Here is a 288,358-nt window from a genome sequence, read left to right as displayed (position 1 = left end):
AATTCATCTATAAACCTAAGACATTTCAGGTTTCAGAGAGGAGATAACAATATCTACAATAGGCAGCAAGACTGTTGAAAAATGATTCATAGCACTGCAGTGCAGAGTATATTGAGAACACGAAGAGAAAGAGGAAGCTGTCACCGAAGGAACTTGCCAAAGAATGATTTTTAAATTTTCTGAAGGGTGGCATAACTATCAGGAGTGTAGATTTGGTGCATTGCCCATGAGAGATTGAAACAAAGGCTCATGCCAAGGACTAATGTTAGAGGGTATTGACATTATTTATGGGATGCATCTTTATTGTTTTTGTTAAGTAATTAAGGCTTCATATTAAAATGGAAAATTATATTTAATTATATACATATAGGTTGAAATAAAATATGTCTGATTCGTAAAAAAAGACCTAAAGCATTTTGCATATCTTTCTTGGTTTAAGGAACAATTACTTAAATTGAGTCAACATTTTAAAAAATAAAATAAGCAATTCATGAAGGAATGCTTTTACTATTCTGAGTTTCTCTAACATGTCAATAGGTTTCATATACAAACCAGTTATCATGGATTGAGAATTCAGATAGAAGACAGCATTTCCATGCAACATTTAAACCTGATTTGACCTGGCTTTTAAATAAAGTCACCTGTGACCTAAACAAGCATTGTTGTTGTTGTTCATTGTTCAGTGCTCTAATAGAAAAGTGGAGTAATAAATCTAATACTTCAAATATATTTATAGTATTGTTTTCAAAATAATCACTGCCATTTTTCCTAAAGATAATTCATTTGAACTTTACCAGTAGTGAGGTAATTTAAAAAATTTTAATATAATTGGAAATGTTATATTACTCATATTTATTCCCTAGAATACTATATTTTAATAGTCAAATTTATTTTTCTATGAATTGTACATTTATTCTAATTAGGAATTATTTTTAAAATATTAGCAAATTGAATTCAACAATATATAAAAAGTATAATACACCATGATTAAGTGGGATTTATTCCAGGGAGGTCATTCAATATCCTCAATGTGCTAGAACCACATTAATGAAAGGAAAGATAAAAACCACATGGTCATTCAATACATGCAGAAAAATCATTTGACATATTTCAACATCCATTCATGACAAAATTCTCATCAAAGTTGGTATGGAGGGAACATATCTCAACATAATAAAGATCATTTATGTTAAATCCACAGATAACATCATAGTCAATGGCTTTATAGCCATTGGCTAATAGCTTTTATAGACAATGGCTATAAGCATTATAGCCAATGGCTAGTAGCTTTTCCTCTAAAAAATTGGAACAAAGACAAAGATTTCCACTCTCACCACTTTAGCAGAATATTAGAAGTTCTAGCCACAACAATCAGACAAGAAAAAGAAGAGACATTTAGATTGGAAGGGAAGAAGTAAAATTGTCACTATTTACAGGTGACATTTCCAAGAACAAAGAATTACCTAAATAAATTACAGCCTAACAACATACTGGGATAATTTGCAATGTCTTTAAACCTCAGTTGTTTCATCTGACAAATGGGGATGATGCCTACCCTTGAAGTTGTTGTGAGGATTTTACGAGGTTATATAAGTAAAATATTTATCATGGTACCTTGACAAAGCCACTCCATTTTATAAATTCATGTTTAGATGAATAGAAATATATTTGGAAGTATATAAAAGTAGGCATAGATTAAGGTTGACATTGAACAACTTTATAACTTTTTAATATTCTTCTTATATCTGGCAATTTCCTTATATTTATGATAGAACCGTAATATTTTAGTTTATATTTAAGTAATCTGGACAACAATAACAGCAATAATTGAATGGAATCAGCAAAGAAATTAGAGCAAAGTATCTGTTATTTAGAAGGATTATCTTATCTAGCCCCTTCCTACTTTTCCCTATTTTTCAATTTATTGAAACTGTTCTGATAATATTAATGAGTTAATATTTTTGAGGTATGCCTTTTTATTTTATTGTATTTCTACTGAGCTCACACTTTATTACTCTTGCATATAGACACATATTGATTTATAAACTAACTTAGTATGACTAATACAAATAGGGAAAACAATAATATTTGAATGAAAATGAAATTTAAAAATCAAAAAAGTATATAATCCTTCAAAACCAACAAAAATTCTGAATAAAAGTTCAGAAGAGATTATAAAACTTCTCAGTGATGCTTCAAAGTTAAGTGGTTTGTGAGGATAATAATATTTGAATGAAAATCAAATTTAAAAATCAAAAAAGTATACAATCCTTCAAAACCAACAAAAATTCTGAATAAAAGTTCAGAAGAGATTATAAAACTTCTCAGTGATGCTTCAAAGTTAAGTGGTTTGTGAGGAAAAAAGTGACTCGATTCACTTCTTACCAAATAATCATTTTGACAAAAACTTAAATAGTTTCTTCTACATTACTTTCAACTGAATTGCATGTCTTTATTTTGGAGTTCAAGAACCTAAAACAGAGTTGTCAAGAGATTTCTGTCACAGGATATGCTAGAATGCATGCTTAATTCTAAATCTTAAACATTGTATTAATAAAAATGTTCTATTTTTCTAAAACAGTGGAAAGCACTAAAGGCTTTATTGGGCACAGAGCAATGTCAGAAATGTGATCTTTAAGCAAAATTACTGTTGGCAGTGTGGTCAATGGACTGGAAGGGCAGAGTTAATTGAGTTGAAAACCAATATTGAGGAGCACAGACTCATTTGTGGTTTGTTTTATGTGTGAAACTCTAGTTTCAGGCTTGGTCTAATGTAACAGGGCATTTTTCCTGGAAAAGTTGTTTTCACACCAGAGGGCTTTCCCAGAGGTCTTTATAACCTTCCTAGCATCATTGCACAAGGACACTCTGAAAAAAGTTACCTTCTCTCCCATGGATCTGTTTCATACGTTTGGATATTAACTACAGACAGGGATGTAGGGTTTTACCTGAAAATCAAGAAAACCGCTGCTAAGACTCATTTGGCAAAAAAATCATAGTTCTGTAGCCCTCTAGTGTGTAAGTAGACAGCCTTCAGTTTCATAATTTCATCATGTTTGCTGAAAGACTCCATTGTGAAACTACCTGCTTACTATCTGTCTTCAGATATTGCAGGGCTACTGCTTATTACAGTATGTCTGGAATGAGTCACTTTGATACTATTATCTACTTAGAGTGTGATCTTAGTCTTTGAGGCTGAAAGTCCTCATTTGAAGTTTAGTTTAGGGAAAATACTCAACTGCTTTCTTGCAATCTATTGTGTAGCTTGTAGGCAGGTGCTATTAAAACCTTCAGTTTTAAGCTAATGTGAGTTGTGAAGTAGCACTACCCACAGTGTCATGTCTGGACCAGTAACATTAGCATCTCCTGGCAACCCAGGCCTCCTAAATCAGAGCCTGCACCTTACCCACCCTGTGCCCATTAGCGTCAAAGCAGTGCCCTAGAGAACACACGGGCACTGGGGTCCAGGGAGTAAGGTGCATGGTATGCCCTGGCAGTGGGTATTCACAGGAGAAACTACACTCAACTTATCACGGAAAACACTAAAAAATATTTAATAATACTTATGTGCTGGGGATTGTCCACTCATGTCCATTCTCCTGTCCCCCCACCCACTCATCTGTTTTCTAACTAGTTAATACAGAGAATTCTGGGGAAGGTTTGTGTCTTTTTTCAAACTTGTACCTTCCAAGGACAGGGAAAAACTGAAAAGCCAGTGAGATGGCTGTTGTTTTTCTAAACAATAGAAAACTGTTTTTAAGCTAAATGACAGAGAATGAGATTGCATCCCATGAAAACAGCCACCTTCTCTTTGTGGCTTCTTTTCCTTTTTGCTCAGTATCACTACGCAAGTTGGGTGTGACAGGCTCTAATCCTGACAACACAAGTTCATTTCATTATCACCTTACTTCCAGTCCTTGTGCATGCGCCCTCAAGACCATAAATCAACTTTCCAGGAATTTACTTTTTATTTTATTTATTAAGAATTCTTTTCTATTTTTTATTTATCCCCTGTGTTTGCTTTTATTCCACATGCTGTTTTTCTCGTGCACCTAATAAACTACCTTGAAGCTCCAGAGTTTGTGCCGTTGGTCTTTTCCTGTTCCTGGTAAATTTGAAAGTCTTCACAGGTATATCTCCATTTTTAATCAGGTGAGGAATAATGATAAAGGATTTAGAAAAGAAAAGCGAGGATAAATTAGGAATGACCTTTCCAGAGCTAATATATCAGATCACGCCAAGTATGTAAATCCCAACTTATTAGTATTTTTGTAATTGGGAAGAACAAATTGGGCTCTGTATTAGGTCTGTTCCTTTTATATTTTAACACTTTGTGCTTTTTTCATCAGGCACATGAACTTGTGTTCAGCAACATTATCTCAGTCACAGCTCTTGACTCTCAAAATACCAGTCATGCATGTGATGATGTCCTGATCCAGAGCCATTAATAACTCTTCATATACAGTAGCTTTCTGGCTGATAACATACCATGTAGGTGTTTTCAGCTTGGCGTTGTGGGGAGTGTCTGGAGGCTGGGTTGTGCCTCTGTCTCTCTGGTATAAAAACATAGTCTCACTGAGGGCCTGCAGATAAGTCATCACTGTCATCAGTAGTGCCATCATGATCAGATATTGATCCTTACAATTTTAATAAGGATTGTCCTTGTTATTATTATTACATCCTAATATTAAGTCGTAATATTAAGTCCTTATACTTACATGACAGGTGGAAGCAGTGAGTTAGCCAAGATGCCTAAAACATATGCCTTCTGTCATTACCTTATGGGATAAGTGTGAAGATAAGACAAGATTCATGTCAATGGCCTTCAGAAAGAGAGCATTGCCCCTGTGATATGATCGTTTGAAGGTTGCTTCATGCTTACACTCTTCGCCTCTTGGATTTGACTATTTCCTTTTCCAAGCTGGGGAAATTTTTGACTATAACCTCTTTAAAAATTTTCTCAGGTACTTTCTTTTTCTCTTCTAGGACCTGCATAATCAAATGTTGGTGTGTTTAATGTGTCCCAGGGGCCTCTGAGAAGATCCTCAGTTCTTTTCATTCTTTTTCCTTTATTCAGCTGCTATTTTCACCATTCTGTCTTCCAGCTCACTCATCCATTCTTCTGCCTCAGTTATTCTGCTATTGATTCCCTCTAGAGTATTTTTAATTTCAGTAATTGTGTTGTTTGTCTCTTGGCTTATTCTTAATTTCTTCTAGGTCCTTGTTAAATGTGTTAATTCATTCTTGCATTTTCTCCATTCCATTTTTGAAGTTTTGCATCATTTTTACTATCCTCACTATGAATTCTTTTTCCAGGTAGTTTGTCTATCTTTATGTGAGTTTTATGTGAGTTTCTACCTTGTTCCTTCATTTGGGCAATGTTTCACTGCCTTTTCTTCTCTTTTTTTCTGACTTAATGTGTTTGAGGTCTTCTTTTCCTAAACTTCAAGGTCAAACTCCTCCTTCCTTTTGGTTTCTGCCCTCAGTGATGGGCAGGGCCGTGTGAGGTGGTAATCCTGTCTCCTGATGATTGGATTTTTGTGTTTGTCGCATTTGCTGTTTGTGTGAGGCATCCTGCACTGTGTGCTGCTGGTTGGGTAATGCAGGTGGAGGCCTTTGTGGGAGTTCTCACTAATCAGTAACCCCTGGGGCTAGGAGTTCTCTGACAGTCTAGGGTCTTGGAGTCAGTGCTTCCATTCCAAAGGCTCAGGGACCAATCTCTGGCTGAGGAACTGGGCTTCCACAAGTGTTTGCATCAAAGGGGATTAAAACAAACACACAAAAGCAAGAAACAAAAGCCCCAGACAAACGGTAAATACAAAATCAGGCAAATGATAACAAAAACAATGGAATACACACACACACATGCAAAAATAAACAAAATCAAAACAGTCCCCAAAAAGAAAGTACAAGAAATTGACCCAGTGAGAAAAGGAAATCAAAAATGATATAAACCAGTTAAAAACAAAACTGACTAAAGAACAAATCGGAAAACAAAACCAAAGCAAGGTGCCAACTGGGAAATAAAGCAAAGAAAACAAAACAACCTAAGTGGGAAGAAAAAGAAGGAAAAGGAAGAAAAGAAAGAAAGACTAGAAAAGCAAGTCAAATAGAGGTAGATAAAAAAGATTTATAGAAAGAATAACTATGACAGGAAAAGAGTAAGAAAAGCAAACTAAAGAATAAATATAAAAATAATGAATTTTAAAAATTAAATTAAAGAGAAAAGAAAAAACCCACAGAGCTGCAAAAGGCCAATGTAGAAGCAAAGGTATATAAAGGAAATACAAAGTGTGACTATCAAAAAAAATTCTCAAAAGCTTAAAATGGATTTAATAATACTAATAAAATCAACAATTGTGGCAACAGAGGAAAAAAGAAAAACAAAAAAAAATGCAGAAGCAACTATGCTGCTACTGCCAAGTCGCTTCAGTCGTGTCCGACTCTGTGCGACCCCATAGATGGCAGCCCACCAGGCTCTGCCGTCCCTGGGATTTTCCAGGCAAAAATACTGGAGTGGGTTGCCATTTCCTTCTCCAATGCATTAAAGTGAAAAGGGAAAGTATAGAGCAAGTCAAAATATAAGAATAATAAAAAATGTTTTTCTTGATTCTCAACCATCAGGGTCCTTTCCCTGGCTGTACGTCACAGTCCACCTTGCCTCCCTTAAATGCCCTCCAGTACTGGGCTGGTCTTTGGACCTGCTGTGTGGACAGCTCAGACTCTAATCTGGTCCTCCTCCTGCGTGTTCTTGCTTCCAAGGTCCACAGCCGCCAGATGGAGTGCGTTTTCTTTTGTGGGAGCTCTTACTGTCTTTTTATGTATTCCATAGGCACAGAGTCTGCTAGTTGATCATGTGGATTTAATCTGCAGTTTTTCAGCTGGTGGGAAGATGTTGGGTCCTCGTCCTTAGCCATACTGCCACTGGGTTTCAATTCTGGTTTTATCTCCAGTTCTGCAAGGGACTGGTCCACAGAGGTTTGCTCCTGAGGTTGACCTGGAGGACTTGGGCCTGCCCCAGTGAGAACTGGGTGTGGAAGTAGCACATCTGCCTGGGCCGCAGGACTTCTGGCAGCACCCGGCATGCAGGGTAGCCAGGACTAGGGCAGCAGGAGATAAGGTGCTCTTAGGGTCTTGTCTAGGCTCTGCCAGCTCCGGCCCAGTGGGGCTCCAGTGTGGAGGTGGCACGGTTGCTTGGATCATGGGGAATACGCAGGAGTGCCAGTGGCTATTGTCCAGGAGATATGGTGCAATTACGGTTTTTCCTAGCCTCTAACAATTCTGCCCCAGTGAGGATTGAGCGTGGAGGTGGCACGGCTCTGCTTGGACTGAGGGGACCCTGATGGCATCAAGTGTTCAGGGACACGGACTGCCTCTGCCACGGAAGCTATGGCCCTAGTAGAGTCTTCCTCTAGCCCTTGGCAGCTGGTGGTCAGAGGGCCCATTTGGCGGGCCCTTCTCTGTTGCTTGGCCCATTCAGATACTTAAAGGGCCCCCCCAGCCCGGGCCCTTCTCTGTTGCTCAACACACCAGGCACCCCAAGAGCCACGCTCCTTGGGGTCTACAGTGATGGCTCCGCCCCCGGCACGGGACTCAGCGGGACCCCCGAGGCTCCACAGCCACCTGCTTCTCCACCGCAGGCATTTCCCACCACCATCTCCTCCGTCACGTCCCCGTGGGCCGTCTCCCCACGGCAACAGCGGCTCCGCCCTGCGATTGCGCTCCAGCTCCCAGCCGCGCGCTTTCTAGGGGACGTGCGTCCCCATCTGGGGTTATGTAGGGCTGGGGGAAGGCTTGTCTGTGTGATTCTCATTCCATTCAGACTGTCACAGATCAGCAGCTTCGCTCTCCAAGAGCCTCAAATGCTTCCCCTCTGTCCCAAACAGTTGCCCGCATGTGGGGATCCGATCCCTGCTTCAGGGCCCCCCACGCCTCCGCCAGGGGCAAGTCCAGGCCTGGTCGCTCTCTCCTTCCTCTCCCATTTTCCTTCATCCTCCCGAGTTTTGTGTAGGTCTCTGTGTTCTTCTCCAGTGGTCAGGTACTCCTGCGTGCTCTCAGCTTTTATTCTTAAAGACCGTCTGTGTCTGAAGGTGTTTTCCTGATGCATCTGAGGAGAGACATGTACCCCATGTCCACCCACACCTCTGCGGTCTTGTCAAGTCTCCCCACTTGCTCTCAGTTACTAAAGATCAAGCTGTAAATAGATGTGATTAGGTTCTTTGGCAAAATAAATTCCTTTCTATGCAACCAGTTGAGAGCAGGGATAGTCTAAAGTAGGATTATAGCATTCTGTGGCACATTAAAACATGCCATATTTAAATCAAAGAATGACTGTAACAGAATTCGCAATGAGAGACCCCTCAAAGATTCTTTTGACTCTGAAATAACAGCCCAGGGACTTCCCTGATGGTCCAGTGGCTAAGATTCCATGCTTTCAATGCAGAGGACCCAGGTTCAATCCCTGGTCGTGGAATTAGATCGCACAGGCCACAACTAAGAGTCTGCATCCTGCAAATAAAGATTCTGCATGCTGCAACAAACACTGAAGATCTGGCAAGCCACAACTAAGACATGGAGCAGCCAAATAAATTAAAAAGTGATAATAAATAAAGTAAAATAAATATTAAAAATAAAATAGCAGCCCTTAGGTACCAGTAGTTTTTAGTATTATAAGAAAAACAGTGTTGGATTTAGCTGTGCGAGTTTGGATGCAGTAAATTTCTCCTCACAGTATATCTCAGGCTGTAAAAGTATTATATGGAACATATTTTATAAAGTCATATCATTTAATTTTTCTATTATCTGGGTTTGATAAAGCCTAGGAAATAGCAATTAGATGACATTTGCTAACACTCAGATTATATCTGCCATAATACCACCTCTCCCCACCATTGTACCTAGGTGCTAAGTGCCATTGTGTTCAAGTATATGAAGTCATAAATAGGCCCCAAGTACCATGCGAATACAAAAGCAGACAAAGCACTTTTCCTTGCATATGGGAACCATCTCTTATGAATTTAATTTCAATCAAGATAGGCAGTTTGAATTGTTTCTCTATTTCCTTTGTTAAGAAACTCTTTATATTCTTGAAAACAAGATTTCACTTTTGGTTCTTGTATAAACATAGTGGACAACTTAAATATTTTGCCAACTGGAGAGTTTGGGTCCATGGTGTTTGTCTCAAGCACTTTTTGTAAGTGTATGAGAATTATATGACTTTGAATATTTCAGGTGCTGTAAAGATTAGTCTCCACAGTCAGTCCCAGGCTGTCCCTGCGCTGACGTTATTAAGTTTAGGCAAATGTGTGCAGTGAGTGAGGGAAATGTTTGGAAATGGGCCATGCAGAAGGGGTGAAGAAAAGCCAGACATTTAGGCTATTGCCATCAGCACTTCCTCAGTGCAAGGTTATTTAATGAACTTAGCCTTCACAGATTTTTAATAAGTGTCAAAATTTTGGAAGGCATCTGTTTGAATGTTAATGCTATTTTGCTTTTCTGATAAAAAAAGGAATTGAAGGAACATCTGCTACATCTCTGGATTGTCAGTACTTTACAGTAGTTGCAAGGTAGCACCTTGTTTTTTGTTTATTTTTGCCTGTTTTTATGTTGTACCTTAAATGAGCATAAGAATATTGTTTCTCTGACATGCAGAATTGCACTTTGATAGTCATTAAAACTTGGGAAATGAGTGGTGTTTGGTATTAACCAGCTGTGGCCTTGAGTGATGAAATTCTGAAAATATGTAGTGTGCCTTCTCAGAAAGCATATGCCTTAAATATGTAGAAGTAATTAAACACATAAGAGCAACCTTCAGGCAAAATTGGCTGAGGTGGTATAAGCATTCAGTTCTTGACTCCAGGGACTATAGTTCAGGAACTGGAGACTTTGATATGTAAATGGAATAATTGCATAACTAACAATTCTCAAATGAGCAATAAATAAAAACATTCCTATTTTATTTTATATGTAGATATAATAAAATGAGCACATGCACACACCCAAAGAATCCCATAACTAGGTCAGATCTATTAACGGAGTCTTAAGTGTTTCAGAAAGGTTGTTGCAAGACAGAAACAAAGCCAGTGACTCTCAGTATGTATATCTCTTGCCTAAATTCATTTGCCACTTATTATTTCATATTGTTGACCTTTCAAATGGCTTAGGAATTTAGGTTTCAAAGAATCACAATAAGATAACTAGTCATCACAGCATTAAAAAGAAATCCAGCATACATTAGTCAGCTAGAACATAGCCACTGACACCTGAGAAGATTCATAATTTAGTCCAAGAATGAAAACTTTTTATGAAGTTTTTACAAAACTTTTTACAAGCCGTGTTAGTATCAGTGTAATCTGAAAGAATAAGAATAGACCAGATAAAAATGTTTCCATTTTTTCTTTTGCTTCTGTGAAAATAAAAAATTTATTCTCAAAACTGCCTGTAAATACTTTTGAGTACATTCTATGCTAAATCTGTATTAATTCTATGTTCTACTTTATGCCTATGTTTACATGGAAATTTTCATTTAAGTACTTAAATCAAAGTATTCATTTAGCATATTATCAGATGATATAACAAAAAATACTACTTAGGCACAAGTGAATGTTTTTGTTTCCTTCCTGGAGAATGCATTGGAGAGAGTGGGTTTTTGTTTTATATGAAATTCTTTACAAATATTTTAAAACATTAACTCATAGATTTTTTTTCTTCTCCTTTTTTTAACTTCTAAAAATATGAAGTCTTTATGTCAACTCAGCAGATGTCAAGTCTAAATTTCTCTTGCCACAATTGAAGCCTGTCTCCTCTTCCTCCTGGTTCACTGGAAAAAGAGAACAGCTGTTGGATATTACCCTCTAATAATAATAATTCCCCTCTTAACTTTCTCTTTTTCAGCTCATTTGAGAACCCCAAGCCCTAATTTTTCTCATAGGTCATATTATTCTTGCTAAAATTGTTGGATGCAATCTTAGAGTCACACTGCCATGGTCTAACACATGCAGAGCCCAAAATTGGGAAAAGTTGCCTCACAAAGACCATGTTTATCACAAAGGTATGGTTGCCTAGCTCATTTGCATAACATTTCAAGTATGATAATACTATAGAGAGGGCTTCCCTGGTGGTTCAGTGGTAAAGCATACGCCTGCCAATGCAGGAGACAAGGGTTCAATCCCTGATCGGGAAGATCACACATGCAGCAGAACAACTAAGTTCATGCGCCACAACTATCAAGCCTGTGCTCTAGACCCTGGAATCCACAACTGCTGAAGTTGAAGACCATGTGCTTCAACTACTGAAGCCCATAGCTTGGAGCCAGTGCTCCATAACAAGAAAAACCACTGCAGTGAGAAGCTCAGGCACTGCAACTAGAGAATAGCCCTTGCTTGCTGCAGCTGGAGAAAAAAGCCCATGCGGCAATGAAGACTTAGCACAGCCAAACATAAATAAATAGAAATGTAAAAATGAAGTGAAATGAAATACAAAATCATGAAAAGCAATGAAAGGATAACATGGAATCTAAATGTACCACATTTATCTTTTCCTTGCTTTTCATGATTTTGTATTTCATTACATTTCAGTGAGGTATTCTTGTGACCTAGATCAATTGCTTTCAAATTATCCATTCCATTTTAGATTAGGTATTTCATTTATAAATAGAGGTCAGAATGAGTCATGGGGCACCTCACTTTTCCTGAAAAGGTACCTGATTTATTCACTAAAGTCCTTGATGGAGTTAGGATGTATAAAAATGATGATGTTGTGAGAATAATTTGAAGATGGTCATAATATATCCAGATCATTTTCATGTACAAACATTGTGAAATACCAGTAACTTTTGAAGTAATCGCTTTCCTCCCTCATCACTCTCAAACTTATGAATCTATTTTTATTCTATTTGTATTCATAGATGTTAACAGTATGTATACTATACATATATGCATGTATAGTACTTAATAGTGTGGATTTTGAGTTTTACCTTTGACATTTATTACCTCTCTTATACATATGGACATTCTGAATATTTTTAAGCTTTGGATAAAGAATTGTGCACAATGCAAGAAACACGGGTTTGATCCCTGGATCAGAAAGATCCCCTGGAGGAAGAAAATCACAACCTAGTCCAGTATTCTTGCCTGAAAAATCCCATGGATAGAGGAGCTTGGTGGGCTATAGTTCAAAGGGTAGAAAAGGGTTGGACAGGGCTGAGCAACTAAGGATGCACTTCACCTGTAAAATGGCAAAACCAAAGCTGACCACACAATATCACAGTGTGACTGCTAGAATTAAATTACATTTGAAAAACTTGGAAGATACCTGATACAATGAGCATGCAATACATATTATCACAAGCACTGCAATTTTATTATTTTTATTACTATTATCCCCCAAGTGATATCATCACTAATATAGAGTTCTCTGTTACACTTTACTCAAGCCAAAGTTGTTGTGTATGAGTGATTTTGCAAATATTTTAATGTGATTGGTTTCTACTCCTATGTTTTCATCGGTATTTCATTTCTTGTTTTGTTTATTTGTTTGTTTCATTCTGTTGATGGCTCTTTACTGTCTTCTCACAAGCTATTTGCCCTAGTACAGTTTAAACTGTTATTTCTAACTTGGTTTAATATATATACATATAAATATAATAAATATATATATATATTTTGCACTGCATCATTTATCTTTATATGGGCAGTGTTTTTTTTTTTAAGTTTGATAATTGTATAACACAGGAAGAGGACAATCACCATATAAAATGCTGAGAACAGCTGGATTTCCCACAAAGAGACCCAATTTCCTCTCTCTGACAGTACACAGGACCTACCAGGAGGCAGTTGGAAAACTCTGGACTTTCAAACTGACTCTAAAATCTTGTTAGCATGAGAAACACTTTCTATTTGGACAATGACTTCCTGGGAAGTTTGTATATTAGTATGTATATCAATGTGGCCTTGGAGCCCACTAGGCTAAACTACCTTTTTTTTTTTTTTAAATTGGAGGGTAATTGCTTTACAATGTTGTGTTGGTTTCTGCTATCCAACAGTGTGAATCAGTCATAAGTATACATGTATCTCCTTCCTCTTGGGCTTCCGTCCCACCCCCCACGCCATCCCACCCTTTTACGTCACCCTTCCCACCCTTTTACGTCACCAGCTGTGTTATGTGGTAGCTTCCTACCAGCTTTCTATTTTACACATGATGGTGTACATATGTCAACGCTGCTCTTTCGATTCCTGCCACCCTCTCCTTCCCCCATTGTGTCCACAAGACCATTCTCTACATCTGCATCTCTATTCCTGTCCTGTAAAAGGGCTCATCAGTAACATTTTTCTAGATTCCGTATGTATGCATTAATATATGATAATGGGCATATGGGTCGTATGGCCGTTTTATTCCTAGTTTTTACAGGAATTTCCATACCATTCTCCATAGTGGTTTTATAAATTTACATTCCCACCAACAGTGTAAAAAGAGTTCCCTTTTTTTCTGCTAAGCAGCCTTTTTTTTAGAACTTCCTAGGAAGAGTAGTGAGGGTCATTCAGGTTCCAAACTGAGTTATCAGTGATGACTATTGGTTGAGAAAATTGAAATCTTAGTCTGGCAAAACTTAAAAAATAATTCCAGCATCTGTGTTCCTAAAAGTTTCCTTGCTAATGAGTAATATGCTCTTATAATCAAATAGTTTCCGTGGCAAAATCAATCATTTTACATTTAGCATACGGGTGTACTAATTATTAATAATAAAAATTGGAAAATTCAAATGAGATATAGGTTCTTATAAACAGTAAAATTTGTAAAGATTTTATATAATTATGTAATAGTGTATAATTACATAATAATTTCAGTGAGGTATACACAAGCTTGAATAGTTCACCTTATGTTTAAACATGATGTTTAACAACAAGACACATTGGTGAATGTCAGTTGCAAAGTGTCTACATTCCAACTTGGTCTTGTTCTTTTCTTTTTCATTATTATATGCCTTAATCTCTGAAAGAAACAAGTTTGTGTGTGTGTGTGTGTGTGTGTGTGTGTGATTTTTTTTTTTTTCTTGAGAAATAGTGTGTCTGAGCTCTTTGGCAAGAATATACAAGATGTATTCCAGGAAAGAGGAAGTTTTTCCATTTGATTATAATAGGAGGCTTATTAGGTGGGTTAGGATGATAGATTAGGTATAAGTGATGCAAAATCTGGAATGCCAAAGAAGGAATTAAAGTGTACTCTTTAAGCAAAGAATTTGAGCATAATAAATATACTTTATTTTATAAAACATAAATTCATAAATTTATTTTTAAAGTTTATTCTAGACAACATGGAAAATATGGAAAAGTATGTGGACTAAATATTAAGGAGTCAGAAAATTTTAAAAGTAGCACACTAGTTTATTTCTCTTTCCTCTCTTTTCTATAAATGTAGTTTTAAATATGATCAGGATAACACTGATTTTTTAGAAAATAAAATTAGGTGTTGATATTTGAAAAGGTAATAATCTCCCCAGGTTTAAAATTCAGAAAGCACAAATAGGGTGTGCACTGAAAATCTCCCTCTTAACTTCATTCCCTGGCACCCAGGTATGTCCCCCAAAGTGTCAATTTACTTGCCTTCCCGGGCTAATCATGAGCATGTGTGCTTATAGCACAAACATGTGTCCTGCTAGCTGATGTTTACTTTCTTTTGTACCATATCTTTTGCAACTAGCAATGTATCTTCAAGATCAGTCCACATCAGTATGAGACCTTTCTCATTTATCTCATGTTCATATTGAATGTTATTATGTGAATGTTTTGTCCTTATTTAAATAGTACCCCACTGATGGACTGTACTGACCAAGAAATGCTAGCTATTATTGTATTAAGAACAACAAAAATCCCCAAGTCTTAGTTTCTTATATAACAGAAGTTTCATTTGGGTGTCCAGATCCATCTATTCCTTCTTCCAAGGACTGAGTTGAAAGCCTTCATCATTTAAATATGAATAAATGGCAAATCTCAAGGTTAAGTTCTGACATATTTTTACTTGTTTTCTATATACTAATTCTATCTATTACTGAGAAAGGAGTGTTGAAGTCTTCAACTAGAGACTAACATCTTTAATTCTCCTTTTAGTTCCATCAGTTTTTGCATTATGTCAAAGTTCTTTACTTATGTGTTTGCATTACTTTTCTATTGCTCATAACAAATTACACAAACCTAGTGGCTGCAATCCACTTCCATTTATAACCCGGAGTCTTAGAAGTGCTCATATAGGAAGCAACAAGTCCAGGAGGGCTCATCTTGGTTCCAAAGAGAAGGGAAGGAATGGTCCAGATGTACCAAATGGTACATTTGGTGATACTTTGAATTCTAGGTCATTTCCTCTGCCCACCTGTTATGTGCACTTTTCAGAGTCCTCCAAGGGTGGCATATTAAACCTGTGCATTTTTTGTAGTTGTTCTCATGGAGGAAGGCAGGGTGGCATGTGTTCACTCCCCTTGTATCCAGAACTTGAACCCCAACTCGGGGTTCTTAGAAGTATCAGGCTAGATGCCATGCGCTAGAGACAAAGCTGTTAATCCCATGATGGAACTCTCCTGGTGAGGGAACAGAAACTCTTATATTCCACAGTGGCTGCTGCTGTCCATAGGAAATCAGTCTCCAAACCCAGAACCCAAACCAATGTTCATCTTTGTCTCCAATGCCTTCTTGCTCAACCCACTCACTTCTAAATCCATGGCTCTCATGGATGAATCTAATCTGTGAGAATTATATCACATGTCTCTCTGTGCAAATCAAGTCCCACGCTTGTTATTTCTAACACTGAAATCCCAGGATGTGAAAGTGAGTTCTAGGGTCCTGCCTTATGCAGGGAAATTCCCCTGGAACACCCAGGGTGTTCAAAATATGCTTGGCAACCAGGATATGTGACAAATATCTACTGCACTTTGAGTATATTGTATAAAACAAAAGAAACTTTGATCCTGCCTTATTTAATAACAATGTGTGATCAGTTTCACAGTTAAAACTGTCGATACTAATGTGCTTTATATATCTGGAATGTTTAATGAAATTATGTGATATTTTAAATGCTTTTATTGTGACGTTGAACATAGGTAGACAAGAAAACTATTGTATATTAATAGATTTTTGTATTATTTTGCTTAAGAATTCATTATGCCAAGATTTTATTATAGGGCTGTGCAATAAACAAACAAACAACAAACGCACACTGGATTCTTGCCTTCTGAAGTGTTTATGTCTTCACATATTCGTTGTGGTTCAGTCACTCAGTCACACCCAACTCTTTGCGGCCCTGTGGACTGCAGCACGCCAGGCTTCTGAATCCTTCACCACCTTCCAGAGCTTGCTCAAACTCATGTCCGTTGAGTCAGTGATGCCACCAAACCGCTCATCCTCTGCGTCTCCTTCTCCTTCCACCTTCGATCTTTCCCAGCATCAGGGTCTTTTCCAATGAGTCAGCTCTTCCTATCAGTTCAGTTCAGTTCAGTTGCTCAGTTGTGTCTGTCTCTTTGCGACCCCATGGACTGCAGCACACCAGGCCTCCCTGTCCATTGCAATTCCCAGAGTCCACTCAAACTCATGTCCATTGAGTAGGTGATGCCATCCAACCATCTCATCCTCTGTCATCCCCTTCTCCTCCTGCCCTCAATCTTTCCCAGGATCAGGGTCTTTTCAAATGAGTCAGTGCTTCACATCAGGTGGCCAAAGTATTGGAGTTTCAGCTTCAGCATCAGTCCTTCCAATGAATATTCAGGACTGATTTCCTTTAGGATGGACTGGTTGGGTCTCCTTGCTGTCCAAGGGACTCAAGAGTCTTCTCCAACACTACAGTTCAAAAGCATCAATTCTTTGGTGCTCAGCTTTCTTGATAGTCCAACTCTCACATCTATACAAGACTACTGGAAAAACCGTAGCTTTGGCTAGACGGAACTTTGTAAAGTAAAGTCTCTGCTTTTTAATATGCTGTCTAGGTTGGTCATAACCTTCCTTCCAAAGAGCAAGCGTCTTTCAATTTCATGGCTGCAGTCATCATCTGCAGTGATTTTGGAGCCCCAAAAAGTAAAGTCTGTCACTGTTTCCCCATCTATTTGCCATGAAGTGATGGGACTGGATGCCATGATCTTAGTTTTCTGAATGTTGAGTTTTAAGCCAATCTTTTCACTCTCCTCTTTCACTTTCATGAAGAGCCTTTTTACTTCTTCTTCACTTTCTGCCATAAGGGTGGTATCATCTGCATATCTGAGGTTATCGATATTTTTCCCGGCAATATGTTTCCAGCTTCTGCTTCTTCCAGTCCAGTGTTTCTCATGATGTACTCTGCATATAAGTTAAATAAGCAGGGTGACAATATACAGCCTTGACATACTATACTCCTTTTCCTATTTTGTACCAGTCTGTTCCATGTCCAGTTCTAACTGTTGCTTCCTGACCTGCATATATATTTCTCAGGAGGCAGGTCAGGTGGTCTGGTATTCCCATCTCTTTAAGAATTTTCACATCAGACTCTGAAGTTAAAAAAAAAAAAAAAAGGTTGCCTTGTCCCCTTACCTGCTACTTAACAGCTGAATAATCTTGAGCAAGTTAGTCAGCATCTTGATATCCATGCTTTGCTTCTGTAAAATGAGGCTGATAATACCAGTTCCAAGCTTGTAGAGTTGCTAAGGGGATGAATGGAGATAAAGGTAAAGCTTGGCACATAAAAAATGTTCAGTAAATTTTAGGTATGCTTAGTGTTATGGGTGCCTGTTTTCTTTTATATAATAAAATGTATTCATTTTGCCTTCTAAGATACTGAAAAGTATCTTCCATGTTGAGGGAAATGAAACCATTGGTTGCAACCAATAGATATATTCTGATTCAGTGTGCACTCTTGGAAAGTGATTAGAAATAAGTTGAAAGCCTTCTAAATGAGGTTTACCTTCTCGTATGTGGTGGTCTTAGCAGGTAGCTATTATATGGACTCTCTCTCCTGGAAACCTGCTTATGTTTATCCTCAAACACAAGCCATCAGTTCAGTTCAGTTCAGTCGCTCAGTTGTGTCCGACTCTTTGTGACCCCACGAATTCCAGCATGCCAGGCCTCCCTGTCCATCACCAACTCCCGGAGTTTACTCAAACTCATGCCCATCGAGTCGGTGATGCCATCCACCCATCTCATCCTCTGTCGTCCCCTTCTCCTTTTGCCCCCAATTCCTCCCAGCATCAGGGCCTTTTCTAATGAGTCAACTCTTCTCATGAGGTGGCCAAAGTACTGGAGTTTCAGCTTCAGCATCAGTCCTTCCAATGAACACCCAAGACTGATCTCCTTTAGGACGGACTGAGTGGATCTCCTTGCAGTCCAAGGGACTCTCAAGAGTCTTCTCCAACACCACAGTTCAAAAGCATCCATTTTTCAGCACTCAGCTTTCTTCACAGTCCAACTCTCACATCCATACATGACCACTGGAAAAACCATAGCCTTGACTAGATGGATCTTTGTTGGCAAAGTAATGTCTCTGCTTTTTAATATGCTATCTAGGTTGGTCATAACTTTCCTTCCAAGGAGTAAGCGTCTTTTAATTTCATGTCTGTAGTTACCATATGCAGTGATTTTGGAGCCCAAAAAAATGAAGTCTGACACTGTTTCCATTGTCTCCCCATCTATTTCCCATGAGGTGATGGGACCAGATGCCATGATCTTAGTTTTCTGAATGTTAAGCTTTAAACCAACTTTTTCACTCTCCTCTTTCACTTTCATCAAGAGGCTTTTTAGTTCTTCTTCACTCTCTGCCATAAGGGTGGTGTCATCTGCACACCTGAGGTTATTGATATTTCTCCCGGCAATCTTGATTCCAGCTTGTGCTTCTTCCAGCCCAGTGTTTCTCATGCCATAGGACTGTTCAAAGTTAAGATGCCAGGGCAAAGGTCAATGGATAACCTAGTCTGTATAAGTACATGATGTATAGAATCTTGAGTCTTGCTCCAAGGCCACAAGTGCAAGGCTTTGTACCAAAGCCACAGAAGTGGAGCCCAGGATCAAAGTCAGCTCCAAAGCGGACTGGGCCCCTTTGTAACTGTTGCCAAAAGCCCCCGATCATCACCAGAAGGCTTCCAGACCCCAAATTAGGCAAAAATGCCCAGCCTGGGAGTCACTCTATAGCAACCTGATCAATCACCTAATGCCAGCCTTCCAGCAGGAATCTGCCCTGAGGTCACTGGCTCCTAACCCGTGAAGCACGTCGACTCTCCCTGGGCTGCCGGGAGGCTGGCCTGCAGTACTCTGTGTCCACACTATCTCTGTCCTTTGTTTCTGATAAACTCACTACTTTCTGAAATGCTCTATGTCTGGAAATTCTTTTCCAACCCGTGCTTGGACTGCCTCAACACACAAGTCCAAACTTTTGAAAAAAACAATGTTAATGTTTCTTGGCTTCTGTGTCTCGTGTTATGATAAGAGAGATTCAACTGCAGTGTCTTTTGGTCCTTCCCCTCTGTCTGTTTAAGGGTTTTTCATGCTGCTTTGGCAGATGATATTTCCAAAATTTTGAAATGTTTAACTGGTGCAGCTTTCTGAACTGGCTGCTACCCATGCAGTAGGATTTGTTTCCTTTTGGTATAAATCAAACGTTTAAGATGATAGCTCAGAGAAAATAATTGGAGTTTTATTGCTTTGGAAAGTATCTGTGTGAGTCCTTCATGCTCCGTTAGTTAGAAAATATTAACATAATGTATGAGTCCTGCTATGAATCTGGGATAATGTGTGGACCAATCTCCCATAATAAAAAAATAAAAAATAGAAACTCTAATCTTTACAAGGCTTTACCATGTAACATTAGATGTAATAACATGTAAGGTGTTTTTTTTTTTTTTTTCCTTTCACATGGCAAGGAGTGAAAAAAAGAGAATGTAACCACTTTTGCTTAAGGTCTTAGAAAATACCTCCCCTGACTAACTCAGGCACTTCAGAAAGATCACTGATTTTTGATACTTTGAGTGAATAAAAATGTGGTTTTCCATGAAGAGGGTTAACTTATTACTGAGGACCCTGTGGGTTAATTCTTGAAATGGGATCCTATTTCTGGCATATTGCACAGTTTAGTTAATGCTGGTTTTAGGCCCTCTTTGTAAAAATTATTTGCATGGCTGGGTCATGTTGGCCCCATTACATTTTAGCATATAGTTGGGCCTGCAGAGGCTCTACACGATTCAGAACCAAAGAATAGGATTTATAAAAATGTGTTCCTCTGTAGGGAAAGCTTGGGAGCTGAAAATTTATGAGTGCAGGGGTTTCTTTCCTTCACTTCTCTATGGCCCGTCATTCTCAGAAGCTTATATTCTTGTCAAGGGAGCAGCAGTTTCTTGTGTGGATACTGTGGGGCCATGTGGCCCTTCCTGTAGGTTTCAGTTACTTAATAATTTACCAATTTGTCCAACTTCATAGTGACTGTATTACATTGTTTTGTCTTTATAATTAAATATATACACATTTGGTTGAAAAATAATTCAGTTATAATGTGGTGTTAGTTTCAGGTTTATAGTTCAGTGATTCAACTATACATACATGTATTTTTTTTCAGATTATTTTCCTTTATAGATTATTACAAAATATTGAATATAGTTATAGTTCCCTGTGCTGTAAAATGTATAATTATGGTTCAGTCACTAAGTTGTGTTTGACTCACACCAAAAACAAGCATTGCAATGATATTTTCCACCAATTTACTTTGAAAAATTTTAGCATAAGCTATATTTTAAAGAATTATTTTTAACAATGATTTTAAAAACTTCCTTCATAACTAGATCAGTTCACAGGACAATCTTTTGCACCATGGCTGAGATTTGAGACAGATGACTTTTCAGTAATGTTTTAATTCCAGTTAAAAGCTCAAGAGGATTTCCCAGCAAGAATAAAGGGAGGGTTTGGAGCTGACCCTGGATGAGGAAGCAGCTTCTCCAGCTGCAAAACTGTCACATGGGGGAAGCAAAAGATCGCATGCCAGGGACACTGGCAAGAGAGGGGCACCCCTCGTTTATGCCTTGACTAGCCCCCTAAATCTTATACTCCCCCGCCAGCCATAGTCTGACTGCCATTTCCCTGTCCACAACAACAAGGAAATGTGTGTGCTTGAAAATCACCTTGTAGCTTCCGTGATGAATGAAAACATTAGTGTCTCAACCACAGAGTATATTCTTACTTTACAGTCACAACCCTGGAATAAATCACATCACCTAACACTATCCACCAAATTTTTCAGTCTCTCTTTAAGGAGATAACTGTTTGCCTCCAAAAGTCAAACCAAAAACATCAAAAAGATAGCCCACAAAGCCAAAACTAAAATTCTCTTGCGTGATTTCGATATCCATCTGTTCCCTTAACATAGAGACGTGAAACCATGCAGTAGGCAGCTTCTAAATGGCCCCGCTTGTATTCACGCCCTTGTATAACCTCTTCTGCTTGAGTATGGGCTAAACCTATTCACTCACTTCTAAATAATTGTATGTGGTGGAAGGAATAGGATGACACTTAAAAGCTTTCCTTATTAAAGCATCAGGGCTTTGTCTTGGTCACTCATTCTTGTTCTCCCTCTGGGAGAAGCCAGCGGCCATGTGGGTGAGGGGTTGCTAAGTGTGTGGACAGACCAGGGTAGGAAAGGGGTAAGGGCTGCCAGCGACTACATCAGTGAGCTTGAAAAGGATCCTTAAGCTCATGAAGTTTTGAGATGACTGCAGTCTGGCTATTAATCTATACAATATCTTGAGAGACCTTAACTGAGACACATTCTGGCTAAGCCTCATCCCAGATACTAAACCCGGACATATTGGTACATACATGTTTATTGTTCTAAGACACCAAGAACAATAATTGGGGATATTTGTTACCGGACATAATAGATAGCTTCAGTTCAGTTTAGTTCAGTCGCTCAGTCGTGTCCAGCTCTTTGTAACCCCATGGACAGCAGCACGCCAGGCCTCCTTGTCCATCATCAACTCCCAGAGTTTGCTCAAACTCATGTCCAAAGAGTCGGTGATGCCATCCAGCCATCTCATCCTCTGTCGTCCCCTTCTCCTCCTGCGTTCAATCTTCCCCAGCATCAGGGTCTTTTCCAGTGAGCCAGTTCTTCACATCAGGTGGCCAAAGTGTTGGAGCTTCAGCTTCAGCAGATAGATAGCTAAAAAATCAAAATACTTAGGTTGATTGTTTAAAAATCGAATGTTTTCCTTCACAGACATAGTTTTAATAGTATATTTACCAAGGCATATCTACACATATGTAATTCATCTCTGTAGATATTTGGAAAGTAAGTTTCTCTTTCATTCTGTGCTCTTCATTCTCCAGTGCTCTTTCCAAGATGTAACCACTGTTATTATTTCATATATCCATCTGAATATCCTCCATACATACAAGTAGATATAATTATACATCTTTTAAAGATACACAGGAGGCATCCACATAATGATTATACATGTTGCTTTCTAGCTTACTGACATGTTTTTGAATCAAGTTATCAATTGGCTTATTGTTTTTAATGTCTACATGCCATAATTTCTCCATCAAATTCTCAACCAATGAACATTTTGATTTGTAGTATTTTGCTGTCACAAAAATACTAAAATGAACATCTTGTATTTATTCCTATAGGACAACTTTTTAAAAATAAAATTGCTTTGTCCAAAAATATAAAAAAATTTAGTTTAGATAGATCTTGCCCAGTTTTTAATGTAAACTTTGTTCCAGTTTACACCCCCACCAACAGTGTAAGACAATGCTCATTTTCCACAATTATATTAACATGGTTCTCCAATTTTTATCTTTGCCAGTCTCAAAGTCTAAATAAATAAGTTCTTATGGTCTAATACTAATTACAAGTGTGGTTGGACATTTGTTAAGATATTTAAAAACCCTTTCATTTCCTTTCCTATGGACTGTATATTCATTTTCTTTGCCACTTTGTTAAAAATCAGATCACTGACTTATATTTCTTTGTGGTTTCTAGAAGCGTTTCACATATGAGAACATCAGTCTTTTATCTTCAAAATACTTGCCCTCATTTTTCATCTGTTTTACTATCGTGGGCATGTGGACATGGAATATTGAGATAACTGAATCAGGCATGAAAAGATGGTTAATGGGAGTTCCTCTGTGCTTAGATCACTTTGTGTGTTTAGAGGGCTACCTACAAAGTATCAGTTGCAGGGATCTACATATGATCCAGGGCTGGTCGCTTTCCCTTGACCATATCAATGTGCAGGGGCAGAGCAAAGACTTCAGGAAAGTGCTGTAGTTACCATTTCATTCTGAAGAAGCCACAAAAAAGGAAGACAAAACTTTTCAGCAAAGGGAGAAAAGAAGATATCTGAAGAGACCTGGACAAATATTTTAAAAAACTAAAAAGAAAAAGCAAACTGAGAGGCACTAAATACAGTGGTTTCATCCCAGGAAAGTGTGGAGAGAATTCTGAACTGCTCATTACCCATGTAACTAACTCACATAACCACTAACTAAACACTTGCCAGACATCTGCTACTCATTCACATGTATCAGGTGCATTACTGAGAATTCAGTGCACTAACCAGTTGTTCATTCAATTGTCTCCTTCCTGAAATAGGGAAGGGTCTAGGCCTAATAAAAATGTAAAGGATTGCATTCCGTGGATCACAACAAACTGTGGGATATTCTGAAAGAGATGGGAATACCAGACCACCTGACCTGGCTCCTGAGAAATCTGTATGCAGGTCAGGAAGCAATAGTTAGAACTGACCATGGAACAACAGACTGGTTCCAAATCAGGAAAGGAGTACCTCGAGGCTGTATATTGTCACCTTGCTTATTTAACTTATATGCAGAGTGTGTCATGTAAAATGCCACACTGGATGAATCACAGGCTGGAATCAAGATTGTTGGGAGAAATATCTATAACCTCAGATGTCAGATGACACCACACTTATGGCAGAAAGCGAAGAAGAACTAAAGAACCTCTTCATGAAAGTGAAAGAGGAGAGTGTTGGCATCTGTCCCCATCACTTCATGGCAAATAGATGAGAAACAATGGAAACAGTGAGAAACTTCATTTTCTTGGGCTCCAAAATTACTGCAGATGGTGACTGCAGCCATGCAATTAAAAGATACTTGCTCCTTGGAAGAAAAGCTATCACAAACCTAGACAGTATATTAAAAAGCAGAGACATTACTTTACCAACAAAGGTTCATCTAGTCAAAACTATGGTTTTTCCAGTGGTCTTATATGGATGTGAGAGTTGGACTGTGAAGAAAGCTGAGCACCAAAGAATTGATGTCTTTGAACTGTGGTGTTGGAGAAGACTCTTGAGAGTCCCTTGGACTGCAAGGAGATCCAACCAGGCCATCCTAAAGGAGATGCGTCCTGGGTGTTCACTGGAAGGACTGATGCTGAAGCTGAAACTCCAATACTTTGGCCACCTGATGTGAACAACTGACTCATTAGAAAAGACCCTGTTTCTGGGAAAGATTGAAGAGGGGAGGAGAAGGGGACAAGAGAGAATGAGATGGTTGGATGGCATCACCAACATGGTGGACATGAGTTTGAGTAAACTCCAGGAGTTGGTGATGGACAGGGAAGCCTGGCATGCTGCAGTCCATAGAATCCCAAAGATTCGGACACTATTGACTGACTGAACTGAACTGAACTGAAGTGGTATAAGGAATAGGATGAAAATTCTAAGTTTAATTTATTAAAGTATCTGGCCTTTGAATTTACTTTTGAAGTAACATTGTGCTTCTATGATACTGGTACCATAATACCCTGTGAATGCAGTGAATTAAACAAATTGTGAATTCTGTATCCCTCTGTTATGTGGTCAGAGAATGATATTTCCAAAATGTAAAGAGAGTTTTGTAGCTATTTGATCTTAGAGCTACATTATAAATTGCCGTATCTCTGAGAAATGCTTTGGTAACTTTCTGTTTGGAGGTTATTGCGGGGTCATTTACTCTCTCAGGAAGGAATTATCTGGTACCTACACAGCATAAAGTGAAAAGTGAAGATGCATGTCTGTGGAACTTCAGGATAAGTCACTCTTATACAAGAAAATCAACATGTCAGAAAAATGCAATACATATAAATATATCAGTACATCAGTCAATGAAAGTTATACTTCTTTTACACCTCTTGGACAGAGGGAGAAAGTATATGATAGATATCTGAAAGTATGGAAAATTACCAAACTCTAATTACATTTCCTTCCCTCCTCACTTACTTGACAACCACCAATTAAGCAATTACACCAGTTATTTTCTTTAGCATTCACTTTGACATCTAAGACATATGTTTCTGATTCTATCTCTGTAGACTGGATTGCCCCCTCAGAGAGAAGGAAAGAGAGACAGACAGAGAGACAGATACAGAGAGGAAACAGACCATCAGGTTTTCATTCCTGAGAGTCTTTGAGATAATATCTAATGAAGTCATAAACTATTTCAGTTAGGTGTATCACACACTTCTAATTCATTATTCATTTAATAAATAACCATTTGCCCCTCCCTGCTCCCACTTTCTGTTTTTTTCCTGTATTCTCTCCCTCAAGGAATGATATCTTCATCCCCTAAATTATGTATGCCAGAAACACTGACGCAACCTTAACATGATACACTCTAAATACCTACGTCCATCAGTGTGTGACAGAGTGCTCCTCCCGAATATCCTTTGACCTCCCCACTTCATTTTGTTTCCTAAGATCAATCAGAACCAATCTATTACTATATGTGTGTGTGTGTGTGTGTGTGTGTGTGTGTGTGTGTATTTAACTGTATTTATGCTATGAGCTAGTGAGTGAAAGATGCTCAGTCGTGTCCAACTCTTTGAGACTCCATGGACTATAGTCCATCAGGCTTCTTGGCCAGTGGAATTCTCTAGGCAAGAATACTGGAGTGAGTTGCCATTCCTTTCTCCAGGGGATCTTTCTTACCCGGGAAATCAAACCTGGGTCTCCTGTATGACAGGCAGACTCTTTACCCTTTGAGCCGCAAGGGAAGCTCATATACATTTAATTTCTGGAGAATTCCATGGAGAGAGGAGCCTGATGAGCTACAGTCCTTGAGGTCTCAAAGAGTTCGGCACGACTGAGCAATTAACACTTTCACTTTTTGCACACACACATTAATAGTATAAGTGTGTGTGTGTGTGGTAACTCAGTCACTAAAGGATCCACCTGCAATGTGGGAGACCTGGGTTCAATCTCTGGGTTGGCAAGATCCCCTGGAGAAGGGCATGGCAGCCCACTCCAGTATTCTTGCTGGGAGAATCCCCATGGACACAAAAGCCTGGCGGGCTATAGTCCATGGGATCTCAAAGAGTTGGACAAGACTGAGCTACTAAGCACAACATAAACTCAAAGACAGAAGACAGCAATGTTGAGAAAGATGTGGCATAAAGCATAGCCTTGTGCACTATTGAGAGGAATGTAAAGTGGTACAGACATTATCAAAATATGTATAGGTTTTACTCAAAAAATTAAAAATAGAACCACCACATAATCCAGCAATTCTACTTCAGGGTATATACACAAAGGAAATGAAAACTTTGAAGAGATATTCATTGCTGAATTATTCACAAGAGCCAAGATATGGAAACAACCTAAGTATCTGTTAATAGATGAATAGATAAAAGAACACTGGACAAGAGGCAGTGATCAAGACCGTCCCCAAGAAAAATAAAGGCAAAAGGCAAAATGGTTGTCTGAGGTGGCTGTACAAATAGCAGAGGAAAGAAGAGAAGCGAAAGGCAAAGGAGAAAGGGAAATAGTCTCCATCTGAATGCAGAGTTCCAAAGAATAGCAAGGACAGATATGAAAGCCTTCCTCAGTGATGAATGCAAACAAATAGAGGAAAACAATCGAATGGGAAAGACTACAGATCTCTTCAAGAAAATTAGAGATACTAAGGGAACATTTCATGCAAAGATGGGCTCAATAAAGGACAGAAATGGTATGGACCTAACAGAAGCAGAAGATATTAAGAAGACACGGTAAGAATACACAGAAGAACTGTACAAAAAAGATCACGACCCAGATAATCACGATGGTGTGATCACTCACCTAGAGCCAGACATCCTGGAATGTGAAGTCAAGTGGGCCTTAGGAAGTATCACTACAAGCAAAACTAGTGGAGGTGATGGAATTCCAGTTGAGCTATTTCAAACCTTAAAAGATGATGCTGTGAAAGTGCTGCACTCAATATGCCAGCAAATTGGGAAAACTCAGCAGTGGCCACAGGACTGGAAATGGTCAGTTTTCATTCCAATCCCAAAGAAAGGCAATGCCAAAGAATGCTCAAACTACCACACAACTGAACTCATCTCACACGCTAGCAAAGTAATGCTCAAAATTCTCCAAGCCGGGCTCCAAATTCTTCAAGCCAATTCTTCAAAAGTATGTGAACCATGAACCTCCAGATGTTCAAGCTGGATTCAGAAAAGGCAGAGGAACCAGAGAACAAATTGCCAACATCCACTGGATCATCGAAAAAGCAAAAGCATTCCAGAAAAACATCTGTTTCTGCTTTATTGACTATGCCAAAGCCTTTCTGTGTGGATCACAGCAAACTATGGAAAACTCTTAAAGAGATAGGAATACCAGACCACCTGACCTGCCTCCTGAGAAATCTGTATGCGGGTCAGGAAGCAACAGTTAGAACTGGACATGGAACAACTGACTGGTTCCAAATCGGGAAAGGAGTTCATCAAGGCTGTATATTGTGACCCTGCTTATTGAACTTATATAAAGAGTACATCATGAGAAACTCTGGGCTGCATGAAGAACAAACTGGAATAAAGATTGATGGGAGAAATATCAATAACCAAAGATAGGCAGATGGCACCACCCTAATGGCAGAGAGTGAAGAGGAACTAAAAAGCCTCTTGATGAAAGTGAAAGAGTAGAGTGAAGAAGTTGACTTAAAAATAAAGATTCAGAAAATGAAGATCATGGCATCCGGTCCCATCACTTCATGGGAAACTGATGGGAAAAAATGGAAACAGTGAGAGACTTCATTTTCTTGGGCTCCAAAATCACTGCAGATGGTGACTGCAGCCATGAAATTAAAAGCCCTGCTCCTGGAGGAAAAGCTATGACCAACCTAGACAGCATATTAAAAAGCAGAGACATTATCTTGCCAATAAAAGCCCCTCTAGTCTCAGCTATGGTTTTTTCCAGTGGTCATGTATGGATGTGAGAGCTGGACTATAAAGAAAACTGAGCACCAACGAATTGATGCTTTTGAACTGTGGTATTGGAGAAGACTCTTGAGAGTCCCTTGGACTGCAAGGAGATCCAACCAGTCAACCCTAAAGGAAATCAATCCTGGGTGTTCATTGGAAGGACAGATGCTGAAGCTGAAGCTCCAATACTTTGGGCCACCTCATGCAACAAACTGACTCATTGGAAAAGACTTTGGTGCTGGGAAAGATTGAGGGCACGACGAGAAGGGGACGACAGAGGATGAGATGGTTGGATGGCATCACCTACTTGATGGACATGGGTTTGAGTAAACTCTGGGAGTTGGTGATGACAGGGAGCCCTGTGTGCTGCATTCCATGGGGTCACAAAGAGTCGGACACGACTGAGCAAATGAACTGAACTGAGATAAAGAAAATGTGTGTGTGTGTGTGTGTGTGTGTGTGTGTGTGTGTTGTGTTGTGTTGTTCTTTGATTCTTTATCATCTGAGACACCAGGGAATAGTCCTTCTAACAGGTATGAGGTGATATCTTACTGTATTTTTGATTTGTACATCTGTGATCATTAGTGATATGAAACACTATTTTAAAATACCTGTACCATTTGTATGTATTTTTTGAAAAACATCCAAGCAAGTTATTTTTCCACTTTTTAACTGAGTTATACACACACACACACAGACACACACAGGCTATTGAGTTGTTTAACATCCTTGTTTATTTTGGATATTGACTTCCTATCAGATGTAAGGTTTACAAAAAATTTCTTCCATTCCATGGTTGGCTCCTGACTTGATTATTTCCTTAGCTCTTCATAAAGCTTTTAGTTTGATGCAATCCCACTTGTCTATTTTTTCTTTTGTTGCCTGTGCTTTGGGGGTTACAGTCCAAAAACATTGCTCAGACCAGTGTCACGATTCATAGGTAAAAATAGTTTCATGATTTCAGGTCTTACACTTATGTCTTTAATCTATTTTGTTTTGATTTTTATAAATGGTGTGAGATAAGGATCTCAGTTCATTCTTCTGCATATGGATATTCACTTTTCTGAACACTATTTTTCAAACCATCATTTTTCTATTGCTTCTTCTTGACATTCTTGTCACAGATTTCTTGGGTGTAAATGCATGGGTTTATTTATTTTTTTATAGGCCCTCTAATCTGTTTCACTGGTTTATATGTCTGTTTTTTGTTCTTGTATCATGCTTTTTTGATGATTATAACTTTGTAATGTATTTTAAAATCAGAAAGTGTGGTGCCTCCAGCTTTGTTCTTCTTGCTCAAAGTAATTTTTGTTATTTGGGGTCTTATGTGGTTCCATACGAATTTTAGGATTTTTTTTTTCTATTTCTGTTCAAAATGGCAATGGAATTTTGATAGGGATTTTATTGAATCTGTAGATCACTTTGGGACATCATGAACATATTTGAATTATTCCAGTCCATACACATGGGCTATTTTCCATGTATTTGTATTTTATTAAATTTTTTTCATCAGTGTCTTATAGTTTTCAGTGTATGGATCTTTCACCTCCTTGGTTAAACTTATTTCTAAGTCATACTCAACAGTAAAATGCTAAAGGCTTTTCCTCTAAGGTCAGGAACAAGTCAGGGATACCCACTCTCACCACTTCTATTCAAAATACTAGTGAAAGTCCTAGCCAAAGCAATTAGAAAAGGAATAAAGAAAGCATTCAAACTAGAAAAGAAGAGGTAAAATTGTCTCTGCTTGCAGATGTATGATATTATATACAGAAAATCTTGAAGACTCTAGACATACACACACACAGCTGTTAGAACTAAGAAGCAAATTTGGCAAAGTTTTAAGATACAAAATGAGAAATACAAAAATCAGCAGCATTTTCATACACTAGCAATAAACTCTTTGAAAAAGAAACTAAGAAAAGAATGCTGTTTGTAATTGCAAGTCTTTTAACTGCTCTCCCTCAACCCGCTGATCAGTTGCCCACTACTCTTCTCACCACACAGAAGCCAGAGCAATCTATTTAAAGAATATTTATCTATTTATTTGCTGCACTGGGTGTAAGTTACAGCAGATGAGATCTTTTTAGTTGCAGCATGTGAACACTTAGTTGTGGCATATAGGATCTAGTTCCCTCATCAGGGATGCAGCCTGGGCTCCCTGCACTGGGAGCAGGGAGTTCTAGCCACTTGACCTCCAGGGAAGTTCCCAGTGTAATATTTTAAAGTTTAAGTCCACTTGTGTAATTTCTCTGCTCAGAAATTTCTAATAGATAAACTAGCAGATAAACTATTTGCTGTTAAAGATTGTCCTGCTAGTAATAGAAGCATCAGTTCAGTCACTCAGTCATGTCTGACTCTTTGTGACCCCATGAATCACAGCACGCCAGGCCTCCCTGTCCATCACCAACTCCCGGAGTTTACTTAAACTAATGTCCATTGTGTCGGTGATGCCATCCAGCCATCTCATCCTCTGTTGTCCCCTTCTCCTCCTGTCCCCAATCCCTCCCAGCATCAGGGTCTTTTTCAATGAGTCAACTCTTCGCATGAGGTGGTCAAAGTATTGGAGCTTCAGCTTCAGCATCAGTCCTTTCAGTGAACACCCAGGACACATCTCCTTTAGGATCTCCTTGCAGTCCAAGGGACTCTCAAGAGTCTTCTCCAACACCAGACTTTAAAAGCATCAATTCTTCAGTGCTCAGCTTTCTTCACAGTCCAACTCTCACATCCATACATGACTACTGGTAAAACCATAGCCTTGACCAGACGAACCTTTGTTGGCAAAGTAATGCCTCTGCTTTTTTATATGCTGTCTAGGTTGGTCACAACTTTCCTTCCAAGGAGTAAGTGTCTTCTAATTTCATGGCTGCAATCACCATCTGCAGTGATTTCGGAGCCTAAAAAAATAAAGTCTGACACTGTTTCCACTGTTTCCCCATCTATTTGCCATGAAGTGATGGGACCAGATGCCATGGCCTTAGTTTTCCGAATGTTGAGCTTTAAGCCAACTTTTTCACTCTCCTCTTTCACTTTCATCAAGAGGCTTCTTTAGTTCCTCTTCACTTTCTGCCATAAGGGTGGTGTCATCTGCACATCTGAGGTTATTGATATTTCTCCCAACAATTGATTCCAGCTTGTGTTTCTTCCAGCCCAGCGTTTCTCATGATGTACTCTGCATAGAAGTTAAATAAGCAGGGTGACAATATACAGCCTTGACGTACTCCTTTTCCTATTTGGAACCAGTCTGTTGGTCCATGTCCAATTCTAACTGTTGCTTCCTGGCCTGCATATAGGTTTCTCAAGAGGTGGGTCAGGTGGTCTGGTATTCCCATCTCTTTCAGAATTTTCCACAGTTTATTGTGATCTACACAGTCAAAGGCTTTGGCATAGTCAATAAAGCAGAAATAGATGTTTTTCTGGAACTCTCTTGCTTTTTTGATGATCCAGCAGATGTTGGCAATTTGATCTCTGGTTCCTCTGCCTTTTCTAAAACCAGCTTGAACATCTGGAAGTTCACGGTTCACGTATTGCTGAAGCCATGAGCAGTATCAAAAGGCAAAATAGAAGCATAGTGGTAGTAAAATGTCATCAGTGAAAGCAGGGACCGACATGCTGGTGTCAGTGACCGCAATGCTTTTGTTTGCAGTAATAATGCCTAGTATTTCATGAAATTGTACTAAATGTCAGGAGTATGAATTATTTAATACAATTATTTAATCTCAATAAGTATACCTATCTCATTCAGTAGGTATAATTATCATTTTGTGAATAAGAAAACTGAGTAAAGAAAGCATAAATAATTATCACTAATTACAATTAGAATTTACAAACTGATTACATATGAACTAAAAAAAAAAATGTCTTTATCCTTCAGACACTGGTAAACATTTGTTATTTCAGAGTATACTTGGGCGCCTAGGAAACACAGATTGAGATATGCAGGTCAACTTTAACAAAATTTCAGACTGTATGGTATAAATTTAGTGCTTATCATACTCCTGGCTTTATTTCCCTGTTTCTATTTTTTGCTTGTGTTAATTTTCTAAATACTTTAATTAGTCTGTCTTACGTATATACTTTTGAAAGTTACCAAGCTACCTTCAAAAGAAAAATAAAGGTCAGCGATACATCAAAATAAATTTTCCCCTTCCCCTATTTCTTGTCATTTGTACAAGTACCCATGGATTAGGCAGGCTTACTATCTACATTTCACAAATGAAGAAATTTAGTTTTCAATAAGTTCATGTGACTTTTATATGATAGTAACAGCTGCAAATGAAAAATTCAGGACTCAATAAGTGAACTTTCTTTTTTCTTTCTTTTCTTTCTCCTTCTTCTTCTTTTTTTTACTTTGTTGCTTTGTTTACTTTTATGGTATTGAATTGCCATTTGTTATTTAAGTTAGTTTGTGAAGGCAAGTATTGATAAATTTCTCAATGGGATAAAATTCCTATTTCTAAAAGACATTTTATTTCCAAAGTCTAGTATCACCTTGTCCTCCTCTGTACTCCAACCAAAAATGTAGTACCATGATCCAGATTGCAACATTGACAAAACTGTATCAGTTTTAGACACTGAATTCCAAGGGCAAAGTTATGTATAGATGTGGAGATGAGCTCTGTAGTTCCACCATTTGGCAGTGGTAGGGGTAAAATAAGTAATGCTTTGGGTGGCCCCAGGGTGCTCTTCTTTTAAGGCCTCCATGCTACTCTTTGCCTTGAACTCACAAACACATTCTGATGACAGAAGATTTACTTCCAGTTCTCTACTGGGCAATTTTATCAACTATGCTGTACACTTATGTATGTGTGCATATCAAATTGTAGGAAAGAGACCGGGGGAACTGCATCACACTTCATCCTGTTCATGACACCAGTTGTCTTGCTATATCTCACTGTGCACACTGTTCGTTGAACCCAGGGTAGGCAACACACAAGCTAAGAGGCTAGAAGACCGGAGGAACCGGAGGAAGTGCAGACACATTTATTCCCTATCCTGCCTGAGGCAGCATCCGTGGCAGTAGGCTCGCTGTAGACGGTCCTCTCGTGGCTGATCCAACTGACACAGCTGTGAGGCAGCAATAATGATGCCGCTTATTTAGGTGGAGCTCATCTATGCTCCATACATGGTAACCCGAGACGAAGCCAACTCCTCGTGATGCACAGGCGCAGTGCTATATATGATCTCAGCTGTTACATAGTCATTATTTACAAAACGTGGGAGGAGAGAGCCTGGACACACCATTTTAGCTAATTTGCTCTCTCCCACACTCCACCACTTTAGGGTCTCTCGCTTCACATTCTATGCACCGTCCATCTGATATTCCCTTGGTGAGTAACGCTGACCCTTGGATTTGCATCTTTCCACGGCAGTAGCTACAACAACAGCTACATACACAATACCAAACACAAAACCCAATGCCAGGTATCACTTGGGACTCCTGTTGCAGTCCTGGCCCTCATGGGGCTAGAAGAGCCACCCACAAAAACATGTGGAGCGCCTTTATCTTCCATGGCCAAGTCCAGTCCCCCATCTGTCCTTGTGAGATTGTAGGAGAGCCTCCAGAGAGGCAGCTCCACTCCAGTGGAATTTTATTAAAGACCCACAAAGCCTCCCACAGGTGCTGGGTCCACTCCTTCGAGGAGGGGATCTGCAGCCTTCACAATCTTCATTGATTACACTTGCTTAAATCTGCTAGAGAATCAGAGGTTAGTGTCAAAGGACATAGCCTTTATGCATGATAGGATACAGCCTAAATCTGCACCATCTATCACTGGATACAGCCTTTACAGTATACCTTTGCACAAATCCGCCCATAGTTGCCTCCATGTAACCCGAATGGCCCACTTTCATGTCGTCACACTTTCAAAGGGGGTCTCACGTGCCGCCATCTATTTCTCTCAGTGAAGTGACATGAAAATTGCTGAGTTGTATCCGACTCTGCTACCCCATGGACTGTACAGTCCATGGAATTCTCCAGGCCAGAATACTGGAGTGGGTAGCCGTTACCTTCTCCAGGGGATCTTCCCGACCCAGGGATCGAACCCAGGTCTCTCCTGTTGCAGGCTGACTCTTTACCAGCTGAGCCCAAGAGAAGCCCAAGAATAACTTAACAAAACCTTCACTGGTGCCAGGCCCACCCCTGTGTCTTAGGGTTGCAAAAGTCATGCTGCCAAGGGTTCCCCTTGCTTTTTGTGCTGAAACTGCTTACCCATGTCGACCAACTCCGCCTTTGAGTATGTGCTCCATACATTGTGAATCAGTCACACTGGGGTCCCTTGAGGATGCCCTCCCCTCCCCATCCCCAGCTTTGGCCTTAGACTGCTGACGCTTCACTTTCTGCTGCACAACGGGCCTCACTGCCGAGTCGGGACCCAAGGTCTCATAACTTTCATCACTACCATCACTTACCACCTATCAGAGATGCTGGGTTCTTCAGGGCCACGGGGTTCTTGCTCTAAAGCCAATATGCATTGTTCTAGTTCTTCCAAGCGACTCTGCACATTGCGCTCCGGCAGGGCATCACAGAGAGCACGATCCGTATTCGCCTTTAGGGCGGTCAGGAAAATCTACCCCATGGTGTCAGCGACATTTCCCTGCCACCTGTTCAGCAAACGGGAACTCACCACCTGTAACATCTTTTCAGTGCTATCCAGGGAACTATCCACCGCTTCCCAGACTTCCACCACAGCCCAGGCCCAGATGATCACAGCCACAAGCTACCACATGGTGGCCACTGGCTTACCCCATCCAGGGAGCCGCAGGCTTGTCTACTTGCTGGGTATCCTGCCGACCACGCCAATTGTATCGCTGATCGTCCTGTTCGTGACACCAGTCGTCTTGCTGTATCTCACTGCTCGCTGAACCCCGGGTAGGCAAGGCACAAGCTAAGAGGCTGGGGGGCTCAAGGAGCCGGAGGGACTGCAGGCACCTTTATCTCTCCTGAATGCACAGCAGCCGTAGCAGCAGCCTCAGCATCACCTAACACAACACAGCCTGGCGCGGCAGCTGGAGAAGCAGGCAGGCTGTATCCTCTCCTCTCGTGGCTGACCCAGTGGACATACTCGTGACGCAACAGTAAATGCAGCCGCTTCTTTAGGTGGAGCTCGTGTATCCCTATCGCACACAGTAACCCATGATTAAGCAAGTCCCTGGTGATGTGCATGCGCAGTGCTATAAATCTTAGCTGGGGCACAGTCATTATTTACAAAACGTGGGGCGAGAGAGCCTGAACACGCCATCTTGGCTAATTTGTTCTTTCCCTACAGGAACATATGTGTCATTTTAATATTTATCCTTTGCTTCCTTATCCCAGAAGAAATACAGGAGAGTTGATGATCAAATGTGGTCTCTACTCAGAGAATGGTTATCTAGTTCTCTGACTGAAACATTTAAATGGAAGGACTAATGCTAAAGCTCCAATAATTTGGCCACCTGATGCGAAGAGCTGACTCATTGGAAAAGACCCTGATGTTAGGAAAGATTGAAGGCAAAAAGAAAAGGGGGTGACAGAGGATGAGATGATTGGATAGCATCCCAGACTCAAAGGACATGAATATAAGCAAACTCCGTGTGGTAGTAAAGGACAGGGAACCTAGCTTGCTGCAGGGGTATTACAAAGAGTTGGACACATCTTAGCCACTGAACAGTGAACAACAGGGATGCTCTGAGAAGAGATGTGTTTAATATGCATATTTCAAGCAGAATGATCTCTTTGTTTTTCAACTGATTTTTTAAAGTCACTTTTCAAATGTGCTTTCATGGAAGAAGTAATTTTATTATCACACTTCTTTCAACTTTTCGGGACGACTGAGTTGGGATTTTAAAAGCTTATATCACTGCAGGAAACTGCTTATAGCATCCCTCACCCCAGGGAATCTGTCAGACGTGAGTAATGGTGCCAGGAACCCTTTTCCAGCCACCTTCTTTTACAGCACTTGTTTCCTTTTATTAAATTTGTTAAACAGTTCATCACCCTGGTTGCTCAACTTTCTTTCTTTACTGTTGCACAGATTTTGAAATAATACTAGTTGGTCTGTAATTATTATGAGAAAAATACCTGGGAAACCTGGTGTGAATACAAGGCACCTCTTGATTTGAAGTCCCCAGAGGCATATATTCACATGTTAGTTTAACACATCCCCACAGGCAACAACTCATTGCTTAAACTTAAGAAATATGAATCCCTTACACTAAACCATAATCTATTTAGCTTACCAGCCATTGAATTGAAAAGATTTAGGTTGTGAGTCCAGCTGTAACACTGGAAACAAACCATGTATAGTAAGAAGGACATATGGAAATTCAAGGGAGCTACTCAAGGCAAGGCCAGAAAAAGTCGACTGTTAGTGGTCAGTGAGAATGTGTTGCTGTGCATTGAAATCATTCTTCATGTCAGCCTTCAAAGCCCTGCTTCTGTCTCTACTGAATTCTATCAAGATCTATATCTGAAGATTGATGTGTCCGCTAAGCCTGATATTTATATAATATTGCTGCCTGACTCAGACAGGAAAGAATCTGCCTGCAAGGCCGGAGATGCAGGAGACTGGGTTTGATCCCTCATCTAGAAGATCCCCTGGAGAAGGGAATGGCTTCCCACTCCAGTATTCTTGCCTGGAGAATTCCATGGATAGAGGAGCCTGGTGGACTAGAGTCCATGGGGTTCACAAAGAGTTGGAAATGGCTGAGCGACTAACACTTTTACTTTCACATTCACACATCAAACTTTTAAAAATGCTCAAAATGTCTGTTTCTAATTCCAAATGTTTTTTACTTTCCTCTTGAAGACGGTCTCAGTTTTATTGTAGTTTCTGTGACACATGCTGAGTCATACTGCTGATGGGCTGTGAAGATGAAACACGCATCCCCAAAGTCAAGGGTACCAATGATGATGAGATTCACAGTTTCAGGGTTTCAGAGTGGGATCTGGTCCTATGCAGGGGTCTGTGCATTGTGATAGGACTTCTGGGTGCCTCGAGTAGACACACGTCTGGGTCAGCCGAAAGGAGGTGCCAGCAGACAAGCTACATTCCCAGAGTAGCTTCTGTTCTCTGTTCTCTTGGTCACAACATTTCCCCAAAAGTTTAACCCTGCTACTGCGGTCTCACTCCTTATGACACACCACCATTTGTCTGGATTCAGGGTCAAAAAGTCCAGGACAAAGAATCCTTCATTCAGAGTTTTCACCGTAGAGCTCGGGCCCCCTTTGTTTTGCCCCTGCCACCTTCCCCAGAGATGGAATAAAGAAGAAATCTTGCCAGAAATGCCTTGCAGAGAATGCAAAATGATGGATCTTTTCCATAAATGTAAGCAAAAGTGAAAACTGACCCTCTGAAAAAATGGCACGTAATTGACAACTAACACCCACTCCAGTATTCTTGCCTGGAGAATCCCATGGACAGAGGAGCCTGGAGGGCTAGAGGTTGCGAGAGTCTGACACGACTTGGAGACTAAACAACCATCACCATGGATTTTTGAGAAGAAGGTACATAGTCTTAGTAACTTGATATCATCATCAAATCAACTACAGAAAAATAATTTTAAAATATATGCAATTCAGTGTCTTGTTTCCACTAAAATGAGAGGAGTGTTCCTCACAGAGGACCTTTGGCTGGGCTTGTAACACCCCTTCCTCACATGTGTAACTTCTAGAGAACTTCTCTAGTTTTCCAATATCTGATATTTTGGACTAAGTCTCAGGTTTCCTTTACCTAGGCAGTTTTTCCCTTTGATGTGTAGTTATGTAAATTAAAGCTGGGTCTCAGTTGTCTGTTTAGCTTTCTATTGCACATGATTGGAGAGATAAAATTTACTTGGAAAAAAGTTCCATATATTGTCCAATTTTTCCATTTTTGTTCTCAGGGCATACATTTTTTTCCCCCCCTGTAAATTACAGATCCTCCAGAATGATGTGAAAACACATGTAATACAATCAGATCATTTTGTCTATCCAGATGATACAGTTTAAATGTTTTGTCTAGGTCAGTTTAATTCCAGTGTAAAAACATCCAACATCCCTTAGGAAAAATTAAGTTGTTTTATTCAGAGGTCTGTTTACTTGGAAACTCAGGATATGTGTTCCTTTACAGATAATAAACTCAGCTATTTTTAGAATGCGTAAAAATTCTCATCTCCAATTTACCTTTATAGGATGCCGTTTTCCACCCTTACACTAAATAGTGTTTGATTATATTCACCAAAAGCCCCATTTGGTGGTGAGCAAGGAAATTAAAACATATTCTAGGGACTAAAACAATCTTCCAAGACATCTTCCTTTTCTGAGATAGAAACTATGTCCCACAAATGGACGTGTGTTTTATCCAGAGTGCCACGAGGGTTACTACCACTTTACCCCAAGTGAGATTGTGGAATTTGGGAGAGATTTCAACAGAGTGATCTAACTGGGAAGGAGGTATGATGTGTTTCCCTTCTTTACCACGGACAGACGGCAGCAGAAATGTTGGGGAGAAGCATTTTAGTCATTTGAGAAATGTCATTGATCGCTTCCAGCTACATGGATTAAGATGTTCCAAGTCATTTCTCCAGTTCCTCTTTGTCTTAAATTCCTGCTGAGTTCGCAGTAGTAATCTTAAAGAAAGAGTACTAAAGTCAAGCAAAAGCATGCACAGGAATTCTGAAGTTCCAGACATGAAGTTTCTCTTTTATCTCCCTTTCCTTTCCATTTCTTCTACTCTTGCTGGATGTTGTAGCTGAGCAGCCATTTCAGCAAGCATCACATGCTCGCACACACACATGTTTCAGTAAAATTTGAATCTACCCATGTCATTAATTGGGCCTGCCTGGTGGCTCAGCTGATAATCTGACTGCAATGTGGGAGACCTGGGTTCGATCCCTGGATTGGGAGGCTCCCCGGAGGAGGAAAAGGCTACCTACTCCAGTGTTCTGGCCTGGAGAATTCCATGGGGTCACAAAGAGTCAGACTGAGCTCTTTCATTCATGTCGTTAATATCCGGCATCTGGCTAATGGCCTCCCTCTTTTGTTTTTCCTTTCTTTAGTGGTATAATGTTGTATTAGTTTCTGCCACACAGCAAAGCTAATCAGCCAAATATACCCTTCTGTCCCACATCTCTTGGCTCTCCTTCCCACTTAAGTCACCAGAGCTCTGAGTAATATAGTTTATTTTTTCATAATTGTACCCCTGTGGGGTACAATAGGTTCTTCTTGGTCATCTGTTTTACACACGGTGGCAAAATTGTGTATATGCCAATCCCAATCTCTCAGTCCATTCCACTCCCTCTTCCTCTCTTTGTATTCAAACATTTGTTCTCTATGTCTCCATATCTATTTTTGCTTTGCATATAAGTTTGTCTGTACCATCTTTCCAAATTCTCTCATTTTAAAACACAGGTTGGCACTGAATCTAGGATGCCCTGCTCTGAGCCCCACTCATTCCACATCAGCATGGCTTTCTGTCTTTGACAAAGGGGCTTCGATGCGGTGCTCAGCAAAACTTTCACCTTCTTCCAGTTAAAACGAAGTGATAGTAAAACTAGAAAAAATTAAAAATATAGTCCTTATATGGGTGTGAATGGGTTGACAGTAATAATATATGAGAATACATCATTGATTTGAGTGGAATGTTTGCCAGAAGACTGGCTCCAGCATTTGTCCAAATTAGATGTACTGTAAACTGTAAATTTATTCAGAAAATATTCCCAGAACCTGAGGAAACTGACTTAAAAGTAAAATAAGCTTTTTGGCACTTTTATCTCCCCTTCTCCAAATCCAGTCAGCAATATTTGACCATAATATAGTTTTTTTTTTCATAATATAGTTTTAATGTCTTTTAAATTTGCATATTTCTCCTCACTTCTTATTGCCCATAATTCAGTGAGTCATTTCAGAGCTTTTCAAGTGATTATTCTTGACATAAAGTTGTAATCTCTTGGGTCTTTTCCGTTCACCTATATTGACTTACTTTTTCTAAAACATGTTCTTGGATCACTTTATTTTTTTATGTTTATTTTTCACATCATTGTATCTTGCCAAAAAACCAAATTGTTGCTTGATGCCTCATCAAGGATGAACTTCTTAGACTAACTTTAATGACTTCTTTTTGCATAATATCACTCCTTGAGAGCTTCCCAACCTTATTTTTCACCATTGCATCCTACTTGCATTAAATTTATTTCTTCATTGTTTCATGGTCATCATTCTCATTTTGATCTTTATTCCTAAATCATGCTGATTTATGTACTTGGAATTCTCTCTTTGCTAATTCAAACACACCCTTCTTCTGAGACTATGTATATATCCCCCATGAACAATTAATGACTAGGCAAGCTCATTTTGGCCTAGCCATTGTTTTGATTCCTGTAACTCAAGGGCACACTTGACCATATATTAGACCGTAGACATTCTCATATTTACATTGGTAATTTTGACGTTTGTGAGATCACACAAGTTAATGCAATTTGGTGGGGCAGACCTCTGAATCACCCAGGCTTGAGGCTGGTGTGGGCTAGTGAGTCACTCACTAGTCAGCAAATTGGCTGATACCTTAGTCCTTTGCTTTATATTTACATTACAGTCCTTTGTAAAGTATTAAATGCAATACTCTCCCAAATGAAAATGTTTGCAAATATGGAGATTCAAGTAGGACTCTAAATGATTCTCCCAGAGATGTTAAGAGCCCATGTGTTTTATGTGGCTTCCTCATTGCTTCAAGTATAGTATGTGGTCTCCCAGGCAGTCAATAAAATCCTTTGGGAAATGAACTCTGCACTGAAATTCTCTACTCCAGAAATCTCTAGAGGAGTACAAGGAAGAACACCATAATGTCTTTACAGAACCAAAATATATTGATTATCTACTTGGCATGGTACCTGTTACTGTATTTTATTCATCCTTAGGACCTCAGCTTCCCCTTTGATATGACACATGGTATAATATAAAGATGCACAATTCACATCCCTCAATTGATGTGTTGAATACATCCCTTCACGAGAAAGGTTAGTACTGCCAGAAAACTTAAGTTGACATGAATTTTACTATAAAAAACTAAAATAGAACAAGAAATCTATTCTGCTAGTTTTATTCAAAGAGTCAGGGTTTCTTTTTTGATCTTTTACACAGAAATAAATTTTCAATTAATAAATTATATGTAATTTATATACACATATATATGCATGTATATATGTAAATGTTGCTTTCTTTAGCTGCTAAGTTGTGTCTGACTCTTTCATGATCCCATGGACTGTAGCCCACTAAACTTCTTCTGTCCATGGGGTTTCCCAGGCAAGAACACAGGAGTAGGTTGCCATTTCCTTCTTTAGGGGAACTTCCCAAACCAGGAATCGAAACTATGTCTCCTGCATTAGCAGGTAGATTCTTTACCACTGAGCTACCAGGGAAGCCCATATATATTATAGAGAGCTTTATTTAAAATGTAAATATAGATAATGTTTATTAATTAATAAAACTACATATATAGCATAGACATAGTAAAAAATGTTCACTCAATTAATAAAATACAGTGGTCATGACCTGATTCTTTAGCTTATTATGACTTGCTATGTTACTCTCCACTTTCTCTCAGTATCAAATTTCTTAGATATGATGGATTAGGACTTTATTACTCTTCTCTGGATTGCTACCATATGGTATGTCTTTACTAAGGTGAAATGTGAGGAAAGTAAAATGGCCCTCAAGCCTTTTTGTTTGTTTGTGTTAAGTGCATCCTACAATAACCTTCATCTTGGCTCAAATGTTGTTACATACTCACTGCTTCTGGATATGGGGGTCTCCTTGAGGTATTGATTTGTTTCAGCCATAACATCAGTTAAGATTTTAAAAAATAAACAAAAGCGTCAGTGCTTGGGAAACACAGGTATTCATAGAGATTATTCTCAATGCAGAAGTGTGAGAATGCAAACAAGACAAACAGAATCCATATCCTAGAAGTGTTCTGCCCTCTGCTTTGCTATTCTTCAGGATTTCTAAACTACCCTGTCAGCATCAGACCTGACACAAGGACAGGGAATAGAAACATGATTATACCAAACTTCATGTGTGTATAAATGTAATGTGTATAAAATACATTCTTTTACGTATCAACTTGGACTCAAAACACATAAATGAATGCCAGAGTGAATCATGGAGGTGATTCCCAGTAATAGCACAAAGGAAATAAACCGTTACTGTTTTTCATACGAATTATTTGATTTTCAGTGCACATTTTTAAGTGTAAAAGATGATTGCTGTAACCAGAGCAGCTTTAGTCCTCATTTGGAATCAGGGGACTTCAGGGCAGGTGCCCTGTGTGGCAGGGACCCGGGTGCAAAGGCCAGGTGTGAACTCTCCAGGGGATGGTACCACTTTGACTCTGCCTGGCCTCTTGGCTTTGGACAGACAATCATGATCTTACTGTCTTTATGGTATCATTTCCTTCCTGGGGAACTTGCTCTTAGTTATAGTGGTGTGAACAGTTCATTACCAAGTACTCATTAATTCCATGGTTTGTGGAGGAATCAAATGCATGTCACTGATCAAATTTAAATCTAGGTGGCCTACCAAAATTTCCACTCTTTTGGTTTGAATCTAAAATCTATGAAAAGGCATAAGAATCAGCTGCCTTATTAACTCTGCAGAAATATAAATTTCAGTGTATATTACAAACAAAATTACATTTCTTAGAGGTGCTATTTTATAGGAAGTATGCATTTGATGCATTTATGCACAATTCTTTTAGATCGAAGGAGTTTTCATTACAATTACTACACATACTCAGTCTATAACACATGCGTGCTCAGAACCAAGCATGAAAGCTCTCTCTTCCCTGTGCATGTATTCCAAGTGCATCTGGCATCCTGTCAGTTTCATCTTCTCTGTGCCCTTCTTAGAGTCTTTTCACCTCCCACCTCCGTGCTGCTGGCGTTCTCTGGAGGGCTGCCCATGGTCTCCATCATCCTGTAGTCGAGTCATCGTTTCTGAAATCCATGCTTTTCCTTTTTCTGGTTTTATCCTCTTTTTAGAGGAAGCACCTCTTCCAGTAACTTCCTGAGAAAAGTTGAGTGAGAAGTCAGAAGTTTAAAAAAAAAAAAAAAAAAAGAACTTCAAAACCTTGTACACCTGAGAATGTTATTATCTCCTTCTCATATTGGATACAGGTTCACTGGGTGTATAATTCTGGTTGAATGATTCTGACTGAATATTTCTCTTTGGCATTTTTCAATGTTGTTAGTTTTCAGGTCTTTTCAACTTTCAATGATTTTAGGCTTTTAAATCTCCAGTACAGTAAAAAAACAAAAAAACAAAAAAACAAAAACACGTTATTTTTGTTGCTAAAATGGTAAATAAAAAGTTATTTACCTAAAACTCCTATAACATTCTCACTCCAAATACTTTGCCTATGAATTTCTCCCCCTTTGCTCCTCTCTCTGTAAATTTGTAGGATCTTTGTTGCTAGAGTTTTAAGGTTTCAAAATCACATAATTTATGTCAGTCTATTTTAAACCATTGTGCAGTAATCTGAAATATTGATGTTCCTAACTTCAAAAACAATTCTTAAATAATTTGAAAATTCCATCACTATTTTTTCCTGCCTTCTCTTTCTTAGATATCTATTACTTATAATCAGATTCTTAAACTGATCCTCAAATTTTGTTATTCTTTTCTATGTTTTTTCTGTCTGTCTTGCTGTTTTGTATTCTGGAGAGAATTTTCTCAATTGTATATTCCAGTGTTTCTATTCAAGATTTCATTTCTGTTATTTTATTTTAAATTTTCAGTAGAACATTTTTGTTCTTAAACATTCTGTTTCTATAATTATATCTTCTTGTTACTTAGTGAAATATCGTTTCTTGTCTCTCCAAGAGTATTAAATAAGTTTTCATGGTATTTTAATATTTTTTCTTTACTGGTTTTGTATTTTCCTACTGAAAAAGAAAAAGAAAATTTTTAAAAATCTGTTTTAGTCTCAGTTTTCTTACTAAGTGCTTCTTTCATGTGAGTTAAGACTATCCTCGACTTTTTTTTCCTAATTAGATTTCTAACTTAACTCACATGAAAGAAGCACTTAATAAGAAAACTGAGACTAAAACAGATTTTTAAAAATTTTCAGGAGGAAAATACAAAAACAGTAAAGAAAAAATAATAAAATACCGTGAAAACTTATTTAATATTCTTGGAGAGATGAGAAATGATATTTCACTATGTAACAAGAAGATATAATTATAGAAACAGAATAAAATCAGCCAGGCAAAAAAATAAAAATAAAAGAAATTAGCTCCTATATGGCTAGTAGGAAGTTCCATGTTCAAAAACAGGTCTTATTTTGACATAGAAAATCAACTTTCAGTTACCAAAGGAGAGGAGGGATGAATTCAAATTTTGAAATTAAAATATATACACTACTATATTTAAAATAGATAAGCACCAGGGACCTGCTCTATAGCAGAGGGAGCTCTATATTCACTCTTATAACAAACTATGATGGAAAAGAACCTGAAAAAACATATAGAGAGTTTCATTTTTTATACATAGATATATATAAAAGAAAATATCATATATAGTTTTGTTATAGATACATAGTTTTCTTTTATATCCATAGTTTTCTTGTATACACATAGACTGGATAGCTTAAAAATCAAAGACTGGATAAATAATAACAGACATTTATTATATTTCTCAAAGTTATGGAGGCTGGAAAGTTCATGATAAAGGTGGCAGCAGATTTGGTATCTGGTGAAGGCCCTTTTCTGAGTCAGCAGACAGCTATATTCTTGCTATATCCTTTGTGTGTGTATGTATGTATATATATATATGCTTAGTCACTCTGTTATGCCTGGCCCTTTGCGATCCATGGACTGCAGCCCACCAGGCTCCCCTGTCCATGGGATTCTTCGGGCAAGAACACTGGAGTGGGTTGCCATTCCCTTCTCCGGGAGATCTTCTCTACCCAGGGATCGAACTCGGGTCTCCTGCACTGCAGGCAGGTTATTTACCATCTGAGAAGCATATATACATATATATATATAGAAAGAGAGAGAGAAAGAGAAAGAGAGAGAGAGAGAGTTCTAGCTTTTGTCTCTTCTTATAATTCCTATCATGGCACTAATATCATCATGAGGGATCCACCCTCATGACCTAATTACATTCCAAGGGTCCATCTCCAAATACCATAACATTATTCAAGCAAACTTACAATACTCTAGGATTTCCATAGTGTGAGTTTTAGAAATTATTTTAGGTGAGACTGGAAAGAAGAAAATTAATTTTCTTTAATTTTCAGACATTCATTGGATTAAAAAAATAAGAGACATCATCTCACGAGAATGAGTTAACTTTTTTTTCCCTCCTCTTTCTTCTGATGCAATTTTTCTGAATGGTCTTGACTGCCCTAAGCTCAACTTTGGATCAGAGTTAGCCTGGTGTTCTTCTAACATCTTTTAAATTCTCAATACCTTTGTCTAAATGATCTGATTCTCTAGCAGAAATACAGAGCAGGATTTCCTTTCATTTTGGAGGTAGGCAAGGGGGAAACTAAACATCTGCAAACTCTCTGAACCCACTGACTTAGTCACCAGTAAACTTAGAATTTATCTCTGACAGAGACAAGTGCAGGGTGCTGACTGTTGATAAAGATAATATATGTAACTATGTATAAATGGGATCCCATGAAGGAGATATTACAAAACACTCTAAGACTTTTGAAGGAAGGTCAGAAGTTAAGTGCTGGCAATAGATTCTAGTTGACCAAGGAAATGGTTTAGAATAGGACCGACTCTTTATAATAATTGGCGAAACTGGGGAGGCTGCCAGGATTTATATCCTCAATGTTTACTAAAGTAAGAAGTAAATTAATGTGTCCAAGAAGATAGGAAATGATGATGGTCCAGGAGGAAGAGGGATTAGAGTTATATTCCTTGAAAAAAAAAATAAACATTTAAAAATATTGTTTTTCTCATGAAGGTAGAAATCAAACTTGGGGAGCAGGAAGGCTTCCTTTCCTCCAACTCACAAACATTTTTGATAGGGAATTTCAAAGATACTTCTGTCTTGCAGGTTGGATTCTGAAAGAAGCAGATTTTTTTGTTTGTTTTATTGTGTTTTGGGGGGGAGTTGTTTGCTTTCTGCTTTGTTTTTTGTTTGGGGACTTTGTCTTTTGTTTTGCTTGTCTTGCTTTAGTTTGGCTGCGCAGGCCCTTAGCTGCAGCACGGGTTTCCTGGGCTTTCTCTAGTCCACTGAGCAGGCGTCTCCTTGCGCAGCCTAGGCTCCAGTAGTTACAGCCGTCGCTGCCGAGTAATTACAGGAACCCCCCAGTAGTTACAGCTTAGCTGCCCCATGGCATATGGGATCTTGGGGGCTACTCAGCTGGCAAAGTGGTAAAGAACCCACCTGCCAATGCAGGAGATGCAGGAGACATGGGTTTGATCCCTGGGTCAGGAAGATTCCCTGGAGTAGAATATGGTGACCCATGGCACTAGTTTTGCTTGGAGAATTCCATGGACAGAGGAGCCTGGTGGGCCACAGTCCAAGGGGTTGCAAAGAGTTGGGCATGACTGAGCGCGCACACAGATGGTATCTTATTGCTCTGACCAAAAACTGAACCAGCAGCCCCTGCGCTGGAAGGCGGGATCTTAACCAAAAGTTCCAGGAGCAGAGTTTAGAGATGTAGTTTAGCTGAAAGATATTTCTTAAGAGTGCTCTTGGGATTAACACGTAGAAAAGGAAGGAGATAAAAACAAGACTAAATAGAGAGGAAAACCAGGTCTTGTGACAATTACAGCTGAGCCCAAGGAGCTCTGATGCTGGTGGTCTTGGCTTTGTCTCCAGTTGGCAAGGCGCCAGGTCATTATACTCATCCTTTGATGTAGAAATATAGATCGGCCTTTTTGGAGGATACCTGCCAAAAATTCCTTAGAAAAACTTGCTTAATTCTTACTTTATACTGTGCCAAAGATTAAATGAGGAACTGTGATTAGGTAGTCCATGAAATGCTGATTGACTAATGAAAGAACTTTGGACTAGGAATTGAGATATTTGAGTTTGAATCTTGCCTCTGCCACTAACTGCTTGTGAAAACACAGTTCTTAGTTTCTCTTTCTAAATGTAAGGTGGTTCATTAGAGGCATAGAGTATAAAAAGATATTTTCCTACAAAACTTTAATGGGTTATTTTTCCTAATTATGGACATATGTGTATTTAAAAAATCACTGGATATCTCAAATTTCATGTTTTTTCAAATTGTTATATCCTTCAACCAAAGCTTTGATTAGGGGAATGAACTTCATTCAGCAGCCCAAATTCTCCCTTCCTGTTTCCCTTAAGACTCTTTAGGCTTACCCAGAAGTGGAGGCCTTACAGAGCAATGAAGTACTCAAAAGACGGCAACAGAAGTATGGAGGAGGATGCTCTTCATATTGGATGACTAGCCTTCCGAAAACCTGTATGTTTTCAATCTACGTAATAGGAACATTGGGCTTCCCCGTTGGCGCTCGGGGTAAAGAACCCGCCCAACAATGCAGGAGACATAAGAGACACGGGTTCTTTCCCTGGGTTGGGAAGATCCCCTGAAGAAGGAAATGGCAACCCACTCCAGTGTTCTTGCCTGGAGAATCCCATGGACAGAGGAGACTGGCGGGCTACAGTCCATGGGGTTGCAAAGAGTTGGACACTGAAGCTACTTCACACGCATGCAATAGGAAAATTATAATGACCTGCTACTAGTTTGTCTAGTTCAAGAAAGTAAACATTATATGTTGTATTGCCTTGTTATTTTGCTGGAGTAAAACTGTAAAGCACATACAATATTGATGAAAACCTAATCTTAAAGGTTTATATAATAGTTAGGAATGATTTATGAAAAAAATAGTAGTACAATGTTTGAAATGGATTTCTAAGGCAGGGGCTTGGAGAGAGGATTATGTAAATTGCTGCCATGGGGATGTGGATCACTCATTGCTTCAGAAAATGGCACCTAGAGAATAGATAAGGAGATCATTAATTTTAAAAGATTTACTGTTTGGGTTTGTGGGGAGATTTACAATTAGAGAACTATTGAGTTAAGTTGGGATTAACAGATACACATCACTGTATATAAAACAGATAACCAACAAAGACTTAATATATAGCACAGTGAGTCATACTTAATATTTTATAACAATAATCTATAAAGGAAGACTCTGAAAATGTTTTATATGCAAATTTTTTCAGGCTCTTTTCCCTTATAGATTGTATATATATACTATACATTATGTGTTCTTTATGTATCTGAATTGCTGAACTGTGTACCTGAAACTAACATGATATTATAAATCACCATACTTAAAATTTTTTTTCATTTTTAAAAATTATGTGACTTGCAAATCAGAATATGATAATAAGAGTTTAGGATAGACTATGGAATACTAAGTGTGGGCCCTGTCGCTCAGTGGTGAAGAACCTACCTGCAATGCAGGAAACTCAGGTTCAATCTCTGGGTCAAGAAGATCCCCTAGAGAAGGAAATGACAACCCAGTCCAGTATTCTTACCTGGGAAATCCTATGGACAGAGGGCTCTAGTGGGCTACAGTCCATGGGGTCACAAGAGCCGGGGACAACTTTGCAGCTAAACAATAACAATGGAATAGCAAACTGAAGCAAAATTAGCCATCAAATGAAAAAAATAAATCATATCCAATTGAGTATGCTTCTGCTGCTGCTAAGTCACTTCAGTCGTGTCCGACTCTGTGCGACCCCATAGACGGCAGCCCACCAGGCTCCCCCTTCCCTGGGATTCTCCAGGCAAGAACACTGGAGTAGGTTACCATTTCCTTCTCCAATGCATGCAAGTGAAAAGTGAAAGTGAAGTCGCTCAGTCGTGTCCAACTCTTTGCGACCCCATGGTCTGCAGCCCACCAGGCTCCTCCGTCCATGGGATTTTCCAGGCAAGAGTACCGGAGTGGGGTGCCATTGCCTTCTCCGAGTTGAGTATGAAGTTCTACCAATACCTACACATATATCTATGAGGTTTATTGAAAACTACAAAGAGTAATTGGAAATGTGCATCATAGACAAATCTGTTTCATTATCACTCAGATGTAATTCTACAGGTTAGGTTCTTGAGAAGCAGATTTGGAGATGGAGTATAGCACACGAGATATTTATTAGGAGCGTTCTTGGAATCAATGTCTGCGGAAGAGAGGAACAGGAGCAGCACTGAGTAGAGTCAAGCTGAAACGCACGGCTGACCGTAGCCTCCTGAGCTAATAGGACTAGTCAGAGTTGGCCCATCTTTGACAAAAGGGCCACGTCTTTTAGGTTCACTCCATCAATCACTGGACAGAGGCCGCCCCTGGGGAGCATGCAGATCCCTCCAGTTGAGATAATCTTTGCAAGCTCTGCCAACTGAAGTCTTTCTGCCAACAGCAATCCAGCAGCTGAGGCTACAAACTCTTCATTGGGAAAATCTGGATAGTAGATCACTGTGTGTATCACGTACACAGCACATGGTGGTTTTAAACATCAACAAATTAAATATTGTAAACAACAGTATACGATCTATGACTAATTGACCGTGTACTTTACTTTCCTCATTGTTTAATGCTTATTTCTACCCAGGATTATTGAAAATTAATACCTGCAAATATACTTTGACTACTTCCTGTAATGTCATGTCCCCTGTATGAAAATGATGATTTAAAAACAGTAATATAAGTCCTTGCATCCAGAGAGGGTGAAATCATCCTAATAATTGTTCTGTACATTTAGGTTATCTGCCAATTAGAATGTTTTCGAGGAAAGCAGCATTTCATTTATTATTAACTTAAAAACCAGAAAGAAAAAAAAAAAACCTTAAAACTGCAAACTATATAAGCCAGTAGCCCTTGAAAATTCCATTGATTTTCCACTATGTTTATAAGATGTCCCCCTTGATAAGTATCACTACACTAATATTTTAAAATTTCTTTTGTCTTAATCAAAAACTTACTAAATGTATAATCTTTGATAATGTAATTTAAAAGTTATAACATATACACCTAGATAACTTGAACAACACAAAAGTTAACTGAAACTAATCTAGAAATACAAATTCAGTCTTAGCTTTAAATGTAGCTAATTATGTGTTTGTTACCTAGTTTGGCAGAGGTAGAAGGAGTTTGTTTTGTTTCAAAATAACTATGGAAGTTAAAGAATGTGTGTGATTTTCTCTTCCTCAACTAATTTGTACGTAATATTTGTTTCCTGAGAAATCAACTTAAAGGTTCATATTTCAGTAGAAAACTTGGCAAAGACCTCTGCAGATAAAACATTCTCTGGTGGTGGAGCCAGCAGCTACAGGGCCAGCTCTCTGCCGCACATGACTTTTTTTTCTATTTCATTTTATTTTAGTTCTACCAGTTTATTGCTACCAACCCATCTCCCTCCACCCTCATGCACGCAGGCTCAGTCAGGTAACCCCATGGACTGCAGCCCGCCTGGCTCCTCTGTCGATGGACTTTTCCCAGCAAGAATACTGGAGTGGGTTGCCATTTCCTTCTCTGACTTTTATTCTATTTTAAAAGGAAAAAGGTGCAGGAAAATTTTGGAGGTGACAATTTTATGAATGACTGTTCTCCCCACCAAACACTCTAGCCAACCCTACAAATGACTTTTCTATGGAAATAGATATTGAATAAGTATACCTTTTGTATGTACTTATGGAATAAAGTCAAGTTTTTTTAAAAAAAAATTATTGAAAGGTTCTTATCCTTCTACTCGTTTGTTTGCCAAGAAAAAGTAGAACACTCTTGTTGAAGAAATGATAAAATACAAGAGAAATGACTGATTTTTAAAACTAAATTAGAGAAACATAAACATGCTATATAAGGTTGGGTTTTTCAACTTAAATAGACAACGTAATAACATTCAGACTGCTGAGACGTAATAAAACTCTAAAGTTAAAGATGAGCAACAGGAAAGGAATCACCAATTTTTATGAAAGAAGACACAAATTTGAGTAAGCTGGTGGCATGGACATTTCTGTCCCCAAATCATGAAGTGAATGAAGCAAATACTAAGGCCAGTCTCTATGTTCTTATGTTGAATGAACCCAGCAGGTCTTAGTAGCTAAAGTGACAAACCGCAATTTTTCCCACGTTGAGCAGTTAGAACCCCAGATCTGAATAGATAAGCGCAGGTAGCAAGATTGCTCAGTTATGAATCTAGCTCTATCTTATACTTTAAGATGGAATTTAACAAGAGATAAAACCTAAAATAAATTATAACATAAAAATGATAACATAGATAAATTTGAAATGAAGACATAGCACCAAGTACTTGAAATTATCAACTAGGAGTGAATTAGGGACATGCTATCAATGTTCTAGATGGGAAAATTTTAAAACTTTTCTTGGTCATATTATCCTTGATTGTAGCATCTGCTTTCAGGTTAGCACAGAGAGATAACTTGTTAAGGTGCCTTGAAAATAGAGCAGTTTATCAAAAGAAGTGGCAGACTGGAGACTCAAGAATGATGAGTGATAAAATTTTTGTTCTGTTACTTCAAGTCCCTCTGAAATCATGCCCTTCACGTGATTCTGATGCAAGATAAAGATTGAAAACCATTTTTTTTTAGGGAAAAAAATTCTTTATAAAAGACATATCATTCGATTAAATTATATAGGTATCTCACTTTTCATATGCTTGAACTTCACATAAAATGTACTTTAGACATTAACAGACTCACTACCAATTGATTTCACTGTATGGTGATGCCAACAGTTCATTCATCCTTAGAAAGAAAGAAAGTGAAGTCGCTTAGTCGTGTCCAACTCTTTGCGACTGTAGCCTACCAGGCTCCTCCGTCCATGGGATTTTCCAGGCAAGAGTACTGGAGTGGGTTGCCATTTCCTTCTCCAGGGGATCTTCCTGACCCAGGGATTGAACCCAGGTCTCCCGCATTGCTGGCAGGCACTTTACCATCTGAGCCTTTTGTTAAACTATATGTAAATATTTGCTTGTTCAATTGTTGAATATGATTATTTTATTACTTTTTTTGCCTTTTTTTTAGAAAGAATGAAAAAATACCAAAGGACTGATGTTACTTATTGAAACAGAAGCCTCATAAATTTTATTTGAATAAAACATTCACCTGAAATTTCTTGATGCATAAGAAATCACAAATTTTTAGTTCTAGTTGGATGATTATGGACTTAATGATTCTGTGTTTAATTGTGGAAGGAAATACAAAATGAAGAGCGAATGCATGAATTGTTGAAAATGTATCATCAAAGATTGTGATTTAATAGAAAATGTGATTACATAACAATTTTTGGCTGAGAATGGAAGCATTCTTAAAACAAATGTAGAAAAATACTATTCTCTCTTGCAGTTTTAGTTACTAATTTTTGTGTGTGCATGTAAACAATATTCATTCAATTGTTGTCAAACTAAAAGATCATAAATTCCTTTTGGTTCCTGATAGCTTACAGAGATCGGTGTCAAATTCATGATCTCTGAAGGAGAAAATTTTGCTTTGGGACCAGAGACTTGGATTCAGTCACTCAGAGCTTTGTGTTGCAAAATTTTCTTACAGTGCAAAGGGGACAGAGAACGCTTCTGACACAGACATCAGAAGCGGGCAGAGAGTGCCCCACTGGCTGGTCTTACCAAGGCCTTAGGCATGTTTCAAGTGGTTACTAACAATAGAAAGGCCTTTCCAGACTCACTCCCACAGCAGACCTCTAAGATAACAGAATTAGTCAGAAAGTGAGACACAGGTCCTCAAGCAAGATATATTGTGGTTATATAATCATTAGTACAGAACTTAAGGAAAAACATGCCCTTGAGCAAGATGAGTTGTTTTGTTGTGCAATCATCAGCTCTGGGCTTAAAGAAAGTCCTAAAGATTGTTGTCATAACAGCTCAGAGTTTAAGAAAAAAAAGAAGTCTTCTGTGACTAAGACAAAGCAATGTAGAAGAAAAACATTTGTCCCTTTCTCCTCCTGGAGGGACCCAGACTCCTTATCAACTTACCTAAGAATTAATTCTCTCATACCAAACAGTCAAGTACAAAATGCAGTTCTACACTACTATAAGCTTTACATGCTTATTTTTTGCTGACTTTATTTGATTAAGGATTTTTAAAATTGTAACCATCATATAACTTATTTAGCAAGCTAAGAGATCTAGAACCAAATGAAAAATTAAAGAAATGACTATCTTATTAATGATATATTATTTCAGATATTAATCCTATTTTAAAATGGACAAGGTTTTGTAGAAGTTACAAAGAAAGGCCTGTAAGGGGAAAACAGTAGGACTGAATAGATTTCATTTGTCTACACTGGAAAAGAGTATATATCGAAAGTTGGAATCAAGATTGCCAGGAGAAATATCAACAACCTCAGATATGAAATGATACCATTCTAATGACAGAAAATGAAGAGGAACTAAAGAGCCCCATGATGAGGATGAAAGAAAAGAGTGAAAAAGCTGGCTTGAAACTCAGCATTCAAAAAATTAAGATTGTAGCATCTGGTCCCTTCATTTCATGGCAAACAGAAGGGGGAAAAGCAGAAACAGTTCGAGATTTTATTTTCTTGGGCTACAAAGTCTCTGTGGATGGTGATTCCAGTCACGAAATTAAAAGACACTTGCTCCTTGGAAGGAAAGCTATGACAAACCTAGGCAGCATATTAAAAAGCAAATACAATATTTTGCCAACAAAAAGCTGTACAGTCAAAGCTATGGTTTTTCCAATAGTCCTGTTTGGCTGTAGGTTGGTCCATAAAGAAGGCTGAGCACTGAAGAATTGATGCTCTTGATGTGTTGCTGGAGAAGACTCTTGAGAGTTCCTTCGACAGCAAGGAGATCAAACCTGTCCATCCTAAAGGAAATCAACCCTGAATTTCATTAGAAGGACTGATGCTAAAACTCAAGCTCCAATACTCTGGCCACCTGATGTGAAGAACTGACTCAATGGAAAAGATTCTGATGCTGGAAAAGATTAAAGGCAAAAAGGAGAATCGGGCAGCAGAAGTTAGGTGTTTACTACTGATGCAGTGGACATGAATTTGACCCTGAGATAGTAAAGGATGGAGAAACCTGGTGTGCTACAGTCCATGGGGTTACAAAGAGTCGGATATGAATTATCTAATGAACAACAACAACAACAGAAAGAAGATAATTGCTAAATAATAGGAAAACATAATAAGTTTAAATCATATTACTTATGGTATAAATATTTATATTGTAAAACTCAAATAATGTTACTGTTATTGTTTAGTTGAGAAGTTGTGTCTCACCCTTTTATCACCCCATGGACTATAGCCTGCCAGGCTTCTTCTCTCCATGGAATTTCCCAGGGAAGAATGTGGGGTGGGTTGCCATTTCCTTGCTGGGGGACCTTCCCAACCAAGGGATTGAACACAATCTTGCATTGGCAGGAGGATACTTTACCACTGAACAACCAGGGAAGCCCCAAAATGATATTACTCATGGTTTAAGTATTTATATTACATAGCCTTTATTTAATGTGAGAAATTAATATTATAAAACATACTCATGAAATTTGCTCAAAGTCAGTGATTGATAGCCAAGTTAGTCTTCTTAAGCATTAATTTACATCCAATTCACTTTTCAACCAAGAACATTTTATAATCAGAAAGCATGCTGACCTACCAAGAGAAAAAAATAGTTTTTAGAACCAAACTACTTGAATCACTGAATGGTAAATATTGCAAAAACGGTCACAATTCTCCATTAATTACTATATTCATGGCTTCTCAGTGTGAATCAATGGCTTCAAGCCATAACGTCCATATTCTTGCCCTCTGAGTTTGGATTAAACTTGGGACTTGTTTTGGCAAATAGAATGGAGTGGGATTCATAGTGTACCAGTTAAGAGACTTTGTCTGTATCCTTTGTTTCTCTTTAAAATTTTCTCAACTGCTATGAGAACAAGCTAAGGCTATCCTACAGAATGACAAGACTCTTGTGTCCTAGCCGCCCCAACAGTCCTGGTCAATAGTCAGCCAACAGTCAGACAAATAGTGAAACCATCCTCAAACAGCCAGCTCTTAACCTTCCTATCAAGTGTGTAGAGATGCTGGAGAAAGTTCACCTAGAATTACCCAAGCCTGGTCCAGCTCAGCAGAACCATCCAGCTGACCTGCAGACACACAATTCACAGCATAATTCACACTCTCAAGTGTACGGTGTTGAGGTTTTGGATATTTGTGTCCATTCGGGTTGCCAGATTCAGTGCTAGATGTCCAGTTAATTATTTGTTACTTGCTCTGTGTATTACACTGAGATAAAATTCGTGTGGCCATATCTATATTAATAGATAAATCTATACTGATTTACCTTCAAAAATTAGGAGTGTCTAAATTATACACTCCTTTCTTTTCTTTTATGGCTGTACCCCATGGAATTTTAGTTCCCTGACTAGGGATCAAACCCATGTTTCCTGCATTGGAAGTGTGGTGTCTTAACCACTGGACCACCAGGGAAGTCCTATGCTTCTTTCTTTAATTATTTTTCCCTGATGGTTTGGCTCTATGGGACAGTTCCTTGTTTTGCATAACCTGTTTATCAAATGCCTTGCAGGTACAGTCTATGTTTGATTTCCATTGACACGCAGCTGCTATAACTGTCGTACCTAAATTTTGTTCTTTGGGCCACTGAGCATTCAATAATGAGAAGACACAGTCAACATTAACATCATGGGTTAATATACTGAATACTTGCTGTATAAAGTTAACACCTTGATACTTTATTTTCAAATTTGATTCCTTGAAGCATGTAATCTATTGTTAATGACATAATTTGCATTTCCATTATTCAGGATGACAATGAATATGTTGCTCAACAACTTTTTAAGATGTGTCCATTAACTCAAACAGTATTGTTATCAATTTTTATTCCATTTTTCTTCAGCACTACAAATTATTATTTCATGTTCTTATCCTGGAAGAGTATTTACTAACATACTGCACAAGAATTGACTTCCTTAAAGGATGAAATCCATTTCAAAAAATAATCATAACAATTGTACCCTTCAACTCAGATTTCATTTTCCTGTTAAGTGATACTGCTTTTCTTGAGAATGGCCTTGACACTTAACAAGATATATTTTTCATTAATTCTTTCTTTAATATATTCAACAAGTTCCTGGAAGTGAAAGAGGACTCCAATAACATGGTTTGCTTTTTTTTTTCATTTGCAAAATCCTGTTAAAGAGATATTCCAGGCTTTATTTAATGGAGTATTTAAAATGTCATTTAGGATTTGGGGGCATTTTCTTCAGAATTAAAGCATATTGCAGAGTTTCATGTAAATTGAGAATTCTTTCAGCTGCATGTGATAAAGACCACCCCATAAGTTTTGATTATGAAAAAATAATGCTGAATGCCAGCATAGTCACAAAAATTCTTTAATCCTTTAGCTTGAACAGAACAAATATTGAATAATTTTATAACTTTTATAATTTTATAATTACTTCATTGTCAATAAAAAGGACATCCAATGCTGCTTGGGAAGCAGTACCAGAGAAGGGACAAGACAATCAACTCCTTCCATAGAATCATTCATAATTTGCTTCAAATTCAAATAAACACTGTCTCTACCATCAAGCAAACATTCACCAATTTATATTTGTTTCACTTCCTCCAAAAATAGTAGATCTTTTTCTTATTAACTGCAAACTTAATGAGAGAATCTCTGGAAATTTTTCTATTCATTCCCAAGTCTTAGAAGTAAGACTTTTTCTTACTTCTCTATTACAAGAGAAATATTTGATGTGCAAAAGGACAATTTTTTGTGTGTTGTAATTACTTGCATCCATGACCTATGCAGTAATAAAGTAAGACATTTATATCTTTGATAATCCTTGCAATAGTAAATGGAGTCAGTACACTTTTATTTTTAATTATTGCAAAGTTTTGTCCAGGCCCTTGAAAATTTGCTTGCAATTTGGCAATAAGAACATATTTCTGGTAGAAGTACACTGAGTGGTGTTTTCAGTCATTTGAACTGAAAGACTGGCTAAATATTCAGTGTGAAAGACCACTGCAATTTATTTACATTATATGAATTTCTATCCATAAAATTGTTGGTTATTTATCACTTTCATTGGTGCTTGTCAAAGATCCTAGCTGGGATATGTTAATTTATTTTAAAATCAGATTTTTCATTATTTTCATTGCTGAATTAACAGATGCATTCTGTTCAATGAGTTTCAAGAATTTCTTTTCCTTGCTTAATAAAAGTCTGCTGTTCAGAAAGCATTGTGTTTAATGCAGCTTAAACTTTGCATTTCGGGGTACAGTTTACATGTATAAAACATAGGTAATAGCAATCACTGCAAGAATTGATGGTTCCATTTAATCATCTCACAGACAAAACAGTGCCTAGATTATTTCACGTTGGCAAACAGCAATGACCATAATTGGGGTTGAGCCATTGAAACAGTTGCCACCTAATAGTAGGTGACTTTGAAATCCAGTGCAAGCAATGGTCAACTTCTGGTTCACCTGCAAGAGAGAACTGTCACTTAAGATGCAGAGAGCTAAGGTGGCGGAGGAATAGGATAGGGAGATCACTTTCTCTCCCACAAATTCATCGAAAGATGACTTGAATGCTGAGCAAACAACACAAAACAACTTCTGATCGCTAGCAGAGGACATCAGGTGCCCAGAAAAGCAGCCCATTGTCTTCGAAAGGAGGTAGGACAAAATATAAAAGATAAAAAAGAGAGGCAGTAGAGTTAGGGGCGGACATCTGTCCTGGGAAGGGAGTCTTAATAGAGGAGCTTTCCAAACACCAGGAAACCCTCTCACCTGCGGGTCTGGGGGAAGTTTTCAAATCTCAGAGGGCAACCTAACTGGGAGGACAAATAACTAAAACCCACAGATTACATGCCTAAAAGCAATTCCCAGCAGAAAAGTACTCCAGATGCTCACATCCACCACCAGCAAGTGGGGGCTGAACTGAGGAGGGGGAGGCATTGCTTAGGGTAAGGACCGGGCCGAATGCCCTGAGGGCAATTGGAGGGAGCTAGTGTGAGATAGCAACTTAAACTGTGGGATAGCAAGAGAGAATTAACCTGGGAAAAGCAATAACTGAAGACACTGTCGGCCCCTTTGCAGAACAAAGGAAGGATTGAGCAATTCCGGAGAGAGCTAGCCTGCTGTGGACCGGCCCATCCCCCACTGGAGGCAGGAGGCAGGGGGGGAGGGGAAAGGAGCAAACTCGGCCCCAGAGACAGCATCTCCTACCAAACTGCGAACAGGCTTCCAGTCTCTAACCAAAGACTTCCTGAGATTCTGGATGGTTGACATCCGCCGGGAGGGTCGCAGCTAGAAATCAGCTTCCCAGAAGGGACACAAGGCGCACCCGACCAGCGGGCGCGGAAACTGAGGCTGGGACCTAGGAGGGGATAAGGCGCACCACACCTGGGGAGAGTGCGCTCAAGCTCCTGGCTGCCTGAGCTGCTCCGACAGGGGAAGGCACAAAACGCAGGCCCAACCGAGTCTGCACTTTTATGGAGTACCCGAAAATCTGAACCTGAGCGGCTTAGGCCTGGGAAGTGCACGCAACTCAGGGCCCGCTCCCTGGAGAGCAGCCGGGAGCCTGAGCAGTATAGATGGGGAAGCACACACGCTGCAAGTGGGGGCAAACCCAGTGTGGCCGGAACACTGCGAGTGCTCCCCACACACGCCAGTGGCATTTGTCTGCAGCGCCCCCCCTCCCCGCAGCACGACTGAACAAGTGAACCTAAACAAGAGACCACCTCCGCCTGCTTGTGTCAGGGCGGAAACTAGACACTGAAGAGACCTGCAAACAGAAGCCAAATAAACAGAGGGAACTGCTTCAGAAAGGACCAGTGCAACATATTAAAATCCCTGTAGTTAACACCGACTACACTGGAAGGGGCCTGTAGATATGGAGAAGTGTAAGCTGGAACAAGGAGCTATCTGAAACTGAATCAAACCCACACTGCCCGCAACAGCTCCAGAGAAATTCCTAGATATATTTTTACTATTATTATTATTTTTTTAATTAAAAAATTTTTTTTCTTTTTTTTTAAAGTCCTCTATTACTCCTCTATTACTCCTTAATTTTCATTTTTATAACCCACTATAACCTGGCCAAAAAAAAAAAAAAAAAGGACCCTATTTTTAAAGCAAACTTCATATATATTTCTTAAATTTTTGTTTTTTTTTTTTAAATATTGTATTTTTAAGAGTCTAACCTCTACTCTAGATTTTTAATCTTTGTTTTTCAGTATTTGATATCAATTTTGGACATTTTAGAATCCAACCTTCAGTACCCATTTTTACTCAGGAGTGTGATTACTGGTTTGATCACTCTCTCCCCCTTTTGATTCTCCTTTTTCTCCCCCAGATCACCTTATTTCCTCCCTCCCCTTTCTCTTCTCAATCCAGTTCTGTGAATCTCTTGGGTGTTCTGGCCTGTGGAGAACACTTAGGGAACAGAGTACTGCCTAGATCTGTCTCTCCTCTCTTGAATCCCCTTTTTCTCCTCCTGCTCATCTCTATCTCCGTCCTCCCTCTCCTTTTCTTCATGTAACTCTGTGAATCTCTCTGGGTGTCCCTCACTGTGGAGAATCCTTTCACCTTTAACCTACAAGTTTTGTTATCAGTGCTGTATGGATGGAGAAGTCTTGAGGCTACTGAAGAATAAGACTGAAATCCAGAGGCAAGAGGCTTAAGCCCAAAACATAGAACACCAGAGAACTCCTGACTACAGGGAACAGTAATTAATAAGAGATCATCCAAAAGCCTCCATACCTACACTGAAACCAACCACCACCCAAGAGCCAATAAGTTCCAGAGCAAGACATACCACGCAAATTCTCCAGCAACGCAGGAACATAGCCCTGAGCGTCAATATACAGTCTGCCCAAAGTCACACCAAACCCATAGACCCATCTCAAAACTCACTACTGGCCACTCCATTGCACTGCAGAGAGAAGAAATCCAGCTCCACCCACCAGAACACCGACGCAAACTTCCCTAACCAGCACACCTCCACAAGCCAAATGTCCAGCCCCACCCACTGAGAGAAACCTCCACAATAAAAAGGAACCACAGACTACCAGAATACAGAAAGGCCACCCCAAACACAGCAATCTAAATAAGATGAAAAGGCAGAGAAATACCCAGCAGGTAAGGGAACATGAAAAATGCCCACCAAGCCAAACAAAAGAGGAGGAAATAGGGAATCTACCTGAAAAAGAATTTAGAATAATGATAATAAAAATGATCCAAAATGTTGAAAACAAAATAGAGTTACAGATAGATAGCCTGGAGACAAGGATTGAGAAGATGTAAGGAATGTTTAACAAGGACCTAGAAGAAATAAAAAAGTCAATTAAAAATGAATAATGCAATAAATGAGATCAAAAACACTCTGGAGGGAATCAACAGTAGAATAACGGAGGCAGAAGACAGGATAAGTGAGGTAGAAGATAAAACGGTGGAAATAAATGAAGCAGAGAGGAAAAAAGAAAAAAAGAATTAAAAGAAATGAGGACAACCTCAGGGACCTCTGGGACAATGTGAAACACCCCAACATTCGATCATAGGAGTCCCTGAAGAAGAAGATGAAAAGAAAGGCCATGAGAAAATACTCGAGGAGATAATAGCTTAAAACTTCCCCAAAATGGGGAAGGAAATAGTGACACAAGACCAAGAAACCCAGAGGGTCCCAAACAGGATAAACCCAAGGCAAAACACCCCAAGACACATATTAATCAAATTAACAAAGATCAAACACAAAGAACAAATATTAAAACAGCAAGGGAGAAACAACAAATAACACACAAGGGGATTCCCATAAGGATAACAGCTGATCTTTCAATAGAAACTCTTCAGGCTAGAAGGGAATGGCAGGACATACTTAAAGTAATGAAAGAGAATAACCTACAACCCAGATTACTGTACCCAGCAAGGATCTCATTCAGATATGAAGGAGAGTTCAAAAGCTTTACAGACAAGCAAAAGTTGAGAGAATTCAGCATCACCAAACCAGCTCTTCAACAAATACTAAAGGATCTTCTCTAGACAGGAAACACAGAACGGTTGTATAAACACGAACCCAAACAACAAAGCAAATGGCAACAGGACCATTCTTATCAATAATTACCTTAAATGTAAATGGGTTGAATGCCCCAACCAAAAGACAAAGACTGGCTGAATGGATACAAAAGCTAGACCCCTATATATGCTGTCTACAAGAGACCCACCTCAAAACAAGGGACACATACAGACTGAAAGTGAAGGACTGGAAAAAAATATTTCACACAAACAGAGACCAAAAGAAAGCAGGAGTCACAATACTCATATCAGATAAAATAGACTTTAAAATAAAGGCTGTGAAAAGAGACAAAGAAGGACACTACATAATGATCAAGGGATCAGTCCAAGAAGAAGATATAAAAATTATAAATATATATGCACCCAACATAGGAGTACCACAATATGTCAGGCAAATGCTAATAAGAATGAAAGGGGAAATTAACAATAACATAATAATAGTGGGAGACTTTAATACCCCACTCACACCTATGGATAGATCAACTAAACAAAAAATTAACAAGGAAACACAAACTTTAAATGACACAATGGTCCAGCTAGACCTAACTGATATCTATAGGACATTTCACCCCAAAACAATAAATTTCACCTTTTTCTCAAATGTACACAGAACCTTCTCCAGAATAGATCACATCCTGCACCATAAATCTAGCCTTGGTAAATTCAAAAAAATTGAAATCATTCCAGTCATCTTTTCTGACCACAATGCAGTAAGATTAGATTTCAATTACAGGAAGAAGAAAAAAAAAAAACTATTAAAAATCCCAACATATGGAGGCTAAATAACACAGGTCTGAATAACAAACAAGTCATAGAAGAAATAAAAAAAGAAACCAAAATATGTATAGAAGCGAATTAAAATGAAAACACAACAACCCCAAACCTATGGGACACTGTAAAAAGCAGTGCTAAGGGGAAGGTTCATAGCAATACAGGCTTACCTCAAGAAACAAGAGAGAAGTCAAATAAGTAACATAACTCTGCACCTAAAGCAACTAGAGAAGGAAGAAATGAAGAACCCCAGGGTTAGTAGAAGGAAAGAAGTCTTAAAAATTAGGGCAGAAATAAATGCAAAATAAACAAAAGAGACCATAGCAAAAATCAGCAAAGCTAAAAGCTGTTTTTTTGTAAAGGTAAATAAAATTGACAAAACATTAGGCAGACTCATCAAGAAACAAAGGGAGAAGAACCAAATCAACAAAATTAGAAATGAAAATGGAGAGATCACAACAGACAACACTGAAATACAAAGGATCATAAGAGACTATTACCAGCAGCTCTATGCCAATAAAATGAACAACTTGGAAGAAATGGACAAATTCTTAGAAAAGTATAACTTTCCAAAACTGAACCAGGAAGAAATAGAAGATCTTAACAGACCCATCACAAGCAAGGAAATCGAAACTGTAATCAGAAATCTTCCAGCAAACAAAAGCCCAGGACCAGATGGCTTAACAGATGAATTCTACCAAAAATTTAGAGAAGAGTTAACACCTATCTTACTCAAAGTCTTCCAGAAAATTGCAGAAGGCAAACTTCCAAGCTCATTCTATGAGGCCACCATCACCCTAATACCAAAACCAGACAAAGATGCCACAAAAAAGAAAACTACAGGCCAATATCACTGATGAACATAGACACAAAAATCCTTAACAAAATTTTAGCAAACAGAATCCAGCAACATATTAAAAAGATCATATATCATGACCAAGTGGACTTTATCCCAGGAATGCAAGGATTCCTTAATATCCACAAATCAATCAATGTAATACACCATATTAACAAATTGAAAGATAAAAACCATATGATTATCTCAATAGATGCAGATAAAGCCTTTGACAAAATTCAACATCCATTTATGATAAAAACTCCCCAGAAAGCAGGAATAGAAGGAATACACCTCAACATAATAAAAGCTATATATGACAAACCCACAGCAAATATTATCCTCAATGGTGAAAAATTGAAAGCATTTCCCTTAAAGTTAGGAATGAGACAAGGGTGCCCACTCTCACCACTACTATTCAACATAGTTTTGGAAGTGTTGGCCATAGCAATCAGAGCAGAAAAAGAAATAAGAGGAATCCAGATAGGAAAAGAAGAAGTAAAACTCTCACTGTTTGCAGATGACATGATCCTCTACATAAAAAACCCTAAAGACTCTACCAGAAAATTACTAGAGCTAATCAAAGAATACAGTAATGTTGCAGGGTATAAAATTAACACAGAGAAATCCCTTGCATTCCTATACACTAACAATGAGAAAACAGAAAGAGAAATTAAGGAATCAATACCATTCACCATTGCAAAAAAAAGAATAAAACACTTAGGAGTATATCTACCTAAAGAAACAAAAGACCTATACATAGAAAACTATAAAACACTGATGAAAGAAATCAAAGAGGACACAAACAGAGGGAGAAATATAGCGTGTTCATGGATCAGAAGAATCAATATTGTGAAAATGATTATACTACCCAAAGCAATCTATAGATTCAATGCAATCCCTATCAAGCTACCAATGGTATTCTTCACAGAACTAGAACAAATAATTTCACAATTTGTATGGAAATACAAAAAACCTCGAATAGCCAAAGCAATCTTGAGAAAGAAGAATGGAACTGGAGGAATCAACCTGCCTGACTTCAGGCTCTACTACAAAGCCACAGTCATCAAGACAGTATGGTACTGGCACAAAGACAGAAATATACATCAATGGAACAAAACAGAAATCCCAGAGATAAATCCACGAACCTATGGACACCTTATCTTCGACAAAGGAGGCAAGGATATACAATGGAAAAAAGACAACCTCTTTAACAAGTGGTGCTGGGAAAACCGGTCAACCACTTGTAAGAGAATGAAACTAGAACACTTTGTAATACCATACACAAAAATAAACTCAAAGTGGATTAAAGATCTAAATGTAAGACCAGAAACTATAAAACTCCTAGAGGAGAACATAGGCAAAACACTCTCTGACATAAATCACAGCAGGATCCTCTATGACCCACCTCCCAGAATATTGGAAATAAAAGCAAAAATAAACAAATGGGGCCTAATTAAACTTAAAAGCTTTTGCACAACAAAGGAAAGAATAAGCAAGGTGAAAAGACAGCCTTCAGAATAGGAGAAAATAATGGCAAACGAAGCAACAAGCAAAGAATTAATCTCAAAAATATACAAGCAACTCCTGTAGCTCAATTCCAAAAAAACATAAATGACCCAATCAAAAAATGGGCCAAAAAACTAAACAGACATTTCTCCAAAGAAGACATACAGATGGCTAACAAACACATGAAAAGATGCTCTGCATCATTCATTATCAGAGAAATGCAAATCAAAACCACAATGAGGTACCATTACACACCAGTCAGGATGGCAGCTATCCAAAGTCTACAAGCAATAAATGCTGGAGAGGGTGTAGAGAAAAGGGAACACTCTTATACTCTTGGTGGGAATGCAAACTAATACAGCCACTATGGAGAACAGTGTGGAGATTCCTTAAAAAACTGGAAATAGAACTGCCATATGACCCAGCAATCCCACTTCTGGGCATACACACCGAGGAAACCAGATCTGAAAGAGACACGTGCACCCCAATGTTCATCTCAGCACTGTTTATAATAGCCAGGACATGGAAGCAACCTAGATGCCCATCAGCAGATGAATGGATGAGGAAGCTGTGGTACATATACACCATGGAATATTACTCAGCCATTAAAAAGAATTCATTTGAATCAGTTCTATGAGATGGATGAAACTGGAGCCCATTATACAGAGTGAAGTAAGTCAGAAAGATAAAGACCAATACAGTATACTAACGCATATATATGGAATTTTAAAAAATGGTAATTATAACCCTATATGCAAAACAGAAAAAGAGACACAGATGTACAGAACAGACTTTTGGACTCTGTGGGAGAAGGCAAGGGTGGGATGTTCTGAGAGAATAGCGTTGAAACAAGTATACTATCAAGGCTGAAACAGATCACTAGCCGAGATTGAATGCATGAGACAAGTGCTCAGGGCTGGTTTACTAGGAAGACCCAGAGGGATGGGATGGGGAGGGAGGCAGGAAGGTGAATCGGGATGGGGAACACATGTAGATCCATGGCTGATTCATGTCAATGTATGGCAAAAACCACTACAATATTGTAAAGTAATTAGCCTCCAACTAATTAAAAAAAAAAAAGAATGAAAAAAAAAAAAAACTAGACATGTCAAAGTAAAATTAGTAAGCTAATAGAAGAGGATGGTAGGGAATACATTTATAACCTTGGGATTAAAAATAATAATAATAAGATGCAAAGCCAGAGTCGAACTCTAAGGCTTTGGAAAGCCTGGTTTTCAGGGATTGGTGGGATTTCAGAGGTGGGCGTGATTTCAATAAACTTTCATGGGAGTAAGACTGCTGTTGATTGGTTGACTTATAAAGTCACTCTAGGGAGGCACTTGCTGATTGGCTGTTGTCTACACTCAGCATTGATTGGCCGACTCTCAAAAGTTGTGGGCACTTACTAATTTTGTGCGCTTCAGAAGTGAGGCTGTGGTTACTTAGGGGTGGTTTCTGAGATTGTGTACAGATTCCAAGTTATCTTTATTTAGTGATGGTTACTTGTTATGACCTAGAACTCTGACCATAACAAAGTTATTTTCTTTCCCTTTCTTGAACACAAAAATAAGTACTGTTAATTCTCAGCCCCTCTGCTGATCTTCCTTCAGCTAGAACTGTGAGAAAAACTGAGAGGTTGTCCAGATTTTTATTTTTGATGTATGGCTTTCTAACGTTCTCAATTTAAGTGATTTAAGCGCCAATTACTGTGACCGAAAACTATGTCTTTGTTTGTTTGTTTTTTTGTAATTTTTGGACAAAACCTGAGTAAAGGACATGCAATGTGTCCAGTCAAAATTTAGTACAGGATACAAGTACAATTAATTACAATTAAGATACAATTAAGTACAAGACATGTTCTGTACATACAGGACACATGACAACCATAATGATATGAATAACTGATTGGCCCTCTATAGCAAAAGGTGAATTTTGTTTTTGATTTTTCTACTTCCCCACCTGTATTTGACCACATCCAGAGAGGAGGGCCAGTATGTCTTATATGTCCTCTGTACATGCAGGTTAGCAGACCATGCTCTCGTGGGAAATCTACTCTTCTTTACACTGAACCTGAATTTTCACCCACTGAGCCAAATTCTAATCTTTGTAGTAACCCACAACCTGTCTCATCCTCCTATGATAGATTTTCCCCAAACATATGCTTTTAGTTATCATTTTCCACTCTGAGCTTTGTCTTATTAAGCTGAAATATCCAGATATTCAACACCATTTCTTTGTCTTACTGGGCTAGTAAATCTGAAAGAAGAAAGAAAGAAAGAAAAGAATGTGTTTATGCCTTATTTCTGTGCAGTTGTGCTGGCATGGTTCCCATTTCCATTTTCTGTACTTACAAATTTTCCCACTAGTAATTTCAGTTAGCATCTTACCTATAATTAATATATTAAGCCCTTGATTTTGAAGATAATTGCTTCATTTACCATTGTCATTGGCTTTCTTTTCCACCATTCCTCAAAGGTAATGGAATAAGTGGAGGGATTTGTTTTTTTGAATTTCCATAGAATCCAGACTTGTAATTTTCTGGGCTATGAGCCCTGAGCTCTTACAACATCTTCCTTTTATGATTTTTTAATATATCTTGTATTTCAATTCCCTCTTAACAACTTCTGTATCCTTTTAAAACACAACTTTGAAATTCTGGGATTAATTCTTACAAGAGAACTGTTTTGTTATGGAAGAAGTTTTGTCTTTACAGATAGAAAGCTGCTGTAAATCATATTTAACTTTGTATTTAATATGCCTTTATTACTCTTGTGATGAAAAGGGACATCTCATAGAGGCATCATATTTTGAGCTTTATAAAATAAAAGCGCATTTGATTCCAAGTTTTTTTTCATAATTTTTAAATTAAATTATTATTAAATTTATTGACAGGGTGTTTGCAATGAAACACCAAAATTACAATATTTTTACTTCCTTATGTTTGGTTCCAAGGAATAGCTTACATTATTCACAACAACTAAATATTGCAACTTGACCGTGAAATAAAATCCAAGTGAAAGGCAGAAAAGCAAATGATACACACATTGTGTTGATGATCCAGAATCATTGCATTTCACACATAACATTGTACTTTTTATACATAACATGTTATTTTAATATATTTTTCATTTTGTTGGTAATGTTTAATTTAAATATCTTTCCATGTTGATAAGTTAACAACTGGCTTTCTTTATGGGCTATGTGTATCTTAGCATTTGTCATTGATTTTCAATATCTACGTACTAAATGGAATTATCACAGCTGTTTTAAATGTAAGATGATTAACTTGGCAGAAAGTAGTTTAATGCAACACTGAACTTCTAGTGATGTAAGATTCATAAACTAATTGTTGATAACAGATTTGAAAGAAAAAATTTTAAATTTGTATGTAATGCATTAAGTATGTACATAAGTAGATACAGAGAATAAACAGGTGGTTACCAGAGGTGGGTTTGAGGATAAGTGAAATATGTGAGGGAGATGAAGAGGCACAAATTTTCAGTTACAAAAGAAAAAAATGAGTCACTGGGATAAAATGTACAGCATGGGGAATATAGTCAATTATATTGAAATATCTTTGTATGGTGACAGAGATAATAGACATATCATGGTGATCATTCTGTAACGTGTAGAAATATTGAATCACTATGTTGTACACCTGGAACTAAAAGTGATGTAGGTCAGTTTTACCTCAATTCAAAAACAATATGCAGACACTGGGAGGAAATGCATCAAAATGCTAATCATGATTATCTCTAGGGGTTGGGGATTAGGCTGATTGTGACTTTTTACTTTATGCTTTGATGTATTTCTACTTGTCTGCAATGACCATGTATTGCTTGCAAAATTAGAAAGAAAACAATAAATGTCATTAACAATGAAAATAATAAAATTAAATAAAAATTAAGTATGTCATTTAAAGATATGGGGAAATGTACTTGAAAGGATTTTTAAATGCACACCTGTGAAATTCTAGAACTTACATGTTTTCATTAATAGTTCTGCTGGACATTTTGAGTTCAATCAGAATTTCCAGATCTCATGGTTTAAGCAAACATTGCATATCAGTCCTCAACATGTATTCCCCTTGCTATTTCTGTGCAACAGACTACCTCGAACCCAAAGCTATAAGCAACAGCCACTTCATTGCATTCATGGATTCTGTGAATGAGGGATTAGTAAAGGGCATAGCCAGGACAAATTTTTCTTTACATCACAAGCCTCAGCTGGGAACACTTAGGGGTGACAGCAGCCTTGAACAGCTGTGGCAGGGAGGTATTCTTCCAAACGGCTTCTTCCCTCATATTCTGGCATCTGGGCTGGATCTGTTGACTGGAGCGTCTTCGCATGGCCTCTCCATGTGATGGGGAATCCCCAGAGAGCATGGGGGCTGGATTCTGAAAGGGAGTAACCTCCAAAGAGAGCACGATTGAAGCAAATCAGGCAAAAACTGGGTAGCCTTTCCTGACTTAGTCTCAGAAGTCACAGCACATAACTTCCACAGGATTCTAATTAGAAAAATGTCAACACAGGTTGACCCTGAGTCAGGAGGGGTTCAGAGACACCACCTATCAGGATTGGGGTATCAAAGAATTTGCAGATATCTTTTAAAATCACTGCAATGTTATGTGTAATATGCAATTATATACCAGCACATTCATTTTCTTAATTTTGAAATATCTGATATCATCTTTGTTACAGACAAGCCCTAAGATGGTACCCAATGATTCCCATCTCCTGGGGTCACACATTTGTGTAATCCCCTCTCTGTGAATGTGGGCAGAATCTGTGGCTGGCTTCTAACTGATGGAGCAAGGTGATAGAACATCATTGCTGCAGTCATATTGCACTGTCTGAGGGGCTCTTTCAGCAGCCTGGAGCAGACGTCCCTGTGAGCTCAGTTTAACCCATGCCCCACTGAAAAATCCCACTGGACAAGGAACCACAGATGGTCTCTGGGCCCTAAGAGGAGCCTCCAGCCTCCAGCCAGCAAGTGTCGGGATTTGTAATCATATGGCCACAGAGAAATGGGTTCTACCAACAACTCAAAAGTGGATTCTTCACCAGTGAGCCTGCAGTTGAGGATACGGCCCATTTACTGTGATCACATTCTTGTAAGATCCTAAGGAAAGGAACTTGTCAATCTGTGCCCAGACTCCTGACATAGACAGCTGTGAAGTGATAAATGCTTAGCTTCTGACCATTTGTTTCAGTGACAGAAATCTGGTAAAATCGTATTTCAAGTTCCCACCTGTGTTGCAGTTTTAATCATCTAAGGTGACCATGTGATTTTATTGTCCAAATTGAGACCCTCTTGAATTTGAAACATGCACTAAAGGTAATTAAACTTATATTTACTTATTGATCAATATAGCCTCCCCTGTTGGCTCAGTTGATAAAAAAATCTGCCTGTGATGCAGGAGACCCATATTCAATCCCTGGGTCAGGAAGATCCCCTGGTGAAGGGAATGGCAACCCACTCCAGTATTCTTGCCTGGAGAATTCCATGGACAGAACAAGGTGGGATACCGTCCTTGGGGTCACAAACAGTCAAATACAACTGAGTGACTAGAATATCATTGACCAGTATATTGGTGGTGGTTTGGTCACTAAGTTGTGTCTGACTCTTGTGACCCCATGGACTGTAGCCTGCCAGGCTCCTCTGTCCATGGGATTTCCCAAACAAGAATACTAGAGAAGGCTGCCATTTCCTTCTCCAGGGGATCTCCCCAACCCAGGGATCAAACTTGAGTCTCCTATATCTCCTGCACTGGCAAGTGAATTCTTTACCATTGTGTCACCTGGGAAGCCTGACCAATATATTGGTCACCTATAAAATAGCTTTAAAAATATGTTTTCAATTTACTTAAAAAATAAAAATATACACCCATATGAATTAAACAGATTTCTTTGTAGTAATTTCCTGACCATTTAAAGAAAAATCTAAGCAGTACATTTAATCATGAACTTAATCAATTTGTTAATCACATCTTTCTCTAATAGCATATCACTGATATTTCACAAGGGTGCATGAGCTCGACCGAGAGGAGCTACCCCACTCTGGAGGTCAGGAGCAGCGGCTGCACTTTGCTGGAGCAGCCATGAAGAGAGACCCCGCGTCCAAGGTAAGAGAAAGCCAGGTAAGACAGTAGACACTGGGAGAGGGGATCAGGGGCAGACAGACTGAAACCACACAGACATCTAGCCAATCTGATCACATGGACCACAGCCTTGTCTAATTCAATGAAACTAAGCCATGCTGTGTGGGGCCACCCACGACAGATGGGTCATGGTGGAGAGGTCATGTGACCTCTGTGGTCTGTGGTCAGGGACCACAGAACGTGGTCAACTGGAGAAGGGAATGGCAAACCACTTCAGTATTCTTACCTTGAGAAGCCCATGAACAGTATGAAAAGACAAAAAGATAGGACACTGAAAGATGAACTCCCCAGGTCGGTAAGTGCCCAATATGCTACTGGAGATCAGTGGAGAAATAACTCCAGAAAGAATGAAGGGATGGAGCCAAAGAAAAAACAACACCCAGTTGTGAATGGGACTGGTGATGGAAGCAAGATTCCATGCTGTAAAGAGCAATGTTGCATAAGAACCTGGAATGTTAGGTCCATGAATCAAGGCAAACTGGAAGTGGTCAAACAAGAGATGACAAGAGTGAACGTCAACATTCTAGGAATCAGTGAACTAAGATGGACGGGAATGGGTGCATTTAACTCAGATGACCATTATATCTACATCTGTGGGCAGGAATCCCTTGTAAGAAATGGAGTAGCCATCATAGTCAACAAAAGAGTCTGAAATGCAGTACTTGGATACAGATGACAGAATGATCTCTGTTCGTTTCCAAGGCACACCATTCAATATCACGGTAATTCAAGTCTATGACCCAACCAGTAACACCGAAGAAGCTGAACTTGAACAGTTCTATGAAGAGTTACAAGACCTTCTAGAACTAACACCCCAAAAAGATGTCCTTTTCATTATAGGGGACTGGAATGCAAAAGTAGGAAGTCAAGAAACACCTGGAGTAACAGGCACATTTGGCCTTGGAGTACAGAATGAAGCAGGGCAAAGGCTAATAGAGTTTTGCCAAGAGAACGCACTGGTCATAGCAAACACCCTCTTCCAACAACACAACAGAAGACTCTACACATGGACATCACCAGATGGTCAACACCAAAATCAGATTGATTATATTCTTTGCAGCTAAAGATGGAGGAGCTCTATACAGTCAGCAAAAACAAGACCGGGAGCTGACCGTGGATTGATCATGAACTCCTTATTGCCAAATTCAGACTGGAATTGAAGAAAGTGGAGAAAACCACTAGACCATTCAGGTATGACCTAAATCAACTCCCTTATGACTATACAGTGGAAGTGAGAAATAGAGTTAAGGGACTAGATATGACAGACAGAGAGCCTGATGAACTATGGGTGGAAGTTCATGACAATGTACAGGAGACAGGAATCAAGAGCATCTCCAAGAAAAAGAAATGCAAAAAAGCAAAATGGCTGTCTGAGGAGGCCTTAAAAATAGCTGTGAAAAGACGGGAAGTGAAAAGCAAAGGAGAAAAGGAAAGATATACCCATTTGAATGCAGAGTTCCAAAGAATAGCCAGGAGAGATAAGAAAGCCTTCCTTAGCGATCAATGCAAAGAAATAGAGGAAAACAATAGAATGGGAAAGACTACAGATCTCTTCAAGAAAATTAGAGCTATCAAGGGAACATTTCACGCAATGAGCTCAATAAAGGACAGAAATGGTAGGGACCTAACAGAAGCAGAAGAGATTAAAAAGAGGTGGCAAGAATACACAGAAGAACTGTACAAAAAAGATCTTCATGACCCAGATAATCACGATGGTGTGATCACTCACCTAGAGCCAGACATCCTGGAATGTGAAGTCAAGTGGGCCTTAGGAAGCATCACTACAAACAAAGTTAGTGGAGGTGATGGAATTCCAGTTGAGCTATTTCAAATCCTGATAGATGATGCTGTGAAAGTGCTGCCTCAATATGTCAGCAAATTTGGAAAACTCAGCAGTGGCCACAGGACTGGAAAAGGTCAGTTTTCATTCCAATCCCAAAGAAAGGCAATGCCAAAGAATGCTCAAACTACCGCACAATTGCACTCATCTCACACACTAGTAAAGGAATGATTAAAATTCTCCAAGCCAGGCTTCAGCAATATGTGAACCGTGAACGTCCAGATGTTCAAGCTGGTTTTAGAAAAGGCAGAGGAACCGGAGATCAAATTGCCAACATCCTCTGGATCATCAAAAAAGCAAGAGAGTTCCAGAAAAACATCTATTTCTGCTTTATTGACTATGCCAAAGCCTTTGACTGTGTGGATCACAATAAACTGTGGAAAATTCTGAAAGAGATGGGAATACCAGACCACCTGACCTGCCTCTTGAGAAACCCGTATGCAGGTCAGGAAGCAACAGTTCGAACTGGACATGGAACAACACACTGGTTACAAATAGGAAAAGGAATACATCAAGGCTGTATATTGTCACCCTGCTTATTTAACTTATATGCAGAGTACATCATGAGGAATGCTGGGCTGGAAGAAGCACAAGCTGGAATCAAGATTGACGGGAGAAATATCAATAACCTCAGATATGCAGATGACACCACCCTTATGGCAGAAAGTGAAGAAGAACTAAAGAGCCTCTTGATGAAAGTGAAAGAGGAGAGTGAAAAAGTTGGCTTAAAGCTTAACATTCAGAAAACTAAGATCATGGCATCTGGTCCCACCACTTCATGGCAGATAGATGGGAAACAGTGGCTGACTTTATTTTTCTGGGCTCCAATATCACTGCAGATGGGGATTGCAGCCATGAAATTAAAAGACTCTTACTCCTTGGAAGGAAAGTTGTGACCAACCTAGACAGCATATAAAAAAGCAGAGACATTACATTGCTAACAAAAGTCCGTCTAGTCAAGGCTATGATTTTTCCAGTGGTCCTGTATGGATGTGAGAGTTTTACTGTGAAGAAAGCTGAGTGCCAAAGAATTGATGCTTTTGAACTGTGGTGTTGGAGAAGACTCTTGAGAGTTCCTTGGACTGCAAGGAGATCCAACCAGTCCATCCTAAAGGAGATCAGTTCTGGGTGTTCATTGGAAGGACTGATGCTGAAGCTGAAACTCCAGTACTTTGGCCAACTGATGCGAAGAGCTGACTCATTGGAAAAGACCCTGATGCTGGGAAAGGCTGAGGCCAAGAGGAGAAGGAGATGGCAGAGGATGAGATGGTTGGATGGCATCTTCGACTCGATGGACATGAGTTTGGGTGGACTCCAGGAGTTGGTGATGGACAGGGAGGCCTGTTGTGCTGCAGTTGATGGGGTCTCAAGGAGTCGGACACGACTGAGTGACTGAACTGAACTAAACTGATATTTTCCAAAATGTATATATTTCATATTTTTAACATCTGGACTTAACAGCAAAAGCTACCATAACATTTCTATATTCATTTCCAAAGTTATATATGTTATTTAATAAAATAGATAGTTTACTTATTTACTGGACTCCTTTCAATGAGTAATTTTATATTTTAAATTGAGAACGTATTTTTTAACTGAGTTGTGGCCTAGTAAGCCCTGGAAGAGAACTTCCAAATAGAAGATATTCCTAATTCCTTTGTCTTACTCAAATGTTAAAATATTTTAACCTACTAATTATAAAGTCATAGCTTTTAAACTGCATTCAGAATACTTTTGTTCTGACAAAACTTTGCAAGATAAAACTCATCAAGCAGGTTTTCTCTATGACTGTTATTCTGTTCAAGTTCAATACCTATCTTTCAATCCAAATCATACTCAATATTTATTTTGTTAAATATCTTCCATTTTAATTTTTGGGAAAGTATAAACCTTCCCATTTAATTTAGTACCCACACAAAATATGAATTTATCCAAGAAAACATAATAATTTTGTCACAAGATTCTTCCCCAAATTCAAGTTATCACAAAACTCAATTTTGGACTTAAATCTTATATATCATTTAATTTTCACATTTAGATTAAAGATAAATATTAAATAATTCCCTTTGTGAGCTTTATTTTCTATAATTGCAGTTTGCTAAAATTTTCAAAAGTTGAAGTCTTGGGCACTCTCTTAATTGATCATATGTATTAAATATTCCCAACTTTTTTTGAATAAAATGCTATCATGATTAGGAAGAATGTTTTATAAAAACATTCTATACATACTAGAGACTATGCATACATACTATACATACATACATACTATGCATACTAGCAGTTGACTTACAGAGTTGTTCACAAAGGCTCTAATTTTCTAAAATCAGATCAAAGATAATCAGTGAAGAATTGTTATATCATTAAGCTGTAGTATCTTGGTTTTAAATGACTTCATTGAAAAAAATATGGTCCAATCATATATTTTCTCATATGTGTAAATTTTGACTTCTACAGTTTGAGTTGTGGTTAGTAGAATATTTCCCCAGTTTGACCATTCATGAATTATTTGTGCTTCACAGCTAATCCCAAGTACATGTTTTTCTCCAAGGGTTCTTTAGAGAGAACCTATCTTTTACTGTAATGTTGAGCTCCACAAGAATTTTTATTTTTATTATCATAGCAAGAAAAAAAAATGAGTCTTCAACACTGAACTTCAAAGAGCATTCACAGTAAAGTCAGATCTTTTGTCTTGGTAGAATATAGCTTTATCAGATGAAAATCAAAATCAGACCTTTTTTTTGTAATTAGCTGAGCTGCTTTTCTGTTTGAAAATCTCTGAAGACAATATCATAATGTAGGCATCTCTTACAAATTCTCTTCTCCACGGGGTGAACATATTAACAGCCCTCTCTTTAGTGTCCACATGTGCAAATACATACACACACAAATACCAAAAAAAAGTCTCAGAATGTAAATAGGCAAGACTAAACTTAAATAGCTATTTATCTGAGTGAAAAAAGGCATGCTTTAGAGATTGATATATATTCCACTTCTACACTTGGGTGTGTTTAAATGTTGTCTTTGGGTATTGTCTTCTTAAAATGTTGATGCTTGGATTGTTGATTTATATCTTCTGATTTTCATGTGGCCAGTACAGTCTTCATAATGAAGCAGTAAATACTGAAACACATTGTGTTCAGATTACAGGTGCATCACTACTTGCTTGAGAAATGGAAATTCAACACATTACTTTAAATGTATGCTTCTATTTGCTTATGCAATTGCTATCTAAAGATTTTATTTCAGGATGAAAAGTATTAGTCTAGGTAAAACAGCTATAAATATAAGCAGCTATAGATTTACATTGTACAATACATTTTTAAAACTCCCACAGAATCTATTGTTCCCTGCATTTTATACCCTGAAGGAGGGCTGCCCAGCCTCCATTCCCTGGATAACATATACTTTTCAGTATTTCCCTCTGACCCGTATAACTGATACCCCGACACGTTCAAGCATCTCACAGAAGTAGGAAGGGTTCACAGGACAACTAACTAGCTGCCAAGATCAAGGGACCAAAAAGATCAGATGGGTAGATTTCTTCTTTCACCATCACACAGGACCAGAGGGGATCAGCTGTCCATAGCTGCTTCTCACAAAAAGCACATTTTATTTTATCAGCTGGCACTCCACATGCTGTCCTTTGAAAGGGAGATAGTTGCTATCTGTTGCATTTGGAAAAGATCAAATAAAGAAAGAGGTTTGTGGCCAGCCGTTTTACAGATTTAACCACGTGTTAAAGCGAGAACTTCATTCTCAGAACAAATGTCTCAGGCACAGCAAGACAAGATTGTGGCAGAAGCTGGAAGGACATGGAGGAGATTGACTTAACTCACTCTGACTTACTTTAATACAATTATTAAATAATAGTTTTTGTTAAATATGAGAAATTAAGGAATTCGAAATAGTAAGACACCAGGACAAAGATAACCCAGGACTGAATGAAGCGAGCCGGGAAACTTGGTCTCACCGACACACACGGTGTGAAAGGCCCAGAGGACTCAGCTACTTGAGCTAATAGGAAAGAGAAAACTAGGCGAAGGAATAATTTAGAATCTTCAGATTTAAAACCATTTTTACAATTATTCATTCATTTCTTCATAAAATCAAGCTCTTACCCTCCACTGCCAAGAATTTCACAAATGGTATAATTTTTAAGGCACCAAGTATATTTTCCTAGTGTGTCAGTGCAAGATAGATTTCCTAATTTAATTCATTTATTTACCTACTACAATGATGAATAATATTGTACGTGGTGATAATTCCCCCTCTTTAGAAGATTAGTATACATAAATGATACCAGCAGAGTTTTGGTGCCAAATTACTTGGGTTTATAAACCAACTGAATGGCTTCCTACCTGTTTGATTTTGACCAAGTTCTGTAATCTCTCTGTGGTTTCAATTTTTCATTCCAAAATAGGAACATTAAAAGTACCTCCCTAAAAGAAATAATTATGAGGATGAAATGAGTTAGCTTTTCAAGAACCGCTAGTGCACTGTGATAGTGCATGACACAGAGAAATCAATCAATAAATGTAAGTATAGGCCATTATTATTACTTCAATCAACTTTTCTAGAAGCTTGAAAGGCTATAAATATATATATATATATATATATATATATACATTTGCTGTTTTTGTCGTTTAGTCGCTAAGTCATGTTCTACTCTTTTGCAACTCCTTGGGCTGTAGTCTGCCAGGATCCTCTGTCCATGAGATTTCCCAGGCAAGAATACTGGAGTGGGTTGTCATTTCCTTCTCCAGGAGATCTTCCTGACCAAGGGATTGAACCCAAGTCTCCTGCATTGGCAGGCAGATTCTTTACCACTGAACCACCAGTGAAGCCCACCAGGTATTTAATATTACATAAATTAATTGTGCTTAATTAGATGTAAAACTTTGCTTATCACACTACATTCTTTTTGACAATTTATAGTCAGCCTGGAACAAATGAAAAGAAGGTTTTAGAGCAAGAGAGAAAGCACATTTTATGAAGATACTTACAAAGGCAAAATCTTTGTGAATTACACTGTATGATAGCTTTTATTTTGCAAGAAAATAGCATGTCTGCCACACACAGATGCAGAGGTAGAAAAAGAAATTTAATTTTTGCTGGTTGTTATTCACAGTACAAATACTATACGTAAGATAAAAATGATATTTGAATGTTAAGGGACAGGATAAATGCTATAAGGTAATTTTGTTTTCTTCTAAACTAATTAAAATAAACATAAAAGGACCCTCACTACTCAAATGATGCTATAAAATAATAAAACATGTAAGCAGCCTTACATTATGATATTAATAACCACGGTTTTGTCAGGATGTGAGCCCAGGAATCTCATGGCTTTCCCTGAGCTTTAAATCTCTGCCTGGAAAATCTTATCTTTGATAGAATTTCACAAGCTCAGTGAAGTAAGAGAATAAGGAAACCTATCTATCTGGAAAGATTTTGAATTTTCAGGAAGTCTATTTTCCAGTGTTTAAATGTTGGCCATCATGGAGAAGAATTTAAACTCAAAATGATCTATGTCTTTGATGGAGTTCATTCTTGCTTATGTGATTTCAGCAAAACAGCTGTAGGGCTGACAATTAAAAATATAGACTCCAAGTCCCATGGCTTGAATCCCAGCTGTCTGACTCACTAGCCACGTGACTTAGTAACTTCTCTGTGCTCAAGCTGCCTCATCTGAACCTGGGAACCACAGAAACTTTCTGAGAATTAGATAATGTGCACTTAAAGGATTTAGAATAGCTCCCGGCATGTGATAAGGTCTTGTTATCATCATTCTCATTATTTCAACCAGTGGTTCTCAACAAGTATTGACTTGCTTCCTAGGGAACATATGGCAGGCTCTGGAGGTAATTTTGGTTGTTGTGAGTTAGTGGAGACTTTTGGCACTTAGTCAGTAGAAACCGGGAATTCTGCTAAAATTCCTACAAGACCTAGGATAGCCGCCCCCCCCCCAACCAAGACGCTAGACCCCAAATATCAAAAGGGCTGAAGTTGAGAAACACCAATTTAAGTTACTCTATTGCTGAAAGTGAAGTTTAAAGGCCAAGAAACCTTTCAAAATGTTGTAAATAATGCTGATTAATCATAATGTTAACTCTCTATCTTCTAAGCACCTGTTAGCAAACTATAAATTACCAAGAATCAGAAATTTCCATGAACATATAATCATAGGGTAGGAAAAAGTTCCTGAGAAAATAATAGACTAAATAAGGTAGCAAATGAGTTCCCACAACACAGAGTAAGAAGGTAAAAGAGAGGCATTGGAAGAAAATTGGTTGGGAAGAGGAAAATCCCAGGAACATGATTTTAGGGTTCTTGTTTTGTTACCCATTCAGGTTTCTGGCATGGGTTTATAACATTTTAGTTAATTTTGAACTTTAAATGAACAAGTGAAAAGTTATACACATATCACATATGAGTTTTAGAATGTTGTAAAATTAATATTGGATTACAAAATAACTATAGATTATTGCCTTGAAAACTCATATGATTCATATTCATGCATTTGCATTTGTGAATTTAGTGGAGATATGAGGCTAGAAAAATGCAAGGCATTGAATAATGTCACTTATTAAAGCACTCTTATGATGTTCTGCCCTTATACTTTTTAATGAAAATGTAGTTGGAATGATGGCATTTTAGTAAGAAAGGGCCTCCATTATCCAATCAATTGTGAATTGTGAATTCTACAGAGATTTGGACTTTCAAGAGAACTCTGGGAAACTGTTGGCAAAGCAACTACTTTTTCCATGATGGAAAAACTTCCTTAAGTAGTAGAATAAAAATTAGTTCAGGGAAAAAACAAACAGCGTATGATATGTGATGATATATACTAATAAGTATGCCAGGTTACAGAGGGAAAAAATTGCAAAGAATAAATAAGTGACCAGGAACTTATCAAAATCCCCATCATATACACATATGTTTTGATAAACTTATAGCCATGATAAGCCCATGGCTTGAATGGCCTCTAAAAAGAGAAATCCTACCACCATGCATGATTAGGAAGATGAACTACCCATTTGTAATTTTCTTAGAAGACCTGGAGTTGAGTCAACCCCTCCAATATGGTAGAGCATGTATGGCTGCCAAAATTATTAAGAGAGTTCTTTATTCCTGTATCAATCCCATGGACAGTATTTTAATGTCAAACCTGCAAAGGTCTGTGGGTTCCAAAGAAGAGATTGGGTCCTCCTTATGCTGTAGAATTCTTATGGAATGCAGAGGCAGAAGGCTGAGTTCAAGTTTTGGCTCTAAAGAACCTCCCTTGGAAACAATTTAACCTATTGGAGCCTGGGTTTTGGTGTCTAGAAAATGTTCTGAGGGACACATGATTGTGTGTGAAAGGCTTTGACAGGCACAAATTTGAGTCCGTTTCTGAGACTTACTCTTCTACTTCGGCTTAGTTGTTCAAGGTCACTGAGCCTCAGTTTCTTCACCTGTTGAATGGGAATAATTCATGCACTGAGTTAAAATACCCAGCAAAGTGCTTCAAAATTCCAGTCATTTTGCAGTTATGATTGTTGCTTTCCTGCCATGGAGAACAGAGATGAACTTAACAAATCTCCAGCTGTATATAAAAGTCTGACTTGCAAGATGAATACTTTTGTTAGTCCCTTTAGCCCTTCTGATGGGTTTATGTGTTTATGCTCATCTGTGACAAAATTAGAAATGATGATTTTATTTACAATAGCCTAGTGAAATAATCACAGATATGTAAATGATTATGAAATCAGGTGCTTTAATGAAGATTTTCATTTGAAAGTTACTTGTACGTTTTGATGGTAATGCAGTTCTTGGCGGTAAGGCAACCTGTTAGCCCATTATCAGCTGATGTGAATATATCTCTCCCCTCCCCCGCTTCCTTCCTGCATAATAGGCTCTCCTTGCCCAGCCCCTTCACAGGTGCCTCCTTCCTGATGTCTTCCCTTATTTTCCTAACCAAACTTGGAGTTTATTCCCTGTGCTTCGATGGTTCTCAGCTTATATTGGATTGGTAAAAAAGATCATTTTTTAATGCCCTATGTTTATTATGCAATTAATTACTCAATAAACATTTGATAAACATGCAAATTCTGCCATAAATAATGTTTTCTTATCCAGATTTTTCAACTTTGGAATTTAATTTCTTGCATTCCACTGATGAAGATACATCTACTACACCTAATATTTATAATTAGTTTTCTACAGACATTGCCACTAGAACACGAGATCTTTAAAGTCAAGAAGGCGGAATGCAAGAATTCTTTAATATCCGCAAATCAATCAATGTAATACACCACATTAACAAATTGAAAGATAAAAACCATATGATTATCTTAATAGATGCAGAAAAAGCCTTTGACAAAATTCAACATCCATTTATGATTAAAACTCTCCAGAAAGCAGGAATAGAAGGAACATACCTCAACATAATAAAAGCTATGTATGACAAACCTACAGCAAGCATCACCCTCAATGGTGAAAAATTGAAAGCATTTCCCCTGAAATCAGGAACAAGACAAGGGTGCCCACTCTCACCACTACTATTCAACATAGTTTTGGAAGTGTTGGCCACAGCAATCAGGGCAGAAAAAGAAGTAAAAGGAATCCAGATAGGAAAAGAAGAAACTCTCTCTGTTTGCAGATGACATGATCCTCTACATAGAAAACCCTAAAGACTCTACCAGAAAATTACTAGAGCTAATCAATGAATACAGTAAAGTTGCAGGATATAAAATTAACACACAGAAATCTCTTGCATTCCTATATACTAACAATGAGAAAACAGCAAGAGAAATTAAGGAAACAATACCATTCACCATTGCAACAAATAGAATAAAATACTTAGGAGTATATCTACCTAAAGAAACAAAAGACCTATACATAGAAAACTATAAAACACTGATGAAAGAAATCAAAGAGGACACAAACAGATGGAGAAATATACCGTGTTCATGGATTGGAAGAATCAATATTGTCAAAATGGCTATACTACCCAAAGCAATCTATAGATTCAATGCAATCCCTATCAAACTACCAACGGTATTCTTCACAGAACTAGAACAAATAATTTCACAATTTGCATGGAAATACAAAAAACCTTGAATAGCCAAAGTAATCCTGAGAAAGAAGAATGGAACTGGAGGAATCAATCTTCCTGACTTCAGACTATACTACAAAGTCACAGTCATCAAGACAGTATGGTACTGGCACAAAGACAGAAATATAGATCAATGGAACAGAATAGAAAGCCCAGAGATAAATCCACGAACCTATGGTCACCTTATCTTCGACAAAGGAGGCAAGGATATACAATGGAAAAAAGACAACCTCTTTAACAAGTGGTGCTGGGAAAACTGGTCAACCACCTGTAAAAGAATGAAACTAGAACACTTTCTAACACCATACACAAAAATAAACTCAAAATGGATTAAAGATCTAAATGTAAGACCAGAAACTATAAAACTCCTAGAGGAGAACATAGGCAAAACACTCTCTGACATAAATCACAGCAGGATCCTCTATGACCCACATCCCAGAATTTTAGAAACAAAAGCAAAAACAAACAAATGGGACCTAATGAAACTTAAAAGCTTTTGCACAACAAAGGAAAGAATAAGCAAGGTGAAAAGACAGCCTTCAGATTGGGAGAAAATAATAGCAAATGAAGCAACAGACAAAGGATTAATCTCAAAAATATACAAACAACTCCTCCAGCTCAACTCCAGAAAAATAAATGACCCAATCAAAAAATGGGCCAAAGAACTAAACAGACATTTCTCCAAGGAAGACATACAGATGGCTAACAAACACATGAAAAGATGCTCAACATCACTCATTATCAGAGAAATGCAAATCAAAACCACAATGAGGTACCATTACACGCCAGTCAGGATGGCTGCTATCCAAAAGTCTACAAGCAATAAATGCTGGAGAGGGTGTGGAGAAAAGGGAACCCTTTTACACTGTTGGTGGGAATGCAAATTAGTGCAGCCACTATGGAAAACAGTGTGGAGATTTCTTAAAAAGCTGGAAATAGAACTGCCATATGACCCAGCAATCCCACTTCTGGGCATACACACCGAGGAAACCAGATCTGAAAGAGACACGTGCACCCCAATGTTCATCGCAGCACTGTTTATAATAGCCAGGACATGGAAGCAACCTAGATGCCCATTAACAGACGAATGGATGAGGAAGCTGTGGTACATATACACCATGAAATATTACTCAGCCATTAAAACGAATTCATTTGAATCAGTTCTAATGAGATGGATGAAACTGGAGCCCATTATACAGAGCGAAGTAAGCCAGAAAGATAAAGACCATTACAGTATACTAACACATATATATGGACTTTAGAAAGATGGTAACAATAACCCTATATGCAAAACAGAAAGAGAGACTCATATGTATAAAACGGACTTGTGGACTCTGGGAGAAGGCGAGGGTGGGATGTTTCAAGAGAACAGCATTGAAACATGTATATTATCTAGGGTGAAACAGATCACCAGCCCAGGTTGGGTGCATGAGACAAGTGCTCGGGCCTGGTGCACTGGGAAGACCCAGAGGGATTGGGTGGAGAGGGAGATGGGAGGGGGGACCGGGATGGGGAATACATATAAATCCATGGCTAATTCATTTCAATGTATGACAAAACCCACTGCAATGATGTAAAGTAATTAGCCTCCAACTAGTAAAAATAAATGAAAAAAAATAAAGTCAAGAAGGCATATGTTATATATCTGTTCATATTTATTTTCCCGTTAGCTATTGAATATCAAAATAAAAAAAACTCTTTAGTGAATTGAACTAATACTCTATAGAAGTCATTAAATTTGAGTTGAACAGATTCCCTCATCATCAGTGGACTGATTTGATTTGTGAAGAGGAAAAAGAAAGCTAAGATTCACTGAGCACATACTATGTGCAAAGCAAAATACCAAGAGCTTTGTACCTTTAATTCATTGTTTTGTACTGGTAATGATGCTTTTAATTCAATAGTACTTGGTACAGATTCAAATGATGATACTGTCCATGGAGAAGAATTAATATAAGTTACCCATTAAGGTCACATCTACTATAACCATCAGAATATATCAGCTGATTTGTTATAAACATTTTTCAAGTAGAGTCTGAGTTTGTAGGTAGTGTAATAAGAAGATACTTTATATCTTTTGGCAAAAATTGTGTGTACTTCGGCCATCTAATCAACTCATATTGTGAGTTGTTAATGAGCTGTCAATGTCTGTATCTTTTATTTTACAATACTGTTGGCAAAGCTAATGCTTTGGGATCCTTTTGAATCAGTGAAAAACTAAATAGACTTCTCCATCAGGAGAAACGTGGTCTGCAGCTTTGCTCTGATTTCTGTATCTAACCCCAGGCATTAGATACCTGGGGTGGTGTGCTATTTTGGTAAAATAGATCACATTACATATTCTCAAAAGAATGTACTATTTCAGAACAATGCTATTATTAATGGAACTTTGATATTAGTGACCAAGAATTTTTTAAACACTCTGTTATCCTTCCCATCAATTTAGATCAGCCAGACATAACATATGTGAGAAGTTATTTAAATTTTTCAGCAATAAAACTGAGATGATGAAAGCTTTGCTTCCCCTTAGGTATCATCCAGTATCGGTAACCAAGTTGTTTTCATTCTTTCTTTTTTATTGTTTAATGCTGAGCACATTCCTCTAAAGATGTTTGCCAAAGTTCCATGGCATCATTGCTTGAAATCCTCCATATGTTTCTTTGATCCCCGCCTGGTAGGTACCTTGGCTACATGCCAATTTGCATAAATTTGTTACTACAAATTTTATTTTATTTTTATTTTATCTATCCTGTTCTCTTAGAGACCTTTAAATAGCCATCTTTGGTACCAAAGGGCCTCACACAATAGCCCATTCTAACTGGACCCTTCTCTCTCAAGGACTTGCCACTGTTTTTAAAAGCCTTTGCTTAGGATATAGATAAGCAATCACAACTCTGGAATTAACTGTTGTCATTTTATGTAGAGAAGAGATAGGGAAAAGGATGGGAGAATGTAGCTGTAGTTTAGTTTTCTCTCTTGTGAATTAGTCAAGGTGTCAGAACTACATTGTAAGATGCTCAGGCTCTGAGATAAGCTGAATGTTCTCTTTCAGTTCAGCATCTCTTGATTCCTATCTTTACTTTCCTGAAGAGTAAAGGAATTCTAGAATGGATTGAAAATTATGTGCAAAGACTAACCGCAGAAATATTTCAAGTTAAAATTCTGATAAATATGCAGGACTAAACTGAAGTGAGATATGCCTCTCCCTCCTCTCAACAATGATATCAAGGACATATTCAGGGACTTAATATTGCCAAGAAGCTCACAAAAAGATACAGGTCCTGTTAGCCAGAGGCTAGGGTTTTAATCACTTGAGAAAGTGAAAGTGTTAGTCACTCAGTCGTGTCCGACTCTTTGTGACCCCGTGGACTGTAGCCCAGCAGGCTACTCTGTCCATGGAATTCTCCAGGCAACAGTACTGGAGTGGGTTGCCATTCCCTTCTCCAGGGGATCTTCCTGATCCAGGGATCAAACCTGGGTTTCCTTGCATTACAGGAAACTTCTTTACCATCTGAGCCACTCAGGAAGCCTAAACCAATTGCCATCTGAGGAAAGGGAGCTAATTGAGCCAAGATCATGAACCACTGGGTCTCTCAAGGCTGTTCCATGTATGGGAGATGGAAAAACTTCACCTGTCTGTGAGTGAGAAAGTAAACCCCGGCAAAAACACTGAAGTGAAGTTACACTGTGTATGGTTTTAGGTTAGATTTATTACGGGCTTCTCTGGTAATACAGGTGTAAAGAATCCTCCTGCAATGCAGGCAACATGGGTTCAGTCCCTGGGTTGGGAAGATTCCCCTGGAGAAGGGAATGGCAACCCACTCCAGTATTCTTTCCTGGATAATTCCAAGGACAGAGGAGCCTGGCAGGCACAATTCATAGGGGTTGCAAAGAGTCAGACAAGACTGAGAGATTAACACTTTCATCCTGTTATAGCCCAAGCTAAGGGATTGGCCACCTCATGGGAAGAGTTGACTCATTGGAAAAAGACCCTGATGCTGGGAGGGATTGGGGGCAAGAGGAGAAGGGGATGACAGAGAATGAGATGGTTGGATGGCATCACCGACTGGATGGGCATGGGTTTGAGTGGACTTGGGAGTTGGTGATGGACAGGGAGGCCTGGCGTGCTGCGATTCATGGGGTCGCAAGGAGTTGAACATGACTGAGTGACTGAACTGAACTGAACTGAAGGGGTTAGCAAAATAAATAAATAAATCCTAGAACTGTCAAACTAAACTCATTAGAAATTCTGGCTAAACAAACATGAAACCATTCTTCAGTGGTATTACCATAATTCAAAGATGATTCCCATAGAAACTCTCCCACCCCCATATAGCAAAACCAACCAAACAAAAAACCCAAAAATCTTTCACTGAAGATAAGCTTATACCAAGCAAACCAGTAACCAAGGATACATATTCTATGTTAAAAATATAAATTAAATTAACATAAATACAATTTCTGTAGTGGAAGATTTTCACTGTCATGTTTTTGGAAGATTAAATTAGATAATTACTTATAAACATTCATGAGATCACATTATAGCTGTTGATCTTCCCTTTCAAAAATAATTAAAAGTCAATACTCTAGAAGATTATTGAAAATATGACTACATATGTATATAGTATAACCATTAGAATCCTAGTTTTAAAGAATTTAAATCAATGTTAAATGAAAAGAGTAGAATAAAAAGCATAGGTAGAAAATATTAATAGAATTTTTTTATCTAAAGGAAAATTTATTAAAATATTTCTGGCCTTAGAATGATGGGTAGTTTATCTATACATCTTCTGCATTTCCCAAAATGTCTATTTTAAATAATGAGATTGGAATTATAAGGGAGCATGGGAGAGTTTAAAACTTGGGGATTTATACATAATTTGATATTTCTGGAGTGAAAGATGAGTTTACAAAATGGGCAGGAGTGAAGAGTATTATTAAGACTGTTAGGTAGCTAAAACTCTCATCTAGAAAATGTAAGTTCATTAGCTAAAACTCTCATCTAGAAAATGCAAGTGTATCATCTAAGAAACATCTTCTCTTCTAAAGGTATGAGAAATCTCTAAGGATTTTAAGCTTAAAAGTACTGACCAGATATGTATTTTCAAAAATTTCTTAGGCTGTGGCGGGTAGATTTGTGAGTGAAAAATAAAACAAAATGCCAGGCTACAGTAGTAATAATGGCTAACATTCAATGGGCGCCTATTATGTGCCAGAGACCTTGTGTTGAGTATTTTATATGTTCTAGCTGGTTTTATCTTTACAACAGCCCTGTCAGGTAGGAGGTTTTAATCATCATTCTCTTACAGATAAGAAACAGAGACTAAAGAACTTGCGACGGTCACTCACTTGGTGGAGCTAGGCTCTCGTAACAGGGAATTTAAAGCCAGCACATAGGCTCTGCCACTGCACAATGATGATGCCTTCCAAGAGAAAGAGAGGGAGGAAGTCAGTAGGAGGACAGAGAGAGACAATGGATGCGTGGGTCCGAGATGTTAGCTGACTGCTCTGGGTGACAGATGAAATTTGGGGTAGGATGCAAAGGCGAGAAGACTGTCAAGAGTTATTCAGGAGAGGGAGGCAAATTTAAACTATTTTTCATGGAACGTGCCATTTGCAACAACATGGAGGGACCTAGAGATGATCATACCAAGTGAAGTAAGTCAGGCAGAGAGAGACAAATATCATATGATGTCACTCATTTGTGGAATCTAAAATACAGATACAAATGAACTTATTTACAAGACAGAAGCAGACTCAGAGACACAGAAACTAAATTTATGGTTACTGCAGGGGAAAGGAAGTGAAGTGAAGTCGCTCAGTCATGTCCGACTCTTTGCAACTCCATGGACTGTGTAGCCTGCCAGGATCCTCCGTCCATGGGATTTCCAAGCAAGAATACTGGAGTGGGTTGCCATTTCCTTCTCCAGGAGATCTTCCTGACCCAGGGATTGAACCCGGGTCTGCCACATTGTAGGCAGATGCTTTATGGTCTGAGCCACCAGGGAAAGGGGGTGGGGATAAATTAGGAGTTTGGAATTAAAAGGTACATATTACTATACATCAAATAGATAAACAATAAGGTCCTATTGTATAGCACAGGGTACTATGCTCAATATCTTGTAATAAATCATAATGGAAATTAATATGAAAATATATGTATGGATATATACATGTTATTATTTTCCATAGAATTTCTTAGATGTGCACTAACAGTGGTACATATTGAGGATTTTCATTTTAATCACAAAAACTGGGAATGTGTATACTAATATTAACTGTTTCAAGTTATAAGTTGAAGCTTTTTAAATTTATAAATTTTAAGCATTCCTGATTACATTTAACATCAAACATCAAAAGGGTATCTATTTTCACTCTCTTTTACATGTGAGATAAAACATTCTTATCATGATCTTTATTTGGTCCTCATTGCTAACAGTTTGGATATTTACAGGAATTATAATTTCATTTTTTTGTGTGTGATTATAGCATTTTCCACATGAAGTGCATGAAAATAAAACTATATTCAATATTTTCATATTTATATGGTTTCCCTGTCTAAAAAACCCTATATTCCTATGGTGAACTAAGTGAGATATGAATTTGTCTAAAGACCTTCCCCATTTAAAAAAATATTAAGTAGTAAAGTTTATTTCTAGATGTTCTTTTTCCTAGTAATAGAGTATCATACAATATTTGGCTTATCTCAGAGGCCATACTCCAAGAGTTTGGATTTCAGTATTTTCAAAGCTTTTTCAAGTTCTGAACAACTGACTCTATGGTAGAAGTTACCTTGTCTAAATACTGTTGTTCAAGTTGGGTCCTTTTAAATTCTTTCAAGTACATTTTTCCTGTTATAGAATTACAGAAAAAATAGTATTAGGCATTGATATATGCAATGCCTAATGCAATATATGAAAATGCAACTTCTAAGCTGCATTTCAACTGTGTTGGAAAAATAACAGCTAAGCTTGGCTGAAGCCAATTATCAAAGAGATTTAGACCTATGAATATACACCTCTAAAATAGGCATATTCAGATAAATACTAATTGGAATTTGGGGTGCCTTAGAGTTTTATTTCTTAATATTAGTGGTAGTAGTGTCAGTAGTATACATATGTCAACCTCAATCTCCCAGTTTCTCCCACTCCCCCTTTACCCACGTTTGTTCTCTAGGTCTGTGTCTCTACCTCTGCCTTGCAAATAAGATCATCTGTACCATTTCTCTAGATTCTACATATATATGTTAATGTATAATATTTGTTTTTCTCTTTCTGACATGCTTCACTATATATGACAGTTTCTGGATCCATCCATCTCGCCACGAAAGACCCAATTTCATTCTTTTTAATGGCTGAGTAATATTCCATTGTATGCTTCCCTGTGGCTTGGTGGTAAAGAACACTCCTGCCACAGCAGGAGATGCAGGTTTGATCCCTGAGTCAGGAAAACCCCCTGGAGAAGGAAATGGAAACCCACTCCATTATTCTTGTCCAGGATATCCCATGAACAGAAGGAGCCCTTGAATGGAAGGGCTACATTCCATGGAGTCGCAAAGGGTAGTAGATAACTTAGCGACTAAGCAACAATATTCCATTGTGTATATGTACCACATCTTCTTTATCCATTCCCCTGTTGATGGAGATTTAGGCTGCTTCCATGTCCTGGCTATTGTAAATAGTTCTGATATGACCATTAGGATACATGAGACTTTTTGAATTATGGAATATACACAGAAGTGGAGTTGATTGGTCTTATGGTGGTTCTATTTACAGTCTTCTGCATTAGAGAGTTTTAGAGGCTTTCAAGAATTGCATGACCTCACTTTGGCAGTTCTGATCATGTTCTCCATGTTAATCAACCTTGATCAAAGTGACAAGAGTTCCCTTCATCCTCTTTGCCCCTCCAGTCCTGTTCCAATAAGGATCCAAAAGCTCCCTCTCCCACTCTTTGCTTGTTCTATCCTTAACTGTTTTATTTCTGTTACTAGTGGAAGTCTCACCACTCTCAGAAGCGTGAATGATGACTTGCTTATTCTGTGTGTTAAATTCCTTAAGTGTGTTTATACTATATTGTACAAAATAGCCTTTGACTCCTTCGGTGTGTAATAGTGTTTGCTGCAGCAGCCAGTGGAGCTGACTGGTGCCCCTGGCCAGGCCAGTTGGCAACCCCAGACTATTCCTGATGGCTGTCCATTCAAATGCAGGTGCTGAAATCCTGCTGAAGAGTCTCAGAGTGTGTCCGTGTATCTGTGCTTATGAAAGACTGGGAGGAAGAGAGGTGGTCTGCTCCAGGACCATCTCCCCAACCCTTCACTACCCAAGACCAGTCCTATTCTAATGACATATGGATGTGTTCACAACTTTCATTTGGATGACTTTAGCCTTTATGGCTTCAGTAATTCTGTGCCCTCTTTTTTTTTTTTTCACTTATTTTTATTAGTTGGAGGCTATGGGATGTTTCAAGAGAACAGCATCAGAACATGTATATTATCTATAGTGAAGCAGATCGCCCTGCATCTCTTTAAGCAACTCAACTCTATGTCAGCGCTTAACCTGTATTACCCACTTACTGTCAGCTGACTGACATGCCAAATTACCTGTGACATCTCCCCTAATCGAACACCTTCTATCTTTTCTTCTTTATTAGACCGCTGCACATAAGGGTTGTAACCTTGCAAATTGCCTTAGAATATTTCCTGTTCATATTCTGTAAGTTTTCAGTTGAAGGATAGCTGATTGACATTGTTGCGTCAGTTTCAGGTGTACAGCAAAATGATTCATATTTGTTTAATGCTCCAAAAAATTTATTTTAGCATATGCCATAGATTGACATAATCATTATAATAATTCTATATGAAGTGAAACCATTGCAGAAGTAACTAAGGTGGTGCCCTTACAAGGAAACAAAAAAGGACATGAAGAATTCTTGCATGTAAAGATTCTGGATCTGCATCATTTTTTTTTTCAATATATGAAAACTTAATATTAGAAGCAAAAAGAAAAGTAGTAAAGAAAAAACAGAAGCTTTTTTTTTTTTTACTACATATATAATATATATGTATTGGCTGAGTTATAATACAAGTATATGTGTGTGTGTGTGTGTGTGTGTTAGTCACTCAGTTGTGTCTGACTCTTTGCAACTCCATGGACTGTAGCCCACTAGGCTCCTCTGTCCATGGAATTCTCTGGGCAAGAATACTGGAGTGGGTAGGCATTCCCTTCTCCAGGGGAATCTTCCTGACCGAGGTATGGAACCTGTTTCTCCTGCATTGAAGGTAAATTCTTTACCCTCTGAGCCAACAGGGAAGCCCAAATATGTGTGTATGTTTATATATATATATATATATATATATGTGTGTGTGTGTGTGTGTGTATATATGTATATATATATACAAATACGTGTGTATGTTTATATATATATATCTCTGTGTGTGTGTGTGTGTATATATGTATGTATATATATATATATATACAAATATGTGTGTATGTTTATATATATGTGTGTGTGTGTATATATATATAAACATATACATACATATACTTTTTCAGATTCTTTTCTTTTATAGGGCATGCAATAATATTAAGCATAGTTCCAAGTTGCTCTCATAATATTTAAAAATATTTTTTTTCTTTTTTCAAATGGGACATCGTTGAGACAGTTGGTGAAATTTGTGTGGGGTATGTGGATTGGATGGTAGCACTATACCAAGGGTGATTTTCTGTTCTGGAGGCTTGTTTGGTGGTGATGCAGGAGACTGTCTTTGCCTTGGGGAAACACACACTGGCGAATTAAGGCATCGTTGGGAGTGGAGGTCATATCTATTACTGCTCTCAAACAGTTCAGGAAAAGACTAATAACAATTGGCAGAGAAGAGAGGACGATAAAAGTGGAGAATCCATGGGTTACAGGATGTTCCCCCTTTCCAAATTCACATGTTGAAAGCCTATCCTCTGGTATCTCAGAAGAACTATACAAAAAAAGACCCTCATGACCCAGATAACCATGTGGTGTGATCACTCATGTAGAGCCAGACATCCTGGAATGTGAAGCCAAGTGCGCCTTAGGAAGCATCACTATGAACAAAACTAATGGAGGTGATGGAATTCCAGTTGAGCTATTTCAAATCCTGAAAGATGATGCTGTGAAAGTGCTGCACTCAATATGCCAGCAAATTTGGAAAACTCAGCAGTGGCCACAGGACTGGAAAAGTTCAGTTTTCATTCCCATTCCAAAGAAAGGCAGTGCCAAAGAGTGCTCAAACTATGGCACAATTGTACTCATCTCACATGCTAGCAAAGTAATGCTCAAAATCCTCCAAGCCAGACTCCAAAAGTACATGAACTGTAAACTTCCATATGTTCAAGCTGGATTTAGAAAATGCAGAGGAACCAGAGATTAAGTTGCCAGCATCCACTGGACCATCAAAAAAGGAAGAGAGTTCCAGAAAAACATCTACTTCTGCTTTATTGACTATGCCAAAGCCTTTGACTGTGTGGATCACAACAAACTGTGGAAAATTCTGAAAGAGATGGGAATACCAGACCACCTGACCTGCCTCCTGAGAAATCTATAACAGATCAAGAAGCAACAGTTAGAACTGGACATGGAACAACACACTGGTTCCAAATCGGGAAAAGAGTATGTCAAAGCTGTATACTGTCACCCTGCTTATTTAACTTCTATGCAGAGTATAAAATGCTAAATGCTGGGCTGGATGAAGTACAAGCTGGAATCAAGACTGCTTGGAGAAATATCAATAACCTCAGATATGCAGATGACACCACCCTTATGGCAGAAAGTGAGGAAGAACTAAAGAGTCTCTTGATGAAAGTGAAAGAGGAGAATGAAAAAGTTGGCTTAAAACTCAACATTCAAAATACTAAGATCATGGCCTCTGGTCCCATCATTTCATGGCAAACAGATGGGGAAACAATGGAAATAGTAAGAGACTTTACTTTTTTGGGCTCCAAAATCACTGCAGATGGTGATTGCAGCCATGAAATTAAAAGACGTTTGCTCCTTGGGAAAGTTCTGACCAACCTAGACAGCATATTAAAAAGCAGAGACATTACTTTGCCAACAAAGGTCTGACTAGTCAAGGCTATGGTTTTTCCAGTGATTATGTATGGATGTAAGTGTTGGATTGTGAAGAGAGCTGAACACCAAAGAATTGATGCTTTGGAACTGTGGTGTTGGAGAAGACTCTTGAGAGTCTCTTGGAGGGCAAGGAGACCCAACCACTCCATCCTAAAGGAAATTAGTCCTGAATATTCATTGGAAGAACTGATGCTGAATCTGAAACTCCAATACTTTGGCCAACTGATGCGAAGAACTGACTCATTGGAAAAAACCCTGATGCTGGGAAAGATTGAAGGCGGGAGGAGAAGAGGACAACAGAGGATGAGGTGGTTGGATGGCATCACTGACTTGATGGACACAAATCTGAGTAAGCACCGTGATTTGGTGATGGACAGGGAGGCCTGTTCTGCTGCAGTCCACAGGGTTGCAAAGAGTCAGACAGGACTGAGCGATTGAAATGCCCTGAACTGGTATCTCAGAATGTGCTCTTATTTCTAGAGATAGTTTTATAGAGGTAATCAAGTTAAAGGGGGGCTCATTAGCAATATGGCTGATATCTTTATTTTTAAATTTTTATTTTAGTTATAGAGTTGATTAACAATGTTGCGTTAGTTTCATAGGTACAGCAAAGTTATGCATATACGGGCATCTATTCTTTTTTTTCCAGTTCTTTTCCCATTCAGGTTATTACAAAACATTGGGCAAAGCTTACTGTGCTATACAGGTGGTCCTTGTTGATTATCTGTTTTAAACATAGCAGTGTGCATCTGTCAAGCTTACTCTCATGAAGACAAACTCAGGTGAGTTCAAGGCCAGGCAAGTCTACACAGGGCAGGAAAAAATCATACATGGGCATGAGCAAACTCCCCAAAGAAAACACAGATGCTCTTCCTTTGGTGGAGACCTAACCCTTGCTTTTTCTGTGGGGTCCGAACCCAAAGAGAAGCCAGTGTGTGTGCCAAGGCTCTCAGCCCCGAGTGCGCGCACAGTGCGGAACGCGCGCGCCGGGCTGTGACTGGCGGGCCCGGGGCGCGGGGTGGACCGCGTGTGCGCAGGTGCCCGTCGGCGTCCCGCGCGGCGCCGCCGCAGTGCGCAGAGCGCGCGCGGGAGGCGCTCGGAGGCCCGCACGCGGAGCGTCCCTGGGCGCCGGCCCCGTCCCTCGCCCCCTGCCTGCTCGCTCCCCTCTCCCCGGGCCGCCCGGGCCCCGCCATGGGGAACGTGCCCTGCGCGGTGAAGCAGTGCCTCAGCTACCAGCAGCTGCTGCGCGAGCATCTCTGGATCGGGGATTCGGTGGCAGGGGCGCTCGAGCCCGCGCAGGTACCATCTCGCGGCCCGGGGCGTCCCCTCCTCTCCCGCCGCCGCGGCGCCTCCCCGCCCGGGGCCCTTCCTGCGGCGGTTCTGCGGCGGCGTGAAGGCCTCTCCTCTGAAAAGGGTTCCCACCGTCTCCGCGGGTGAACCTGCGGACCCGCCCCTCGGGGAGACCCTTAAAATTACCCCCCTTGGCCGCGTGCAGGCGTCTGAAGGAAAGTGTTCCTTCTCTGCGATTCCCTGGGAAAGGATGCTTCATGTGATAGGCAGCACTTGGCTGAGGACAGAGTCTCTCCTTTCAATTCTCTTATTATTATTGTGTGACAGAGGCGAAGAATTTGTCGAAATGTGAGGCAGAAAAACGGAAGGAAGCCAACACAGAAGGCTAGGAGAACAGGGTGTGGTGAAGTCATTCCTTATCTGTAATGTATTTATGCTTGAACACGCTTGAACAAGCTGGGGGAAGATGGTAAATAGCAGAAGGATTTCAGAGCAAAATGTATTCCCATGTGATGCCTGAAATCCCATTTGAAGACAGCTATGAGGGCCGGTGAATAGAAGCCACATGCCTGCAATTTAATGCACTCTCAACCGGAAATGGCAAGTAAATGAAGAAAATCTATGTAAAGAGATTGATTTTCTCTTAAAAGAGCTTACAATTTGAAGTTTCACAGAGAAATAACAGTGGTAGTTTTTAAGTGAATTTTGAAACGTGGGAAAAGGGAAGGAAACTATGAGGGTTTAGTTATTAATTTTCAAATTTTGCTGGATGCAAAATATTCTTTATACATCTATGTGCAAAATACAAACTTGTATTGAATATAACAAAATATTTATTCTTTATACATCTATGTGCAAAATACAAACTTGTATTAGATATAACAGTTTAGCGGGTAAGCATAGTTTGAGTTTGTGTCTTTTTAAAAAAATTTTTTTTCTTAAAATATTGTAGCGGTTTTTGCCATACATTGAAATGAATCAGCCAATCAACTATTCTAATACTGATATTAGGCTCCGTTTTCCTATCGTTTTACATTCAAGGTGTATCTTCAATGTATCACCGTGTGACATTGTAACCTTAGTTCTACAGACTGGAGTTCAGCATTCGTGGATTCCTTCAAAGATTTCTCATTACCTGAAAGATGTCCGAGGTCATCTAACTCAAAGACTGTTGCTGACAGTGCAAGAGAAGGAAAATTAGTCTTTGTCTTCCCATATGTTTGTATGTCTTCTAGTCAATTTTTTGGTCTTCTCCTTTGATCTTTGTATTATAACTTTAAACATTCATATTTACTGTTACAGAATCAGAAATCCTTACATTTCAGTCAAAAAGTGTGAGACTTTATGTGACTTCTGTTGCCATGTTAATATTAGTTTTCTCTTCTCCCACCCCATATTCTGATTTTGTGGGTTTGGGGACCATGACAGAGGCTAGACTGCTGGGTAAGGATGTCTGCTTTCCCCTTTTAGGATTTGGAAGCAGGGTAATTGAAAATGGCTAGAATGACTGATCTAGGAATGTAGGAAATAGGGTTTTGCGATATTCATCAGCCTAATGAAAATGCTTTGTTTCCTTTTTGAGAAATGGCTATACCTTCTCTAAACATTGCCTTTTTATCCCTGGACTGATTTGCTTGAGAAACTCCTATTCATTCCTCAGCTTAAAGATCACGTCTTTTGATCAACTCTTTTCTCTTTCTAGAGTCAGTATCCTTTTTCTGTGCTCTTGTGACACTTTTTGCATAATTCTGTTGTGGTTCCAATGTTGTGGAATTGTAATGTAGGTCTTGTCCTGTTGAATTCCCAGTGATATCTGACACTTCACTCTGCAATTTGCCTCCTTCCCTGGCTTCTCCTTTTAACATCCTTACTGCTTTCAGCCCTCTTGCTCTGGGTTCCTCAGGCTGGAACCAGACTGGTTCAGAGGCCTCTGTCTGTCTGGTAGATATTCAGATTTCTCATGACTTTTTACCCACACTCACAGTATCTGACACTATTAGTATCTGTATCCTCCAGACTAGTAGTCCCTTCTGTCTCTTAAACTCCAATCCTGATGTCCATCTGCTCACCTGACATCATCACTTGAGTATCTCAAAAGCAATTCAGACTCAACATTTGCAAAATCAGATTCACATTCTTTCTCTTCCAACTGCAGCCCTTTTCTACAATTTCCTAACACAGAGAATGCTATCACAATTCATGCTGCCCTGGAAGCACAAACCAAGAGTCCATTTCCTTTTTTTCTGTCATATCCAGGGTGTCACTAAGTCCTGCAGTTTTTACCTCTTGAATGTCTCTCAGATCCATCTGCTTTTCCAACTTACTACTGCTATGGATTTTAAAGTGGCATTTTCTTTCCAGTGCACTGCTGGAGTCTTGTCATCCTTCAACCCATTGTTTCTGCAGCTAGTTGAGAGATATTCTCTGTTTCAAATGGTATCATGCTGTTCTCTTGTTTCACAACCTTCTGTGAATTCTCATTGCTTTTAAGAGTGAATAGCAAGCAAAACCTTTAATGTATTCTTGGAAGGCTCAGATGATATTTTCATGGCAACTGTGCAGCATTGTCTTAAGCTGTCTTCTTATCCTTGCCACTGTGTCCTTCTTTGAGTTTTCCAATCATCTTTCCTCTGGAAACAGGGCCTTTATCTGTTTACCTTTCTGATAGATTCTTTTCAACTAATTAACCTTGAGATCTTAATGCAGATTTTACTTTCTCAGACTCTCAAGCCAAGCATTTCCTGTTATCTTACATTTCACAGTGCACTGTTCACTATATATAATATGAATTACTATACTTATTTTTGTTATCATTTTATGTTTAATTCCCTACCTGACTGTAAGCATCATAAAAGTAAGGAAAAATTCCACCACAAAATTCTCAGCAGTGAACAAAATGTCCAATGTTTTTGATGGCCAATGAATTCTTGTTGAATGAACAAAAGAATAGAGGTTTACCCTTCTAGAGCATAAACATCTCAAGTATATGGGGACCATGAACTCCTTCTTAGCACTTTTCAGGGTTCGAAACAATGATTGGCACATTGTAGTGCAATGCTCATCTTTTTTATGTGAATTCCAACATAATGACAGTTAAGATGGATGTCGATAAAGCTTGGTCTTAGTGCTGATAGCTGGATATTATTCCTGTTTGTGTTTTACCTTTTTTAAATTGAACTATAATGTATAATGTTTACTTACAAGTGTGCAGAAGAGTGATTCAGTTATATACATACATATTCTTTTTTTGTATTCTTTTCCACTATAGGTTATTACAAGGTATTGATTATGGCTCCCTGCACTATATAGTAGGATCTTGTTTATCTATTTTATATATAGTAGTGAGTATCTATTAACTCCAAGTTCCTAATTTATGCTGCTCCACTTTTCCTTTGGTATCTGTAAAATTGTTTTCTATGTCTATGAGTCTTATTTGTTTTGTAAATAATTTCATTTGTATCATTTTTAAAATTCTACGTATAAGTGATAGATCATATGGTATTTGTCTCTCTGACTTATTAATTCTTCACTTATTATGATTCTCTAGTTGCATGCGTGTTTCTGCAAATCTCATTATCATTCATTTCTTGGCTGACTAATATTCCATCATACGTATGTATATGTATATATATTTGTGTACCATATCTTCTCTATCCATTCACATGTTGATGGACATTTAGGTTGTGTCTTATCATCTTTTCATCTGATTGAATTTAGTCATACTTTCATGGGGAAAGAGTTGAAAATTGATTCTGGAGATTGTTAAATGAGCTTAACCATTTCTCCACTGCTAAATATGGTAGCGGGAGTCATGGGTAGGACCCCTAAGTTTTGAAATAATTTGGCTGCCAAGTGGGACAGACAGAGTGCTCTGTTTTGGAAGAATCTGTGCTAGTCAATAGAAGGTTCAAAACCTAGACTTTTTTCTGCTACCAATAAATTATTAAGGTAAAATATAATGTTGTATTTGTGTGTAAGTACCAATACACTCTTTTGGAGCTTAGCAATTTATTACCAAATATAAAATGAGTCAGTGTGCATTAAAGGCTTACACTACAACAGCTCAACATAATAAAATTGTTTAGATCTCTCTCTCTCTTTTTTTTGTTTCTCTTTTTTAATAATGGCACTGGTTTTTCAGAAGAATTCCTTAATAGGCCAGGAGGTCAAAACTGATCCTTCTGTGGTTCAAGCTATCGCTTAGGGTCTATTTTATTTTTTGTTATTCATCTCAGTTAAAATGGATATGATGAAGCTGGCTTACCTGGTGGTTTCAAGTTTTGATTAAAATGAAATTTTCTTGTAAAATAGTCCTTGTTTGATTCAGTAACTAAATTTCTTTCTATATTAATAAAGAGACTTAAGCAGTAAGTAAATCTCTTTATATATTAATACACTATCACAGCAATAAAATTTCCAGTGATCCAAATTCTATCATAAACAGCATTTTAAATATGTTTGTTTTTTAAAGACACAATTGTAGATTGTGTGAGATTAAGTTTATAGTTATTTTACATTTTATCCTGATCCTTTAAGTTACATTTGCTGTGAGCAAAAATTAAGATTCTAAGTATTTAGTGTTAAAGGATCGCTTGAGTTTAACCTGAATATATAATATTTTTGTTTAAATTTAGTGAAAAGATTAAAGTGACTGTATACTTTTTGGTTAACAGTGTGTAGCTGTTAATAAACACCTTAGGGTCAGTGGGAAGGAATTGTCAAAAAAAACCAAACTACAAGCCTATCCCATTGCTTGTTTTCTGTTTGACTCAGGTGTTCTTTGGCCCCTTATGTCACCCTTTTTACTTATTTTATGACTTCTTTGAAATTATGTAATTTTTAAAATTCATTTTCCCCTGCATTAGCTTGGTGGTTATATACTGTTTTGTTTTGTTTTGTTTTGTTTTTTTGGGGGGTGTACCAATTTATTTGAAGGAATGATACTAAGAAAAGAACTTAAGTAGATGTTTCAGTACAATTTACAGAAAAGGTGGAGGTAATCCAAGCATGCATGCAGTACCTTGGTGACCAGGGAAGTCAGCCCCTGGTGACCAGGGAGCCAGCCTAAGGCTTAGCTCTCACTGTCTTTATCCTTGCAGTGTTTCCCAGGGTGTGTTTATCAAGGGGTACTCTGCCATGCCAGATTCGGGGCCCCCATCTTGCACCGGTTCGTTCCGTGCTCACCCGTCTTTGATGGATTTCACCTGCTCTTTCAGGCAGTGGGTGTCAATGAAGTCACCCACATGGGGTCGTTTTTTGTCAGTGGCCGGTGTGTGCAGTTCCAGTAGTGGCTGACTGACACTTTTTTCCAGGTGTAGCGCACATTCCATTGCATTCAGCCCATGCTCCCGTCATCAGGGTCCGGTTTCCTGATATCCCGAAGGACGGTTCGGCCACCTCCTTAGTTCTGCAGCTTCATCCATTTCTCAGCATGTTCCCTCTCCCCACGAAGACTGGTGCAAGTTGGCGAAGTCTTTCAAAGCCACACAATCGCCGTCCACAGAGTAAGACACGGACAGGCAGACGTCGGAGGCTTAGCGCTCCAGGTTGCTCTGGCGGTCACGGCCTCCCCGGGCCTGGTGGCCTTTCCGGGCACCTGCGAGGCGGAGTGGCCCTCCCGGTGGGCGGCCGGGAAAGGCCCGAGGGCTGCTCCGCGCGGGAGGGGTGGGGGGACCCGGAGAGGGTGAGGGGACCTGGAGGGGCGGGGGGGACACGGAGGGGTCGGGGGAGGGGACACGGGCGGGGTGCGGGGGGACGGGACCCAGAGGGGCGGCGGGGGGCGGGGACCTGGAAGGGGGGCGGGGGTACCCGGAGGGGGCGGTGGGGGGGTTCCGGGGGAGTTCCGAGGGGCAGTGAGGCGTGCCCAGGGCTGGCTCTGAGGGGTGGGCCGGTCAGGATCCCAGGTGCAGTCCAAGCATCCTTGAAGTTGTAAACCGCAGGGGACCTCTATGAAGATAGCATACTGTTTCTACAGTACTGTTAGTTGTTACCTATAAGGTGTCAACATACAAACTTGACTTATTAAAATATCATATCAATTCTATATTAAAAATGTAACTCCTCTTAGTGCCTTCATATATTGTTGTATGAATTCATCCTCTACATCCTATATTTGGAATATATATTTATACAGTCAATGTACATTTACATTTATGCTTGTATTTCCCATTTCCTTGCTCTTCATTACTTTCTAAAGATCCATCCCTTTATCTGGAATTATTCCTCCTTTACCCTAACGTGTTTGCTTTAATATTTTCTTTAATAAAAGTCTGGTGGTGATACTTTCAGTTCTTATTTGCTTGAAATTACATTTATGTATACATGCATACAATATGCATAAATATAATGAATATTGAGTTTAAAGATATGTTCCAAATAAAGAATTAGGATACATGACATGGCAACCATACAAAATGCAGATTTCTTAATAGATAAATGGAAACCAGGGGCAAATGGGAGAGAAAGCAGCTGTTGGCTTCATTTCTGGGCCTTTGATGATAACCCGTCTTCAGTTCTCTTCTTGTTATCTTTGGTTTCCAACAGTATGGCTATGATGTGTCTGGAGGTGGTTTTCTTCATATCTGATAGTGGTTCATAGTGCTTCTTGGATCTATGACTTGATGCTTATTGGTTTTTAGGTGTTTTGGCAAATTTTCAACCAGTTGTTTTCAAATTTTGCTTATTTCTTTTTTACCCCAACTCCAATTTAGGTCTGCAGTTTGAAGAATCTTGGAACATTTTGTTGTGCCCCATTGATTTCTTATACTCATTTTTGTATTTTTCATCTTTTCTTATCATTTTTGATCTGAATATTTTTCTCAAGTATATTCCATTTCACTAATTCCCAATTTAGCTTTGTCTAATTTGCTGCTAATTTAATTTACATCGTTAATTTTTAGTTATATTTTTCTATTACTACATTTCTGCCTTGTTTCTGAAACCAGTTTTTAGTTCTCTGCCACAGTTCTCCATCTTATCAAAAATTCTTGAATGTTTATCAGTTATTTTAAGTTTCATCTCAAATCATTCCAATATTCAAATCTTCAGTGGGTCTCTTTCATTTATCTTCCCTCTTGGAAAGCCTACTAGCTTTTCAGTTTAAGTTAGACACCTGTTATGAAAATATTATAGACAAAATTTGAGGCTTTCAGTCATACTGTCCTTCTCCAGAAAAGATTAACTGTTCCTCCACCTCTTTTTCCTCACCCTCTACAAACTGGCTTTGGAAACCACAAGCCTGTTTTCTCTCTCTCTCTCTTTATTTAAGATTCTATGTGTAAGTGAAATAGTACAGTTTTGTCTTTCTCTGTCTGACTTACTTTGCTTAACATAATGCTGTTAGGTCCCATCTGGTAGCAAATGTCATGGTTTTGTTCTTTTTATAATTGAATAATGCACCTTTTTAAAAATATATAGCACATTTTCTTTGTCCATCAGTGGACACGTGGGTTGTTTTCACCTCTTGGCTATTGTAAGTAATGCTGCAGTGAACATGGGAGTGAAGATATCTATTTGAGATAATGATTTCCTATCCTTGGGATAAACACTTAGAAGTAGAATTGTTGAACCATATGTTAGTTTTATTTCTCACTTTTTGAGGAACCTTCATACTCAAAAATGTTTTCTATAGTGGCTGCACCAATTCACATTTTCATCACCAGTGCACAAGATTTCGCTTTTCTCCACATCCTCACCAACAACACCAACACTTATTTCTTGTCATTTTGATTATAGTCATTCTGATGGGTGCCTGGAGAAATACCAATAACCTCAGATATGCAGATGACACCACCCTTCTGACAGAAAGCAAAGAGAAACTAAAGAGCCTCTTGATGAAGGTGAAAGGGGGGAGTAAAAAAGCTGGCTTAAAACTCAACATTCAGAAAACTAAGATTATGGCATCTGGTCCCATCACTTCATGGCAAAAAGGTATAGGAAAAAAAGGAAACAGTGACAGACTTTATTTCACTGGGCTCCAAAATCACTGTGAACAGTGACTGCAGCCATGAAATTAAAAGATGCTTGCTCCTTTAAAGAAAAGCTATGACAAACCTAGACAGTGTATTAAAAAGCAGAGACATCAGTTTGCTGACAAAGGTCTGTATAGTCAAACCTATGGTTTTTCCAGTAGTCATGTACGATTGTGAGAGTTGGACCATAAAGAAGGCTGATCGCTGAAGAATTGATGCTTTTGAACTGTGGTGCTGGAAAAGACTCTTGAGAGTCCCTTGGACTGCAAGGAGATCCAACCAGTCCATCCTGAAGGAAGTCAACATTGAATATTGATTGGAAGGACGGATGCTGAAGCTTTAGTTGAGCACCTGATGTGAAAGGTGACTCATTGGAAAAGACCCTGATGCTGGGAAAGATTGAGGGCAGGAGGAGAAGGGGGCGACAGAGGATGAGGTGGTTGGATGGCATCATCGACTCAATGGACTTGAGTTTGAACAAACTCCAAGAGATAGTAAAGGATGGGGAAGCCTGGCATGCTGCAGTCCATGGGGTCGCAAAGAGTTGGACATGACTGAGCAACTGAACAATAGTCCTGATGGGTGTGGGGTGCAGGAAGAATTATCTTTTGCTTCTAGCAGGCAATTAGTGCAAAGGTAGCTTTTGTTGTTGTTCAGTCGCAAGCGTAGCTTATCTTAAGGCAATCATATATTTAGCTGATTCAAGGCTGGACCTACTTCATTTGTGAGGGCTTCTCTTGTCATCCTAATTTTTATCTTGTCATCCGTCAGGGTTCTGACTAAAGCCCTAGAGTGTTTACCAGAATGTCTTCTCCTTTTGGGATCTGAACTCAAAAATATTTCCTCCTCAGCCTCTCAGGCTTCTGGGAGCTCTGATGCTCATCCTAGCTTTTCACCTAATTACATTAGAATTGGTGAATGCCCCAAGGGAAAAAGTCATGCTGAAAATTAGCCTTAATCACTTTATGTTTTTCTTCTGCATGATATCTTGGCCACTGAAGTGAACCTACCCCTGGAAGCCCCTAAGGCTATCAAAAGCAGTTTTTCACTAATTTTCACCAGATTTTCTGGTCCCTGGTGGCTCAGCAGGAAAGAATCCACCTTTAATGCAGGAGCCACAGGTCCAATCCCTGGGTCAGGAAGATCCCCTGGAGAAGGGAATGGCAACCCACTCCAGTATTCTTGTCTGGAAAATTCCATGGACAGTAGAGCCTGGTGGGCTATGGTTCATAGGGTCGCAAAGAGTCGAACAAAACTGAAGATACTTAGCACGCACTCTCACCAGATTTTCTGGTTCTCAGTGAGAAGTTTGTTCTGGAGAAGCTAATTGAAAGACTAACAGTAAGACAGTGGAAATATAAAAAGCACTAATTTTGCAACATAATTTGAATTGTAAAAAATATGTTCATTTACCATGTTATAAAGCTTTTGAAGTGGTTACATTCGAGATAATATGCAAACTATTGACACTAATAACTTATGAGTTTATTTTTCCAGCTTTATTGAGATATAGTTGACATCAAACATTATAAGTTTAAGGTGTACAGATTTGATATGCATATATTACAAAATGATTACCATAGTTTTGCCTAATATCTGTATCGTATCCCATACTTAATCATTTAATTAATTAAAAGAAATCACTGTTACTTTTTTCGTGGTGAATTGTTTAAGATCTACCCTCTTAACAACTTTCAAGCGTATAATGTTATTAACTATCATGAGGCTATACCTTAGATTCCTAGAACTTATTAATCTTATAGATTAAAGTTTGTATAGAAAAACAATTTAAAGTTTAAAAAATGAATAAAGAGTTGTCTGCTTCATTAAAAAATAAGATTTTACAGAGAAACTGACTTACACTGGTTTTCACTCTAAGTTAAAATTGGGAAAGATATAGAAGATATTTTTTAAACATGAAAATTATTATTATGCCTAACTTAAGTATCTGTCTTTACAGAAACAGTATACTATTATTTACTCCCTTTTATGTATGATGTAGTTCAATAAACTTTGTTAAATGAATGACTGAATAAATGAGTGATTAAGTGGAATAGTACCTTTATTACATTTTATCTCTATTGATGTAAGATTATTTTGGACCTTTCCACTTAACGTGTGTGAAGTTGGTAACAGTAATTTCTTCTTTTTATTAACCTCTTCTTTACAATCTTATCTTTTGCTTTGCCTGGATTCATTCCTGATTCATATTTAACAGGCACTGGACACTGCCTAACTCCGTGACATGCAATAACTCATGTAATCCTCATAACAATCTTTTTGGTAGATACAGTAACTGAGGCACAGGTTACATGACCTGCTCAGTTAGTGATCTGGGAGGTGAATTCAGGCAGTTGAGGTTCCAGAGCCCCCGGTTTTCACAGTCTACCAGTGTTTGCTGACCTTGCTGGTGAGAGGAGTCGACTGAGGCATTTATTAAATGTGCTAGAAATTCTATTCAGTAGCAGTGCTTGCTGTCCTTTGCTTCAGCTGTCTTTGGGGAAATGCTGGGCTGGGTGATGCTGCTCCTCTGTCCCAGTCTCTGCTTTAGAGGGTCTGCTGTTGGCTTGTGTTTGCTCCAGTCTGTCGTTGGAGAGCTCCTGGCTCCAGCCTGCGGACTCCTATGAGTTTTGACTTCCCTTTTCCCCTCTCTGAGGGGGAGAATAGAGTTCTGCCTGGAATAGAACTGCATTGGATACAAAAGGAAAAACAGCTTGGTTTCCAATAAATTTCCTGTTCCCTTCCTTCTCCAATACTTTGTCTTTGGATTTCTGTTGGCTTCCCTCTTCTTTGCTTCTCGCCTTCCAGCTGGCTTTCTCATCCTTCCCTCCCCCCATCCAGTGTTCTTGCTTTTTTCATTAGCTCTGAGCTCCTCCAAGTCTTCTGGCTTCCTTTCTGCTTATTCACTCTGGGCTGCAACTTTCCCTGACCCTCTCTCCTTTCCTCATTTTCCTCTTCTAAGCTTAGCTTTTATTTTTATTTCTTTTGATTTTCCCTCATCAACATATAATTTGATGTGTTACGCTTATGGAGCAGATGGTATTTAAAAGAGATCAAGCAAATTCATATATGTGGAGAATATAATTTTTAGCAGCAATTCTGATTTGAAAGTGATTGTCCAGCCTGCTTGAAGACCTCACAGTAAAATCAACACATGAACGTGGTTTCCTGGTCTCACGATTGTTAGACTAAGTTGGAGATTCAAATTGACTGCTACACAGATGAGCCGTATTAACCTCTGGAAATGTTTTATTTTGTCAAGACTACACAAAAGATAAAAACAGATGAATTAACAGGATTTGTATTCTTCCTCATATCCTTAGCTGCCTCAGACATCCAGTTTATCTTCCCTTTTTTTAATCTTAAAAATTAGCTCATCTTTCATATATCTATTTACTCTTTTACAAGAAAAAATAATAAAGGCTCCTAATCTTATAAACTGCTTTATTATTTTTTTCACCCTTGATTTGAAGATGGACACTCACCTTCTACTAGTGATGAAGCTTTCCTTAAATGTCTTTTTCTGTGTCCTTCATTTCTGCCCCTGCCAACCCCAACTCTTAAGTAGCACTCAGTGAACCCATGTTTGTTTTCTGCATCAAAGCTCTGTTCCCCATCAAAGATGATCAAATAGATGGAAACATCCCTCTAGTAAATATGTAATATTTGGAATAGACTGAGATTTTCTAAAAGGTGAAACTACATTTACCTTTTCTATTATCCAGAAGACTTAAATACTTAAATTCTGGTAAATATTTACAGAATAATATAGTTTGCATGTGCTAAAAATACATTCATAGTGTAAACTCAGGTAGTTTTAGCCAAATTCACTGACTTTATGACTGGCATAAAAGATGTGTTTAATTATATCGAAGATATTGTTATTATAAACCAGAGTAAGTAACTTTCAATCACAATTTTTTTTTTTATATTGGACAAGAATGTTTTAAAATTCACGTATTCATTTTGGAAGTTTGAGCATCTATTTCTTTTCTTTCATGGCTGTCATTTAAAGGTCAGAAGGAGTAGAATCTAGTTCTTCCTTCACTTTCCACGTCTAGGTTTTTACTGGGTTAGTTCACACAGTGAAGAAGAACGCATCTTTTTGTCATCCCACTTTACAAGAGAAGGAATAGAGACATGCAGGGAATAATGACACCCTCAGGGTGAAACAGCTTCTCTGTTGCAGGTTGTGAGCTGTGGGCCCGGGTTTTGGATTCAGTGGTGGTGCTGAGTATCCCACTGATGATCAAATGTCTCCTTACGCTTGTTTCTTTCCAAGTTATGCTTCCATGGATTTGTGAAGTGCACATGAAGGGAAACTTCAACTACAGGAAAAACACCTTTAGTATGTTTCACCCTGTGAAATCAGCCTTTCAGAAAGTCTTTTCAGTGAACTTTATTAACAACCGATGGAGTCTGGGAAGCTTGACAAGCAAGGAGGCAGGAAACCCCAGAGAAATGTATCTTTCAGACATCTTTCCTCCTGAGGTTTTCTTCCACGTGATTTTGGATCCTGAAGGAAGTGGAGGGTCTCTCTGTCACTGCGTTTGTACATCTGTAACCCACTGGGTGTGCAGAGTCTGGCATCCACTTTTTAAAAAATTCTTTCCTTGATCTGTGTTTCACTGTGAAATAGAAACCAATTATAGCTGAATGTTGAAGTCAAAATATGAATCTTATTTTAGTTAGACACAATTTCTACTTTTTGAGAATTTTTATTTAAGGGCTGAGGCTTCTCTGAGTTTTAAATGCTATGTCACATTTCAAGCCTTGCATTCTACAGGGAGGTGTGGACCCAGTCACAGATAAAAGCTCAGGGCCATTTGGAATTCTCTTTGGCCATGTTTTAGGGCTGGGTTTAAAAGGCATATGCAGGACCTATGGAGAAACAGATGAAGTGATTCGGGGGTTCACTCACGAATGTCTGGTATCACTTAGTTTCCATTCTCGTATGAGAAGATTTTAATATTTAATTTAATATAATTCTGCTGAATGTATGCTCTAGAAAATATTGAAAGGAAAAACTTGAGTTAAAGGAAATGGAACAGAAGCTTGCATAAACACTCATCTCTGGAGAGCTGGATCTCTTAAATCTATTTGCTCTTGAAAGCATGTATATAGATAGACCTCTCGATGGGAATGCCATAGTGATAACTTGCTAAATAAAATGTCAGTCATTTGTTTCAATTTTTTTTTAAAGTGTTATTTAGGGGCAGGAGTATTATTTTAACTTACTTGTGCTAAATTTGCAACTAACTTATTGCATAGGGCAATTTTAAGAATATATTTAATTTTAAGAATACATCAGAGACATATTATGCTAATTGTTAATAGAATATTATTAACAGGAGTTTAGAAACTTATATGATGATAATGATGATGATACTACCAACCACTCTTTTTTTAAAAAAATTATTGGAGTATAGTTGATTTACAATGTTGTGTACAGCAACATGACTCAGTTATACATATATGTATACATTCTTAGGGGCTTCCCTTGTGGCTCAGCTGGTAAAGAATCTGCCTGCAATGCAGGAGACCTTGGTTCGATCCCTGGGTTGGGAAGATCCCCTGGAGAAGGGAAAGGTTACCCAGCCCAGTATTCTGGCCTGGAGAATTCCATGGACTGTATAGTCCATGGGGTCACAAAGAGCCGGACACGACTGAGCGACTTTCACTCACTCAATCATACATTCTTTTTTGTGTTCTTTTCCATTAGAGTTGATCCCAGGAGAGTGAGTATGATTCCCCATGCTATATAGCAGGCTCTTGTTTGTCCACTCTGTATATAATAGTTTAAATCTGCTCACCCCAAACTCCTGCTCCATCCCTCCACCACCCTGCTTGGCAACCACATATCTGTTCTCTTTCTGTGAGTCTGTTTCTCTTTCATAAATAAGTTTATTTGTGTCATATTTTAGATTCCACATATAAGTGATATCATATGATATTTGTCTGTCTGACTGACTTCACTTGGTATAATAATCTCTAGGTCCATCCATGCTTCCTCAGATGGCATTAATTCATATGTTTTTATGGCTGAGTAATATTCCATTGTATATATGTACCACATGTTCTTTATCCATTGGTCTGTTGATGGACTTTAGGCGCCAACCTCTGTTTATCAGCAGTTTGGTAAAGGCTTTACATAATTTCTGAATTCTTACAGTTCTGCAAAGAAAATTCTGTTATTTTCACTTTTCATATGAGGAAAGAAAGTGAATATTTTTTCCAGGTCAAATACCAGGTAAAAACACTGGGTTTGAATCTATGTCAGGTTCCAAAGCCTGTATTTCTTCACTATGTCATGTCAGTTGATTGGACACTAGGAATTTCAATTATAGGAAAATTACTTTGTACTCATTTTTTGCAACATGTTTTCTTTTAACAACTTGTAAAGTTCTAGATTTATCTATCACTGCAGTTGGTTGCAAATGGCTTAGAATGATACAGCTTAGCTTTGAACTATAGTTTATTTTGAGCCTGAGTTCATTTAAAGCCTGAGGTGTATGGACCTGAATGAATCACTCTTCTTCAGAGACAAGTTATTAAGATGTTTTATGATGATTCCATGGATTTTTGTGACCTTTCAGGATCTTCCTTCACTCTGACCTACCAGCCACATTTTTCTTACTCGTGAGCCTAGGTTAATGGTTTTAGAGGGTATTTCTGCGACATATACCCTTAGTTTTTTAGTAAGTTGCTCAAGTGGACACGTACAGTCCTATCCAAAAGGTCAGATATTTTTAAGAAGTATTGTTGCATACATACCACATATTGTGTATGCAGATTTCATATACATACTGAAAGACCCTGGATAGCTTCTGTTGGGAAAATCTATTTACTTTATTGCAACCACTGGATCTTTATTTTTTTCTGAGTGGCCATCCGAAACCATAGTGTGTAGTGAAAAGTTGCACTACAACGCAGTAAATTAACTTTTTAAAAAGTCTCAGTGATCTAAAATGTGCTGAAGTGCTCTTGTGAGGTTCATACAATTTTTTATTAATAATTCATGGGTGGTTTGAAGCCTGGACAACAATAACTTTCTGTCAAAAGCGTAGAAGTAAAGATCATGAAACAAGTTGCGCACAATGGATCACAGAACAAAAAGACTACAGATGAGAAAGAAAAATAATGACAAAGCAGGTGTTCTGTACCCAGGATGTGCTCTTACGTAGAAGGATATCAGTATCTCCCATTTGAGAAACTCACTCTGAGCAGCTCAGGAACCAGAGCCAGCCATGTTAGGATTGAACACTGGAGTTGGAGTTATACACTCACTGCGGACTTTCCTGCAGTTTTGCCATCCTTGCATTACTGCTCAGCGTTTCTCAAGCCTGGGCCGGCGTGCGGACTGGTAAGGGGTCAGGAGTCCCACAGTCCCTCACCCTCTCCATGAGGCTGCCTTGGTTCGCAGGGGCTGCAGACATTGAGGCTGCACCATCCACCTCTAGATGTAGATGGCAAGAGTCCCCAGGTAGATGATGCACTTTTCTTTTTCCTAAAAGTGAGAATGAAAGATGACAAGCAACTCCTTCTCAGCCTTGGGAAGGAGAAGACAAATATGATCTCCGTCATTCAATTTGTGTGAACTACTATTTAGCTATTTTTAATGAAGCCACATATAAAACTTGATTAAACTACTCAAACTACATATAATAACCTTCTTTTGTTTTCAGATTCATAATGTTGTTGGAGGCATTTTCTGTTAACTAGTGGAGACAATAAAAAATGAATACTGAGAACTCTATTTTATTTTTTATTAAAGTATAGTTAACTTACAATGTTATGTTAATTTCTGCTGTACTGCAAAGTGATTCAGATATATTCAGATACAATCTTTATATTCTTCTCCATTGTGGCTTATCACAGGATATTGAATATAGTTTCTTGTGCTTTACAGTAGGGTCTTGTTTGTCCTTTCTATATAAAGTAGCTTATATCTGCTAACCCCAGCCTCCCACTCCATCCTCCCCCAACCCTTTCCCCTTTGGCAACCACAAATCTGTTCTGAGAACATTTCAGAAAGTTTAAAATGACTAAAGTGAACTGAGACATGCTATAAAATGGTATCTTATTAATTTCCAGGAGGAAAAATGCATGAAAAAATTGAATTTGTGCCTAATTGTTAGTAAAACCGGAGAAGGAAATGACAAACCACTCCAGTATTGTTGCCTGGAGAATCCCATGGACAGAGAGCCTGGTGGGCAAAGGTCCATGGAATTGCAAGAGTCGGACACGACTTAGCAACTAAACCGCCACCATTAGTAAAACATATGAAACTCACATACCATAAAATTCACAGGAATTGAAAAATCAGAAAAACTAAACATATTCTTGTACAGTTTTGTTATTTGTATTACTCTCGAGGCTGATCATAAGTATATTTGATTTATAGAGTGTGTTGTATTTTATCCATTTGGCTTAAAAGTTCTTGCTAAAAATTATCAATCCTTTCCTAGAACACTATAATTTATTATTAGTAGTGAAAAATTTGAATACTTTCTAATGTTGATAAATTTTAGTTGCTCCAGTTTTTATGAGTGCAAACATCTATGGCTCATGAACTTCTTGTAAATATATGTGTACTTATCAAATTTGCATGCGTGTATGCTCATTGAAATAGACACCATCCACATCCAAACATGTTTGAGAGGGAACGGATGGAGATCTTCAAGGAGGTAGATTTATGTCTATGAATAAAAGTAAGTATATTTTTATTACTGTTATGTGAACAGGGACATATCAAAGCATAAGTATTGGAAATACAGCACTCAGGGAAATTCAGACCTAGGGCAGCTGAGGACACTCTGTATGAGATTGATATGGTATTGATTGATTGACATGATAATAGCTGAAAGGGGCCCCTGAAAAGTGGGCATGTAGGAAAAGACATTCATTAGGATAGAATAATCTTATTTTTTTCTCCATTTGTAAAATGGGATTAACACCTGCTTCCTTTCTTCTTTTTTTATCTTTATTGAGGTATAATTGACAGATAAAATTGTGAGATATTTAAAGAGTACAGTGTGATTATTTGACATATGTATTCATTGTGAAGGGCTTCCCAGGTGGTGCAGTGGCAAAAAATTCTGCTTGACAATGTAGGAGACGCAGGAGATGCAGGTTCAATTCCTGGGTCAGGAATATCCCCTGGAGGAGGAAATGGCAACCCACCCAAGTATTCTTGCCTGGAAAATCCCATGCGCAGAAGGAGCCTGGCAGGTTCTAGTCCATGGGGTCAAAAGAGTTGGCCACAACTTAGCAATGGAGCACACGTTTTGAAAGGATTGTAAAGCAACCAGTTGTTGTTCAGCCACTCAGTCATGTCCAACTGTGTGTGACCGCATGGACTGCAGCACACCAGGCTTCTCTGTCCTGCACCATCTCCCAGAGCTTGCTTAAACTCATGTCCACTGAGTCGGTGATGCCATCCAAGCGTCTCGTCCTCTGTCATCCCCTTCTCCTCCTGCCTTCTGTCTTTCCTAGCATCAGGGTCTTTTCCCATGAGTAGGCTCTTTCCATCAGGTGGCCAAAGTATTGAAGCTTCAGCATCAGTCCTTCCAATGAATATTCAGGACTGATTTCCTTTAGGATTGACCGGTTGGATCTCCTTGCAATGCAAGGGACTCTCAAGAGTCTTCTCCAACAGCAAAGTTCAAAAGCATAAATTCTTCAGTGCTCAGCCTTCTTTATGATCCAACTCTCACATCCATACATGACTACTGGAAAAACCATAGCTTTGAGTAAGTGGAGCTTTGTCAGCAAAGTAACATCTCTGTGTTTTCATATGCTGTCTAGGTTGGTCACAGCTTACCTTCCAATGAGCAAGTGTCTTTTTCACATCTGCAGTCACTGTCCACAGTGATTTTGGAGCCCAAGAAAATAAAGTCTCTCACTGTTTCAGTATTTTTCCCCATCTATTTGCCATGAAGTGATGGGACTGGATGCCATGATCTTAGTTTTTTGAATGTTGAATTTTAAACCAGCTTTTTTACCCTCCTCTTTCACTTTCATCAAGAGGTTCTTTACTTCCTCTTTGCTTTCTGCCATAAAGGTGGTGTCATCTGCATATCTGAGGTTATTGATATTTCTCACAGCAATCTTGATTCCACCTTCTGCTTCATCCTGCCTGGCATTTCACATGATGTACTCTGCATAGAAGTTAAATAAACAGGGTGACAATATACAGCCTTGAAGTACTCCTTTCCAGATTTGGAACTAGTCTGTTATTCCATGTGCAGTTCTAACTATTGCTTCTTGACCTCCATACAGACTTCTCAGGAGGCAGGAAAGGTGATCTGATATTCCCATCTCTTTAAGAATTTTCCACAGTTTGTGGTGATCCACACAGTCAATGGCTTTAGTGTATTCAATGAAGCAAGTTTTTTTGAAATTATCTTGCTTTTTCTATGATCTAGTGGATGGATGTTGGCAATTTGATCTCTGGTTCCTCTGCCTTTTCTACATCTAGCTTGTACATCTGGAAATTCTCAGCTCATATATTGTTGAAGGCTAGCTTGGAGGATTTCGGGCATGGCCTTACTGGCATGTGAAATGGGTGCAGTTGTGCAGTACATTCTTTGGCATTTGAACATTCTTTGCCATTACCCTTCTTTGGAATTGAAATGAAAACTGACCTTTTTCAGTCCTGTGGCCACTGCTGAGTTTTCCAAATTTGTTAGCTTATTGAGTGCAGCACTTTCACAGCATCATCTTTTAAGATTTGAAATAGCTCAACTGGAATTTTATCACCTCCACTAGCTTTGTTAGTAGTGATGCTTCCTAATGTCCACTTGACTTCTGGGTCATTAAGACCTTTTTTGTACAGTTCTGTGTATTCTTGCCACCTCTTCTTAATATCTTCTGTTTTTGTCAGGCCCATACCATTTCTGTCTTTAATTGTGCCTATCTTTGCATCAAATGTTTCCTTGATATCTGTCTAATTTTCTTGAAGAGCTCTCTAGTCTTTCCAGTTCTATTGGGAAACAGTATTCTGATAAAAATTAATTTAAAAATTACAACAAATATCACACCTAAAGGTAAAATGTTAATGATTCTCTTTCAGATCAGAAACAAAGTAGTGATGCTTTATTGTAACCACTTCTATTTGATATTATATTAATACTTTAGGTCCTAAGTCAGTGCAGCTTGTTAAGAAAAAGAAGTGGAAGTTCACCTGATGCAAGGGAATCCTGTCACTGTGTATATGTATGTAGAATTGTTCACAGTGCTCTTTTCTTCTTGCCTACTTTGATTGCTTAGCCTCTGTTGTCCCCCTCGAGAGTCCTTGAGGTTTCAGTATATTATCTCAAGTTTTCCAATGACCATTTTAAGCCATGGACCTTGTTTATCTATCTTAAGATGGACCTTGTTTATCTATCTTATATATAAATAGTTTGTATTTGCAAATCCCAAACTCACAATCCATCCCTCTTCCAGTCTGTGAGTCTGTTTCACAGTTAATTATTGCAGTTTTTTAAAAGTTAGCTTAAGATACAGCAGAAGTTCTCAAATTTTAGTCCTTGGATCAGCAGCATGGCCATCATTTGTGAGCTGGTTAGAAATGCAAATTCATTGACCCAGCCTGACCCAGTGAATCATAGTCTCTGGAGATGGGCCCGAGAAACTGTTAACAAGCTCTACAGGGGTTTGTAGGCACATTAAAGTTTGAGAAACACTGATCCAAAGGAATTGTCTAAAATAAAGAAATGACTAAAGGCCATTATGATCTATACAGGAAACAGCTGGAATAAGAGGGATTTGGCTCCATCTTTATTAGAGGGGCATTACTTTCTTATTTCTAAAATGGAATATACATTAACTGAGATTGTAGAACAACTAAGATAAAAGTTTTAAAAGTGATTTTTATAAGATAATATGGTAATTATATTCAAATTTGTCAATATAAAGTTTGGGATGTTAATAATTCTTTTTTTTTTTTTTAGGATTTTTTTTGGTGTGGACTATTTTTAAAGTCTTTATTGAATTTGTTACAATGTTGCTTCTGTTGTGTTTTGTCATTTTGGCTGTGAGGCATGTGAGATCCTAGCCTCCCCAACCAGGGATCGAACCCATGTCTCATGCATTGGAAGGCAACATCTTAACAACTGGATCACCAGGAAAGTCCTGGAATTAATAACTCTAATAAACATTGTACATTATTAGTTTAGAATAAGCAGTTTGTTGAGCTATACCACTGTATCTATCGATGAAAGTAATGAAGCTGAAACGAACTGTTTAAATACAGAATAAAATTAAACATTCTTTGAGCAACCTGATGAATTTTGTTAAGAGATTCTATTTCCAAATACAAGCTGAGTTTGCTTAGCTGGAAGGCAGAAGGACTAATTAGTCATTGCATGTAACCTGTTTGTTAACTATTCCTCTGAGGAGAAATTGAAAATCAGCCAGTATGGTTTATTTTTCAATAGAAATTGAAAAGAAGAACATTGATTTATTGCCTAAAATGGCTGAGAAAGTTCGTATCCAACATCAGCAGAACCCTGCACAGATTTTTTTTTCTTTGTTTTGATGTTCCAGTCTGCAGATGTTAGCTGTTTTTGTGAGGAAACAATGGTGTTAGCTCTGAGTTTTCTTGGAAAGAAAGAGCTTAAAAGCTTTGGAGGACTGGACTTACAGTCTGCCCAGCCAATTGACCATGATGGAATGTTCGGTGAGGTCTGTGGGGAGCCATTCCCCAGCAGCATCTGGAAGGAAACAATAATAGGCAGGAGGGTTTACTTTTCAGGCAAATGATTAAGAGGTGATCAAATGAAGTTTTTTGGATTTGAAGGAGGGAAGGAGCAGGGAAGGTGTGTGTGTATAACATGGCATGGAGAGATTATGGAAGAGACTTAATAGAGTGAACTACAGATCACAGCAGAACCTAGAAAAAGCTGGACTTGGAATTTGGACAGAACAGCTTAGAGGTATCACGTGATACAGAAGATGAGATTCACATAACACAGATTCACATAATCACTTGTTTTTTGGAACAGTAATGGACAGTGATGATGTCTTGTTATTTCGAGCCACTGGAATTCATGTCTCAGAGTTGGAAAGGCATTCTGCTATTACACCTTTACAGTCTTACTCTGATTATATTGGCTCTGCTTTAAAGTCCTAACTAAGAAAGCTCTTAGTTTGGGAAATGGAGATCCAGGGCTTTGATCAAATGAGGGGTTTAACTTGAGCAGTTTGATGCTGATTGGTTCATAATGTGTGGAGACAGCATTTCTTTAAATTATTTTTTGCAATCACGTCTTCCTGCTCATGCCTCTTGCCTACTCATCGTTCCCTACTCCCAGCTGCAAATAAATGAGTTAGTGAATAAAGAGATGAATGAATGAGTGAATAAGGGAAAGAATGAATGAATTAGAAGATAAAAGGATGAATGAATGGGTTAGGGTATAAAGGGATGAATGAATGAATGCATAAAATTCTCTGATAGATGACAGAGGATGAAAGCTAGTTTATGCCTCCCCCAAAGACTCATGTTTGTCTTTGAAAACGAAATCAAGTTTCCTCTGAATACAAGTTTTTCTTCTTGACGCTAGATATTTGAGCTTCTGGAAAAGTTAGAGAGAAGACAAGGCAGGGTTTAGAAGCTAGTGCTGGCTCCACCCCCACCCCTACCCAGTCATCCTTCCCAGAAATCTCTTCAAAGTCCTTTAATCTTGGTGTATGCAAACACAAAGCTCCATCTCTACTCAAGGTTCAGAGTCTAAGAATTGTGTTTCATGAGCCAGGATGCATAAACACTGCAATGCACAACTCCACCTTTCCCCACCTCGAAATCATCACAAATGGTCTCTCCTCAAGTCCAGGGTGGGTAATTTGGCCATTCAGTGACCCAAAGTCCTTCTTCCTGCGGCCCCACCCTGCTCTAGGTCATTGCCATTTATTTTTCAAAAACATTTTCATTTGTTGCTGCTGTATCAGGCATTGACTGCAGCATGTGGGATTTTGGTTGCGTCATGTGGGGTCTCTGCCTTGTGGCAGACAACTCTAGTTGTGGCGCATGGGCTCCCAAGTTCACTGGCTCAGTGATAGCGCATAGTCTTAGTTGCTCTTAGGCATGTGGGTCTTAGTTCCCTGATCAGGAATCTCATCCACGTCCCCTCCATTGCAAGGCCAATTCTTGAGTACCGGACCCTGGGCAAGTCCTGGTCCTTGCCATTTAGAGGAAGGGGAGAGAGACCAGGGGAAAGGCCCAGGCACTTCTTACCACTTTGCAGTGAAGTGACAGCTTTGCTTTGTCCCACTGTCCGGAGTTCACTCGAATGGTCCCCCAGATGTAAGGCTGGCAGGGCGTTTACATGGCCAGCTCTGCCAGGCATTCGATATTCCTGTCACAGCTCTAGGTGGGATCTTTTTCTGGATGATAAAACCATGTACATCTAATTGGGCATATTCAAGGACAAACTAACTGGTCAGATGAAACGGAGGATTGTAGATATAGTGTTTGCTTCTCGATAAGGCTTGGAAGAAAAAGTCCCATAGAAATTCCACTTAAATACCTCTCCTGCTTCTCCTCCTGGCCAGTCTTGGTGAACATCTGGGTCTTTAGACTGGCACTCCCGGAGGACAATCATTTCACCAAGTGGTTCTGAGAAGTCCAAACCTAAGGAGGCCCTAGATTGCTAGAGTATCTCTTGGGGCTGGTTCCACTGGCAGGTGAAAGAGATGGGAATGCCCACCTGCCCCGTATGGTTCAGCTTTCCCTCCACGTGTGGTCCTGACAGAGAGATAACCAAGGTTAGAGTCCTGCCAGATCATGGACCAGGATCATGGCAGCCACATTCTCATGAGATTTGAGAAGAAGCCACCATTTGGATATATCTGAGGACAGCAGACCCATTGAGGGATAGAACATTTTTAAAGAAGACTCAAGAAGCAGATCTTGAGGATGCAAAGTTGAGAACTAGGCTCTTATTTATTTTGCGCTGCCTGGGGAAATGTTCTATAGTAGCACAGAGACTGTATAAGGCTTAGTCTCAGGGAGAGGGGTCCATGTACTGGGATATAGTTCTTGGTCATCATGGTCACATGAGAATTACATGCAGGGGGAGATGGAAACCTTGATCTTCACTGTGAAAACTATGTACTCTGTGGAGGGAGGAGGGCTGTGGTGTATAATTGTCTATATTTCTTCAAGGTTAACTTGCAGGGAAATTGGAATGAGAGGATCACATTATATGGTCAAAACCGGGGCACATTAAAGTAAAAGGGGATAGAATTAATTTCCCCCAGGTATCAGGTCTATGTCAGGACAATCTCAAACCAGAAAGGATGTACAGCCACCTTACTTTTAAGACAGTGTTAATGCATGTATCTAGCAATCCGTGTCCCAGTATTTAATCACAGCCCTCACTTTCAGAAAAAAATCTCATCTTCATATTAAACCTACTGTTTCAATTAATTCCTGTGTTAAATAAAAAGCAACAGAGACACTCGTCTTTGTAAGGTCACCCAACAAAGTAAGAAGCAAGTTAGAAAGTTGCCCATCAGTTTCTATACTCAAAGCTAAATATTCCCAGTGCTTTCAACCCTCTCACTCTTTCTGTAAGCTGCTATTCTGATCACTTTGCAGACCTTTTCTAAATTCTCTGTGTCTTTAGATGAGGGCCAGCCGGATCCTGAGTGAGGCATGGGTGTTTTAGACTGACTCCAACAGGTTACACTTTTATCTAAGAATCCCGTTGCTCCCTTGCTCAACTTGAGAATAGAAGGTTGTGGAAAGAATTAAGCACAGTCTTAAGGATATGAAGTTCTGTCGAATACAGTATGGAGACCAGCTGTGCTCTATTCAGGCAACATAATTTATTGAGTTCACCCTACCCCTCTTTTTCTTGGGGATGGTTGTGCTCACCACCTCCTATACAGTGTCATGAACCTCCATCCATAGTTTTTCAGGCACTCTATCGGATCTAATCCCTTGAATCTATTTGTCACTTCCAATGTATAATTGTAGGAGATTTGATTTGGTCATAAATGAATGGCTTAGTTAGTGATTTTCCCTACTTTCTTCAATTTATGTCTGAATTTGGCAATGAGGAGTTCATGATCTGAGTCACAGTCAGCTCCCGGTCTTGTTTTTGCTGACTGTATAGAGCTTCTCCATCTTCGGCTGCAAAGAATATAATCAATTAGATTTTGGTGTTGTCCATCTGGTGATGTGCATGTGTAGAGTTGTCTCTTGTGTTGTTGGAAGAGGGTGTTTGCTGTGACCACTGCATTCTCTTGGCAAAATGCTGTTATCCTTTGCTCTGCTTCATTTTGTACTCCAAGGGAAAATTTACCTGTTACTCCAGGTATCTCTTGACTTTTTACTTTGCATTCCAATCCTCTATGATGAAAAGGACATTTTTAATGGGTGTCAGTTCTAGAAGGTCTTGTAAGTCTTCATAGAACCATTCAACTTCAGCTTCTTTAGCATTAGTGCTTGGGGCATAGACTTAGATTACTGTGATATTGAATGGTTTGGCTTGGAAAACCATTGGTTTTCTTGGGAACAGAGACCATTCTATCATTTTTGAGATTACACCCAAGTACCGCGTTTTGGACTCTTTTTGTTGACTATGAGAGCTGCTTTATTTCTTCTAAGAAATTCTTATCCACAGTGCTAGATGTGATGGTCATCTGAATTAAATTCACCCATTCTGATCCATCTTAGTTCACTGATTCCTAAAATGTTGATGTTCACTCTTGCCATCTCCTGTTTGACCACTGCTCATTTACCTTGCTTCATGGACCTAATATTCCAGGTTCCAATGCAATATTGTTTTCACAGCATCAGACTTCACTTTCATCACCAGTCACATCCTCAACTGGGCACTGCTTCCACTTTGGCTCCATCCCTTCATTCTTTCTGGAGTTATTTCTCCACTGATCTCCAGTAGCATATTGGGCACCTACTGACCTGGGGAGTTCATCTTTCAGTGTCCTATCTTTTTGCCTTTTCATATTGTTCATGGGGGCCTCAGGGCAAGAATACTGAAATGGTTTGCCATTCCCTCTCCAGTGGACCATGTTTTGTCAGAACTCTCCACCATGACCCATCCGTCTTGGGTGGCCCCACACAGCAGGGCTCATGGTTGCATTGAGTTAGACAAGGCTGTGATCCATGTGATCAGTTTGCTTAGTTTTCTGTATCTGTGGTTTTCATTCTATCTGCCCTTTGATGAATAAGGATAAGAAACTTGTGGAAGCTTCCTGCTGGGAGGGACTGGCAGTGGGTAAAACTGGATCTTGCTCTGGTGAGCAAGACCGTGCTTGATAAATCCTTAATCCAATTTTCTGCAGATGGGTGGGGCTATATTCCCTCCCTGTAGTTTGGCCTGAGACCAAACTGGGTAAGGTAGGGAATAGCAACCTCCTTCTAAAGGGCTTAAGTGGCTCCCAGGACTGTTGTGTTCAGTGCCCCCGACCCTGAGTCAGGCCACTGTTGACCCACAGTTCCACCAGAGACTCCTGGACCCTCACAGGCAAGTCTGGCTTGGTCTCTTATACGGTCACTGCTCCTTTCTCCTGGGTCCTGTGCACACAAGGTTTTATTTGTGCTTCCAGATGCACAAGCTGCATTTAGAAAAGGCAAAGGAACCAGAGATCAAATTGCCAACATCTGTTGGATCATCGAAAAAGCAAGAGAATTCCAGAAAAACATCTACTTCTGCTACATTGACAACACAAAAGCTTTTGACTGTGTGGATCACAACAAGCTGTGGAAAATTCTTCAAGAGATGAGAATACCAGACTACCTTACCTGCTTCCTGAGAAACAGCAACAGTTAGCACCTGACTTGAAACAATGGACTGGTTCCAAATTGGGAAAGGAGTACGTCAAGGCTGTATGTTGTCACCCTGCTTATTTAACTTATATGCAGAGTACACTGTGCAAAATACTGGGCTGGATGAGGCACAATCTGGAATCAAAATTGCCAGGAGAAATATCAATAACCTCGGATATGCAGATGACACCACCCTTATGGCAGAAAGCAAAGAGGAATTAAAGAACCTCTTGATGAAGGCGAGAGAATTTAAAAAGCTGGCTTAAAATTCAGGATTAAAAAACTAAGATCATGGCATCTGGTCCCGTCACTTCATGGCAAATAGATAGGGAAACAGTGGAAACAGTGAGAAACTTTATTTTGGGGGGCTCCAAAATCACTGCAGATGGTGACTCCAGCCATGAAACTAAAAGACACACTTACTCCTCAGAAGAAAAGCTATGACAAAACTAAACAGCATATTAAAAAGCAGAGACATTTCATTTCTGACAAATGTCCACCTAGTTAAAGCTATGGCTTTTCCAGTAATCATGTATATGGATATGGGAGTTGGACCATAAAGAAGGCTGAGCAGTGAAGAATTGATGCTTTTGAACTGTGGTGTTGGAGAAGACTCTTGAGAATCCCTTGGACTGCCAGGAGATCAAAGCTTTCCATCCTAAAGGAAATCAGTCCTGAATATTCATTGGAAGGACTGATGCTGAAGCTGATGCTTCAGTACTTTGGCCACCTGATGTGAAGAGCCAACTCATTAGAAAAGACCCTGATGCTGGGAAAGACTGAAGGCAGGAGGAGAAGGGGATGACAGAGGACGAGAAGGTTGGATGGCATCACTGACTCAATGGACATGAATTTGAGCAAGCTGTGGGAGATGGTGAATGACAGGGAAGCCTGGCATGCTGCAGTCCATGGGGCTGCAAAGAGTCAGACATGACTTAGTGACTGAACAATAACAATCCTACCCTGGTGTATGGAGGGCATTTAAGCAGGACTAGATTTCAGCTTGGCTTTGCAGATGGCTCAGTGGAAGAGAAGCTATCCGCCATTTCAGGAGACACAGTAGTATGGGTGTGATCCCCAGCAGTATGGTCAGGAAGATCCCCTGGGGGAGGAAATGGGGACCCAATACAGTATTCTTGCCTGGAGAATCCCATGAACAGAGGAGCCTGTGGGCTACAGTCCATGGGGTCACAAAGAGCTGGACACGACTGATTGACCAAGCATGAGCATGATGTTTCAGCTTACAGAACAAACATACCCACGATATGATTTAGGAAGATCAGAAATTCAGCTGCCCCAGACCACCCTTCACCAGCCTGCTCACAGCCCCAACTTGAGAGACACGTCTGGGGTTCAAGATAGAGCATCTCTAAGTGGAATTGACTCCCTGGAAGGAAAAGCATGGATACTAAAGGCACTTGTGAACTCATTAGCAGGCCCAGGGCACTGAGGAAGCACAGCATATGTTTTCTTTAAAAATTAATTTACTTTAATTGGAGGATAATCGCCTTACAGCATTGTGATGGTTTCTGCCATACATCAACATGAGTTGACCATAGGCATACATGTGTCCCCTCCCTTCTGGACTCACCCCCCTTTTCCCTGCCTACCTCATCCCTTCAGGTTGTCATGGAGCACTGGGTTTGGGTTCCCTGTGTCATACATCAGACTCCCACTGACTACCTTTTTTTACATATGGTAACGTGTATGTTTCAATGCTTTTCTCTCAAATCATCCCACCTTCTCCTTATCCCACTGAATCCAAAAGTCTGTTCTTTATGTCAGTGTCTCCTTTGCTGCCCTGCAAATGGGACCATCAGTTTCATCTTTCTAGATTCCATATATATGCTTTAATATATGATATTTGTCTTTCTCTGACTTACTTCACTGTATATAGGCTCTAGGTTCATCCACCTCATTAAAACTGACTCAAATGCATTCCTTTTTCGAGCTGAGTAATATTCCATTGTGTTTATGTACAACTTCCTTACCCACTCATCTACTGATGGACATCTAGGTTTTTCCCATGTCCTAGCAATTGTAAATAGTACTGCAATGAGAACTGGGGTATATGTGTCTTTTTCAGTTCTGGTTCCTCAGGGTATATGCCCAGTCATGGGATTGCTGCATCCTGGCAGGTAGTTTCATCCCTAGTTTTTAAAGGAACCTTCATACTGTTCCCTGTAGTGGCTGAATCAGTTTGCATTCCCACCAGCAGTGTCAGAGGGTTCCCTTTTCTCCACACCCTCTCCAGCGTTTACTGTTTGTAGACTTTTTGATTGGAATCAGGGCCAGTAGGCATCAGTTATGTTAAGACGTGCAGCACTCCAGCAGTCGATGGGAGAGAAGCCTCGAGGTTAATTGCCCAAGGAAGAGCTGGGGCTGCTGATGGCAGTGCTGTCCTGGAGGATGGAGGTTCCCTGGGCATCCTGGCATGTGGCTTTGTTGCTGTGAGCCAGCCTGGGTTAGCTGTTACAGGAAACATGAGACAAGTGCATGTGTGACTTGGCTCCAGGGGAAAAAAAAAAGTGTGTGTGAAGGTCACTCAGTTATGTCCAACTCTTTGCAACCCCATGGACTATAGCATGCCAGGCTCCTCTGTCCATGGAATTCTCCAGGCCAGAATACTGGAGTGGGTAGCCGTTCCCTTCTCCAGGGGATCTTCCCAACCCAGGGATTGAACCCAGGTCTCCTGCATTGAGGGCAGATTTTTAACCATCTGGAGAATCAGGGAAGCCCAAGAATACTGGAGTGGGTAGTCTATCCCTTCTTCAGTGGATCTTCCCAACCCAGGAATCAAACCAGTCTCCTGCGTTGCAGTCGGATTCTTTACCAGCTGAGCTACCAGAGAAGCCAAAGGGCATCCTCTAAAGTGGGAAATGATTCAATACAGTCATATAGTACTTTCAAACTTTGTAAATGGAAAATAAATCTTTGTATAAGACTATTTGGTATTGGTTTGTAGATACAGGTGAACGCTCAGTTTTGGGGGCTAGGGAGTAAAGTAGAGCAAAATACTAGTGACATTAGAATGATTGAATTTGCCTTTATAAACTGTGAGAAAGCTTCTTGTAGGAAAATATTTGGTAATATTCTGGGGGAAGCTAGGAAGGAGTTTCACAGAGAAGCAGATTTTGAATACATTTAACAATTACCTTTCCTTTTTCTTATATTTGGGACTCTGGACTTTTGTCTTGTACGTATTCTGATATTTTTCTGAATTTTTCATTGTCAACTGTCCAGGGAGAATCAAGTGTAAGGTTTTCACCTGTCCTGCCTGGCCCAGTAAGACTGACTTTGTCTAGTGAAGAATTCAGTACCCAGGGTCTCCTCTTCCATTTCTACCCAAACCATCCTAATCCAGGCTGCCAGCATCTCTCATCTGGATGATTGCTGTCACTTCCTAATTTTTCTCTCCCTGTTTCCACCCTGGCCTTCTTCAGCCTGTCTCAGTGTGGCAGCCGGAGCAAGCCCAGTACCAATCCCTTAGGGCAGTGGTTCCCAACCATTTTGGCACCTGGAACCGTTTTCATGGAAGACAGTTTTTGCATGAACCTGGGTGGGGATGATGGTTTTGGGATGATTCAAATGCATTACCTTATTGTGCAGTTTATTTCTATTATTATTACATTAGCTCCACACAGATCATCAGGCATTACATCCCACAGGTTGCGGACCCTTGTCTCAGATCATCTCTCTGCTCGGGAAACCTCCAGACCCTTCTCATCTGCCTGTGGCTGAGTCTATCTAGGATTTCTTGGTGCTTCTGTTCCCTTTATCTTCTTTAAAACTGATGTTTGTTGGAGTGTAGTTGGTTTGCAATGCTGTCAGTTTCAGCTGCACAGCGAAGTGATTCAGTTATACCTGTGCACGTATCCCCGCTTTTTCAGATTCTTTTCCCATGTAGGTCCTTACAGAGTACTGAGTAGACTTCCCTGTGCTAATTATCTTTTTATCTCACCACTTGCTTACTCTGTCTCCAGCCCCTCCTAGGAGAGTTAACACATAGGTATTTCCACAATCAATTCAGACGGCGTTGCCCTGGTTGTTGGAAGGCTCATTCTCAGGATGCCTGTTGAGTTTTGCACCAACCGCCATCTCCCACCTCCTTCTGTTCTTTTCCCAAAGCACATGATTTTGTGGAAAGTTGCAGCATGTCTCCTGTCCCAAATTCCTCTTCCTTTTTTGCCTTGATTTCTTTATAATATTTATCGTATATATTTTACTTGTTTTATTCTTTAATTTAATTTTTATTTTATACTGGGTAAATCTGATCTACAGCGTTGTGTTAGTTTTAAGTGTAGAGCTAGTGATTTAACTATACATATACAGGTTCTTTTCCCATATAGGTCATTTCAGGGTATTGAGTAGAGTTTTCTGTGCTACATAGTAGGTCCTTGTTGATTATCTATTTTATATATAGATAATGTGTATATGTTGATCCTAAATTCCTAATTTATCCCTCCTCCCGTCTTTTACTTCTTTTTTTTATTTTTATATACATTTTTTGGCTACAATTTGTAAGCTCCGTAAAGACAGAGCCTTTTGTTTGTTCTGTTCACTGTTCAGTTCAGTCGCTCAGTTGTGTCTGACTCTGTGACCCCAAGAATCGCAGCATGCCAGGCCTCCCTCTCCATCACCAACTCCCAGAGTTTACTCAGACTCATGTCCATCGAGTCGGTGATACCACCCAACCATCTCATCTTCTCATCCCCTTCTCTTTCTGCCTTCAATCTTTCCCAGCATCAGGGTCTTTTCCAGTGAGTCAGTTCTTCACATGAAGTGGCCAAAGTATTGGAGTTTCAGCTGCAGCATCAGTCCTTCCAATGAATATTCAGGACTGATCTCCTTAAGTATGGACTGGTTGGATCTCCTTGCAGTCCAAGAGACTCTCAACAGCTTTCTCCCACACCACAGTTCAGAAGCATCAGTTCTTCTGCACTCAGCTTTCTTTATAGTCCAACTCTCACATCCATACATGGCTACTGATAAAACCATAGCTTTGCCTAGATGAACCTTTGTTGGCAAACTAATGTCTCTGCTTTTTAATATGCTGTCTAGGCTGGTCATAACTTTCCTTCCAAGGAGCAAGTATCTTCTAATTTCATGGCTGGAGCCACCATCTGCAGTGATTTTGGAGCCCAAGAAAATAAAGTCTCTCACTGTTTCCATTGTTTCCCCATCTATTTGCCATGAAGTGATGGGACCAGATGCCATGATCTTAGTTTTCTGAATGTTGAATTTTAAGCCAACTTTTTCACTCTTCTCATTCACTTTCATCAAGAGGCTCTTTAGTTCTTCTTCACTTTCTGCCATAAGGGTGATGTCATCTGCGTATCTGAAATTATTGATATTTCTCCTGGCAGTCTTGATTCCAGCTTGTGCTTCATCCAGCCCAACATTTTGCATGATGTACTCTGCATATAAGTTAAATAAACAGGGTGACAATATATAGCCTTGATGTACTCCTTTCCTGATTTGGAACCAGTCTGTTTTTCCGTGCTTTATTTTAGCACTTGTCAAATGAATGGACAGAAGAAAGCTCAACTCATCAACAGTCACAGAATTCCAGGGGGCCCTTAGTAAGTCCAGTAAGTTGATACTGTTAAAATAATCTCAGCTGTTCCTCTTCCAGTTTGTGGAACACCTCCACACCACCTCCAGGAGATTTAGCACACTGGTAGGTATTTGAACTCTCAGGGTCAATGATATATTATCTTAATATATCAGAGAGCCAGTAAAGCAATGGAGAATTTCTGCTGTACCCCATCTTGCCCTAGGGAATCTGTACAACAGAAACATGGCTATTTCTGTAAATCACAGGATATTCTATCCTTTAGAAAAGCAGTGGTCCAGGTGTGTGGCTCACTTTCCATGGGTTGAACCTGCTTTACGCCATTCAGTTTCCATTCCAAGAAGTTTTGAAGGCTTTGTTTAGACAATTTGAGGGCAGATAATGATTGCAATTGGTTTCCTTTGAGTTTCTGGGAGCACTACGGAAAGTGGATCTTTGTTGGTTCAGAAAGCCATAATATAACTTCTGTGAACTCTGGTAGGATGAGTCATGCCTGTTCATTTATTCCACAAGTGTTTGCTGAGCATGCTCTATACAGCAGGTTGTGTTCTAATGACTGAGACACAGCAGTGAGCCCTCAAGGGGCTTCTGGTCACATAGGAAAAGATAGATATAGACCAGTGAACAAATACGTATATAACAGGCTCAGTGGCGATGAATGCTAGAATCATTATAAAGATTAAGAGTGAGAGAGAGTGGACAGGAGTGGTGGTGGTGTTGTCATTGTTAACTTGGTTCATATTATACTGGAAGGGAAGCAGTCTGCTCCCCCAACCATTTGGCACCAGGGACTGGTATTGTGGGATACAGGTTTTTCATGGTGGAGGGGGGAATGGTTTCAGGATGATTCTCATAAGGCATGCTCAATCTGGATCTCACATGTGTGCGGTTCACAGTGGATTTCTTGCTCTTATGAGACTCTAATGCCACCACTGATCTAACAGGAGGTGGAGCTCAGGAGGTGATGCCAGTGATCTGAGAGGCTGTAAATACAGACGAGACTTCACTGGCTCACCCTCTGCTTCCATCCTGCTGTGTGGCCGGGTTCCTAACAGGCCACAGACTGCTACTGGAAGATGAATAGCAGTCTGTGGCCGGGACTTAGGGACAGACCCCTGATGCAGATTTTTTCAGAGAGCAGATGCCTGAAGGAATTAAGCCACAGAGATGTATAGGGGAAGGGCAGTTCAGCAGGGGCAGTGTGAAATGCCCAGGTGTGCAAGGAACAGCAAGGAATTCAGTGTGGCTGGAGCCAGGATGCAGGAGGGGTGAATGAGGAGCTCAGGAAAGAGAATTAAGTGCAATGTCATGGATGTAAAGATATGAGATTTTCCCTAAGGGCAATGGGGAGTCATGGAGGGTGTTGAACCAGAGGAAGTGATGAGATTGGGTTTCTGTTTTAAAAGAACTAGGCTTGGGAAGTGGGTATTAAGAGTGGAGGCGGACACAGAAGCCAGTTCCCCACCATCCCACCCCTTCTTTCTTTGTCCTGGAATAAGAACTAGATCCAGTTGGCCTGTTTCCACCCTCTGCCTCTCACCCAGACAGTGTTTACGCATCGGTCTCCCTAAATGGGCAGAAGAATGTCCATTTATTTGTTCAGTTCATTCTGTGTGCTTTGGGAATAGCTCAGGTGTTAAAACCAACTTATGACAATCCTTTGTTTTCTACATCAGTTAAATCTCTGCAGGTCCATTTGCTACCAACATAGGTAAATAGATAAACAAATAAATGGGTGGGAGCAGACAGACTGCTTATGAAGCTCTCCCAGTGATCCAGGGGAGACATGATTATTTTGAAGCTGGAGCATGGTTTACTGATTGATCTGATAAAGGGTGTAAGAAGAAGTGGGGGTCAGGGATGAGTCCAGTTGTAGGCTTTAGGGATTATCTTAGTATGCTTGGGTAGCTATAATAGAATTCCATAGACTGGGTAGCTTGTAAACCACAGGAATTTGTCTCTTTTAGTTCTAGACTCTGGAAGTCCAAGCTCAAGATGCTGGCAGATGTGGTGGGGGTGAACTTCTGCTTTCTAGGTGGTTGTCTTTGCGATGTGTCCTCTTTTGTTGGAAGTGGAGCAGGAGCTCCCCAGACTCTTGTCTCTAAGAGCTCTAGTTCCAGTCCAGGGGATTCCAATCTCATGACCCAATCCCCTCTCCAAGGCCCTGACTCCATGTACTGTCACAATGGTGATTTGGTTTCAGCATATTAATTTTCATGGGAACATAAACATCTAGACTATGGCAACAGTTTAAAATAAAATATACACCATCTACTGAGATGGGGAAGCTTGCAAGAAGATAGGCTGTATAGTAATGAAGTAAGTCTTACGTTTAGACATAATAATTCTTGAACTTGAGCAAGTGGGGCCCCTGCCTTAGGCTTCATGCCTCCATGGGCCACTGCATTGGCATAACTTCTCCAAAAATGTCTAAGTCCCACTCCATTGTTTTAGTTTTTCACAGTTTATTTCATTGCCTTTATATTTTGAATGTCCCAAATGATGTAGTTTCTGAAAATTATGACATATTTTGAGGTCACAAAGCTTTTCCATTCCATTACCTATAGTAACATCCTCCGAGAATAATGACAAAATAAGTAATTGAGTTACTTTAAAGCATAGTGAATTCTCTTTTGCACATGGTTGTGGGTCCACTTGAACCTTATGCTGAGGTTTGAATGTCTAACCATTCATCTGCAGGCTCTGATTCCACAAAAAGATCTACACTGAAAAGATGTAGATCTCCTGTAACCCCAAACCACTCTTTAAGGTTGCAGTGAAGTTCCCTGGGGTGAAAGAAGAAATTAAAATCTAGCTTATGAAGAAGATGAGGGCTTTATGGGTACTCTTGCCTCTGAGCATGTGATGCCATAATCAGAATTATTCATGTATTTAATTTGCCTTTTATGTTCATATTTTTTCCATGAAAATATTTCCAAGTAAATAGCTGTGACGGCTGTGCTCGTTTGTGGCATCACGATGCCAGGTTTTTGAACATGAGCTCTTATTTACCCTCATGATGAAGTGAGTGCCCCTCTGTTGCCTCTTAAAGGTTCAAACTGAAGTTGATGTTGCCAAGTGGAACAGGATGGGTGGAGCTGGTGGTGTCAGCACTGGAGGTGAAGGAAATTGTTGGCAGGCTCCAGAAGGGGATAATGTCTCCAAAGTGTTTGGAGCTCCTTGCTGAAAAGACCTTGAATAATTTCCATGTATTATTTGGATTGTACAAGGTAATCTACTCTGCTATCAACAATGAGTTGTTTCATTGCACATTTCAAGCAAGTAGGACCATTTCAAAATGATAAATGGATTTATTTTAATTCATCCTGTCTTTCAAAGAATTAGAAAATACTTTCCACTTAAATGGGAAGGAAATCCAAAAAAGAGGGGATAAATATGTATATATGTATGTGTGTATATATATATATATATATATATAATAATTTGCAGCTGTATGTATATAGCTGATTCACTTCGCTGTACAGTGGAAACTAACACACCATTATAAAGCAACTATACTCCAATAAGATTAGTAATAAAAGATACTTTTCATGTCATTAAGTTACCCTTAAGAAGGCAAGCTATAAACACGGATCAGGTGTTAACCCTTAACGAAGCACTCTATGAAATGCTTTATATTCATATCCTCACTTGATTTTCATAGAACAAAAGGCCAAATGCCATTGGGTGCAGAGAAGACTTCCCACTTTAAACAGAGGAAAATAAGGAGTAGTGCAATGATTTCCTCAGATCTGAGCATCGGGACAGGGCAGAGCCATGGGGTTGCCTCCAGGATTTCTTGCCACCATGCCAGCTGGCTTCTCACACCTTCGTCTGTGAGTGACTTCTCAGATTTGCTTCCCAAGTGGTGTTACAGGCAAAGCTGCTGCAGTAACTAGGGCTTTATTTTAAGGAAGGTCTCACTAGAGTAACACTTCTTAGAGCTAATTTCCATCTCCAAGTGGACTTTCTTTTCTCTGACCAAGTTCCATCTCGCATAGGGTCTTGCACATATTGTGTCCAGTCGAAATTAATGATGAATCGATGAACAAAAAAGGATTGTCTGTACCTCCTAAGAGTCTCATGGCTACTACAGGTTCATCACTCCCCTTGGCTCTGCCACAACTCTGTATCGCTAGCATGCTCTCCATTTCACAGAGGCGTCAATGAAGTGGTAAGAGGAACATTTCTACTGCACCAGGGATGGCAAGTGGATTTTTTGTCTTGGGTGCTGGGCTCAATCATTGATAACAATGAATGCCTAGAGCTGGATTGTGATGCCTGCCTAGGTAGTAGCAGCTAACTGATGGTCTTTACCAGGATCAGAGATACTGGAGGAGATTGCTAGACTGTGAAGCTAGGGGCCCATAGCTGGACTCATTGTGAGAATCTGCCACGTTTCATTACTCTTTCCCACCCTGACTCTGAAATGGAGGAGTAGTCATATTCATGCCTGACATTTTAAGCCGGGTCATGCAGGTGGTTTTCTGTGGTATTCATCAGACTATATGATGCTTTGAGTTCTGCACTGATAATTCATTAATATTTTTATTTTGTTTTGCTTGCTTTTAGATGACTGCATTAGAAAACATCACCAAAGTCTTCTGAATAACTTTTATAATTGAGTAGCTTTTCCTACCGTTGGAATTGTGATTAACTCTTCACTGATGCCGTGGGTCTGTGTGATGATCTGAAGAATGTCCAAATAGTTCTGATCCCTTGAAATATATTATGCCAGATGGTAGGAGCATTCTTACAGCCCTGGGAAAATTCTATAAATGTCTAATCTTGTTTGTCCCAAACTAGTGGAAATTATTTATTTTCTCCTTTTCCATAAGGTATGGAAAAGAATCCACTCTTCTGATCAGTGACTACACACATGTTTCTGAGGCAGTGTTTGTTTTTGCAAAGATACCTCTATTGGCATGATTCAGGTTGAGTTTGGTAGTCCACTGTCAACCTTCAAAATCTTAACATTTTTCTGGTTTTGGTAGATGCTGTACTAGTGATTAAAGAGGGTTTATCAGAGAGCAGAAAAGTGGTTGTCAGGGGCTAGAGGGTGGGGGAAATAAGAAGATGTTGGTAGAGTGTGCATACTTTCAGTTATAAGATGAATAGAGTCTGAAGATCTAATGTTTAATGTATGACATGGTGACTGTAGTTGGTAACATTGTGTTATGTAATAGGAATTTGCTCAGAGGGTAGAACTTAAATATTCTCACCAAAAAAGGGAGCAAACATGAAATGATGGATGTTTTATTTAACTTGATGGAGGAAATCCTTTCTCAATATGTAAGTGCAGCAATCATCACAGTATAAACTTTAATGTCTGAAATATTGTCAGTTAAACCTCAGTAAAGCTGAAAAAATAAATGGGTTTATGATGGAGTCATCACTTCTGTGTCTTTTTTTATTTAGGTACTTAAGGATGGCAATAATCTCTGCCATTTCTCCAGTTCTCCCAAAATATTTCCTTTTTTCTTTTCTTTTCTTTCCATTTTTCCTTTTCTTTTTCCTTTTCTTCTCTATTTTGCCCTTCCCCCTAACTTTCTGTTCTTCCTTCCTCCCTCCCTTTCATCCTGTCTTGGCTGAATAGGAGGAATGAATAATTTCAGAGGTTACCACTTGCCCTTCTGATATGATGAAAGCAAGCCCCGTCATAGGTCTTTACACTATAGAACAAGGAATGAAAGTATGGTTTGGGATGTTCCAGCTATCAGATGCATCTGTCCTAATTATATGTTCAGGGACTGGAAATAACCATGGGGACATAGGGGCCCAGGGCTCCTTTTGTTATGTTGTCCCTCTGCTCCGCATTCTAACAAGGGGCATGATGACACTTTGGGTCCCAAGTATCAATGTCAGCTTGTACCTTATGTCCAGGAAACTGAAATGTTTGGTCTCCCCTGGTCACAGTGTGGTGGTTTGATTACTAAGTTGTGTTCAACTCTTTGCGACCCCAAGGACTGTACCAGGCACCTCTGTCCATAAGATTTTCTAGGCAAGAGTATAGGAATGGGTTGCCATTTCTTTCTCCAGAGGATCTTGCCCACCCAGGGGTCAAACCTGGGTTTCCTGCATTGCAGGCAGATTCTTTACCAACTGAATCACTAGGGAAGGAGCAGTGCACATTTACTTAAATAAGTGACTGTAGGTCCCTTTGGGAAGCATCAGTTGCTATAGTAATACAGGATCTGGAAATCTGGATTTTTCTTCAGGCAGTTGATTTTTGATTTGAAAATTGGCTCAGATATGGCAACTAGGCAAAGGGATTTCTATGGAGGCAGCTAATGTAAGCTAACTGGTCAACTACAACCTCAGTTTATTTCAGCTGTGTAGATAAGCCTGCCTGGACCTGTAGACATTTTGCGTGGGTAATACCATTCTGGAGGCCTGTATTGTGCATCTTAACAGGTCTCCAGCAGTATTCCTCATGTCTGTTCACTAGATACCAGCAGTGCCTGGCAATCCTGACAATGAGACATGTTTCCAGACATTGCCAGATGGCCCTTGCAGGGCAGAACCCCCACTGAGAACCAGTGCATCTTTTAATAATCTTTAATCATTGCTGCAGGCTTCCATGGAGTTTTCATGGAAAACTATCTCAACTATCTCCATGGATGAGAACCAACTGAAAATAAGCAGCAGATAACCAGCATAATAGCTTCCAAATCCCATTTTAGAGACTGCTTCCTCAGCTCATTTCTGGTCTGGTTCTCAGGAAGCGAGTCTTGATGAAGATCTGTGTGTAGGAGGTTATGCCCTGGTTTCTGTACCTGTGGGGAAGCCAGGGAAGTAGGACAAACAGAGGGAGGCCCGACTCCATTCCACAGGCATCTGCTAAACTGAGCTGTCCTCCTTAAAGTGAAGGGGCTGGTCTTCATATCCCGCATCGACCCCTCAGGGGATGGTCATGGGTGGTGGACACCACTGAAGGTAAGGTGGCTTTCTTCAGTTGAGGGCAGTTCCCGAGAGAGGGCCCAGTGAAATGGCATCGACTGCTAGACCCCTGGGCTTTCCTGGTGGCTCAGCAGGTGAGGAATCTGCCTGCAGTGCAGGAGACAGAGGAGGCACAGGTTCGATCCCTGGGTTGGGAAGACCTGGAGAAGGAAGCGGCAGTCCTCTCCAGTATTCTTGCTTGAAAAATCCTATGAATGGAGGAGCCTGGCAGGCTATAGTCCAAAGGGTCACAAAGCCTCTAGCTTGTGGGAATGTCTCAGTCCTGAAAAGGGTATCTGAACAGCACAACAGAATGTCCATTAATAATAGAAATAAAAATTTCATAAAACAGATAAGTAATAACCTGTATCTCACAGGGAACTCTACTCAGTCCTCTGGCTACCTAAATGGGAAGGGAATCTGAAAACAGAGGAGATACACGTATACACACAGCCAATTCTCTTTGCTGCACAGTAGAAATTAACATAACATAACATAAATATAAAGCAACTATATTTCAATAAAAATAACTAAAAAATAAAAATTTCCAAACCTACAGACTTTACCTAATTTCACAATCACATGGTAGTATGTCATCCACTTCTTATTCTGCCACCTCGAGCACACAATAGTTTAACCAGTACCAAAAACTGTTTATACATCATGAGGTCTGAGACTCCACAATTTACCAATTAGATCGTCTGTGTTGGTGCTAGTGCATTTAACCATGCAAATGCTCATGCATTCCGATTGATTTTTCCCTATTAGAAAATGCATGTTACCTTGGGGAGTGTTTTGATGAAGGGGCTTCATTAAGATCTGAAAACTTTATTCAGAGTCTAAATGGATTTTGTAGATGGCTAAACGGTATTTTTTTTTTACCTTAAAAATGTGTAATACTTTTATTTTTTTAAATGAACTTATTGGAGTACAGTTGCTTCACAAAGTTGTGTTCGTTTTACTGTACAGCAAAATGAATCAGACATACATATACACATATCTCTCCCCTTTTTGACTCCCTTAAAATAGATAATGAGAACATACTGCATGGCACAGGTAACTCTACTTAATGCACTGTGAACAGTATTACTGAACTTGACGCAGATCATTATAAAGCTGAAAACTCATGCTGTATCCATGATAGGATTTCTGGTTTGTTATTGTTATGTAACCAACATAGTATAACTGAAGTTATGGAAATTAATGCAATTGCTTGTTATCAGTAATAGCAATCCAAATTTAAATTACTACTCAGAACAATGAATTGTGTCTTTTAAACAATAAGCTAAGCTTCCCCAGCAGAAGTGCTGCTATACCACTTGGGAGTATAAACTCTATAGCTCTGACAAAATTATATATCCCAATAGTTTTTTATAAACTTTGTGGTTATAAGGTCAAGCTGCTTGTATAACTAGCTTTATATAGTTAGTTGCATTTTTAAACTACTTTTTCAGAGACTTATTCAAAAAATATTTCTGTGATGTAGCTTGGTATATATTATATGACATATTACATTTTGTCCTGTGAGATTCAGACTTTCTAAAAAATATGCATATATTTTCAATCAATTTGACTGCTTCCGTGTTTGCAAAAGGCAAAATAATCTTAGTGGTTTCATGAAGGTTTTATTAATGAAGACCTTGAGGAAAAGGAAACTTTTCATACAGTATTTCAATTCAATTTTTTCTTTTGATTTTCTAATTAACACTTCTATTACTATCCTAAACTTCAGTGATACTGATAATACTGATGAAAAATCTATAGATTATAATGGCAAATTTTCCATACTTTATTTCGTCTGATTCTTTTTTTTTAACTTTTAAAAATTTTATTTATTTTTAATTGGAGGATAATTGCTTTACAGTATTGTGTTCGTCTCTGCCACACGTCAACATGTCCCCTCCCTCTTGAAAGTCCCTCATCTCCTCCTCCATCCCACCCTCTAGGCTGTCACAGTGCACGGGGTTTGGGCTCTCTGCCTCGTACAACGAAGTCCCACTGGCTCCTTATTTTACATACGTCTTTTATGTTTCCATGCTGCTCTCTACATTCGTCCACCCTCTCCTTCCCCAACTGGGCCCACAAGCCTGTGCACTGTATCTGTGTTTCCGTTCCTGCCCTGCGTATACAGATGACTTTTGATCTCAGAATACATAGGCCCAGGCTACTTGCCTCAGTTCAGGACAGTTCTAAAGGTGGACGGAGCCCTTTGTGGCATCTGCATGGTTCTTTAGTTTCTCTCTTTGCTACCTGCTTGTTTCACTGCCCTTCTCCCAGCACCCAAGGGGTGATTCTAAAATACCCTCCAATAAACTTCTTGCATATACAAACCTATGCTTCCTAGACTATTTCTGGGAGAACCAACCTCAGATAGTGAGACTCTAGGACATTGATTATGACTTATTTGTTATAGAACTGAATCATTGTTTTTCAGTTCAGTTCAGTCACGCAGTTGTGTCCGACTCTTTACGACCCCATGAACCACAACATACCAAGCCTCCCTGTCCATCACCAACTCCCAGAGTCCACCCAAACCCATGTCCATTGAGTCGGTGATGCCATCCAACCATCTCATCCTCTATCATTCCCCTTCTCCTGCTTCCCTCAATCTTTCCCAGCATCGGGGTCTTTTCCAATGAGTCAGCTCTTCTTATCAGGTGGTCAAAGTATTGGAGTTTCAGCTTCAACATCAGTCCTTTCAATGAACATCCAGGACTGATTTCCTTTAGGATGGACTGGTTGGATCTCCTTGAAGTCCAAAGGACTCTCAAGAGTCTTCTCCAGCACCACAGTTCAAAAGCATCAGTTCATTGGTGCTCAGTTTTCTTTATAGTCCAACTCTCACATCCATACATGACCACTGGAAAAACCATAGCCTTGACTAGATGGATTGTTTTTAGGTAAGTTATTTAACTTAACTTGAACTTTAAAAAATTAGTTTATTTTAAATGAAAAAAAAATTAGACACCTAACAGCAAAGAAACAAAAATACATAAAGCAAATTCAGAAGAAATATGAGGGAAAAGTGTATAATCACTAGTCATAGTGAGGCATATTAACATTTCTCTAAGAATATTTTATCAAGTGCAAAAAAGAATAAGTGCATCTTGAATGATGTCATTAATAATTTAAGTATAATAGATTTATATTTAATTATTTGATGTTAAGCTTATATCCTGGAGCTTGCTGGTGTTGCTAGAGGTAAAGAAACCACCTGCCAATGCAAGAGACGTAAGAGAAGCAAGTTCAGTCCCTGGATTGGGAAGATCCCTTGGAGGAGGGCACGGGAACCCACTCCAGTATTCTTGCCTGGAGAATCCCATGGACAGAAGAGCCTGGCAGGCTATGGTCCATAGGGTGGCAGAGTCACACATGACTGAAGCAACTTTGCATGCACACATGCAGTCTTATGTCTTACATAAATATATTTAAAATTTTATATCTCATATGTTGTTATTAGGTATTCATGAGACATTTAGAAAAACTGGCAAAAAGATAAACATTACTCAGTTTCAAAAAGCAGAATTATTTTTTGTGATTCAATTATACATATATACATATACTATTTTTGAAATTATTTTCCATTATACATTCTTGCAAGATATTGACTATATTTCCCTTTGCCATATAGTAACCTTTGTTGCTTATTGTGTATCTATTTTTTTAATTAAAAAATCTAACATTCTATTTGTACTAAGTCAAATAAGTAGGATCAAAATATAAATTTCTTAGGCAAAAATTTATAAGTTTTCTGAAATACACATATTATTTATATATGTATACAAAAGTTTTTCTACTATGCTTGAAAAAAACCTTGAGAACATAAAAAAAATGAAGAGTTGGAGAAATTGGAAAACATAAACTAAATGAAATGGGAGCACTGAATATAAAATAGAAAAAGTCAAATAAACTAGATAAAAGTAAAAATCCTCATATAGTCCAGTTGTTTTTAAACATGACTGCTCATTAGAAGCATACCTAGAGCTCTGGAGAAAAAAAAGCAATTCCTTGGCATTTGTATTTTTCAGAAACTTCCAAAATAACTCTGATATGCATCTGTATTTTAAAGAGTGATTACAGCCTTTTCTATTAAATGGTAGTTTTGGTGATAGAGATTCCATTATTTTTCTGTTGACCAATCATGATATAATGGTATTAAGTGAGTAATAATTACATAATCACAATAGTAAAAGATGTTTATCAGTTTTCACAATCAATAGCCAGACAAAATTAAAAGATAATTACAATTTCAAACCATAATGAGAACATGATTAACCTAACAATATAAAAAAATTACATACAATTTGGGGGGTCAAACAGAGTGGTTTGGTAAGTGGAAGTGTTCACATGTTTTCATCTGTTCAGCCAATTGATGTCTTTTGGTTGGTGTGTTTAACCCATTTACACTTAAGGTAATTAGCGATATGTATGTTTCTGTTACCGTTCTCTTAATTGTTTGTTTCTCCAGAGGATCTTCCCAACCCAGTGATCGAACCCAGGTTTCCTGCATTGCAGGCAAATTCTTTACCAGCTGAGCCACAAGGGAAGCCCAAGAATACTTGAATGGGTAACCTATCCCTTCTTCAGTAGATTTCCCCAAACCAGAAATTGAACCGTGATCTCCTGCATTGCAGGCAGATTCTTTACCAACTGAGCTCTGAGGGAAGCTCTATTACTGTTTTCTTAATTGTTTTCAGTTTAGTTTCTGTAGGTAGGTCTTTTACTTCTCTTGTTTCCTGCCTGAAGAAGTTCCTTTAGCATTCATTGCAAAACTGATTTGGTGGTGCTGAAGTCTCTTAACTTTGCTTTTCTGGAAAGGTTTGACTTCTCCATCAAATCTGGAGGAGAGTCTTGATGGGTAGAGTATTCTTGGTTGTAGGTTCTTCCCTTTTATTTCTTTAAATGTATCATGCCATTCCCTTCTGGCTTGTAGAGTTTCAGTTAGGATATCAGCTGATAGCCTGATGGGAATTCCTTGTATGTTACTTGTCATTTTTCCCTTGTTGCTTTTAATATTTTATCTCCGTCGTCAGTTTTTTTCAGTTTGATCACTATGTGTCTTGGTGTGCTCCTCCTTGGGTTTATCCTGCCTGGGGTTCTCTGTGCTTCCTGGACTTGGTTGACTATTTCTTTCCCATGTTAGGGAAGTTTTCAGCTATTATCTCTTCAAATATTTTCTCAGGTCCTTTCTCTCTGTCTCCTTCTGGGACCCTATAATTCAAATGTTCTTGCATTTAATGTTGTCCCAGAGGTCTCTTAGGCTGTCTTCATTTCTTTTCATTCTTTTTTCTATATTCTGTCCTGCAGCAGTGATTTCCACCATTCTGCCCTCCAGGTTATTTATCCATTCTTCTGCCTCAGTTATTCTGCTATGGATTCCTTCTAGTGTATTATTTATCTCTGTTTATTTGCTCTTTAGTTCTTCTAGGTTTTTGGTCAACATTTCTTTCATCTTCTCAATCTTTGCCTCCATTCTTTTTCTGAGATCCTGAATCATCTTCACGATCATTATTCTGAATTGTTTTTCTGGAAAGTTGCCTGTCTCCAGTTCATTTAGTTGTTTTTCTGGTTTTTATTTTTGCCTTTCATACTGTTCATGGGGTTCTCAAGGCAAGAATGCTGAAGTGGTTTGCTATTCCCTTTTCCAGTGGACCACATTTTGTCACAACTCTCCACCATGACCCGTCCATCTTGGGTGGCCCTATGTGGTGCAGCTTATAGTTTCATTGAGTTACATAAGGTTGTGATCCTTGTGATCAGTTTGGTTAGTTTTCTGTGATTGTCGTTTTCTTTCTGTCTGCCCTCTGATGGATGAGGGTAAGAGGCTTGTACAAGCTTCCTGATGGGAGGAACTGGCTGTGGGGGAAACAGGGCCTTGCTCTAGTGGGCAAGGCCATGCTCAGTAAATCTTAAATACAAGTTTCTGCTGATGGGTTGGGCTGTGTTCCCTCCCTGTATTGTGGCCTGAGGCCAAACTATAGTAGGGTTAATGGTGGTGATGGCAGCTTCCTTTAAAGGATTTATGCCAGCATGCCAGGGCTCCCAGGTCTGCTGCAGCCAGAGCCTCGGACCCCACAGCAGGCCACTGTCTACCCGCGCCTCCGCGGGAGACTCCCAGACACACACTGGCTCTGTCTCTTGCAGGGTCACTGCTCCTTTCCCCTGGGTCCTGGTGCACACAAGGTTTTGTTTGCATCCTCCGAGCATCTCTGGTGGCTCTGAGATTTGATTTTAAATGCAGTTTTGCCGCTCCTGCTGTCTTGTTGGGGCTTCTCCTTATAGCCATGAGTATGTTCATTGACTCAGTCATGTCTGACATTACTTACATTACTTTGCCAACAGAGGTCCATATAGTCAAAGCTATGGTTTTTCCAGTGGTCATGTATGGATGCGAGAGTTGGACCATGAAGGAGGCTGAACACCAAAGAATTGATGCTTTTGAACTGTGGTGTTGGAGAAGACTCTTGAGAATCCCTTGGACTGCAAGGAGATCAAACCAGTCCATCCTAAAGGGAATCAGTCCTGAATACTTATTGGAAGGACTGATGCTGAAGCTGAAGCTCCAGTACTTTGGCCACCTGATGTGAAGAGCTGACTCATTGGAAAAGCCTCTGATTCTGGGAAAGACTGAAGGCAGGAGAAGGGGAATGACAGAGGATGAGATGGTTGGATGGTATCACTGACTCGATGGGCATGAGTTTGATCAAGCTTCTGGAGACGGTGAATGACGGGGAATGCACTGTGCTGCAGTCCATGGTGTCGCAAAGATTTGGACATGCCTGAGCAACTGAACAAAAACTGGCGTTTCATCTTGTCCCTTCAACTGGGACATAACTTTATGCTTTTTCATCCTGATTAGCTTTCTGTAATGTGGTTTTTGTTTTAGTCACTGTGGGGCTGTGGTTCTTCTTGCTTCTTCTGTCTGCCCTCTCATGGAGGAGGCTAAGAGGCTTGTGTAAGCTTCCTGATGGGAAGGACTGATGGTGGGAAAAACTGAGTCTTGCTCTGGTGGGCAGGGCCATGCTCAGTAAAGCTTTAATCTGCTGGTGGATGGAGTTGCACTCTCTCCTGGCAGTTTTTTGGCCTGAGAGGACCCAGCCCTTGGGTCTGTGGGTTCTATAGTTGGGTTAATGGTGACCTCCAAGAGGATTAAGGCCAAAGGGGACCTTCCAAGACTACTGTTGCCCACCCCCCGGTTCCTGAGACCCTGTCAACCTCCTCCACAGAAGACCTTCCTACACTGGGAGGTAGCTTTGGTTCAGTTTCCTGTGGAATCACTGCTCCTTCCTCTGAGTCTTGGTGCATGCAAAGTTTTGTCTGTGCCCTGAGAAACTGGAGTCTGTTTCCCCAGTCCTATGGAAGTTTTTTGGAAGTGGAAATCTTGCCTTCAAGGTCAGATTCCCTGGGGATTCCCAGTCCCTTTGTCAGGTCCCCAGGCTGGGAAGCTTGACATGGTGTTCTGAACCTTCACAACAGTAGGAGAACTTCTTTGAGATTATTGTTCTCCAGTTTATGGATCACTCACTCAGTGGGTATGGGATTTGAGTTTATTGTGACTGAGCCCCTCCTACCATCTTACAATGGCTTCCTGTTTATCTTTAGACACGGGGCATCTTTTTGGTAGGTTTCAGCATTATCCTGTCTATGGTTTTTCAATAGCTGGTTGTGATTTTGGTGCTCTCGCAGGAGGAGGTGATTGCTCGTGTCTGTACTCCATCATCTTGAACTGGAAGTCTATTTTGTTGATTCTTAAATTGCCTTAAAAGCAGGAATAAATATGGTAATGTAAGTTTCCATGTTACTCTTTCCATACATCTCACCCTCTCCTCCCCTCTCCCCATGTCCATAAGTCTATTCTCTATGTCTGTTTCTCTATTGTTGCCCTGTAAATAAATTCTTCAGTACCATTTTTCTAGATTCCATGTATATGCATTAGAATATGGTGTTTATCTTTCTTTTTCTGACTCACTTCACGTGGTATAATAGGTTCTAGGTTCATCCACCTCATTAGAACTGACTCAAATGCATTTCTTTTTATGGCTGAGTGATATTCCATTGTGTATATGTACCACAACTTCTTTATCCATTCATTTGTGGATGGACATCTAGGTTGCTTCCATGTTCTAGCTATTATAAATAGTGCTGCAGTGAACAATGGGATACATGTGTCTCTTTTAATTTTGGTTTCCTCAAGGTATATATCTAGGAGTGGTATTGTTGGGTCATATGGTGGTTTTATTCCTAGTTTTTTAAGGAATCTCCATAACGTCTTCCATAGTGGCTGTGTCAATTTACATTCCCATCAACAGTACAAGAGTGTTCCCTTTTCTCCACACCCTCTGCAGCATTTATTGTTTGTAAACATTTTGATGATGGCCATTCTGACCGATATGAGGTGATATCTCATTGTAGTTTTGATTTGCAGTTCTCTAATAATGAGTGATGTTGAGCATTACCATATGAAAAATAGATGGCCAACGGGAATTTGCTGTGTGGCTCAGGAAACTCAAACAGGGGCTCTGTATCAACCTAGAGGGGTGGGATCAGGAGGGAGATGGGAGGGAGGTTCAAAGGGAGGGATATATGTACACCTGTGGCTGATTCATGCTGAGGTTTGACAGAAAGCAGCAAAATTCTGTAAAGCAATTATCCTTCAATAAAAAATAAATAAATTTTAAAAAGCAGGAATAAATAATGATATTTCCTGAAATAGATAATGTTAATAACAGTCACCAATTAAAAAAGCATAACTAGCTATTCAGGGTCTCATCATGTGCTATCAATGCATGGAAGTTTTTCTCTTTTGAATTTTTAAGTTAATGTTAATACTTCTATTGGATGGTTAAATACTTGTATTAAAAGCTATTTTAGAGTTAGTTTCTTACATGTGCTTCATCTTACTTTTATTTCATTTCTATTATTCTATTACCATCTATGTTTCATAAACTCTTTACACAATCTATCTTAACATTTTCTATTTTCAGCTCTCTTATTTAAATTTCAGTTATGTGTTTGTATAAAAGTAATAATTAATGGATGATTATTTAATACATATATATGCATTTATTACTCAAGACATATTTAAAATATAATTTATGTAGCTAAGAAGAAAATTATGTGGCACAGATGTTAAGAGCCTTATTTTTTATTTTAATAAATAATTTTGGATGATTTTATATTCTACTACATTTCAATCTGACATATATAACAGATGCCCCTTATATAATATTCTTAAGCTTTTTTACTGACTCTTCTTGATTTATCTAAGTGTTCATAAAATTTGCATATTTCCTGAGGGAATTCATAGTTAATCATGGTACATATCTACACTGACACTAATACTAATTTTCCCTTCTGTGCCAAGAACTAGTACACATACATACAGAGGAGTGTTCATATTTTAGAGCTAGTTTTTAATATCTGTTGAAATGTTGACCAAATGCTGCTGGGAACAATGATTTTCTGCCTGCCATTACCTAAAAGGTAAGTGGATACCTTCCTTTACCTTCCAAGTCAGTAAAGTAAGATGTGTTGTTCATGGAGTTTAAGATGGCTTAGTCATATATCACAAATTTATTTTCACTTCAGTTAAGTCACTCAGTTGTGTCCGACTCCTTGTGACCCCATGGTCTGCAGCACGCCAGGCTTCCCTGTCCATCACCAACTCCCAGAGCCTACTCAAACTCATGTCCATTGAGTCGGTGATGCCATCCAACCATCTCATCCTCTGTCGTCCCCTTCTCCTCCCACCTTCAATCTTGCCCAGCATCAGGGTATTTTCCAATGAGTCTATTCTTCGAATCAGGTAGCCAAGGTATTTGTTCAGCCTCAGCATCAGTCCTTCTAATGAATATTCAGGACTGATTCCCTTTAGGATGTACTGGTTGGATATCCTTGCAGTCCAAGGGACTCTCAAGAGTCTTCTCCAACACCACAGTTCAAAAGCATCAATTCTGACTTTAGGGGAAATGCTTTCAATTTTTGAGGATAATGTTTGCTGAGGTTTTGTCATATATAGCTTTTATTATGTTGAGGTATGTTCCTTCTTTCTGGAGGGTCCTGCTTTCTGGGGTTTTTTTTTTTTTAATCATAAATGGATGCTGAATTTTGTCAAAGGCTTTCTCTGCATCTATTGAGATAATCATTAAATTGAATGCATTTCCCCTGAAGTCAGGAACACGACAAGGGTGCCCACTCTCACCACTACTATTCAATCTAGTTTTGGAAGTTTTGGCCACAGCAATCAGAGCAGAAAAAGAAATAAAAGGAATCCAGATTGGAAAAGAAGAAGTAAAACTCTCACTGTTTGCAGATCACATGATCCTCTACATAGAAAACCCTAAAGACTCCACCAGAACATTACTAGAGCTAATCAATGAATATAGTAAAGTTGTGGGATATAAAGTTAACACACAGAAATCCCTTGAATTCCTATACACTAACAATGAGAAAACAGAGAAATTAATTCCATTCACCATTGCAATGAAAAGAATAAAATGCTTTGGAATAAATTTACATAAAGAAACAAAAGACCTATATATCAAAAACTATAAAACACTGATGAAAGAAATCAAAGAGGACACAAATAGATGGAGAAATATACCATGTTCATGGATCAGAAGAATCAATATAGTGAAAATGAGTATATACCCAAAGTAATCTACAAATTCAATGCAATCCCTATCAAGCTACCAACGGTATTTTTCAGAGAATTAGAACAAATAATTTCACAATTTGTATGGAAATACAAAAAACGTTGAATAGCCAAAGCAATCTTGAGAGAGAAGAATGGAACTGGAGGAATCAACCTGCCTGACTTCAGACTCTACTACAAAGCCACAGTCATCAAGACAGTGTGGTACTGGCACAAAGACAGAAATATAGATCAATGGAACAAAACAGAAAGCCCAGACATAAATCCACGTTACCTATGGACACCTTATCTTTGAAAAAGGAGGCAAGAATATACAATGGAGAAAAGATAATCTCTTTAACAAATGGTGCTTGGAAAACTGGTCAACCACTTGTAAAAGAATGAAACTAGAACACTTTCTAACACCATTCACAAAAATAAACTCAAAATGGATTAAAGATCTAAATGTAAGACTAGAAACTATAAAACTCCTAGAGGAAAGCATAGGCAAAACACTCACTGACATAAACCACAGCAGGATCCTCTATGACCCACCTCCCAGAATATTGGAAATAAAATCAAATATAACCAAATGGGACCTAATTAAAATTAAAAGCTTCTGCACAACAAAGGAAACTATAAGCAAGGTGAAAAGACAGCCTTCAGAATGGGAGAAAATAATAGCAAATGAAGCAACAGACAAAGAATTAATCTCAAAAATATACAAGCAACCCTTGCAGCTCAATTCCAGAAAAATAAAAGACCCAATCAAAAAATGGGCCAAAGAACTAAACAGACATTTCTCCAAAGAAGACATACAGATGGCTAACAAACACATGAAAAGATGCTCAACATCACTCATTATCAGAGAAATGCAAATCAAAACCACAATGAGGTGCCATCTCACACCCATCAGAATAGCTGCTATCCAAAAGTCTAAAAGCAATGAATGCTGGAGAGGGTTCGGAGAAAAGGAAACCCTCTTACACTGTTGGTGGGAATGCAAACTAGTACAGCCACTATGGAGAACAGTGTGGAGATTCCTTACAAAACTGGAAATAGAGCTGCCATATGACCCAGCAATCCTGCTGCTGGGCATACACGCTGAGGAAACCAGAATTGAGAGACACGTGCACCCCAATGTTCATCACAGCACTGTTTATAATAGCCAGGACATGGAAGCAACCTAGATGTCTATCAGCAGATGAATGGATAAGAAAGCTGTGGTACATATACATAATGGAATATTACTCAGCAAGTAAAGAGAATGCATTCAAATCAGTTCTAATGAGGTGGATGAAACTGGAGTCTATAATACAGAGTGAAGTAAGCCAGAAAGAAAAACACCAATACAGTATACTAGTGCATATATATGGAATTTACAAAGATGGTAATGATAACCCTGTATGCAAGACAGCAAGAGAGACACAGATGTATTGAACAGTCTTTAGGACTCTGTGGGAGAGGGCGAGGGTGGGATGATATGGGAGAATGGCATTGAAACATGTATATTATATGTGAAATGAGTCACCAGCCCAGGTTGGATGCATGAATCAGGGTGCTCGGGGCTGGTGCACTGGGGTGACCCTGAGGGATGGGATGGGGAGGGAGGTGGGAGGGGGGATCGAAATGGGAACACATGTACACCCATGGTGGATTCAAGTCAATGTATGGTCTACATCCATGCCACCCTGAACGCGCCCGATCTCTTCAAGTCAATGTATGACAAAACCAATACAATGTTGTAAAGTAAAATAAAGAAATTAATTCCTTTTTTAAAAAATACAAAAAAATAATGAAACTAAACAAAAAAGAAAAAAAAAAAACATTGATTCTTTGGCACTCAGCTTTCTTTATAGTCCAACTCTCACATTCATACATGATTACTGGAAAAACCATAGCTTTGGCTACATGGACTTTTGTTGGCAAAGTAATGTCTCTGCTTTTATATGCTGTCTAGGTTGGTCATAGCTTATCTTCCAAGGAGAAAGTGTCTTTTAATTTCACGGCTGCCGTCACCATGTGCAGTGATTTGGAGCCCTAAAAACTAAAGTCTCTCACTGTTTCCATTATTTCCCCATCTATTTCCTATGAAGTGATGGGACTGGATGCCATGATTTTAATTTTCTGAATGTTGAGTTTTTAAGCCAGCTTTTTCACTCTCCTCTTTCACTTTCATCAAGAGCCTTTTTGATTCTTCACTTTCTGCCATAAGGGTGGTTCAGTTCAGTTCAGTTCAGTTGCTCAGTCATGTCCAACTCTTTGTGACCCCATGAACCGCAGCATGCCAGGCCTCCCTGTCCATCACCAACTCCCGGAGTTTACTCAAACTCATGTCCATCGAGTCGGTGATGCCATCCAACCAGCTCATCTTCTGTCATCCCCTTCTCCTCCTGCCCCCAATCCTTCCCAGAATCAGGGTCTTTTCCAATGAGTCAACTCTTCGCATCAGGTGGCCAAAGTATTGGAGTTTCAGCTTCAGCATCAGTCCTTCCAATGAACACCCAGGACTGATCTGCTTTAGGATGGACTGGTTGGATCTCCTTGCAGTCCAAGGGACTCTCAAGAGTCTTCTCCAACATCACAGTTCAAAAGCATCAATTTTTCAGCGCTCAGTTTTCTTCACAGTCCAACTCTCACATCCATACATGACCACTGGAAAAACCATAGCCTTGATCAGATGGACCTTTGTTGGCAAAGTAATGTTTCTGCTTTTTAATATGCTATTTAGGTTGGTCATAACTTTCCTTCCAAGGAGCAAGTGTCTTTTAATTTCATGGCTGCAATCACCATCTGCAGTGATTTGGAGCCCAAAAAATAAAGTCTGACACTGTTTCTACTGTTTCCCCATCTATTTGCCATGAAGTGATGGGACCAGATGCCATGATCTTAGTTTTATGCATGTTGAGCTTTAAGCCAACTTTTTCACTCTCCTCTTTCACTTTCATCAGGAGGCTTTTTAGTTCCTCTTCACTTTCTGCCATAAGGGTGGTGTCATCTGCATATCTGAGGTTATTGATATTTCTCCTGTCAGTCTTGATTCCAGCTTGTGCTTCATTCAGCCTGGCATTTTGCATGATATACTGTGCATATAAGTTAAATAAGCAGGGTGACCATATACAGCCTTGATGTAGTCCTTTCCCTATTCGGAACCAGTCTGTTGTTCCATGTCCACTTCTAACTGTTTCTTCTTGACTTGCATACAGATTTCTCAGGAGGCACGTCAGATAGTCTGGTATTCCCATCTCATTAAGAATTTTCCACACTTTCACTTGGCTACAAATAAATTCTTCTTAAATTGTCAGTGATTGCCTTTGAATTGACCTTGGGGCATAGATACTCTGAAAGACAGTTTTCAGATATCAGTTTTGTTGATTCAGCCCTTCATTTCAGAAAGGTAGCCAGAGAGAGAACCATCTTTATATTGCTCCAGAGAATCAAGGTTCCTGTGAATATCTCCTCCATCAGTGATGATGCTTTATGTGTTTCCAACTATGTTTGGTTAAAAGAGACATTAACATCTAAGAAACAGCAAACAGCAGAATGTGAATACTTGTATGTTGCTGCAAAATGCATTGTATGCATGTTTCAGATGAGATGGCAAAATGAGATTCTTTTGGAAAAGTGGACATCTAATGCTGTCTAAAAAATTAAGTTTCATTTCAAAAGAAAATCTTGCAATTTCTTGATTCAGACTTTTTATCTCTGTAGTGGAAGCATTTGATTTGGCCATTGTATCAGTTCTCCAGGGGAATATGGACTATGAAATAGGTTATCTCCATATGCACAAATACTTTATGTGCATGTAGAATTACACCTCAAGAAATGAAATGATTAGAAAGTTTAAGATTCTGTCTAGAAATTTCCACTGTGGATGGCATCATTTTCCTAGGGAAGAAAAAGTGGTGTTTGTGGAGTGAATAATGAATCATATCTGTCACCACCAGGAAGGTTGATTGTATATGTAGAAAAATATATGTGTGTTATATAGTATATAAAACATATAAATGTAATAACATATTTATACATGCAAGCTCCCTAAAGATTTTGGAGAAATTCCCATGAAAGCATGTGTTCTATTTAATTTTATTTAAGATTGAAAAATGTGAGTTAAAGCAGCTCATTTATGTTCTTCATGAAAGAATGGTTCGTTATTACTTTTTCAAACAAAGCTCAATAGTTGGTGATGTATTTAATCTCATCCTAAAGAAAACTAGAACAGGAGCCAGGAAACGTAGTTGAGAACCTTAGAAAGTCATTTAATCTCTCTCTCAGTCTGCCTTCCCCGCAGAGTAGCTCCACAGATGAAATGCAGATAGAAAAGTGCTTTGGAATAACAAGGCAACACATAAATGTAAGATAGTATTGCTTCAGTTTTTGCCCTATGAAAGTGAACTTTTAGAAATCCAATTCCAGATGTGGGCATACATTCAGTCATGTAACCCTGGCATTTTGAAACCCTTATTCTGGATAATACATCTTTTGTTATTCACTAGTATCATACACTACTCCACATTAAACAGTATGCAGTGAGCTCAGTAACAGGGCTTTTAATTCCATAAAAATAAATTTATATTATATAGACCTGTATAAGGACAGTGGCGCCCAGTTCTGTAGACTAGAACATAATTCCTTGGAATTTATAAGTCATTCATCAACTCTTATATATTCTGTGTATACAAATAGTGCCATGTTCCCCCACCCCTCTCCCAGAGGGTAGCACAGAGACCCCTATTCCCTTAAAATGCAATCTTGTTATGGGCAGATATTGTACAGTTGGTTCATCTTCATATATCCAATAACTCTAATAATGCTGGTTAATAAGTGTTGTATAAATGGAAGTTCAGCTTTGCTTTTTTAAATTTTAGATGTGAGTTTGTTCATTCATTCAGCAATGTAATTAAGCCCTTATTATGTGTCCATCCTGAAAGATTATAATAAAAAATGGGAAACAGGCAGGCAAATAAGTAATTACAGATCTCTTTTATAGGACACCCCTACAAAGTGTAGTGGGTTCATAGAAATGAAATTGCGGTTGACTCTTGAACAAAGGTCTGAACTATGCAGGTCCACTTATACATGGGCATTTTTGAATAGTGAATTCTACAGTGCTACCTGATGGGATATGTGGTGGGTTGAATCCACAGATACAGAAGCACAGGTAGGAGGAACTATAGATGGGAAGGAATTGTGTGCATTTGAATGCATGGAGTGGAGGGCTGGCACCCTCTAACTCCCACGTTGTTAAAGGGTTAACTGTGCTTAATTCTCCACGGAGGTCACAAAAGTCCTGAGTAGGTAACGAGTTGAATCTTGAATAATGAGTTAAGTGTTTTGATTGAGGACAGTAATTGAGGTCATCATAGTATTGAGAAATGATTTTTCATGGGTTTCTCACATTTCTGCATGTCTTACTAGCTTCCTTTGAAAATATCTTTGCAAAGTGTTTGTGCAGCAAGTGGCCTTGGGTAATAGTGCGTCTTTTCAGAACAAAGGGCAGACATGTTGAAATGGTCTGGTTCACCAAACACCGCTCCTGTAATGCTCAGGGAACCAGTACAAAAAACTGTTGGTGCTGTGGCTGCTGCTATCAAGGTGAATAGTAAAGCCTCTTGTTTTTGACTCGAGTTGCATGGCCTCTGCCAGCATCCAGACTGGCAGGGCTACTTATTAGCTAGCATGTGCAGTAATACCATCGCCTTTCATGGGTTTTGACAGTTTTGTGGATGAACTGTTGCGGAGAGAGACATGACTTTCTGCAAAAGGAAGAATGAGGGTAGTCAGGTGGTTAAAAGAATTTGAGTGAAATCAGGGCTTCCCAGGTGGCGTCAGTGGTAAAGAATCCACTTGCTAGTTCAGGAGACCCAAGAGATGGAGTTTCAATCCCTGGGTCAGAAAGATCCTCTGGAGTAGGAAGTGGCAATCCACTCCAGTATTCTTGCCAGGAAATTCCAAGGACAGGGGAACCTGGCAGGCTACAGTCTACGGGGTCGCAAAGAGTCGGACACGACTGAGTGTGTGCACACGTGTGTGCACACACACACATACACACGCACAGGAATTGGTAACAGACATGTTTCATAGTTGGTGGAGCAACACATGGTCCTCTGCTTTGTTGCTTGTTAAAGATGAGGACCTGGGAAGATGGCTGCTGTCTTGTTTCGGGGAAGTATTAATAGGTTCAACGATTGAGTGATGCCACACTTGTGCTGGCTCTTCTCAGAGAAGGGGAACTTCCCTAGGTATCTACTGGTCAGTCTCAAGTCCATCCATTGTGAAAACTAGGACTAAGATGAGTCCTGGGTGGGCTGAAGGGTCTCTTCTCTCTGTCCATCAGTAGTTACTGGAAGTGTCGAAAGAAGAAATTTAGACAACATTATGAGAGGAAGCCAGGTGAATCATAAGAACTCTGATTGGTTGAGTTGGGAGATGAGGGGTTAGGGTAAATGATTCTTGTTAATAAGGAATAGCAACAGTTGGACCTTCTTAGCTGCCCTGTAATCTGTCCTTACCAGCTTGATACTAGAGAAGGCAGTGAAAAGTCTGCAGAGAGCCCTAGCTGCTCTACAGAAACTCTGGGGAGAGTTCCCTGGGTGGGGCAGACTCCTATGTAAGGAACCATGACTGAGTCCCTGAAGAGTACGGGGCTGCTGCTGCCCCAGATTATGTATAAGGTGCTGAAAAGCAGCCCGCTGGAAAATGAGAAAGGACCCAAAGAATTATAGATGAATTTTAAAGTCAGCATGAGACAAGTGCTCGGGCCTGGTGCACTGGGAAGACCCAGAGGGATCGGGTGGAGAGGGAGGTGGGAGGGGGGATTGGGATGGGGAATACATGTAAATCCATGGCTGATTCATGTCAATGTATGACAAAAACCACTACAATATTGTAAAGTAATTAGCCTCCAACTAATAAAAATTTTAAAAAAATTAAAAAATAAAAAACATAAAGTCAGCCTTGCCACCTTGCAAAACTCTCTTAGCCCTTATACTGTAACTGGTAAGAGATGGTATCTTAACAATGGAAGCATGTACAAGTCTGGCCCTTGTCAGGCAGAGGGAACAAGCTGATGATTCTGTTGGAAATCAGCACAGCTATGGATACTAATTCCAGGGGCTACCAAGGTTAAAATAGATGGTGTCGGAAATGATGATTTTGCTTTCTGGTAAAGGGCTTTGTGTGGATCTGAGATGTTGCAAGTTCATTGTTTTGAGTCAGTGAACAGCTGCTGTGCTGGTCTTTCCTTCTGCACCACCCTTCCCATCATTGCTGTCCTTCCTCCTTCAGCTGTTTTAGGCAAAAGATGATTATTGGTGCATGAATAGCATCTATCTGAGTGTGCTAGGGGCCAGTGGGGAGACTGGGGACTCTTACCAAGTCACCATCCTATTAGTCCCGTGGTGGTGGGTGTCCTGATTCAGTTGATGGGGTTCAGCAGTATTCCCAGCGGCAAAGGGGAGGTGAGGCAGCCTTGCGGGTGAGGCCTTGCTGCTTCCGCATCTGAATGTGTGGTAAAAACTGTAGCATATTGTGACTGTGATTTTCTGTCCCATAAATGCCAGAGGTCCCATCTCAGTAGGAAGAGCTACATGCAGAGAAGCAGACACACCGTCGGGGGATCCCCAAAATCTCTGACCTCCTGGAGCTCCAAGACTCTGTGACTGGTGATTTGGCAAATTGAAGCTTCTGGCAAAGTCAGAAAGCCTCCTCCTCCTGGCACGTTGGGGGGGCTGTGTATCCGTTACTGTCCTGACACAGCCTTCCAGGTCTCTTTGGAAAATCAGTTGTCAGCCTGCCATGGAGTCCTTTTTTTAACTGGATGCTTGACTCAGGGAGGTTTCTCTGACTCTCTGGCCCATATTTCCATTTTGGGGATTCAGCCTGGAGGTGGTGGCTAACGAGGTCAGGCATTTTCAGCAGGCCTCACTAATCAAATGGAAATGGTATATTTGAGAAAGTGGCTGGCCTGTCCCCAGTGCAACCTGAGCTTTACTCACGAAAAGTAGTCGTTGCCCTCTGTCGTCCATTCCGCCGCCTGGAACAAAGCTACCAGCTCAGTGGGGACCCTTCTCTTCACGGTGCTTTTCTTAGCGTGGTTGGATGATGTTTCAGCTGAGCTGAAACCTGATGATGACCACTGGGCTCCTGCGGTTGGGAAGCCTCCCAGGCTGCCCTGCAGAACTGCAAAGGGCTGTGATCACTCTAGTCGTCCAGTGGAACTGGAGGCCTTTCCCATGTTTTTACGGACTCGTGGGTTGTGGTCATTGGCCTAGCTTATTTGTCTGCCATTTGGCAAACTGTGCACTGAGATAAAGACACCTTGGGGAGGCGCTATGAATTATGGCAATAAATTATGGCTGCCGATGGGTCATCGGAGGCCCATAACTCGGATGAGGCACCCTGGAGTCACACTGCTGATCAAACCTCCATTGCCTGGATTGCCACCACTGCTGCCTGGATATATAATAGCACTGAACATAGTAACATACCCACCATCATAAAAAAGGTACAGCGTAAACAACTCCAGGTTTCTGATGCCGAGGCCAGTGCGGCATAGGATTCATTCTGCTGGTTGGCTGCAGGGCCCTCAGGAGGAGTGGGCATGGCTATTTCTGTATTGTATTGTAGGCTGTTTTTCTCCTGTTCCTTGGAGGTCTGTTGAGACTGTTGCTGTTTTTTGCTGTTGTTGTTTAGTTCCTAAGTGGTGTGCAACTAACCGTCTTGTGACCCCATGGGCTATAACCCTTCAGGCTTCTCTGTCCATGGGATTTTACAGGCAGGAGTACTGGAGTGGGTTGCTGTTTCCTCCTCCAGGGGATCTTCCTGACCCAGGGGTATAACTCATGTCTCCTGCATTGGCAGGCAGATTCTTTACCATTGTGCCACCCTGGAAGCCACCAGCTGGACTAGCTTTAATTAAATATTTTCATAAGATAAATTGAACTGATTTGGTTCTAGCTCCTGTTCATTTATCAAAGGGGCAAAACAGAATGGTTTATTAATGTGACAATTTGCCATAAAACAAGATGGTGTAAAAATGAAGAGTGGGTATTATTGGGAAATAATTCTCCATGGGTGTCTTGAATTTTTGTTTGTCTTACAAGCAGAGGCACAAATACCTTTGTTCCAAACTCTCTTTCCAAGGATTTTTGTATGTCAAGCAGCTTTGAATGATAGAAATAGTGTATCCTTCTGGAGCCAAGGGGGACTGTCTTTCTCTGGGACAAAAGGCAGGCAAACTCATGGTCAAGCATCATAAACACATGTCTACCTCTGTCACTAAAGGGTCATAACTGCCCATTACCAAAGTTTCAAGCTCCATGTGCTTAGAGTTCCTTTCCTATAATGGAACCCATTGCCTGTGCAAACGTTACATGGTTCTCTTTTCTTCCTGGAAATTGGGCTTGGAGAACCATAGAAATCCTGATCCTCTAACTACTGTGGTTGTTAGGAGTAATAATACTTTTTTTCTTTTCTGACCCAGGGTTCTTGTGTCTTCTACCAGCATCCATGGCAGGCTCAACTTGTTAGCTTGCAAGTAAAGTAAAACTTCAGACCCTTTATCTTTTTCTCACAATTAGTAGCTATAAAAGATACACCTCTCAATATTGTAACACAGTTGATGTTTATTTTTCTATGACAAAACAATTGCTTCTTATTATTTTTCAAGTAGTGATTCAAGTGTAGCTTCCTTTCTTTTTTCTTTTTTTGTCTTTATCAGATTCCAAGTTTTCCATACTCATCTACATCAAGCTGTCTGGAAGGGAAGGAGCATGGATGCATGTACATGGGGTATTTTCATGGGCCAAGCCTAAAAGGGGTACATAGCATTCACCTTCATGTTCTGTCAGCTGAACTTGTTCAAACGTGACTTTTAGGGGAGAAATGAAGTCCAGTCCTGTGCCCGTGAAGAAGAGACATGGGTTTGGCGGAAAATTTCCCTTGTGGATAGAAGCTCTTTCCAACGAAAAGTAACCTCATGTGTACAGTCATGGAAGTGAGCAGGACATGACTCTGGCCCGGCTAAAATCACAGGATGTTTGAAGTAGATTGTGGTAGAAGGTCAGAGTTAGTCATGCATCATCTTTTACCTTAGGTTGACATATCTCTCCAAATGAATGGTAGATTCTGAAAGATTTTAATCATGGAAAATAAGATTAGGGAGAATACTTAGGAAGCAATAGACTGAGTGGAAAAGGATGACAATTTAAATAAAGCCAGTGACAAAAGAGATTCACTAATGCAATCAACAAGCACTCAGGAAATACAGCTGCTGCTGCTGCTGCTGCTGCCAAGTCACTTCCGTCGTATCCGACTCTGGGCGACCCCACAGACAGCAGCCCACCAGGATCCTTTGTCTCTGGGATTCTCCAGGCAGGAATACTGGAGTGGGTTGCAGTTTCCTTCTCCAATGCATGCATGCATGCTAAGTCGCTTCAGTCATGTCCGACTCTGGGCGACCCCACAGACAGCAGCCCACCAGGATCCTTTGTCCCTGGGATTCTCCAGGCAAGAGCACTGGAGTGGGTTGCAGTTTCCTTCTCCAATGCATGCATGCATGCTAAGTCACTTCAGTCATGTCTGACTCTGTGTGACCCCATGGATAGCAGCCCACCAGGATCCTTTGTCTCTGGGATTCTCCAGGCAAGAGCACTGGAGTGGGTTGCAGTTTCCTTCTCCAATGCATGCATGCATGCTAAGTCACTTCAGTCATGTCTGACTCTGGGCGACCCCACAGACAGCAGCCCACCAGGATCCTTTGTCTCTGGGATTCTCCAGGCAAGAATACTGGAGTGGGTTGCAGTTTCCTTCTCCAATGCATGCATGCATGCCAAGTCACTTCAGTCGTGTCCGACTCTGGGCAACCCCACAGACAGCAGCCCACCAGGATCCTTTGTCTCTGGGATTCTCCAGGCAAGAATGCTGGAGTGGGTTGCAGTTTCCTTCTCCAATGCATGCATGCATGCTAAGTCACTTCAGTCATGTCACTTCAGTCATGTCTGACTGTGTGACCCCATGGACAGCAGCCCACCAGGATCCTTTGTCCCTGGGCTTCTCCAGGCAGGAATGCTGGAGTGGGTTGCAGTTTCCTTCTCCAGTGCATGCATGCATGCTAAGTCACTTCAGTCATGTCTGACTCTGTGTGACCCCATGGACAGCAGCCCACCAGGATCCTTTGTCCCTGGGCTTCTCCAGGCAAGAGCACTGGAGTGGGTTGCCGTTTCCTTCTCCCAACTAAGTGCTAGGTGTTGGGTATATGCCAAAATAGAACCAGTAATAAATGTACCAATTAGGTACCCATTAGATATACGTGGTAAGAGAGATGGTAGTGAATAGAGGTGGATTTTTAAGGTAGTCCGTAGGGTCACACAGAATCGACAGGACTGAGGTGACTTAGTACGCGTGCACACACGTGCTATTTAAAGGGAAATGTTCTTTGAGCTTACTGAACACATTATAACTTTCTTCTGATTTCTCAGGTATTCAGGAAGAGGTTATACATATCCATGCCTAGAAGACAAAATGCTAGTATTAGATTCAAGAAGAAATGTAAAATAATATCAAGTGAGGACATATTCTGCTTTGACAGAAATAACAATAATTGGTGGGGGATTGTACTTTAATTTCTTAAGATTGTTTGTTACCTCTGCCACTTACAACAGTGATGCAAGGGGAGGTCCCTTTAATTATCCTCAGCATACTGCTGTCACCTTGAAAAGTACCATGTTCATATTCTTTGTTAAATGTTGTTGTTTAATAAAGAAATATTCTTCATCCCTGTATGCTCCAAGCTAATTGCTATTGGAAATGAGTTTCAGGAAACAGTCAACAATAGTAAGACCACATGGTTTAAGATTGCCTATTTTTTTTTTTTTTTTTTTTGTAGTTTTAGGGCTGGATGTAATAAGAGAGAGGAGTGAGCTTCTCTTTATTTGCTCTGCCTTTCCACACCCCCCTCTCCTGTACTGTTTGGATGAAATGACGGCCACCCTGTGAATGAGACATGACTCCATGATCACCATCCAAAACCGAGCCTAAGGGTGAGAAACTGCACAAGTCCTCACTCAGGCCTCACCCTCCCAACTGCATGCATCACAACCTGCTCAGGAGATGCAGGAATGAGAGTCCGTTTCCTTTTTGGTTAATTTTTGCTTATTGAACTGCCTGATTTTGTGGACGTTGCAGAGGGTGGTATGTAAACTTTGTAACAGAAACCATCTGGGTTCTTTTGCTTAGTTAGTTAGCACAGAATGCTAATAAAATCAAGCAGCAGCTATGGATCCTCCAAGGACAGGCAGGGCATGTTCTTCCATGTTATGGAAACAGAGTCCCACACCCGAAATAGCCACTTCTTCACTGTATGCTTGTGGTTGTTACCAGGACAGAGACAATATAAATTGGTCAGCCCAGATTAATCATCCCTTATGGAAGACAAGACGAAAAAAAAAAAAAAACAAGTAAATGAAAACTTAGAAGCATAGGTTATGCTGATCTGGTTCAATTCTGTTAGCTTGAAGACTTTGATGATCGATTACCGGTACTTAACTGCGCTTAGAGATACCAGGAGGTCATGTTTGTTCTGTCTGGAAGGATGTAGCCTATTTCCAATTTTAACTGCAATATGAAGTTGAGAAAATCTGTTTCTATTTTTCCTATTTTAAACTAGTGTCCTAAACATAGTGTGTCCATAATCCTTAGTTTAGGGACAGACGGGAATATCCAGGATTGGGTCACCCTGGCGGGGGTGGGGGAGTCTGACCTTCAGGAAGTTGTGTGTAGGTGCAGGTCATGCTGCGTGACACAGACAAGAAATAAACAACACATCTTCACCAGCACAGGCAAGAAATCTGAACTCACACTTGGCAAGTGAAGGAAAGTGCAAAAGTCTGTTAATACAAAGATCTATTTTTTTAATGAACTCAAATGATGCTGTTTATCATCACAAGCAGAAATACTCAACAAATTTGATCTTTAGATCCTAAGTCTTCTTGACAGTTTTATCTTTGAAGTTCATCTTTTGAGTTTTAATCATAATTAGACTATTGTGCTATGCTCAGTTGCTTCAGTTGTGTCACTGTTTGCAACCCTATGGACTGTAGCCCGCCAGGCTCCTCTCTCCGTGGATTCTCCAGGCAAGAATACTGGAGTGGGTTGCCATGCCCTCCTCCAGAGGATCTTCTTGATCCAAGGATTGAACCCATGTCTCCTTCGCCTTCTGCGTCCCAGGCAGATTCTGTACTGCTGAGTCACCAGAGATGCCCAATTACACTATTACTGGATTGTAAGAAAAAAATGACTTCATGTTGTTAATAGGGTAAACCTTGTATTTTGCATTATATCATTGTATTGATTTCTTACCTTTCTTAACTTTCCAGGGTGAGAACTTAATCTTAACAAAGTGGAATTGTTTGACTTTTCATCTAAGCAGCTTTGATGACATAACAGTTATCTCTTTTTCTTGGCTTGTATTTTCCATTTCAGGAATCAGCCCAGTTATCTGGATTCCCTGAATATGTTAAAATAGTAGAAGTTGGACCTAGGGATGGATTGCAGAATGAAAAGGTAGTTTGATGTTTATTTTACACAGTTTATTTAAAATGTTAAATCTAAATATTTAGTCAGAGTCTAAAGGCTTATGTGGATTTCATATATTAGATGATTATCTTTGTTCTCAGTCACTACTTGAATTTATACATCTTAAATAGTATTTGCTTTCAGTTAAGAATTAATTTCTATTTATGTGCCCTAGACTCTACTCAAATAATATGTGATTTTTGTTTCCTTAGGTTATAGTTCCTACAGATATAAAAATTGAATTTATCAATCAGCTTTCCCAGACTGGCTTGTCTGTAATAGAAGTGACAAGCTTCGTGTCTTCCAGGTGGATACCACAGGTATGTAAGTCCATAATTCCTTAACTGGATTCTTAATCCAGCATTGCCAAGATTTAGTGACCAGCGTGATATGCATTGTGATATTAGCCTGATATAATTACCAGTTTGCTATATTCTTACTAAATTTTGGTTCGTATACCTGATGGCTCAGGCAGTAAAGGATCTGCTTGCAATGCAGGAGACCTGAGTTCAATCCCTGGATCAGGAAGATCTTCTGGAGAAGGGAAAGGCTAAATACTTCAGTGTTCTTGTCTGGAGAATTCCATGGACAGAGGAGCCTAGGGGACTACAGTTTGTGGGGTCACAAAGAGTCAGACACGACTGAGTGACTAGTACTTTTCACTTTAGTGAAAGATTTAGTGAACAGCATGATATACCTTGTGATAGTAACTTGATATAATTACCAGTTTTCTGTATTCTTATAAAATAGAAGTCCATACACTTAGATATGATTAAATAAAAAACATATTTAATTAAATATACCTATTAAGTCCTAAAAAGTTATTTGGACTTAATTGTTTAAAAGCTGTTTGGAATTTCATCCTAAACATCCAAGAGTGTATGGTCCTATATAATGAGTAGGGGATAAGACTCTCAATAGAAGTTTAGGGTCCTGCCTTTCCTTTATTTCCATTTACAAAAGCAGACTTATTATTGATCTTGCTTTATGCTTATAGCACACTGTTCCCTTGGGAATCTTGGATTTGAATTCTCAAAAGTCTTTTATATCTAGTTAGTCAGTTACTGGTACAAAATTCTTCCTCCTTGATGTAGCCTATGGTTGTCTCTTTTTTTAAACTCCATGGATGAGTTAGTAACCCACAGCCTTATGAATTAATTATTGGGATGATCTCTTAAATGATATTTGTAAGCATTGTCTCTCCCGTCTTTATGCATTCCACCCATTGCTTCTAATATAACCTCCCAGAACCTACCATTTTTATAAGTGATCTGAATATGTCCAGCAGATTTACCATTTTTGTCTGTTAGAAGAAAGTGATGTTAAGTGTGGCCTGACACCTTCCCCATACAATCCCATTTTAAGCAGTGAGAAATGTATAATAGATATGCACTCTTTTTTAATGTTTATATTTGCTAGTTTATATATATTCATATAATTGATGAAAATACATAAATTCATCAAAGACAAAAGGGAGTCATCTGGAATCTTCTTGGGAAGAGGATATAGTCTTATCCAGAGCTGGCTGGCATATGGAAGCAGCCATTACTTCTGAGACTTGGCTCTGATGTTTGAAATGTGATTAGTAATTAGCAAACAGTGAACCCCTCTCCCTTCCCGGTCCAGTTCTCATTCCCTGAATCCTTGGATTCCTTGAACCCTGTTCTTATTCTTTGGGCCCCCTAATCTCTCCCCAGAACTTATTATTTTTTCGCTGATTATTTTTTCATCCTGTTCCCTTGGTTTCCTCGTCAATCCTCCTTCACTTGCCACCCCAAAGCTCCTTTTGGCTTGCCAACAACATTTCCCGACCACCAAATTCCCTCGAGATTCTTTAATAATTTCCCCTGCCTCTGCTCTCCTCTTTTCCGACCATTCCAGTAGCAACAGTCACTTCTGAGAGGATGACAAGTCTGTGTTTCCAGTTCTGTCCTTTCTGACGAGCTTCAGCTGGACATGCTATTAGACATTGAAACTCAGTGGGTTCAAAACCATACTTATTGTTGATCCTACTTTATGCTCATAGCCCATTGTTCCTTTGGGAATCTTGGATTTGAATTCTCAAAAGTCTTTTATATCTAGTCAGTTACTGACCCAAAATTCTTCCTCCTCAATATAGCCTATCAGTTCAGTTCAGTCGCTCAGTCGTGTCCAACTCTTTGCGATCCCATGGACTGCAGCACACCAGGCCTCCCTGTCAATCAACAATTCTGAGAGTCCACCCAAACCCATGTCCATTGAGTCGGTAATGCCATCTAACCATCTCATCCTCTGTCATCCCCTTCTCCTGCTGCCCTCAATCTTTCCCAGCATCAGGGTCTTTTCCAGTGAGTCAGCTCTTCGCATCAGGTGGCCAAAGTATTGGAGTTTCAGCTTCAGCATCAGTCCTTCCAATGAACACCCAGGACTGATCTCCTTTATGATGGACTGGTTGGATCTCCTTGCAGTCGAAGGGACTCTCAAGAGTCTTCTCCAACACCACTGTTCAAAAGCATCAATTCTTCAGCACTCGGCTTTCTTTATAGTCCAACTCTCACGTCCATATATAACCACTGGAAAAATCATAGCCTTGACCAGACGGACCTTTGTTGGCAAAGTAATGTCTCGGCTTTTATATAGTAATGTCTCTACATATACATACATACTATATACAGACTCATACATACTATATACAGACTAGTGGCAAAGTCATGTCTCTGCTTTTATGTAGCCTATACCTATCTCCTATTTTTCAGCTCCATGGATGAGTTAGTTATCCATATCCTTATGGACTAATATTAATAGTCCATAAGGTCTCTCTATCAGGTCCTACTTCCTCTTGCAGAAGCTTCCTCCAAACCAAACTGCCTCTTGTTCCTGCTTATGTCCTGCCTCTGTATCTAATCATGTTTCATTTATGCTTTCTTATGTACATCTCAGTTTCTGCATTGCTTTTCAGTTATAACAAGATGGTATAAAAAGTCTTAAGACATTAAAAGCTTTTAAGTCCTTTTTAAGGTGTTGGAAACAACAGAGACCACAAAAGGATGGACAGTATTATTAATAGTAATCCATCAGTTTTCACAGCTTCAATATTCAAATATCAAGGTTACTTTATGTATCCTTAAAATAAACTGACTTTCCTTCATCCCAAGTGCCACTATTTATAATCATATATATATTTTATAAATGCTGTCTGAAGATCTGCTTCCCAGACTACGAGGGCTAAAGAAATCTTGACCGTGTCTCTGTTGGCTGTCACTGTGCCCCCATTGCTTGGTGCCTAGTAAGTAGGTGCTCAATAAATATTATGAAATGAATAATGAACCTGTTAGCCTGAAATCATCGTAACACATGACTCTATTCTTTCATATGGACAAGTGACTCTTAAATTGTTCATGTATTTGATCTTGTGTTGCAAAGGCTACAGATAATTTCCTTAGGAAGACACAAACAGCTTAATAAGATTAGACTTATTTCCTTGACATTGTCATTTTGCAAACTGCGAGCTGTTATTATTTTACTTACTATCATGTGAGACTTTTTACCATCTTTTAAGTCTTCATGACATTGCCTATGTATTCTCTTTACTTAGTGCTCTTTTCATGTATTTGATTATTGTTGGAGAGAATCTATACAGGCTGGTATAAGTTTAGAGTAAGGTTTAGGAAGGACAGGTAACATTAAGGATGACCCACCAAGATGATGTTTCAGATTTTGTGTTTTTCATTAGCATCAGAACAAGGAAATCTTCAGAGTTACATGATAAGTGAAAGTGAAAGTTGCTCAGTCATGTCCGATTCTTTGCAATCCCATGGATGGTATAGTCCATGGAATTCTCCAGACCAGAATACTAGAGTGGGTAGCGGTTCCCTTCTCCAGGGGATTTTCCTAACCCAGGGATTGAACTGGGGTCTTCTGAATTGCAGATGGATTCTTTACCAACTGAGCATGTCGGAAGCCTGACATGATATGATAACCTCCAACTACAACATCAGTATCTCTTCAAGAGACTGTTATTTCCCAATGGTTTTGTTAAGCTGTCTCTTGACTGTGGTGATGTGTGATGACTGTGGAAATTATCTTATTCCGCTATACTGGAAATTGCTTGGTGGGTTATTCTTGAGCCTAATCTGGGACACACCCAGGGCCACTGAGAAGAAGCAGGTGAGAGTCCCTTGCATGGAGGCCACTCTTCTCCTTACAAGAACAAAGGAGCGAAACAGAGGGAGGGCCATCCCTCTGTGAGCAGTAGTGGAAAATGCCTTCTGGCCTCACAGGAAGTAGAGGCCTGTGATAGGACCATAAGATAGTATGATTCATGCTGGGCTTGGTTCTGAGGTGGACTCAGGACTTAACCTGTTGAGAGGTAATGAACTCAGCATTGGCTCAAAGTATTACCGGTTGAAGGACACAACTCCCCACACGGCCTGTGAGGACAGCTGTGAGGAGGCAGGGGCTCCTCTGCGCTGTGTCCAGTCTGCACTGCCTGGAGCTGCAGTAAGTGACTGAACCTCTGTGAACCCTGGCAGTCCCAGCGGTGATGCCTTCAGGGCAGGCGGGTTTATAAAGCCCGTGAGTGGGTCCCTGCCTGTGGCGGCCGGAGCCCAGGGCACCTGGCTCCCACTATGCTCCCCAGTGTTATCCGAGCGAATGTCGACTGACAGACGATTGACTGACTTATCTGGGGCTCCTTATAAGTCAGTTGCTTTCTCTGGGATAAACAGCCTTTTTCTTAAATATTGAAGTAATGTGTTTAGTTTAAATATTGGATTGGACCCCACTCTGAAAAAGTAAAGATACTCATCCTTCAAATATTAAAAAAATATGCTATATGTTTTACTTTTAATACTCATCTGGTTACATACATTCCAAACCGAAACAAAAAAGAAGACAAAACCAAAAAAAGGAGTGTTTTTATTAAGTAAATCACTGATCTATTTGTAAAAGAACAGTGTGCCTGGATCAAAGATAATATCAGATTGAACTTTCAGAGTTATACTGGTTACTTATTACTACACATCATGAGTTTTTCAAAGGGCAGGACAGAGACCATACCATTTTGGCAATTTAATTTCCCATAGTCATGTTTGGATTCTAGATTTTACTAAGTTTGCGTGATGTAGACTTTTCTATTATTGTTGTTGGTGGTGTGTGTGTGTGTGTGTGTGTGTGTGCACGCTGAGTTGCTTCAGTCGTGTCCAACTCTTTGTGATCCCATGGACCTTAGCCCGCCAGGCTCCTCTGTCCATGGGATTCTTCAGGCAAGAACACTGGAGTGGGTTGCTGTGCCTTCCTCCAGGGAATCTTCCTGACCCAGGAATCGAACCCATGTCTCTTATGTCTCCTGCATTGACATTTCTGTTCTTGTTGCTGGAGGTTATTTTATCATGTAACTCTGTAGATTTCATTGTTCAGATGTTAATATAAAAGGCCTTAAATCAAGAGAAATAACCTATAATGATAATTTGAAGTATTATAGCCTCCCAGTTTTTGAAAGCAATTTATTTTTATTGATGTATAGTTGATTTACAGTGTTGTGTTGGTTTCAGGTGTATAGCATAGGGATTCAGTTATATATCTACCTATATATATATATATATATATATATATATATATATATTTCCCCCCCCCCCAGGTTCTATAACTTCTCATTTTTTTTGAGAAAATATCATGACACCAGGCCTGTCTCACTCAAAAGAATGTCTGAGATTTGTGTCAGGATGATTTTTGTGTACCAGCTTACTTGTAATTGTCTGAATAATTTCTAATTCTTCTAAAGATCTTGAATGTGGCTTGAAACTGCTATACTGTTAATTCTCTGCATCTTCTATTTCTTTCCCTTAAACGTGGGTCATGGGAAGAGTCCTCTGGTTTATGTTTAGATTGCTGCTTGCTCACTTATTTCTTTTTTTAGCATTTTAAAGCGTTTTTACAGCTTCCCTCTTACTGTTTTGTTTGGCAGCAGCTTTTCTAACTAAAGCAGCTGAAAGAAAAGTTCCACGGTAGCAGGCTGCCATATAAAACAGGATCCCACACCTATAATCTAAATGGCCAGAGATGATAAAATACCTGCCATTAAAAAATACATGTTCTTTACAACTTATCTGGAAAAAGGGTTTCCTTAGAGTGACATATAATCTAAGGACATTTGAAATGAGTCCACATAGCTCCTTACTTCAATAGAGTGAACAGCGGTAACAGTAGGAAAAAAAATGTGTTTATAAAACTCTATGGGTTTACTGAAACTTTGGAATGGAACTCTCAGTAATGAGCTATTTAAATCATTATAAATGCAATAATTTTTGAAAGTGAACTTGAGTTTTCCATTATCTTTAATGTAGCCATTTGATTTTAAACATATTCATTCACATGAGTGAATACCATTTATTTAAAAATAAGAATGCCTGAAAGGTACAAGACACGGTATGTTTATATCTGTCACATGCAAAGTCTCAGTTATAAATATTTGTTCCCTGTTTAATTAATTTTTAACTGTTGGAATAGGTGGGTCAGTAAGGAGCAGAAATAGCTTTTCTCTATAAAAGTAGAAAGAAATACACATAAAAGGCTGTAGCAATTATTTACAAATCAGTCTAACACTTAAAAACAGGGCCCAAACACAGTGTAAGCAAGAAGGAATGTGTAAACTTTTCCCTGTCCTCCTTTTAGTGTGTGAGACAATTAATTCTTTGTTAGGAATGAAAACGCAGTTACTGGGCTGAAGTTTAAGATTTAGATACACTTGGATGAGAAGTGGATGGTTGTAACTTCTGCTCCTGAGCGCCCCCTGGCGGCTTTTCCTTGCTCTGCTTTTTCTGAGGGAGATGGTTGTGCGGGGAAGAGGCAGGGAAGCGGGTAATTGAGCAGAGAAGTTGTGTCTGCCTGTGTGTGTGTGTGTGTGTGTGTGTGTGTGTGTGTGTATGAGAGAGAGGGAGAGAGAGAGAGAGAGAGAGAGCTCCAGGGCGAGAGGGGAAGTGGCAGGGCTTGTGTGAAGAGCTTTTGGAGAGAGCTTCCAAAGTCCTCTGTTTATAAGGCACAGTGTCCTGGCAGGGTAATTTCATCTTCTGTGAGTCTCATCCATGTTTCCCAGAGGAGCTGACCTCTGCCTGTGGCCCAGAGAGGATGAAATTTATAAGACCGCAGTTCCCATTTCCTGGGGTCACGGGAGCCCTTTCACCCACATGGGCTAGTTTGGATTTCCTCCCAGCGTGGCAGCCTTGCATCTATCACATGGTGATTTAGAGTTGTAGAGGTTCCAAGAGGCAAGCACAAATGGTATGCCCTGTATAGCCAAGCCTTATAAATTTTCTAGCATCACTTTTCCATACTGTCTGAGCTGATGTAGCTACAAAGGCTCTCGGTTTCAAAGGGAGGGATCCATGCCACCTCTTGACTGGGGTGGGGTGTTGCGGAGGAACACATGTGTAGGGGGATATCATTGGAGCATTTTGCTAAGCTGTGACACTTGTGTCTTTAAAAATGATCTAATAATTAATCTAGTTACTTATGAGCTTTTCCTAATGAATAATGAAAAAACAGAGTTGAGAGAAAAGCAGGCTAGGCAGGCATTCTGAAACCCCCAGATTCCGAAGGATTTTAGCATTTGCAGGGCTGCTAGTATTAACCTGGCTCTGCTCACTCCCAATAGACAACTGTGCTGCCTCACATGGTACTGGAGTGATTGGTACTGGAGTGATTAACCTGAAATGCAGTATTTTAAAGTTGTTTCATCCTACAGTTACCTCATTTGCCACTGTTATCACAGAGGGTATGCAGGTTGCCTAAAGCATAGTCACAGATTTTTTAAAACACTTTTGTCTCTCTCAGGAAAAAATAAAAAATACGGAAAAATTTTTATTGTTAGTCTTGTACCTATTACTTGGCATTCAACAGTAGCTTATTCTCTACCTAAGACGTAATTTCACTTCTGTGTGCAAAGCAAAAAGCAAAGCTTACAATGAGAAACAATAGCGTTGGAATTCTACTAGTTAGATTTTCTTTTTTTTTTTTCACAGTGAAGGTACAATTCAATATTTTTTTTACTTTTTCTCCATAAGGACAAAAGCTATGATTCTGCTCAAAGATTTACTATGCTCAACATACACTGCTTTTCTAATGACTTAATCTTATCAATTACATTTTGACTAACAATTTGTCTTTTTTTTGTTCTTAGATTTATAAAAAAGGACCCAAAATGTTCAAATACTTTATCTCACTTTTTATTTGAGTCTGTCAAATTTTCTCTAAGTTAATCCATGAAAGAAAGAAACTTTCAAAGGCATTTTTACCATATGAAAATTCTATTTTTGTATGTGATTAACATTATTTTAAAATTGGGCCTCATAGAATTAACAGTATGCATCAACAGCTTGAAAGGTCTAGCATATAATAAAATTACATAAAAGCTGAATAGAGATACAGTTTGGCACAGAAAGACTGAATTCTACCTTTTTAATGGTAGTTTCTTCATTATTTTTTATTAGTTTGTCAATCTTGTTTTAGTGTAAACTAACTCCATTGGTATGACTCCTGACTAAGCCACTTACATCCAGTTTAAGAGAAGCAGTCTGTCCTGTGGACCAAGCTCCAAGGAACTCAAGCATTTCCTGTGCGTTATGGTTACCTGTCTCGTGGGATGAGTCACAGCCATTAGTGAAAACCAGGTTTAAAGTCTTAAGATTAAATGTGGACTGTTTCAATCATCAGTTTTAAGGCTGCCAAGCAGCAGCACTTGTTTTTAAGAATTCATGATCCTTGTACATTGAACACTGAAAATGAAACATATACTAATTATTTTTAAATTGATTATGGTTTTAAAAGACATATTTTGATGATATGTTTATAAAGAATTATAATTCCAGTTATATTTTAAAAATAAAAATAAAGCATTTTTCCTAATTTTTAGATATGCACACATGGCATGCACACCAGTCTAATATTGCCTGGTTAAATTGCTGGAAGGTTCTACAGGAATAATATGTAGTGAACATAGGAAATTAGATAAATCTGAATGCTAAAAGTAGCATTACATTCCAAAAATCATATTAAGCAGTAGGTAAGTTTTATATTTCAAACTCACACATTAGTGAGACATACCTATGTTAACATTTCACTTCTTCCACATTTAATAAAGTAAAAGGAATATAAATGTGTAGTTTTTCACCTAGAGTAAATATAAAGCATTTACTTTTATGTGCTTAAAAATTTTATCCAGATTCATTTATCTTGAATATCCTGTTTATCAAATTGAAGACTAATTGGAATTATATTTTTAGAAAAATAGAATATTTTGTAATGTCTGTGGATTTTGGCTGTTTGTTCATAGTCAATATATAAGACATTCTTTTGAAGAATGCTGTTCGTTTTATAAATGTCTTGGACAGCTTCACATTTACAGTGGTGAACGTGCACAGGTTACAGTTATGCTGCTTTAATGGTTCTAGGCTTTCACATTCCTGTCTGCTTCTCAAACTACTAAATGAACCATTCTTTGAAATTTCAACATATTGAAGCAAATCCATGCTAACAACTTGAGAAAATTAATACTACTTACTCCAGACCTTGTACTGCTGTGATGTGGAACCATCAAGAAATTGTATCACTGTTCTTAGTCAAGACTGATTATAATAAGAAACACATCTCTTAGTAATCCCCGAGTAATTATTTCTTCCCAGGTCCTCCAGTTTCAGGTTTCTTGAGCTTTCAGTGACATCACTGTGTCTGTTTAGAAATAACAACATACATGTTTTCCAGTAGAATGTCTGAGAGCTGACTTGTTTCTGATATGATTTGGCAAAGTATTTTCATTTCTTTATGCCTTGTATTCTTTCTATTCATTTATTTACCCATTCACTGCTTTTTATTATGTCTCTATTAAATACTGCATTGAATTCTTTGTTGAACTCAGACGTTGAATAACGTGTGGTTGATAGCATTATCTGTATAATAAGCCAATTATAAAGTTTAAATGGGTAATGGAAATAAAATTACTCAAATCAAGTGGATATCTGTAAATGAACTATAATAAACTAGAACCTAGTAATCAGAATATGTTAAGCAGTTTGTGTTTAAGAGGTTGTCTGTCCAGTCTTTTCAGGGTCTGTCTTCTCTTCTGCTTACTGGATCTTCAGATACATATGAGGCCAGATCATTGCAGTTTGATCTATTGTCCTGATGGCATTGCTTGCCAGGGTATTAAGAACCCTTTTTCTACAACTCTTTCTTTTTGCCAGTAAGATAATGTCCCTCAAACAACCCAGTCTTCCCCTCTTCTCATCAGCACAGCTCTCCAATGTGGGCAGAGGGGCTTCCAGGAGGAGGTGTAAGTATAGATGGGCAGCTCCATTTACAGTCATCCAGAATGAATACAATTCGCACAGTATTTTAAAAGTCATTTCTGCACCCATGCATGAGAAATAACACCGTTGACAGTGTTATTAACAAACACAAAGGCATGATATATGAGATACAACACAGTTGAATGAAAAGAAAATTATACTGAAGACTTTGAGACTTGTTTTGACATGGGAAGACCAGGAGGGTGGTCCCCAAAGTCACTGACCTGAACAAAGAATCACTAATGCATGTTTGTTATATTTGCCTTAGGAAATGTCTAGTGGGGGTGGAAGGTGGGGTTGGGGGGTGGGGGGATGTTAATGAATAAGGTGACTGGTTTCTCTGTTTGGAGCATTGGTCTCCCAGTTTATAACACACAAATCCATTGGGTGGTTTGGATTTATTTTATAATTTAAGAATGAATATTTGTAGACGTTAATAGATTATGATGAAAATGGCTTGCAGGCATTCACAGTAAGAGTGTGGGGTCATTATGCTATTTGCTCAGATCACTCTTGAGAAGCTTGTGCATTCCTTTCCTTAGAGGGCGCTACAGAAGGCTTTAGAACACAAAGATGATGCTAAATAAGGAAACAGGAAATTATACACCAGCCCAAATTAGTTTTTAGGCTTCTGGACTTAAGAAGTTTTGTGAGTATGGTGTCAGACCATTTTAGCAGCAGCAGCCAAGACAGGGTATTGGGTAGAAAAAAAAATAAAACTAGATGTTCAATTTTCCAGAGATTTCCTGTGTTTATTATTGTAAGACTGTGATTTATTAAAACTGTCTTACTTCTTCAAGCAGACCAAGATTTCCTCTGTGCTACTGAGGCTAAGATATATGGGGTTTGTGGAAAGAGTCTGTGAATGAGACAGGGTTAAAGGACCCAGTCTACAAGCTGTTCATGGCTGGGTAGAGTGTTTTCACCCACAGTTGTCAGGAAGGACTCTAGTCCCATTTTTTCCTCATTACTGAATTTACGAATGTGTTACCTTTAAGAGGAGTTACTGTTCAAATTGAGTTTTGAGTTATAGGGTCTGGAACCACATTATTTACATTTGTATAGTAATCTGTGGCATGTGTTGAAGAAATGGCACATCCTGTATCCATCCCTCCTGCTGTATAAGGAAAAGTATTACCATCAGCAATATCTCACTGGACCGTGGAGACAGTAGGCGAATACCTTCTGATATTGTCTTTTCATTTCGTGAAGATCAGAATGCTGTCCTGGGTGATAGTGGGGTAAAAAGGAATCCTTCAAATATATTCCTAAAAAATTATTCCACAAAGCATATTATTGAGGGTTATAGATCCATAAGTATATTTCCTGGCAAAATATAAAATGGTATATTAAGCAGAGACTTGATAAAAAATAAATTTGCCCAGAAATATGATGGGTTATACTAAGAATAAGATATTCACTGTTATACTAAGAATAAGAATCAGTTTATACCAAACTGATCTCAAGTGTTAAGGAAAAGAAATCCATGAAATCTTTATTTCAGATAGATTAACTACCTTGATGATAAATTGCTAAGAGCAGGGGTAGGCAATTTCATCCGAGTTGGGGGTCTCCAAAATGTTATTTGTTTTTAATCCATGAAACTTTTCACCCTTAGTGTAACTTTATTTGGAATCTCAGTATATTATTTTGTTTTTTTCAATTGCCCAGTTGTGTCCAACTCTCTGTGACATGACCCCATGGACATGGAAGCATGCCAGGCTTCCCTGTTCTTCACCATCTCCCCGAGCTTGCTAAAACTCATGTCCATTGAGTCAGCGATGCCATCCAACCATCTCATCCTCTGCCGTCCCTTTCTCCTCCTGCCTTCAATCTTTCCCAGCATTAGGGTCTTTTCCAATGAGATGACTCTTTGTATCAGATGGTCAAAGTATTGGAGCTTCAGCTTCAGCATCAGTCCATTCAATGAATATTCAGGGTTGACTTCTTTTAGGATTGATTTCCTAGTCATGTGTTTTAGTAAAATTTACTAACAATAGAGATTTTTGAAAAAGGTTCCCTTCCAAATTGAAGTAATTTCAGATCCACAAAATGTGGAGTCACTTCTGAATAAAAATAAAGTGAGGCTTTCCATATTGAAGTGAGGGCCTCTTGGATGCATTGATTTCTTCTCCTGCCAGGCTAAGTGGCAGTCTTTGAGAATGAAACCACTGTGATTCCCAGAATTGTTGATATCTTGACATCTTCTGAGAATTTTTAGGAACAACAGATTCCTGGGTCCTCAACTAAACAGATTCAGAACAGATTCTGTGCAGATGAGTTCAAGAAATCTTTTTTTTTTTTTTTTTTTTTAAGAACCTCAAAAATTTTGATGATAAATCAAGTTTAGGAGACACTGGGTTAGATGAAAACACATACTCTTAAAACCATTCAACATGAGGGTAAGATCTTTCTAGGAACTCTTCTTTTGACATTGTGATGCAGAAAAACTTTAGCAATGACTAAGAGGAGGAGCGAGAAGATATTTAGAGGATAAGGAGGATGTACTTATCCAGGAGGAATTAGAGAGCATGCTTGGGGTCCATCCCATCTCCTACACTTACTGGGTGATTTTCCTCATCCTTTTCATCTCTGTCTACTTCTACAGAAACTGTCCCTCTCATTGGATGGTTAAAAAGTGTTTAAAGAGATAATGCATGCATCTCAACACATACAGACCTGCCCTAATAGACCAGCATAAAGCAAATATTTGCCTTTATCATTAAAATATTATTAACTAACAATAAAATATGAGAATTGGTGGAGAATAAGAATCATGACTCAAAGTGGATTGAACTCAAATTGAATGTAAACTAGAATAAAGGGCAAGGAGAAGAGATTTCAGTTCAATTAAACAACCAATTATTAAATGTCCCTTTTATGTGAAGTCTTCATAGAGAAAGGATTTAGCCAGGGAGAGAAATACATAAATCAGTATAAATTATACAAACTTTGGTAAGAGTAACTATAGATAGATAGATATACACAGAGAGAACTATGGTGGGAAACAGATGTGGAAATCAAGCGGGTTGTTGAGAATGTATTCTAAGAGTTTTTTGAGTTGTATATTATGAATATTGGAGGGTGAAGTAAATTGACCTAGTGAAAAAATAAAGAATGATACCTCATTAAGAAAGAGTGTCTTAGGACTTCCCTGGTGTTCCAGTAGTTAAGATTCCATGTTTCTAATGCAAGGGGTCTGGGTTCAACCCCTGGTGGGGAAACTAGATGCCATGTGCTGCAACTAAGACCTGGTACAGCCACATTAAAAGAAAGAAAGAAAGAATGTTATTTTCCCTTGCAACAATGATCAAGACTTTTTATTATTGATAAGGGTCAAAGAGGAGAGTGAAAAAGCTGGCTTGAAATTCAACACTCAAAAAACTAAGATCATGGCATCTGGTCCTATCACTTCATGGCAAATAGAAGGGGAAAAAAATGGAAGCAGTGACTGACAAAATCACTGCAGATGGTGACTGCAGCCATGAAATTAAAAGAAACTTGCTCCTTAGAAGAAAAGCTATGATAAACTTAGACAGCATATTAAAAAGCAGAGACATCACTTTGCTGACAAAGGTCCTTCTAGTCAAAGCTATGGTTTTTCCAGTGGTCGTGTACAGATGTGAATGTTGGACTATAATGAAGACTGAATGCTAAAGAATTGATGCTTTTGAACTGTGGTGTTAGAGAAGGCTCTTGAGAGTCCTTTGGACTGCAAGGAGATCAAAATAGTCAATCGTTGAGGAAATCAACCCTGAATATTCATTGGAAGGACTGATGCTGAAGCTGAAACTCCAATACTTGGACCACCTGATGCAAAAAACTGACTCATTGGAAAAGACCCTGATGCTGGGAAAGATTGAAGGCAAAAGGAGAAGGGGGCGGCAGAGGATGAGATGGTTAGGTAGCATCACCAACTCAATGGACGTGAATTTGAGCAAACTCCAGGAGACAGAGGACAGAGGAGCCTGGACTGTGTAGTCCACAGGGTCACAAAGAGTTGGATATGGCTGAGCTACCAAATGACAACAATTGAGCATTTGGTTTTATATTTTATGTGATATAATATATTTTATAGATAGTAAATATATGACAATATTTTCACCAATATTCTTGGAGAACACAGCGTTGTTCAAGTAACAAATTGTGCCTGGTTCACACATGAGTAAAATTAAGAGTTTGTGATTAACATCCACACACTCCTATATATAAAATAATCAATAATCAACAGTGATGCTATGCTTACTGTATAGCATAGGGAAATCTACTCATTATTTTGTAATAAGCTAAATGGGAAAAAGATTTGGAAGAGAATATATACATATGTGTGTATATATATATGTATAATATACGTATAATGTAATCGCTTTTCTGTAAACCTAACAAAACATTGTAAATCACCTGTACTCTAATATGAAATATTACTACCAAAACATAGCTCCTGGACCTATCTCGTCCCTCTCCCACTTCATGACCTTCTAAATTACTTAGGTTTTCCTGGTTATCTTATTTTCTTTTTCCTACCTCTTCTCACCTTCCTCCTTTTACTTCATACATGATGATGAGGAATCAGGTGCAGGACTCTTGTTAGATGGCGTGAATGCCATGTCTGACTCTTTGCGACCCCATGGACTGTAGGCTGCCAGGTTTCTCTCTCCATGGAATTTTCCAGGCAAGAATACTGGAGTGGGTTGCCATTTCCTTCTCCAGGGGATTTTCCTGACCCAGGGATTGGACCTGAGTCTCCTGCATCTCCTGCACTGGCAGGTGGATTATTTACCATGGTGCCAACTGGGAAACCCTGTTTGATGGCAGGGGAGGGACATAATTTGAGCTCTTTTGCAAGTGAGTGGAGGGAAGGGAGGAAAAGTGGTTCACGCTCACATTGATGATGCTTGACTTGGTCCTATTGCCTGGACTGCCAGGGCAGAGAGGAGAGGAGACAAAGCAGAATTTTACATTTAGGTTACAAGACCCAGTGGTACAAGAAATGGCTAAGTTATATAATTTTGCAGATAATTCTGTAAAGAGAGAGTATCTTACCTGTTTTTCTTACATGAATTTTAGATTCTACTCTAAACATGTTTTCCATTTAAAAACAGTACTAACTTCAACTCTGAGTAATTCTGCTCCATCACGCAGTAAAATTGCCTCATTTTCACCAGAGCCACCTTGATGCACTGAATAATTTTAAAGATGCAGAACAACTCAACTCCACTTAGTTGGAGTCAACTGCAGTCTCCTTAATGGCTCATCTCCTACTGAGTTAAAACTAATAAAGGTAAAAGTATTATGTGTCATTAATGTGTATGAGACTATCACATAAACATTTTACAGAAAATGCTGCTTTGGTACTTACTGAACTTTACAGTGTGATATTTTGTAATTGTACTTATTCTAGGAAGAGAAAAAAAAGTTCACCAGTGATTAGATTTTGCTCCTTTAAAAAAAGGCCTTTCTCTGATCATGAGTGATGCTGAGCATCTTTTCATGTGTTTGTTAGCCATCTGTATTTCTTCTTTGGAGAAATGTCTGTTTAGTTTTTTGGCTCATTTTTTGATTGGGTCATTTATTTTTCTGGAATTGAGCTGCAGGAGTTGCTTGTATATTTTTGAGATTAGTCCTTTGTCTGTTTCTTCTTTTGCTAATGTATGGCAAAAACCACTACAATATTGTAAAGTAATTAGCCTCCAACTAATAAAAATAAATGAAAAAAAATATTTTGCTCCTTTAAAAAAAGGCCCCCCCATAGAAAGATGGTAATGATACCCTATATGCAAAACAGAAAAAGAGACACAGATGTACAGAACAGACTTCTGGACTCTGTGGGAGAAGGCGAGGGTGGGATGTTTCAAGAGAACAGCATCGAAACATGTATATTATCTATAGTGAAACAGATCACCAGCCCAGGGTGGATGCATGAGACAAGTGCTCGGACCTGGTGCACTGGGAAGACTCAGAGGGAATGGGTAGAGAGGGAGGTGGGAGGTGGGATCGGGATGGGGAACACATGTAAATCCATGGCTGATTCATGTCAATGTATGGCAAAACCCACTACAATATTGTAAAGTAATTAGCCTCCAACTAATAAAAATAAATGAAAAAAAATAAAAATAAAAAAAGGCCCCTAAGTTATTTACACTTGGCCTAGATAAGGGTTAGCTTAAGTATTGGTCATGATTCTAGTTTAGGTTGCAAAGAAAAATATTTCCTTATGTGTTTCATACAACTTCAGATCACATGGTATTTGTATTATTTTTTTATTTTTGATATGTACACATACACACACACACACACACACACACACACATGCATACACATATCTTCCATTACTAGCCAAAGTAATATGTGTATGTTCTGCCTCAGCTTCATTTTTAATGCTATAATATTAAATATATTGTAAGTGTATAACCTTTTGAAATGTCAATATTCAAAAATTGGAAGGCATTTTAAAAGTTCATTTTAAGGGTTTCATGATACTTTAAAATTAAATTCTGTATTCCCCAATGACAAATTTTATAGTCTGTTTGCAAAATGTGTACTCATATGCATTATCTTGAAATTCCAATACTCTCAGGAAATTTGAACGAGCACTTAACAATGCTCAAACTGTACTTTAGCTGTTGCTGTTGTCTGGAGAACACATTCAAGGTGTTTAGGAGAGATTATTGTATTCAGATAATGACAAAATCTTAGTAAGATGTCCAAATATGTGTAATGTGGAGTATCTGAAGGGCTTCTCAGGTGGCCCAGTGGTAAAGATTCTGCCTGCCAATGCAGGAGACACAGGAGGCACAAACTTGGTCCCTGGGTTAGGAAGATCCCCTCGAGGAGAAAATGGGAACCCACTCTAGTATTCTTGCCTAGAAAGTTCAAGAGACAGAGGAGCCTGGTTGGCCACAGTCCATGAGATTGCAAAGAATCGGACACAGCTGAGTGACTGAGCATGCACACAAGGAGTGTCCAGATGTCATCACCCCATGATAGAGTTAGTAGCAAGTAAAATAAATCTCTAAGTATATGTCTATTGAACTCTAATTATGTGACCCTTTGCATGTCTTTAAATACTTGCAAATTGTTGCAGAAATACTGTGACTGAATCCGTATCAAAATTTGGATACCAGTGAAATTAATTCACCATGGGATAGCCTGTTTGGTTGGCTGGAGAGGTGTGGTGATTCCCACACAATGGCCAGATAATGGCAAATCCTGTTACTCACCAAATAATGGGAATTCTTATGATCTTAAATGAAAAGTTACAGCAAAATCTTAAAAATATGCTAATTCAAACCAGACGTAGAAAGATTTTGTTAAAATGTCAAAATAGTACTGTAAAGGAATAGTTCTATTATTGTTTAAATAATAGTTAAACTTTAGACATTAAAATAACATCAAGACTGAAGTATAACATAAACTCCCTAAGAGTAAAAAAATAAAGTAAAGTGAGGATTTTCTACCTTTAATTGAAACCTGCTCTAGTTTATTCATTGTAATAAAATTATATCCTATCACAATTTCCTAAAGCTCTTTACATAATTGTCCTTATTGACCAAAGTTAGAGAGAATACTATTATGTCTTAAATGACCTCAACATATTGTGGCTATTTTTATAAAGGAAAATGTTCTGATTTGTTGGATTCTAGTTAATTAAATTAATTCTAATTAATAAATTCTAATTTATCATAATTTCATTAAAGTATCTGCAATGATTATCAAAGTTTAGCTTTCATGACCTAAAATTTGGTTTACATTCAGAATTTGGTTACTGTCATCTCTGCTTATTTTCCAGTTCTACAAATTGAAATATCAAAGTTGTTGTTTTCTTACATAATTTTCTACATAAAGATTTCAAGGTTTTTGTTAAATTACATGTAGAGTGAATTAATCACTTGCATGTTAATACGACCTAAATTTCTTGAAGATTAACATTTGTCTTGTCCCCTTCATACTGTAACGCATTGCATACTTTATTCTCTAACTATGTGTTGGTTAGAGAAGCACTTTTTATTGATTCCTGTTATCACGTTAATATAAATATGTCATACATGTTTAAACATACGGCATCTAGTTAGACATAAGTATTAATAATATCAATTAGCATTCACTGCGTTGTCCTAAAACTAGCAGTAACTTTTCTTTGTGCTTGAAATTAGGAACCAATGCTTGAAATATTGTATGATGATTTGTGAGTGCATTTTGCATGTATGCGTGTGAGAGAGACACGTGGAGAGACAGAGACGGGGAGAGAGACAGAACTCACACTCCAGCCCCAGACACAGAGGCTGCATTCCTGAATATATAGTCAGGAACTGTGTGTTGAAACATGCACAGATTGTAACTGTTTTAAAAAGAAGCTCTAAGAGTGAAGATTACATGTTAAAGTAAACCGCCTCCCTGATCCTGCCAGCCTCTGGGTGCTTACCGATTTGTCTCTGGGGTCTCTTCCCAGTGCCGTGTCTCTGCAGTGAAGCTTGTCAGAAGCTGCTTTCTCCTCACTTGGAAACTGCCTCTATTTTCTTCCGATTGCCCTTTGCACCTCTCCCAGGTCAATCTTTCTAAAGTGCTGAGTCTCGCCCAGTCTTTCTCAGCTGATTCAGCAGCCACTCTTCATGGCTTTCTGGTGTCTTCACAGTAAATCCTGAAGTTTTAGAACCACATGAGCTTAACTCAAGATACATCACCATGCGTTGCCCCCATCTTAATTTATAACCTATTCCCTGATTCTTTTCTGATCATTTTTCCAGCCAGGTAGTGTCTTCCTGCTGCTGTAACCTACAGTCATCTCTCCCCCTCTCCCCACCCTATTGATTCTCAGAGTTTCCACCTTTATGGCTTTGTCATGAATTGTCTGTGAATTGAGTGGTGTCAATAAACATTTGCTATGCTCATCAAATCTTGGCTTTGGAATTTGAACAGGTTACAGGAACAAAGTTGTCCGTGGTCTACCACGTCTGGGGCCTCAGGCTGAATCATCTGGAGCTCCTTTAACCACAAGTTTAGGGCTTAGGGCTCGTGTTGGTGTTGGCGGGGGCTCACCTCCTCTAAGTGGGTCTCTCACGTGGCCTCTCCCTGTGACCGCCCTGCAGAAGCTGCTTTTTCTCGCGCAGATCCACTGACTTTCTCGTGGCTCCCCACAAAGGAGAAAGCCCTGTGGAAGCTGTGTGCTTGTTCATAAACTAGCCTCAGAAGTCACATGGCATGACTTCTGCTGCTGTGTTCTGTGGGTTGAAGCAATCACAAGTCTGCCTGGGTTCCAGTGAAGGGTAAAAGCATCCATTTCTTGATGGAGATCGGTGAGGTTCTAGAAGAACAGGTGGGTTTAGAAACACTGCTGTGGCCATTTAGGAAGAATTATAATGTGTCATAGCAGGGACTGCAGTTCACATTCCATATACTCTTTTAGACTATTATAGGCCCTACCAATCTTTCCCCATTCCGAACTCTTATAAACTGTGCTCTCGTTCACAACCAGTGTGCAGTAGGTCCCCTACGTACAAACGAGTTATGTTCCAAGAGTGTGTTCTTAAGCCCAGTTTGTTCATAAGTCCAATGAAGTTAGCCTAGGTGCCCACCTAACCCCATCACCTATACAGTATTGTACTGTAATAGGTTTATAGTATTTTTCACACAAATAATACCCTAAAAAACAAACACAAAAAATAAAGAAAGCATTTTTAATCTTACCTTGAAAAGGAGAGTAATACCATGCACCAGCGGGCACACAAGGGCAGCTGACGTTCGGAGAGGTGGGGGGCGGCAAAGCTGAGGATGTCAGCCGCGGGAGATGGGGGCAGCTGCAGCTTCGCGCATGCTTGGCTTTGGCGTCGCGGGTTCTGATTCCTTTTCGGAACCAGATGCACATTCACATCTTCGTAAGTTCTCAACTTGAAGATTCGTGTGTAGGGGACCTGCTGTATTTCTTTGAATTGTGAACTCTTCCTAGTGCATTTCTCGATCTCCCCAACTATACTGCACATTACTCAGTGCAAGGACTTTACTTTCCTGTATGTATATTTCCCACATGACTTAGCATGGGGTGGGGCTTTGGACATAGTTGATGTTCAATAAACCTTTGGGTTAAAGTGAAATAGGCTTGCAATAAAATAAGCCTTGGTTTTAATACATTGTAAGTGTCTGTGGTGGATGGTCTTTGTAACAGATGCAGCTGTGGGGTGGGGGATGGTAGCTGTGATCTCTAAGAAATAAGTGACCAAGGATCACGTTTTACACGGAATTAAACGTGTTTGGATTGAATGAAAATGAAAGCTTAAGTGTCAACTAGGCATGATGGCAGGCAATGGGAAATGCTTTTTTACATCTTAAATATTGAATTTAAAATTTTGAATATATTTAAAACTTCATTGAATGATTCCAAATATTAGTCATTGAAAGTATTTGAATTCTACTGGCGTTTAACTGAGAGTCAATAAGACTAATGGACTAACAAGAGTAAATATTGTAATATTTCATCTTTAAAAAATGTACAGTTGTATGAATAAAAGCTTTTATACTTTAATTCTGTTTTATTTGCTTTTAAATTAAAAACACTGCATGCTTATTTTAATAAGCCAAGGTATATAGAGAAAAAAACAAGTCTTCCCTCAACCATTACCACACCAGAGACACAACTTTTGGTTTAGCGCATGTTTTTACAGCTTTCCCCATGTTCATTTTGTGTACTTTTGGTGTTTATACATTATTCCTCATATTTATTGTTCATGCCATAATTTGTTATTCTTCAGTATGCAGAACTTGTGGTTACATCAATGGTAATTTTTCTATAAGATGATTATGGAGTTTGATCATCAGTTATTGCTCTAGGAGGCTAAATTACAGACTTTGTGGTGGACTGGCAAGTTTGATATTTTAATTCAAAGTTGATTTTTCCTAAATAGATTCATAGAAAATATAGAAAATAAAGTCTTGATAGGATGAGCTTCCTGTTGTGTGCTCCACTGTATTTATTAATATTTGTTCACATTATGAGAACAAATAGTAACTCAAGGATAGAACTATGTAAAGCATTATGATTGTTAGTAACTAAAACCAATAATATACTAGGATCTCAGCCTTGTTAAATTCTTCTATTGGACATGTGTAATTTACACTTTACTAACATTGTAAAATTTCACATGTTGAAAATTATCTGGACATAAAATTTCCACGTGGAAGATAAATGCACAGTCTTTGCCTTTCAAACTCTCCCTACTCTCAGGGGTATTGGAGGCTTAGCCATAAAATGAAAGGAAGAGAATAAAGATTAGTCAAGTGAAAACATGAGAGTTCAGAATTCCTGAGTACCTGTAATCAGTCACTTAACCAGATCCTGTTATGTAATACATAAAATCCAGATCTAGTTATCATGTATTTATGACATTGAGAACTACTTATCATTAGCTATATTGACATGGTTTTGCTATTTCAAACATGAATCAATAGAATATAATTTCCTGTATATTTATAACCTTCCTGAAAACTAAGAACATGCTCAATAGAATATTCCAAGTCTCATGTCTCCATATAACTTATTATGTATTCAAGATGGCAGATCACACTGAAGTGATGAAGGGCATTCATCAATATCCAGGAATTCGATATCCTGTCCTTACTCCTAATCTTCAGGGTTTTCACCGTGCTGTAAGTGTGCTACTAATTTTCCCTAAAATTGTTATGCTTTTTATTGTAAAGATTTTTACAAAGTTAAATGGTGTGATATGTGACTCCCTTGTTATCCTGCATAAACACTATTGCTATTACACTCATGTGGGTACTTGGCGATCAATGACTTTGTGACATTGTTGGGACTCAGATGCTCCACACAAATGGCTCTTTCAGTTTAAGCATCCAAGAATTAAAACACAGAAATGCAATTGTTCATTTCAATGAGATTCTTTTGAAAGTATATTTTGTGCTTCCCTCCCTCTTAAACAAGGAGTACAAAATAAACATTTCTTAACACAATGTTATAATTATTTATGTAACTGTAGCAGATAATTGTATTTGTCACCTCTTTTGGCATTGCTGTTGTTCCCATCCTCTTCATGAAGCTAACCACTGTCATTGGAACTAACAGGTTTCTTTATTGTCTTCTCACTTGTTTCTGCAAATCCAAGGTGATTTGGGAATTTATATGCCAAAAAGCTTTTGTGAGTATACATATCCACCTGCAATGTGGGAGATCCCAGTTTGATTCCTGGGTCAGAAAGATCTCCTGGAGAAGAGATAGGCTACCCAGTCCAGTATTCTTGGGCTTCCCTTGTGCCTCAGTTGGTAAAGAATCCGCCTGCAATGAGGGAGACCCGGGTTCGATCCCTGGGTTTGGAAGATCCCCTGGAGAAGGGAAAGGCTACCCACTCCAGAATTCCATGGAGAGTCCATGGGGTCTCAAAGAGTTGGACACGACTGAGTGACTTTCACTTTCATACTAGAAGAATCAGTGCAGCTTTAAGTAGAGGCTTGAGGTGGTATGCTTACCTGGCTTTATTATAAAAGCTAAGCAGCAGCTATTTCTGATTTTAACAGACAGTGTTCACTTTTGTATTTGTGACTGTGTTGCATGAAGTTGAAGTTCTGGGTCCTAGTTGGGGTAAGACCTGTTAGTGTATCTTGTGAAACTACTTTTCTATTAAAAAATTAATACAATTTTTGATTACATTGTACATAAAGACAGAGATCTTTTAAGAAATTGTAAATATTCTGTCATCTGGTCCTAACAGAGTAGGAAATATACCTACCCTGAGAAATATATGAAAGGACACCCTCAGGATAGCTTAGAAAGTAATAGAAGCAATCTTGGCCTGGGAGTTATGCAAACTCATGTCTAAAACATGGCCCCAGAACTTCTACTGACCTTGGGATCTCCTACTAGAGATTTATTCTCTTTGAACCACTGTTTTTGCATCTGTAAATTGGTATAGTACATGCTAAGTTTAGAAGATTGTTTGTAGATTAGAAATAGGGTGTGCAAAGTACAAACAGCAACATGGGATCAGAGTAGGTGTTCAATAAATAGAATTTTATTTTAATTTATATCAAAAAACTAATGAAATATAGTTGATTTATGGTGATGTATTCATTTCTGATGTACAGCAAAATGATTACATTATACATATTATACATACATACATTATACATATATACACTCTTTTATACATATTACATATTATACATATATTACATTATACACACATATATATATATATACATTATACACATTCTTATACATATATACACATACATATATATGTATACATATATACACATTCTTTTAAATTATACATATTATACATATATACATATATTATACATATATATATACATTCTTTTAAAATACTCTTTTCCTATTATGGTTTATTATTGGATATTGAAAATAGTTCTCTGTGTTATAGAGTAGGACATTGCTGTTAATCCATAGACTTTTATTTTAAAGGTTAAGAATTTATTGTGGATAGAGGAGTGAAAGCCAATGTTTTTTTCAGTGTTGGAGGAAAGATGACAGAATTTTTGTTTTCTTAAGGTGTTAGGGTAGTGGTGAGGAAGGGCAATCTAGGCATGGTGCTAGAGATATATTGATAGAAAGACTTACTCCGTCTGGAAAAGTAGGAGGCTTGACATTTGACAACAAGTCTGTGGGAAGACTGGAGGAAGGAAGGAAGATGGCAAAGTGGGCAAAAAGGATAATTGATTAGGTCAACATTTTGGATTTAAAGATTGGCTAGAGGGGAGGGGACTTTCTTGGCAGACCAGTGCTTAGGACTCCACAATTCCATTGCAGGGGGTGTGGGTTGGATCCCTGGAAGGGAAACCAGGATCCCTCATGCTATGCAGCACAGCCTAAATAAATAAAAATAAAAATTAAAAAAGACATCTACATTTACTAAAAAACAAAAACAAACAAACAAAAACTGTCAAGAGGGTTAAAGAATTAGACACACAAGGGTTTATTTGTCATAGTCAAAGTATGAAACAATGGAAGGGAGGTTGAGAGATAGGGAGAAAACTGGGGGCAAAATCCAAGTGATAACTTGGAAATCTTTTTTTTCTGATAGATTATAAGGAAAGAATAAAACCAGAAAGCATTTACTATCCTCTATTTAAAAGTATATGGTCTAAAAGAAATGTTTTCCATAGATGTTAGGAGGTTTTATTGGGATGCTGGTATTTTCCACAATTTGGGTTAAAATACTTCTGAGGATAACTTTTAGGAAAGGCAAAATTAAATTGGAATACCACCATTATATATTCTGTGATTTATGAGTGTTGTAGTTTATGGAATTATCCTGTTATAAAATATTTTTACATGCCAAAAGAGAGCATATAGCAAGTAGAGAGAAATCCAGTTTTAAATTCTAGGCAGAATGCTAAAGAATACAAGTATTTCTTTACAGAGTAATTAATATTGCTTCTACTGCTCTCACTTATATTGTTGAAACTAATTAGCTTTTGCCTTTAAATTATATTTTTCAGGTTGCTGCAGGAGCAACCGAGGTATCTGTTTTTGGTGCTGCCTCTGAATCCTTTAGCAAGAAGAACATTAACTGTTCTATTGAAGAAAGCATGAAGAAGTTCGAGGAGGTTGTTAAGTCTGCAAGACACATGAATATTCCAGCACGAGGGTAATTATGAAATCCCACAAATTCTATTTAATTCATTAATGTCTGATGTTAGAACTCTTTAAGAATTATTTTGACATTGTTTTCCCACATGTAATAATATACATAGAGTATCTTATTTGCACCTTATGTGATCAGGGCTGTCATTTAATAGTTGCTGCTATAACTACCTCAGTAATATCGCCTGAATCCTGAGAGTGTATCTAGCCTGTGGGGCATGATGTATTTGAGGTCATGGGGACCAGCATCACAGCTGACACTGTTACTCATTTCATTAATTCCAAATTACCCAAATGTAGCCGTGTTGTTTGGATGTCAGCCTACTATAGTGGATAGATTGGTATAAATAAACTCATAGTAGCATTTGGAAAGTAATCATTTAATGTGGTTTCCAAATTTTTAACTTTTTATAAGAACCAAGCTTTTTCCTCAAAGAATATACTGTATAGAAATTGAATAACATATGCAAACTTTAAAACTGAGAACTGCACTGGGGTCTAGCTTCATCATACCACCCATTCAGCTGACTTCTGGGCCTTCTCTGTGTGACTCCAAAGCAACTGTATTTGGTGAAGGAGAAGAGAAAGGAAACCTGCTTTTGTTTTTGCCTTCTTTCAAGCAAGCAGGAGAGCATCTCGCGCAGACAGGCTCTACACCCAGATCCGTGTCTGTGAAATGTATAATAAATTCATTTTTAACTTCTTAAGAAAGAAGTTTTTTCTAACACATTAGCTAATTTTCTATTTTTATAATTATGGAAGTATGATAAACATGCCATATCATCTTCATAATTTAAAATGCATAGTGTTTCTAAGAGAAGGCTGAATGCTGTCCCTGGGCTTCCATGCTGGTTGTCTTTCCCTTGATTGAAGTGAGCAAGATTCAGAGTGGCAAGAAAGATCAGTCATCAATGAGAAAACAAGTGGACCCAGTTTGGAGTGAGGAGATTAGAAATGGGTTGGAATTCATTCAAGGTCATTTGGAGAGCAAGTAGAATTAGATTACATTGTAGTTAGGTACTTTTTGGTTTGCTTCCTTTTTAAAACTTCTTTTCCTTTCTCCTTAGTAAATTTCCAACATGACTTTTTAAAGATATAAAGTTATTTTGTAACTAACATGTATACATAACATGTGGAGTGCATGCAAGAAAATTAAAAAACCAAGATAATCTATTTCCATAGACAGAAAATAAAGGATGTTTGTTTTTAAGGCAAAAGTCACATAACAACCAAAAATATAAAAGTTAAATAACCACCGTCAAAAAGGAGAGGTGTCCTGCAAGTTTTTAAATTCAAACATACATAAGTTGTTTTGTTTTCTTCTATTTAAAAAAAAAGGGAAAAATGAAGAAGCTATTCTTCTGTTTCAGTGTACATTTACATTTGGAGTATAGGCTATTGAGTAAAGTAATTCTCACTGAAAAGCTGAAAGAACATAAAACCTTAAGAAATAAGGTACATATTTCAATTGGGAAGATTTTTTTTTTAATGTGGAAAGATGGGTGTTCACAAATTTTATGACAACTGATTTTATCACTTTAGTTTTTATAAAATATTATAGGCAAACTTTATAAGGCTAATAGAAACCCTGAATCTCCTTTAATACTGATTGTATTAATAAAATGTTTATAACATTTAATATAAAAAATAAATAAAATAAAATTTAATAAATGTTTAGTACTAAATACTAAACATTTACTATTGTCCTATCAATAAAGAAACTTCTAACCATGTTACAACCTAAGAAATTTTTCAGGATTTGATAAGATGGATATAGAAGTACAGATGAACGAGAACTAACCTACAGCCAAATGAAATCAGGAAAAGTACATCATAATTATACTATAGACAAATGCATGTTTTCCAGTGTAGACTTTCTTCCTTGGGAGCCCCAAGTCCTTGATTTTCTGAAATACTAGTCGCTTTTAGAAATAATGCCTTTCGACAGATGGATGTGAGTTCACTACTTGTGCAGTTGAAAATTATCTTCTTCTCCGCCAAACTTTCACAGACTTTAAATTAGGTCTTATTTTAACTGGCAATATAGAAGGTTCAGTTCAGTTCAGTTCAGTCGCTCAGTCGTGTCCGACTCTCTGTGACCCCATGAATCCCAGCACGCCAGGCCTTCCTGTCCATCACAAACTCCCGGAGTTTACTCAAATTCATGCCCATCAAGTTGGTGATGCCATCCAGCCATCTCATCCTCTGTCATCCCCTTCTCCTCCTCCCCCCAATCCCTCCCAGCATCAGGGTCTTTTCCAGTGAGTCAGCTCTTCACATCAGGTGGCCAAAGTATTGGAGTTTCAGCTTCAGCATCAGTCCTTCCAATGAACACCCAGGACTGATCTCCTTTAGGATGGACTGGTTGGATCTCCTTGCAGTCCAAGGGACTCTTCAAGAGTCTTCTCCAACACCATAGTTCAAAAGCATCAATTTTTTGGCACTCAGATTTCTTCACAGTCCAACTCTCACATCCATACATGACCACTGGTAAAACCATAGCCTTGACCAGACAGACCTTTGTTGGCAAAGTAATGTCTCTGCTTTTTAATATGCTATCTAGGTTGGTCATACCTTTCCTTCCAAGGAGTAAGCATCTTTTAATTTCTTGGCTGCAGTCACCATCTGCAGTGATTTTGGAGCCCAGAAAAATAAAGTCTGATACTGTTTCCACTGTCTCCCCATCTATTTCCCATGAGGTGATGGGACCAGATGCCATGATCTTAGTTTTCTGAATGTTGAGCTTTAAGCCAACTTTTTCACTCTCCTCTTTCACTTTCATCAAGAGGCTTTTTAGTTCCTCTTCACTTTCTGCCATAAGGGTGGTGTCATCTGCATATCTGAGGTTATTGATATTTCTCCTGGCAATCTTGATTCCAGCTTGCGCTTCTTCCAGTCAAGTGTTTCTCATGATGTACTCTGCATATAAGTTAAATAAGCAGGGTGACAATATACAGCCTTGACGTACTCCTTTTCCTATTTGGAACCACTCAATATTAAAAGGCATAGGCTATTGGTGCTCATTTTAGGGAAAAAGCCATGCTCAGCTAGTCAAACCTGAAGTAGATGTTCTAGCCAGTGTTACTATGGCAACAGCTGCATCAATATGGACCATTGTTCAGAAAATGTATGGTGCCAGCTACTGTCAGATTTAAAGGCCATACAGCAGGACACATTTTATAAATGCTCACTAAAGCCATTTAAGTGTCTGTAAAACAGTAAACTTTCATATGGTCTAAATAGCAGCTTCTATTAAAGTTATGAAGTCTATTGTTTGTTTTCTCCCCTCCTGGAAATACACACATACACATGCCTATGTACAGGTTTTTTTATAGATGCTTGAAACTTTATGTAACATCTGGGACACATTGGGAAAGACACCATGCCAGATTGCCGACGTAAAATGCAGAGTCAGCTAACTACTGCTGCTCATCCACTGTATGTGAGTGAGCAATGAAATGTCGAAATTTTGGACTTCATTTTTTAGTGTATATTTCACATATGTGTAAAACATCTATGGTTTCTTTCTCTTATCTGTCTAAATCTTTAAAATGTTAAAAAGAGAAAAATAGAAGCCTGTTATAAATTTAGTCATTCTCTTTTTTTATCAGTGGATTTACTGAATGAATTATGTCTTGATGTGTATTTAAAATTGAAATCCCTCAGATATGATGTAGTTTTTTCATCTACCACATAAGACTTTCAGCTTTTACGCCCTTTTGTTTGAAATGAGTATCAACTTCTCTTTAATGAAGTCACAAGTCACAAGAATCACATGCTTCCTCTTCTTGTGGAAATTTAATTTTAAAAGGAAACAGTCACTAAGGTGACTTGTTCATTTCATTGTTAAGATACTTATAAATAGGTTATAAATTCACAAAGTGAGCAGTTGGGCATATCAGAGAGTTTTAACATGATTACCTCTTAGACTTCTCCTGTAAAGTGGTCTAGAATGATATGACCCATGATTAACTTCCTGAAGGTCTGAGCCTACTGAAAGATAGAAAGAAGTAGATTGGTAACATTATTTTTTTCTAGAAACCAAACAAAATTATTCATCCATTGTTAAAATTACAAAATGAAAAAAAAAATTCATCATGAAACTGTCACTGCTGAATTTACTCTCAAATTCCCGGGGTGAGGGGGCAGGGGGAAACCTGAGGTACAAAATAATGAGAACAATGAATTTTAAAAAACAAATTAGTAATTAAAGTAACAAAGACAACCATAGATCTCTGGAGGAGGGTATGGCAACCCACTCCAGTATTCTTGCCTGGAGAATCCCATGGACAGAGGAGCTTGGCAGGCTGCCGTCCATGCAGTTGCAAGGAGTTGGACACGACTGAAAGGACTTCACACGCAGACAACCATAGATAACTTTGAAGTATGAAAAAACAAAGGTGGTTTTAGGAGGTAATAACATTTGCCTTCATCTTAAACTCTTTATAAGGCATGATTAATATTTATTCATATTTTGGAGGTGAGGAATCAGACTTTTCATAAAACTAATGAGTCTAGGATGCATATCTTACATACCTTTTCATCTGTCACCCATATCAGTTTCTTTCTTTCTAAATCAAAACCAGTGAAAACCCAATGTTTTTAAATGCTTCTGAATAAAATTGTATCATTTATATGAGCGACCAACTGTTTTGATAAGACCCTCAGTGTTTGGAAATTCTTCCTGTGCTTAGTTAATTTTAACTGGTTGCCTAGCTCTGAATAATTTCTAACTTTTAAAATGGTAGCCATTTCTTATGGCTGTGAAGTCAGGGGAGAGTATTCTCTCTCAAAATGATCAGCTTTCCCTGGATTTCCCTTGGAGAAAGAACTGATAACTTAACACATTTCTTCAGGAATTTGCAACCTACTTGTTTGTTCACCAAACCATCTAGGTCATGTGAACATGTTAGGAAGGAAGGAAGGAAGGAAGGAAAGGAAGGTCTCCTGTCCTTCCCTTGCCTAATGCAAAATGTCATTACAGACCCTGATCCTGAAATAGCTGCCTTTTTGAGTAGGATAATGAACCTCCTTGTTGAGGGCTTAGAGTTTTAAGTACACAGTAAGTGACCGGCAGTTTTTCTCATGACTGATGATGCCAATGCCTCCTCTAAGCTAATTTATCCTAATGAAATTCACTTGCATAGGTGGTACCATTGTCTTATAAGTAGAAGCTCATTGGTCAAAGTTTCTTTCCAATTTCTATTGTTAAACTGAAGCCTTTCCACTGGTGCCTGGAAGAGGAATTCAAATCATCATCTACCAAAATATGGCATGTGAAACTTTAAAATTGAGACATCTGTTAAAATAATTTTCTTTAGTACATATGGTGGTTTTGAGTTCTACTTTTCTTAGCCTTACATATTACTTTGTTGCTGCTGTGTGCCAGATAACACATCCCTAGTACAGTTAATATGTATAAGTTGTGTGTATGTGAAGTCACATCTAAATGGCCTCTTTTGAGGCTAGAATATGTTTTGTCATTTCTCGTGAAATTCACCTTTTAGAACTAAAGGCAAGTTTTAGCAGAATTGCTTCTCAAGACTAAGGGACCATCATTATCTCTTCTATTATCCACAGTGATAAGGGCATGATAGGCTCTCAAAATTTATTCATAATTGGTTTGTTAATAACTGGATGCTGTTTTGTATTGCTTATAGGCTAATATATTCTGCATGGCTGCATCAAATTCACTACTCTTTTTAAATGTCTTAATTACCTTTCTTTGACATCAAATGTCACCTCATTCCTGACACTGACATTGTTTTTCTCTTCTGAGTGTAGCAGTGGTTGATTCTTTATGCTCCAAGTATTTGTGACATTTATTAAAGGCTTCTTTTGGTTTCTTTTTGCCAGGATGATTTGAGGAACATGGGAAAGTAGGCCTAGGTAAGGCCTAACTAGGTGATTTTTTTCATGATTCAGTTCTTCTAGGTAAAGTTGTTAAAAACTTGAATGGTGCTGTTTCATCATGATTTTGCACAATACTGATAAATGGCCTCAGTAAGCACAAATAAAAATAAAACAACTCATATTTCTACCCAGGGTTTATTGTAATTTTAGTACCATAGGTTTCAATATTGTTGGTGATTTTTTTTATTACTCTGTCATCCTAAGTAATGTTTAAAACATGATTCCAAGTCTAAACTCTCAAATATTTGCCATCATTTCTGGATACAGAATTTGAACTGTTAAGAACTGGGATCTGGCTATATGTTGCTTATAGAGATTGGGAATTTTATGGAAAATCATTCTGAAAGTTAAAATGACATCTTTACCAGCATGTTTTGCATGGTTCATTTAAGAAATATTGATTGTTTTATATCATGTCTTGTCTTCTGATGCTGTGTGGAATATAAAAGTGAAAAAGTAGCCTAAAGAGTTTCCAGCAGACTGGGGAAGTAATTTGTATAGAAATAATGACTATGTGGTAAAAAATGCCAAGTGTTTAGGAGAAATACAGATAAATCCCATTAATTTTTAAAGTAAGACTATCTTAAATTTCTCTGGAGTTATTTGTAAAACCCTCATGGAGGTGTCAACAAAATGAAGTCATAAAAATGAGTAAAAATATGGAAACATAATCAGAAATAGTAGCCTTTTCGGTGAGAGCAGGAAATTTACAGAGAGCAAAGGCACAGTGAAGAGAAACCTCCAGAAATGTTTGGGTAACAGGGAGAAGTTTATATTTCCTGGAATAGGAGCTTTTAAGGCTGTGAATGGAAGAGAGGTAGAAGGTTGGATGCAGTTTCACAGATTGCTGAGCTTGAATTCGAAGTTTATTTGGTAGACAGCAACAGGCCATTAAAGGTTTTCAGAGTAGAAGAATATCCAATCAGACTCATGCTCAAGGAATATTGATCGTTTCAGCAGTCGATACCAGAGTACAAATGAGGGCGTGCCGTGAGACCAGAAGCAAGGCGGGCACTTGGAGACGTCTGTGGCCATCCCAAATAGGGCCCACGGGCCCTGCTCTGCCCACGCGAGCTGGGCCGGCCGTTCCTGCTCCAGGGAAAAAGCGCCGGTTAATGAGCGTGTTCTTAAAGGTGACCTTCAAGAGACTTAGTGACTGAAAATGACTCTATCTTTTTCTTCTTAATGACAAATGTGGGGAAAACAGGAATGAACATTATTTTGAATCTGTTGAACTTCATATGCCATGTGAATGTGTCAAGCAATCAGTTTATAATGTTCATAAGAAGACTGGAAGTTTGTTCCTGTGTGATAGTGAGAAAGAGACAGATGATGAGGGACTGGGCTGATACAGAGACTCCCTTTTCTGTTCCTATTGCAAACACATAAATATAACAACTTGTAAAACGTAAGGTGAAGTTCAGAAAAGAAAAGGAAGTCCTCAGATTTCATCAAAGAAAGTGCGGTAAGGATGCAGTTTGATATCACTAGCACATGGGGATATCTCTTGCAGCTATAAGCCTTAGTGACTTAGAAATGAGGTTTTAGAATCTATATGGGAAAAGATAGATGTTCTGCTAAGACTATGATTTGAAACAGTGTTTTTGGATTCTGGAAGCACTTCTGCCAAAGCAGAGTCACTTAAATCTGTGCCAGTATTATAGGTTGTGGATTTATGACATAGGAGTATTGTGGAAACCCAAATTGAGAAATAAAGGTAGACATTTGCTTGGGAACTGGTAAAGTCTGCAAGGCAAGGGAAAAAGGAAATTAGATCTCCTTTATAGGAACATTTAAATAACTCAGGACTTTCATGGAACTTCCACAGAAACTAGAGCACCATGAAAAGGCATTCACAGTAAAAATTACAGACCACATGAGGGAACAAATTACCCTAAGCAAAATAAACAGAAGAAAAAGAAAGAGAACTTTAGCAGAAAAGAAGGACATGGAATAACCCAAAAAGGAGATGGTAAATTAACCTTTACTGTATTTATAGAGGCAAAGGAAGAATATAATAAAATAACAAGTCTTCATGAAAAAAAGAATGAAGATTTGAGGAAAAGAAATGGAAGTGAAAAATATATGTGTTAAATAAAAACAGTAATTGCAGAACAGCAGACTAGATGTAGTTGAAGTGGAATTTACTGGTCTAGAAGTGGCCTAGAACTAGGATTTGAGGAAATTGCAATAATGAATAGAAAAATAATAGAAGTTTTGAAAGTGAAAAGAGAATGCCTAATAGAATTCTCAGAAGGAGAAAACAAGGAAACTAGATATGAGAGATGTTTGATGAAGTATTATAGTACCTTGAGGATTTTCTAGAAGAGTAAAAAGCATTAATGTTAATAATGAAGAAGTGTAACAAGTCCTGAAGGACTCATAGTCAAATGCACAATATTAACTGTAAGTAGATAATCCTATAGCAGTAGAGAAGAAGTGTGCTCAGTCACTTCAGTTGTGTCCAACTCTGTGCAACACTATGGACTGTAGCCTGCCAGGCTCCTCTGTCCATGGGATTCTCCAAGGCAAGAATACTGAAGTGGGTTGCCATGATTTACTATAAAGCAATTATCTTTAGAGGGAAATATTCTCATCAGCAAAAACTGAGGTCAGAGATACTGAAACAATATATTCAAAATGACCAAAAAAAAAGAAAAAAAAAACCCACAAAAACTGTCAGCTTAGAATTCCATACCTAACCAGACTATTGGACTAAAAGTTAACAAAACCATTTGTTGACAAAACAGTCTGAAAAATTCTACCCTTGCTGAAAAAGAAAGAAAAAAGAAATTGAGTTAGAAGGGAGGAATGAAAAAAAAAGAAACAGAGAGGTAGCCGGCTGAGGCTTCGGCAGAGCAGAAACCATTTGCAATAGGTCTGTAAAAACTGATACCAGCCATTTAAAGTGGATAAATGTAAGAAGTGCCATGAATTTAATCAGAGATAGATGCTGTAGGGTAGCACTCAGATTAGACATTATATGTCTGTGTAACTTACATCCCTTTTACATAAAGGCATCAATTGACCAATCCAGGTAAGGAAATATTGCCAGAGGTTGAGTGGTTTTCTTTTTGTTTTGTTTTGCTTAATTTAAATTTTATTTTTAATTGGAGGATAATTACTTTACAATATTGTCATGGTGTTTGCCATACATCGACATGAATTAACCACAGACATACTAAGCATGTCTTCTCCCTCTTAAATCCCCCTCCCACCTCCCTCCCTTTTCCACCCAAATAGATTGTCACAGAGCTCTGGCTTTGGGTTCCCTACATCATATAGTAAATTGCCAATGGTCATCTGTTTTATATATGGTAATGTATATGTTTCAATACTACTCTCTCAAGGCATCCCACCCTCTCCCGCCCCCACTGTGACAAAAGTCTATCCTTTAGGTCTGGGTTTTCCTTGCTATCCTGCAAGTAGGATTATCAGTACCATATTTCTAGATTCCATATATATGTGTTAATATATAATATTTGTCACTCTCTTTCTGACTTACTTCACACTGTATAATAGGCTCTAGGTTCATGACCTAACTAGAATGAACTCAAATGTGTTCCTTTCTATAACTGTGTAATATTCCACTGTGTGTATATATACCAATATGTCTTTATCCATTCATCTGTCAGTGGACATCTAAGGTTGCTTCCATGTCCTCAGTTCAGTTCAGTTACTCTGTCATGTCTGAATCTTGTGACTCCATGGACTGTGGCACGCCAGGCTTCCCTGTCTATCACCAACTCCTGGAGCTTGCTCAAATTCATGTCCATTGAGTCGGTGATACCATCCAACCATCTTATCCTCTTTCATCCCCTTCTGCTCCTGCCATCAATCTTTCCCAGCATCAGGGTCTTTTCCAATGAGTTAATTCTTCACATCAGGTTGCCAAAGTATTGGAGCTTCAGCTTCAGCATCAGTCCTTCCAATGAATATTCAGGACTGATATCCTTTAGGATGGACTGGTTGGATCTCCTTGCAGTCCAAGGGACTCTCAAGAATCTCCTCCAACACCACAGTTCAAAAGCATTAATTATTCAGTGCTCAGATTTCTTTATGGTCTAAGTCTCACAACCATACATGAAGTCTCACAACCATACATGACTACTGGAAAAAGCATACTTTTGACTAGATGGACCTTTATCAGCAAAGTAATATCTCTGCTTTTTAATATGCTGTCTAGGTTGGTCATAACTTTTCTTCAAAGGAACAAGTGTCTTTTAATTTCATTGCTGCAGTTATCCTCTACAGTGTTTTTGGAGCCCAAGAAAAAGAAAGTCTGTTACTGTTTCCACTGTTTCCACATTTATTTGTCATTAAATCATGGGACTGGATGCCATGATCTTAGTTTTTTGAATGTTGAGTTTTAAGCCAGCTTTTTCACTCTTCTCTTTCACTTTCATCAAGAAATTATCTAGCCGTTGTAAATAGTGCTGTAATGAAAATTGGGGTACATGTGTCTTTTTCACTTATGGTTTCTTGAGGATGTATGCCTAATAGTGGGATTGCTGGGTCATATGAGCTTCCCTGGTGGCTCAGCTGGTAAAGAATCCGTCTGCAATGCAGGAGACCTGGGTTCAATCCCTGGGTTGGGAAGAGCCCCTGGAGAAGGGAATGGCTACCCACTCCAGTATTCTGGCCTGGAAAATTCCATCACTGTATAATCTATGGAGTGGCAAAGAGCGGGACGTGACTGAGCAACTTTCACTTTCATGATACTTTTATTTCTAATATTTTAAGGAATCTCCATACTGTTCTCTATAGTGGCTGCATCAGTTTGCATTCCCATTAACAGTGCAAAAGAGTTCCCTTTTCTCCACACCCTCTCCAGCATTTATTGTTTGTAGACTTTTTTGTTTGTAGACATTCCTACCAGTGTAAGACATCTCATTGTAGTTTTGATTTGCATTTCTCTAACAATGAGCGATGTTGAACATCATTTCTTGTGTTTACTAACCATCTGTATGTCTTCTCTGGAGACACGTCTGTTTACGTACTGCTCACTTTTTGATTGGGTTGTTTGTTTTTCTGATATTGAGCTGCATGAACTACATGTTAAAAAAATATTTTTTATATTTTGGAGATTAATCCTTTGTCAGTTGTTTCGTTTGCTATTATTTTTTCCCATTCTGAGGGTTATCTTTGCTCCTTGCTATAGTTTCCTTCATTGTGAAAAAACTTTTGAGTTTAATTAGGTCTCATTTGTTTATTTTTATGTTTATTTCCATTACTCTAGGAGCGGGAGTCATAAAGGATCTTTTATGATTTATGTCCAAGGGTGTTCTGCCTAAGCTTTCCTCTAACAGTTTTATAGATTCTGGTCTTACATTTAGATCTTTAATTCAGTTTGAGTTTATTTTTGTGCATGGTGCTAGGAAGTGTTCTAACTCATTCTTTTACATGTAGCTGTCTAGTGTTCCCAGCACCACTTATTAAAGAGACTGTCTTTTCTTCATTGTGTATTTTGCCTCCTTAGTCAAAGATTGGTGTGTGGACTTACCTCCAGGCTTTCTATCTTGTTCTGTTGGTCTGTATTTCTGTCTTTGTGCCAGCACCATACTGTCTTGACAACTGCAGCTTTGTAGTATAGTCTGAAGTCAAGACAGTTGATTCCTCAAGCTCCGTTTTTCTTTCTCAAGTTTGCTCTTATTATTCAAGATCTTTTGTGTTTCCATACAAATCGTGAAATTTTTTGTTCTAGCTCTGCGAAAAATACCATTGGTAGTTTGATAGGGATTGCAATTGAATCTATAGATTGCTTTGGATAGTACAGTCGTTTTCACAATATTCATTCTTCTAATTCAAGATCATGGTATATCTCTCCATTTGTGTCATCTTTAATTTCTTTCATCAGTGTCTTACAGTTTTCTGCATGCAGGTCTTTTGTGTCTTTAGGTAAATTTTCTCTTAAGTATTTTGTTCTTTTTGTTGCAGTGGTAAATAGGATTGTTTCCTTAATTTTTCTTTCTGATTTTTTATTGTTACTATACAGGCATTCAAGGAATTTCTGTGTATTAATTTTGTATCCTGAGACTTTAGTATATTCACTGATTAGTGCTAATAATTTTCTGGTGGCATATTTCTGGTTTTCTATGTAAAGAATCATGCCATCTGCAATCAGTGAGGGCATTACTTCTTTTCTAATCTGAATTCCTTTTATTTCCTTTTCTTCTGTAATTGCTGTGGCTAGGACTTTCAAAATTATGTTGAAAAATAGTAGTGAGAGCAGGCACCCTTGTCTTGTTTCTGATTTTAGAGGAAATGCTTTCAGTTTTTCACCATTGAGAATAATATTTTCTATAGATTTGTTGTATATGGCCTTTATTAGGTTCAAGTATGTTCCTTCTGAGGAGGACATGGCAACCCACTCCAGTATTCTTGCCTGGAGAATCCCTATGGACAGAGGAGTCTGGTGGGCTACTGTCCGCGAGGTAGCAGAGAATTGGAAGTGACTGAGCATTTAAGCACAGCACAGTAGATTCCTTCTATGCCTGTTTTCTGGAGACTTTTTAAAAACTATAAATCAGTATTGAATTTTGTCAAAAACTTTCTCTGAATCTATTGAAATGATCATATGGCTTTTATCTTTCAATTTGTTAATATGGTGTATCACATTGATTGATTTGCATATATGTTGAAGAATCCTTGCATTCCAGGGATAAATCTCACTTGATCATGATATATGATCTTTTTAATATGTTTTCAGATTCTGTTTCCTAGAATTTTCTTGAGAATTTTCGCACATATTCATCAGTGATATTGGCCTGTAGTTTTCTTTTTTTGTGGCATCTCTGGGTTTGGAATCAGGTGATGGTGGCCTCATAGAATGAGTTTGGTTGCTTTCCTTCCTCTGCAGTTTTCTGGAGAGTTTGAGCAGGATAGATACTAGCTCTTCTCTAAACTTTTGGTAGAAATCATCTGTGGATTTGTCTGTGGAGTCACTTGGCTGTGGATTTTTGTTTGTTGGAAGATTTTTTATTACAGTTTTGATTTTAGTGTTTGTGATTGGTCTGTCCATATTTTATCTTTCTTCCTGGTTCAGTTTGGATAGGTATACTTCTATAAGAATTTGTCCATTTCTTCCAGGTTATCCATTTTATTTGTATATAGTTGCTCATAGTAATCTCTTATGACCCTTTTTATTTCTGCGTTGTCTGTTGCAATTTTTCCATTTTAATTGCTGATTTTATTGATTTCAGTCTTTTCCCTTTTTTCTCTTGATGAATCTGGCTAATGGTTTATCAATTCTGTTTATCTTCTCAAAGAACCAACTTTTATTTTTATTGGTCTTTGCTCAAGTCTCCTTCATTTCTTTTTCATTGATTTCTTCTCTAATCTTTATGATTTCCTTTCTTCTACTAACTTTAGGGGGTTTTGTCCTTTTTCTAGTTGTTTTAGGTGTAAGGTTAGATTATTTATTTGATGCCTCTCTTGTTTCTTCATGTAGACTTGTATTGCTATAAACTTCCCTCTTAGCATGACTTTTACTGCATCCCATAGGTTTTAAGTTGTTGTGTTTCATTGTCATTTGATTCTAGATATATTTTGATTTCCTTTTTGATTTCTTTAGTGATCTGTTCACTATTCAGAAGATAATTCTTTAACATGTGAATTCAGAAACACATTTCCATGTGTTTGTGCTTTTTATAGTTTTTATTTTCCTGTAGTTGATATTTAATATTATAGTGTTGCTATCAGAAAAGATACTTGAAATGATTTCCGTTTTCTTAAATTTACCACGGCTTGATTTATGGCCCAAGACGTGATCTTTTCTGGAGAGTGTTCCAGGTACACTTGAGAAAAAAGTAAAATCTATTGTTTTTGGATGAAATGCCCTGTAGATATCAATTAGGGCAAATGTATTGCTTAAAGCTTGTGTTTCCCTATTAATTTTCTGTCTATATGATCTGTCCATTGGTGTGAATGGGGTATTAATGTCCCCCACTATTACTGTGCATTTGCCTTATATTTTGAAGTGCTCTTGTGTTGGGTGCATATATATACTTATAATTGTTACCTCTTCTTCTTGGTTTGATCCCTTGATCATTATATACTGGCCTTGCTTGTCTCTTGTAATGGTCTTTATTTTAAAGTCTATTTTATCTGAAATTAGTATTGCTACTCTTATTTTCTTTTGATTTCTGTTTTCATGGACTCTCCAGGCTTCTTGGATTTGAGTGGCTATTTCCTTTCCCTTGTTAGGGAAGTTTTCGACTATAACCTCCTTAAGTATTTTCCCATGCCGTTTCCTTTTATCTTCTTCTTCTGGGCCCCTATGGTTTGAATGTTGGGGCACTTAATGTTGTCCCAGAGGTTTCTGAGACTATCCTCATTACTTTTTATTCTTTTTTTTTTTTTGGTTCTGCTTCAGTTATTTGCAGCATTCTATCTTCCAGCTCACTTCTCTGTTATTCTGCCTCAGGTACTCGATGGTTGGTTCCCCTAAGTGTATTTTCAATCTCAGTTATTGCATTGTTCACTGTTGATTGTTTATTCTTTAGTTTTTCCAGGTCCTGGTTAAACTTTCCTCAAATCATCTCGATCTGTGCCTTTAGTCTACTTATCTGTGTCTCCATTTAATTTCCAAGATTTTGGATCATCTTTACTATTATTTCTTGGAGCCCCTTTTTTTGGGGGGGAGTGGGCAAGAATACCAGAGTGGGTTGCCATTCCTTTCTCCAGGAGATCTTCCCAACCCAGGGATCGAACCCGGGTCTCCTGCACTGTAGGCAGACGCATTACCGTCTGAGCCACCAGGTAAGTCAAATGGCAACCCACTCCAGTGTTCTTGCCTGGAGAATCCCATGGACAGAGGAGCCTGGTGGGCTACAGTCCATGGGGTCACAAAAGGCTGGACATGACTGAATGACTTCACTTACTATTATTACCTTGGATCCTTTTTCAGGTAGACTGCCTATTTCCTCTTCATTTGTTTGGTCTTGCAGGATTTTACTGCCTTCCTTCATCTGCTGCATATTTCTCTCTCTTTTCATTTTGCTTAATTTACCATGTTTGGGGTCTCCTTTCTGTGAGCTGGAAAGTCATAATTCCTCTTAGTTGTGGAGACTGTACCCCAACTGGTGGGGTTGGATCAGTGCTTTGTGAAGGTTTCCTGGTTGGGGGAACTTGTGCCTGTGTCCCACGGATGGAGCTGGATCTTGTCTCTCTGGAGGGCAGCACTGTGTCCAGTAGTGTGTTTTGGAGTGTCTATGGTTTGCTATGGCTCTGGGCATTCTGTTTGCTAATGTGCAGAGTTTGAAAAGGGCTTGGTCTTAGTGTTGACTGGAAGCCTTTGGGAGGGCTCTCACCTATTAAAGTTCCATAGGGTTGGAAGTTCTCTGGTGGTCCAAAGTCCTGGAGTCAAGTTTCCTGCCTCTGGGTTTCTGGCCCATCAACCAACAGCAACATCAAGGCATCACGGGCCACACAGCACAGAAGACAAGCACCTTGGATTAATGGTGAAACAACTTTTAATAGGTAAAAATATCCAAAGAGCTTCACATACTGATATTGAGAAAAGAAGAAGGGTAAGGAGAAAAGGGGGAAAGAAGGATAAATGGAGGGTTCTAAAGTGAAGAGAGGAATCTAGCCAATAAGTAAACCCCTAAGAGAAAATGGGTACTATATATTAGACTCTCAAAGCTACAGGATTAAAAACAATAGATCAAAAATCAAATGTCAGAAACATGGAAAATATTACTCTCAAAAATACAACATCAAAACATCACAACAAAAATAAAATGCATGCAATTTATTTAAAAATAAGTTTTTTTTTAAAAAAGAAAAGTATGTTATAAAAAATACAAATTAAAGGAGTAATAAAGAACCATATTAAGACAATATGAGAAAACTAAAGAAAAGAGGTGAGGGATAGAGTGGAAGTGAGAGGAATGTCCAAGTGTTTCCCCTTCTACCTGCTCCAGTTGAGTTGCCCACTCAGAACGTCCTCCAGCATATCTAGGAAGGCCTCTGGACCTGTTGCAGGCAGTGCAGAGTCAGCTCAGACTCAGATCGTCCCTTGCTCCCGCTTGCACTCGCTGTCAAATTCTACAGTTGCTCCTAAAGCGCACAGTCCCAGGCTAATTGCAGGAGTGTAAACTCCTGGACCTACCACGTCCAGGGTGGTTTCCCCTTCTTTCACTTGCTCATGCAGCACCTGGTGTGCCACCTTGGCTTGGGGCCCACCCTGTTTGTAAGTCTCTCTCCAGATACAAGTAGGTGGGTGGAGCTGCTTACTAGGGCTCGCTTGCTCAGTTGTGCTGAGACGACCGAGGGTTACCACAAACGCCACTGGGGTGTGTGGGGAGTGCTTCCGTGGCGTTGGCCTGTGGGAGGCCGCCACAGTCCGAGGCGGGTCGTGCACTGCCCCAGGGGAGTTGGTCCCTGGTTGTGACAACCTTGGCAGAGCTGAGCCGCTCGGGCTTCCGGGAAGACGTGAGGAGAGACCCACAGCCACTCACAGCTCATGGTCTTTGGGGTGGAGACCATAGCGGCCCCCTGCCTTCTGCCTCTGGCTCACGAGCCGTCTTCTGTGCCTCTGGGGCTGTCGGCCTCCGCCACTTTCCTCCACTCCAGCGTTCACCAGGACGGGGTTCTTTGTCCCGTGAGAGTGTTTTACTGTTAGAACGTGGTGTCACAGCCTTCCCGTGGGAATGACCTTTTGCTTCTCTGACAGTTCCACAATTTTCCCTCATCTGCCTCTGTGGTGCCATGTTAGCCCCCTCAGAGTATCTTCACAGTCAACCCCGGTCCTCTTCTGAGGACTGGCCCTCCAGGTCGGAGCCTCTGCACCCAGCTGCCCCTCACTGTGGGCGAATGCGAGCCTGTGAGCTGCTTCTCAGCTGAGAAGTCCTGTTTGGCGCAATCTCTGTGGTGAATTTTTGCCTTCGGAGCACCTTTCTTGCTGCGCTCCGCTTTGAGGTTGCACATCTCCCCACTGCCCCAGTGTGTGAGGGGATTCCCTGGTGTGCGGAAACTTTTCCTCCATGGAAGCCTGGGGTCCTCTGCCAGCATTCACAAGATGTTTTGCGGGAATTGTTCCACAGGCTGACGAGATTTTTTGATACATTTGTGAGGGAGAAGGTGGTTTCCCCATCCTATTCCTCTGCCGTCTTGAAGGCCTCCTTGAGTGGTTTTCAATTTTGGCGGTGTGGTAATTTTTTATTTTAATATATTGATAAATTCTATACCCCAAGTTTCTGATTTAAGTGGTTTGGCTTGTCCTACCCATTAGTGTCTTTTGCTTTTAGCTCTCTAAGATGATTCTGTATAGCCAAGATTGAGAATTACTATAGTAGACTGTCTGAGAAGAGCAGAAGTCTAGAAACTAACTTCTGCCACCAAAGCAGATATGGCAGCCTCTTTTCATGGACAGAGGCCTCTTCGCATTTGTGAAAATGCCTCACTTTTTACCAGTGATTGGCAAGCTTTTTCTATTAAGAGCCAGATAGTAATATTTTAGATTTCGAAAGTCAGATGATCTTTGATGCAGCTACTGTTCTGTTATTATAATGCAAAATGGCCACGGAATATAGGTGAGCAGATGTGCATAGCTTTGCTCCAATAAAATATTTATTTGGAAAAGAGTGATGAGCAGGATTTGGCCTCTGGACCTTCCCTTCCAACCTCTGCTTTAGAAAGTTAAAGTGCAGTTAATGAACACAGTTGAGAGTCATTGCATTCACTTTGCAGAACGTAGACCCATGTGTGAATAGGTTAAAAAAGAGGTGGAGAAGAATGTGTGAAGATAACATGCAATGGAGGATGAGGATCAGGTCAACCACAGGCCAGGGCAGGGCTGGTGGGGAAACTCGAGTGAGTGAAAATGTATCCTGAGAGAGTTAGGGGCATGGCACAAAAGGGCAACGATGGCCAGGCTTTGCCATGTGAGTTAAGAGAACACAGGAGAGGTGTGCATGTTCTATATTGTGTTACATTTGTTGCTTTTTGCTTGCTTTGGTTTTTGCCTTTAGTGGGATGGCATGTAATTAGAGAGCTTAGATTTCATTTTTAATCGTATAGATATTTTGGGTTCAGAATAAATGTACTTCTATTTTCAACATGTTATCATCGTTGTAGCTGAATTGAAAATATGTGGCCTTTTACCTCCCTTGCATCTTCTTCAGGGCTGTGTTCACATAAGAATGTTTTCTTTTCCACATATCTTCATTAAATTTGTAAAGATCACTCAAGCATTAAGTTTAAATTATGGTGATTGAAAGATCAGAGAGATGGGTTTCCTGTCCAGGATAGCTTCCAAAGTTTACTCAAATTTATCCTCTTTTCTCCTCCTCTGTCCTCATAATTGCTTGTGTGGCTATAGAACTGCTTAGTTATTTCAATTCTAAATATTCACGCTTTGATACTTTTGAAATTCAGTTACCTCTTTGGGATCACTGGATGTATACTGAATTATTGAATCTATGTTTCATGTTTTTACTCCAAAACCTGTTGTGAAGTTTGTAGCTTATCTTCCAGTTGACAGCATCTTTTTTCTTTTTTCTTTTTTTTTCATTTATTTTTATTAGTTGGAGGCTAATTACTTTATAATATTGTAGTGGGTTTTGCCATACATTGACATGAATCAGCCATGGATTTACATGTGTTCCCCATCCCGATCGCCCCTCCCACCTCCCACCCCATCCCGTCCCTCTGGGTCTTCCCAGTGCACCAGCCCTGAGCACTGGTTGTCTCATGCATCCAACCTGGGCTGGTGATCTGTTTCACCCTTGATGCCCATGCCCATCAGCAGACGAATGGATAAGGAAGCTATGGTACATATACACAATGGAATATTACTCATCCATTAAAAAGAATTCATTTGAATCAGTTCTAATGAGATGGATGAAACTGGAGCCCATTATACAGAGTGAAGTAAGCCAGAAAGACAAAGACCAATATAGTATACTAATGCATGTATATGGAATTTAAAAAGATGGTAATGATAACCCTATATGCAAAACAGAAAAAGAGACACAGATGTACAGAAAAGACTTTGGGACTCTGTGGGAGAAGGATGTTCTGAGAGAATAGCATTGAGACAGCATCTTTTTTAAAAAATATTCAAGTATAGTTGGCTTAAAATGTGTTAATTTCTGCTATACAGCAAAGTGATCCAGTTATACATACATATATATATACACACACACATATATACACACACACACATATATATACACACACATGTATACACACACACACATATACACACACACCCATATATATACACACATACTATATATATATATACACACACACATATAAACACACACACACATATACACACATATATATATACACACACATATATATACACACACACATTTATATATATATACACACACACATATGTACACACATATATACATACACACATACACACATATACACACACATACACACACACACATATATATATACACACACATATCAAGGAAACGTGGGATCATCTTTGCTCATGTTTTTGCCTCCACCCTTCCTGTGGTACCCACTTCCAGAGTTTTTGATGAGTTGCATTTTTGAAAACAAATTGGATCTTGTCATATAAGTGTTTCAGAATAATTTTGAGTGATCTTAAAGTTTCAACCCCATGGCAGAGCATTCAAGACCTTGCTATCTAAAGCCTTTCGTATTCAGCCCCAGAGAACTGGGTCTCCAGTCTCCTTCCCCACCACCACTCGCCTTGTGTGAACTGCTTAATTCCTGATGACCAGGCATATGGTGCATTGTATTCATAGTGTTGTAACGTGTCTGAGAAATCTTTAATAAAACAGGACTGGTGTTGAGTTGAAAATAGCTAAAAAGAGACTTTTCTTAAAGTTTCATACTTTCAGATGGAAGTGTATCATTCTTACAGGAAAGGCTTGACTTTTTATATTAAATGGTTGAAGAAGTTTATGGAATATCTTTATTTGGAGCCATTTAAACACAGACTAGACAGTTTTTGATTGTCTTGGGGATGATTTAGGTAGACCCATGAGAGATAGGCAAGGTGAAGTTTGAGGTTGTGGTCAGTTCTAGGAGTTTTGGGGTGATTAATGACTGTATCTTGGTGAGGTCAAAACATCCATACAGAAATGAAGAGAAAAGTTCAGTTAGTCATCTACTTGCTGCCTATATGATTCCAAAGACCTGGACATTTAACAGATGAATGTATGTACTAATTTAAATAAAACAATACATCTCAGGCCTCCCTTAGTGGTTCAGTGGTTAAGACTCCATGTTTCCACTGCAAGGGACACAGGTTGAATCCCTGGTCAGTGAATTAAGATCCCACATGCCACATGCAACAACCAAAAATTTTTTTTAAAAAAACAACAAAAATAAAGATACATCTCTCTGGTATTTTCTGCTTTTGTTTATTACTATAGTGTAGGCAACCCCAGCAGATAAATACTTATTCCCATATACCATCAAATAACATATATCAAATTATAATTAGAAAAAATTTTAAATTAAAAATATGAGTAAATTGAAAATGTTTCCAGTTGTTTTTGTTTGATCTGAGAATAAGATACTAATGAAAGAAGAGAGTAAAATAAATTTTTTTGATGAACGTTTGTCTATTCTTTTCATTTTTATACAATGGAAATTAGGAAGTGGCTTATCTACAGACACATATTTATATGGCTCTGTATTTTAAACTTAGGTATGTATCCTGTGCCCTGGGCTGTCCATATGAAGGAAACATCACACTTCAGAAAGTGACAGAAGTAAGATATACGTCTGGTTTTCTGGTTCATGGTAAAATGATGTCTATTTTTTAAAATGGGCTCTTTTTCCTACTGTTTATTACATCTGCACCACAAGGCCAAAAGAATCATGGACCGGGAGACATATCTGATCACTGAGCTAATAGTTTTATTTTAATGCTAAAGACCTAGATAGTGGCTATCACTGTCCAGAGTTAGCATCTGAGTCTTATCATTTGGATGTTCAAAGATGGAGGGGATAAAAAACATCTGTTTTGTTTTTATGTGAATAGAACATAGTGAGTAGCCTGTCTGCCTTCTTTTGGAATGTCAGGGCCATTTTTGCACATGTCCTTACACTTTGCCTTGGTTGCTCAGGTGTCCCTCCGCTGTCTCCTGCCTGTTTTGACATTTGTATGAGTCCACACTGCTTCCCTGTTTTTATTCTTTTTAGATCCCATAGCTCTTTCTGCTGAGATTCAAGTTGCCATTATTCCAGAGGCAGAGGCAGATATACTATAAAATAATGAAGCTTAATTAAAAAAAATTATTGATGTACAGTTGATTTGCCATGTTGTGTTAATTACTGCTGTACAGAAAACTTATTCAGTTAAACATATACTTATATATTCCTTTTCATATTCTTTTCCATTATGGTTTATCATAAGATACTGAATATACTTCCCTGTGCTATATAGTAGGACCTAGTTGTTTATTCATCCTATATATTTAATAGTTTGCATCTTCATACAACTTAAATTTTGCAGTCCTTTGCTTGCATGAGACCCTTCCAAGGGTCTGTTATTAATTTGTATTCACAGTTATATATCCTTTTCTTAAAAAATGTTTCCAAAATAATATGACATCAGACTCCACAAAACCCAATTCTGACTGCCTATACCCCTACCCCTTGCTCTTCTGCCTTCTGCCCCATGCTGCCTCTGGACAGACCTCCCACAGCCTCAGGCTCTTCATTCCTGCTCCACAATGCCTGGGGTGCTGCCAAAGAGAATCACGGAACAGAGAGATCAGAAGCATTAGGAACTCATGACCGGTGACCTTGCCTGGGTCTTCTGTTCCACCCCAGGGTGGGGCCAGCTCCTGGTCTCACTTTCTGAAATGACTCTTGCAAACTATGTCCCCTCCACTGAATCCTCCCCTTCTCTCACTCCCCTGCATATCAACTGCAGAGCTCTTCCTGTTGACACTTGAGCATGCACAAGCCTCTTCCCTCTGAAAACTTCTTGCTTCAGTCAGCATCCTTGGCTGGCTAGTTATCGACAATCCTCTCCATCCCACCACAGCTACATTTCAAAGGGCTGTCTGCATCAGTGGTGCCCTATCTGTGTGGCATCAACTCTACATCACGCCCCTAATGATGTCTAGACCCTTGGTGTCCATGGATTTGTTCTCTATGTCTGTGTCTGTATTTCTACTTTGCAAATAGGTTCATCGTATCATTTTTCTGGTTCAACATATATAGCACAGGGAACTCTTCTCAGTGTTCTGTGGTGAACTAAATGGGAAGAAAATACCAAAAAGAGGGGATATATATATAAATATAGCTGATTCATTTTGTTGTACGGCAGAAACTAACACAATATTGTAAAGCAATAATTTTTTTTTAAATACGTGCTAGATCCTATTCAGTCCTTCTCTTGATTCTCAGCATAATTTGGGGCTGATGACATTCCTTCCTTCCTGCCATTCTTGTAACCCTGGGATTCCCCTGACTCCACGCGTAGAATGTTCCTTTAATCAATTGGGTGGCAGCTTCACTTTTCTTTACATGGCCATTAAGAAATTCCACCATTTAATAGTCTTTTGATATAATTAATGACTATCTACATGAGGCAAAAAAAACCCCGATGGAATCAAAGAGAGAAATTCAGTCACCTACATGCTTTCTATATGATTCCAAAGACCTGGATATTTAACATCTGAATGGATATACTTAAATAAAAGAGAAGAAAGAGGAGGATCAGCATTATGCTTCTTTTTATCCAAGTTTCCATCCAGTAACAGTCATTGCCAAATTCAGACTTAAACTGAAGAAAGTAGGGATAACCACTAGACCATTCAGGTATGACCTAAATCAAATCCCTTATGACTATACAGTGGAAGTGAGAAATAGATTTAAGGGACTAGATCTGATAGACAGAAAGCCTGATGAACTATGGATGGAGGTTCGTGACATTGTACAGGAGACAAGGATCAAGCCATCCCCATGGAAAAGAAATGCAAAAAGGCAAAATGGTTGTCTGAGGAGGCCTTACAAATAGCTGTAAAAAGAAGAGAAGCAAAAAGCAAAGGAGAAAAGGAATTCCCATTTGAATGAAGAGTTCCAAAGAATAGCCAGGAGAGATAAGAAAGCCTTCCTCAGCAATCAGTGCAAAGAAATAGAGGAAAACAACAGAATAGGAAAGACTAGAGATCTTTTCAAGAAAATTAGAGATACCAAGGGAACATTTCATGCAAAAATGGGCTCAATAAAGGACAGAAATGGTAGAGACCTAACAGAAGCAGAAGATATTAAGAAAAGGTGGCAAGAGTACACAGAAGAACTGTACAAAAAAGATCTTCATGACCCAGATAGTCATGATAGTGTGATCACTCACCTAGAGCCAGACATCCTGGAATGTGAAGTCAAGTGGGCCTTAGAAAGCATCACTATGAACAAAGCTAGTGGAGGTGATGGAATTCCAGTTGAGCTATTTCAAATCCTGAAAGATGATGCTGTGAAAGTGCTGCACTCAATATGTCAGCAAATTTAGAAAACTCAGCAGTGGCCACAGGACTGGAAAAGGTCAGTTTTCATTCCAATCCCTAAGAATGGCAATCCCAAAGAATGTTCAAACTTCCACACAATTGCACTCATCTCACACGCTAGTAAAGGAATGCTCACAATTCTCCAAGCCAGCCTTCAGCAATATGTGAACCAAGATGTTCACATATTGAACCAGATGTTCAAGCTGGTTTTAGAAAAGGTAGAGGAACCAGAGATCAAATTGCCAATATCTGCTGAATGATTGAAAAAGCAAGAGAGTTCCAGAAAAACATCTATTTCTGCTTTATTGACTACGCCAAAGCCTTCAACTGTGTGGATCACAATAAACTGGAAAATTCTGAAAGTGATGGGAATACCAGACCACCTGACCTGCCTCTTGAGAAACTTGTATGCAGGTCAGGAAGCAACAGTTAGAACTGGACATGGACCAACAGACTGGTTCCAAATAGGAAAAGGAGTACGTCAAGGCTGTATATTGTCACCCTGTTTATTTAACTTATATGCAGAGTACATCATGAGAAATGCTGGGCTGGAAGAAGCACAAGCTGGAATCAAGATTGCTGGGAGAAATATCAGTAACCTCAGATAGGCAGATGACACCACCCTTATGGCAGAAAGTGAAGAGGAACTAAAAAGCCTCTTGATGAAAGTGAAAGAGGAGAGTGAAAAAGTTGACTTAACGCTTAACATTTAGAAAACTAAGATCATGGCATCTGGTCCCATCACCTCATGGGAAATAGATGGGGAAACAGTAGAAACAGTGTCAGACTTTATTTTTTGGGGCTCCAAAATCACTGCAGATGGTGACTGCAGCCATGAAATTAAAAGACGCTTACTCCTTGGAAGGAAAGTTATGACCAACCTGTATAGCACATTAAAAAGCAGAGACATTACTTTGCAACAAAGGTCCATCTGATCAAGTCTATGGTTTTTCCAGTGGTCATGTATGGATGTGAGAGTTGGTCTGTGAAGAAAGCTGAGAGCCGAAAAATTGATGCTTTTGAACTATGATGTTGGAGAAGACTCTTGAGAGTCCCTTGGACTGCAAGGAGATCCAACCAGTCCATCCTAAAGGAGATCAGTCCTGGGTGTTCATTGGAAAGACTGATGCTGATGCTGAAAATCCAATACTTTGGCCACCTGATGTGAAGAGCTGACTCATTGGAAAAGACCGTGATGCTGGGAGGGATTGGGGGCAGGAGGAGAAGGGGACGACAGAGGATGAGATGAGTTTGAGTAAACTCCGGGAGTTTGTGATGGACAGGGAGGCCTGGCGTGCTGCGATTCATGGCGTCGCAAAGAGTCGGAAACGACTGAGCGACTGAACTGAACTGAACTGAACCTGGACTAGGTAGCCCTTCTGGGTGCCTTCCACCTGTTTTGGATGTTGATTGATGCTGCCTTTCTGAAACATCAATCCAAGTTTATCATTCCACATTCAGTTAAGGTTTTCTACTGCTCTTATGATAGAATCCTCAACCCAAATCCTAAACCCAGTTGGTCTGCAAGACTGTGTGTTCTTTGAATGCTCTGCCCTGGGCCTTCTTCCCCAGCTTTATGGAGCCCTGTTGCCCCTTAGTTTTTACTTTCTTGTTGCAACTGTCCTTTGCATTTGACCTTTTTTTTTTTTTTTTTTTTTCACCTTGCTTCCTGGCATGTGGGATCTTGGTTCCCTGACCAAGGATTGAACCTGCATCCCCTACAGTGGAAGCACAGAGCCTAGTCACTGGACCAACAGGGAATTCCCTTGACTTTCCTTCCTACTTGGAATGCCCTTCATATTTGATATTTTAGTTGCCTCAAATTCCACCTGAATATTCTCACATCTTTCCTTTGCCACCTCTCCAACAAGTTGATGCTGCCTTTATCTCAAGCTGCACTGAGGCCCTTCCTGTTTGACAGATCTAGGTCAATATCCTTTGCTCCATGCTTTACAATCTTGTTTCTTTGTTCTAAAATTATTATTTTAGCTGTGTTTACACATTCCCGAGTGGAATTGATTAGGGTCTGTCCTCACTTGGCTCCAGACTCCATAATACCATGAGCCTGGACATCTGCATCCCTGTCATATCCCACCATTCAGGGCAGCATCTGGAGTAAAATAGGCACTGAAGACACACATAGGCATGAGTTTGCGGGTGACCAGGTGTCTGATTTTGCACAAAGTGATTTTTATATATTCTCATTTCATTTTCACAACCAAACATTTCAACACTGACTTCACGTTATTATTATGATTTCAAAAAGTTAAGTAGTAAGGCTTAGAAACTGTCCTATATAAAGATGTTTTATTGTTTGTATTTTACAGAACAGAGACTGGGGCTTCAAAATATTCATCTTCTGCCCAGCATCACATGAGGAGCATAGATGAGATTTAAATCTAGGCCTGTGTGCTTGCACAAGCAGAGTCTTTGTCAACATACCATGCTGTCTTAAATCAAATTCATATTGCTCTTTGGTAGTAATATTATTATTTGACTTGAAGGGAACTTGAAATTTACTAGGTTTAAGATCATCTGTTTATGAGCTAGAAATTTTAAGACAAAGATATTAAGTGTCTGTATCAATTACAAAGTTACTTGATTGATATCTCTTGACCACTAGTCTAATGGCTTGAGGAATACTATTAATAGTTTCAAAGTAAATTTCTGATACTTTTGTTAGATTAAAGGGCTGAGAAAATAAGCCTCCCATAATTGAAATTATAACGTATAATTTTATCATTGAACTTGCAGTTACACAGATAGATATGGTTCTAAGGCAAACTTGAATGTTAGAAACAGATAATTGCAGGAATATCAATGGACATGAGTTTGAGCAAACTCTGGGAGACAGTCAGTGAAGGACAGGAAGCCTGGTGTCCTGCAGTTCCTGGGATCTCAAAGAGTCAAACACAACTTAGTGACTGAGCAACAACAGAAATGTCATTCAAAGTTTTATGTAATGTTTGGGATTCACGAGCAAGGAAAAAGACTAGAAAACTAAAATATATGTTTTCTATGAATACGCATGTGATCTTAGTTGTGATGTTCACCTCTAGATTGTGTTTGCTGAGGAACAGCAGGAGTTGAGTCCATTGATTTCCATTGTTTTACTTGCTTGCTTTTCCTGGTAGGTGTCTAAGAGACTGTATGGCATGGGCTGTTACGAGATATCCCTGGGAGATACAATTGGAGTGGGAACTCCAGGAAGCATGAAGAAGATGTTGGAAAGTGTCATGAAAGAAATCCCACCCAGAGCTCTTGCTGTTCACTGTCATGACACCTACGGACAAGCCTTAGCAAATATCCTCACGGCCCTTCAGGTACTTTGTATTATTTGTGTGTGTGTGTAAAGGTGTGTATACTTGTTTGGCATACAAATGTACTAAGAACTCTAGTGAGAGAATATTTACAAATTGCTAAGAATATAATATTTAAACAGTAGTCCACACACAGCACACACTCAGGAAATATTTGTCAATTTGCACATGCTTTTTTTGGGCAATGGTGTCTCTTATTATAGTTCATTTGATTTGGTAAAACCCTAAATTTGTTCTTTTAAAGAGCATTAATATTCTCAGGACTATGTCTGTTTCTTTCAACTCTCACTTGCGCTCGGCCTTACTGAAAAATGATGGTATTTTGGGGGTGCAAAGCACAGAGATAGTAGCACGTACTGTTGTAATCATGTAACTTATGCTCTTTTGGATAATTTGGTGCTCTGTGATGAGGAAATATGGTGCTGAAATATAGAGTATTTTGTTTAAGATGTTTTCCTGATGTTGGCAAGCATCCTTTTGAAAGAACCCCTTGTTTTTATCAAGTATATTCTGATCAAAATCAAGAGATTTAGAAAGTTGGAGGATTAAGAATTGCTTATTAAATTCTAATGGTACCTCAGTTCTTTTTAATGTATTTATTGAAAAGAACACATAAATTGCATTTTAAAATATTTATTATTAAATCAATGCTATTTCTTAAACTTGACTAAAAATAGATTCACTGGATGTTCTTTGAACCTAAGATTTTGACAACTAAAGATAAGAGTGTCTGAAAGCTTTTTGGTGAGGCTGAAAATCAATGCCTGAAGCTTAATGTCACTGTCCTGCAGTGCACAGTTGTTTGGCAGAAGTTAAAAAAACCCTGTGAAGATCAAGCCCCACAAGGGCTTATTTGGACTTTGTAACATATGTGCACAAATCCTTATTTATCCTCTGGAAGCAGGCAAGGAACACTGTATTGAATTAGAAGAAAAAATGATATCCCATGGACTTTGGGGCGTGGGAATTTTGACAATTTTCCTTCTTTCTAGTTTCTAAAACAATAGAGAACTAGGCACTGCTTCAGGATTCTGTGTTCAGCTGCAACTGTAACTTATTAAGTGTTCCTCACCAGCAAGTTCCTGGAGAGGTCTGTGTGTGTGTGTGTGCGCATGTGTGTGTCTGGGTGTGTGTGTCTCTCTCATTTCATATATGGATATATCCTCTGTATGGTAATGCTTTGGGTTATATTTTATTCATGTACCATATTTATTGCATAATGAGTGATACCTTAGTTTGGGGGAATCCAGGGCTTATAGTGGAAATTCCGAAAACCCAAACATCTAATTTTTAAACTTTATGCCTCTTGAAAATGCTCCAGTGTGAAATATTTCTGTTGCCTGGTTGTGACTGTGACAGTTAAGGAAGGCCTATCTGAGGAGTCTAAAATCAGATGCAAAGAATGAGAAGAGGGACTTACCTGGTGGTTCACTGGCTAAGACTCCATACTCCCTCTGCAAAGGGTGCAGGCTCAATCCCTAGTCTGTGAACTGAGGTCTCACATGCTGGGGGTTGTGACAGAAAAAAGAAAAAGAAAAAAGAACGAAAAGAAAGGAACTTCAATCAGGGGTGTGTGGGGGGTGGGGGCATCAGTGTGTGGAAAGAATGTTCAAGCAGATGAAACACCACTCGGGCAAAAGGCCTTGGAGAGAGAGGATGATGTCCTAGGAGCTGAAAAGTCAGCTAATAACATTATTCAAAGGGGAAGCTGAGCTTTATAACATTATTTGCTGAGTTAGTTGAGCTGCAAAGTCTCCATTTACAGAGATGAGAACTCCAGTTCTGGAGCGTTTGCCCATCCATCCTGTAACAGCCATACGGGGTGCGGGTGTAGGAAAGAACGCTTGGCCCAAGCAAGATGGGGAGCAAAGGTCAGAACCTGACCCCCACCAAATACCACATCCTCTTTCAAAAAGGATGAACCAGCACAACTTCCAGCTCACAAAGGGAGAAGGCGGCAAGCATAGTCATTCTCAAGGCCTTGGCTGTGAGTAAGGGAGAAATACACAAGCTCCCTTTCCACTTCCTGGCTTGTTGACCCTGATGTGGATTTAGGATTCAAATTCACGTTGCCTGCAGAATGTGAAAGACCTGAGCAGATGAGTGGCTGTGGATTGGTAATACCTAGAGGTGTCAGGAAGAATGTAAATCTTGTCGGAAGGAACATATCTTAAATTTAAGCTGAACTGTTTGAAATCTGTGTGTATGTCTCTGTGTGTATATACATGTGTGCATATGTGTGTATGTGTATGCATCTATGTCTATGTGTGTAGGTGTCTATGTATGTACGTGTGTGTGTGTGTTTGTGTGTGAATGGATATGTGTGTGTGTGTCAGGGGAGGGGTGGATATTCTGCTCTGTTCTTGTACAAGTTATGACGGAGCGTGTCCTTAAGCCCTGGGCATTGTGTGCACAAGCTCTAAGTATATGAGGGAGGAAAGTGCGCTTGGAGCCTGTTGGGGGCCACAACGGGAACTTGACGTGCAGTCACTGTGTAAGCAGGCAGAGGGGAGGGTCAGAGCGGCTTGTGTAAGAAGCACTATGTAGCCTGCGTGGCCAGTTCAAGTGAACTTTTGAGGAAATGGTCAAAAAGCAGAGACCTGCCGGGGGAGCTAACCACTAGAGTTGTAGAGTTTGTCTTTGCTACTGTCTGCTTTCCAACAGTGGCATCCAGTTTTTAAGCCAGTGGCAGTGTGAAATATATACACACCTTTCTCTTTGAATCTGTGTGTGGCTGAGACAGTCTGTCAGTGTTTTGGGAGGTCTGTGTTCATCTAGACATGGAATGTCTTTGCAAACCCATGCGTGCTGGTCCCCCAGCAACACGAAGTGAGACAGTGTCAGCCTGGACCCCTCCCTGTTTCCTGTATCCTGTCTCCTCCCCAATAAAAGCAGCAACAACAACAATAACTAGGATTACCTTGAGTGGAGGAGAAAAAATATGCCTTAGAAGAAAAAGCTGCCAGTGTTTAAATAGAAGGGAAATCAGAGAAAGTTCCACTTCATTATGAAGCAGGCCAACTTTGGCTTCAGGAAGCACTGGCCATACTTCATTCTTTAAAATGGAATCTTTGAAGTGGCTTCTAGTCAAATTGGTGGTACATGTGGAGTGGATATCATTTGCTTTAATTTAAGGGTTGAGAAACAGTTTACAGTGCTCCAAACTGGAAGTTAAGATGATGGCAAGGAGACACGCAGTAAGTGGAAACTTGGCCACGATGGTCGGAAACAAATGAGAGTTATAAATGGAACATCCCCCCTTGGTCTGGAAAGCACATACTAATCGTGTAATAGAGGGATCTTTCTTGGGTTCCCAGGTTTTATTATATTTTTTATTATTTAAACAGACTTACAGGACTGTACATGCTTGTATGGGAGTCAAGAATTTATAATTATCAGATATTCTTTAATATAGAGAAATAATTGAGACTATAGGTTTGAGTGGGGGATATTTATAACCACCCAAACCCAAAAGAGCAAGAAAATGAGGTGACAAAATGTACAGCATTTCAGTAATGGAAGAAACGTTCATAGTCCAATATACTTGTCTTAATTTTTATGTAAAAAGTGAGTCTCACCCTTCTGCATATTCCCAAGTACCTAAGTAAAACACCAGTGAACAAATTATTTAATCTACTTAATACTAAACAATTGCACAGTCTGTTTTTTTCCACTCAAATGATTTGAGTCTTCATAACTGGGTAAAACAGAGTAAAACAAATGAGTTCTAATGCCACAAATAATAGAACCACATTAATTGGTAGCAAAGACAGTAGAACAGGCGATATTTAGCTTTTCCCTAAAGAAATACCATTTGCCTTTTTTTCTCTTAAACTTAATATACATTTAGTTAATGTGCCTTTCTTCATGATGTTTTCCATATGTTTATTATTCTCTTTTAGAAAAACCAAATTATTTACCTAATTTTAACAATAAAGCATTGTTTTCTTCATATTGACTCTCACTAAACCACATTTAAATGCTACCAAACAGCAAATATGTCCTCACATAATTGATTCTTGAGGTTCTCAAAGAAAATTTTTTAGATTCCAAATTCTCTTCTCAGTTCTGTACCTATAGAATGTGTACAATGATTTATATATCCTCAGATTTTGCAAAACTGAGATGAGGTGCAGAGTTTCTAGAACATTTATCATTGTAACAGTGCATGTGGTTAATACTTCATATTATTACAGTCATTGCAGTTAAAACTATTAGTACTGCTGATATATTAATAACAATAATAATAACCTTTATTACTCAAAGAGCTAGAGGACAAAGCATTGCTTTATAAATGTATACATTTGTAAATACATGCTTTAGATATTGTTCATTTATTCAACATCTATTAAAGAGCTAAGTAGAAATCAGTGACCAAGAAAGAAGATAAAAATTTGCAAATTGGATGCCCCTACAGAAATTTTACAAAATACATCATTAATTTATTCAACAAATATTCATTTTATTAGACACCATTTTAGATACACGATTCAGATATAAAATCTCTGAACAGTCCTGCTAGGGAGAAAAATGTTTTAGTTTAACGCAGTACCTCTAGAAGCATTTTGAGTAGGAAATAGTTTTTTTTTTGGGGGGGGTGGGGTGATTTCTTTTTGTTTTTATTTGTTTGCTTTTTGCTACACAATTGTCTTTCTCCAGTACAGTATTATGTTCAAAAACATTTTCAGGTGAAATGAGGTGTAAGTTATCATAAAAAATTAAATAAATAGTGAAGCAATTATAATCCAATTAAAATATTTTATAAAAAGAAGTGGAAAAAAGAAATTAAAGAGATCAACTAACATAATATTATAAATAAACTATACTTCAATTAAAAATTACATTTAAGATCAAAATAAGCAAATAAAAGAGAACAGGGAGTCCAGCAAAAGTTTAGCACAGTTCAACTTTTGAATGTGTGTAATCAGGGCTTTGAGCAATAACATTAGTAAGAAAAGATGAACAAAGTTCCATTCTATTTTTTTTTTTTTTTTTTTTTGCTACTGGCTGGATTGCTTGTATCAATGATGAAAAATAAGGAAGCATAAATGGTTTTGTTTTCTTTTGTTTATTTCCAACATCTTTTTATTAATAAAGATATCTTTCTGATTTTGACTATAGGTCATCAGGTGAGATGGTATAGAATATACCTATATATAGATAGATAGATAGATAGATAGATATAGATATAGAATATACCTATTCTATATCCAGATATTGAAGGGGGGCAGTTAGAAAAAAATCCTTCTGAGCTAGATGGCATTTTAAACTGGAATTTGTATAATCAATATTTAAAAATAGCATGCATGAATTTGGCTCTAATATGCTAAACATGAAAGCATTTAATCTTTATGTTGTGGGTTACACTTAGATATAAGCCTGAAATTCACCAAGAAAGAGAAGATGCCCCAAAATGTTCTGTCCCTCCCAAGACACTTAATACAAGCTGGTCAGGTAGGCAGATGTTACAAAAATTGATTATTGTTGGTGGGGATTAAGGCCAAGTTATGGTATGACTCTTGCTGTGACATAAGAGATGAAAATTTCAGAACTCACTACCATTCTGAGCATCTCTCTAATTCATTCTGTAAATGTCGCATCCAGTTGTTTTAATCTTGTTTTCAGTATCTTATTTTCAACCAAGTATCTGTCACACCTTTCTTCATACAACTGTCTTTCATTTGGAAATCTTGCTGTTTTGCCCCGTTCACAGAAAAACAGTTTGCTGGGGTTTTTGTTTGTTTTGGTTTCTTTGGATTTTAGATTCCACAGTGAGAACATACAGTATCACTCTTTGTGACTTACTTTAGTTGGCATAATGCCATCAAGGTCTGTCTATGTTTTGCATATGGCAGGATTTCATAGTTTTATTTGTGAGTGAACATTATTCCAATATAAAAATATGTAATATTATATGTATGTTATATATATGTATACTATACTTTACATTTTACATTATATTGCATATTAATATATAAAAAATTAGATCATTTTATATATCAATAAGTACTTTAAATTATTTAAATAAATACTTATACAGTGTTTAAATAATTATATAAAATATTTTATTATATATAGTATATGACATTATCAAACTCTATGTAATATAGTATAAATCCTATACTTTGTATAATACATAGTATCTGTTATTTAACAGTATGTGACATTATTATCATACTATATGTAATATAGTATATATTATATACATTGTATAATATGTAGTATCTGTTATTTAACATGTAGAGTATAAATTGTGTAAAGAATATATTACAGATATATATTGGAGGTATTATAGATATTATATAGGTATTATTATAGTATATATAATATATCTTATACATTACATATAATATGTACTATATTATAATTCTTATATATAGTTCATAAATATAATGAATTTAATATTTTACTAAAATTTATCATATTTGATATTATATTTATATATTTTATATATTATATGCAGTATATTTAACATATATAATATACAAATAATATATTAATAATATATAATATATAGTACATGTATATACTATATTATATATTGAATACATAGAATATAATTTGTATAATGTTTATATATAGCATGCTAAGTTGCTTCAGTCATGTCCCAACTCTTTACAACCTTATGGACTGTAGCCTGCCAGTCTCCTCTGTCTATGTGATTCTCCAGGCAAGGATACTGGAGTGGGTTGCCATGCACTCCTCCAGGGGATCTTCCTGACCCAGGAATTGAACCCCTGTCCCATATCTCTTTGTCTCCTGAATAAGTAGGCATGTTCTTAACCACTAGCACCAATATTTATATTTTATGTAGTATATATAATATATTTATATAAATATAAATTTATATATTGAATACTATATAATATCTATATATTGCATAGTATATAATTCCAGAAACATACCATATAAAATATATAACTATATAGTATTATGCATAATATTTCACTATATATATTTATATATATATATAGCTCAACTTTTTAATTTTTTCATCCATCAGTGGACACTTAGTTTCCATGCCTTGACTATTATAAATAATACTGCAGTGAACTTGGAGGTGCAAATATCTTCTCAGCTTACTTTTTTATTTCTTTTGGATATGTTTTCAGATGTAGAACCCCCTGATTACATGGAAGCTCTATTTTAAATTTTTTGAGAATTCTCCATACTTTTTTGTGTAGTATCTGTACCAGTTTATAAATCCACCAATAGTGCACATGGGTTCCTTTTTCTCCACATCCTCACCAGCATTTGCTATCTCTTCTTTTTTGCTGATTATCACTCTAAAATGTTTAAAGTGATAACTCAAAGTGATTTTTATTGCATTTCCCTAATTACTATTGATTTTGAACATCTTTTCATTTTGTTGCTCAGTCATTCATTTTTGTCCTACTCTTTGTGATCTCATGGACTGCAGCACAGCAGGCTTCCCTATCCTTCACCATCTCCTAGAGTTTACGCAAACTCATGTCCACTGAGTCAGTGATACCATCCAAACATCTCACCCTCTGCATCCCCTTCTTCTGCCTTCAGTCTTTCTCAGCTTCAGGGTCTTTTCCAATGCGTCAGCTCTTCACATCAGGTGGTCAAAGTATTGGAGCTTCAGCTTCAGCTTCAGTCTTCTAATGAATATTCAGGGTTGATTTTCTTTAGGATTGATTGGTTTGATATCCTTTATGTCCAAGGGACAGAAGACTCTCTCAAGAGTCTTCTCCAACATCACAGTTCGAAAACATCATTTCTTCGGCACTCAGTCTTCTTCATGGTCCAACTCTCGAATCCGTACATGACCACTGGAAAAACCATAGCTTTGACTAGATGGACCTTTGTTGGCAAAGTAATGTCTCTGCTTTTTAATATGCTATCTAGGTTTGTCATAACATTTCTTACAAGGAGGAAGCATCTTTTAATTTCATGGCTGCAGTCACTGTACCTGTTTACTATTCACCTATTGTCTTTCGATAACTGTCTATTCAGATCTTTTGCCCATTTTTAAAATGGGAGTATTTGGAATTTTTGCTATTGAGTTTTATGAGTTTTTCATTTATACATATATATGTATATGTATTCACACCTATATATATATATATATATATATGTGTGTGTGTGTGTGTGTGTATGTGTGTATTCTTTTTCAAATTTTTTCCATTGTGGATTGGTATAAGGTAGTGAATAAAGTTTCCTTTCCTATACAGTCAGTCTTGTTGTTTATTTTATGTATAGTAATGTGTATGTGCTAATCTCCAGCTCCCGTTTATCACCCCCCGCCCCGTCCTTTCCCCTTTGGTAACCATTACGTTGTTTTTTTCTATGTCCATGAGTCTGTTTCTGTTTTGTAAATAAGTTTATTTGCATCATTTTTTTAGATTCCACATATAAGTGTTATGATATAATGCTTTTTTATTTTTCTGTCTGATTTACTTCACTTAGTATGATGATCTCTAGGTACATCTATGTTATTGCAAATGGCATTGTTTCACTCTTTTTAATGGCTGAGTAATTTTCCATTGTATACATGCACCACATCTTCTTTATCCATTCTTCTGTCGATGGACACTTGGGTGCCTTCCGTGTCTTGGCTTTTGTAAACAGTGCTTCTCTGTATGTTGGGGTGCATGTTTAATTTTGTTCTTTGTATTTAGGTGTCATATTCAAAAAAGTCAATGTCAAGAAGCATTTTTTCCTATGTTTTCTTATAGTAATTTCATTTTTCAGATCTTATATTTAAGTCTTTACTCCATTTCAAGTTAGTTTTTGTGAGTGATGTAAGACAGGGGCTTTCTTTAATTCGGGTACCTGTGAAAAACCCATTGTTCCAGTGCCATTTATTCAAAAGTTTGTTCTTTCTCCACTGAGTCTTCTTGGGTTCTTTGTTAAATATTGGTTGAACTTATATAGTTGATTTATTTGGGGACTTTTTAAAAAATTAATTTATTTTTTATTGAAGGATAATTGCTTTACAGAGTTTTGTTGTTTTCTGTCAAACCTCAGCATGAATCAGCCATAGGTATAGATATAGCCCCTCCCTCTTGAAGTTCCCTCCCATTTCCCGCCACAACACACCCCTCTAGGGTGATACAGAGCCCCTGTTTGATTTTCCTGAGCCATGCAGCAAATTCCCGAGTCTTGATTCTGTTCCATTGATCTATCAGTCTGTTTTTGTCAGTACCATACTGTTTTGGTTACCAGGCAAAACAGTACTATACTTAAAATCAGGAAATATGACATGCTCTGCTGTGTTCTTCTTTCAGAGGATTGCTTTTCCTTTTTTGTTTCCATGTAAATTTTAGGATTTTTTTTCCACTTCTATAAAAAATGTCATTGAAAACTTGATAGGAATTGCTTTGAACTTATAGATGGCTTTTATTGTAGTATTGTTATTTTAACAATATTAACTCTTCAATCTATGAACATGGGTAACCTTTCCATTTATGTGTCTAAGAAATCTAGATTTGTTGAATCAATGTCTTGTAGTTTTCAGAGTAAAGATCTCTCACCTCTTGTTAAGTTTATTCCTAATTATTTTGGGGGGAATGTTATTGTAAAATGGATGATGTTCTTTATTTACTTTTCAGATAATTTGTTGTTAGTGTACAGAAATGTTTCTGATTTTCTGCACGTTATTTTGTATCCTTCAACTTTAATACATTTATTAATTACATTTAACTGGGCTTCCCAGGTGGTGCTAGTGATAGAGAACCCATCTGCCAATGCAGGAGACATAAGAGATGTGGGTTTGATTCCTGGATTGGGAAGATCTCCTGGAGAAGGGCATGGCAAATCACTCCAGTATTCTTGCCTGGAGAATCCCATGGACAGAGGAACCTAGCAGGCCAAAGTCCACAGTGTTGCATAGTGTCTGACACAATTGAAGTGACTGAGCATACACAATTGCATTTAACAGGTTTTTAGTGGAGTCTTTAGGATTTTCAATATGTGAAATCATATCATTGGCAAATAGAGATGGTTTTATTTCTTACTTTCCAATTCTGATGTCTTTTCTTTTTCTTGTCTGATTACTTTGGCAAGGACTCCCAGTACTATGTTGAATAAAAGTGGCAAGGATGAGGCTATGGATTAATTCCCTGCTTGGGTGTTGTAGGGGAAACCTCCCTGCCCAGTAATTAGCTCTGCTCTGTGGAGGATCTGCATTGCCTGCCTGCTTCTCAGCTCCAGTGTTGCTAGGCTAAGCAGCTTCTAAGTGTTCTCACTAGCCCTTCTCATCGTGTGGGTCCTAGGGTCACCCTCTGAAGCTTGTTGGTCTGTGACTCAGCTACCTTGCCTGGGGGTGGGCAAATCAGGTCCTTTTGTTGCTGTTGTTGTTGTTCAGTCACAAGTCATGTCCAGCTCTTTGTGACCCCAAGGACTGTAGCATGCCAGGCTCTTCTGTCCTCCACCATCTCCCAAAGTTTGCTCAAATTCATCCATTGAATCAGTAATGTCATCTAACCATCTCATCCTCTATCATCTCACTTCTCCTCCTGCCTTTAATCTTTCCCAGCACTGGGTCTTTTCCAGTGAGTTGACTCTTTGCATCAGGTGCCCAAAGTATTGGAGCTTAAACTTCAACGTCAGTCCTTTCAGTGAATATTCAGGGTTGATTTCCTGAATATTGAGTAGTTTGACTGGTTTGATCTCCTTGTAGTCCAAGGGACCCTCAAGACTCTCTCCAACATCACAATTCAAAAGCATCTGTTCTTTCGTGCTCAGCCTTATTTATGGACCAACTCTCACATCTGTACATGGCCACTGGAACCCGTAGAGCCACCGAAACTCCTTACTGGAGGATCAGACTCAGGAAAACCTACACCTTTCCTTTTCCCTGGTAAGACTGCAACAGGAACTTGGTCCCACAATTCAGCAAAATTGATGGCTGGCACTACTACTGAGAGTCTGCAGGTAGGAACTCGAGCTTGCCAAGATCCAAGCATCACCCACCCTCTTTTCTCTGTCATGGTCAGATTCCCAGTGAATGATCTCTGAAGATTCTCCTGAAATCCCTGTGGGGCAAGGTCAGAGTAGGGGTTCCCACAAAGTGGTGCCCAGCACTGAGTGGAGACTGGATATTTCCCTGGGCTGTCTTTCCCACTGGAAGTGTCATCGGCTCAGGGGGAAACTCTTGGCATAAAGCTGCTCCAGCCTGGCGGACAGGCAAAGTGGTCAGTGTGTAGCCACTTTTCTTACCTATTAGTGAGGACTCTTTTGGTGTGTGTGGTGCAAAGGTGCTCAGCCTTTTCCCTGTGTTCTAGGATTCTCATAACTGTCTTGTCCATGAATAGTTATTAGCTGTTCTTGGGAGGGGGGAAAAGTCAGGAATGACCTATGTTATCATTGTGGTGATGTCACTCCTATTGACTTTTAATGGTTAAGAAATTGTATTGATTTTCAAATATTTGGAAAATATAAATTAGTACAAAGGAAAATGAATTACTTATAATCCTACCTCAGAGGGAGTATTAGTATTAGCTGCCAAAATAGGTCATTTTCATTCATATATGTATGAATATATATATATACATATATATGTGTGTGTGTGTGTGTGTATTTTATGGGCTTCCCAGGTGGTGCTAGTGGCAAAGAACCTGCCTGCCAATGCAGGAGATGCAGGAGACGTGGATTGGGAAGATCAGTTGGAGGAGATCATGGTAGCCCACTCCAGTATTCTTGCCTGGAGAATCCCATGGACAGACGTGCCTGGCGGCTACAGTCCATAGGGTCACAAAGTGCTGAAGTCAACTGAAGTGAACTAGCATGCACACACACATATTTTATTCCAGTATGCTTTATTATTTGTTTATTTTTTATTATTTTATTAAATTGAAGGGTTGTGATAATTCTTTGTTGAGCAAGGCCATTTTTTCAACAGTATTATATTTTAATGAAGGTATATACATGATTTTTTTAAGACATAGTGCTATTGCATACTTAATAGCAACAGTATAGTGTAAATATTGTTTTTATATGTATTAGGAAACCAAAACATTTATGTGATTTGTTTCATTGCAGTGTTTACTTTTTTGTGGTGGTCTGGAACCTGCAGGATCTCTGAGGTCTGCCTCTTTGATGTATGTGTGTGTGCGTGGGCACGTGTGCATGTATATACAGAAAATGAAGGAATGATTGATAGCGTATTGAACTACATGTATCTGCACTTCATGATTCCTATAACTCCCTCCCTTACATGTAGGCAGTTGGATATGTAAGAATTGATTTGGGGAGAGAAGTCTTTGATGAAGATATGGGTTTAGAAGTAGCAGTGTTTGTTGTTATTTAGTCACTAAGGTAGCAGAGTTTTGGTAGTGGTTTAATTGCTAAGTCGTGTCCGGCTCTTGTCACCCTGTGGACTGTAGCCTGCCAGGCTCCTCTGTCCATGGGATGCTCCAGGCAAGAATACTGGAGTGGGTTGCATTTCCTTCTCCAGGGTATCTTCCCAACCCAGGAATCGAACCCAGGTCTCCTGTATTGCAGGCAGATTCTTTACTGGCTGAGCTGAGGGAAGTCCCATATACAGTATTCAATTCCAAGGAATTATTGAGATGATAGAGAGGAAGGAGAGAGCAAAATATATTTAATAATTAAGAAATCAGAGAAAAGTGGATATTTAGGAGACAGAATAGTGACTCATGAGATAGGAGAAAACCAAGACTGCCTTGAGTGTGAGGCTCCTAAGGAAGAAGTCTATCAAAAAAAAAAGGAGGTGGCCCTCAGTGTAAGATGCGGGCTAAAGGAAAATGAAGACCACCAGTGATAATACTGTCTTCACTTTATGGCTTCTGGCTTCAGAATTTTGCTGAGAGGACCTTGAGTTCTTCAAAACTTTAGTATTTATATAACCTGATTACTGTCTTCTCTTTGACTTCATTTCTTATAATTAAATCTTTCACCCAACTGTACTGTATTTTTATTCATGGGGCAAAATGAGAATCTATATTTTATATAACACACTGCTATCCCTTTATTACATAACCTACTAGTTCCTCAGAGATACAAAATATTTAGCTATGACACATACTGTGTTGTTATATTCTTGAGTGGATCTCTAGAGTTTCTATTCTGTGACAACATTAGCTGATATTTTTTGAGCTGTTAAACTATGTTTTACATGCATTATTTTATTTTATCCTTGTAACAATCTTATAAATTAATTTTTTATATCTATAATTTTTTACATGAGGGAACTGTGGCTTTCCAAGGCTAGATTAGTTGCCCAAAGCCCTTTACTTGAAAGGTAGTAAAAGTCAACCCAATTTGTCTTGCCTCTTCCTCTTTGGTCATTTATTTTGTATACGTACCATACTTTTAATTAACATGACTTTATATTAGATTTCAAATCTAGTACTACATGACCCTTTTATGAGTCTTATTATGAAAGTGAAAGTGAAGTCGCTCAGCCATGGTCGACTCTTTGCGACCTGTGGACTGTAGCCTACCAGGCTTCTCCATCCATGGAATTTTCCAGGCAAGAATACTGGAATGGGTTCCCGTTTCCTTCTCCAGGAGATCTTCCTGAGCCAGGGATTGAACCCGGGTCTCCTGCATCACAGGCAGATGCTTTACTCTTTGAGCCACCAGGGAAACCCTTGAGTCTTATCAACCCTGTTAAATTATTTTATGTATTTATTTTATGTAATTGAATTTTAACAGAATTTGGCCCAAATTTCATCCTCCAAATATCTATTTTATTAAATATCTAGACTAATTTAGAGAGAATTGGCTTAAAAATAGCATCTCCCCATTCAAGAAATTGGCAAGTTTTTCCTTTGTTCATATTTTGGTTTGTACAGAAATGAAATTTAGAGGGTTTTTTTTGTTTTGTTTTGTTTTGTTTTTAATGTAGAAGGCCTACGAATTTTGGTTTCCTCCCTGGTTGAGAATCATTGTAATATGCACTATTGTTTTTCTTCATGATTTTGAATCACTTCTTCCTGTGTTCTATCAATCTCTCTTCCTCCATTCATTCAGAAATTATCAGTCTCACATTAATGGTATAGTGGTGAGCTAGAGTGGTATAACTGCCTTCCAGAAATTAATATAAATCTCACCAAGACTCATTAATTAATTAATAAATAATACCTCATCAAATTTCTCAGCAGATACTTATATTTAGTTGTGTTTGAAATGTTTAAATATATTCATATTAAATATGTGAATACCTTGAGCAATTTCTTTGGGAAAAAAGTTTTCTTGCAGGATATGGAAAATATGTTTATGACATCAATTTCCTGAGGTAAAAAAATGTTGAGGTTTGAAGAGGATGCTTTGAGAATTAGATTATTTTACTTTGATCTCATAATAACAACAGATAACTAAATAAAGCTCACATTTCTTAGTAAAACGTTTGCAGTTCAGTAAACATTCTTAAGGGAAACATTCACTTCAGTAACCAAAACCCACTGTTTTCATTGAAGGCCCAAATTAAAAGAATACTGTTTCTATTCTGTAAGGAAAGAAAAATCTTATTTATTTTTCTATGTAGACATTTTGGAACAGTTCCCCTTGAAATTACACAAGACTTTATAGATAACAGACCTGAGAGCGAAAAGACTCAGGATCTGCATGAGCTGTAAGAAGACCAACAGTGTTACCCATAACAGATCTACTAAAAAACCATTAAAAACAGGGGGGATTCTTTTTGGTTGCTAAGACAATGTCAATAAATAGATAAAGGCAACTTTCTGAAGTTTATCCTACTGTATTGTTGCCTTTTGGCTTAAAAATAGATTTTAAGCTCCTTGACGATTAATACAAGTCCTCAGTGTGTCTGAAATCATGTAAATTTAGAGAAAATTGTGATTTAGAAATATTACTGGGTTATGTGATGCGGCTATCGTGTTTATTTAAAACGATGCTATCTTACTATAGAATCAGGGAACAACAGATACGTTCCTATCTGAAATTCTAGGTGAGTGCTTCCATGTGTGGTCTAGGTGGGAAGATATACCAAATTTATAAGAAGTGAAAATGAAACCACTCTTTGCTTAAGGAAATTTTATATGTGCTGTAGCAAGGAGGCAGAACAAGAAAAGCCTCTCTTGGCCCTTTGGCTTGAAATGTACAATTGGGGAGAGGACATTAGTAAGGAAATTTCTTATGGCAAACATGTGTGTTGATGCACAAAGTTACATAAATAGGTGTAAAGGCATTGATTACCTTCTTGTAAAAAATGCTGCCTCACTATGGCTTTTCAAAAAGTGCTGACTGATTATCAAAGTGAGTTCATACTCTGGCATGACAGAATTAGGCTGGAAATAAGTTGAAAATAGCCCAAGAAACAGGGCCAGTCTCTCCAGCTTACACAGACTGACCTGTGTGCTCTGAGGTCTTAGATCTCCTTTGTATCTCATGTCTCAGTTGTTTCACCCTTGCAAGCAGTTTAGAAACTGGATCTGTTTTTGAGGGAGGAAATAGTGGTAGTGGGATTAGGTCATGGTAAATTGGTAATGAGAATCTGGAGCTTCTTACTAATTCAGGACTCAAATAGAGACAGTGGTCTTTAGTAAATAGAGAAATTCTGGATTAAATGAGTAGGTATTGGAGATTAAAGTGAATTTTGTTGATTCTGTTGAGTTAAAGTAAGTAAAAGCAGTAGAGTAGATCTATCTTCAAAGTAGATACATTCTAGAAGGAGTAGAATGTATCTACAAAGTATGTTTGCAGTTATCTTTCTGTGCACTGAAGCAGTGCTTTCTTTTCTTCAGTTTAGAAAGAAAATCATTAAATGTCTACAAATGAGTTTCTACATTGTACTGACCTGCTATGCAAATACAAAAATGAAAGAAAAGAGCATTGATATCAAAGATAGAGAGTAAGGATAAGATTACATGAGGATCACTTGTGGTTATAGAAATGAGAAAGTTAAGATGAGAGTGGCAGGGGACTTATAATTTCATATTCCATGAAAATGGTACAGGAAATTTATTCAGCCTGCTCAAATTTTATTAGGACTCCATGTTTCAAATACACTACACCCCATACTTTCAGACATATGTTAGAATGTAAACATATCTGCAACACCAATATATAGACATAATGTAAAGAAAATGGTGCCATTCTATACGTTTCATATGTATGATTAAGGACAACAGGATTGACAAATTCTTTTCAGCAGATAGTAGAATGACTGACAGTAAAGACCCTCATAGAGAATGTGGACAATCTGGTAAAGAGCTTTTCTGTTGTATAGGAAGTGATCCCTATATAAAGCCCAAGCCAGGCAAAAGTGGCTTCTACATCCGCAACTTTGGTGTCTTCAGCTCTAAGACGGGAGCACTGACCGAGTGATCTCTGAAATTCCTTGTTGTTTAGTTGCTCAGTCATGTCCGACTCTGCAATGTAGCCCGCCAGGCTCCTCTGTCCAGGGGATTTCCCAGGCAAGAACACTGGAGTGGGTTACCATTTCCTTCTCCAGGGGATCTTCCTGACCTAGGGATCAAAATCCCTTGACTGACTGTCAAAAACATGTAAAGTTATGCACAGCTCCATCCATTGCTAGAAGATAAGGGAACCGAAGGAGACAAATGATGAAACATGAGGGCATTTAAAATTCATGGTCTTCCAATGTTGTATATTTAGGTAGCGACTAGAGGAAGATTTCTCCCTCGACATGTTGAATTTCTCTATTTACCATTAAAAGGATTTAAGTGGGATAAAATTGTCTTTCAAGCAGTCCTGTGAGACAACAGCCTACATCAGAATTAGTTTAGGAGGGTGACATTATCAAGATGGTCATGTAGTCATTCCTGGCTTTGTTCCCGCTCACAGGAAGGACAGCAGACAACCTCATAGGCAAGACGCCCCGGGAGACTTCTAGAACAGGAGGTGAAGCTAAAGCCCTGTGTGCGCCCCACACCCCCCATTATCACAGAGGCCACGACAAATTGCATTAGAAGGGTTAGAAGGACAAGTGCATGCTGACGGCATTGCACCTCCCAGGTCCACGCGGCCCCGTGCAGGGGTCTCCTCTGAGCCTGTGATACTTCCAGTGGGAGAAGAGCCCGGGGACATCGACCTCCCCTGCATCTTTGCGGGAGTCCCTGCTCCTTCTTTGCCCCAAAGGGATCACAAGGGAATCCAAGGGCTCAACCACTAGAAATTCTGTTGTCACAAGGAAGGAGGGAGAGGCTTCCAATAACCAGCGGTCAGTTTTTGACAGACCAATTTCTTACCTACAGAGTCTGCATAACAATCTCAAATTGTTTCTTTGCCTTAATGCAAGACCCATGTTGGTGGCACAGTATGCCAAGAGAACTAACTTGGGTCCAGATTTGCCTAACTTGGGCAAATACCCCCAAATGGAGTTTGAAACCTTGAAGATGGGTTTGCCCTACCTAGGCAGAAGTACTCAATCACAGCCCCACCGTTTACTGATCTTCATTTCTGGCCACCCACACCCACCGAAAAGCATATTTGGGAAAATTTTGGAGTTGCCTGAAGTGGCCCTCCTACCTGGAGCTTAGTTCTAGCCCCACCTGAGAGGAGGGATTAGTGAGACCACCTGGAAACCGGGAAACCCAGCAATCCTCCAGCCACGAGGGTTCAGGCAGAGCTGACTGCCTTCAGAGCAAAGCCAATGGCCCTATTCGGACAGGGAACTTGAGGCACTGGTCTAATGCACAGATACCAATGTAAGGAATCAGGGATCGTGAAAAATCAGGAAAATACAGCACCGCCAAAGAAAACTAATAAAACTCCAATAACTGACCTTAAAGAAATAGAGATCTATGAAACGTCAGGCAAGTTCGGAATAATCCTCTTAAAGAACTTCAGTTAATAGAAGAACATACAACTACACAAAATTAAGAAAAAACAAAGAACAAAATTAGAAATTCAGCAAAGTAATAGAAATCATCAGAACAAAGAATCAAACAGAAATCTGAGAGCTGGAGAGTACAGTAACTGAACTGAAGTAGTCGATAGAGAGAAATGCATACTCAACCATGCAAAAGAGTCAGTGACCTGGAATACAGTACACTTCAAAGTATCCAGTCAGAAGTGCAAGAAGAATAAAGAATGAAAAAGAAGGTGAAGCATGCCTGGGGGTTTTATGGGCCACAATGAAAATAAATAATCTTTACAATATGGGAATTTCAGAAGGAGAAGAAAAAAAGGACATAAAATATATTTAAAGAAACAATGGCTGAAAACTTCTAAAACCTGAGGAGAGAAATAAACATCCATATCTAAGAGGCCCAAAGGAGCTCAGATAAAAATAGGGTGGACACCAAGATATTGATACATTATAATCAAGTTGTCAAGGTTAAAGAAAGAGAAGGAATTTTAAAAGCAGCAAGAGAAAAGAGAGAAGTTACAGATAAAGGAATTCCTACAGCGCTGAAATCAGTGGATTCCTCAACAGAAACTTTTCTGGCCAGGAGAGACAATAGGCTGAAGTATTCAAAATATTAAAGAAATAGAAGCTGTCAAGCAAGAATGCTATCCATGGTGAAACTGTCCTTCAGAAATGTAGGGATAAAGACTTTCCCAGAACAATAGCTGATGGAATTCATCATTGTTAATCCTGCCTTATGAGAAATGTAAAGTGATTGCTTTGAGTGGAAATAAAAGGATACTAATTAGCATCATGAAAGTACAAGAAAGGAGTGTATAAATCACTGGTAATGGAAAATATGTAGTGGTAAACGTGGTAACGGGGTAATGGGGATACCTAATTCGCTTACAACGCCACTTTAAAACATAATAAAAATAAACACCAGTACAATAATCTGTTATTAGTTACACAATATAAAAAAGTGTAAATTGTAACATTAACCTAAAATATGAGGGGGAGAAGTGTAAAACTTAGACATTTTATTGCAATTAAGATGTTGCTACTTTAAAACAGGGTTATGGTTTTATTCTTTTTTATGTAAGCTCCATGATAACCTCAAGGCAAAACCTGTAGTACTTATACAAAAGAACATATAAAAAGTTAAAGCATCCTGATACCACAGGATATCAAAATACAAGAAAGACAATGGGCGAGAAAAAAGGAACAAGACAAGCAGACACAATTAACTGGTAATTATAAATGGTCACCTCTGAGAGCTGCTCCGGGCTTTGGATGCTCTTATCAGGTGCCGCTGGGACATTTTGTGGGGGCCCAAGACCCACACAGTGGCTGGGGTTCCGCCAAGCCATTCAGCCTGAGATTCTCTTTGCTGCCGGGTGGGTTTGTATGGATAGGCTTGTCCATCTGTAACTTCAAGGCTTGCAGTCCATCTTCAGTACTTCCCCTTGCAGAACCTTATAAGAATTCAGCTGGCAAAGCAGACTTGTGGTTTGCAGAGTCCCACTGCCAGCATCATTAAGGCCGATTGGGAAGAAGGGATGCAAGTTTGGAACTGAGGGGCAAGAATTTAATAACTTATTCCAGCAAACTGCTAAGAAATAGGGTGTTTAAAAATGTTGCTTCAGATCTGTTTTGCACCAGTGTTTATGTGATTTTAGTAGGGTGCATGCATGCTAAGTCGCTTCAGTTGTGTCCGACTCTTTGCAACCCTATAAACCATAGCCCACCAGACTCCTCTGTCCATGGAATTCTCCAGGCAAGAATACTGGAATAGGTTGCTTTGCCTTTCTCCAGGGGATCTTCTAGACACACATTGAACCCATGTCTCTTATTGGAAGGTGGATTCTTTACCATTGATTTTGTAAATCATGTGAAATCATATATTATGTAAGAATCACAGGTCTACCTTGCAATCTGAATCTACTGCATTTGTGTCCTGAGTTTGGATAGTAGAAGTCTGGATAGTGAATAGGATCTTCTACATCTAGTTTATTCCTGAGTTTTGGATAGCAAGAGTGAAAGTTCAGATAATGATGGATATAGTTTTATAGTTTCCTAAAAATTTAGCAGTATCTGTTTGCTTACTGAGTTTATATAAGATGGAGTTGACTACTGAGGTGTACCCGCATTTTATTCCAGGTACAGATTCAGTAATAGCAATATCATAGCACTAGACCATTTAAAAAATTTGATTTGATTAAAGCAAAATAAAATTTGGTGTTTCTTTGGACTTGTTAAAATGGGGCCCTTTCTACATTTCTGAATTGCCTAACATTTTTGAGGATTGATCTTATGGCGCACATGTGTATTTATCCTAGGATACTGGGTTATCAGTAGTACTCTAAGTAGCAATAGTTTTTTATCTTCTACCTGAGATTTCTTCCTTTCATTATCTTTTTCTGTTTTTATAGCTCACACTTACCTTTTGCTTCTTGTTGCAGTTCTCCCTTAAAGATGCCTTTTATTATTGATCCAGTCTGTTGCTTAGGTTATATGTGGGAACACACAGGGATTTTTAGCCTCAGAGAAAGCTTGTGTGTTAGTGCCCCAAATGAGTGTCCTGTCCATCTGTTTCCTCATTTCCCTCCGTTTGAGGTTGATAACCATGCGATTTAGAATGACCAGAGAAGGGCAGATTTATTTTAAGGCTTTTCACTGTCTTGTTTCTAGTAGCAGAGTTGGTATCATTAAGGCAGCTCTGCTATGTGGTCTCAGAATTGGGTAGACACAGGTTCAGATCTCTGCCATGTATTATTCATATGATCTTGGGTAAGTTACTTCATTTCTCCTAACTTTTTGCAATAGGGCTGTTAATTTACGTCACTGGCCTATTTGCATTCATGGGATACATACATAAAACATTTGGCAAATTTTTTCCTCTTTTGCATTTCCTAGTAGTAAAAAGGTCTTCCCAAGTGCTATGGTAGTAAAGAATCCGCCTGCCAATGCAAGAGACGTGAGTTTGATCCCTCAGTTGGGAAGATCCCCTGGAACAGGAAATGACAACCATTCCAGCATTCTTTCCTGGAAAATTCCATGGACAGAGGAGCCTGGTATGCTGCAGTCCATGGTGTTGCAAAGAGTCAGACACAACTGGGCAACTGTATACACACTTATTAATAATTACTCTAAACATAAATGGATTAAAATTTTTGCTCAAAAGACACACTAAAGAAAGATGCTGGCAATAGGAAAAATTAGATATAGTAATTGGATGTGGTTAATATGAAAACCCTCTGTACTATGTTCACATTTTTTTTCAGCAAACCTAAAACTGCCCTGAAATAAAAAGTTTAATACAAGGAGATTCATTATGAGAATGAAAGAGAAGCTCAAATATGGGGAAAGGGGGAAAGATATTGGTCATTCATGTATCTGACAAAGCAATAGTATACTGAATATATATAGAAATCATACTAATCTATGAAAAAAAATAAATAGCAAACAAAAGACTTGAAGAGACCTTTCACAAAAAAATGGTAATTTTTTGGTAACCTTTCATTAATCCATGAAAGGATACACATCTTCAAAAGAGAAATGTCAATTAAAGATACCACTACAATAAGATACTGCTACCCAACCATAGGAACTGCCAAAATTATTAAGTCAACCATACTGGTAGAATTGAAATGAATGGAAGTCTCACGTAATGCTGTGAGAGTTTAAATTGGTACCACCATTTTGGAACATGTGCATGCTTTAGAACACAGCAATTCCATTACTAAATATACATCAACTGCAATGCATGCACATGTTCATCAAAAGAATTGGTTTGTTGCTGTTGTTCAGTCACTAAGTCGTGTCTGACTCTTTGTGACCCCACAGACTGCAGCACACCACTCTCCTCTGTCCTCCACTGTCTCCCAGAGTTTGCTCAAATTTGTGTCCATTGAGTTGGTTATACTCTCTAACCATCTTATCCTGTGCCATCCCCTTCTCTTTTTGCCTTCAGTCTTCCCCAGCATCAAGAATGTTTATAATAACCACTATTTGTAACAGCCACAAATTGGAAGCAACTCAAATGTACATGAGTAAGAGAATTTATGCAGAGTGTGGTATCTACATTTATCATTTATGAAAAATAACAAGATGCTGCTGCGTGAAACATTGTTAAATTTTAAGAAAAGTTGAACAAGAGAAGTCAGGCTTGGTAAAGTGATTATTATAATATTATATAATATATTTTACATATAAATTTTATAAATTATATAAAATTTATATGTAAAATTTATAAAATTTATAAAATTTATATATAAATATTATATTTTGTATAATATTATAAAATATTATAATATTATTATAATATTAAGTGATTATATTTATATAACATTCAAAAACATGCAAACCAATCCATAGTCAGAGATGTTAAGATGAGAATGAGATAAAGTAGTAGGAGCATGAGAAGGGTGTCCTGTGCTGGAAATATTCTCTTTTCTGATGTGGGTGGTGTTTCCACTTTGTGAAATCATTCATTTGGGGTCTTCTCTGTCATGTATGTTATACTTAAAGTGTATCCTTTAAAAACAAAGCAAACCAGCAGGCAAATGGTCCAAGGACTTCATTAGGTGTTACACATAAAAAGGAACACAGGTGCCACACAAGCATAAACTATATTTAACCTTGTTATTAATCAGAAAAAAAACACAAATTAACTACATGATTCTATTTTATGTGGTATATTGACAAAAATTTAAAATTCAGACAATATCACATGTTGGAAATAATATGGAGTCGCAGAAAATCTCACATACTGTTGGTAAGAGTATGTCGTGATATAACCACTTTTGAACAATTTGACTCCATAGTAATTTGGGGTGTGTGTATCCTGTGATCCAGCCATTCATTCCTTGTTATATACTTAGAAAATCTCTTATAGAGGCATAGCAACAGAGTCTCCAGCATCACAACAGAGTCTGCAGCAAAATTGTTCCTAATAATAAAAGAGGAATCAGTTCCACTTTCCATCTCAAATTAGTTAGATAAAGCCTGACACATTCACACAATGAAATATTCTCTGTTAAGGAATATCTTATCTGTTGGAAGGAAAGTTATGATCAATCTAGACAGCATATTAAAAAGCAGAGACATTACTTTGCCAACAAAGGTCCGCCTAGTCGAGGCTATGGTTTTCCCAGTGGTCATGTATGGATGTGAGAGTTGGACTGTGAAGAAAGCTGAGCACTGAAGAATTGATCCTTTTGAACTGTAATGTTGGAGAAGACTCTTGAGAGTCCCTTGGACTGCAAGGAGATCCAACCAGTCCATCCTAAACGAGATTAGTCCTGGGTGTTCTTTGGAAGGACTGATTTTGATGCTGAAACTCCCAATACTTCGGCCACCTGATGCGAAGGGCTGGCTCATTTGAAAAGACCCTGATGCTGGGAAAGACTGAGGGCAGGAGGAGAAGGGGACGACAGAGGATGAGATGGTTGGATGGCATCACCGACTCGATGGACATGGGTTTGGGTGGACTCTGGGAGTTGGTCATGGACAGGGAGGCCTGGCGTGCTGCGGTTCATAGGGTCGCAAAGAGTCAGACATGATTGAGCGACTGAACTGAACTGAACTGAAGGAATATCTAGAGCTCTGGGTAATCACAAAATTGATCTCCAAAACTTAATGATGCATGAACAAAAGCAAATTATTGAAGAATATATAAAGTAATATTCCAGATGGATAAAGTTTAAAAACTGACAAAATTAGTAATAATATCATAGTGTTATGCTATAAAGAAAAACAAATTATTTTCTGTGCAGGGGTGGTGGGACATGCTATTAAGGAGGACTCACAATTATTGTTGATGTTCTATTTCTTAAACTGTGCGGTAATAGAAGTATGTTTTTTTTTTTTAAACTTTGTACTTTAAATATACTTTTTATATCAACAATAACAGAAATGAAAAGTAAAAGAAAGAAATATGTCAGCATAGCCGCATTTGGATTTTTGGTCATGAGTTTCTGAACCAAAGCTATCAATTAAAATTTTTAAAAAAACATTATTTTGCAGTTATTTTAGAAAGTGTTCATGTGATATCTTTCAGCTCATGGTCATTTGAGAACACAGTGGAGGGACCAGTAAGGTGAATCACCAGGGCTTATTTACACAACAAAAAATGTGGCTGTAATATATTCTCCACTGATGTTTCTGAAACCAGAGACCGGAAACGTAGAGTGGAAATGAGACCCTTTACTTTTCTTGCGCCAACACAAGCAACGATTACAGCGCCGTGTGAGAAAAGTTGTAAGAAATATTGCTAGGTTTTAGCAGTTCAACCAAGTCAGCAGATTTCTGTAATTGTGGCAGATTGAACCTCGGAAACTTCACAATCTTCAGCAAAGAATGGCTTTTACATGTTAAACTGATCCCTGATAAAACAACCCCAGGGTCATGAGAAGGCTGCTCTGCCAATTTCTTTTCACCATGGGACCCACTGACATCTGGCTTAGCTGTAGAAGCTGAAAAACTTCTTTAAAATTCTCTTGACAGTAAAAATGGACATGTGGAAATCATTCTAATCTGTTAATCTTTGGTGCTCCTGAAAAAGGGACATTTGGCTTGATATTTCATGATGATAAATATGAAACCTCCAGATCGAGTTGTACTTAATGGCACTGGAGTAAAGACTAGAATTTTCATTTCCCACGTGAGCCAAGATGTTCATGCACCTGCACCAGGCCCATGACTTAAGGAGCCTGCCGGATTCTGGGTTTACACTTGGGCGTTGTAATTTGTCCCATTATACATGTGTTCCATTTGGCCGGTGAAAATTAGTGAACAGTAGCAAGTCATTCTTCCTCTTGTTCTCTTCCTTCCTCTCGTGTCTCGCCCCTTCCCTTCTGCTCACTCACTCACCCGCCTGATCAAGCACTGCCTCTTTTCCTCCCTCTCTCCCATTGCGTTAAATATTTCAAATAATCAAGGCAATAAAACAGCATAAGATTTCTCACTTCTATATATTTGCAAGTTATTAATAAGTGACTTTTAGGGCTGCTGCATAAATGTCTGCCTGCAAGGTCAGTGAAGGTCAGAAGGAGCTTGCTGTGTCCACAAGGTATGCAGAGCAGCGGTAACTTGTAGCCATAGTTTGGACTGGTTTTTCCTCCCTTCAGCTTCTGTGATGGTTTGGGCTCCCCACTTTACCTCTGAGCACATTCCCTCACTGTGAACTGCTGCTTGAGGGAGTTCTTGTTTCTTTAACATCTTTTGTTTCACCAGTTTTTGACCTTCACTAAATCCCTCTTTTCATCATTAAGACACATTATTAATTAGTTAGTTAGTTAATTTGGCTGTGCTGGGTCTTAGTTGTGGCATGCAAACTTAGCTGAGGCATGTGAGGTCTAGTTCCCTGACCAGGGATCAAACCCGGGCCTCCAGTATTGGGAGCACAGAGTCTTAGTCACTGGACCACCAGGGAAGCCCTAACGTTAATATATTTTTTATTTCCAGTGACAAAATTTATCTTAGAAGCCCTGGGTTGAAACTAATAAAATGAATTAGTGAATAAAGGAAATATGGACAACCAGATATAGGTCTACAGAAGAAGAGATATTAGTCGCTCAGTCGTGTCTGACTCTGTGATTCCGTGGAATGTAACCCACCAGGCTCCTCTATCCACGGGGTTCTTCAGGCAAGAACACTGGAGTGAGTTGCCATTTCCTTCCCCAGGGGATCCTCCCGGCCCAGAAATCCACCTTTCTTCTGTCTCCTGCATTGGCAGATGGTTCTTTACCGCTAGCGCCACCTAAGAAGTCCGTAGGTCTTCAGAATTCCCCACTAAACGGATGCTGTTCAAGAGGTTTGCTCTCCTTGTTTTCAGACATCCTGTGCTACCTCTCATCAAAATAAAAATGCAATACATAAATGAATATATTAATTAATTTAAAGTAATAAACACAATTGTTGCTTCTGAGAAGCCAATTCATAGCTTTTTTCTGGTTCTTTCTCTGTATAGTATCTTTGCCCTTGAATGGGAGAGTGACATACTGGTTGTGAGCAGGGCCTCTGGAGTCTCAATGTCTTGGTTCCAGTGTTGACTCTGTGGACTTGGGCAGATTACTTCACTTTTCTATGCCCCATGTTTCCTCATCTTTAAACCTCAGGTATTTTTAGCATTTACTTGTGAGTTATGGCGAGGATTAAATGGATGTAGGTCCCTAGTAGGCACTGGAAGTGTTAGCTTTTCTCACCCTTCCTCTTCGCTCCATTCCTCAGCTAACAGTCAGTCTCAACCTCTATGCCAGAACCAGGAACATCACTCAAGAATTCCACCTTTCCAGTGGAAGCTTAGCTTCTACCCTCAACCCGGAATCTAAAATTTAGATGGGTATTTTTGTGGATGTGGCAATATTACATTATAAAAGAACTTTCTGTATTCCTCACAGGAATTCATCCAATGTCTCATGAGTGCCTCCTAGAGGATACTGTTCTTTGCTCAGGGCTAGATTTGACTGGCCATTGTGTTACTTGGCTGTGATGTGTATGTGTGTGTGTGTGTGTGTGTGTGTGTCTGTGAGAAGAGATTGGGTCATTCATTTTCAAATAATCCCTGACTCATGAGGCTTGAATCCATTGTTACCTTATGAAGTATATTGTTAGCCGTAAGAACTCACATTCTACTCAGACTTCCTTGACTCCACTGTACCTTCAATAACAAGTCATCAAAGTAGATGCAAACCCTGGGCAGGCTGCCTTGGCTGCCATGCTGACCTCATCTCTAGTCCTGCTCTTCTTTACTCACAAGATCCTACACTGGAGATATAGTCAATGCAATCTCTATCAAGATTCCAGTGGCAGTTTTCACAGAAACAGAAAAAAGAATCTAAAATGTCTGTGGACCCACAGAAGACCCCAATAGTCAACCCAATCATGAGAAAGTGCAAAGCTGGAGGCTTCATGCTTCCTAATTTCAAATTATTCTGCAGTTAGATAGTAATCAAACTAGTATGGTGCTGACAGAAAAGTAGATATGTAGACCAATTGAGCAAAACTGAAAGTTCAGAAATACGTCCTCACATATACGGGAAACTAACATTCGATAAGGGAGCCAAGAAGACTCAGTGAAGGAAGGATAGTGTCTTGAATAAATTGTGTTGGGAAAATTGGATAACCACATGCAGAAGAATGAACTTAGACCCCTAGTTAAATCACTCACAAAGGTTAACTTGAAATGAATTAAACTCTTAACATAATAACCTGAAACCATAAAACTGCTAGAAGAAAACAGAGGTAAAACGGTCCTTCACATTGGTCTTGGCAGCAATTTCCTAGATGCAACACAGCTACAAAGGCAAAAATGAGTAATCTGGACTACTTCAAACAAAAAGTCTTCTGCAGAGCAAAAGAAATACCAAAATGAAAAGACAGTATGGGATGGGATTTCAAAGTATTTGAAATCATATGTTTGATAAAGTATTAATATCAAATATATGTAGAAAACTCATGCAGGAGAAGTGATGTCACTCAGTCATGTCCAACTCTTTGTGACCCCATGGATGGTAGCCTGCCAGGCTCCTCTGTCCATGGGATTTTCCAGGCAAGAATACTGGAGTGGGTTGCCATTTCCTTCTCCAACTCAATAGCAAAAGTAACAAAGTGACTCAATTTTTTAAAAAGCAAAGGAATAAATAGAATTCAATTTGAAAGAAGGTGCTATACTCCACTAATCATCAAGGAAATGCAAGTTAAAACTATGTTGAGGTCTTACTCCACATCTGTTAGAATGGCTATCATGAAAACACCATGATGTAACAAGTGTTGGAGTGGCTGTAGATGAAGAGGAATCCTTGTCGTCTGTAGATGGGACTGTAAATTTATGCAGCCGCTAGGAAAGGCACTATGGAGATCTCTCATAAACTTAAAAATGGAACTGCTATATGATCTAGCAATCTTAACTCTGGGTGTATATTTGAAGGAAATGAAATCGTTACCTCAAAGAGATACCTTTACCCTGTGGTAGCAGCATTCACAATAGCCAACATATGGAAACACCTGAGTGTCCACCAGTAGATGATGGTATGCATGGGCATGTGTGTGCATATATGTGTGTATGCACGTGTGTGTGTGAAGGAATAGTATTTATTCTTGACAGAAAAGAAAAGAATGCCATTTGTGAGGATTTGGATGAATCTTGATGGCAGTATGCTAAGTGAGATGAGTTAGAGAAATCCAGATACTGTAGGATGATACTTAATTGTGGAATCTAAGAAAGGCAAAATCTGAAAAACAGTAGATTGATAGTTATCAGGGGTTGCAGGGTGGAGGCATTCAGGAGATAATGGGTCAAAGGGTACAGACTTCCAGCTACCAGATTAACAAATTCTGGGAATCATTAAATAGCATAGTGATTATAGCTAATAGCGTTATATATACTTGAATGTTCTTGCATGATGTAACTTACATGATGTTACAAGTCACTTAGATGTCAAAAATCTGGAAAAGAAAAAAAAAAGAGTAAAAGATAAAAAAAAAAAAACTAAGCAAATATTTTAGTACAAGATAGGAGAAACTGCCTTATCAAGGTTTTATCTGAAAAAACTTCCTAATGATAAAACAATCTACAGGATAGATTCTCTCCAGAGTCCTAGGCAGGCTCACAAAGCCTGGGGTGATGATCTAATCAGTTCAGTCGCTCAGTTGTGTCCGACTCTGTGATCTCTTGGAATGCAGCAGGCCAGGCCTCCCTGTTCATCACCAACTCCCAGAGCTTCCTCAAACTCGTGTCCATTGAGTCGGTGATGCCACCCAACCATCTCATCCTCTATTGTCCCTTCTCCTCCTGCCATCAGTCTTTCCCAGCATCAGGGTCTTTTCCAATGTGTCAATTCTTCCCATCAGGTGGCCAAATTATTGGAGTTTCAGCTTCAACATCAGCCCTTCCAATGAATATTCAGGACTAATTTCCTTTAGGATGGACTAGTTGGATCTGCTTGCAGTCCAAGGGACTCTCAAGAGTCTTCTCCAACACCACAGTTCAAAGGCATCAGTTCTTTGGCACTCAGATTTCTTTAGAGTCCAATTCTCACATCCATACATGACCACTGGAAAAACCATAGCTTTGACTAGATGGACCTTTGTTGGCAAAGTAATGTCTCTGCTTTTTAAAATGCTGTCTAGGTTTGTCATTGGAGAAGGAAGTGGCAACCCTCTCCAGTATTCTTGCCTGGAGAATCCTGTGGACAGAGGAGCCTGGTGGGCTGCTGTCCATGGGGTTGCACAGAGTTGGACGTGACTGAAGCAACTTAGCATGCATCCATGCATTGGGGAAGGAAATGGCAACCCACTCCAGTATTCTTGCCTGGAGAAGCCCAGGGACAGAGGAGGGCTGCCGTCTGTGGGGTCCCACAGAGTTGGACACGACTGAAGTGACTTAACAGCAGCAGCAGCTATGTTCTCATAGCTTTTCTTCCAAGAAGCAAGCATTTTTGAGTTTCATGGCTGCAGTCACCATCTGCAGTGATTTTGGAGCCCAAGAAAATAAAGTCTGTCACTGTTTCCATTGGTTTCCCATCTATTTGCTATGAAGTGATGGGACTGGATGCCATGGTCTTAGTTTTTTGAAGGTTTAATTTTAAGCCAACTTTGTCACTCTCCTCTTTCACATTCATCAAGAGGCTCTTTTAGTAATATCAATAACCTCAGATACTCAGATGATCTAAACTTTATTCTAAAAGACTACCAAAAAGGCAGGGATAGGAGAAGACCCTCTCTGTGTCAAAACTCTTACTCTGGTAAGAATTCAGTTTTACCTCTGGAGACCCACACGAAGGAAATTTAGCTCTGCTGTTGATCCTGAGTTTCTGAATCTGAGTGAACTTGCACTATAGTCAGAACTGAACTTAAGGTTCATCTATTGTCATGTGATTTGTTTCTGTGTGGAGAACTTGTTTTGAGTTATATTTCTTAGAAAATATCCTTTAGGTAGTTATCCACGTGGATGCCTACAGGCCTGAGAGTGGAAATGTTTTCTTAAAAACTCAGAGAAGTTGTTGAATCATAAAAAGTCACATTAGTCATTTTTATAGCTGCCAAATAGGACTTTTATATCCTTCACTGTCCCTTTTTACCTGAATTCTATCTGCAACTAGGAGTCTAATTTTTTTCTCTAATTATCTTGTGAGATTATTTTGTAACCAATAAATCATCTATATGAAACAGTAATGACAGATACATGTAATTATGTTATAGTGATACTGCATATTAGCAAATTAAGAGAATTAGTTTCTCTTGGAATTTACTGTTAATACTGCTAACAGTTACTATCTATAGAAATGTGTCTTGAAAAAATTTTGATTCTAAGTGATTGTACAAGAGCCTCATTACAAGATAATATTTACATTTTAAAGTATATAAAAAGTGAGCAATAAACAAGTAAATCAAAATAACTATCATATGTTAATTCATATATATGGAATCTAGAAAATGGTACTGATGAACCTATTTGCAGGGCAGGAATACAGACGCAGACATAGAGAATGGACTTGTCGACAGAGCAGAGGGAGGAGAGGGTGTGATAAATTGAAAGAGTAGCATTGAACCATATACATTATTATGTGCAAAATAGCTAGCTAGTGAGAAGTTGCTGTGTAACACAGGGAACTCAGCCAGGCGCTCTGTGATGACCTATAAGGGTGGAGTGGGGTGGGGGAGAAGAAGCCTCAAGAGGGAGGGAATATATACAAATATATATACTTACGGCTCATTCACATTTTTGTGTGGCAGAAACCAAGGCATTGTAAAGCAGTTATCCCCCAACTTAAAAAATTTTTAAAATTAATAAATGAAAGAATACTTTAAAAATCAAAATGAAATAACACATTTTACTGTAAAGCCTTGTTGTGTCTAGTTCCTGATTTCCACCTGTTTCACACTCTCATTTTTAAAAATGCTTCTCCACATATAGAGTATTGCCTTGGAGGTGAGACTCACACCATTCCAAAGAACCCAGAAATACTTTACCTTACAGTGTATCCCATGTGTTCTGCCAGGAAGGCAGGACTATACGGAGTAGAAAAATGCACAGCTCAGTCAGAAATAGGACAAAAGACAAAAGACAAAGCACTTTCTTTCAGTGATGATTCCCTGGAGAGGTGCCCGGGGCTATTTAGGGGGGGAGGTAAACATTTTGTTTTCAGTACCTGGACGTCTGCAGTTGCACAAGTGTTCCAGTCCAAAATTATGCTTCTTTTGTTATATTCTGAAATCCTTGTATCAGAATCTGTTTTATTATCTTACAGGAGTGTGTTGAAAATGTGTATATTATAGCATAATGTTTCTGGAATTTTCTCCTTAGTAAAGAGTTCTAAAGCAAGGAAACTAAGGCATATGAGTAAATAAATTATGACTCATTGCATCCCTTTTTCATTTGCTTTAAAATAGCTGCACAGTTTTTCACATGCCAAGGACCATTTTCCCCACATGTTCTTTCTCTTCTCAGGCAAAGTTTATATGGACTCAATATCGCAAACCTGGCATACTGGGTGAATTTTGAGCACACATACTGTTCCAACTGAGAAGAGATCCTCTATATTTTCCATGAACAATTTTGTTCATAAACAGTGTTTTTCACTGTGATGGAGTCATTGTTATGTCTACACGTTCTGTACTTCACTCCTCCTGACAAGCCTGTGAACTGAAACCTGTATCATCAGTGAGAGGCATAGAAAGCTGACACATCGCAGGCGTGCACACCATGGGGAGAGGGTGTGGTCTGCTCCATTTCAGATAGTCAAAATAATCCTAAAACCCTTGTGTGGCGGCTTATCCAAGCACAGGTAAAGATGGCCAGCATTTTCATTGACCGTTTGCATGCCCTAGTTCAGATCAATTTAAAGAATTTATAAGATTCTGGGGCCACAACATTATTGATTATATTTTGAAACTTAAATCTCTAGAAGTTAAAATGATAATTGTTACTTCAGACAGAGTTGAAGGTGGATATATAAGTGAGAGGATGGCTCTGGAGCTCAAGGACATGGAGGGGAAGCTGCAACATGTATATGTGAACAGAGAACGTTTACTGCAGGGTCATGAAAGGAAAATGGGTGACTCATACTCAGAAGACCTGAACTCTCCACAAATTATACTCTTATTTAATTTTTCCACTATTTAACTTCCCTCTCTAAAGTTAGAAATATTATCGATTATTAATGTACTTTAGAGCTAAGAATTTTGGAGGAACAAGAGTGGTCAACTTTCTATTGACTATTTTGAGCACTTTGGTTTATTTAAGGCCATATAGCCCATTTGTTGGAGAAGGAAATGGCAACCCACTCTAGTGTTCTTGCCTGGAGAATCCCAGGGACGGGGGAGCCTGGTGGGCTGCCGTCTATGGGGTCGCACAGAGTCGGACACGACTGAAGCGACTTAGCAGCAGCAGCAATCCAATCAAATACATTTAAAATGCAATCTATTACTTTGTAGAAAGTAAAAGTAAAAGTCAGTCAGTTTTCACTAAATGTATTTAATAGTCAGACTACCATGAAAGAAAAATATAGTTCTATTCTTGTGCTTAACATGTTCCAAATATTCTACCCAACCCTTACTGTATTTGAAAATTAACAGATCTTCTCACATTTGCTTTGAGCACCCCTGAAGGGGTCGCACGGAGTCGGACACAACTGAAGTGACTTAGCAACAGCAGAAGGGTTTCTCAGATGAAGCTAGGGGTGAAGAACCCGCCTACCAATGCAGGAAACATAAGCGACATGGGTTTGATCCATTGGTCAGGAGATCCCCTGGAGGAGGGCATAGCAACTCATTCCAGTATTCTTGCTGGGAGGATCCCATGGACAGAGGAGGCTGGTAGGCTGCAGTCCATACTGAAGCAGCTTAGCATGCACGAAGGACTGATTAGTAGGCATCAAAACATGCCTTAAAGAATGTCTAGATGTCTAAAAAATGGAGTGGGTCATCATTCTTTAGGATGTTTACACTACTTGCCAACAAAACACCATAGAATACATTCTACAAATTAAGTTGTATTTTTTTTTTTCATATTCAGGGCAAGGAATTAAACGATTTTGGTTCCAAACCTTGCAGCAGCACCATAAGAACAAAAGTCTTAATAAAATACGTTGTTTCTCATGAAAAGATACTACCTCTTATGTTTTACAAGTTTCAGAAATTTCCTACTTTATTTGGTCAGCTAAATGTTTAAATGCTGCTTTAAATAAGGAATGTTGATATTAAAACTCATCTTCATACTAAATTTCAGAAACTGCTGGGTTGAAAAAGACTAACTCACACAAAAACGTTAAGATACATGGCTGTAGCACTCACAAGTGACAATAGAATGTTTTTCTTCCTTTGGAGAAGCGTGATCATGAAGTGAATTCAGTATATTTTGTTAGAGAAGTGTTCTGCCCATGGGTGAGATCAATATATACAATTTTGAGTGTGTCTTTTTGTGATTTTTTTTTTTTTTAACAGAAGTATACGGTGTTTTCTTCTTGATTCCTAGAGGAATCCATTGGCTTATGAACTGTGATTTAGAAATGGGTTTTCTTTGTATTGAGAATTTTGAGGATTTATAGCACAATAAACACACTATTTATTCTATTTACATTAAACATGAATTTTTGACTGTCATATATTTTATCAGGAGAATAATCTACAGAGGCACAAACCATGTTCGTTTAATCAATAAACATTTATAGACTGTCTGCCTACCCTGTGCAAAACTGTGCTGCAGATGTATGATGCTAGACAGGTGTAAATATGAGCACCTTGAATGCCCTCTTGTTAAAACTTTGCATGGAGCTTTTAAGCATCTCTCATTTAATTTGTAATTACAAGAGTAACCTTGAACTCTGTTCTAGCTCCATTTTTTAAGAATATTTTTATAGACTCTAAAAGTAAGATTTTCAAGGGAATTCCTTCGACAACTTACTTTGAAAATATGGAGCCCCAAAGAAGTAAAGTGACTTTTCTAAAGTCAAATATCCAGTTACTGAAGAAGTGAAAGCAATGTCAAAGGCCAATTTTGTTACCAAAAGCAAGTTCATGTGCCAGACCGACGGTGATGACAGACAAACCAAAATGTTAGAGTTTGAAGCAGAGAAAGGTTTATTGTAGGGACAAGCAAGGAGATTCAGGAAACTAAGATCATAGCACCTGGTCCCATCACTTCATGGCAAATAGATGGGGAAACAGTGACAGACTTTATTTTTCTGGGCTCCAAAATCACTGCAGATGGTGACTGCAGTCATGAAATTAAAAGACGCTTACTCCTTGGAAGGAAAGCCATGACCAACCTAGACAGCATATTAAAAAAGCAGAGACATTACTTTGCCAACAAAGGTCCATCTAGTCAAAAGTGTGGTTTTCCCAATAGTCATGTATGGATGTGAAAGTTGGACTATAAAGAAAGCTGAGCACCGAAGAATTGATGGTTTTGAACTGTGGTGTTGGAGAAGACTCTTGAACTGCAAGAGTCTCTTGGACTGCAAGGAGATCCAACCAGTCCATCCTAAAGGAGATCAGTCCTGGGTGTTCATTGGAAAGACTGATGCTGAAGCTGAACTCCAATATTTTGGCCACCTGATGTGAAGAAGTGAGTCACTGGAAAAGACCCTGATGCTGGGAGGGATTGGGGGCAGGAGGATAAGGGGCTGACAGAGGATGAGATGGCTGGGTGGCATCACCGACTCAATGGACATCAGTTTGGGTAAACTCCGGGAGCTGATGATGGACAGGGAGGCCTGGCATGTTGCAGTCCACGGGGTCACAAACAGTCGGACACAACTGAGCAACTGAACTGAACTGACCGAAGCAAGGAGGTAGGTGGCTCCTGCCTGAAAAAAACCAGCAACAACAACAGCAAAAACCAACTCCTTGAAGGGTTTTAGCAAAGTACTTTTAAAGGCCAGGTGAGGGAGGCATGTGGTTGGTTGTTGTAGACTTCTTGGTGTAGGAATCGTTTGTTCTTGCAGCTGTCCACATAGGTCAGGCCACGAAATTCCTATAAATTTCAGATAAGACAAGTATTATTCTCTATTCTGCAGCTTTTTATCTCTATATGAATGGATGCTTCAAGGTCACAGCCCTGAGAATGGATTGTCCTATATAATCTGGGCTTTTGGCAACATTCGTTCACAAAAAGTGCAGAACCAGCGTGATTAAGAACAGAGCACATGGGTTAAAGTGAAAGGAACAGATCCAGTATGGAATCAGATTTGTTCTTCCCTATACAATTTCACAGAGCCCCACCAAACTTTGTCTGGTTTTGTATCGTATTTATAAATATGTGGTCGGTGGAAGGGGCAAAAACTTGGGTAAAATGAAACTTGAGCCCTTTCTATGAATTTCAGTTGTCTGGCATTCATCGCTGGTAAAGTAGAAATGAATAATTTTTGAACATAAGTGATTCAGGTTAGAGCTAAAACCAATGTGAAAGTAGTATTTTTGGTTTTATACATGTTGAAATAAATGACAGTTTTTTCACAGATAACTATATCATGTTGTGCCTCTTTTTATGTCAGGTTCTGGATATCTGTCATCCTTAGTGAGACCTGGTACCTGGACATGTTTCTCCACGTTCACTTCCTAATACAGCTAGCTTAGAGAAACACCCGTGCATTTGTGAGATGACTCACAAACTCTGGTATAAATCTCTCTTAGACATGGGAGATGATTTGAATAATTGATACAAGATTAGGTATTGACCTGAAATACTGAGTAAGAACAGACACACTTCTATTAAGAAATTCAGTAGTTCTTACAGTTGTCCTGTCACAATAGCCATACAGAAAGTGAGGATTCTAAGTTAAACAGTTATTGTGCATGCAATATAGCTGAAACACACACATACACATATAGCTAATATACATGTGTGTATCTCTACATATATTTTTACATGGCCATTTTTGTTTAATTATTTACTTGGCTCTGCCAGGTCTTATTTATGGCATGTGTGATCTTTAGTTGTGTTATGAAAACTCTTAGTTGCAGTGAGTGAAACTTTTAGTCACTCAGCTGTGCTTGAGTCTTTGCAAACCCAGGGACTGTAGCCCAACAGGTTCTTCTGTCCATGGGATTCTCCAGGCAAGAATACTGGGGAGGGTAGTCATTCCCTTCTCCAGAGGATCTTACCAACCCAGGGGTCAAACCAGGGTCCCCTGCATTGCAGGTGGATTCTTTACCATCTGAACTCATGTGGGACCCTTTTCCTTGACTAGAGATGGAACCCGAACCCCTGCATTGAGAGTGCAGAGTCTTAGCCACTGGATCACCAGGGAGCTTCCTCTACATATATTTATGTATGGCTATCTTAAACATATTCAATAACATATCAAACTGAAATTTTAGGAGTATATATATGTATATACATTCTTATATATATATGACATACGTACACCCTAATGTTATCTTAAGAAATCCATTCTGTTAGGCATCTAGAATTATTTATAATATCACATCTTACTTATATTTATATCCTCCATAATGAGTTGCCCAGAGAAATCACTTAATAAATATGTTTTAACAAATAGTGAGTGAGTAATTGGGATACCTCTCCCAGACTGTGCTACTTCCAAGGGGCATGCAGCTTCATGTCAGGGTTAACATTCAACATTAGTAAACAGGAAACTGTTACTCACTAGTTTAGTCACTGGTGTTGTTTCTAGTTGTGTTTTAAGGACTGCGCCCCAAGCCCCACACTCTAGAATCATCCTACTCCTCAAGGCCAAGTTCAGATGTCATTTCCTCCATGAAACCTGCTCTGATTAACCCAGCCTGAGATAATTTCCTTTGCTCTGAACTCTTTTTTTCCTAATTGACCAGAACTAGTACTTCTCAGAGCCTCCTTTGTAGTATCTAACTACGTATCATGTCTTCTCTGCTAAATGGTAAGTTTTCTCAGTCAAAGCCTGTGTCTTATGTGTATCAGTATTCTAGGCCTTTTGTGAGTAAATAGTCAATATTGGCTGATTGCCCAATTTATTCTTCAGCTTACGTAAAGCTGAGTGTGTTTCTAAGAACTATGCCCCCTTTTTTTTTTCATTTATTTTTATTAGTTGGAGGCTAATTACTTTACAATATTGTAGTGGTTTTTTGCCATACATTGACATGAATCAGCCATGGATTTACATGTATTCCCCATCCCAGTCCCCCCTCCCACCTCCCTCTCCACCCAATTCCTCTGGGTCTTCCCAGTGCACCAGGCCCGAGCACTTGTCTCATGCATCCAGCCTGGGCTGGTGATCTGTTTCACCCTAGATAATATACAGGTTTTGATGCTGTTCTCTCGAAACATCCCATCCTCGCCTTCTCCCACCGAGTCCAAAAGTCTGTTCTGTACATCTGTGTCTCTTTTTCTGTTTTGCATATAGGGTTATCATTACCATCTTTCTAAATTCCATATATATGCGTTAGTATACTGTACTGGTCTTTATCTTTCTGGCTTACTTCACTCTGTATAATGGGCTCCAGTTTCATCCATCTCATTAGAACTGATTCAAATGAATTCTTTTTAATGGCTGAGTAATATTCCATGGTGTATATGTACCACAGCTTCCTTATCCATTCATCTGCTGATGGGCATCTAGGTTGCTTCCATGCCCTGGCTATTATAAACTGTGCTGCGATGAACATTGGGGTGCACGTGTCTCTTTCAGATCTGGTTTCCTTGGTGTGTATGCCCAGAAGTGGCTAACAAACACATGAAAAGATGCTCAACATCACTCATTATCAGAGAAATGCCAATCAAAACCACAATGAGGTAACATTACATGCCAGTCAGGATGGCTGCTATCCAAAAGTCTACAAGCAATAAATGCTGGAGAGGGTGTGGAGAAAAGGGAACACTCTTATACTGTTGGTGGGATTGCAAACTAGAACTATGCCCTTTTGTAGTAATTTTGACAGAAAAGGAAGTCTCCCTGTAAAATTAGAACTTGTTCAACCTATAGACATTTATGAAATTCATATGGTCCAGTAAGAAACTCAAATCTAGTATTAGTACAGGACACTTTTGCTCAAGTAAACATATTTACTTAACAGAAAAGCATTAAAATAACCCCAAATGAATTTGTCAGTTGCCTCATATGAGCTTTGGTTCAGAACATGCTCCGTTTTCTGTCTGTCATTTACTAATTCAATACTCTGTGGCCTGCCAAACAGCAGAGTGTTCTGTAATGAAAAAGTTCATTGAATCGAGATATTTTCTATACCTATCATTGAAAAATTGCGGATGGGGCTGCACACTGACACGCTGATTATACTGACCTGATGGAAGATCAGTCCCCACCATCTGGCCCTGCCACGGGTCTGCTGTTACATTTTCACGTTGCCTCCCTGGCCCCTCTGTTCCAGGCCTAATGGTCCTCCCTGCTCTCTAGACATATTCCCGAGCCTCCCTATTCAGGACATCTGTGCTTACTTTGTTCACTTTGCATTAAACACTACTGTGTCAGACAAATTCTTAGTTCACGTTCCTGCTTTATGCTGGTTTCAGCTCAGATTCTTCCTAACAGACCAGTGTATACTGAAAACCACCTACACACGCAACCCTGCACTTACCTTCCTGCATTCTGCTTGTAGTTTGACCGTCATAACTGGTTTTCTTCTCTACTGCGCAGCTGGCTCCACGAGAGCACAGATTTTGTAGCTATTGTTTTCCATTATTGTGTATCTGGAACCCAGGAAAATGTAAGAATTCAGTAAATATCTGTTCGTTGATATTAATACAATGAGCAGTTGCCACTACTAAATGTTAAATCGTGTGCAAAATCTCCTGAAACAAGGACTTAAAGAGAGGCGTGAAAGCCTAACTCTCAATCTTTCTATGGTATTGAACTTTAAGTGGAATGTACTGAGTGGCTTCTAAATGGTCTGAATATTTGCCTTTTGGTCTGCTCACAGTCACATGTCCCCCTCTTCTAAGAAACTGTCCCCTCATCTCTCAAGCTTGGGGTTTCTCTGGAGGACCGAGGAGTTGCAGCGTCTCCACCCCCACACTCTCCCCTCCTGGGTGGATTCTAGTGCACTGACTGTCCAGGAATGGACCTGTGAGTCAAAGAAAGTCAGTGAAGACTCCTCTCCTGAGAATTTCTGGCTGGAGCTCACGAGAAAGCGCTCACTTTCTTGTATAAGACTCTGTGACTTCTGGCCTAGTAGACATGGAAGAGTAAAGCCAGCACAGTGAGAGGACAGGAGAGAGAGAGACAGAGATGGGACAGCGAGAGGAGGGAGAGAAAGGAACGGGGAGGAAGGCAAGGAGCTGGACGGGGGGAGGAGGAAAAGCAGTGCTGGAGTCCTTGGTCTAGTTTTTCCCAAGATCAGCTCCGCCAAACTCCTCCCATTTAAGTGAGCCCATAAATGTCCCCTCATTTCTTCCCTTAAGCAATTCAGTTTAATCACCCTGATTAATACATGGTACAACATAGTAACATTAAGGACAATATCCTCAGCAGATGTTTTTAGAATAAATGTGGGGAAGGATATTTATTTTTAATTTTTCTCTTTACTGTCAATAAATGACAAAAGAATAACCTTAAAATGGGATTCAGGGAAGCTGTGTCTATAGGAGTCTGAGCTAATGAGATCCAGGTATATGTCTTCCTAGTGAACTAAACTGATTATATAAAGATAGAACTCAAATACATTAGAAGAGAATGGGCAGTATATTTCTTAATGCATCTTCTTTTAATATTTTCTCAGTCTGCCTCTGACCAAAGCTAAGTGGAAGCAAATTCATGATTAAATTCCCTGCAAAGAATGTTAGAATTTGTCAAGGTCCAGCCAGAAAGCAGGCTACCTGTAAACAATGGAATAGAATCGGTCATGCGGGTGATGGGAGAACTCTACAACTGAACAGCAGACAGTAAAAGCACCCCAAGGCTGAGCAGGGCCTGGACTTGGGCAGGCAAGCCAGGAACCCAGGGTACAGAGTGTAGGAGGCACTCGTGTTCAAGCGCTGACCTTGTTCTGCCCAGCTCTGAGGGTAAGAGCTTCCTTAAACCTCACTCCCTGGGTGCCTAACTTCTAAGGAGGCGCTCCTGAGATTAGCAACAGCAAGGGGACCCCTGCTGGAACTGCGTGAGGACCCTGGGCCAGACGGACAAAGGCGGGGAAGTGTCACTGCAGCTCACCATCAGAGCCACCAGGAGGAAGTTGGAACCACGGTCACGAGGGCCTTTGGAGCCACAGAGGTACCACCTGAAGCAGTCTGCGGGAACGCTGTTCTAGCTCCTCCATCTCACGGAGCCTTCTGCTGGCTGAACCCAGCAGGAGTCCCGTGGGTAATGGGAACTTGGAGACGCAGCAAGCAGCCACCAGCCCCCTGTGATAAGAAGCACAAAAGGAACGGACAAGCTTGACCTCTGGGAGCCATCCGCTTGACTTTCACAGGGCCGTGTCCTTTGAAGAACAGAGGCGTGAATGACACCTTTCTTATTCTGTTGAGAAAGCTGAGAAGCCTAACTTGTATTCTTGTCCAGAGAGGATATTTGTCCAATCTGTTTTTCTTTCCCCATGATAGATATTTGGTATATCTTCCTGCATATTCCCTAAATGATTCTTTTTGTCTTAATGGTATCTCACCTCTGAGCAAAATTGCTCCTGAATTGCACTCAGATCTGAAGATTTCCATCTGCTTTTCTACTTTAATACTTAATGAGGGGTGGCATTGAATTTTAGGTGGTTAGAAGTATTAAAGTTAAAAAAAAAATCTTCAAATATGTTATAGGTCATATGGAAGCTTTTGTAAACCCATGGTATTTGGCAGCCTCGCCACAAATACCAAGTATGTGTGGGTTTGGCACCTTTCAGGAGAATCTCCAACAAATGTTTTTTCTTTTAAAACTGTGTTTTATATGACTTTTTCTTGGCTGTTAGCATTGGACATCCCAGTTGGATGCCATCTGGAGGCTTACAGCATGTGGCCTTCCCCAAAAGTCACTGTCTTGCTTATAATTTTCCTCTCACGTGTTCCAAGGAATGGACCTACCACAGTGATGTGTTGCCTCAACTACAATAGCAGAAGCCCTTACTTTTAACTTCATTTTACTAGGTCTATAGCTTTATGGCTAAATTAGATGTTGTTGAACAAGCTACATTCAACATGCATTTATAGAAAGCCTTAAGAGTGGATAAAACCCTAGAAACCCTCAAAGTCAATAAGCTTCAGTCACTATATAAAGGATTCAGTCTACAACTTTTAGATTGTCTTTTAATACTTTCAGTGGCAGGGAGATCATTATTTTGAGAGTGAACCCATTTAAGTTTGAGGAGCTTTAAATGGCTAGAGAGTTATTTCTCGTAATCAGCCAAAATCTACCCCTGCCTATTTTCCTCTGAAATTATACAGAATATGTCTATTTTCTTGACCACATAATGGTCTTGAACTAAGTAACTACAGCCATCCCCTACCTCTAAATTTCGCCCAAGATAAATACCCACAAATGCCTCAAACACTGGTTATATCATGTTTTCCAGATATGTTGGTTGGCTTCAAACCTCCTTCATCTCCTACATATATAATTGTAATTATACCTACTTTTATTTTCCCACCTTTTTTGAATGACTTGCTTTAACTGGGGAGAAAACCATTCTGGATTTCATGTGCACTCAGCTTTTTCTCTTCTTTCAAACTATATTCACTGCTTAGAAAAATTAATACCATTGTTACCATAACTATCTTGTGAGGCATTTTGATCATGGTGGCTCTAGCATAAACAAGGTCCTCGGCAACTCATTTAGAAATCAAGTTGAATTTGAGCTATTGAAAATGAACAATAAAGACATAAGTGGTAATACTCATACAGTGACAGAGTAATATACATTATTTTAAACTCTATTATCCATGTAAATAAATAATGTCCAGTTTAATGAATCCTTCCATTTAAATGCCCTGCAATAAATATCTCCTCATAAATGGCTGAATACATTCATCAGCTTCATGTTCATCATCTTAAGCTTCTGCTGCACATCTTTTCCTCCTGTTTCTACAGGAGAGCTAAGTTTGAAGGGAGCTAAAGGACAACCCAGCCATTGGGCAGGAGTCACCTTGTTGGAGGACATCTTAGTCCCCCCTTGTTGCCCTGAGATGGAGTTCTCCAACCTGTTCATCCTTTGTCCTTGTGATGGCACCCTGGCCATGGTCTGTGGATGTTGGCCTATTCACTGCATCATTTTGGTCATGATCCTACTTCATTCCTGCCCACCAATGCTACTGAGGGAAATAAGAAATTATTGTGTGCTTTCTATGCCAGATGTGAGCACCCTATCCTCTTTCGGGCTGCCTTGAGCCCCACTTGCCAGGCACCTCATCTAGCCTTTGCTGCCCTGGCACCCTACAGCTGGATGGGAGACTGTGAATTTTGTCATTTCCGTCCAGCTCATGCCTTTGGAAGCAGAACCAATCTTTTCTGATCTAGGGCTTCCTCTAAATCTATCTGGAATTCCTATCACTTATTACCCCCAACTAGTACTGAGTACCAACACGTCCTTGGTACTCAGTAGAGAGGAGGGGCCTTGAACTCTTCTCACGTACCCAGGAAGCACAACATTATTTTTAAAAATTATTTTACTGCCCCAATCAATACTTTGGGATCAATCTCTCTTTGGAGATCAATACTTTGAGTTACAAGAATATTGAGTCATGAGTTTGAGTATTACCAAACCATGACATTACTTTGTCAACAAAGATCCTTCTAGTCAAGGTTATGGTTTTTCCAGTGGTCATGTATGAATGTGAGAGTTGGACTATAAAGAAAGCTGAGTGCTGATGAATTGATGCTTTTGAACTGTGGTGTTGAGAGTCCCTTGGACTGCAAGGAAATCAAACCAGTCCATCCTAAGGATATCAGTACTGGATGTTCATTGGAAGGACTGATGTTGAAGCTGAAACTCCAATACTTTGGCCACCTGATGTGAAGAGCTGGCTCATTTGAAAAGACCCTGCTGCTGGGAAAGATTGAAGGCAGGAGGAGAGGGGGACGACAGAGGATGAGATGGTTGGTTGGCATCACCGACTCAATGAACATGCGTTTTGGTGGATTCTGGGAGTTGGTGATGGACAGGGAGGTCTGGTGTGCTGCAGTTCATGGCGTTGCAAAGAATTGGACATAACTGAGCGATTGAACTGAACTGAACTGAAGCCATAAGATTAGCTTCAATGCAGATGAACAAGTGGAAATCGGTATGTAACGAAAGATATACAAAAAGTAGTTAAAGTTAGTTTTCAACAATCAGGAACGTGTTAAGAAACATTAGGTATTAAATTTATAGTTTTCTATATCTGTAATGATTTTCAAGAGAGAAACTTCTGCCTTACACTGGAGGCAATACTATGTTTCACTCCAGTTCACGGAGCAGCCTCCATTTAGTTGTTAAGCTAGAAATCACAGAACTTTTGTTAATGACACCTTTTTCTTCCATTAGTCTTTTTTAAAATTGAAGTATAGTTGATTTGCATGTGTTAGTTTACATTGTGTTAGTTTCAGATTACAGCAAAATGATTTGGATATATCATTATATGGGCTTCCCTGGTGGCTTAGATGGTAAAGCATCTGCACCGGGCTCATGGCAAAGAACCTACCTGCCAATGCAGGAGACTATCTACTATGCATAAGAAGTGGGTTCAATCCCTGGGTCAGGAAGATCCTCCGGAGGAGGACAAGGCAACCCCTCCAGTAATCTTGCCTGGAGAATTCCATGGGCAGAGGACCCTGGTGGGCTGCAGTCCACAGGGTCACAAAGAGTCAGACACGAGTGAAGCCACCTAGCACACACACACCTATTAATATGTGTATACACGCACACACACATATATATGTATGTGTATATATATATTCTTTTTCAGATGCTTTTACCTTATAGATTATTACAAAATATTGGATAGAGTTCCCTGTGCTATACTATAGGTCCTTGTTTATTGCTTCCATATAAAGCAGTGTGTATCTGCTAATCCCAAACTCCTGATTTATCCTCCTCTTCTTCCTCTGGTAACCACAGTTTATTTTCCAAATCTGGGACTCTGTTTTCTAAATAAGTTTATGTGTATCACTTTTTTAGATTCCACACATAGAAGGATATCATATGATATTTGTCTTTTTCTGACTTACTTCATTTGGTATATTATCTTCCATTCGTCTTCATTCATTTAGATGCTATTTTAACTCATAAATTTGTCTCTAATTTATTCCTTTATGAAAATGGTTTTCTCTTTTGCTCTGTTTTAAATACTCACCACCATTGACTTGATGCATTGCACTGAGTTTCTGACTGGTATTTGTATTTGGATATTTCTCAACTCTGTATCCATCTCAGCTATCATTCCCTTGCTAACAAAATCTGTTTGAAGCAAAATGCTGACGGTGGCACAATTATTCATGAACTTTAAGTAGGTCTTTATTTCCCGGAGAATAACGTTTAGCTCCTGCAGAATGGCATGCAGGACCTCCCATGATTGGGAGCTCCACTCCACCCACACCCCAAGTCTCCATACATACAGTAAATCTCCTTAAAATCTCAGTGAACCCTTGACCCATTCATCATCTATGTATTTTCTCAAGCTGTTCCCTCCCCGTAGAATATCCCTTCTCCTTGCAATCCCCCATATGTCAACATCCTTCAAGGGCCAATTCAGCACCAAGCCAGTCATCAAACTTCACCTAGCCCCACCCATTCTTGCTTCTAGATAAGATACAGAAACCATCTTTCTGATGTTCCTAAATAGCTTTATTTGTAATTTTCATAATAACTACCACACACTGCATCAAGTTCTTTGTATTTGTGAGTATTTTCTCTGCCAGGCCATTAGCTGAAGGAGGTGTCAGTTAGCAGCAGACAACTCAAGCTGACCTAAGCAAAAAAAAAAAAAAAAAAAAGAGAGATGGTGTTGTGAGGAATTAAGGGTGTGAATGGGAAACTTCTTAAAGGATGAAGACAAGTAGTGAGCTGAGACTTGGAAGCAGTCACCCTGGCCCTGAGTCTCAGCTCTCACCATTTGCCCAGAACATATCACTCTGCACATTCTGTGGCTCAAGCTCCGCACGTACGGAATGGGGATGATAGTAATGTGACTGTGTCCTAGCATCACTGCATTGTTGTTTGGCACAGCTCTCATTAAATGTTATTTCAGAAACAAAGGTGGGGAGACTATGATGCTGGAGCTCAGGAAGGACCAAAAAACTGTCTGGAATTCAAGTGGCATCTCTCCAATTCAGATATCCCATTCCGCCCCCAATTACAGACCAAATTTCTCTGCTTCTCATTGTGCATGTCTGTGTGTGTGTGTGAAAGTCGCTCAGCTGGGTCTGACTCTGCGACCCCATGGACTGTAGCCCACCAGGCCCCTCAGCCCATGGGATTCTCCAGGCCAGAATACTGGAGTGCGTAATCATTCCCTTTCCAGGGGATCTTTCCAACCCAGAGATCGAATCCAGGTCTCCCACATTTGCAGTACTTGTCTATAGCTCCTATGTTGTACATCTCATCTCTTAGAAAGATAGAGCCTGTCTTTGTCTCTGCTCCACATTCTGGGGGAGGAGCCCATGATTGACTCAATTTCCGTTCCAATAGCTGCGCCAAGAGTAATAGTGACTGAGCAAATAAGCAGGTTCCATAATCCTGTCATTATGAGAAGGCATTTTCAAGAGAAGAAGGTTTAGGGAGCAAGCAAAATACGCACTGGTCCACTGAAACGTCTCATTGATTTTGCTATCCTCGACACCTTGTTCTGTCTCTCCATTTGGGTTGGATCAAGTTCAGTTCAAATGTCCTTGCACTCGGGGGTTGGTACTGCTAACATTTTATTCCCTGCGCCTCATTTGTTCAGTTATTCTTTGAAAAGCATTTCAACAGTAACTTATTCTGTTCTTGGCATTATGCCATGTACTGAGGGTATCATGGAGTGAGGTATCTTGAAGTTCTTGATTTCACTATGCTAATATGTATTGATTGCTGCTTTGACTTAAAAAGGAAAAAAAGGTGTCATCTTCCCATTCTCACCACCCTGCCTGGTTTGTAAGTGTTAATAGCATGGCTGGTTCTTTGTCAGCACCACTGGGCTTCCCATTCTTTTTCTCTGAACACTCTCTTTTGTTTTTTGAACATTTAGTTATATTTTCACAACATTAGGCAGGCCTCCCACGAACATCCATTTAGAAAGTAGAAATAACTTACCTCCTACCAGCGCAGCTCCAGAAGCACGAAGGCCTGAGTGGCACAAAGGCTTGAGTTCCAGATGCAGCCCTGCCACCTCTGTGACTTTTGGGGACCCCCCGAAGAGCTCTGGAGCTTAGTTCCTTCCCTTTAAACCGAAATCAATCAAGCATATATGGGATTTTTTAAATTAATGTATTTATTTTAATTGGAGGCTAATTACTTCACAATATTTGGTTTTTGCCATATATTGACATAAATCAGCCATGGGTGTACATGTGTCCCCCATCCCGAACCCCTGTCCCACATCCCTCTGGGTTGTCCCAGTGCACCGGCCCAGAGCACCCTGTCTCATGCATCCAACCTGCACTGCTGATCTGTTTCACACTTGATAATATACATGTTTCAATGTTGTTCTCTCAGAACATCCCACCCTCCCCTTCTCTCACAGAGTCCAAAAGTCTGTTCTCTACATCTGTGTCTCTTTTGCTCTCTCACATATAGGGTTATCATTACCATCTTTCTAAATTTCATATATATTGGTTAATATACTGTATTGGTGTTTTTCTTCTGACTTACTTCACTCTGTATAATAGGCTCCAGTTTCATCTACCTCATTAGAACTGATTCAAATGAATTCTTTTTAATGGCTGAGTAACATTCCACTGTGTATATGTACCACAGCTTTCTTATCCATTTATCTGCTGATGGGCATCTAGGTTGCTTCCACATCCTGGCTATTATAAACAGTGCTGCAATGAACATTGGGGTATGTGTGTCTCTTTTAGTTCTGCTTTCCTTAGTGTGTATGCCCAGGAGTGGGATTGCTTAGTCATACGGCAGTTCTATTTCCAGTTTATTAAGGAATCTCCACACTGTTCTCCATAGTGGCTGTACTAGTTTGCATTCCCACCAACAGTGTAAGAGGGTTCCCTTTTCTCCACACCCTCTCCAGCATTTATTGCTTGTAGACTTTTGCATAGCAGCCATTCTGACTGGCGTGAGAGGGTACCTCATTGTGGTTTTGATTTGCATTTCTCTGGTAATGAGTGATGTTGAGCATCTTTTCATGTATTTGTTAGCCATCTATATGTCTTCTTTGGAGAAATGTTTGTTTAGTTCTTTGACCCACTTTTTGATTGGGTCATTTATTTTTCTGGAGTTGAGCTGTATGAGCTGCTTGTATATTTTTGAGATTAATTCTGGCTGTGAATATCTGATTTGTAGATTGTTATGAAAAAAATTCATGGAGACTCCACCTTTGTAGATACAAGATCTTCCTTGTTGACAGTGTGAGTCATCCATCCATCCCCTTTCCTTCCTCCTTCTCATTTTGTTACCATGGTCTCCATCCATCACTTTTGTGCTCTTGCAGAAGGCATTGTGAGAGCAAACTGGAACTGGAATGCAATGGTCAACTCTTTCCGGAACTCCCAGCCGATGAGCCTAGTTACTGTGTTTCTGAGAAGACTGAGTATTGATTCTCCTTGGAAGCGTCGAGGTCACTGTCCCTTCACCAGTCTGTCGCTCTGCCTGGCCCCTCCTTCTGTCCCACCTCATAGCACGCTGTTCTCCATGATTTCCTGGCTCAGCTCCATGTTTCTGCCCTAATCTCAAACTCATCCCCACTTCCCAAAGTGTTTGTTTCCTTGATTTTATTTATAACGAAAGCCACACAGTATGTGGGATCTTAGTCCCTGGCCAGGGACCAACGCCATGTCCCCTTGCACTGGAGCGCCAGGGCAGACCCACTGTGTGTTTCTTGTTAATTTCTCATCTAGTGCAGCCTCAGTCTTGACTCCCACTCGATAATTCTGTCCTTTATGGCTTCCAGCTCACCTGTGTCTCCGTTTCCACGCCTCCCTTGCTATATTCTGCCCCAGCTCCCTGCTTCATTTAACACATCCACATCCTTAACTGCCTCTATCTCCTTGACTTATGCCTGTGAAAACCAAGACTTCTCAAGTTATGTACCCAGCTGTGGGATATGGGTTTTCCATGGAACATCACATTGTATCCTGAGCAAGTCTGTGCATTAGTGCTATTAAATTCATTTTACAGCTGGGTGAACAGAGAGATAAAGTGACACCCTCAAGATCACACAGCTAACAGGTCGCCGAGCACATTCAAGCATAAGTCTATCTCTTGAAACCAATCTTAGAAGCTCGAGGCTGTAGGTTCTCCGTCTGTTTTTGAATCCATTGCCACTTCACCCCTGTTCTGTCTCTGTTGAAACAGCTCATTCCCAATAGCATGAAATCCAATCAATTTTATCAGGTCTCATTTTCCTTAACTATGTTCAGCAAGCATCAGTGTAGTGTAGTTAGGGAAATGTCCACCCTGTTCTGTGACATTGGACTTCCCCCTTAGCTAATTAATCTTCCTTCTTCTAATTCCAAAAAATGTGTTCACTAAATGCCAGGATTTGAATCTCTACTGTTGTTTCCTAGAGAAGTTCCTTCAAAGAATTCAGAAATGAAATAAATCAAGATGAAATTATTATTTTCTTATTTTTAATTGCTCTGAGAGCAATGTATTATGTGTTTATATATGTAAAAGTAAATGGTTGGGAAACAGTAATACAAAGGATGAGTGGAAGGAATTGAGAATATATTGTATATGACACTGTGAGGTCCTTCTGTCCATGTGGATAGCTCTTCGAAAGTAGGCTATTATTAATTAAATAAGGTGAATTGTATTCATTTAATTGTATTAAGTTATACTGTAAACCATGGGGTAACTACTCAACAATTAAAGATAGAAATATTAAGGAGGAGATAAAATAGAATCATAAAAGATGCTCAGTTAAGAAAATCAAAGATAGAAAAAGAAAAAAGAAGGAAAAATAGATAACTAATGAGAACCTACTGTAGAGCTCAGGGCTGTGGAGAACTAAATGGGAAGAAAATCCAACAACAGAGGGCGTATGTATATGTATGACTGAGCCACTTGGCTGTCTAGGAGAGACCAACACAACGTTGTAACGCAACTATACTCCAATAAAACTTAAAAAACAAAAGAAAAAATGCAACCTGGACCAAATAGAACAGAGAGAATCGCAGGGACATCTGTCCCTTACTCTTCAGATGGCCCACGGCATTGCTCCTGGCCGCAGGCTCTTTCCTCCGGGGGGCTGCTCAGGGGCCTGGCCCTCCTCACTGTGTGGCTCCCCACTCCATCCAGCCTCACTATCATGGGCCTTTGACCATTAATACAGAAGAGACGGGTAGCTTCTGGAGGGACCCTGTCTGGAAGCGGGCTGCGTCTCTTTGCTCGCGAGGCATGGCTAAGCCTCATTCATGCAGGCTCGCCTGCACAGGAGGGTGGTTTGGTGATGTCCAGCTGCATCCTGGGGGAGAAGGAGACAGGCGTTTTGGTGAAGAACCAGCACTGTATGCCACGGGTGAACAGCTAAATTCAAAGGTTAGAGATTTTCCAGCTTTATTATCGATAAGAGTCACCTTGCAGTGCGAAACAATGCACATACTTGAGCTTTACATGAAAAACATCAGATTTCAGGGTGGGGCACAGAAATCTGAATTTTTAAATAGGTAGTTTTAACTCAAGTGAATCTGATACTCCTGAGGCTTCGTTATAAGAAACGCTGCATGCGGAGCCACTGTGGTCACTGGAGGGGGTGGGGTTGACTCCTGAGAGGTTTCTAGAAAGAAAGTTGATCTTTGTGTTCTGAGATCATCCACCTTGGTATAATCTGGGAGTGGTTTGAAAGGCAGAGGCTCAGACCCCACCCTTAGACTATCAACTGAAATCATATGCTCAACGAAATTTAAGGAGAACGGGTCTAATTATTTTGTGCCAGTAGATTAGAAAGCATGAATGGTAACTGAAGATGGAGCCAGCCATATCTACTCAAGAATAGGCAAGAGGAGATGATCCTCAAAAGAGGCGTCGGTAGGATTTGGATTGAAGTTGAAATGAGAAAATGGAGCCTATGATGGACCAGAGCTATTCTTGGGTGTTGTCTTGGCAGGAGAAGGAAATGATTGAGAAAGAAGGGCACACATTCATGAATATGACTCATTTGTCCTAATTACGAGCAGTACATAACAACAACAACAAATTGTTAGAAATCTAGAAATACAAATGAATTATACCAAGCATAGTTACTATCCTATTCTTTTATCTTTCATTTGCTTATTTTTTTCATTTTTTAAAAAAATTATCTATTTGGCTGCACTGGGTCTTAGTTGTGGGCGTGTGGGATCTTTGATCTTTGTTGAGACAGGCAAGATTTTCAGCTGCCACATGTAGGATCTAGTTCACTGATGCTAGATTGGCCTTGGGCCTGTGTGAGTTGAAGTGTGGAGTCTTAGCCACTGGACCACCAAGGAAATCCCTCTTCCATTTTCTTATTATCATTTTTCCATACCATTATCACTCAGTCAGTTCAGTCGCTCAGTCATGTCTGACACTTTGCGACCCCATGGACTACAGCAGGCCAGGCTTCCCTGTCCATCACCAACTCCCTGAGCTTGCACAAACTCATGTCCATCAAGTCAGTGATGCCATCCAAGCATCGCATCCTCTGTCTTCCCCTTCTCCTCCTGCCTTCAGTCTTTCCCAGCATCAGGGTCTTTTCCAAGGAGTCAGTCCTTTGCATCAGGTGAACAAAGTATTGGGGCTTCAGCTTCAGCATCAATCCTTCCAATGAACATTCACGACTGATTTCCTTAGGATGGACTTGTAGTCCAAGGGACTCTCAAGAGTCTTCTCCAACACACAGTTCAAAAGCATCAATTCTTCAGCACTCAACTTTCTTTATGGTCCAACTCTCACATCCATACATTACTACTGGAAAAACCATAGCTTTGACTAGATGGACATTTGTTGGCAAAGTAATGTCTCTGCTTTTTAATATGCTATCTAGGTTTGTCATAGCTTTTCTTCCAGGGAGCAAATGTCTTTTAATTTCATGTCTGCAGTCACCATCTGCAGTGATTTTGCAGCCCCCCAAAATAAAGTCTGTTACTGTTTCCATTGTTTTCCCATCTATTTGACATGCAGTGATGGGACCGGATGCCATGATCTTAGTTTTTTGAATGTTGAGTTTTAAGCCAACTTTTTCTCTCTCCTCTTTCACTTTCATCAAGAGGCTCTTCAGTACCTCTTTGCTTTCTGCCATAAGAGTGATGTCATCTGCATATCTGAGGTTATTGATATTTCTCCCAGCAATCTTGATTCCAGTTTGTGCTTCATCCAGCCTGACATTTTACTTGATGCAATCTGCATATAAGTTAAATAAGCAGGGTGACAGTATACAACCTTGATGCACTCCTTTCCCAATTTGGAACCAGTCTGTTGTTCCATGTCCAGTTCTAACTGTTGTTTCTTGAACTGCATACAGATTACTCAGGAGGCAGGTAAGGTGGTCTGGTATTCCCATCTCTTTAAGAATTTTCTACAGTCTGTTGTGGTCCACACAGTCAAAGGCTTAGGAGTAGTTAATAAAGCAGAAGTAGATGTTTTTCTGGAACTCTATTGCTTTTTCTGTGATCCAACAACTGTTGGCAATTTGATTTCTGGGTCCTCTGCCTTTTCTAAATCTAGCTTATACATCTGAAAGGTCTCAGTTCACATACTGTTGAAGCCTCATTTGGAGAATTTTGAGCGTTACTTTGCTAGTGTGTGAGATGAGTGCAGTTGTGCAGTAGTTTGAACATTCTTCAGCCTTGCCTTTCTTTGGGTTTGGAATGAAAACTGACCTTTTCCAGTCCTGTGGCCACTGCTGAGCATATTGAATTGCTGGTATATTGAATGCAGCAACTTAACAGCATCATCATTTAGGATTTGAAATAGCTCAGCTGGAATTCCATCATCTCCACTAGCTTTGTTCATAGTGATGCTTCCCTAAGGCCCACTTGACTTCATACTCCAGGATGTCTGGCTCTAGGTGAGTGATCACATCATCTTGGTTATCTGGGTCATTAAGATCTTCTTTGTATAGTTCTTCTGTGTATTCTTGCCACCTCTTCTTAATATCTTCTGCTTCTATTAGGTCCATACCATTTCTGTCCTTTATTGAGCCCATCTTTGCATGAAATGTTCCCTTGGTATCTCTGATTTTCTTGAAGAGATCTCTAGTCTTTCCCATTTGTTTTCTTCCATTTCTTTGCTCTGATCACTGAGGAAGGCTTTCTTATCTCTCCTTGCTATTCTTTGAAATTCTACATTCAGATGGACATATCTTTTGTTTTCTCCTTTGCCTTTAGCTTCTCTTCTTTTCTCAGCTATTTGTAAGGCCTCCTCAGACAGCCAGTTTGCCTTTTTGCATTTCTTTTTCTTTGGGAGGGTCTCGATCACTGCCTCCTGTACAATGTCACAAACCTCCATCCATAGTTCTTTAGGCACTCTATCAGATCTAACCCCTTGAATCTATTTGTCACTTTCACTGTATAATCATAAGGGATTTGCTTTAGGTCATACCCGAATGATCTAGTGGTTTTCCCTACTTTCTTCAGTTTAAGTTAAATTTTGCACTGAGGAGTTCATGATATGAGCCGCAGTCAGCTCCTGGTCTTGTTTAGCTGACTGTATGGAGCTTCTCCTTCTTTGGCTGCAAAGAATATAATCAATGTGATTTCAGTATTGACCATCTGGTGATGTCCATGTGTAGAGTTGTCTCTTGTGTTGTTGGAAGAGGGTGTTTGCTCTGACCAGTGTGTTCTTTTGGCCAAGCTCTGTTAGCCTTTTCCCTCATTTGTTTTGTACTCCAAGGCCAAATTTGCCTGTTACTCCAAGTATCTCTTGACTTCCTACTTTTGCATTCCAGTCCCCTATGATGAAAAGGACCGTACCATTATACATACTTCAAAACAATTTGTCACGTGAAAGTCTATCTTATGTAACTTTCAACTGTCTTCCTATTATTGGACATTTCAGTTATGCTTTTTTTCCACTATTACAAATAATGATACAAAAAATAGCCATGCTTGAACATAAATCTCTGCTAACATTTCTGGTTGTTTTCTTGGGCTAGCTTCCTAGAAATGCAATCACTGGGACAACAATCATTTACTTCCTCAAGTTTCTTGATAATGTTGAGTTCTGTAGAAACTTTTCAGAAAGTTGAAGTTAGGTTGATGAGAAAATGAAAGTCTTTTTTCCTGCTTTTATTCTTTTTAAAAATTTTATTTTATGTTGGAGAAAGTTGATTTATAGTGCTATGTTAGTTTGGCATGTACAGTAAAGCGATTCAGTTCTATGTAAACATATATGCATATATTCAGTTCTATGTATACACATATACATACATATGTATATACATGAAGTCTGTATATATATATATATGTGTACATATATCCTTTTTCAGATTCTTTTCCCTTGTAGCTTATTACAGAATACTGAGCAGAGCTCCCTGAGCTATATGGTAAGTCCTTACTGATTATCTGCTTTATATATAGTAGTGTATACATGTAATCCCAATCTCCTAATTTATTCCCCACCATTCTCCTTTAGTAACCACAGGTTTGTTTTCGAAGTCTGTGAGTCTGTTTCTATGTTGTATATAAATTCATCTGCATCATTATTCTAGATCTCACATGTAAGTGGTATCGTGCGGCATTGGTCTTTCTCTTTCTGACCTCACTTAGTATGATCATCTCTAGGTCCGTTCACGTTGCTGCAAATGGCCTCATTTCCTTCTTTTGGTCACTGAATAATATTCTATTGTATATTTGCACCACATCTTCAGAAAAGGAAGTCTTTTGATTTGTCAGTGGCTGTCTTCCTAATTCACAGCTGTGCCCCTGGAGTTGTTACAGGGATTAAACGCAACCATTGTGTAAAGCCTTTAGTGAAGCCCCTGTCAATGAATATGCACATAGTGTGTATGGCGCATAAACTATCAATCCTGAACTGTAAGCACACAGATATTGCAGCTGTTATAGTCTGCCTCACATGCACTGCGTGAAGCACTGACCCCCACTTGTCTTCTCTAAGCCTCAGTTTCCTCATCAGCAAAGGAGCATGACTTCCCGTGCACTTAGCTCTGACTCTGTGGCGCTTTACCATATGTGACGCGTGTGACAAGGTGTATGTGATAAAATAAGCCTTCAGTGTTCAATGATGGTATTGAGTATTTCTCAATCTACTGAAACCGAGAATTTCTTTACCTATTTTTTCCATTTTCTTGTGCCTTCCTATGTACACACTCTTCTTTCTGTCTCAATTTGCAGTATACGAAATGAAAGTATGAATATAATCTCTCATGTGTGGTGAGGCAGGGTAAAAGGAAGCATGTGGGAAAGCCTTTTCAGAGGTGAGATACGGTCTATGAAAGCATTGGTAATCCATCATGTTAGCTTACTTACCCCAACAGCAGGGCATCATGATTTACATGCCAATGTTGGTGTATAATTTCTGTGGTTGAAAACAGTGGGCTTTATTCATGTATGCCAATGGTTATTGTCTGAGGTTTTCAAAGTATGGTATGTTCACAGTACACATGAATGGCAAGTAGTTGGTACTGTAACTGAATATGGTAACTCTTTAGAGTGATGGATGGGAAGCATCTCAGGGCAAGATCTGGGCTCCTTGGAAAGAATGCTGTGACCCCACTAGTGACACTGGCCTGGCCACTGGGGGAGAAATAGCACTCACGTGTGGATAATTATGAAACTCTGTTGGCAGGAATGTTAGCTGTGAGGAAGAAGTGAAGGGGAACAAATATCAGGAAAATGGGTATATTTTTAAAATATTTTCTCTTACATGAATATTTGTCTTTTTCCCCATGAGTAACTTAAATCCCCAAATGAATCATTTCCCTATCAGAGATATTTGGAAAATCAGACACATATGGAAGATTATACATTTTGGAAGACGATATCTTTAATTTGTCTTCTCATATTTTTCAGTTTTATTTGGAGAATAAGTTCTTACAGTACTGAGAAAAACTCAAGGTGATATTTTCAGTTATATATCAGACATATCAGTGTGATCTGGGCATCTAGCCACTATGCGAAATTAAAAAAAAATAACATTCCTCAGAGCTTATATGATATTGCAGTACAGAGTGATAATGCTCATGCTATATCTATATAGATAATCTGCCAGTTTCCAGAACTAGCTTTTTTTCCCGTATTTTGCCTTTTCCTCAGCCTGCAGTCCTGGTACATGTCTGGGGGCTCAAGCAGATGGAGCTCACAGCTCTACTCACAAGGCTTGGGATAACCTGTGTCACTGGGTTAACAGCTCTGATCATGACGCTGAGGAAATTGGGAGCCTCGGTCACCTTCATCCTTTGAGTTTTGGGTTTATTTCATTTTTAGGGAGAATTAACTTCCTGAGTTCTAGAGAGAATGGTTTCTCATTTGCTAATAGTGAACTATTTCTCAGTGACAGAGCAAATATATAGTAATTTTAATTTCTAACACTAATCTCCATGTGCTACAGGGCTGTGTATGTATCCAAGTCCCTGGCACATAGAATGTGCTCAATAAACATGCTGAAGTCAAAGGAAGAATAATACAAAAACCGCATTTTATGTGTTATACACCATTAGTAAAAGTCTCCTTATTTTAAAGTAAGAAAAATATTTATTTGCATAATATAAATCTGTTTACTTTCATATTTGCCATTTCTGAGCTGAAACCCAGTGGCATTTCAATGCTTGACTTTCACTTGGTGGATTTTGGTGTTACATCGCCACCTTGTGGTTGTTGATCCAAAAATATTTCTTTTAAAACAAAACCCAAGTCCTTTGTTTTTGCAACATACTGGACGGTGCAGAAAATCATCTGTGCTTGTGTGCTTATATACACAGACTCACACACACTGGGGAACTGAAAATCTGAAAGCAGTGTTTTAGGTTTGGAGACATAGGTAAAGAAATATCTAAGAATAATCTTTTAATGCAGGCTCTTGTATGGTAAAACCAGCCATGCGGCACATCTACTAACAAATACATGATATTGTTGTAAATGTAATGCATTTACTATAATACTATGATTTCAATAGTAAAGTACCGTATGTTTCCTCTATTTACCATAAATAACAGATGAGGAAAACAAATTTCTTCTTGCTCTGTTAAGAATTTGTTTACATTGTATTGTGTACCATTTCTAATAGGACACCGAAACAGATAAAGAAAACATACACAGTGGAGTCACATTTTCTTAGATGACTATGACTAGAAATTTCCAAAGCAGCTTGTTCATAAATAAAGCCATCTAAGTTATTGTGTGGGTAACACTGTCCATTGAGAAGATGTTTTTTGGCGGGGGAAAGAATCACACATTTAATAGAGGTCAGAGTTGAGAGGACAGTGGGTAGGAAGTTCTGTTTTTATTTTTTAAGATTATTTGTCTGTGTCAGGCCTTAGTTGCAGCGTGCAGCCTCTTGCGGAGTGCAGGCCTGTGAGATCTGAGGCTCCCACCCCGGGCCTGGACCCATGTCCGCTGCATTGGAAGGCTGTCTTCACCACTGTACCACCGTGGAAGTCCTGAAAGTTCGAGTTTTAAATGATTGTGATTTGTTTTGTTTCTGTTTTTTGAAGAGACTTTAAAAGGAACACATATTTTAGTAGTCTTCTTCATAGGTAAGGTATACTTTAATAGGCTCTTTAAATTAGCTATTGAAACTTGAAATCCACATACTGCTTTTAGAATTGATTCAATTAATTTGTGACTAATGCTCACAGAAACATCATGTGTTCCAGAGCGAATGTGATGGCAGGAAAGAAGGAAGAACCATTTTTCAGAGAGCCTTTCCCCCAGATCATGTCTGCTCTTATGAGATTATGTACACATATTAGCCTGCAGTCTCAAATCCTAGAAAGACCAATTAGTTGCAAAATAATGTTGTTAATCAAGGAATTCAGCCCTAGGTTTATTTATTCCCACTCTGATTTATTTACTGTCAGTCTGTCACAGGCTACAGTTTGCAGAAGCCTTTCTTTTTCTAATTTTATATATATAATTACATTCATTGTGGGGTCATTCGAAAACAAAGATAAAAAGAATTAAAATAAAATAAATGACATGCAACTCATTGATCACCACTCTTAGCATTTTGATATTATCATCCAAATTCTTTTTTTTTAGAAAATGGGATTATGATTGCATACACTGTTATAATGTTTTACAATCTGTTTCTTTCCCTTAACTATGCATTTACAAAGTATTTATCATTCCATTTTTACAACTGTGCCTTAATTAATTTAAATTAGCCCCAATTACAGACATTAGGATGGTTTTCTAATTTTTATCTGTATAAAATATACTGTAATAAGTCTATGTGTAAGGGGATGTGTTTCATGGCTGAGACATATACACTCACCCTGTACTTAATCGCTCAGTCATGTCCGACTCTTTGCAGCCCCATGGCTCCGCTGTAGCCTCCAAGTCTCCTCTGTCCATGGGGCTCTCCAGGGAAGAGTACTGGAGTGGGCTACCATGCCCTCCACCAGGGGATCTTCCCAACCCAGGGATCGAACCCCAAAGCTCCCAAATTGTAGGCGGATCCTTTACCATCTGAGCCACCAGGGAAGCCCATATGCATCTATTTGTTTCTATTTTTTGCCTCATTATTTACTTAAGATTTGTGAACTATTCCAGGGAAGAACTATTTTGACAGGAATGTCTAGCATGATAGATATTGGTAAATAAGAATAATTATAAGTTAATTGCACAATAGAAAAAAAATTCGCATTCATCTTCCTACCAGTTTAAGTTTTCCTGTTTACCTTCAGTTCCAACAACACTTCCTTTTTGTCATTGTTATTTATCGAAGTCTAATATACATACACTTGCTCCTTGGAAGAAAAGCTGTGACCAACCTAGACAGCATATTAAAAAGCAGAGACATTACTTTGCCAACAAAGGTCCATCTAGTCAAAGCTATGGTTTTTCCAGTAGTCATGGATGGATATGACAGTTGGACTATAAAGAAAGCTGAGCACCGAAGAATGGATGCTTTTGAACTGTGGTGTTGAAGACTCTTGTGAGCCTCGTGGACAGCAAGGAGATCCAACCAGTCCATTCTAAAGGAAATCAGTCCTGAATATTCATTGGAAGGACTCATGCTGAAGCTGAAACTCTAGTACTTTGGCCACCTGATGAGAAGAGCTGACTCATTTGAAAAGACTCTGATGCTGGGAAAGATTGAAGGCAGGAGGAGAAGGGGACGACAGAGGATGAGATGGTTGGATGGCATTACCAACTTCATGGACATGAGTTTGAGTAAACTCTGGGAGTTGGTGATGGACAGGTAGGCCTGGCGTGCTGCAATTTATGGGGTCGCAAAGAGTTGGACACGACTGAGCAACTGAACTGAATACACATATGGAAAATTTTACAGATCATAAGCTCTCCTGGTAGGCTGAAGCTATCTTCCAGCTATCATGCACATACTACTTACATTCACTACTTCACATACTTTTAGGAGTGTCCTTTCAAAAACTGATTTGTTGAAAAGTTGATCCATCATGGTTAACTCTGCTTCCTCGGTACAGAGCATCTTCAAAATGAAAGCTCACTCATACCCACAGCTGATAAGGGCTGAGATGGATGAGAACCTTGCCTCAGGAGTTCCCACACATAATTACTCAAGAGAATCACCAGGGGGGAGCTTTAAAGAAACACCAAAGCTGATTCACTTCCAGACAGAGATCCTGGGGAGAAGAAGCTTGTGTGTTATTTTTAAAAGGGCCCCAGGTGATTATAATTGGTAGAGACTGAAAATCGCCGAAACTTCTGTCTCCTTGAGTGATAGATTCATTTCAACTGAACAGATAAATTTTAACCTGTGGGTGAAGAATGTCCCTGACTATTTGATGTACTGCTTAATTCCCAGCGATGAGCCACTGTCCTACCACTGTGCTGTCCAACCACTGGACCGCTCCTCAGATTTCACTCCTGGAGCATAAGTCCTTATACTCACTATTTTGATTCACCACAAATGTGGACTGTCCTAAATGGACCAGTACTTAAGCTGGTCAGTTATTAACACCCGAACACAATTAAACTTGGAGAGAGGTCGTGGTAATGGAAGAAGAGCCATATAGACCTTCCCATGTTGCAGAGGATAGTAAGTGGAGACAGACATACAACTTGCATTAGTCACAGAGACATCCATGGCTTTTGGATATGGTTCTGTGGCCGTGATCGTATAGTGGTTAGTACTCTGCGTTGTGGATATGGTTCTGCTCTTGGGAACATTGGTAAACAACCTAGATCTCACAAGGGAAAATCTAGAAAATTTATTAAAAATGGGCAGCCCTTTAGACCATAATGGAAAAGAATATAAAAAAGAATATGTGTGTGTGTGTGTGTGTGTGTGTATCTGAATCAGTTTGTTGTACAGCAGAAATTAACACAACATTGTAAATCAACTACACTTCGATTAAAAGAATGCAGCCCCCTTAGCATGTCAAAGGAGATGGAACCAATTGATGAGCTCCCAGTGGCCAAATCTCAAACAACATGAGTAACAAGACATATAAAGGAATATTGGAACACAATGCAAAGCACTAAATAAATACCTATGAGTCTCTACTGATGTAAACAAATGTTTGAAGAAATAAATGATTATGGCAGAATAGACAAATCTCCTGTATGGCTGACTTGTAAATAATTTAGGTAGATACTCTCCACTCCTAAATCTGAGCTGCGCATAGTGACTTTTTTTTTTTTTTCCAAAAAGTACCACATGGAAAATGGGGCATGGGATCAAGGTGAACATCATCAGTCATAAACCATAACTGTGTAGGGTGTACCTTTGATATGATGTGTCTAGAATGGCATCTCCTCTGTGTTGCCCTCCTCACAAAAGCTTAGGACTCCAGTCTAACCATGAGAAAACATAAGACAAACCCACATCAAAAGGTATTACACAAAACGCATGACAGGTACAACTCAAAATGGTCAAGGTCAGTGAGGACAAAGAATGCTGAGAGCTGAGAGGACGCCACAGCCACAGCGTCCCGAGCAAGATAACTAAATGCAGTGTGGTACCCGGATGAGTTCCCAGGCCAGAAAGAGGACAATGGCTTCCAAACTAAGGAGATCTGCATCCTGTGTGGACTTTGGTTAATAATATCATATGTGTTCGTTAGTTGTGACAAGTGTACTATGATGATGTAATATGTGAACAGTAGGGGAAATGGTATGTAATGTATGGGAATGCTTTGCACTTTCTTCCCAAATTTTCTGAAAATCTGAAATAAAAATATTATCAAAAAAAGAAAAGGAGAAAGAAAGTGCAATTCCCCAGAACATCAGTGAGAACAGCATCTGGAATCTTGTTAAAAATTCAAATTTTCAAGGCCTAGCTCAGACCTCCAGAATCAGAAACGGAGGTTGCAACAACGATTTGTGGCTCTGCTTCTGTGATTCAGAACCCCTGACCCAGCACATCTCTGCTTCCCGGTGCTTCTTGTTTTAGATGAGGCCATGGCCATTTTCTCCAATGTCCAGGAGTGAAGAATCAGGTTAGACCTCAGGTGGCTCCTGATTACCCAGCTGTCACATTCCATGGAGGGCTTCTCTGCTCACCTCTCTGCTTGAGTTATTAGAGTCTGATCTCAGGGGTTCCTTTTCAGACCCATTTGTGCTCAGGTCTTTCACAGCTTTTCCAGACCATGGAGACTGTCTGCCTCGGATCTCCCCAGATGTACAATGTGAACCAACTTTCATGTTTCCAGAGCTTACAGACCAGAGCAGAGTGTGAATTCTCTGGAGACAGTGGTGACCTGGGACAAATTATGTGATCCCTCTGTGCTTGAGTTTCTTCATCTATGATTTGAGAATGATGGAAGAGTATCTACCTCATGGGGTTTTGTAGGGATTATGAATTAGCATCATATGGTATTAATACTATATCTAGCACTCCATCCTAAAGGAGATCAGTCCTGGGTGTTCATTGGAAGGACTGATTGTAGCTGAAACTCCAATACTTTGGCCACCTCATGCGAAGAGCTGACTCATTGGAAAAGACCCTGATGCTGGGAGAGATTGGGGGCAGGAGGAGAAGGGGACAACAGAGGGTGAGATGGCTGGATGGCATCACCCACTCAATGGACATGGGTTTGGGTGTACTCCGGGAGTTGGTGATGGACAGGGAGGCCTGGCGTGCTGCGGTTCATGGGGTTGCAAAGAGTCGGACACGACTGAGCGACTGAAGTGAACTGAACTTAGCACTTAGTGAGAACCCAGTAAACGTGAACTGGTGCAGCTGTTGATGGTGGATGTCCTACCTCTTAAATGTCTCTTCACTTCTCCCAAAACATCCAGGTTTTGTGTGCAAATTAATCAAAGCAGCCGATCAATAAACAATGGGTGAATTGAATGGATGAACTCACCCCATAAAACAGTTTCAAACGCATAGACACCCCTGACTTGTCTTCTAAGGCATCTTGTTTTTTTGGGTCAGGCTGTTGAAAATATTTCATATTGGTTATACAAGGCTGTTAGAATAAAGCTCAAAATTAGATTGGAAAATACACCCTAGGTATGAATTAATCTTACTTCAAGCTTCACCCCCTGCCTTTGTTCTATTATCAATCAGAACACCATTTCAATTTTGATTTAAGACTATTGTCATTCCTGAGATCTTTTAAGAGTTTCTGTTAGGCTGAAAGACAAGATTAGTCAGAAAAGAAGTCCACCTTGGAGACTATTCCAGCGGCAGGTGGGTAAGTGAATAGAGTGGGACCATAGTTCAGATTTTCCTTGTTTGCTCTTTGGAACAGGTTAAATAGAAATGCAACAACTTACATGCCATAAAGAGACAAGCTTGGTTGTTTGGGTTTGTTTTCCAGATGGGCATTAATGTAGTGGATTCTGCAGTATCCGGACTAGGTGGTTGCCCTTATGCAAAAGGTGCTTCTGGGAACGTAGCCACGGAGGATCTGATCTACATGCTTAATGGCCTGGGGGTCAATACGGTAAGGTAACTTAGCATATTTTAATATTCATACATTCCTTGCAGATTGAAATTGGAATGCATCTCAGATTTGGGAAGCAACTTTGAGGTCAAGTTTTACTGCACTTTTGCTCTTTCCTAAAATGCACAGTGGGAAAATACAATAAAAATTCTTGAGGGGGACTTTATAAAAGAACTTATTGCTATAGCTCAATCACCAATAATGCTACCATTTCACTTTTTTTTTTTTTTTTACTGCTTCTTGACTTCCAAAGTACGTTTTCATCCAGTATCTCATTTGATGTCACACGCTTTGTGAGTTAGAGCCTGTCTTTGCTTTTATGATATTTGTTTTTGCTATTTTCTTTTCCTTGGAGGAAAACTGGGATCTTGGTTTTCTCACAGTGACAAGTAGGGCTTCTGGAAGAGTGCCCAGGGCCATTTTAAAATGGCCAATGGAGGAGCAGGGTTTAATAATACTTAGCATGCGAAACATTGGCCGGCAGGAATAGTCTCTTTGCAAGTGGTATCTGAGAAAGTCACAGGCCCTATAACACACATGCTTATTGAAATGATCTACTAATCTCTAAGGCAGAATCTTTTAGGGAAAAGCATAAAAGGCAAAAGCACTGTTCACAGATGGTCAGGAATTCCACATGTTTTCTGAGATGTGCAAATCAGCACCTGGATTCGAGAATGGAGTTGTCCTTCCGTCTCACCTCTCTGCTCCTCCCTCGCTCTTCTGAGAGGCGCTCCTGCCCAGCTGACTCGTCTGTGCGTCAGTCCTTCCCTGCGCTCTCTGTTTCTCAGCTCCATCCCTCCCTCTCCTGCCTTCCCCACCCCTGGAATGGCCTTCCTCCTCCTCGGTTTCACCTGAGAGCGAGGTAAACCACCCTCAGAAACACACTTTCTGCTACTTCCCTGCTGATTCCCCAGGTCCACCTGCTGGGCTCCTCTCCTCCGCATTTCGGTGCCTTTCTCGGAAGCTCCCAGGAGGTTGCAGTACCATCTTCTTTCTGTATTCAGCTCTCCCTGGAGACAGAGAGTTGGCATTATAATGTGTTCATAGGTGCCTGTTGCCTAGAGACGCTCAATCCTGTTCATTGAAAGACTAATATCAGCTGAAACTAAATACCAAAATCTGTTGCCTCTCTTCTCTGGTTAGGAATAGCTATTACTAAGTAGTCTGATCATTTCCATCATTTCTATTAGAGAGGTATGACCATGACAGAACCTGAAAAAAAGCAGAAATATTTCCTCTTTTTTTCCTACTTTATTTTATTGAAGTATAGTTGACTTACAATGCTGTCTTAATTTCTACTCTACAGCAAAGTGGCTCATATATGTATATATATGTGAATATATATATATATATTCACATACACACATTCTTTACCATATTCTTTTCCAATATGGTTTATCACAGGATATTGAATATAGTTCCAAGTAGGACCTTGTTTATCCATTCTGTATATAATAGTTTTCATCTCCTAATCCTAAACTCTCAAGCCATAGAAATCCTTTCTTGAAGATTTATATAACTCGGTTGAACTCAGTTGATGCTTCACATGAGTCAGGCTGTCTGGGTCCAACTGCAAATAAACCATGTTTCCATTTCCAAGAATTTCACAATTTAAGTTATGTTGGGTAGCAACCAACAAACCAAGGTTCTCTGTGGAACCTGTATCACTGGCTCCCATGCCTACGCAATTAGCAAGAGTCACTGATGCGACTTCTGAACTGTTTTGGTTGTTTGTCCCTTCCTTCCTACCCTGGCTGTAACTACATCAGCACAAGTCCTGATATCTTCTGTGGATATTCATCCTCTATCCTGGTCTGTGGGACTTCCCAGGTGGTGCTAGTGGCGAAGAACCGGCCTGCCAATGCAGGAGACATGAGAGATAAAGGTTCGACCCCCTGGGTAGGGACGATCCCCTTGAGAAGTACACGGCAACCGACTCCAGTGTTCTTGCCTAGAGAAGCCCATGGACCGAGGAGCCTGGCAGGCTATAGTTCATAGGGTCACAAAGAGTCAGATGTGTCTGAAGCATCTTGGCACATACTGGTCTGCTGACTTCAGACTGCTTTCAGATTCATTCTCCATGCTGCCGTGGAAGATTTCATCTAAGATACAAATAGGAATATGCCTTGCTTCTGCTTGGGCATGCATCAGTGGATTCCATTTCCTAAAAAGCAGGGCTGTATTCTGTCACACTCTTTGGCCTTTTTTTTCTCTTTTCTAGTCCTTTTGCCCATTCCTTTCCACGCATCCCATGATATGTTTCAGATGTCTGTACTGACGGTGCCTCATGCCTCCTCCTTCTTCTCAAAGACTCATACTCTCTGTACAAGCCTCGGGTCAGGATCTACCCTTCCTGGAACTCTTCCCAGACACACTGCTCTCCGTTCATTCCCATTTCCTTTTCCTCAGTGGGTTGACCACCCTGCAGCTCTGCCTTCGTGGTCATCTGGATGTTTCTCCCAGTGACTTTAGCGGCAGTGCAGGCTTTCCTGTTTAGGGTTCCACATTGCCTGCTTGACCGCAGGCACCCTAAAGACAGAAACTGTATTCTGTGTGAAGTTCTTGAAACTTCATAGTGTATCATAGTACATTAACATATTTAAGCACCTGATTTATTCTGTGTGAAGTTCTTGAAACTTCATAGTGTATCATAGTACATTAACATATATAAGCACCTGATTTAAACGCTGAAATGATTTAAGAATAAATGCCACATTATTTCATAAAGTTATCTTTTCATTGGGCTTCCAGAGTGGCTCAGTGGTAAAGAATCTGCTTGCCAATCCAGAAGCAGGTTTGATCCCTGGGTTGGGAGTATCCCTTAGAGAAGGAAGTGGCAACTCACTCTAGTATTGTTGCTTGGGAAACCCCTGGGCAGAGGACCCCGACAGAGTACAGCCCAGGAGATCGCAAAAGAGTCAGACACGACTTAGTGATGAAAAACAAACAAACAAAAATAATCTGTTCTTTAAGTAAATTGGTTAGAGAAAGGTCAAAACAAAATTCTTCTTTGCTGTGATACCAACCAATCCCACTGCATAATTGCTATAAATGAAATTACTGAAAAGCAAAGAACTTTGATGACTAAAATCTTCTTGTGATCTTTTGTTAGATGTAATTCAGAAATGACAGACATATGTAACTTATTACTTACAAAATTTGCATATCGATGTATTAAGAATGTGAAACCAAACTATGCCTAAAGGGCTTTCTACCCAAAACCATTACAAAACCAAAAACAAGTGTTAGTGTCCTAAAAACAACTTCACAATAAAAAGAAACATGAAAATTATTTACATGTCATTTTACAAATTACTTTTTGGTGATTCTTAAGCAGACGTAAACTGCAAAGAAAACAGTGCTGTAAAAGTTTCTGGAAAGAAGTAACTAGCTGTATTAGAGTTATGATCGCTTTATGATTGCTGGTATGAAAAGCGCCTGTGAGTATTTATGCTTGTTCATTTTCAGAAAACATCGGACTTACATAAATTTTAAAAACTACTGCTTAATAGCAAGGGAGCTTGAGTCAGTTCAGTTTTAAGTCTATGTTGTTTCTAGTCCATGTTGAGGCAAAACGTAGGAGCTTACAAAATGCTCCGTGGGGGCAAATCTCTGGTTAATCTGCCTAACGCTCTGCCCCCCAAGTCCCCGCCAGTGATAGCTCGGTGCGGGCTGGAAACCTCGGTGGTGATCCTTGGCTCCGCCAAGCCCAAGATGAGGAGCCTGCGCTGAACTTGGCCTTCATACCCAACTGCCGATCTGTCATCCACGGATTTACCAAAGCCTTTGTTGATCCTATTTATGCTTCCAGTCAGTACAACCTCTCAGGCAAACAAGTTCCAGATGTGGACTAAATACTACTTCATTTTATTAAACTACCTCTTTCAATTTCATGCCAGCAATAGTGTTTCTGGATGTGGTTAAAAATTATACATACATTCATCATTCCTATGTTTCTTACAGCTTTATCAGGTTTGTTTGTTTATATACTAAGATATACTATGAGATTCCCCTGCCAAATCCTTATCTATAAACTGCTCCAAAGCATTATCATTTTAGTTGCCCTTTACTGATATTTGTTCATTCTTTCTGATTCTACTGTTGTCCTTCATAGAGTTTAGGTACCAGCATAATTACACTGGATTATTCAAGTGTGGTTAGCCTAGGGTCAGATTCAAGATATGTTTTAATAAAGCAGAAAAATTTTAAGTCTACATAATTTATGGAGACAAATGTTGTCCCCCAATCAATAATGAACATTTGTGTGATAATTTTAAATGTTTAAGTAACTACTAATATAATTAAAAGAAATCTGTTTTGTCTTCTTTCTTCCTACCCACCCCCCCCCAACCTGGCGCTGTCATTTTTGTCTCACCAGGGTGTGAATCTTTACAAAGTGATGGAAGCTGGTGACTTCATCTGCAAAGCTGTGAATAAAACTACAAATTCTAAAGTAGCACAAGCCTCATTCAATGCTTGACTTGAATAACTTTGTGACTTAAGTTTGAGAAGCTCCATTTCAGCTACAGATATGCATCTGAAAATCATTACTGTCAACTCGTTCTGAAATGTGGAGTAATAGACAAAAGTGGGGGGAAAAAAGAGAGATACTTTGAAAAAGGGTATCACTGGATGGATTATGAAGTGGACGGGAAGATATACCAGTCATCAGGTAAATTGCAAACCAAGGCTAAATAATAAAATTTGCAGACGTCCTTTGAACTTGTAGAAAAGTCTACTCTTCTGCTCTTACAGAAATAACTTTTTAATTTAGTCGACGTGCAAATTGACTTCAGATTTCCCTAAGTATCAAATACTGTGTTAATACTTAATCAAGCTGGCTTAGCACAGCGTACATTTCGTCAGTAGTTTATGAGCCCCCGTGTGCTGTGCAAAGTGTGTGGCCTCCGTATTATGCATTATATGCCTCTGGATCTCAACTTTGCATTTGCCAAGTCAGTTAAATTATGGACCAAGCGCCAAATCTCCATCTGACCCCACATAATTTTTAGCAATAGAACTTTTATATTTCAAGTATGCTAACATCTGTTAACTATTTCAGTGACTTTATCTTGTTCCAAGAGGCTGTGGTCAATGGCCAGATGCCACATCCTGGAAACATATTACCTCCTGTGCTTGTCACATGCATCCAGTTTGCCATGCTTTCCCTTTCATCAGTTGTAGTAAAAACCAGCAGAGTGTTGCTCAGCTATTGAGAAACAAAAGGTACAACTTTCACCCCAATGTCTAAGTTGCAGTGATGAGAATACAGAGATACGTGTACCATAATCCACTTTTATCATTTTCAGCTCACTTCGAAGTTGTCCAAGGAATGTCACCATGATGCTAAGAATATTAATGCAGTTATTAATTTGTGAAAACAGACCTTTTCCATTGATTCAGGGTAGTTTGATTAAATCACATCTGTTTGGGAGGATTGACATTTTATGGTTATTTTTAATGTTGAAGTGGCTGAAATTTTATCTTTTGTAATAACATTGCCAGGAATAGCAAATATATATCCAAGTTGAGAAGAGGCACAGGAGGGCTGTGTTAAGAAAAATTTACTTCTATTACCTATGCAAATCATATGGGGGCAGTATTATTCCATGTGGATCTAAATTGTCAGTATTTTTATTAATATTTATGTAGACTTTCCAATGATACTGGGTGATCTGATCTTTGAATACATTTGAATAGAACTTGAGATATGAAAGTGAGCATTGTGGGCTTTCTATTAAATATTCATCAAAACCACAGGAATAAAAAGAAATTCAAGAAAATAAGAGAATTGCTGATTACTACTGTGTTAACTTTAAGGATACATAATTTCAATAAAAGGATTGCAAAGGGAACTATTGGAAATTGACAGAAACTAAGTTTCCATGGCTTAGGTTGTGATGGGTGATATAGCAGGAGCTTGTCATCAGAGCTGAGTGACCCTTTGCATTTGGGTTAGTGCTGGCACATGGGGAGTGCAGAGAGCAAACAGAATTGCATCTCTTTATGGATCTGTTACATTGTCTCTCTCCAGGAGGAGCTTGGTGCTGGGCGTGGGGGCAGGAATGTGCACCGCTGGTGCACAGTGGAATACCTCCCTTCCCATCTTCTGAGGAGACTGACTTTTCCTCTCTCTTATGCAGCTGTGGAGTTCTTAGTTTTGTGATATTTGGGAAAAGCATCAGTTTATGCAGACTGCTTATAGAAACAGTGAAGGGCAAAACTTGGCAGTTTAGAAATGAGAACCACCACAGACTCTTCAAAAGGCAGAGCGAGTCGTCAGAACCCCAGGCGCAGCCTAGCACACACGTGCACTGCATATACAGCGGTCCACCTATTCGTGCCCCGGAGCACCTCAGAGCTTCCTAACTGCCACACCACAGGAGAAGTTTGTGCTTTAGGTGTTTGTTATCCTTTCTTCACCAAAACCATCTAAACCCTTCTCTTAACTTAAGGAGAGTTTCTTCTGGTTTTGGGGGGGTGGGGATCACATAATCAAATAAAACGGCCTGAATTCCAGAGGCAGAATCCCCCCCAAAGCTATATTTCCACTAACTAGGAAAGTTTGGAATCACTGAAGGACCTACCCAAACAACCTACCCATACATAAACCCACACCAGGGTAGCCCTGGGGAAAGGCTTAGGAACGGCAAAGCAATTATGAAGTACATTTAGAAGTAACCTTTTATGACATCTGCCCTTTAAGACTACTGTAAAAAGTAGACATTTTCTAAATTCTGAATTCATGAAATTCATAAAGCAAAGAAAAGGAAACTTGATGAGAAAATTGAGAATGCCCTTTTATACTGTTTCTTCTGATCCCTATAACAGTTAATAAATACCCCTTTAGCTGCATTTCTATGGCTATTCATTTCTATATGTGTGCATGAACTTTAGACATGTAACAGGATACTTAGCATTGAATACATAAGCCACCAATATCCCTATCAAAGCCGTAAAGGAGAGATAAAATAAAGCTGGGACCCCTCCAGAAATCTACATTAAATAGGCATATGAAAAACTGCCGTGAATACTCATAATCATCTGCAAAGTGCTTTTTGGACCAGAAGATAGAAGTTTTATGCTTGTGTGGGGCAGGTCTAAGAGTTAAAAGGATAGTTTTGGAGGTATAGAGCTAGGGAAGAATGGGTAAGCTAGGGAGGAAGGGAGAGAGGAGGGGTACAGAATGGAGTGCGGGAGGAGGGTGAGAAGAGAGGGAGGGAAAGAGAGGGTTGAGAAACTACTCGCACCCTGCCTTTGGGCAGCTCCAGTGGCAGTCACCTCCTGCTCTGGTAGAAGCATCAACTAGGCTGCTTTAAACTGCAGACAATAGAAAACCAACTTATTAGAAAAGACCCCGGTAATGGGAAAGATTGAGGGCAGGAAAAGGGACTGACGGAGGATGAGATCGTTGGGTGGCATCATCAACACAATGGATGTGAGTTTGACCAAACTCTGGGAGATAGTGAAGAACGGGGAAGCCTTGCATGCTGCAGTCCATGGGGTCACAAAGAATTGGACATGACCTAGCAACTGAAAAACAAGAAAAGCAATAGAAGACTTGAACTCCACAGGCTTAATCTCAAATATCTCAGAATTACTGCTTTTCCACCATCATTTAGCTTGGAGATGCAATTATGTTGCAAGATAAGAGTTTCTGCCCATTTCCCTGTTGACACCTTCAGGCTCCTCCTCCTCTGAGTTGCAAAGTAGTGGTAGCATTTCTGAGTCACACCGTCCCCATAGGACTCCGCCTCTGCTGAGGGCTTTTGCTTCTGGAACGCCTGGTTTTAATCAATGAGGGGCATTTCCCCCATCCCACCCCAAACTTTCTCTCCTGTTTCACTGGGCAGAACATCATCACGTGCCCATCCCTTAGCTCCTTACTTACTTACATGAGGAGTAGACCGTGAGGATAGACCAGCCAAGGTCATGGGTGACCTAGAGTGGGTCTGTGCAGTGGTTCAGAAGATGACCCCATAGTAGCAGTGTCCTGGTGAGAAAGGGTAGGAGAATGGAAGCAGAAGACCTAACACCTCTGAAGAAGGAGCCATATCCAAGTTCTCTGAGACAGGAGGAAAGGATGGAAATAGCAAAAGCTTTGAATGTGCAAAGAGTAGGTTTTAAGGGGAAAGTTGTCCATCGTGCTAATTGGTCTCTACATTTTTTTTTTTTTTTTCAGGAAAGTAGGAAGTGAGGTCTGCGAGCATTACAAGTGAGGGTGGAGGAAAGGCTTGAGAAGAATGGTAATCTGTGAAACCCACCCAAAGCAGTATTAGAGGTTCACATACTCTTTAAAAAAAAAGGTACAGATGAATTTATTTACAAAACAGACACAGACACAGAGAACAAACCTGTGGCTCCCAGAGGGGAAACTGGGGCAGGGGGAGGGATAAACTAAGAGTTTGGGATTTGCAGATGTACACTCCCATTTATGAAATAAACAGCAACGATTTACTGCATAGTCCAGGGAACTATACAATGTTCTTTCCCATTATAGGTTACTGTTCAGGGTCTGGTAGTAACCTATAAGAGGAAAGACTAGAATAAAAAGAATATAGATATATACATAAAACTGAATCAGTTTGCTGTACACTGGAAGCTTCAATATTGTAAATCAGCTATACTTCAGGTACAGCTGAAGAAGTCAGCTTACTTTATAACAGTTTCCAGGGGCGCTTGTGTGCTGAGTCTCAGGCCGCTTCTTGGTCCTCTACCTATACAGCTCTGCGTTCCACGCGCTTCCCCCTCTCTTTGAAGCACTTCTTGATTTCTGGGGTCCTGCTGTCTTCCGGCACCTACTATATCCTTGATCCCAGGTCCTACCACATCTTTCATTTTGGTCTGTTCCTTCTCTCTGTTGTGTTTAACTGGAGACTTACAAATGCAAAACTGGTCACAGCTCCTGTCCTTGCCCAAATGCCTTCCATGGCCAGCAGGGTTGTCATCGCCTGGGTTTTTTTGGGAAATGCAGACTGTGGGGCTCCACTGCAGACCAACTGCATCACTATCTGCCTTAAAATTTTTTAACTTGATGTGTATTTTCATTTTTATTCAGTTCATGAACTTTCCTTTCTTTCTTTCTCTCTCTCTCTCTTTTTTTTTTTTTTTTTTTTTTTGGTTATGAGGCATGTGGGATCTTAGTTGCCTGACCAGAGATCAAATATGCAACCCCTGAAGCAGAAGCATGGCATCTCAACCACTGGACTTCTGGGGAAGTCCCATCATCTGCATTTTTAACAAGATCTTTACAGGACTCATATGCTTGTTAAAATTTGAGAAACACTTGCCAGTTTAACACTTCCTCCTGGGCATCAAAAGCTTCATGTATTCAAAGTACCTTGTAGCACTTGCCTCTGTGTGTTGTGTCCTAGCCTGTTGTCTTTTCTCTGCTCCTGGAACAAGTTAGCCTGGGGCCTATTGCAGGTCCTTTACCTGGTTATTCTCTCTGCCAGTCTTTCCCGTTTGTAACTTCTGGGCATTCAGGTACCAACAGCATAAATATCACCTCCTTAGTGAGTTTCCCCAGACAACTCAGTCTAAAGTAACGCCTCAGATACTCTCTATGACATTGTGTTGCATTTTCCTTTTCATTATATAATATTTAAATTTTATTTATTTATTTTATTTCTTTGCTCAACAGAATGCATCTTCCAAGAGAGCAGGGGATTTTCTGTGTTCAGCATTCTTAGTTTCTTATGGCTTGGTGTGATAGCTATCTAATACATGGTGGTTAGGAGGAAAAATAAAAATGAGTTCATTTCAAACAAGAAGAAGGGAAGTATGCAACACAAATATCACATTTCCTGCCACCTTCCTTCCCTTGACTCTTGTTTCTCAGCAAGATCCAACTGAACAGGCTCATCATGATTTCTCCAGGATACTTGGATTGGAGACAGATTTCACCAATTTCCTATACGTGATATCCCTCAAGCTTATTATAAGAGCATATTAAACTGAGTACTATGGACTGCTATAATGGAAGATTAAAAATAACACATCAGTTGTGGGAAGGAGACCCTGACCCAATGTTCAGCCCTTGGAGAGAGGAGGTATCCTGGACTTATTGTCCATCCATCTGTCGTGAGTTGTCCTTGACATCATCTGATCTATTACTCTGCAGCTATGAAACCTCAGTGAACTTAACAATCCCTTTAAACCTTACTTCACACCTTGCTTCCTTTATGTATAAAACTTGCATGATAATGGTCCTTATTTAGACAACTGTTGGAAGGGCTTCATGAAATAATGCTTTTAAGTGTTTGGCAAAGTGCCAGAAAGTGGTCAATAAACGTTGACTATCATCTTTTTTATTGCCCCTTTCTATTTCACTGCCCTGGAGTGGGACTCCTTCTCCCTTAGGAGTGGTTCAGCCCCCAGGAAGGCTCTCTTAAAAGGTCATCCTGTATTCTGTTCCATGTAAAGGTGCATTGTCTTAAAGGGCTCGTTGTGATCCTGAAAGAGATAACTCACTATGAAACCCCATAAATATGTAATCTTAAATTGGCACCAAAGCTCCATGCTTGGCTTATTACACTGCATCATTGAACTATGCTTCTGAGCTGACTTTTCTGTATTTCACAGGACTGTAAATTCCCATTGGAACTTACTGTGAGACTTTTACTGAGTAACCCTGTCTAAAGAACATCATAACAGCCTTACTCTCCAGATCCTGTATCGCCAAAATTCAGAAATTTCATGAATATTAGGCACTTATTCCTACTCTTTTTGTGGTTGCATGAGTGGATTGCTCTCTACTGCCACATTGGAGTGTTCTCTTGGTGGGTTATCAAGTTAGGCAGACTTCTCTTTTCTTCTTGTTCTACAGAATATGCTTCCATTATGAAGCCGTGAGCTTCTTGAAGAAGACTATTCTTTTGTTCCATGAGAGCCACCCATCCTCTGACCTGAGCCATAGTATTAAGTTTATGTGGCTTAGGGAAGGGCTGATCCACTTCTAGGAATTGAGTGGTAATATCACAAAAATTCTGACAACTGCTTCATCTGAAATTTCTACAGCTGGCTCTTTAAGGTCATTGGTAAAGTAGACAGACAACATGCAGTAGGTAACTGGACCATTATCCTGGGTTGTTGAATCTTGAAGAGCTGTCTCTCAATCAAAAGTTTTCACAGTGGCCCCTCTATCTACTCATGATGCTAATGTATTGGATTGTTGGACAGATATTCTGGAAGCTTTCTGAGAAGCCAGAGGCATCACAAAGAAGAGAAACACTAGCTGCCTTGCTTTTCCCCCCAGGAACTTCATCCAGATGTAATTGGATCATCTGGGAGTCAACTGACTAAATTCATATTCTGAATGTGTGTGTGTGTTCCAAAAGGAGAGAGGAAGCAATGAAATTCGAATGCAAGTGCCTGGTTCCTTCTTTTTTTTTTTTGTTTCTCTGTTTGTCTGTTTCTCTCCCTCTTTCTTTCTTCCTTCCCGCCCCTCTTTCTTTCCTTCCCATTTTCTTTCTCTCTTCCTTCCTCCTTCCCTTCCTTCCTTTGTCTCTCTCTTGATTTTTGAAAATAGTTTGTTTAGAAATATTTTCATTATTTTATTTATTTTTGTAAAAAACAATGTATGTCCCCATAAACACCCTGTCTTCTCACTCTAACACAGCATGTTACTTAGTCTAAAAATCTTCCAGCAAGAACCCCAGTAGATTTATTTTTAAAATTAATTTGCTAAAAATTTAAAAATCCAATTTCTTTTGGTAAGCTTGTGAGAACAACTGATTTACATACATATGTGCACACATATACACATGGCAGCCACAGATTAATGCATTTCATTAAAACCTTTTTTATGGAATTAGTGGATGAGATTACGACCTTAGTCATGGTTTTGTAAGTTTAGTCCCAGGCACATTTATATTTCAAATCACATATCTTTCATAGCTTTCTTTTTCTTTCAGCTTCAAAGTGTATTCTGTTCCATGTCAAGGGTGCATTGTACAATGAGACAATTTGATGCACTGATATAGTACAAAATGATTACTACCATAGTGTTAGTTAACAGGTCCACCATGTCACAGAATTAACCATTACCTTTTGTGATGAAAACATTTCCAATCTGCTCTCTTAGAAGATTCAAGTATATAATACATTATTATTAACCATAATCACCATAATAGAATGGTGGTTAACAGGGGCTGAGGATAGTGCAAAAGGGAAGATGTTGGTCAGAGTCCAAGCTTCCAGTTATAAAATGAATACATGCTGGGGGATCTTACAGCAGCTCTGAATTTTTACATTTGTACAAAGGGGGGAAAAATGTTATCTGTGGAGTTCTCTTTGAAAAAACAGTATGTCTTAAGTTTATCAACTCAAGATCTTCACAGATGTTGAGGAGCAGGGGCGCTCAGGCTAGAATAGTGGGCAGTGAGAAAGGAGGGAGAATGATGTGATGACACATGTTAGGAGCGTGAGTGGGGACGGATGTGTTCTGCAAGGAGTCTGTGCACACACAGAAAGGATGGTGTGCAGCGCACTGCTAGGCTTTCAGTCTGCCTCTATCTCCTGGCCTTATACCACTCTGGTGACTGCAGGCTCTTCCCTGGACCCACGGCATTCTGCAGAAGTGTCTCCCATTACTACACATTATGTGCAGGCAAGGTTGTCCTCCAGATTTGTAGTTTGGGAACATCATGCATTGGTGTCAATGATATTGTAATTTCAAAGCTGGAATAACATTGAATCTCTTCCATATTAAAAAACTAAATTTTGTTAATCTACAATCACATTCAGTTTTTATATTATGCTATTCCCTAGCACAGTAAAGCTCAAAGCCATTCACCCCTTCCTTCCACAAACCATTTTCAGACTGCTTGAATATATTTCTTGATCCTCTCAGAAAGACCCTCTATTGGAAATTATAATATGTAGGAATTCAGCTGGGCAGAGGAAAGTGAAAGTGAAACTTGTTCAGTCATGTCCAACTCTCTGTGACCCTATGGACTGTGAATTCTCCAGGCCAGAATTCTGGAGTGGGTAGCCATTCCCTCCTCCAGGGGATCTTCCCAACCCAGGGATCAAACCCAGGTCTCCCACATTGCAGGTGGATTCTTTACCAGCTGAGCCACAGGGAAGCCCAATAATACTGGAGTAGTAGGTAGCCTATCCCTTCTCCAGCAGAATTTCCTGACCCAGGAATTGAACCAGTGTCTCCTCATTGCAGGCGGATTCTTTATCAACTGAGCTATCAGGGAAGCCCAGTTGAGCAAATACTTGGGAATTATGTTTAGAGCCTCCAACTTATACACAGAGGTGCTCAGTAATAAAACGTAGTAGTCACTCTTTGCATCTGTGTATTTATTTGGCAAAAAGAAGGCAGAGATTTAAAAAGAACTAGGTTGCTTAACAGGAATTAATTTTACCATGTGATATGTCATTATTCCAATAAAGATTCCTTAAACAATACTCAGTTCCTTAGGTCTGAATTAAAATATATATTAAAAAAAGAGAAGAGGTATATTCCCTCCTCCCTATTGTCTGCCTGTTAAGGAATATTTGTAATGAGAATCATATTTTTTTTAATTTAATTACCTTGATGTTCTTGTAATGTGAGAATTATTGCCTATCACTTGATCTTCTCCTGGAAGCAAGGGGCTGAAGTAACTAACGCAAGAGAAAATGGTTGTCTCTTTGGATCTGGATATTGTGTCTGTGAATCAGAGGGTAAAATGGTAAGATCTGTCCCAGGAAACAAATAGGGTAGAGTAACAATATAGAGGGCTTCCCAGGTGGCACTAGTGGTGAAGAACCTGCCTGCCAGTGCAGGAGACATGAGAGGCAGGTTCAGTCCCTGGGTCAGGAGTCCCCTGGAGAAGGGAATGGCTGCCGACTCCAGGATTCTTGCCTGGAGAATCCCATGGACAGAGCAGCCTGGTGGGCTAGTCCATGGGGTCTCAAAGAGTCAGACGCAACTGAAGCGACTTAGCAGCAGCAGCAGCATGAATGCTAAATGGTGAAAATTCAACATGACTTTGTTGCTGTCCTGCTTTGCGGTGGATGATGAACTAAATACAGAAGAATCTGAAAGACTATGCTTGGAGAACAGCAAGAAAAAAAAATTATATTTAGCATTTACTTGACTCTGAGAAACGTTTAGTAGACTTCGTGTTATGCAGGGTTCACCCTAGGAGATTAAGAACAGTTGAATCATCTGACACAAACTGAATTTATGTATTTGAGAAGAAGAACTTCTATCAGCCCTGGTTTACATAGCCTTAAGTTAAAGTTCTGTGCCTTGTTTTCTAGAAACATCATTTAGAGAAATGAAATATGTCTTTAAATGTCTCTGTGACCCTCAAAGCACCTAAAACAGTGTCCATAAACTGCTGTTGTTAAGTTATTTATTTATATGATGTTATTTTTGTCAGCATGTAGGACTTTTTCGGGAATACTGGTCTTATTCTGGACAATGAGCTGTATTAGAGGTTTTCAAATCTACAGCCCTTTGTAGAATCATGTCAAGGTGAACCAATACCAAGTGCTGAGAATGGAATTAATAAGAGTTTTATTGATTCAAGGTGCTTTGCACCAGCTGTCAGACACAGACCAGAGTCCTTAGCTATTCTTCACTCTGAATTCATAAAGAATAGCATCCCCATAGGACAATTTTAATTGGAAGCATATTTTTCCTCCATAAAGAAAACTCAGGGTCACAACAGGTAACCTGAAAGATTGTTCCACCATATGTTATTCCCAGAAAATATATTCCCCCAAATATCATGATACACAAGGGGCGAAGATTACATAAGTCTTAAGATAAACTTCCCATCAAGTCAGTTTACCATAGACTGAATGGTTGGGTTACAAATGAAGGCAAGGCGCAATTTAGACTCTGGTCTACATTAGGACAATGAAAATTATGTTATCCACCTGTTTGAGTGCCTGTTCCTTTTATGCTAAACTTCATAGTATGTGTGCTTCAAGATATTCAAGGATGGACATAATATATGGTTATATATTCTGGAAACCAGAAAAGGTAAGGTTTTTTATTATAGCAAACTTAAATTTATAGTCCTGTTTATTTTCTGAGACTTTAAAAAAGTCTATTAGTAACACAATTTTAGTTCTCATGAGGAGAAGAAGAAATTTTAGCAAAAGTTGTTTTTCTACATTAATGTTTACTTGTAAGTACATGTGAAGTCATTTTTGAATGCTGATGTGTAATCAATTAAGTACTAAATATAATTCTTTTTAAATTTCATGAGGAAATCTGTTTAAATTTTAAGCCTTTGAAAATAGATTCAAGATATAGGTTTTTATTTCTGATAAAAAATGTTTCCAAATCCCCCCTATATAATTGCCTGGGCATGAATAGTTATCATCAAGACTCCAAATGCCTACATTCTATTATATACTATGAATTAATTATAATAGATCTTAGTTTGGGAAGCTGTTAACAAAGTAGCATAGACTAAGTGATGTATAAGGAACAGAAATTTATTTCTCACAGGTCTGGAGGCTGAAAGTGTGAGATGTGAGCACTGGTGTGTTGGATTCTGGTGGAAAACCCCCAGGCTTCTTGCCCTGTCCTCCCATTGTTCAGTTGCCAAGTCATGTCCGACTGTCTGAGACCCCATGGACTGCAGCATGCCAGGCTTCCCTGTCCTTCACTATCTCCCTGAGTCTGTTCAAACTCATGTCCATTGAGTCAGTGATGCCAGTTAACCATAATCCTCTGTCGTCCCCTTCTCCTCTTGCTCTCAATCTTCCCCAGCATCAGAGTCTTTTCCAGTGAATCAGCTCTTCACATCAGGTCGCCAAAGTATTGGAGCTTCAGCTTCAGCATTAGTCCTTCCAATGAATAGTCATGGTTGATATCCTTTAGGATTGACTGGTTGGATCTCCTTGCAGTCCAAGGGACTCTCAAGATGCTTCTCCAGCACCAAAGTCCAAGCTAGGGATCTCTCGGATCTCTTTTATAAGGATACTAATCACACATAAGGACTGTACTCTCATGACCTAAATTACCTCCCAAAGGCACTCCCCCAGATACCACCACATTGGAGGTTAGGATTCCAGCATATGCCTCTTGGGGAGATACAACCAGTCAGTCGATAGTAAAGTTGAAGTGAATATATCTGCTGTTGTTTTCCTGTTGAATTCAGGATACTATGTAAAGAAATACAAAGGGATATGCTGCCAAAATGTTTTAATGCTGCCGTGACTGATATTCATTATTATTTAGTCTAGATCACCTCACTTCACTTTCAGCCCTTGGCTGTTGCATCCAAGTCCACTGCAAGAACTGGTGTAAAATAGTCTCAATATTTCTTGAATTAGTAGTGCTTTCATATACTTTCAAGAGGTCATAAGAAATCACAGTGGATACAAATGAATTTATTTACAAAACAGAATCACATACTTAGAGAGTGGATTTATGGTTATTACCGGAGGGAAGGGATAGGGTCTGGGATGAACATGTACACACTCCTGCATCTAAGATGGATGATCAACAAGGTCCTACTGTATAGCATGGGCTTCTCTGGCGGTTCAGATGGTAAAGAAGCTGCCTGCAAGGAAGGAGACCAGGGTTTGGTCCCTGGGTCGGGACGATCCTCTGGAGAAGGGAATGGCAACCCACTCCAGTATTCTTGTCTGGAGAATTCCAAGGAGAGAGGAGCCTGGTGCGCTATAGTCAATAGGGTCACAAAGAATTGGACACAACTGAGCAACTAGCACTTTCTACTTTATAGCACAGGGAACTCTGCTCAAAGTTATGCGGCAGCCTGGATGGGAGAGGAATTTGAAGGAGAATCAATACATATATATGTATGTTTGAGTCCCTTTGCTATCCATCTGAAAATATCACAATATTGTTAATTGGCTGTACTCCAATATAAAATAAAAAAAATTAGAAGAAGAAATCATAGTGGAGAGTTACAATGGGAAAGCAAGAATAATTTTGTATGCAAAAAGAAATAGCTTCCAGAAAACCATAAGGTTACCTATTCAACAAACCAAGAAGGGTTTTAAGGTGGGAAAGCACAGTAGTTAGTTATTAGTTCATTAGGAGGCCCATGATTTAATCCAGTTATCACAGTGCTAGCTTTTATTTCAAATATGAAAGATGACATCTCAAAAGATACAAAGATAATGAACAGGTTTCACCTTGATCCTCCCTTTGGTTTTCATATAACTTATCTTCGGGTACATAATTTTTATATTTTGAGAATCTAGTTGGACCTTTTTCAGCTACCTCAGTTGACCCCTCATTTTATTGGTTTTCTGGACACCTATTGATTAGTGCTCCCAGGATGCAGGCTGATTAGCTACCAATGACAGAAGACTGTTAGTTCATCTGTTGCAGATCATCAACTGGCTGTTGGTTCCCCAAACAAGGTTGGAGGAAACTGTGTTACAATTAAGTTGGATTTTCTTAACATCGGGGTGATAATATGGATCATTTAGCTCCTTATAGGCTTTTTATGGGCTTCCCTGGTGCCTCAGTGGTAAAGAATCTGCCTGCAATGCAGGAGACCGAGGTTCAATGTCTGGGTCGGGAAGAGCCCCTGGAGGCGGGCATGGCAACCCACTCCAGAGCCCTAGCCTGGAGAATCCCACGGACAGAGGAGCCTGGCCGCCTACAGTCCCTGAGAGTCGCACAGAGTCGGGCATGACTGAGCATGCATGCACACACATCCTGGATGGAAGTTTTAAGATCCAACATGTACTTTGTCATAATCTCTAATTTACCTCTGGTAATAGTTCCGAGAAAAGTGGCTTTGTCAGCCTGAGTCTCTGTGTGACGTCAACAGAGCAAATTCAGAGCTTCCTGACAGCTCACAGTAATGAGCTTTTAGTGTGAGCAAGAAATAACCCTTTGTCATTATAATCCACTGACATATCATGATTGCTTGTTACTGTAGGATAACCCAGCCTTTCCTGTTTGAGACACTTATTACACGGAGTATTATTACAAATAAGATAGATAACAAGGCAAGTTCAAATGTACAATAGAAAATAAAAATATAATAGGAGTCTGTACAGAGGGACACTTTCTAATTGTTAGGTGCAAAGGAAACTCTGACTTTCTAGCATCTGTATCATAAAGCAAATATATTTAGATACTGGTTTCAGTGTCCATTATATAAACATACATCAGTTCCTCAGTGGAATCAAATGATTTCTAGTCATTTCTAGTCAGAAATCTCAAATATGCCTCATGGGTTTTAACAAAAAGGATTACATTTGACAACAAATTAAATCCAGTGTGGGGAAACTGTGTGATTTGGGGTCTGCTCTGATTGACTTCTGATGAAGATAGCTATAATGACCTATAAAATTATAGTGAAGCAGCTACAGCCTCCAAAGCCCTAATCTGAATATATCTGCAAACACTGTTTCTCGGGTAGTTTTATAACCACGGTTCTCACCACTTACTGTGTGCTCTCTGGTCTTCTGCCTGCAAAAGGGGAGATAATTCAGAAAAGTGGGGTGAGAGGGAAACAAGGCCAGTCTGTCAAACTTGCTGGCATTTGTTCTGGTTGTTTTTTTTTTCCTTTTCTCTTCTCATTTCTTCTCATCACCTCATTTCTTTTCCTCCCATTTCCCTTGTCCATGTTGCCTCTCTAATAACGCTAGTTTTTAGTCGAACCATTGTGTATCTGTAATAGGAACATAGTGGAA

General features: G+C 39.1%; 1 protein-coding gene across 4 annotated transcripts; it reads left to right on the top strand.

The window, feature by feature from the left end:
- Positions 1 to 93,542: 93,542 nt before the first annotated feature.
- HMGCLL1 (3-hydroxy-3-methylglutaryl-CoA lyase like 1) lies at positions 93,543 to 276,574 on the top strand. Of its 4 annotated transcripts, none has more exons than XM_020878262.2 (9): positions 93,543 to 93,821; positions 156,209 to 156,289; positions 156,514 to 156,621; positions 178,162 to 178,257; positions 181,087 to 181,235; positions 201,795 to 201,858; positions 207,741 to 207,929; positions 269,594 to 269,719; positions 274,098 to 276,574. In XM_020878262.2, exons 1-9 carry the CDS (start codon positions 93,714 to 93,716, stop codon positions 274,197 to 274,199), a joined length of 1,023 nt encoding a protein of 340 aa, XP_020733921.1. In that variant the 5' UTR covers positions 93,543 to 93,713; the 3' UTR covers positions 274,200 to 276,574. The 4 variants fall into 4 exon arrangements, with proteins under 4 accessions (XP_020733921.1, XP_020733922.1, XP_070312799.1 ...); XM_070456698.1 differs by lacking the exon at positions 93,543 to 93,821 and adding an exon at positions 94,934 to 95,034; XM_070456699.1 differs by lacking the exon at positions 93,543 to 93,821 and adding an exon at positions 99,247 to 99,316.
- Positions 276,575 to 288,358: the final 11,784 nt, after the last annotated feature.

Source organism: Odocoileus virginianus, chromosome 27, assembly GCF_023699985.2.
Source record: "Odocoileus virginianus isolate 20LAN1187 ecotype Illinois chromosome 27, Ovbor_1.2, whole genome shotgun sequence".
Lineage (NCBI taxonomy): Eukaryota > Metazoa > Chordata > Mammalia > Artiodactyla > Cervidae > Odocoileus > Odocoileus virginianus.
The sequence above is the reverse complement of the archived record's forward strand: the minus strand, read 5'-3'. Positions and strand labels throughout refer to the sequence as shown.

Coding starts and splice junctions, on each gene's coding strand:
- HMGCLL1 (XM_020878262.2), top strand. CDS start 93,714: ATGGGGAACGTGCCCTGCGCGGTGAAGCAGTGCCTCAGCTACCAGCAG. Junction 93,822..156,208: donor GGGCGCTCGAGCCCGCGCAG/GTACCATCTCGC, acceptor TTTCCATTTCAG/GAATCAGCCCAGTTATCTGG. Junction 178,258..181,086: donor TTCAGGGTTTTCACCGTGCT/GTAAGTGTGCTA, acceptor TATATTTTTCAG/GTTGCTGCAGGAGCAACCGA.